Raw genomic sequence first — 253314 nt, forward strand, 5'->3', positions numbered from 1 at the left:
GCCCCTGCGGGTTAGTAGGATGAGGCCAGGGTGCCAGGGAGGAGTTCTCTGCAAGTCCTCAGCTGTGGAGGGAAGGCTGGGGCCTGAGCTTGGCACAGGCAGAGGCCTCTGACCCCACGGCCCCCCTCCAGCCCTGGACCACTCTTGGAATGAGTATCATCCTGGGCTGTGCCCACACAGTGGACAGCCTCGCCCCCACAAATCAATTTCCATCCACAAGGCTCGCAGAGAGTTTCACCGATGTCAGCCCAATGAAAAGCTGATACCAACAGTATTTTGTAATGGATCATAATGGGGATTTAATTTGTGTGTGCGGATTCTCGATAAATATTGCTGGTTTACTTGCATGTCTTTAACGATCTTTTTTTTAAACATTTTTTTATTGAGTTATAGTCATTTTAAAATGTTGTGTCTCTAACTATCTTGATTGTAGTCTTATGGTTGGCAAGGACTACCATGTACTCCTTTATGTATTCTTTGATGTTGATTAAAGAAATCCTCATGAGATAGTAAAGAGGAAAATTATCAATAATAATCCAAGCAAACAGCACCCCTACTTTGGCATCAACCCAGGGGCGTTTCATGGGGCCTCTGAGAAGCGCTCGCCCTGACTCCCCGTGGACACACTGCCATCTGGTGGAGCGGGGCCCGTGGGCCGGCTTTCATCCGCTGATGTTGCCCGTGTCTTGACATATGTTTGCTCCCGACGCCCGCTGATTTTCCTGACAGCTGTCCAAATCCAGGGGCGAGATCCACGCAGGCCCAGGCCTTGGCAAAATACTGCAGGAGGCAGAAAACTGTCTTCGATTTTCTCCTGCTTTGCCTTTCAGCGGTGCCAGCAGCTTGGTGCTCCCCTCTTCCGGGTGAAAACTTGAATTCCATTCACCAAATTAACCTCCCTCTCCCTTTTCCAAGTTCACTTATTTGCACAGAACTCGTGGTTTAGAAATATCTGCTGAAACTACTTCCTCATTGGATTCTCACGCAAGATTTTGGAGTAGGCTGGTCTACACCATTAACCTCATCAACAAAAATGTATTGATTATTGCTTGTGCTCAATACCGGGAACTGAGTACAGAGACGGAAAGACTGGGGCTGGCTTAATCCAGGGGTGCCTGGAGGCCTGGAGGCCACGGTACTTCTAGGGACCCATGAAAATGTTTTAATTTCTTTGAAAATCAGAACAAAAAATGAACTGTTAGGTGGAAGAAAATGTTTACTCTGTAAAATTAATAGATTCAGCTTTATGCCAATGCAACTTTTTAATACAATTTTAATATTTTAAAAGCAGACTTTTTGGTATTTTTATGGAGGAAGACGTCTGTGAAAGCAAAAATGCCTAGGAGCCACAACAATCATGATGCAACCCTGAACAAGACAGGAATAAAATTAGACAGACAGCTATGCAAATGACAGTAACAGGAAGAGGTACCTATTAACAATGTCGCCCTGTTTCCCCAGCCCCCACCCCGGGCAGCCTCTTTCTACTCTCTGTTTCTGTAAGAATGAGATTGACCTTTTTTTTTTTTTTTTTTTTAGATTCCACATATAAGTGATACCATGCAGTATTTGTCTTTTTCCGTCAGACTCAACGCCCTCATTTCGCAGCAAATGGCACAGTTTCCTTCTTTCTCATGGCTAAATTATATATATATATCTACATATGTATTACATATCTCACAACTTCTTTATCCATCCGCCCATGGATGGACACTTCGGTTGCTTCTACGTCTCTGCTATTTTGAATGATCATTGTTGTGAATAATAAACCCCGGGGAAGTGCAGCTGCCCCTTCCGTGCTCTGCTTTCATTCCTGCCGGTATTTACCCAGAAGTGGGATTGCTGGATCTCATGGCAGTTCTACTTTTATTTTTATTTTTTTTAGTGACTGTTAGATTTATTTACTTATGAAAAATGTCTATTCGGTTCTTCCATCCATTTTTTAAATCAGACTGGTTTTTGCCGTTGAGGTACATGAGTCCTTTATATATTTTGGATATTAACCCCTTGTCAGATAGATGATAGGCAAGCATTCTCTTCCATTCTGTAGCCTGTCTCTTAATCATGTGGATGGTGTCCTGTGCTGTGCAGAAGCTTTTTAGTCTGGCGCAGTCCCCACTCATTTATGTCTCTTTGGTTGCCTTTGCTTTTGGTGTCAAAGCCAGAAAATCTTTGCTGAGACCTGTCCAGAAGCTTGCCCCTTAAGTTTTCCTCCAGGAGTTTTATGGCTTCAGGTCTTATAATCAAGTCTTTAATCCATTTTGGGTTGATTTTTGTGTAGGGAATAAGGTAGACATCCAGTTTCATTCTATGCAGTGGGATGTAAGTTTTTACTGTTTATTTTGGCTTTCAATTTGTCCCACTGTTGTCTAGCAGAAGCCCCTCCCTGCTGGCCCCTGTGCCCTTTGACACGCCCCCATGGGTGTTTTAGTTGCTACAGGATGCTCCAGGCTCATCTTGTACTTTGTCTGCCCCAGCCCTAGAATTAGCCACTTCTCCTTTACATGGGGAATGGTATTTGGAAGCCAAGGTCTGGGTACGTTAAGCGGGCTCATTGCTTTTGAGGTCTTGCTTCCCTAAAGCAGTCTTAGTAGACAAAGCTAGAAGTTATATGTATATCCACACACACATACTGCTATGGACTGAATTTGAGACAGGAGGGAAAGGGGCAGAGCACAACCATTAAAAGAATGACACAGCAATTGAGGGTGGGACTTAAACTGGTTAGAACCAACCAGGCCCAAGATGGCAGAGGACTGGACTCCCAGTGGACCTTAAGCCTCATTACACGCTCATTGTCATACAGTAGCTGCTGAATGGCACTCCCACAGCTGCCACGAAAGTTCCAAGGCTGGCCATAAAGGGCCAAAAGGTGGGCAGTGGCCCAATTCCTGGAAACCCCTGTCCCTTCCCCAAAACAGTCGGAATAGTCCTCTTGTGTGTTAGCAGATGAAATTACTGAGCCCATTGAAACTAAACAGCCCCACGCCTTGTGGCCTCTCTGGCCTTCTGAGATGGTCTGCACTCTGTGGAGTGTGTATGTCCCCGAATAAATCTACTTTCACTTTACTGTGGCTGGCTCCTGAATTTTTTCTGCACAAAGCCAAGGACCCTCAGCTGGCAGAGTGCATCCCAAGGACTTGCCCAAGACCTAGGGCACGACCATCATCTCGAACCCCATTTTCCCGCAACAAATTGAGTCCATCCTAAATCCATATGTTGAATTGAATTCATATGTTGAACTAACCCCAGGTGTGATGGTATGTGGAGATGGGGCCTTGGAAAGCAGTTAGATGAGGTCATGCTGGTGGGGACCTTGTGATGAGATTAGTGGCTTTAAGAAGAGGAAGAGATCTGTCTCTCCCTCTCACTCTCTCCCCCACAGTAAGAAGGTGATTTTCTGCAAGCCAGGAGGATAGCTCTCACCAGGAACTGAATAGCCCAGCACCTTGATCTTGGACTTCCCAGTCTCTAGAACTGTGGGAAATAAACCCCCAATTCCAATCCAACAACAGGGTATCCCTTGGAGCTTTCCCTCTTTTAAAATTTAAGATTCCCTTCTCTGACAATGAAAACTGTGATTCCCAGTATCCTCAATATTTTCGCTTATTTGCTCAAACATCCTGTGCAACCAATCTTTTCACCCCCTGGGTCCCACTTGGCCACCTTCCTCACTCTGTCCTCAACCACCTGCTACACCACCTCTCTGCCCAACCTCCTCCTTTGCTTGGGCCTGCCTGGTAGCTCTTCTGTTGAGTTATTTAAGAAGGAAGTAAGCTTATATTATTTAAGAAGTGTATTGAAACTTATTTTGAAATAGAAATGCACAGTTCTCTTCGTGGATAAGACTTTGCTGTGCTTTCTTATCTGTAGGGATGTTATTTTGTTCCTTATTCTTTTTTTTTTTAATCTTGTAAGAATTTCCATGGGATTTGACCTTGATGCTTTTCTGTTGCTATTTTTTAATGTGAAGTTAGTTCTCCTAAGTTTTCAGGAGGCTCAGTTGAGAGTGGCTTTCTGGCTTCACAGTGGTGTTAGCAAATGTGGTGGCTTGCTTTCTGGGGTTTCCTTTCTCTCTTCCTTACCCTCTACTTTATCTTGGCCTTCTCTTCCTTTGTCTTTATTATCCCTGTCCTGTGAAATTTTGATTTCACTCTTGAGACTGTCTCCTTAGTGTGGGTCCTATTCTGGAAGGGAGTCTTGGAGGGTCAGTTCTGAGGGCTCCAGAGGCTGGGCTCTCCAGACCTTGCCATTTCTCCCTTGGACTCCTTTCCCTCACCTACTGTTGGGCTAAACTATTATCCATGTAAACGGTACCACCTTGGGGTTAAAACTTCTCAGGTTTGGGTGCTGTTCTTAAGTTAGACCATTGCACTTGTCAGGGAGTACCAATTGCTGTTTGGGGGTTCACCTTTGGCCAACTCGTCAGATAGCCCCTTGCTTCCCCCTGCATACACGCCAGTGCCCTGCAGGTCTTGTGCTGTGGCTGGGTCGCCCTCAGTGCTTGCACTTGGTAGTTCATGGGGCTACCTTGTCACTTAGTTTCCCTGCAAATGCTGTCCATCGGTTTGGTCTTCCTATTGGTTACTCTTTCTGCTTTCATGTGGGGACTCAGAGTGAAACACTAGGCTGTCATTACATAACCTTTCCCGTTTCCATATCCTTGTCCAACTTGCATGCTTAGTTTGTACAAGAGCCAAATGAATCGTTGAGAATGATTATAGATGAGGCAAACTTAGTCAAGTAGTGATGCTGAACAGAGCTGCGCTTCTGGACACAGCGTCCTTCCCGGAGCAAGTCAGCGCGGCTTCTTGGTTGCTGGTTGGCAACCACTGACCAAGCACCCCACCCACACCTCCACTCCTGTCAGAAAAGTAAGCAGAAGCAGTTTGTCCTCCAGTGGGAGGAATAAAGGATTACCTTACGGTCCTGTCTCGGGGCCATGTCCAGTCTCCTGTTCTCTGGCACAAGGTAGCCTAGAAGAACTCCATCATCCTGCTCTCCCGCAGGACAGCACGCTGGCCCTTGGCCTCGATGGCATTTTTCTAGTCGCACCTGGAAGAAAGAATTAGAAAGCACTCTGGTAAGACGCATGCGCGCTGGAGGCTGGGCTCGTAAAAGCGCCTGTTGCACCGAGTCCCCGGGGGCCTGTGGCCCGGGGCGCGTTGGCGCGTCCCTGTTAAGCGAGGCGCCTGGCGCTGCTCTCCTCAAAGGAAGCGCGCTCGTCTGCGGGCCTCTGGGCCCTGCAGTCACGGCTGGCGCCTCCTGCGCTGCCCCGGCGCGTGCACGGGGCGGGCCTCGGGGCCGCCGATCGTGAGCGGGGCCCAAACGAGGCGTCCTGGCGGAGGCGCCGGCTTCGTTTCCAACTGTCCCACCAGTTTCACTGTAAGATCCAGCCGACCTCAAGCCGTGGTGTCTCTGGCAGGCGGGATGCCGTGCGCAACCTCCGGCCGGCTCCCGCAGGGCAGCGCCACGCTCTCCGCTGCCAACAAGCATTCTCTTTTTGAGAATACGGCCAGCTTGCCGCTGGGCCTGGGCAGAGACGGGTGTCCGACTGCGGGACGCCAGGCGATGACACACCCTGAGCTACGCGCCTCGAACGCAGTCTCAGCTGCGCGACTGAAGTGTAACCCGGGCCCGCAGCGCGGCTGCCAGCGCAGGACGGGAGCGGCGTCTGCGGGCCCGGCCTGCGCCGCGCGGAACCGCGTGTCCCCGGCCACCTGCCGCTGTGCGGGCAGCGACCCGGAATCAGCGGTTCACAACCGTGCCCTGCTCTGCCCAGTTCCTGAGGGCTGCGAGCGCAGGCAGGGCCTGGCCGGCGGTTCAGCCGCTCCGCGGACGTCTCCATGCTGGGAGGTCACTGGCGGGGCTGGGCCGATAATTCACAGGGGTTTCCTTCACGTGCCCGGCTCCTTGGGGCCCCTCCAGGCGGCCACGCTCTCGCCACACGGCTGATCTGGGTCTCCTCACGGCCCTGGGGTCTGTTAGGGTGGCCGGACTTCTTACGTGGTGAGGGGCTTCGAGAGAGAACCAGTGGACTTGCCGGTTCTCGAGTGCCAGCCCAGTGCTGCCACGGGGGCACTTCTGCCACTGCGCTCTGTCACAGTGGGTCCCGGGGGCACTTGTGCCGCTGCGCTCTGTCACAGTGGGTCAAAGGCAACTCGGTTCATGGGAGAAAGGAAATAGACTCAGCTTCTTGACCAGAGAAACAGCAAAGAATCTGTGACCACTGCACCTAGGAAATCCTATGGCTCATAAGTCTCAGTCCCCTGTTCCTTTTCTCACCAGCTGTTGTCACAGGTGGCACCCCAAAACCCAGTGGCTTAAAACTGCAATCAGCCGTGCACATGGATTGGCAGGTTGGCGGATCCTGGCTGAACGTGGCTGGGTAGTTGGTTCTCCCCTGCACGGCCCCCACCCTCCTTCTGGGAGCAGTGCCCCGGACAGGCCTGCTCTTCTCAGGTGAGACCAGAGGCGAAGGAGCACAAGTAGAAACGGGAACGGTCTCGAGTCCAGACAGACCCGTTGCTTCTGCGTCATTCTGTTGGCCAAACAAGTCACATCACTGACAGGAAAGATGCTGAAAAAGTACGTGACAAGTGGCAGGGATACAGGGAAGGTCAAGATTGGGGGCCAATCATATATCTGGAAAAAACTCTAATTCAAAAAGACACATGCACCCCAATATTCATAGCAGCACTATTTACAATAGCCAAGACATGGGAGCAACCTAAATGTCCATCGACAGATGACTGGATAGAGAAGATGTGGCATATGTACACGGTGGAATAATACTCAGTCATAAAAAATAATAAAATAATGCCATTTGCAACATGGATGGACCTGGAGATTGTCATACTAAGTGACGTAAGTCAGACAGAGAAAGACAAATACCATATGGTATCACCGATATGCGGAATCTTAAACATGATATAAACAATCTTATTTGCAAAACAGAAACAGACTCTCAGACATAGAAAACAAACTAATGGTTACGAAAGGGGAAAGGGGGTGGGGGAGGGATAAATTAGGAGTTTAAAATTAGCAGATACAAACTACTATATATAAAATAGATAAACGACAAAGTCCTACTGTATAGCACAGGGAACTATATTCAGTATCTTGGAATACTGGAAAAGAATATATACATACATATGCATAAGTGAATCATTTTGCTGTACACCTGGGACTAACACAACACTGTAAATCAACTATATTTCAATAAAAAGAAAGCTTGGGGGCCAATCATGCAATCTACAACAGCACTTGAAGAGAACGGGGCAGATGGTGAGGTGGGAGGTGAGAGCACTAACCAGCTCTGGTAGTGCCCGAGGGGTATGCGTTTTATTCCAGGGGACAGCTTGAAGCAGGGAAGAGCTGGACCCTGAACACCTGATCATCTACGTCTCCTGCTTTTTCTTCCTTAGGAACACTTTTCACCTGATGCCCCACAAATACAGAGCTTCCAGTTCTTTGTGTCTTCCTGACAACTCAGGCCGAGATGACTTACACACATTGACTCCTTCATCAATCTCAACTCGACTTTCTCAAGGGAACGTCTCACGAATTCCCCAGGAGGATTTAGGACCCCTCCTCTCCCCAGCGCACCTTGTGGAAGCCTGCCTCCCTGACAGTCTTTGTCCTTCCTTGGAATCGTCAGTTCTCCTGGTGATCACAGCCACCACTCCGGGGTGCCGTCACTGTACTGGTGCTTGACGTATGCATTTTCTAAACCTCTGACGACTTTGCTGGATCCGTCTTCTTTGGCTGTGTACCACATTTCCACAAACGCGGCCGCTTAGAACAGCATCTGTGTCTCAGCTTGTGGTTCCGTAGGTCAGAAGTACAGCACGCCAAGGCTGTAGACGCCATTCAAGTTATCAGAAAGCTGACATCAAGGTGGCAATGCATTCTTATCTGGAGGCTCTGGTGGAAAATTTGCTTCTGAGCTCAGTCTTGTGGTTTCCAGAATTCTGTTCCTTGCAGCTGTAGATCTGAGGTCCCGGACTCCCTGCTGGCAACCATGCAGGGGCTGATCTCAGCTGTGCAGGCTGCCCACGCTCCTGGCTGCAGAGCCCTCTCAGTCATCAAGCCAGCAAGAATGCACTGAACTCTTCTTGTGTTTCAAGTCTCTGACTCTGACTTTTGGCCCCAATTTAAAGCTTCATGTGATCAGGCCAGGCCCACCAGATTATCTCCTTATCTTAAGGTCAGCTGATTTAGGAACTTAATTATATCTGCAAAATTGCTCTTGCCATGTAATCCCAGAGTTGATATGCCATCATAATCACAGTGCCAGGCACTATTCAGGGTGTGTATACCAGGGGGCAGCAATCTTGGGGACATCTTAGAATTCTATCACACTAGCCAAAGATTATTTTACATTTTTGTGTCCTTTGGTAAATATCCCTGAATTTATATGATGAAGATTATCTGTTTCTTTCATTTTTTCCCCAGGCTGTTTTTAGACTCCTCTGTTTTGGGAGCAGTGTTGGCACTGTTGCTGTGGACTGAGTTGTGCGCCCCTCCCCCATTCATACATTGAAGCCCTAACACCTAATATGATAGTATTTGGAGATGGGGCCTCTGCAAGTCTTGAGGATGGGCCCCTCATGATGGAATTAATACCCTTATAAGAAGAGACACCAAAGAGCTTGCTTGCTCTCTCTCCATCCTCACACACCAAGGAAAGGCCATGTAAGGACGCAGCAAGAAGGAAGCCATCTGCAACCCAAGGCGAGAGCTGTCACTAGGCATGGACCCTGCTGGTACCTTGATCTTGGACTTCCAGGCTCCAGAACTGTGAGAAACAAATTCCCATTGTGCAGTCTACCCAGGTTATGGCATAATGTCATGGATGCCTGAGCAAAGACAACAATTTACAGTGACCATCTGTACGGTCCACAGTAGGCAAAACTGAAGCTGGCTCCCCCAAATCCCCTAGGGTATTTCACTCATTCTGTAATTTGCCTAAATAAGCCAGTTATTAACTTCTCAGGGCATTTGAAAACATTTTATTTATTTATTTTTAAAATTGAAGTGTAGTTGGTTTACAGTATTATGTTAGTTTCAGGTGTGCAGCATAGTGATTCAATAGTTTTACAGATTATACTCCATTAAAAGTTATAAAAAGATAGTGGCTATGATTCCCTGTGCTACAATATATCCTTGTTGCTTATTTATTCTATACATAATAGTTTATATCTCTTAGTTTCATATCCCTGGTTCCGCCCCCACCTCCCCCTCCCCTTTGGTAACCACTAGATTGTTCTCTGTATCTGTGGCTCTGTTTCTCATTCGCATATACATTTGTTTGTATTATTTTTAGATTCCACATGTTGAAAACATTTTTGAAAATTGAGCTATATCACACACACAGAGTACACAGATCTTAACGTGTGTGGCTCCCTGGACGTTTATAAAGCTGCAAACCCATGTAACTCCCCCCAGGTCAGGGCAGAGAACACGTCCAGCGCCTCAGAACGCTCCCTCCTCCACTGCCCAGGCAGTACCGTGTGCCGACGTTAGACAGGATTCTGATTTATGTCACTATAGGTTAGTTTAGCCTCTTCTCAAAAACAGTAGAAATGGAATCAGAAATTCTACTTCTAAGAACACACCCAGTAAAATTGAAAATATACGATCATACAAAATCTTACATATGAATGTAACCTAGCAGCCTTATATGTGATAGTCAAAAACTGGAAACAGCCCAAAATAGTCATCAGCTAGAGAATGGATAAATAAAAGGTGTTACATTCATACAACACAGCAACAGATCAGTAACAACTGCCAGGTAGGCAACATGCTTGAATTCCACAGACAAAATTTCCAGTGACAGAAGCCAGACACCGTAGATGAATAAAGTACTTCTCTTCCATTACGTTCATCCTGTGATTAATATTTTACCTCTTACGTGTTCCTTGTTCAGTCAGACCCTCTAATCTTTTTTTAAAAAGAATGTTTACAACCTCAGTTAAAGAAGACCGGGTGTCATTTATAAATTCTGAGTACTGTAAGTGCGCCCCACCCATAAAAGCTGGATATTTTAAAATATGGTCTAACATAGACAAATACAGGTAATTAAAATGTAAAAGTACCAGCAGTACACATTGCTGAATATACGACATGTCTACCACCGTAAGCTAATTGATCTCTGAGACTAACTTGGGAAAGTGGGCCGTTTACCTATGGCTGAGGTCCCCAGTCTGAGGCTGGACAGAGCTGCACTCTCTCTTAACCCACCGTGTGCAGCTCAGTCCTGGATCTTGGAATTGTGCATGGACTTTCTGCTTGTAATAAGAGCTATTTTTATATCCTCCTTTGCTGAATGCCCTGATTAACTAGAAGTGGAATTAAGGTGTCTAAAATTACTTTATTTTATTTTTTAAATATATTTTTATTTAAGTACAGTCAGTTTACAATGTTGTGTCAATTCTGGTGCACAGCACAATACGTCAGTCACGTAGGAACATACATACATTCGTTCTCATACTCTTCACCATAGGTTGCTACAAGATACCGAATATGGTTCCCTGTGTTGTACAGTATAAACTTGTTTATCTATTCTAAAATTATTTTAGATGGAGAATTCAAATTCTGGAGAGACTATTAGGACTAAAACTAGAGTTTAGGATCAGCAAAGAAAAAAACTGTCCCTCTATCTGCTTTACTATTTCAGGAAAAAGTAGCAACTAGAGACACTTCTGACACAGAATTGGGGTCAAGGAGCCCCCGGGGCGGAGCAGAGGGGAACTTGTTAGCCATTGAGGGGAATTCCTTAAACGTGTGCATTGAACAGCAGCGGGAGCTCGTCTGTGCCCAGGTGATGCTCTGAGACCGCGCGGACTTTCTCCTGCCACTAGGGGGAGACGTGACTCCACAGCGTAGACGCAGCTCTGCCTTTGGTCCGGCAGGGGGCAGTGCCGGCCACACCGCCGGCCCGAGACAGCGCGGCTCCCGGAGAATCTGCTCCTGACTCCGGGCAGGGTCGCTCCAAAGCCAAGCCGGCTTGGCCCTAAAGCTCCGTCAGGCGCCGGGCTCGACGGCTAGGAGGTGAAAAACTCGGGAGAACGCAGAGAAGGCCCGTTGGCCATCTACACTCTACGTGATTATCGACTCACTTCCCTTGCTCATGAAACTTCTGTTAACTTTTGACAGGTGATTGGGACTGTCTATATTTAGAGTAACCAAAGCCACAGGACACATGAGATGGTTAGGGTTACCCTCCCGGACCTTAGATATTTCCTGACCTTAGTATGTTTTCATATCAGCCTTCTTCATATTGATTTATCTCGGTTCTATCAAGTGCTGAGCATTTTTTTTTAAATGTGGGGGAGAAATGAAAAACAGACCCTTCTAAAACCGTAACACCCCCCCCCCACCTTTTTGTTTCTTGACAACTATAACTGGGGTCAGGGAGGAATCATTGTCCAGCAGAAGGTATGGCGAACTTGGACTCAGAAGACCTGGGTCTGAGACTAGGATCTGAAACCTCATGGGCTGTGAACCACTTACCCTGTTTCCTCCTCTGTGAAACATAAGTGATGAGACACCCTTCTTCCCTCACAGGACTTTTGTCAGCCTCCCGTAACGTCAGGCGCTTGGACATTTTCTGTAAATGGAAGTGTTCTGCACATGTAAGATATTGAAATGCACTTTATAGTTTTGAACTTAAATGCAATGTTTTTGAGGGAAAATGATAAATGTTCATTGTAAGGCACTGCAAACAATACTCAAAAGGACAGAAAGGAAAGTGAGTCCTTCAGAATTCTGCTATCAAGAAAGTGTCACTGTTACTATTTGAACATGGCTTCACACAACTCTGTATGCGCATATCCACTATCAACTAGCATACGTACATAATGTTTCAAAAATTAAATTATATGATACAGTCTAGTATTTAAATGCCTTTTTCCTCCCGCTCGACATTGCATGATAGCTAACATTTACTGGTCTTTAACAATGTGTCAGGCATTGTCTAAGCCTTTTAAGCCAATCCTTCTTTAATATCACAGCAGTGGCATCCAGTATGTACTTTAAAAAAAAATTTTTTTTTAGGGGGGAGGTAATTATTTACTTGTTTGAATGGAGGTCCTGGGGACTGAACCCAAGACGCTGTGCATGCTGAGCAGGCAGTCTACCACTGAGCTGTACCCTCCCCCCTTGGGTATGTACTTTTATTGTAAAGACAGGGAACAGAGGTTCAGAGAGCTAAAATAACAGGCTTTACAATTTCCTGCAATTTTAAGAAATCTTACAACTAACATATTTGCTTCTGCTTATGGCTTTTCCTACTTCTGTTACGATCTCTTTAGCACCCTGCTTGTTAGTAGCCAAAGCAAGAGGGCTGCTTGTTTTAAAATGTCAGTTCTCACACCTACAGGTCTCTGGGGAAGAGACTTAGGAGCTGGAAATTTTTAAACAAGCTCTTCCTGGAGGTTGTTATGTGCATGATCGTGTTTAAGAACCACAACCCCGGTTTAAATTCTTAGGTTGGGATTGCTGGGTCGATGTTGAATTTGAGACATAAGGCCAAACTGCACTCCAGAAATGTCAACCAGTTTACATTCCTACAAATTGTGTGTGACTAATTTAGGCTCTTTGGTTTGGATCTCTCTGTATTCCACAATATTACCTTGTAGATGGCTTCCTAGTTTGTCATCGGGACAGCAACCTACTCATAGGCTATTTAGCGTGCGCGTGCGTGTGAGCTCAAGTTTGAATCTGAGGTTGAGCACTTTTCCTCAAGTGTGTTCATTACTCTGAGGTTCAGGCCCCTGTCTGTGCATTCTGCTCAGTGCCACCGTCTCTTTCTCTCCCATCTCTTTAGCACCTTCCCTCACGTGCCATTCCTTTCTGGTCTCCAAGCCACTATCTTCAGGGCTGTAAAACCTACTTTTCTAAAATTAGAGTGGACAAATGGTATAAACTCTGCATAATTAGTACTTCTAGGTAGAAAACAAACTCTGGTTCTTTCCACAAGAAGTCAGCTATAACCCGCCCTCCACTCACTGTCTGATCTCCCTAATTTATCCTAGTCTTAAGCCAGAGTCCGACTGAATTCCCCCAAAAGTCTCCATCCTACCAACTTCCAGTCTCCCCATGTCAAAACGAAAATCCTCCCTCTTGACTGCGTGAACATCTTTCCTTCCCTGGACCCCAAATTTTATAAAGGAAGATTCTCCTCCTACTAAAGTTCTAAATAAAACTCTTTTTTGAAAACCATCTTCCTCCTACGTAACAAGCTGGATTTCTCTGAATTCCTTCATCCTTGAAGTAAAGAGCTATTTTCTCTCCTAAAGGAGACAGAGAGACTTTTTGGAAAAAAACCAATTCTTCAACAACGAACCTTTAGCAGTTGAGCTACAGACATTTCACAAGTTATACACAGACATCAGCCTGAGAGATCACGTACTGTGAAATATTCAGTAGGAGGGTGAGTCATCGCGGACTTGATATAAAGTTTACATTATTCAGTTATGACAATAATTATTTCTAATTGTCTGTGTCTTTTTTAAAAAAACCTTGCAAATCTCTGCGCAGAGAATAGAGCGATGTAAAGTTAGACAGAGGTAGATTATCTGTATTTCATGTCGCCTAAAAGAATATGAAAGTGTTTTCTCTTTCCATCGCATCTATGCAAGTGACAGCTTGCGATCTAATACAGTTTTCTGAACCAAATCATTTTATAAATTGTTTTGGATCAGAGGATTTTTAGTCCATGAGTGAGAACATGAATGCGAAAGGAAAACGGGTTAATATGAGCAGCACGTTGGTCTGGGATCTGAAAATTTCTCTTCCCTTCTCGGAGCGTTTCTTTCTCCTTGAGGTTGTCTCTATGCGATCCAGAAAAACAGTGATTTGAAATTTCAAATATTCATTGATGATTTCATATTAGACTGAAAAAAATGAAAGGATTGTATTGCTTTGATTTTATAGAGAAGCATTCTGTGCAACAGCGATTCAGAGGAAAAAGCTGTATTCACCTACATTTGGTCTTTCAAGTAATGTATCAGATTTCCTTAAAGTGAGGACACAGACCAACAGGAATGCTAGTAAATTCCTGGGGAATAAACACTGCTCGGCGATTTCTAGCACTGCTGCTTTTATTTTTCAACATTTAGCAAACACCAGTCTGGCTTAATTCTGGCGTGGTCCCAACCTTGTGAACGTGGAATTCAAGCGAGCACAGAATTGCCTCAGAAACACGGCTAAGCCATCTCCATCCCCGTGACATTTTGGACTGAAGATCTGTCAGAACACCTTCCAAACATTAACTGATAAAAATCACAGCCTCTTTCAGGAACTGGTTTCAGAGAAGAAAACCAAAACCTTTTGAGCTATATCCACTTACTGTCTACCCTGAGAAAACAACCCATTGTTCTGCTGCACAAATGACTAATTTGACTAATTTTTTCCCCCTGGCTTGGCAGAATCTTTTATTGAACTGATTGAAATGACCAGATGTTTTGGCGGCTTATGTAGACATAATCTAAGAGACCCAGTAATTGACTAAAGTAAACGTATCAGGATGTGGACTGGCAATAGAACTGGGGATTCTCTGTTCTGTGATGACTTCAAATCCCTTTTTAAAAGGCAGGCTGCTTGTGTAATTGAAATGCATAGACTCTGGCACCATCTCATTCATTTACTTTGGTAATTTATAGCCTGTTTTGATCTGAGCATCCCTGTAATTCTGAAGGAAAAGCTTCAGCATCCAAGCTCTATGAGAATGCTCTGTGAGGCTATCTGCTGAAGGCACGATGAAGTCACTCTCCGCATAAAAGCCCCCAGATGGAAAGACTGGAGCAGAATTTCGTTTCATTCAGATTATCTAGAAAATGATACCTTTGCATTTTTCTTAAGTTTTTGAGTGTTTTCTATGGGAATGCTTAATACCAGAGTTTTCCATGTTATTTTTTGGTTCTCTCTCTCTCTTTTTTTTTTTTTTTTTTTTTTTTTGCCTTGAGCAAACATTTGCTGTGTTCTAATTGCTAATGATGATGAAAATACTCATTATAAATAAGTCACAGAGGTCAACTTTCCTTTAATAAGCCTATCACCAGAAGAAATGTTTCAAATTACGGTTTATTCCTTAGAAAAGGAAGCAGGCTCCATGTCTTTCCACGCCTAAAAGCCTGCTAACCTAGGCTGAGCACAGGACGCAAAGATACAACAAATGTCAGACTTTGGGCTGGAAGACTCAGCTTCATTTTTCTCCCCTCTTCTAAGGTTGAGGATTCCTCTTGACTTTGTTTAGTAAACAGGTTTTCAAATGTCTCTTCTTTTATTTCCCCTCCTTTTTTTCATTCTCCTTTCCTACCCATCTCTTCATTCCAATATTGAAAAAGTAAGTTTACAGAATCTGGGCACAGGCAGGCGTGCAAACACACAACAGCTCCTTTAGACCCAGACAGGTGATTAGCACTTGGATCCAGGAGTTTGTGCAAACTTCCTCTTCCTTAGGGACTTGGAGAGCAGAGACCATTGCGTCCTCTGACTGGCACTCTGCACCCAGTGTTCTCGGTAAATGAGGTTCTGTGCAAGCATCTAACAACAGTCAGGTCAGCAGGTTAGTCATTCAGAGCGCTCCGCAGGCCAGCCCTGTGCCCCTTCATGTGGGCAGAAGGCAGACTGGCTCCACGAGTCTCTCCCTTTGCCGGGTGACACAGGAACCTTCTCGTCCTTGACAATGGCCAACCGACCGCTTGTTCTTTTGAAATCCTGCCTCGCTGGGTAGGTTGCTGGCCGGCCCTGCGTTAGGGAAGATTACTGAGAACTCACATGAAACCTAACCGAGGCCTGCTTGAGGCCGAGGACAGAATAAAAATACTTCATGGGATGAGTTGGCTGTGATGTTACCCGGTGGGGGCAGGATCATGGCATTTTTTTCCTGCAGACACCACCACATGACAACTATAAACGCGCCCGTCTCTTGTGAAGTGTTGTTGGGATGATTGACGCCTGCAGATGTGCTGAGTCCGTGGCCGCAGGTGCCAGATGTTAAGGAGCACTTAGGGACTCTTGGTGGCCAGGGCTGTTTCCTTAAGTTAACAGCAGTCCCTCACTCTGCTGCTAGCTCCTCCCACTCTTTGTATCTCGGTGGTTTCTGGGTTCTGAAAGTGGAGCAAAACCCAACCTCAAACATGCATGAAACAGTAGCGCTCTGATGCTTTTTTTTTTTTAATGCAGTTCCCTTTTGTAATGGCTTTTGATAGCAAATTGCATAATTTATTGAGGTCAAAATAAAGGCAGCGAGAAGACCGGCATTTCATGAGTTAGCGTGGGGCACACCATCCTCCGTGGAGTCCTCCAGCAAACCTGAGCTGGCCATCCTCACGCCGGGTTATGGCTGAAGACCAGAGGGCAGGGAAGTTACTAAGTGATTGGGCTGGGAATGGAAAACAGGTTTGCCTGACTCAAAAGTTCTTTCCACTTACCCCAGACAACCAGGCCATCACTCCATTACAAATTTAAAAGTAGTGGGGTGTAGAGCTCAGTGGTTGCTTGGCATGCACAAGGTCCTGGGTTCAACCCCCAGTACCTCCATCAAATAAATAAAAACAAACAAACAAAACTAATTTCCCCCTTCCAAAACAAACAAACAAACAAAAACACAAACAAAAAATAAAAGAGGTTAAAGTTATTTTAAAAAGAATTTTTAAAAACCCATTCTGTATAAATTTGGGGGTTTGAGATTTGCAAATGTTAACCACTATATAAAAAAAACAGATAAAAAACAAACAAAGCCGTTCTCTAAAAAAAAAAGTGATTCTCCTGTCTTATGACAGCTTTCTCATTAGTAAGGGGTATCATATACCAAAAAAAAAAAAAAAAGCCTAAAGCAGTGATGCTGCAAACATGCATATCTATTTCTATAATATTATGAAAAAGATGGGAGTGATCACATTTTATTTTCCTGTCTGTTATCAGGTGGGATAACTGAGGCACATGGGCAAAAATCAGGCTGTTTAATGTCAGGATGGCACAATTTAAAAAGGTAGGTAATCAGCACAGCAAATCATTTCATTTTTTTAACACATGGTTTTAATCTGTGTACCAAGCTTCTCAAAATTTGCAAACATTTGGATGATTCACCGCAGTGTCACTCTTCACGTAAAGGCTGAGAGCTCTGTAGGTACAGCCATTATCTTTCTTTTTTTTTCCCCCAGTTTAAACTTTTCCTCCAGATATTTTGAGAAAGCAGGACCTATTCAGACATTTCCAAGCCCATCTGTCAAGTGGACTACATTTGTGCCCTCTCTTTAAAAAGATACTCTACAGTGGATGAGAGCAGTTTTTGTAAATTAATATCATCATTAAAAAGAAGCCGGTTTCCTTGTCCCCCTCCTCTGACTTCTTGTGCAAGGCGGCCAGGCTGGGCTCCGAGGGCAGCAGTTTTGGTCTGGCCCTGGGGCCCAGGGGAATATTAACTTACAAGGCTTTCCCTATTTTGCTTTTACATGTCTGAAACTATTTCAAAACTTAGCGACTGAAGTACAGGTTATTAAACACACTCTACTGGAGTGTAAGGAACGCCTTCGCTCCCCTCCCCCCACTTGGAGAAAAGATGTTTGGGAATGAATTTGTGTGCTTTTAAGACTTACACCCTGTCTGCTTAGGGCATCTGCATTGACAGGTAGCCCAAGATGATAAAAGGAGAGTTAAAATGAAGCTGAGTTCACTCATCTGGGGTTAGATCCTGAATGCTGTTTAAATGCCACCCTAGGACGTTTAAGTACCATTCTGTCTCATTACGTGTCATGCGTTTCAGTCGTGTGGAGATACTGGGTGTGAGCTGGAACGGGAAAGAGGATTCTCTGGTTTCTCGTCGTCAGAACCTTTTAACTTTGCCCAGGTGTCCGTGCCCCCTTCTTTCTGGCTGGGCGCTACCCCCAGGAATCAGGTGCCAGATTGGGGTGTGGGGGACTGATCTCCTGAAGCCTCCAGGGGCTGTGAATTTTCATCCCCTTCCATGCCTGCCCGAGCAAGTGCGGCTGGGTGCAGCCGGGTCTTTTCCTCTCCGTGTGTGTTCCTCCCAGTAGAGGGGCAGACGCTGCCTGGTACAGTCACAGGAGACTGGGAAGTGTCTGTGGGTCTCCAGCAGCTGGATAAGGTTTGAGGCTCTTTGGCAGATGTTTGCTGTTCCAGCCACTTCATTAATGTTGGAAACTAAACCCCTGACTGTTCCTCACCAAAGCCCCGCTTCATGACTGACAGCTGGGGTGTGCTTCCTCCCACAGACGCCCTGTGCAGTCTGAGATCAGGAGAGAGGGCGTGAAAAGAGAGAGACATGGGAGCAAAATGGGAATTGGGCTAGATGCTGAAAAACCAAAAGTATAAAGGAAGGAGAGATTCATTTAAGTAGAGAGACAAACTCAGCACAGCTAGGGAAGATCTGGATTCCCACCACGGGCCTGGGTCGTTCACACACACCACATAGGTATCCCAGCTCCGGTGCATTAATTCCTTCATGACACACTTACTGAGAACCTACTATGCCAGGCGCTATGCAGATTCAGCAGGCATTGCCCAGAGGGTGAAAGAAACAATACAGTAAAGGGGCCGCTAAGATAGAGGTAGGGACAGCATTAACAGACTTGGGGAATGGGGACATTTCTCCCAGAGGAGGTGACATTTGAGATGGGCCTTGAATTAGTTTTTCAGGCAGCGAAGGAGGGAGAGGATGGGGTGCAGTGGGCCTTCCCACTGAAGGCAAGAGCTGTGTAAAGGCATGGATTGTGAAAGACCAAACTTGTGAAGTAGGTTTTATGATTATCCTTTGCAAAGAAAAAAACTGAGGCTCAGCTTTGATCATAAGCGACAGAGAACCGGAGGCTGCAGGCTCCAAGGTCGGGATCTCCCTCCGCGGTTGCTGGGGGACTTGGCCCTCTGAGATTTCTTGCCTCTATGGTAGGAACTAGGACAGATGCAAAATCCAAGAAGCTGTTGTTTAACTTGTTATTCAGATATTTAAAACACCGCAGATTTCAAACCAAAAGGCCAGTTGCGGGGGAGTCTGAGCGACTGCGGTGCCTGTGGTTGCGTGGACGCGAGGAGAAGAGAAGGCCGGAGGGCGCGGCGGGTGGAGGCGAGGCCGGTTCCCGCCGGCCGGTGGCTGGGGCTTCGGCGCGGTCCCCGCCTGCGAGCTGCCTGCGGCGGTCCGGGTGGCAGCGCCGCGACTCCGGGGCGCAGGAGTGCGGCTCTAGATCCGGGTCTGAAGAGAGGGAAAGAAGAAAGGAAAGAAAGAAAAAGAGAAACCAGGATGGAAGATGAGGAGAAGGAGAGATGGGGCAGTTCGACCGAGCAGAGGAGGCCGCCAATTGGGCTGGGGAAGGAGAAACCGGCGAAAGAGGAGGGAAAGGGCTAGTGGCGGTGAAAAAGGAACGGGAAGAGCCTGGGGTGGGGGATACATCTAGAGGAGAAAGAGGAAGAGGAAATCTAGAGGAGGAAGAGGCAGGTGGGGCAAGGCCAGGCCTTAACAGCAAACGGGGTGCGCGCATCCCGTGAGGGCCCGACAGTGTCCAAACGGCTAACGCTCAGTCCCTCCCCAGGGTCGCCGGATGCGACGCAGAGACCCAGGGGTCGCTCCCACGCCGCGCCCTCCAATCCACACCTCCCAACACTTAGTTTCCCAGCTATGCCTAGGGCGCTGCACTTTCCAGAGGGAAATGTAACTCCCCAACCTACCATGTCCTCCACGCGAACGCCGCGCCCCTGGGACGGTCCCCGGCTCGTGGCGCAGCGGGTCTTTGCTCTTCTCTCACCCAGGAGGACCTCTCGTTCGTGGCGCCGGGCTGCGCTGCCGGGCTGAGCCCGGAGCTTCCTCGGCCCGGCGCCGGGCGGCGAACAGGCCGTGGGAGCCGCCACCACGGCGGGGGGCGCGCCCAGGCCCAGCGCGGCGACCTCCGGGCCCTGCGGCGGGATGCGCGCCACCACCGGGACACCTGGCCGCAGCTCTCGCGGGAAGAGAATTAGCCCAAAGAGATAAAATGAGAACAAATTAAAACCGCTCTACATGGTAAACGAAAACTATTCTAAATGGAGAGGAGAGGCGAGGAGCCAGGGCGCACGCAAACACCTCGGGAACGAAGTTCCTCAAAGGCGCGTCGCAGACCACGTCTAATGCTTGGCTCTGATTCGGTTTATTACTATTTTCTCTAAGTGCCCAATTATTAGTTCTCCAGGTGGGTCCCTTCTGAGTTGAAACACGGGCCCAGGCGCGCGCGTCCACTTGTGTCCGCGGCGACTCGGGCTCCAGGGCGAGCAGCTCCGCAGCAAGCCTGCGGCGACCTGGGGCGGAAAGATGTCACCAGCCCCAGACTCGGTCTTGGAGAAGGCCATCGCGTCTGCAATTCTCAGTCTCCCTACCGTGCGTTTCCCTTCCCGTCCCGCGCACACGGGTTCCCAGACCAAATCGCGCGAAACCAGCCGCACCTGGCAGTTTCCGCCGACCCGGGGCGCGGGGCAGGACGCGCACTGCGGGACGGTGTCGGCGCCGAGGCTGGGTGGGGGTCTCCTCAACCAAAAATTCCGACTGAAAACGAAAGTTCGTTCAGATACTGACTGGATCAGACTCGGAGGCTACATGTCTAGGAAGCAGAAAATTAAACCACCTTAAAAAAACGTGTCTTCGCGGCCCCTGGACCCCTATGCGTCGTCAGGAGCCTGGGGCACGAAAGCCGTGGTGCCCCAGTATCCGGCGCCAGAAATCGCGACAGGGGTGACTGCCCGAGGGCCGGCCGAACCCAGCAGTCGCGCCGCGCCGGCCCTTTCAGCGATGAAAACAAGTTTATAGACAGACTTAAAGAATAAAAAAGAACACATGCTTTTGTTGATTCCTTTTAAAAAAAAAATCCCCGCTTACTTTTGGAATAAAGGACTGGGCAAGGGTCGACAGTCTGTGATCTCCCGGGGGCCGTAAAGTTCTCCACCTCCGCGCACACGCCGAGTGCCGGAGCGCGCGGGCTGCGAGCGAGGCCGCCGTCCTCGGGAAACGGCCCGCAGGGGTCGACGCGGGGAGGGAGGAAGGCAGCCGGGTCCTCTGAGGGCGCCGGCCCGGGAGGCCGCAGCCTCGGGAGGTTCTGGGAGGACTTGACTTCTTTCTAGCAAGAGACCTGGACGTGCCCGCCCGCCAGGTGCCGGCGGTGGGAGCCGGGCCGGGAGCGCGGCCTGCCCGGTGTCAGGGCGCTGCGGGGGCTCCGCCGGGTCAGCGGCCCGGGAGGGCCTAATAGGCGGGGGCGGCGCGCGCTCCCCGCACGGCGCGCACACACGGGCGCGCACACTCAGCACACACACCTGGAGCTCGTCCCAGGAGGGGGGCGGGGAGGAGAGCCAAAGCGAGAGTCTTAAAATAGGCAGGCAGAGGAGCGCGAGCCACTGAGAGGCGGGAGGAGGCGAGCGAGAGCGGCGGGCACGAGGCGCGCAGGTCCGCGCCGGGGTGGCACAGGCGGGCTGGGCGGGGTGGGCGCCGACGCCCCTCGGCGGCCGACTCTCCGCGCGGCTCCGCCGCCGGCCGTGCAGGAAGCGCGCGCTGATTGACAGCTGCGCCGGCCCCAAAAGGATCGGCGAAGATGCTGCTCCGCGGGTGGGTCTAGACGCGCGACCGGCGCGCCCGGTGCCCGCTCCCCGCCGCGCGCCTCCCGAGCCCCACCGCCTCCCGGCCGCGGAGGAGCCGGGCTGAGGCCCGGGCCGGCGGGCGCTCGCCCCGGCTCACCATGCACTGCCACGCGGAGCTGAGGCTGAGCTCGCCCGGCCAGCTCAAAGCAGCCAGGCGGCGCTACAAGACTTTCATGATCGACGAGATCCTCTCCAAAGAGACCTGCGACTACTTTGAGAAACTTTCCCTCTACTCCGTGTGCCCGTCGCTGGTCGTGCGACCCAAGCCCCTGCACTCCTGTACCGGTAAGACAGGCCGCCGGGGGCGGATGGGTGCGGTAGCTTTGGCGGGGGTGTCGGGCGCGCTACCGCCTCTGTGCTCCCACCCGAGGGCTCGAGGAAGGGCCCCGGGGCCACGCCTGTGCCCTGCAAGGGGTCCAGGCCCGTCCGCGGCCGGCGTTGGCGGCGGCGTCTGCGGCGCGGGGAGGCAGGGCCGGGTGCGGACGGCGCGGTGGGCGATGCCGAGGGCAGGAAGCCCCGCGGCCAGCCGGCCGCCCCGCAGCGCCCGTGCTCCGCGGGCGGGAGAGCCTTCCTCCTCCCCAGCGCCGCTGTGGTTTTCAGTCAGAAAGTTCAAACCCTTGACCTGATTCGGCACCTAAATCATTGTTTCAGGAAGTGGCGTTGCTTCACCACTTTGAGGTGCCTCGTCCAGCCTCCTCGTGTCTCCACTGGGAATTTTACAAGTCAGTCGGTGTCCTGAGGTTCCCAGCAAAACCCTGAATTCACTGAACTTTATTAAAAGAATCTCTTTCTGGGGAAGCAGTCCTGGAATGTCTCGCGTCGCGGCGCAAGCCCAGAGGTCAGCCCAGTTAGTTTTAAGTAACTGAAAAACAGGGCTCACAATAAAAACATTCCTCAAGTCTGGTTTCCCTGCACCACCAGAGCTCCGACCCGTAGTAAAGTTAAAGAGCGCTGAATAAATATATTGAAGAAAGCCGTAGGTTTATGTAGAAAATAAATCCAAAGGTATTTTTTGAAACCTGTGAGTGCATTAAGAGAAACTCCCAGTTTCATAGTGCCCTGGCATTATTAGGATTTAGGTGATCCAAATGTGGGTATAGTCAAAAAAAGAGCAATTTTTATTAAAAAAGTTATTGACTGTACTTTCAACTAAAGGTAAAAATTGAGGATTTCCAAACCAAAAGACCCTTTGGGGTTATGTTTGTTGCATGGGTGGCATGAAGTAAATTAATTTGATTTGGCTTACGTTGAAAAAGTACAGTGAAGAGCTGGCAGTGTTCCTGGAAGATGTTTTGGGACTGTTCGGGCCCAGAGCTGCTAGTCCCCAGAGCTTGCGATACTGTGTGTTCCGTTGGTTCCACTGTTAGTCTCTCTCGGACAATCAGTAAATATGTGTAGAAGTACATTCAGTAAAGTTCTTTTACAACCACGTTGTTCCTACATGTATTTGGTAATGAAATGAATATTATCTCCAGTTGCTTCTTTGTGAACTGGATTTTGTCTGTAACGTGGCGTTAGGCCTGATCGCCCACAGTATGACTTGTAATTTCAAAGCCAAGGAGTATGCAAAACAAGAAACCAGAAGGATGTTCTTGACGTTGATGCCTTTATATGTGTGTGTCTGCCATGCGTTAAGCCTGGGGTGAGTTGTCTACACAGATCTTGGAGAGGGGAGATAGGCTGAATCTTGTTTTGAGCATAAATAATCATTTGCGACAAGAACTCAAGTCCCTTAAAGGAAGAAGAGAGGATCTGCTTTAGTCAGAAAGCCTCTGTGCACCCCGCGAAGGGGGCTCCTAGACAAAGCAGAAGACCTTCTTCTCAACACCTTGCCTGATGCCGGCAAACTTTGTAGTGACCTTGTGCCACACATCGACTTGCAGGCAGCTTTTCCTGGCTTTTAGCAGTCACAGAATTGGATCAGAGAAGAAATCATGCCAGAGAAAGAGTAATAAATAGCCTCAGAAGACAATGATCCAGTCATCAGTCGAGGCTGAGTAGGTTCTGTGTTTTATTGAACCTTGTGTGGGACATAAATCAGAGGAAAATAAAATGATTCATATGTACTTTTGTGAGTGTTGAAAGTGAGCTGCGTGTACTTCATGAACTGAAAGTCTGTGCTTTTGCCGTTCTCTGCCGGCTTGTGGGTGAGGGCGGTACCAGCCCTGGTGCTCTTGCCCTGTCCGCCCCCTCCCCAAGCTTGATTTCTTTAGATTGCTCTTTTGAAAATGTGTTGGGATTTTGCTCTCGTTGAGATTTAAAATATAGAAACTGGGATTTTCCAGTGGAATTAAACTCATAAATACTGGCTACAATCGTCCACACTTTCAGACCATAAGCTTGCAGTGGGGTTTACGATTACAGTTAAAGCCTTACGTGTATTAGATCATGGGAGCCCCATTAGTGACTTCTCAGAGGTTTTGCAAATAACATGCTTTCAAAGCATTTTGGTTGCTTTCAACAGTTACGTTCAGGATCAAGAATCTTAGATTGGATGAACTTGATTAATTTAAAAAACAGCAATATGTTGCTGGCATCCATAACGAAACTACATATGTATATGTATATGTATATATATATATAAATTTTTTTTCTGGATAGACATAAATATTTAGCACTTTCCGTGGAACCAACGCATAAAATGTCCAAATCAAGTGAAAGGTGTGCACTGGAATTAAAGTTAGTGAACTTTCTCACCCTTTGGTTTGCCGTTTTAAGATTTAAATAACTAACAAAAGTGAGTTTCATCAGATAAAATAATGAAAACTAAGATAAAAAAGTGAACCCCCTGCACAATAAGTACATAACACTGTTGTGGAAAAAACAGCTCCAGTGTTTAAAAAGCATCTGCATAATTAAGCAATCCGTGTTTAGATTTAGTAATCCAGATGTCAGGTTATGATACTGATCTCCTCGGGCAGAAGAGCATGTATTCAAGTAAGCTGAGAAATGGAAACATTTTCATCAGGGGGATGATCACGTGACAGTAATTGGTTATTAGACACTCTAACTTTGACGAAATACTCATCTTCCAAAAAATTATTATATGAGCAGGCCCTTTCTTATTAAAATACAGTAATTTTAGTTTTCAGAAGCTCTCTAAATTGATGTGTTTCCCAGTGGATATCCTACGTCACTGAGAAAGGGGATCCTTTTCTTAAAGCCAAACTAAAGGAACAATTGGCATTAAATTTTAAATAAAACTTAAAAAAAAAAAAAACAAACTAAGCCTGAAAAGAGCCTCCATTTGGAAAAATAAAAATTTGTCATTCAGACCATTGACGAGGTGTGAAACACGTTTAGAATTAGTTTATAGCATGTTGGCTATAATTTTATTTTAAAATCTTATAATAGCAATCCTCCTTCAGAATGGAAACATATTGCCGTTCAGAAGGCAGTGATGATCTCTCGTAAACATTGGAACGTTGACAGTGATTGAAAGCCGAAAATGAGGTGCAGTCTATGAGATCATAAATACTATTTAACTCTTGGGTGCGCTGTTTTATTTTTCTGGTTGTGATTAATGTTTCTTGGTGGAAGAGTCACTGGAACTGGCTTCTCAGGACGGAACAGACTGCAGAGATATCCGCACGGGTTACTTTTGAAGGATCTCTCTTTCAGTTTGGTCTTTAGAAACAGGCAGAGTTTCTGAATTTGACGGGCATTTGGAAAACACCAGTAGCTTGCTTCACAAAAACATTGATCCTAAGAGTGTTCATATGAGGATACTGAGAAACCAACCTGCTGTGCATGATTACTTATAACTTACTAAAATTTCTTCTCCTTATAACCTAGAATTACACGAGACTTAAACATGCACGTTTAGGGGGAGGTGAACATGGATATTCGTACGTTTTGCAACCCGTGACCAGTACACGACTTTAGTCATTTCACTAACACCTGTAGTCTGATTCCTTCCCTCTTCTCGGGCAGAAGGATTCTGTTGAATCTTTCTCCGTGACCTCCAGTGGCCAGTCTCATGGAGCTGACTGCTGAATTTTGGAGCTGGAAGGGGTTATAGAGATCAAGACCAACCTCCCCAGGTAGAACACGCTTTCTTTTGTGATGTGCTAGGGTCACGTCAGCGCTTAAATGCAGTTTCAGTCCACACTGCACAGCGCTGCCCTTCTTACTAGGGTGCTCAGAAATCAAGAAGGCTGCCCCAACTCGGTTACACACCCAGGATGAATCCGTGCAGTCACACCCAAGGGACAGTCAACCAGCCAATTAAAAGGGGCATGTGGGAAAGGAGGTGGCTTTGAGAACATTTCATTCTTTGGTGGGTCCAAGCGAAACAAGTTCTTTGGGGTGGTGTCCTTTGGTTCATTTTTATCACAAAAATTGGGTGTCATTCCGGTGAAAAATGAAATGAGGTGTGGACGTGTGTGATGACTTCTATGGGAGTTAGGGAGCCGGCTGCTGATTCACGAGTTGACTCCAGTGATTCTCCAAATCTTAGCTTGGTCTTTTAGTTGGGGACCAAACCCCGTAGGCTTTGAGAACCTGAGAGTCGGGCCCTGGAATGTTAATGGAGAAATATAAACTGGGGGCCTGGGAAAATGAGCATTATCGACAAGCATTTGGGTTTCTGCCAGGGGCAAATAGGCTTTTATTAGCCATTACTCGTAACTGCTTCTCCTGTTCCCATTCTGAGGGCACATAAATTGAGGGGTGCACAGGGTATAGGACTCAGCAGGGTCAGGATGTATTTAGAGCTGAGCTTTTCTGGACTCTTCAGCTGTTGCCCCTTACTCCTTCAGTCTTCTAGCGCCTTTGCTGAGCAGAGGCGCTGGGCTTCCTTCGCGGTCAGTTTTAACTAGTGAGTAGTTTGCCAGCAGTTTCTTCGCTGGTTCTGACGGTTCTAATAGCAGATGGGAAAATGTGCTGAAACTTGGCAAGTTAAAATGCCTTTCCAAAGGTCTGTGATCTTCAGTCCCATTTGATTCAATAACAGTTTAATTCAACACATATTTATGCTTGCTTGGTGGTGGCACCGCCATTACATGTAAGTTTAATCTTAATCTTGACTAATGTATTTGAAACTTTTCTCTGACGCATCTGGAGAACCATTGCCAAGTTCTCTGTCATCCTCCGGAGTCTATGTGGGCAACGTGGAATTCGGATGGGGAGCGTCATGACAGTTTAATCCTTTTCAATCTGGAATTTTCTCTTTGAACTCCACCTAAAGGTATTATCAGCACCCAAACTGCCATATTACCCTCCTTCAGGACCACTCAGTTGAAATGGTATCCGTAGTAAATCTTCTGTGAAACCCGTCTCCTGCAGCTGGGCTCGTGTCGGTTGTGCCTCTGGATCCAAAATAGAACTTGTGATACCAGGGGACAGTGTGAAGTTGCCAGTGGTAACAGACGCCAGGAGTCTAAGTGAAAAGCCTGTTGGGTGTGTACATCCCAGGAATCTGTATGAAGAGCAGGAAGGACAGGACAGTTAAAGTTTGTTTAGATTGTAAAGAGAGATTACAATGAAAAAAGGGAAGGAATAGGGAAAAGAAAGAGTGGGTTTCTTGGAAACTCTTGAAACCACTAGATTGTGCCTTGCAGGTAGCGTGGTGCCCTTCACAATGGCCGGAGGGGCAAACCAAAGGTGGCTTCTGAAACTTCTGTTCATGCACAGATAGTAAATGACTCAAGTTGATTTTACTGGGACACCTGCTGGGTCCCTTGAGGGAAGAGGCCGGGCCCACCCAGCATTTAGCTTTCGCCTCAGAGGACTGAGTCAGTGTTAATGCAGAAGCATTTTCAGGTGCTATTTGGACTTTGTTTTGAGGTCAGGAGGAAGAGGAGCAGAGGTGGAAGTCAGGTCCACGCCACCTGAGGCTCCCCCATTTGTATGAAGTCTGTGATCGTCTGTGGGTGTCACGGGGCCTGCCGGGCCCTGCTCGCACTGGTCCTGTGGCTAACCCAGTGATGAGCTCGTAGCTGGACCGGGTTAGAGGGCTGTGGACCCTAGAGGAGAGGTACAGATCGAAGCCTCATTTTGCATCCACTCTTGGAGATGCTGTTTTCCATTCGGGTCCTGTGGATGCGGGGTTTTTACTGTGGTATCAGAGTGGACCCCACTCACAGCTGATGAGTTGCTTTCTCATCCAGAACTTTCCAAAGCCCATGGGTGCTCACTGGACTGATGGGACCCACCCTGCTGCAGGTGGTACGTTTCTCTTGGAAGGAGCATGACAAAGAGAAAAAAGAGAAGGATTGAGAACATGTGGGCAGAGACTCCCCATATGTGGCGAGGCCCCTCTGCCCCGCCTGGCAGTGTTTCAGCTGCTGTGAGTTTGGAATGGTTGTTCCTCCTTCCAGGGCACAGATGACAGAATGAAAATTGGCGCTAGAACTTATTAATAACAAGGTTTGGGCAAGGACCTTGAACCAGCTCGGTGGTATTAACAAAATAACAAATACTCTGTTTCCAGGAAGGGAGGTTTTGTTTTGTTTTGTTTGTTTATTTTTCAAACCAGAAAACCTTTGCAGACCCTCAGGATTGAATTTATTTTTATTGTAGCTTAATAACAGTTAGAAAAAGAGATGTCTTGTTACAATTAATGCTCTAAATAAAAACACAGTTAATTTTCCATTACAGCGTCTAATTACTTATCATCACCAGGACGTTTTTATATGGCAATTTAACTTCTTGAAAGTGGAAACTTGGCACACATTTAAGGAAGAAAGCAGTGCACCTGGATAGATACCAGACGATGGTCTAATTATATTTGGGCTGGAGTTGACTCTTAACACACGAGTGCTCCGCGGAAGACAGGAGGAGAGTCAACAGGGAAAGTCTCTGGTTTCTTTAGCGCTGGTTGAAACTGAATATGGAGGGAGGTAATCTGCGTGAGAGGTGATGTGCAGGTGCATCTGAAAAGGGCCCTGCCAGCCACTGACGGAGGCCAACGTCAGGACTCCCGCTAGGCCTGGGGGTCAGCTCTATGCTTCCTGATGCACGGGGGGTGTTCGTAAAGATGAGCATGGCCTTTCTCCAGGGAGAGGCCGGACGCAACTGAGTAGAAGCCAAGTTGGGAGGATCTCAGCATGAAACTGAATCTGTTAAGAGTCCAGGCAGAGCTTACGTGATTCATGTTTACTGCATCTCTCTAGCTTACTGCCCACGGTGCCCTTGGGAACACGGTCTTCTGGATATTGGGGATAGATAAGTATTTCCACAGCGTGCCTGCCACCAAGGTGATGTCAGTGCGCGTTTGATCATTATTTAGAAAACACTTCTGTGTGCAGTAGTGACGTGATGGTTGTCCCTTCACTTACTCGAGGGTCACTTACGACCTGTGGTGATCTGCGGCGGTCTTGGGCCTGGTGGCATCTCATCAAGTCATGGCTGTATTTCCACCCCAGGAATACCCAGCAGGTCCCTAACACCGGTTTACCTGCCAGGCTTCCCTCTTCCCAGAATCCCTTTCACCCAGTGACATGACCATTGTTGAAATTCAGGATCATGGTCACTTCACAGACAAGGTCACAGCCTAGACTGAAGGATGTGAAACTTCGATGTTTAGATGAAGCAATACCCAGGAGCATCGACTTTGCACGTTCTCCTGATGGTGGCTTATAAACAGCAGAGTCCTGATACTCTGACTCTGGCGGAGAAAGCGGAGCCGGGAGAGTTGCCGAGAGCTCCTGAGTCCTGAGCTTTTATCCCAAAGGGAGCTATGAAGTGGGGAGAAATGCAAGAAGCACGTACTCTGTACCCCGAACCTTCTTCATACTCATCACAGTAATAGAAATAGTGACTTTCTTTTGAGTGCTCAGCATGTAACAGGCCCTGGACTAGGTGTGTTATGATCGGTTTCCAATTATTTTTTATGAATTCTTCATTTTATTAGTGGAAAGCAGAGAAGTTAAGTAACTTTCCCAAAGTCACAGCGTATATGAAGGTCTTTTACAAAACCACGTGAAGAAAGGCAAGAAGACAGGTTGGCAGTTCACAGAAATGAAGACCTAGGTGTCCCGTGAACGTGAAAGGATGTTCGGCCTCCCCGGTCGTCAGGAAAACACAAGTGAAAATGAGGTACCATCTCATCAGAACCATCAGACAGATAAACTAGAAAGAGTCTGGCTGACAGACTTGGTCGTTTGCTGACGGTGAGAGTGTGGTTTGGTACAGCTGCTCCAGGGAGCAGCCTGGCAACACCTCGAAGCTGCAGAAACACGTGTGCTGCCCGCTCAGCAGCCCCGCCCGTGCTGGTGCCTCGGCCATCCCTGCACGTGTGCAAAGGGCCCTGGGGGAGGGACGCCCGTTTCTGCGCTGCTGATGATAGTGGAAGATCTCTGGCTGTCTAACTGCCCTTCGGAGGGAAAACAATGGAATCATACGTGTTAATTCATGCAGTGAAATTCCGTGCAGTGATGAGTATGAATGAACCAGATCTACTTGTATTAATACTGATAAGATTAAGGAATACAAGGCTGAGGGGAAAAAAAAAGTTGTAGATTGATACTTAACAGTCTAATACCATTTACATAATGCTTGAAAACATGCAGACTAATACTGTGTATTGTTTAGAGAGGCCAGGGCATGGGACTGGGAGGGCTACACATAGATTTTTACTTTTCTGTGTAATAATTTATTTATTAAGGAAGAGAAAAGGCCTAATGTAAGTCAAATTAAGATTTGACAAAGCTTGTTCATGGTTACACAGATGTTTATTTCATTATTCTTTGTATTTTTCTGTATGTTTGATATTTTCTAGAATACAAACATCAAAACAATGGCACAGGAGACCCCACATATCTGTGAGACTTGATCTTGGGGGACTTTTGAGGGCTTGCATAATAGCTTTCTATCGTGAAACAGAAGCTTTTAGCTCCAGAGATTCCTGTGCAGTCTCACAGTGGCGAAAGAAGAACTTAATTAGACACATGTGTCCAGCTCACCCTAAAACCACCACTGCAGCTTCTGAAATTGGCTTTGGATCTCACTCACCTCCCCGACTGGGCGGGGACATCATTTATCACCACGGTAACCGCTCTTCCCCCAAGTAATGCTTTGGCATGTGAATAAACGGGCTCCGCGCTGCGTGCTAGGGCTGGAAGGAATTGCTGGTGAAGTGTGTGTGGTGTTTGTTTTCCCCAAATACACATCGATGATCATGCAAGCAAGACTTGTTAGTTTTAGACTCATAGACATAAAAAGCAAACTTACAGTCACCAGAGGGGAAGAGGGTAGGGAGGGATAAATTGAGAGTTCAAGATTTGCAGATACTAACTACTGTATATAAAATAGATAAACAAGTTTCTTCTGTCTAGCACTGGGAACTATATTCAGTATCTTGCAGTAGCCTATAATGAAAAGGAATATATGCATGTACATGGATGACTGAAACATTATTCTGTGCACCAGAAATTGATACAACATTGTAAACTGACTAGACTTCAATTTAAAAACAAAAACAGAAACAAAAACAAGACCTCAGACCAGATGTGGCCCGAGTGCCAGTTTTCCAGCTCCTGTTCCAGAGCAGAGGCCGCATCCTGCCTGCAGCCTGCTTTTGTAAGTAAAGTTTTATTGGAACACACACATGCACACAGAGTTGTTAGGTTTTTTCCTTTCTTCTTAATGATGTTTAAAGTCACAGTAAATTGCCTTTTTTTTTTTAAAAAGAATTTACTTTTTATTGAAAATAAATGTATAACAGTAAGTAGATGGCTACAATAGCAAAAATGTATAACCCTATGTATGTTTATTTTAATATTTATTTATTTAAGTTGATGTTCGGTCAGTTACAATGTGCCCATCGCTGTGTACAGCAGTGTCCCAGTCATGCATGTACATACACATATTCATTTACACAATTAATTGCCTTTGGTTGCACTTGCTTTTATACCTATCTGCTCATGTGATAAACCAGCCTTGGCTTTTGACCAGTGGTCATTACTGTTGACAGTTTAACTTAAAACATTGTCTAGGGACATCTGTGAATACCAAAGAATCAAAAAATGTTAAAATGTAGCTTCTTAGCAGGGACCAGTCATGTCCATATTGGCATATAAGCTGCCTGAGTTCTTTTTATTTTTCTGTAACCATGATTTGACTTTAAAACTTCGATGTGTGGTGTCAGGGATTGGTAAGAAGGGAGGAGAACCGTTACCGTGGTAACCACACAGCGCGCTGTCTATCAGGGATGGTAAGCGGTGGTCCTGTGCTTTGGAGAGGTTAACCTGGACCACATTACTCTCCAGGGACATCTGTGGTGGCAGGTGCTTTGTTCAGCGTGTCTTAACAGCCAAGACATTCGTCTTTTCTCTGCAAAATACTTCCAGTTGATAAATGTTGCTTTAAGATATTTTAACAAAAGTCTGGCCCTTCGGGAGCACCAACTTTCTGTGTCCCTCCATAGGGAAGGGACTCCTTGGTGTGAATGAAACAGTGTGTGTAGCCAGGAGGCTGCCAAAGCGTTTCCCCCTCCAAGACCACCTCTCTCTGTCTGAGTACACACAGGAACAGGGAAGCAAGAGATTCCCAGCGCTCAGGGCCATGTCCCACCCCAGCCGCCGGTGGCCAGGGTCGCTGTGCTTTCCTGGGTACTGGGCAGGGCGGCTGTGGTCAGCAGGGGCTGACGATCGCTTCTAGAGGCGGGTGGCCGACTTGGACGTGACTGAAGGGCTGGTGGACCTATCAGATTTGCTGCCAGTGAACAGACCTTCAGGAAGGGTGGCAGGAGCGAGGCCCTCTGCATTTTATCTTCCCTGGATGGACACACAGGATGGCCATGGTGACTCAAACAGACTGGAACTTCATTTGTGTCTTTCTCTGTCCCCCTCCTGGGTCCCTCCAGTGAAATCTTAGCCCTCATGAAGTGGGCTGGCCAGGCTCAAGGCTGTGAACAGAGTGAACACCATCGAGAGACATGTTCCAAAGGGCTGCGGCTGTCTGTCCAAGATAAAATCTGGCCGCAAGCCTGCTGCTCTGCAGTCAGCTCACTGGCGACCCGTTTGACAGGTGCACCTTGGATCTTGTCTTTGGAACTACTTGGGAAAGGACAAATGAGGATGTGGGATATTTAGGGCAGCTTTGAACACGTTTCCCTGTGGGAAAGGGACGTATTTTTAATAAAGTTCCACGTCTTTTCTTTTTTCACAACTGAACATTTTATTGAAATGATTGGTGAATCAGCCCAGAGGATGGTTTTCTGGGGAGGATGTTGTTAATTTTGTTATTCCTGGATATTTCAGCAATGCATTATTGCTCTTAGCATGCGAGACAGCTGTGTATCTGGGAAGCACGCTTTCAGCCCTCAGTTCAGAGGAGGCAGAAAGGAATACCCTGGTGGAGGGCTGGTTTTTTTTTTTACTGGGACATTGAGCCTTGGTAGTTAGCACAGTTAGCTGCATACACAGAACATGTGCCACTTTTTAGGGGACTGCAAAATAAAAATAACAACAGTTACAAAGGGTAACGGTGTGCCAGGCACTGGGTGCTTGTCTGCATGAAGTCTTGTAAACTAAATGGAGAGCCTGTCAGAAATGGTTATTATCATCACTGCTTTTCGGGTGAGGAAAGGGAACCTTGGGAGGTTAAGAAAATGGCAACACAGTCACGTGAGGAGGTGGCAGTGTTGACACTGGAACTCAGGTCTGTCTCTTTCCATACAAAGCTCCATCCTCTACATAATCACACGGAGGGGTGTCGATTAGAAGTCAAGTCTGTCTCCTTCCATGGGGGCTCCTTGCTTTATGTAAAGAGAGGTGCAGTGAGTGTGCCAGCTCCCTACGGATTCACGTTGAACCCATTAACTCCTTTACACGTATTTATGACCATTTTCTGTGTGCCAGTGTGTCTTTCATGTCCTGTGTTTATTTGGGTTCTGAGCAATTCCATACGAATCCTAAGCAGCACTGCTGTCTTTTCGGGGGGTCTGGATGGTAATTAGGTTTACTTATTTGTGTATTTATTTACTTTAATGGAGGTACTGGGGATTGAACCCAGGACATCGTGCATGCTAAGCACGCGCTCTGCCACTGAGCTCTACCCTCCCCCAGCAGCAGTGCTTTCTTTGGAGGAAGTGAGTGGCTGGAGGATTGGAGACCTGTTGCCATCCCCTGGGTGACCATGAGCTCACCCATTGCCTCCGACGTCAGTGTCCGTGGCTGGGTGGCGTCCCAAGGCTCCTGTGGTCACGGTGCTTCCATGGGTTGTGGTTACTGAAGAAAGCTTTTCTGTGGAAGTCAAGAGTGGGATTCCTGTTCATTCATTCATTCATTCATTCTTGTGAACAGAGAGAAAATGCTTAACCACTAAATACCAGCCATTTGCTTTGACAGTTAAGACTTGGAATATTTTTCATGAAATACTCATTATTAGGTTCAGTGGGGAAAAAGTCTGGCCATTAGTTGGGTATCACTTAAAACAAAAGCATAAGGAATTAATTGTTTTCACGTGTCTAGTTGGGCTGGCGTGGGTTCTGTGAGTCTCTATTTTTAAAAAGATGAAAATGAAAAGTCAGCTTTGGGAATCACTATAGTGTCGATGACAGCTTACAGGTAAGATTGAGGGAGTACATCCTGTGACTCAAATATATGAAGCCATTAGTAAAGTCATTCTAGTGGGTGGACTTTGAGTCAGGTGATCCTGGTGGTGTTTGTGTTTTATTATCTGTGTGACCTTAGGCAAGTCATTTCGCCTTTCTGACACTGTTTCCTCATCTATAAAAGGAACTTGGTAATAACTACCTAAGAGGGTTAGCCAGGTAGGTTAAGTGAGATGATGTGTAAAGCATTTAGCTTAGTTCCTGGCACGCAAGTGCTCAGTAATTGGTAGCTTCTATTACCAATAATTACCTTATAATAATAACCTCATCTCAGTTGGCTGAAGCACAGCCCTTCAGAGAAAGATGACTATTCTTGGTGAATGAAGCTCAAGAAAAATTAAATGTCCTTAAAAAAAAAACAACCCTTTCACCCTGGGGCATTCTTGTGGGTTCTGCCACTGGACTGGATGCCTTTTAAGGCTTCTTGCAACCTGGGTGGTCTGTGAGATGTTTACGTTCACGTCTTCATGAATAGGTATGTTTTATTCCCCCCACCTTTCTATTCTATGATGTGAATTCAGAAGGTTGTAGATTCGCACATGAGGGCACAAGCAGGCCAGGCACTGTGGCATCGCAGAACGTGCTTTGTTACTTTGTTTTTCACAAGACTAGCCCGGGATCAGGCACCCCAGGAGCTGTGTCATCACACTGCTGTGCATCTCGAGAACCGTCGAAGAAAAGTGGCAGAACGTCTCAGCACGGTTAGTTTTGTCTTTTTCTTTGAAGAGTAGCGAGAGGGACGGTCTTTTCTTCGGGGGGAGGATACGAGTAGTTTCATCCCCTTATCTCAAGTACTGAGAGAGAAAAGGAGTTCACTTGGCACCTGCTTTTCTAACGGGTGGTGTGGAGAGAGGCAGCGGGGTGGGGCGGTGCCCATCGTCCTAGTATGTTAGCGTCCCAGTGATTCAGAGGGAGCTGCGAAGGAAGCCCCTGTATGACAACTTGCAGGTGCTGGCGTGGCTTGTTTACGGTTGCATTCTGGCCACCGTGCAGGGCTGCACGCGCAGGGTTCTGCACGGCTGTTTTCCTGGAGTTGTGTTGAACTAGTCACTAGTGTCTTAGGAAGCCAAGTATCTGCTGATGAAATGCTTGCATTGGTGACTCCCCTCCACAGGGAGAGAAAAGTTCTTTTTATTTTTTAGGAGTGATATATTTTTTTAAAATTTTGATCGAAGTACAGTCAGTTACAATGTGTCAATCTCTGGTGTACAGCCCAGTGTCCCAGTCTTGCATATACATACGTATATTCGTTTCCATTTTTTTCCATTAAAGGTTATTACAAGATACTGAGCATAGTTCCCTGTGCTATACAAAAGAAACTTTTTTTAAAAATCTACTTTTATGTATAGTGGCTAACATTTGTAAATCTCAACCTCCCAAATTTATCCCCTCCCACCCCCTTTAGAAAAATTCTTTTGATGAGGCAAAGGAAGCCCCCCTCATGGTGTGGAGGAAGCCCCAGGGACCAGGGCAGTACCCCCATCCCCTGTGTATAGTGAGGGTTCCTACGAGCAGTCTCTAGTGACGTCATCCAGGTTCAGGGCAGGTGGGGGCAGGACAGGTGGACTTGTCATCACAGTGCTTTGTGGAGAGAACACTGACGGGTCCCCTAGACGCCTCAGAACCGTCGTGGAAATAGGACTCAGTTGGAGATGTGGGTGTTTGGCAGCTTGCTGAGAATATTCTGCTCACCTGGTGAACTCAGAGAGGCAAAGCATTTATATTCCAGCAGGAGGGGGAGCCGGCAGGTATCTGGGAGGGGAGGTGGGGAAGGAAGCAAGTCATTGTCCTGCAACACGGGATCCTGACATGCTTGTTCAGCATTTCTTGTCCGCAGTGGGAAAACAGATTTGAAAATGAGAATGGAACACTTCATTTTGGAAATTGCCTCATGAGTACATGCTTATTATCAGAGGCGTTCCTCATAACTGACAGTGGCTGATGCCTTGGGATGGGGCAACGGCCTGCCCAGCTGCCCAGGCTGCCTAATTATCATATAGATGTTAATGATGCACTCCAGAGTTTCAGCATCCCGGTGGTTACTACATTACAATGCAGTCACAGTGTTCGTGCAGGAAGTCACGTGCACTCGAGAGGGGAGAAGACAGCGTGAGAGCAGAGTTCAAGGTGGAAATCCTGTTAGAAAGCCTCCCTCTCGGCCCTCCTCCCACTCATGGCCTCACTTTCTGCTGCTGATAAAACACGCCCGCCTCCCCGGTGTTGTTTTGGGGAAGAGTGATTAACTAGGGAGTCTCAACTTAATGCCCTGCAAAGATGAACGGCGGTGAACGAGCAGACTTCACGGGAGGGAGCTGAGCAGTCTCGGGGCCGTCCCGGGCATCACTGCGCTCTCTGGACAACCAGACTGGGGGCCGAATTTGGACCTCCTCTGTCTTCTTTCTGCCATGAGCTAAGAGTGGTTTTCACACCTGTGCGTGGGAGGAAAGAAATCAGAAGAATAACATTTCATGACAGGTGAGACATCTGTGAAGTCCAGATATTGGTGTCCCTAAAGTTCTACTGGCCCACAGTCCCTCCCATTTGTGTCCATATTGAGTCATTTTGCCAGAGAGAGAGTGTGGCCTGCAGAACCTAAAATATTTTCTCTCAGGCCCTTCACAGGACAAGTTTGCAAACTCTTGATCAGGACTATTGGCAGCAGGGTTCCTGGGCTGTGAAATGAAGTTGCTCCTGATCCACGCAGTATGATGTCATTCCGGGGCGCAAAACCCCAGACCGCGGTTGTGTTACCCTGTGACGCGGGAGACCTGAACGCGGGAGCGTTGTGCAGAGTTCTGCAAGGACTCTCTTAGACTGAGGTCAGGCCCTTAGCAAAACGGACACATTTCCAAACCTTTCTAGAAACAACACTCGATTTTTCCGCACAGAGAGAGGGGTCAGAAATATTTGCAGTAAAGTGGCTGCGGTGCCACTGAATTTGGGGGACTTTTCTTCATGGTCCTAAGCCTCTCTGGTTTTCCCAAAGGAAATTTGAGAACGACAGCTTCTGAGAGGCTGGGAGCATCACAGTTCCTGACGTTTTCTAGTTTGAGGTTTGGGTGACTTTTATAGGCTTCTCGTTTGACTTTAATTTGTTGCCAGTCTTTTGAAATAATAGTGATAATAGCAAACATTATGCAATCACGTTTGCACAGCCCCACCCGGAAGGGTTTGCATAGCTGGATAAAGCACTTAATTGCTGTGCAAATGCACATCTATAGGTGCCTCTGGGAACTGTCAGCTCTCAGTCCGGGCTGCCAGGCCTTTCAGGAAGTATGAAGCATGGTTCTCTCGGGGCCTCAGTCCACCCTCACTTTGGTTAAGGCACTTAGGTCCGGGTGAGGCTTCAGTTTTCCAGAGCAGCCCGGAGTAGTGAAGCCCTTGGCAAGCGGGACACTGAAATGAATCTGATTCGGTGCTAGCTTCCTAGTCATTGTTGGGTTTCTCCAGCAACTTGGATTTTGCCCCTGACATTGGGATGAAGTGGAGAAGGGTGAGGACAAGTAGAAGGTGGAGTCACTTCAGAGGAGGAGATGATTGATGTTGCTGGTAAAAATTCTCCCTGGAAGAGGTGTACATGTGGTCCACGCTGCATCTAATTTCCTTACTCCACAGCGGAGTTGAAGTTCACAAAATGACAATAATAATGATAAACAACATAAATATAAAAACAAATGAACATCACAGCAAACACTCACATGATACTTACCACATACCAGGCACTGCTCTGAATGCCTTCTGTGAATTAACGTATTTAATTTCCACCACGATCATGTGAGATGCTATTCTTTCATTTAATAGATGAAGAAGCAGATGGAAAGAAGCAGGGAGAGAGACCTCTTCTTGGGTGGGACAGTAGGAAGAGGAGAGGAAGGAAGATTCTTGGTTGTATAGAGACTGAGTACATTAAGGGATAATCTCTGATTTCTGTGATGTTAATAGAAAGACAAAAACCCTTCTCAAAAAATATGGGAGGAAGAGCAAAGGAGAAATGCAAACCTTGTCACACATAGGGACATGTTGTTACCTCATTTGGAGCTTAGATGCCTGAAGAACTTCTTATTTTCAAAAGAATGGTGCTGGGTACAGAATAGATCTTCAGTAACATTAAAAAAAAATTTCTTACATTACAACTCACTTGACCTTCCTTACCTAGTTCCTTATTTCTAGGCTATAAAAACACCCCTAGAATGATGAGGACATGTTTCTTTCCAGGGAACAGTCAAGTTCTTGCAGAGCTGAGGCCCTAGGGAGTGTGTCAGTGCCCAGATTTGCCAAGTGAGTTGAGGATGGACGCAGTTCACTGTTTTATTATCTGCCATGCTCCGCTGCCTTAGCTATTGTTGCAGGCTAGGTATGATTTAAGTAAATTTTACCTGATTGGTAAACTATTTTTAAAAAATTAAATGTTAGGTAGATAAAAATATTTATGTAATATGTGTAAGCTATAAAGAATAACAGTACACAAACACCTGTGTGCCCACCACTTAGGTTAAGAGAAAGGACGTTTGGTCTGCCCGTGCCCCTCCCTGGCGCCGTCCCGGCTCTGTCCGTTAGAGGTACCAGCATCTCAGTTCTCAGTCCACACCCTGCTTTTCTCTGTAGTTTTACCATGTTCGTATCCCTAAATCACAGACTGCTTAGCTTTGCTGGGTTTTGAACTTTATCTGAATGTTACCGCACTGCGTGTATTTTTGTGACTTGTTTTTTCACGTTGCATCCAAGATTTGGAATCACAAAGATTTCAAGAGTCCTCTCTGGGATGCGTTGCTGCAGCTCACTCACGTTCGCTCCAGTATCGCATCCAGGCCATAAATACTCCTCAGTCTCTGTACCCACTCCTTTAATGGGCTTCTGGGTTGTTTCCAGTTATTATAGATATTGCTGCTTCAACAGTGCTTGTTAAATTCGTTTTTAAAACCAGTGATCAGGAGGACTCATTTAATTAGTTTTTCTGTGAAAAAGCATAGTCTTAGAGCTTAATGAAAATGAATAACTATTCCTTGCACAGATACAGTTTTCATTTGGGGGCACACACTACCTATTAAATGGGTTTATTTTTCATTGCTTTTAGGGTTAAATTTTTTTCCAGAATTGACAATGATGTATATATTTTTTTCCCTAAGTGAATCAAAGCATTTATTGTAAAAAAAAAAAAAAAAAAAATCACTGGAAAAGAAAAGAACTCTGCCCAATTTTACAATGAAGGTTTTGCAAATATTTTGATAAACAAAATTGAAAATACTAATTTTCATTTGAATGTGAAGTACTTTCTTCTCTAAATTAAACATTAAGTAAGCTTTTGTCATCCAGAGCAACAAGCAGTATTGCATTACGTAGGTAAGATGGTCTTTGCCCACTCCTGATTATTTGTAGTCTAGAAAATAAATTTTAAAAAAAATTTCAACTTAAAAAGATAGGCCTTGGAAAGCATTTGAAATCATTTACAGAGTTGTGCCAAGGCACAAAGGTTTAAAGCAGGTAAGGCTCCAGATCCACCCAGCTGGTTTTGACTGGGAAGAAGACCAAAACTCAGAGTAATTCGATCACGTAACCGCAGTTACAGAGACCTGCCGTGCCTTCCACGCGTTAATTTTTTTTTTTTTTTATTGACTGGTAGCCTGTTTACAGTGTTGTGGTAATTTCTGGTGTACAGCATAGTGATTCAGTTATACACATATAGATTCCTTTTCACGTTATTTTCCATTAGAGGCCATTATAAGGTATTGAATACAGTTCCCTGTGCTCTACAATATAAACTTGTTTGTATATTTTATATACAGTAATGTGTATCTGCTAATCCTAAACTCCTAATTTCCACCTCCCCACTCCCTTTTCTCCCCAGTAACCATGTCTGTGAGTCTGTTTCTGTTTTGTAAATAAGTTCATTTGTGTCATTTTTTTTTAAGATTCCACATATAAGCGGTACTATACAGTTTTTGTCTTTCTTTGTCTGGCTTACATCACTTAGTATGACAACCTCCAGGTCCACCTGTGTTGCTGCAAATGGCATTATTTTATTCTTTTTCATGTGCCATGCCTTTGAAATTCAAATTCTTTAAAATAGCTCTATGAATCTCTAGTTTCGTTTCCAAATGAGAAGCCACAGCTACTTTTCATAATGGTTTTTTTTGGGTTTTTTTTTTTTTTTTTGGCTTCAGTGTCTTCAATTATTTAGCGTCCTTTAAAAAAGACCTTTAATACACTCTACCACAGCATTTGGGGTTTGATTTCCTGCCGTGGCTTGTCCGCACCCTGCGCACCGCGCCGACCTGCAGGGACTGGCCCGCGGCGCCTGCTGCCCGGCGGGGACGAGGCCTCCTGCCTGCGACCCGCGGCCGCGCGGCGCTGCTCGGGGCCCTGCTGTCGTGGGTCGTGGGGACAGGGGTGGCCGCGCGCGCGGGGCGGTGGCGGCTGGTGCCCCGGGCGGCCCTGGGCTTTCCCTCCGCAGGAAGCGGCAGCTTTGCAGGGGCGACCTTAATGAGGTCACCGGGATTAGGCCATGCGTTTGGGGCTGGGTGTGAGGCTTTTCATGTCCCTGGAATCTCCCCGGCCGCCCGGCCGGCCTGAAATAGCCCTGCTTCGGCGCGGAAGAAATGCAGCCTCATCCTCGGGAGCGGGCCAGCTCCGCGTGTGCCGGGGGTGGGCTCTGACTCTCCGCCTTTAAGGAGAATCTCTGAAAGCTTAGGAGTCGGATTGAAAAACCTGATGGGAACGGCACGGGCCGCGGGGCCGCGTCGTGGAGGCTGAGTTCGGAGTTCGCAGCGCTGCTACTGTCCCGGTGACTTGAGAGCAGCCCTGTGCTTTGCTGGGCCTCTCCTTTTCCGTGGGGAAGTAGGTGTAAAAACACGAAGCTCGTGGGTTTGCCATGGAGGTCGAATGGGCTAGATCTCCTGAATCTTATATGGGCACAGGACTTCACCTCTGAAATATATTTAAGAAAAAAGAGAAAAAAGAAAAGAAAAGAAAAGAAAACAGAATCCAGGAAGAGGGTATATAGTTCAGCCGTGGAGTATGTGCCTAGCAAACACGAGGTCCTGGGCCCAGTCCCTCCATTAAATCTATCAATCAATCTTAATTACCCCCTCCCCCCAAATACAGTGCTGTATGTCAATTATATCTCCATTAAAAAAAAAAAAGGAAGGGAAAAAAATTGAAAAAAAGAGAAAAAATGAATCCTACATTTCCTCATGTCTCTGCATCAGAAAGCCAGGAACACATCTGTGAAAAGCCGGAGATACAGCGATGGCTGGAGTCACAGCCTGCCCAGCGTGTCTTTACTCATTTGTCTTACTGTTAGAATGTGTTTCTCTGTTTCTCAGCTTTCCGTGCTTCCTCCACAGAGTTGAACCTGCTCCCGTCCAGGAACCACCCCGATGCTACACCTGCAGTTTCCAGATGTTGCTCCTCCCACACCCACTTTTGTGGTGGTGGTTGTTTTGGGTCTTAAGAATTTATAATCTGCAGCTCGCCACACTTAGCTAATAGACTGTATTATCTGGAATGGTCTGTTCTGTCCGGAGAATCCTTAAATTGAAGGCCTTATTTATCTATATTAACTATCCACTGTTTTTTTTTAATTCTCTGAGTTTGTGCTGACTGTACTTCACCACGAGGGATAACGGTTCATTTCAAGTTAATCTACGAGACTAAAGTGTAACCTAGTTGGTGGGGGACCAGAGTTCAACGGCAGCTGTTAAACAGTGCATAGCAACTCCTCACAACGGCTTAAACATGAAAAAGAAGTCGGAGTAATAGAATATGCTGGAATTTGACGAGGACGAGGAGTGCTGCAGGACACGGGATGGAACTTGCAGTTGTAGACAATGGCTGCGCTTCCAAAGACCAGAGCCCCCGAGCCTTCAGCCCCTCGGTGCCCCAGGAGAAAGGCTGGTGGGATTACCAGCAAGGCTCCTGCACAGCTCGGGGAACGTTGCTCTCCGTTGTCACACCACACCCGTTCCTTTCTTCCGCAGTTGAAGTTCCATATGGTAGAGACACATAGACTTGCCACCTTCCTGAACCATAAAGCTGATGATTGGAATAACTGCAGAACCTCTCAAAATGTTCAGAGATGAAAAGTGGTAAGAAACTGAAAGAAGTTAAGTCACCTGGTGCACATAACTGGTATCAAACATCTTTTCATGAGAGAATCTGGTTGAAGCTAGTGGATGTCGAAAAATGCCCTAAAAATGTTTATAGCATCATTTAAGAGTGCGGACCCATTTGGAAATAAAAATTATTAATGAATCGCTTCTTTTTTGTGCACAGGAAATTGTACAGATGGCTGTGATTTTGGGGGGATTTTATACAAAATCTGATTCTAAGTAAGTTTATCAAAAACTTAGTGCCTGCATTAAAAACCTTAGTGAGTTAAATCTAACGCTTAAATGATGGAGTGATTCACACTATACACTTTCTGACTAAAACAAAGAAAATCTAACAGCACTTACTGTTTCAACTAGAGTGCATTAATAAAAAAAATTAATGAGCACTTACCCCCAGGTGTTGTGCTAGGAGTGTCCTTATGATGGTGACCAAGCATCAAGGTTCTACCCTCGTGGTTGTGGGAGGGAGAGGCAGCTGAATACTTGTGAAGTGACCAGCGCAACACATTCCATGATGCTGGAGGTGGGTGTGCTGAGGGGCACCTAACTTAGGCCAGGACAGGGGTAGCAATTAGGGCAGACCGCAGGTTGGAGAGGCAGGCTGAGGGCAGTGTTCTCGCACAGCCAGCACGTTTCTAAAATGAGTTCATTGTCCTGAAGTCATGAATATAACTGCACATTTTTTTTTTGCTGGTTAAATCTTACGACCTTCAGGGTGACTATTTTTATCACCAGTCTGTATAAAATGTAGATGTCAAATCAAATTAGTAGAATATTAACAGCAACACTGTCTACAGTGCCTCTTTAGAAGTTGTGCTTTATGGAAAGCAAACTCATGGTCACCAAAGGGGGAGGGGTGGGGAAGGGATAAACTGGGAGTTTGGGATTAGCTGATACAAACTGCTGTATAGAAGGTAGATAAGCAACAAGGTCTGACTGTGTAGCACAGGGAACTATATGCAATACCCTGCAATAAACCATAATGGAGAAGAATATGAAAAAGAACATACATACATATGTATAACTGAATCAGTCTGCTGTCCACCTGAAACTAACACAACGTTGTTCATCAACTACAATTAAAAAGAAAGCTGTGTTTTAAAAATAAACTTGCATGAACTCAGCCTCACACTTGTGTCGTGGAAGGACAGTGCAGACCATTCGGGTGAATTACCGTTTTCTTTTGTTCTTCCCCTTTTCCTCTTTATTGCCTTGGAGGGTTAGGATAGTATCCATGTCTCTTGGTGAAGGTGGGGCTCTGTGTTTTACCAAGAGTGGAGGTTCATTTGATGTACTGAGTCTACTTTTAATTTTGTGATGAGCCCCCAGAGGGACAAGGGTGAGTTGTTTCACTTCTTTTGAACTCTTTTCCTTTCCAGCAGAGATACTATGCTCATTGGTGAAGTACTTGGAGCTTCTTAAATATAACATAGGAAACTGAGGAAAATGCAAAGTATGGTTAATATGTACAAATGTTTGCCTGCTCCAAGCAGATGCCCAGTAAAGGTTTTCCTGAGGTAAATTTAATTGAGAATTTAACCATTCACAGTTCATTGTAAAATATTGAAATCCTGATTGCAACAGGTGAAAAAATATAGCACTGCTGTTCTCATTGGAATTTCAGAGCTTCACGCGTGAGTATGTTCGATTCTGGTGTAGCCATCATTTGGTTGGCTAAGTTCATCAGAGTCTGCATGCGAGATCAGGAATGTGTTAGTCTGCTTTGTACAGAACACAGTTCAGCACCATTTGCAAAAGCTGAGTTTGATTTCATTTCAGATACTTGCCTTATGAAACCTGAAGAGAGCCAAGTGGCTGTGGTAGGGTTTGTAGGTGAAGGGGGCTGTGTAACTCTGAGTTTTCTTGTCCTCAGAAAGGATAACTGTGTTTTCAAAGAAACACAGTGGCTCAGATAAAATCAGGCTGGATTACTTTAACTCCTTAACCTAGCTTTTCTTTTTTTAATTTTGGGGAGGGGGGAGGTAATTAGGCTTATTTATTTATTTACTTTTAGAGGAGGTACTGGGGATTGAACCCAGGACCTTGCACATGCTAAGCATGTTCTCTACCCCTGTACTGTGCCCTCCCCCGACAATCTGCCATTCTGGGTTGCAGTTCAACCCCAAGAATGTTTTCAGAAAGACAAAAACCATAACTGCTTTTGTCGATAGCCATTCAGGGAACATCGTACAGACCACCTCTGTGCTGGTCCGGGGGCCAGCTCACGCCCACCTGGTAGATGAGCCCATCAGCACCGCGTTTGTGACACGTGGCGCCTCCGGGCTGCAGGCTCTCTGGGAGTGCAGTTAATCAGACGGCTCGTCATTTGGATTTCTGTTCTCGCGCAGAGACTTTCCGATCGACCGGAGGGGTGAAGTGAGGGGACGAGTGATTCTGGAGCCAAGAGAACAAATTCAACTCTAAGCCAGCTGCCGCTTCTCCTGGATCTGGAGAGTCTGTGGTTCTGGGATTAGAATCATAGGCCGAAATGTACTCATGCTTGTCATCCAAAGCATCTTTATTTAGCAGAGGAGAAACAGAGGTCTGAGTCAGGGCAGAGGACATTCAACGAGCACCTACTCTTTGCCAGGCTGAGGGAGCAGCTACAACAATGCGTTGTCCCCCTAAAGAGCTTACCGAGTAGTAACGTATTACAAGTCAGTGCAAACATTGTGGAGAGGGCTGTGGACGATCAGTGCGGAGTCACCGCGGGAGCACAAAGCAAGGGATTCAGCCCAGTCTGTGTAGGAGGCAGCAGAGGCTGGCGAAGGTCTTATAAATGAGAAAACCCAAGCTGAATCTTAAAGGATGAATAAGAATTCGCCAGGGGAACAAGACTCCTAGGGCGAGGCTGGGGGCATCCTGGGGTGAGGAGAAATATGCCCAAAGATGAAGTGGCTTGAGACAGCACGGGATGTGTCTGGGAACCGTGGGCAGCTCAGTAGGAATAGGATATGACTGCAGAGAGCAGGTGCTGAGAGGAGGGGTTGGAAAGGAGGGGCCCATGCCGGGAGATTGGTTCTATTGGCTGTGGAGACCCCTGGTGGCAGGGGTCTTGGCAAGGGAATAACGATTGGATTTGGGTTGGGGGAGAATCATCATGGAGGGTGACCTTGACAGGGACAAGCCTGAAGGCAGGAGGACCAGTTAGGAAGCTGTTGACATCATGCAGGGGATGAGGTAAATAACTCAGGCAGTGGTAGGAGAGGCCAAGGATGGAGCCCAGGGGGAACCCAGCATCTCATGGGCAGGAGAAAGTCAGGAATCTAAGCAAAGCCCTAGTCAGAGAGAGAAAAGAAAAATCAGTGTCAGGGAGAGAATTTCAAAAGGAATGGGTGATCAGCAGTGTTGAATGCAGTTGAGGGATCCAATGGACTAAAGGCTGAAAGGTTTCCAGAGCAGTGGTCTGTGGCCCAGCAGTGCCAGAGACACAGTCTGGATGTGGAGACGATCGCTGATGACCTGGACACGTGGCTTTCATGGGAACGGCTGGGGCAGAATCAACATGGCAGACAATTTGGGAGTTAACGTAAAACGAGGAAGTGGAGGTAATATCCTCTTGCGAGAAACTTGGCTAAGCTAGAAAAGAGACATTGTTAGAGACAGACATGAGTCAGGAAGACGCTTTTGTTTTTTAGCATGGTGAAGACTTGAGCACCTGTTTTTTGGCTTAAAGGAGAGTAAGAAGATTGAGGTTTATGATAAGGAGGTAGAAAAAGAAAAAGCAAATATGTGAAAGACAGATCCTTCCATAGAAGTGTTTGAACAAATGTAAATGATTGTGTGTGGGATGAAGTGAAATGGTTGCTCCTCTGAGGTCCTGATGCTTGGAGTTTAGTTCTGGATTTTCAAGGATTCTTTGGGAAACCTTGTGTGTTAATAATACATTGTGTGTTAATAAAAGCCTACAGCTTTTTAAGGCACAGATCTGGTTTGAAGTCCAAGTCCCTCACCATGAAGCGTGTCACTTGGGGCAAGTTATTCAGACACACTTGGCATTCGTTTCCTCATTTCTAGAAAAGGCTTAATAATACCCACTATGGCAATTTAACCCAGCAATTAAATGAGAAAGTGTGTGTGTAAACTCCTGGGTGTGGTGTCCAAGCAGACGTGATACAACAGCTGTTTGAAGGAATGAGGGAGTCGGTGTAAAAATCAGCCCGGGCTCGGCAGGCTGTTTGATACTGGAATGCTGCCGTCTGTAGTGCCCTGTCATTTCTAGGATTTTATAAAGAGAAAAACAAGCTATTTATGAAACGCTTTTATGAAGTTTAACGTTTCAGACGTTACCGGAAACATGTCACAATGTTTGTAAATACTGAGAGTTCAGTGGTCAGAGGATTAACCGGTTGATTACCTCCTTTTGTGACAATTTTCCAGTAGATCCTCTAAAGGAGAAATCAATCAATCAGTCAACAATTGCTAATTGAATGTCAAACTATGTGAGAGAACATTCTCGATGCTGAGGGAGACCCAAAACAAACAAGCAAACAACCACAAAAATCCATGAAGAGCTTCATGTTGGACAGAGACAAGACAGTCCAGGGAGAAGGTGATTCTGGCCAAGTCAGGAGCTCAAACCGTTCAGGGTAAAAAAGTTGTTCAGAGCAGGCGGAGAGCATTTGCAAATCACTTCTTCGTGTAGGGGCACCATATTTGGAGAAATTGGCATCAGCAAGGACCAGCGGGGTCCGTGGAGTGGCCACATCCTTGAGCTGCCACGGCTTCCCTGGCAGCTCCGGGCGTCACCAAGCTCTGAGCCCCGGGGCTTCCTCAGCCTCCTTACGGTTCTTGTCAGGAGTGAGTGGGTTTGGGGTGGTCATCACCATTGGTCGCTTACCTCGAAATCTCCCTTTCCACTACTTCTTGCCTACAGAGTAGATGGTGGGAGAGACAGAAGTGGATGTAACAGGGCAGTGTTGCAAACTTAATTTGTATCACGGCAGCTGGGGGCTTTCTGCATCAATTCTTGGATGTACTTAAAGGTGGCGTGACGTTTGCATCTGCCTCTGGATGTGAGGCCCAGTTCACCTGTGAGGCGGCTGCTAGTGTCTCAGCCTTCATCCTTCCAGCGGCAGCCTCCACCCTGGACCACGTTTCCTGACATGCTGTCCACCTTTAGCCACCGTGCTCACGGACACAAGACTGTCCCTAGCCGGTGGTGACGTGGGAGGCCTGTCTCTGCTGCCACGTCTGGTTCTTGTGTTTCCCATACAACCGACTGGCATTTTCTGCTGGGGATCTGGTGTCGGACCGTGGGGGCCTGAACGTGAGAGCAGTAGCTTAGCCTCCTCGCCTGTTTCTTGCTCGATCACTCTTGATTGCTTCCCCTGCAAAGTGGGTTTAGGAATCACATGGCAATTGAGCTTTTCTGAAGGCACAGGAAGCTCAGGAGGGGTAAGGCCAGCGCCAGAGCGAGGGCTGGGCTGCTGGACCAGATGCCCGTTCTCAGTAACGACTTGATCAAAGCTTCCGTGAGAGATCACCTAGTATCCATTCACCCTGAAGTCTTTGAGAAGGAGAACCCTGGAGACCCACAGCCACGCATGCTGACAGCGCCGTGCTTGTCACAGTTCTGAGAGCTGTTGCCACATCCTGAAGTGAGCGCAGGCAGCTGGGAGAGGTCATCGCGGGAGGCCGCAGGCCGTCTCGGGAACAATGCCCCACTCACGGGCTGCAAGGGCAGGCCTGTCTCGTGTGCCAGCCAAGATGGTGCCAGGAATAGATGTCACTCCTCTTGCCTTGCTCCAGGCGATTAGAACCAGTTGAGAGGGTGACGCACAGCAGAGACCAGGAAGGACGACACAGAGGGCGCCCATTTCCCCCCCTTGGCCCAAGAGAGAAAGCAAGGGTTTGCCATTTGCCGGCCTCCCGAGTCCCCTTGCACACCGCTAGACACCTTTAGCTTGTCAGCTTGACCTGTTGGGGCCCTTCTCCCGCTGGGCTCAGAAACAGCAGAGAGGCTACCTGCTCAGCGAGAGTGATGTTGTCTTAATGAAGCTGGTGGGAAATGCCCTTCTCTTTGGAGAACCTCGCTGGTATTTCGCGTCTCCTCCCCAGGAACACAGAAGGCCTGTCCATTTGGTGTGAGCAGTGAGAGGAGGCTTCCGACAGGTGCCGTTGGGAGCCTTCTGGTGGAGGAGGCATTCGGAGGGCACCAGGCTTGTTTTGATCTCTGCTCAGATGGAAGGCTTTAGCGGGCTCCCCTCTCAGGCTGGGGAGGGGACTCTTTGATCTCCCTTGCCTAATAGGCAGAACCCTCTTCTCTGTTTCCTCTAAGGACAAAAATAAACAGAGAAGCCGAGTTTGTGAACAGCTGCATAAACAATGCAATTGGGAAGTAGGCAAAAAAAAAAAAAATCCGTGGGTTATATATACATTCGTACGTATATCCTCTTGATCTGCATTTTGCATCCCTGTGACCATCGCTTGATCTGAGAGAGATTTCCATCGGATGCAGTAAAAGCCAGTCCCTTAATGCTTCGAGGGGTTTAAGGCCTCAGAGCATTTGGGCAGAAGCATTTCTCTCCCCTGGACACACAGCAGTTCTGAGACATTCCAACTCTAATAATTCCGAGTGTAATAAAACAGCCCTCTTTCGTGTGCTTGCGGTAGGCTCCTCACCCTCTGGCGGGTAGGAGACGGATGATTGTCTAGTAGAGGTGATGACTTTACGCTTAAGTCCTGTGCCCCTCCCTCCCAAACAGGTCTTTCTTTTGATAGCTGTCATTTATTTAATGGTGCACCATTTGCCAGCTCACAGGCACGAAGCTCTGGAGGGTCCTGAATTTTGTCTCCTGACCTCTGACCAGTCTCCATCAGCTTTCTCTTTTGTCTGTCTCTTCATGGACACTCTTAGTTCAGGCCGCTGACCAGGACTAAGGAAACTGTTTCCTAACTGCTACTATAACTTCATGTTTAAAGACGATAAAATTGTTTGGATGACAATACGAAATACGACAGGGTGGAAAGCACACACGTTACCCTGTGGACTCTTGGGAGAACAGAGGAGAAACAGTGACTTTCCCGAGACAGCAGAAGTTCAACTCTTGGAAACCGTGTCACAGTCTAAGGCTAGTGTCTGGGTACCTTCCATGGCCCTTCCTCCCTGACCTGTCCTGTAGGCTTTTGCCTTTGTGTCTCTGTCACACAGCTACCTCTGCCTGGATGCCTGCGTTCCTTCCTCCTGCCCATCAGAATCCTCTCTTAATCAGAGCAGCTCATGGCGTCTCCTTCCCCGAACGTTCCAGGCAGAAGTGTACACTCCCCTTTCTGAATTTCCAGCATCCTTAGAATCCTTAGTCCACGTTTCATTGCGTGCCTGGCTTAACAGCTACCTTTGTATATTTCTTCCCTGTCTCCCTACTAGACTATGACTTCCAGGACAAAGGGTTTTAATTTCATTTATTCTATTTTTTGTTGACTTATAAGTTGATTTACAATACTGTGTTTGTATCATTTAGGGTGGACAGCAAAGTGATTTGGTTATGTTTATATTCAGATTCTTTTCCATTATAGGTTATTACAATATATTGAGTATAGTTTCCTACACAGTGAATCCTTGTCGTTTATCTGTCTTACGTTTAGTAGTTTGCGTCTGTTAATCCCAAACTCCTGGTTTGTCCTTCCTCCCCCTCCCTCCCCCTTTGGGGACCGTAAGTTTGTTTTGTTTCTGAGTCTATCTCTGTTTTGTATATAGATTCATTTCTGTTGGTTTTCAGGTCCCACCCGTAAGTGGTATTGTCTGTTAGTCTTTCTCTGCCTGCCTGACTTCACTTAGTATGATCATCTCTAGGTCCGTCTGTGTGGCTGAAAATGGCATTATTTCATCCTTTTTATGGCTGAGTAGTATCCCATTGTATACATACATACTGTACACACACGCACGCACACACGCACACGCGTGCACCACACACACACACACAACATCTTCTTAAACCAGTTGTCTGTTGATGAGTCTTTTTTTTCCTTCAAAGTATTTGTTACCTACAGAGCATGGCATAGTGCCCAGCATAAGGTAACTTCTACATAAATACTTTAAAAAGCAAATGGCTGGTACCAACCATGGTGGCCACACATTCACCTAGTATCTATCCCTTGTGCCCACTCTTTCTTTTTCCAACATACCGGTATTGTTGACAAATAAAACCATAAGAGATTTAAAGCGTACAGTGTGATGAGTTGATACATGTATATGTTGTGAAAGGATTCCGCCCATCCAGTTAGTGAACACATCCATCACCTCATATATTTACCTTTTTTTTTTCCAGTAGGAACATTTACGTTCTACTTTCTCAGCAAGTTTCAGTTACACGATACGACGTCGGCAGTTGTACCCGCCGTGTTATGTGTCACAGCCTCGGACCTTATTCATCTGATAACTGAAAGTCTGTGCCCTTTGGCCAACGTCTCCGCATTTTCCCCACCTCCCAGCCCCTGGCAACCACCAGTCTACTTTCTGTTTCTATGAACCTGACTTTTTTTTTTTTAGATTCCACCTATAAGTGACACCACACAGTATTTGTCTTTCTCTCTCTTTGTGCCCATTATTTTTTTCATTGAAGTAGAATTGATTTATAGTTTTATATTAGTTGTAGGTGTACAGCCTAGTGATTCAGTATTTTTATAGATGATCCTCCATTTAAAGCTATTATCTAACAATGCCTGTGTTTTCCTGTGCTTCGCAATAATATCCTTGCAGCTTATTTATTTTATGTTTTAGGAGCGCCTCATTAATAAAAATCACAAAAGTGTCACTTACTTCTCACAATCATCCTATGGCAGTGGCATTACTTTTGTCCTCATTTCACAGTTTAGGGAGACGGGGCCCAGGGAGATTAAGGAATTCGTCCAGGACCATGCAGCTGGTTAGTGGTGGAGCCTGACTCCAAAGCCCCTCATTCGTATTTCTGGCTGTGCTGTCCCTCGAGACAAGGGGAGTGAAGACCTGTCTCTGCTTCTCAGGAGCTTGCTGGCCACGGGAGAGACAGTATGTAGGTGCAGCTGCCCTGCGGTGAGATGGGCTCGGTGGGGGGGGGAGTGCCCGCCAGGCTGGGGAGCAGGGGGCTGGCGGGGCTGGTGTCCAAGGGGGGCTGCGAGCCGGGCGGACGCGGGGTTCTCAGCCATGACTGAATCTATGCCTCTCCCTTCTGAAGGTCTTAGTTCGCCTTCGTCTGCGTTTCGTGGTAAACAGTGGCATTTCCCCTACGTGTTGGGATTCTTGTGTTTCTCAGGTGATATAGGTAGTTTGTAAAATGCATAAAACAGATGATGAGAGGGAGATGGAGAGACAGGGAGACCATGGGAGAGACTAAAGAAGTAGTGTCTGCAAGAATTTGTTAAAGTCAGGTAAAAAAATGTGACTGTGAGTTTCTGTTGTTTCCAAGTATCCAAGAAACACGAAGGAAGCACTGGGTGGGCCTCTAATGAGAAAAATTGACAGTGGTCCGTCAAAAGGATGTTCTAGGATTTTCTGGGCACAGCGATCCGTTCTTTCTCACGTTTGAGGGTGGACTCTCTGAGTCCGGGAGCTTGAGGGATGGGACCTGAGAGCCACGTGGTTCAGCCTCGCACACGCTGTAGGGCCTTCCTTCCTCCGCAGAGTCCCCACGGGGGTCCAGCTCTGCCTGCGCACGGCCCGGGGGAGGAGGAACCCGGCAGCCCGTTCCTGGTTCTCATTTCACTCTCTGGGGCCACACGCTGTAAACCTAACTTTCCAGGTGAAGGCCCTTCTTGTACCCCTGCTGAGTCACATTGGGCCAGCTCTCTGTGTCTTCACTGAGCAAAGCTGTGAATGTAAACGGAGCACCTTTTGTGTAGAATGCTATTTGCTGGGGATACAAAAGTGAGCAAGACACGGCTTTTTCCCTCTAGGAGTTCATAGCCTAATTCAGTCCACAGTTCTTGATGTCAGGCTGTTTCTGGTTACTCTGTCCCTGTCACTCTTTCCTGGAGAGTCAAGGCCCACTTAAAGGCTGGTTTCAGCAACAGGTCCCAGCAATCCCTGCACAGTCTGTGCTTTGTGCTTCTGTGAGCCAAGCCTGCACTTGCGTTGGCTCTTTGAACTGTTATCAACCCACATCCCACCTTACCCCCATCCTCACTCCACAGACAGCGGTTAAACCAGGTGTTTTCTGTGCTGTGTGTATTGAAGTCATTTAGTCACTCAGTCAGTTGTGAGTACCTCCTGAATTTTCAGCAGTCTACTAGGAGTGCTTTCTAACACATACCGTGCTGGACTAAGATGCAGTTTTGAAATTGAGCTCAGTCTAGTAGGAAAGACACATAATTAAACAGAAATTACCAGCAGAGTGTGACCGTGCTGTGATGGAAATGCTTGCAGGATGTTACACAGTCACAAAGGAGGAGCATTTAACCAACCATCACGGAATGGGAGAGGGGAGAGAAAGATCGCTGGAGGAGAAACAGAGAGTGACACACCAGAAACTTCTGTTTCAGGCAGAGGAAAACAAAAAAACAAGTCTGAAAAAACCAGAGAGCTATTGGCTGCTAAATTATGATTGGGAATTTAAGCCCTTCTAAGAGTCTGGAGCTGTATCCTTACATATATTTGGAAACAGTTTCTAGTTGCAGGTGGAATCTGAGTTTTGCCTTAGAGAATTGCAGAGAATTAATTTCGGTTTTATAATTTAAAAGGCAAACGAGGACATGCTTCTTCCCAGTCCCCATGCTCAGCACTTGACGTGAATTATCTCGTTCGGTCCTCGCGGTGACTGCTGAGCTACATGCTATTATTCTGTCTTTTGCAGGTGGCAAAACCAAGGCTTATCGAGGTTAAAGTCATTTGTCACAGGTGACACAAGGTATGCAGTGGTTGTATGAGTGGTGTGGTTCTCGAGCTGGCCTTACACCCACCATCTTTGGGACCTGCGTGACCAGAGGGAGGCCAGAATGGGCCAAGTGTATTTATTTCTAGCACGTTGAGTGAGTAGCAGGTCAGGCCGAGTAGATCTTTGATGGGAACGGTGGGAAAGGGCACCCAGTTCAGTTGATCAGGGGTTTTGATGGCCATTACGTGAAATTTAACTTTGTATCTGGACCCAGAGAAGTCCTTGAAGGGTTTGGAGGCAGGGAGTGCAAGGATAAAAAGCATTTTTTAGGAAGACCTAAAAGCTGAAGACGTGGATACGGGTTCACAAGGCGTCTCGGTGATGTGAAGGCGGAGGCGCCTGCCCGCACAAGGTCGGTGACGGAGGGGAAGGGTGGGAGGGTGGAAGGCACTTCGGAGAAGGACTGTGCTTTATGCCCAAGGATGGCAGGGCCTGTAGGACTGGACAATAAATACCTCAGCGGCTATTTTGGTTTGATCAGAGTCTGAATTTCCTTACGCTGCACTGAGGTGGGGGGGCTTCGGAGCTGAGAATGTGCTTCCTTCTTTGAAGAAAAAGGCCAATGGCAATTTTTCTGAAATTGTTTACCTTTTATGTAAACTAGCTCTCAGCCCGTGAAGCTTGTATGACCTTCGATTCATTCAGTTCAGTTCTGGATAGTATTTAATTCAGACCTGTGACTAAGCTCCTTTGCATGGCTCATCTCAGAGCTTCTGAGATAAAGGAATTATGTAAGTTCAACCTTTCATTCTGAAGCAGGACTCTGGTCATATTTCTCAGCTGCCAATAAGCCCAAGTTCCCTGTTTTCTTTTCTTTAATATTAATTACAGCTCCTAGCTTGGGTCCAGATCTTTCCTTAAAAACCCAAGACTTTTCTCTACTGAATGAGACCTTCTCCGAGTCTTGGATAGGAAACTTCTCCTGATCGTTTCTTGGGCTTCCGTGTGCCGTGTCAATACATGTGTCTTCGAGTCCTGTGTTAGCCTGGGTGGAGTGACCGCAGAGAAAAGCAGGGGACGGGTCGAGGTCTGCTTGGGGCTCTCCTGTGACTGTGTCCGGCACTGGCTTAAGAAAGACCCAGCACCTCGATTACGAGTATCCTGGGTGTGTGAAAATGCTACCTGAACGAGGTGTGGGAAATTCAAATGCATATTACTAATGATTTTCATAAGGGCTAACATGTTTGGGCCAAAAATAATTAGCGTGAACAATAGAGCTGTCAACCAGGCTCTGGAATAACGAGATAGAAACTGATGAACAGACGCATTGCTCCTGTGGGCGCCGGCGTTTCATGATGACTAGTGCAGCATTGCTCATGTGTACCTGTGTTTACTAGTTACTTTATACCTATATTTGCTAGTGATTTTACTTTTGATTTACTTCTAATTTTAATTTAATATCAAGCCTTTTATTTTAATTACAAAGTTAGATGATTCTGCCCCCGCCGCCCGCCCCACGATGAACCTTAGGAGAAGGAGGGGTTTTGGTGCTTTGTGACTTTCTCCTTTCCTTCCCTGGGACAGGCCTCGTAACTGGGCTCCTGATACGTGTTTTGATGGTGGCGATGAGAACGATGTTTTAAGTGCTAGCATCGCCTCGTCAGACAGACCCTTTGATGCTTCCGTGACTTCATGGTGTGTGGCCGGCTGGCCAGTTGTTCCCCCTTGTGGCCCTTTTCCCCTTTTAGATCCAAAAGCATCAGGAAAAGCCTTGCACCTTATTTTTGTAGCTGAGCCTCCAAGATGTCCTAGGAAATGCCCTCCCAGAACTATTCCAGGCAGCAAGCCTGCCTTCCTCCAGCTGCCCCGAGATTTCAGACAAGCGATGCTGGTTGCTCTGTGGAGCCCATTTGTTACAACTTGTATATTATATGCCTCTCCCATCACCTTCAGCATCTCTCCTCTCTCATCAGGAAAGACCAGATGCTGCCAGACCATGTCCCAGATCATAGGGCATCAGGTTCTGGACCCTTCTGGCTCCTTATTACAATGAAACTGTTCAGAGTCGTAAACTGAGGAGCAAACTCGTCCTTCATTGTGCAAGATATGTTTAGATGAGACATTTATCAAGACTTGGCTTAATAAACTCCTCTTCCTTCACCCCAACTCTCCTTTGTTCTCCTCCTCCTGCAGAAAAGAGACCAACATGCCATTTTAGGTCTTCTCTGAAGCGGTAGCTGACCCTAGATGTTTCTAAATTCAAAGTGTGGCTGAAGTCCCACCGCTTTCCCTGAAACTTCAGCGATACTGTTTCTTGAGACCGCTTCCTCTGAGCTCCAGCATCCCCTGGGCTCCCTTCTTAGGCTTCTGAGAGTCCACACTCAGAGAGACCTGTCCGGGGTCGGGGGTGTGGGACTTTTAGAAAGCTCCCTTGTTTCACCTTCTGTGGGAAGGATCGGATGAGACGAGGTGGCTGACCTCTGTGTGGACACCCCAGTGTAAGGCCTTCCCATCTGGTCTGCAGGCGGGTTCCGGGCCGGGGCTGGCACAGAGGAAGGATAAGGCTGCAGGTGCTTCTTAAATCCTTACCTGTGACTCTGAGTTGTGTCAGCGCTTGGGTGTCATGCCGTGTCTGTGTCCTTGACTGATGGTGACGCTGGTGGTGGTTGTGGAGAGAGGAGGGTGAGGTTGGGATGGAGGTGGGAACATTGGTTAAGAAAGAGCAGCAAATGTGAGTGTGCAGAGCAGGAGGAACAGTGCTGGGGGACGGAGAAGTTTGGCAGGACAGGCTTTTCCTACACAAAATTCCTTAGGATGGGGGGGTGGGTGTAGCTCAGTGGTAGAGCGCAAGGTTAGCACGCACGAGGTCCTGGGTTCAATCCCCAGTACCTCCATAAAAAAGTAATAATAAAAATTTTTTAAAAAGAAAGAGATTCCTTAGGAGAAGTGAGCTGGCTCAGTGTTTCTGAACAATTTCTTTGACTGTGACGCCCACAGAGTTTGAAACCGAGGATGGTCTAGGTCCTTGCTGGTAAAGGAGAACTTGAGGGGTCTGTCAGCTCCTGGCGCTGGTGTCTTGGGGCTGATTATCCCCCCTTTGAGCTCTGACCAGCCAGAAGCCCTGAGCAGCAAGTGAGCGGGTTAACCAGTGGTCACCACTAGTTTGTATTTAGTGAATTCCTTAGAAAGGTGACGCTTGACCCTGAGTCCAGTAAACGTCACCATGGGCCTGAAAACGGGAAAGCCTGACTGTGCCCTCCCGCTCCTTCGTGAACAGACGCTCGCTGCTGGGGTGCCGCCTGGCTGCTGCTGGGGGCTATTTTTGGAGGCTTTTGCAGTGTCCCAGGAGTATATCTGTCCAAGGTCTTTGTACTTGAAACGACGTTAAACACTCCTGCCATCCGCCAGTCCTCTGCTGAGTCGTGGGACCATAATGAGGACACAGCAGATGCGAGAGGGACCCCGCTGGGCCCGGACTCCCTCTCGGCCCCGCTCCCATGATGGGGAGACAGACACTCCCACTGGGGCAGCTCTCATCGCGGGCTCTCAGATGTGTGACGAGAGGGGAGGGCCGGGTCTGGCCTGAAAGGCCCTGGGCGGGCGCCGAGGCCGGTGAGCGGAGCTCCTGCCTGCAGGGCCAGCTGTGTGTGTGCTCTACTCACTGAGGCCGGAACGTTGCTTTTATCAGAAATCCTCTTTTTTGTGCCAAATCTAAAGAGCAGAGATAAATACCTTGCAGTTGTTGGAGGGAGGTGGGCCTGGTACAGGATCACAGGTGCTGGTGGTTAGCTGTGCCCGGGGAAACCGGGCTCTGTGACATTGACAGCAAGAGGGGAGATGCTCCGGACGGTGGACTGTGCTTGGCCGGGGCCCCCGTCGGATAAGACCCGCAGCCACACTGGTACCGCCCTTTCCAGTTTCTAACACTTTACATAAAGTGAAATGTATCAGTTATTACACTGACACTTGTCTGATTTTCCATTTTCTGATTAAATTTCTAAACCTTTTTTTTTTTTTTAAATTGAGGTATATATAGTCAGTTACCATATGTCAGTCATCTCTGGTGCACAGCGCAACGTCCCCGTCATGCATATACATACATATATTTGTCAAAGCCTTATTCTGATATTCATCTTATTAAATAGGCAAAAGAAATCCTAAATTTTAAAAATATTACTTACTTTAAAAACCTGTTTTTATAAATTGATATACTTCAGTTAAAAAATAAAGAATCTGTGCTTTTAAGTAATCTTGGTCAAATTCTACCCTGCGTTGTATTGACCTTACTTTTTTTTTCTGTCAATAGAATGACAACTTTTGAACCAACAGTCCTGAACTCAGAATCTAGCGATGAGAGAGAGAGAATTTATTTGTGTCCTCACAACTTCTCTGCAGCGTTTGTTAACTTGTTACCAGCTGGGGAAATAAATTTGACTAATTAGGGGAAACCAAAAGCAGGGTGGATATTGATCTCTAGGAATAATGGTTGCAGGTTCCATAAAAATGCATCTCTACTTTTCACATGGTCAGTGGGGACATGGCTCATGGAAAATGAGAAAATTCCTGGGCATCTGGCTACAGATCCAAGTGCTCTGCCCGTGTGTACGGCGTGGCGCAGTTCTTTGGTCTCAGTAATCGGCTCGTTATTTCTGTGTTAGATGGGTTTCAGAAGGTCCTGTGTTGTTTCAACCCAAGCTATTGCCCAGGAAACACAACTGTTTATGCTCTGTTCTTGGCTGGACTGAAACCATGGCGCCATCTTTCTTCCAGGCAGAGCAGAGCCTCTCCAGTTAGGACCACCTAGACCTTTCAGAAATCTGTGAGCCGCGCTTTCTCTGTGTGAGGGAGTAGACGTAACTTTTTTTGGTGTCTTTATCTCTGTAGATTTAAATTTTCTACACTGAAGCATGTTGCTCCCTATTGGGAAAAAATTAATGTGATTTAAGAAGAAACAAAAATGCTGTATCCTCTGCCTGTCTTTTTTGGGAGGAGGAGGCCCCGTGTCATGAAAATTCCGGGGCCTTGAGATAAGTATTAACTGTTCTTACGCAGCGTGAACCAACGCCTGCGCCTAACTCAAGAGTACACCCTGGAAGAGGCAGAGGGTGTTCAGGGGGCACGAACGGACCTCCACTGTCTGCAACACCAGACGGTCAGAAAGGCAAGTCCCTGGGAACTTGTAGTTTCGAATTTTGGAAGGTAGCATATGACTGTGCGCATGGCCATGAGCGAAACAGGTTTCTGGTCAGGTTCCAGATACTTGCCCTCGTTATCAGATAATCTTTGTGAGCAGTAGGAGAGAGGTGTGTGTGCAGGGTCTGGCCCACGGTGGTGCTCAGTACACTGTCCTTCCTTTGTGCCCGTCCATCCCTTGCCTTGACATTGTGGGTGGAACTGAAGGGACGTGAGATTGATTTAGCAGCTTGTTGAGTCTCTTTTCTTTTGAAGAGATTGACCCTTTCTAAGAGCCTTACCATAAGGGGAGGTGTTTTTTTGTTTTTGTTTTTTTTTAATGAACAAAATGTTTGTTGCAAGACATCGAGTTGTATAGTATAATCATATATAATACAGTCAAAGTTGTAACATAATCAAAGGTCTACCCTTACTTCCTCCTTTCTCCCTAAACTTGTACTAGCCCCATTTAGGAGAAAATTTTCAAGCAGAAGTCTTTCAGATTGGCTGGCAGAAGTATCATATAACTAGCTGTTCACCTCTGATACACACAAGCTTCCTTAAAAAATGGATCACATGATTACAGCCATTATAGAAAACAGTATGGAAGTTCCTAAAAAAGTTAAAAATAGGACTACCCTATGATCCAAGAGTCCCACTTCTGGGTATGTATCCAATGGAAATAAAATCACTCTCTTGAAGAGACAGCTGCACACTCATGTTCAATGCAACATTATTCACAACAGCCAAGACATGGAAGCAACCCAAGTGTTCACCGACAGATAAATGGATGAAGAAAATGTGAGATAAATATCTACATATACATTCCATATATAATGGAATATTATTCAGCCTTGAAAAAGATGAACTTTTTCTGTGACAACATGGACAAACCTGGAGGACACTGTGCTGAGTCAGACAGAGAAAGGCAAATGCTACATGATCTCCCGTAAGGGTGCAGTCTAAAATAGTACAAGTCATAGAAGAGTAGTCATGGGGAGCTGATGGCTGGGGAAAACAGGGAGATGCTGGTCAAAGGGTACAAACGTTCACTTACAAGATGAGTATTTTCTGGAGATCTAATGCACAGCATGGGAGCTCTAGGTAACAATAATGTATTGTATACTTGAAATTTGTGAAGAGAGTAGCTCTTAAGAGTTCGTACCAGGCACCGAGAAGGTAACCATGTGAGGTGATGGGTATGCTAATTGGCTGGATTGTGGTAATCATTTCCCAGTGTATACATAGGTCACATCATCAGGTTGTACACCTGTTAATATATACAGTTTTTATTCACCAGTCATACTTTAGTAAAGCTGGAAAGAAAAGAAAAGAAGAAATTGCAAAAGCCCAGAAACTTCCAAGGTAATGTTTACCATGTCTTCTCAGACTGTTAAAATTGTGGTGCTTTTAACACTGGGTTGCAGGATAAAAGAGTTAACCACAAAAAAACATGGATCACACGAATGAGGAAAAAGAAGTATCTGAGGCCAAACAATACTCAGCATTTTGGTGGCTCTTGCCTAGACAGGTACACAGTGACGTGGACGGAGCATTTGTTCCTGTTCCCCTGGAGATCTGAGCGCTGGTCCTAGTTCAGACGTCGACTTTCTGTGTGACTTTAACACCTGATCCCATCAAAGGCTGGGTTAGAAAAGAGCAATCTCTGTGTGTTGTTATTCAGTGTGTCACTCGCTATAAATCACATAGCCTCCAAGTCTTAATTGTGCATGGTGAGATTTATGCAAAGGGAGTCTTTTGCCTTTTATAGTTATGATCTGTGTGACCTATGAGGCTATCGGATGAGTGAAGAGTTTATCACTCCACTCCCTCGTGAACTGACAAGATTTAGTAGAGCCGAAGAAGTTCCCTGCATGCATTAATATTCTCGCTCTTAGCACATCATTTAATTCAGCTGGCGTCTGTTTACTGGGTATCCTTTGCAAAGTATGGGAAGTACATTGTAGGAAACAGAAGTATAAGACAAAGACTTTACGACTGAGGTGAGAAATGTAGGAGACACTCACTGGCTCTGAGGGTGCTCATAAAGTCGTTCCATCTTGGTACCAGAAGGGACCTTAAAAACCAGCCAACTCCCCCATTTACAGATGAGAATTCAGAGAAAGAGAGGCCTCAGTGCGGACTGAGGCTCAGGCAAGCCTAACGGCACTGTTGAGGGTAGAGTTGCATCTTAAAAAGACAGGATGTGGCCCCGTACAGGGAGCAGCTTTGGTCCTGGCTGGCCAGTTGGGTACTGTGCTCCACGTGATTGTGTTGTAGAACCTTACTGCTGTGGTTCCTACTATTGTTGCAGAAAAGCATGTTACAGCTCAATGTTATAGCTCAGTTGTGACAGCAACCTGGATCTGCGTGAGAGACCAAGCAGCACTCGGAGGGTTGGAGAATGGAGAACTCAGGTTTATTACACCAGCAGGCCCAGAGGAGTTAACACTCCAAGCTCTGGACCCCTGTCTGTAGGTTTACACAGGCTTTTATAGGCTACCAGTTTAGACCTTGCAACATTTTGTAACATTGTATGCAAATGAGGTATAACAAAGGTGACTAATTAGGAACAAGCTTTGTAGTAATGGACCAATCAGGAGTGAGCTCCATGCAAATGAAGCTCCACAAATGGACCAATCAGGAGTTAGCTCAGGGAACCAATAGAATCTTAGGGATAAGATCCGCTTTCCTAGAAGTAAGCTGTTTCAGAGTTTAAAAAGCAAGATAATGCCACTAGGCCAGGGAACCAGATGGTGCTGGCAGTAGAGTAGTGACCCTGCCTGGGGGCCCTGCCTTTTTCATGGGGCTTCCCACCTCACTATTACTCCTTACACTGTTTTCCCTTGTTACGTACAAGAGCAAGGCTCAAACACGAGTAAATATGGGTGTCTGTTGTATAATTTTCCCGCTAATTTTGGGGGTACACGGCTGCCATTTGATCTTAACACCTTGAATAAAACGGAGGGGAACTTTTTCATTCTCTCCAACAAGAGCCTTCCACCAAATACAGAGCTTTTTTCCTCCTCTCTTCAATGGGTAGACTCCTCCAAAGCTTGCATCCTTTTTGCAGTGTAGTTCTGTGTCCCTGGGCCACGTTAGCTGCGTAAGTTTTAAGGGGTCCACTTTTATCAGAAAACAATGGGATCCCAGGAAGAGGAGAGCTTTCCGTAGACGTCACATGACCGTCTGCATGACATCGTGGCATCCTGATGGAAATGCCTGTTTTCTGCCTATCATCACGGCAGAGGGAAATGTTCTGGTTCCTGACTGGACTGGGGGGGCCTTCGCAGACACTGGGTTATTTGAGAGGTTCCAGTTTAATGTTCTGCCTTTCTGTTCCAGCAAAGAACTCTCCCCACTTGCCCACAATCAGCAGAACCAATTTTGATATCAGAAACTCTTTAGGTAATCTTCAGTAAGGTCCAAATGCCTTTTTAGCCTGTGTTTTTTTTTGTTTTGTTTTAAAGAAAAAATTTTTTTACAGTTACTATTTGGCAAATCTGTATACTTTACCTGGTTCTTTTTATCCACTGTTTGTCTCTGAATGGAATCTCAGCTAATGCCATCCTCATCCTTCAGTTTAAATGACACTGTTACGGGGAGATGCCGACTGCCTCACCCTGGGTTAATCCTCTTGCTGAATGCTCCCCAGACACCCTGAATTACTTGCTTCTCAACTGTCTGCCATCTTGACCATCAGCTGGTGGGCAGAGACCTGATCTGCCTTGTGTACTGTTTATTCCCAGTTCTTGGCACGGTATCTCCACTAGGTATTCCAAAACTTGTTAAATTGAATTGAATTTCACTCTCTTGTAGCCCACATTGTTTCTAACTCTTTGCAACTAAAGGCAAACTATAGAGAATATATTTAAGCTGGGATTAGAATGCATAGGGAGAAGAGGGAAATTAAATTGGACTTAGAAATTTACATTTTCACATAAGCTGTTCTGAGCTTGGCAGACAGTTCTCGTCCTGTGACCCATGGGGCCACTTGCAGAAAGTCACCTCCTGTGGCTTTTCCTTGAAACTGCCTGGTGCCCTGGAAGCATCAGAGAAGGGGGGTCATTTTCAAAATCTATGTCAGAAGAGTTTCTAGTGAACAAACATGTTGAAAGCATCTCATTCTTGAAACCCTCTGGCCCTTTTCACTGGCCTGGTTCTCTTGCTGCTGCTGCTTGCTTCATAGGTTACAGGGTCTGTCTCGTTTGCTGATTCTGTTTTCTTTTTGGCTCCATTGATGAAAATGTACCAAACCCAAGGCCCCATCCTCCATCCTCTGTTGGTCTTAAATCTTCCTTCTTGGGAGAGGAATTCTACTTTCAACCCTTCAACTCTTGTTCTGGGTAAAATCCACACACCCATCTCTTGAGTCCTTCGGGACTCATCTAGGAACCATCACTTCAGCATCTGCTTTTACCTCAAACTAAGCCTCTGCGAGCCTTATCCTTTCTACCGAAAGGGTCTCACCTGGCAGAGGCCGAGGTGCCCCGATTCCAGCAGTTACCGCTGGAGTCCGAGTCTTCTGCCACGTCTGGATGCCTGCCCTCGTCTCCCACCCCACCCCGGGGGTCTCCAGGTCCTGTTGGATGTGCCTCGGCAGTGACGGGAGTCTGTTCCTTCCTTTCCCTTCGTAAGCTGGCTCCGCCTCTTCTCAGCACCAGCACTGTTGGCTCCGTCCCGAAGGCCCGTGGCTCTTGGGCCACTCAGCATTTGCCACGCGGTTCTTTGTTTGCTTATTTGCCTCTTATTTTAACGTCTCATTTCCCCACTTAGATAATCAGCTTCTGAGGGCAGAGATGGGGAATTGTCTCTCCTTCCCTAGCAGTTGGCTCAGAGCTGAGCAGCCGTTTGGTAGAATTCAGCATTGATGGCGACAGCAAATCAGAGGACTCCTCCTGGTCAGCTCTGTGCGGACTCTGTCCCTGTGACAGCAGGACCTCAACCAGAAAAGATGACGTACAAGCCACGAGACAAAGGCGGGGAGGGCTCGGTCAGCACAGGAGAGCAGTGTAGACTTCTTAGTGAACCGAGGCATCTCCAACACATGGAAAATGCGTGCTTTTTGACCATTGGAAGAAGTGCCTGCCTTCTTTGGTGTGGGTCTTCATTGTTTATGGAAGTTTTTTATACTCATGATCCAGTGTTATCCTTCAGCAAGCTTGGCAGGAGTACTACTATTGCCATTTGATAGAAGAGAAAGTGGAAGCTTGGGAACTGTGGTCTGACCAAGGCCGCAGAGCCCAGAGGTGTCAGCACCATGTCTCCAGCCCCAATCTTCCGATTGGGTAAAATCAGTTCAGGTAAGGTATGGAGTTAAACTCTAGGAAGGCACACTTATTAATTCTGTCCTAAGGAAGTCTGCAGTCTAGCTGAGAAATAATAAGATGGGGAAACAAATGAACTAAGTAAGGCTGAATAAGGGCACACAAAAAGCTGTGGGTGCGTGGAGGCAGGAGTGATTAACTCGGTCTTTGTCAAACAGCAGCTGCTCAGGGAGGCCTTCCCTCCATGAGAGACTGGGAGGCAGGGCCAAAAGCAGGTAGGTGAAGGTAACGGCGGAATGACCAGGAGCGCAAAGACAGCGCCCTTCCCGGTGTGTTCTTCGGCTGACGGAGATGCGGGGCGGTGCTGGCTAGAGGGTGGACAGTGACCACACTGGGTGGACGATGACCATCTTAGGCAGGGCGGGCAGGTCTGTAAACCTCCAGCTTCATTGATTTCACGCAGCTCCCGGTGCAGCCCAGCGCTCTGTGGGCATCTGTAGTTGTGATGACATTACAGGTTGAATGCAATGAGACTGGGCCTGTCTCTCTGCAGAATCAGGGATCTGAAAAGATGGCGTGATGCAGTCCAGCCAGCCAGGGCTGCGCTGTGTCCTTTATTTCCCCAATCTTCATTTTCCCAAGTCTCTAAAATGTTTTCTCCCCACTCCATCCCTTTGTGTTTCAACCTTTGTGAACTTGCTTAAGGTTTCGATTTAATGAGATGCTTCTTCCAGAGTCTACATTCTGGCAGGTGCATGAGGATTTTGGAATAAATGTATTCCACATGTTTCTAATTCATTTACACTTAACTCATCAAAATGCCCACCAGCTTTTTTTTTTTAATGAGGTCGTTAATGGCCAAGATGTTTTTTCAGCCTTTGAGTTGGCCTCTTAAAACATTTTCTTTTTCCTTTAGTCATACAAAGCCACAATTTGTAAAGGGAGCATCTGTTCCATGAATTCTCGCTGGGCTAGAAACTCAGTGTGTCGCAAATTAAAAGGCAAAGCAGAGCCTCTTTATATTTCCTTTCCTCCCCTCCTTGCTCACAGGTTATCCGTACAGACAAGTACTGAACTTCCACGTCTGGTTGCCACTTACCCTCAGCTCAGCCTTTCCTTAGTCCCATTCAGTGTAAGACGAGGCACGTTAATTTTGACCACCCCACCTCTGTCACCCCATCTCCGTTATCCCTGCAGTTCTTAGAAACTGACTTTGGTGCCATCTTGTGTCCCACCAACTTCATCCTTCTTTGCCTAAGACTAACCTTGGGGAGGGCTGGGACTGTTCTGCACAGCTCTGCAAAACCACCGTAGTTATTTCTGGAGCCTCGATGACTTGAGGTGGGTGGCTGGCCAGGTTAGCCTTGTCACTCATTTCCTTCAGCTCCCTGGTTGCTGTCAGCCTCAGGAGGCCGGGGTAAAGACCGCCACTTGGCAAAGGGAAGCAGGCAGATTCCAGCGTGGCTGAATCTTGCTTTGCCTACAAATGCACAGAGGCTATGAAGATACACCCGAGTAGTTCACCAGCGGCTGCTTTTTTTTTTTTTTTTTTTTTTTTTTTTGAGAGGGGGTTGGGGAGAGGTAATTAGTTTGTTTAGTTATTTCTTAGTGGAGGCACTGGGGATTGAACCCAGGACCTTGTGCACGCTAAGGATACACTACCACTGAGCTCTACCCTCCCACCCCCCCACTGGGTCTGCTTTCTTGGTAAGAAAAAAACCCGTCTACTTTAATTTGGCTCGTTCACAGAGCATCCAGCCACCAACGTGCAAAGAGAGAAAAGGGGACCAACAGCAAGGAGGTGCCCTCCAGGTGAGTCGCATCGCAGACGCAGGTGCATTTAGTCTTCACGGCAATCTACCAGGGCGACCGTGAGTAGCCCTACTTACGGAAGAGGAACTGGAAACTAGGGAGGTTTTGATAACCGGCTCAGTGAGGTCCTGCTCTTCCCGCTGCCCCAAATTGCCAGCCGATTGGTCTGGCTGTGGCTTCTGGGGACAATTTCCGTGTGGGTGGTTGTATGATTTTTTTCCCCAGGAAGCTCAGCCCGAGCTACCTAGTTGTTCCACTGAGTCTCCCTTTCAGGTTAACTGGATACGTCCCTCCCGGGCCTGTGTGCGCTGCCTGTGCGCCTCTGAAGCCTTCTGCGGCTACAGGTCACACATTCCCAGGACATAAATCAGTCAAGCAGGCAGCTTAGAGATTCTTACCCACTCAGACCTTCGGCCCTCGCTTGTGTCAACCGGAAGTGTGGGAGTGGAGAGCCAGTCTGGGGACTGGTATGCTGGAGGAATGGAAGGGGAGCCACAGGAGATGTGTAGGAGCAGACACTGTTCCTTGGGGATTCTGCTCTGGGGTTCAAGTCCAGCTGTAGCCGGAGGGGACTGGCTTCCACTGGGAGGGAGGACTTCGCCGGGCGAAATGTGCCTAGAATCAGCTGCCCTGCCTCGAGCCTGTGCTTGGCCCACACGTGTTCATGTGCATGGACTGCACTCAGTTTGCAGAATCAACGCAACAGACCATCCCCTGTTAGCCTCCCAAATGTCCTCATCTCCCCAGGCTCCCTGGAGCGTCCCCTGGCATCAGCCTACCACGAATACACTCAGGTTTTCTAGTCCCAGAACAGATTCTCAAACATTTGTCCAGGTGTACGGCACACAGTTATGTGATACCCACCCTGCAGCAAAGCCTTGGTTGGGGGAGGGGTTGAAGGAAAACACCTATTTGAAGATGCATTCATTGCGGTCATGTTTACACTCCTTTGTCAGCTAGAAATGTGTTTGTTTAAACAGTGTCTTTGGTTTATTAGAGGCATTCCTCCCTCTCAGTAGCAGATAATGTGCTTGAATTTCACAAGTGGATGTAAATGAGCCAGGGTAGCAGGGCAGCTGTCTTCAGTCAACAGCTTCACATAGTGATAATTCTCAGGAAAAGAGAAAGGCCTACTGCATACGTAGAGTTACACATCATCTGCCTTCTCAGTAACCAGAGTGGCCCCCACAACGTATTTTCCCTCTGTTTTTAAAACCCAAAATTGATGTTTAGCCAAAATATAAATACATGGCTGGACTATCTCACAGTACTTTCATGAGGATATGAAATGGGGGTGTGCGAGTCCTTTGTGAAATTAAAGCTCTGGGCCAATGCAATTTTGTTGGAAATCGGGTCATATATTAAAACAAGGAAAGACAGCAAGCAGCTGGCCAATGTGTATCTGGTCTCACTTTTCTGCTCCCGTGGGTTTGCCTCTCAGGGGACTTTGCTGCACACACAGTACTCACCCTGCGTCCCATTCCAGCCATGCTCATTCCTCCCTAACCTTGTTCCTAGCAAACTCAGGGCCTCACTGAAGGTGTATTTATTTACAGTGAGGGTCCTCCTGAACCCCCAGACATTTCAGCATCACCGTGGCCTCGTGTGCGCGTCTCTGACATCAGTGCTCTCAACCACTGGGGCACCGTGCAGTTTTGTCACTGAATTTGCACCGGAACACTGGGTCAGGATTCCTGAAACTGTGGATTTTGGTGATTAAGATGTTGCCTTCAGTCACTACCATTCTTCAGAGGTTTTTTTGTGTTTGTTTTTCCAAGGAAGGTTTTCATTAGGTCTTAAACTTTATGGAACCAAATTGCATAAAAGCCATTTAGCAGTAACAGCAATTGCTTTCAAACCATCAGAGAATAGGATCACCAAAAGAATTACCTTCCCCTGTATGAATCTGTGAGGTCAGTGTATGTCTGATAAATTTTTAGTGGGATTTGCTTTTTTAGAAACTAACACAAGTTGTTTCTAAAATTCAGCTGGAAAAATCAATGATAATAGCCAAGAGAATTTTGTAGAAAGAATCAAAAGGGGAAATTTGTTCTACCAGATACTAAAACTCCCTAAAAACCCACTGTAGTAAGAGTGGGAAGGTCCTAAAATAGGATCATATATTAGTTCAGAGTCCAAAAACAGACATGCGAATACATAATATACCCCAGCTATTCCTAGAGCCCCATGTGGCCCAGTGTAACTGTAGAATTAGACTCAAAGACAACAGAAATCTGATTACAGAAGCCTTGAACAGGAAGATCTTTACTTCTTAAAGGAATGTATTCTGGATTTTACCCAGTACACCCCCAAAATGTGTTTCAGAAATCCTCTCAAAGCAGCTTTCCCTCTCCCCAAAGTTGCAAACTCATGGCAGCTTCAAACAACTCTGCCCCTCTCTCTGATCCACCTGGTTTCCGAGCTCTCACCTCCCCGCCCCCGCTCCTTCCGCGCACCCCCCACCCTCACGTACCTGCACCACAACTGTGTTCCCTATTTGTAACCAACCCCACAGAGGACAGCCTTCAGGAAGGGTGGCTCTGGTCCCAGTTTGACAGATTTCCTAGAAAGCAGGAAATTCTCAGAATTCTAATAAACAAAAATTACCAATGTCATCTCTTTGGGAACTTAATGTATCTTAAAGCTGGCATTTTAAGTCATAGATTAGTCAATGTAGGGTTTTGGGATTGTTGGCTATACATTTAGAAAAAATAAAATGACATATTTATATTTTACAAAACACTTTGTAACTATGTGTTTCAGTAGATTAGAGTGCATATTGCTAGATCTGGAACATGGGCATGTTTGTAGATACATAGCAACAATTATTGAAGTTTATTTCTAAGATTTGGGGTTGAAAACTGAGGGGAGACCTCTATTTTATATATTTCTAAATTGTTTTAAATTTCTTTTTTTTAACAAATTGGGTTTTTTTAACAAAAAAACAAAAGAGCAGTTAAAATATTCACTGTTACTTGTTTTTAATTTGTTTTTGATTTGTATTCAGTAAGAATTCACTATTTTAGTGTACGGTTATGAGTTTAGACAAATGCATTAAGTTGTATAACCACTACCACAATCAAGATACAGAACAGTCTCATCATGTTACCCGTCGCCCCGCCAATTCCCTCACGTTACTCCTCTGTAGCCACATTCTTCCCCTACCCTTGACCTCTGGCAGTCACTCGTCTGCTCTCCATCTCTAGCTCTGCCTTTCCCAGAATGTCATGCAGGTGGAATCATACAACCCTTTGAGTCCAGCTTCTTTCCCTTAGGAAAATTCATCTGCGGTTCACCCGCGTTGCTGCGTGTTTCAAGCTTGTTCCCCTCTTACTCCTGAGTAGTATTGCCTTGTATGTACGTGCCACAGTGTATTTCCCCATCCTCGGTTGAGGGGTATTTGGATTGATTCCAGCTTTTGATCATTACAGTCGGCTCTCCACAATCCCAGGTTCTGCATCCGTGGATGCAACCAACACAACCATAGATGGAAAATTTGAGGGGAAAAATTCCAGGAAGTTCCAAAAAAGGAAAACTTGAATTTGCCGTGTACTGGAGACTGTTTATGGAGTGTTTACATTGTATCCAGTATTAGAAGTATTAGAGATGATTTAAAGTGTACAGGAGGATGTGTAGGTTATATGCAAATACTACACCATTTTATCTCAGGGACCTGGGCATCCCCAGATTTTGGTGGGGTGGGGGCGGGGCGTTCCTGGAACCAGTGGCCTTCGGACACCAAGGGAGGACTGCACTAACACTGCTCCTGTAAACATGTGCATGGAAGTTTTTGTGTCCTTTTCACCTGGATTAACACCTAGGAAGCGGATTGTTGGATTATATGAAAGCTGTATGTTTAACTTCGGAAAGCAGCCGGGCAGTTTGTTACAAAGAGGCTGCACCCTTCTGCATTCCCACCAGGATGCTGTGAGTTCCAGCTGGTCTACAACCTCATCAGCACATGATGCTATCAGCTTATAAAATGTTTCAGACCATCCTGACACACGTGGAGGAGTATTACAGCCCTAAGTTGCATTTTCCTAATGACTAATCATAAAAGCATCTTTGCATGTGAAATGTCTGTTCAGAACTTCTGCTCCTTTACGTATGGGGTTATTTTTAAATTGTTGAATGTTGAGAGTCCTTTCGTTCTTCCTTTCGTCATGTATTCTGGATACGGATCATTTGTCAGGTGTGAGGTCTGTGCTGTCTTTCAGTCTGTAGCTTATCTTTTTGTTTTAACGGTATCCTTTGCAGAACAAAACCTAATTCTCTGCTCCTGCGCTCACCTGTGCATGCATTCGGTCCCCCCCCACAGCAGCGAGGGGAATCCTAAATCAGAGCAGGTCCTTTCCCAGCTCACCTCTCGTCAATGGTTTTATCACATTCTGAATAAAATCCAAATTATTTGCTCTGGCTGACGAGCGCCTACGTGATCTGGCTGCAGCAGATTTTCCAAGGTTTTATTTCCTGTGGCCTCCCTCCTTGTTTGCTCTACCTTTTCTCTCTTTGAACACAGCTCCTTCCCTCTTCTGGGCTTTGCAGGAGCTGGTTCCCTGCGGGCACACGCCTCTCCCTTGAGTCACTAACCTGCTGAAATGTCACCTCTGGCACAGAGGCCTTTCCTTGACTCCCCCGCGTAAAATTCCTGCCCTCCTTACGGCCCCGCCTTCACAATCTGCCGTTTTCTTCAGAGACTTTATCACTACCTGGCATTATTTGTTTATTTATTTGTTCACCGTCTATCTCCCCGAGAGGAACGCAAGCTCTGACCTCAGCTTCAAGATCTGAGTGCAGCCCACAGTAGGTGCTCCGTACACACGGATGGCAGGATGGAACGCAGGGCTGGACTAACACGGGGGCCTTCCATCTCACCCTCTCCCCCGCCCACGCCTTCTCCACACGTCATCAGTGTTAATAGTTTGGTGACTAACTACCCGGACTTCTTTTAAAAATGCAGTTGTAAATGCAGACACACGCACAGATTTTTTCAATGATAATGCAAATGTGTCTATACCTTAATTTCCTCTCGATGTGTTTTCTTTTTTCTTTTTAATTGAAATACAGTCAATTACAGTGTGTCCATTTCTGGTGCACAGCAGTGTCCCAGTCATGCATATACATACATATATTCATTTTCATATTTTTTCATTAAAATTTATTACAAGATACTGAACATAGTTCCCTGTGCTATACAGAAGAAACTTTTTTTTGCATTTATTTTATTTTAAACATTTTATTGAGTTATAGTCATTTTACAATGTTGTGTCAAATTCCAGTGTAGAGCACAATTTTCAGTTATACAGGAACATACATACATTCATTGTCACATTCTCTTTCGCTGTGAGCCACCACAATAGCCTGTATGTATTTCCCTGTGCTACACAGTACAATCTTGTTTATCTACAGAAGAAACTTTTTCAAAAAATCCATTTTTATATATATAGTGGCTAACATTTGTAAATTTCAAACTCCCAAAATTATCCCTTCCCACCCCCCTTCCCTGGTAACCATAAAATTATTCACTATCGACATATATTTTCGATAGGGTCCCATGTTAGTTTATATGTAGTTCACCTGTCAGTTTATATACTTTTAGGTATTTTTAAAATAGACACTTTTTTAACAGTCACAGTGTAGTCCCTACTATGGATCGGAGGTACCACAATTTCTTTAGCCATTTTCTTGTTCATAGATACTTGGGGTGTTTCCCCTGCGTCACCATCATCCACACTGCTGCCCTGAACACGTCCGCACGCAGACCTCGGTGCGGCAGGCAGACAGGACTCAAATAATGGAAGGGCCTGGTCAGTAATTTGATTGATGCTGCTTGGTTTGTGCTTCTAAAAGATCATACTGTTTTATGCTCTCAGCAACAACACATGAGCACCCCTCCTCTGCATCCTGGCCCACACCAGGTGTTACCACCCTTCTGAGGTGTTTTTTAATGTCAGGCACAAAAACAGTTAACTCTCTTACAAAAGAGAGAAAGCTGCAACTTTGGTGATTCAAAGCCTTACTGAGGGGGAGGCGACCGGCCACTTCCTATACTGACGAGCTCCGAGGTGTCTAGATCGTAAGCCTGTTTAATAAAGACAGACTCCTTCTGAAAGGAGCGGCAGAACGAAGGGAGTACAGTGATCTGAGATGAGCAGCATCTTATGCCCGTAAGAGTAGCTTTTAGAGACGCCTTTGAAGCAGCAGCATTTCATCACGTGCACAGATCCGAGACCCTTGTCCCAGGCGTCCTGACTTTCTTCCTTTAAAATACCCCTCCCAGATTCATTTTTTCTTTCTTGAAAGAATCCACAGCACAAAGCCTCAAGTGTTAGCCGTTGGCTGGAGAGTTAATGGAAGTCGAAGCCCTTGGTGATTTATTGTTTAACAAATCTGTGGTTTCTGCTGGGCCTCACTGGATGTGTGGTCGAAGAACAAGAGACGTTTTCTGCTTTAATAACTGTGACTGGGGTCCACGGCAGAAGCATGGAAATGAGTAAGAAGAGAAATGCCAGCGCAGAGGAGAGAGAGAACACACGTCACCTGGGCGCTTCTGTGATGGCGGCGGGTTTAGCCCAGGACAAGGCTAGTGCTGTTTGGCTCAGACACTCGCCTTGCCCTGCAGTGAGCTGTCAGGGCTGGGCCGAGTCCCGGAGGGCAGGACTCAGTATCTTCTCTGTGCTCATTAGGCTTCAAGGTGGGCTTGGGGTGAAAGGTGCTTTTATGACATCAGCATATTGGGGTTTGAAACTTTCTTCAGAATTACCTACTCTTACTCACTGTACTGAAGGACAAAACTGAGGCCCAGAGGGATACAATGATTTATAAAGGTAACAGTCATGGCATTTTAAGCCCCCTACTGTACTACTGTAGAGCACAGGGAACTGTATTCACTATCTTGTAATGGCCTGTAATTAAAAAGAATATGAAAAGGAGTATGTTTATGCATAACCGAAGCACTGTGCTGTACACCAGAAATTATTAACACAGCACTGTAAACCAACTCTACTGCAATACAAACAAAAAAATAAACCTGATACTGTGGAACAGTGAAGGGGAAGAGCTTTTTCACTTGAACTTTAGAAATATAACAGATTCTTGCCTTGAAATTCCTAAAGCAGAAGAGGAAAAGACCTAGTGTGGACCCCACCACCCCTGCCTGCCCCTGGCAGACATTGCTAATCAATCGCAGCTCACTCTGCAGTGGGGCTCGGAATCCTCCTGATCTTAGTGCTGGGGGCAGCGGGGTGTACTGGATCTGGGTCTTCATGTGAATTAAAATCTTATGGGCCCCCTCTTCTAAATGATGCATCCATGGGATTCATGATGGGGTGACAGCCGTGGACTTCAAGCCAGAAGAACTTGTTTTGACTCCAGAACCTGCTGTTGGGTCTGTGACATGATCGAGTCCCTGAACCCTTCTGGGACTGTTTACTTGTCTCTGAAGTGAGGGAGTAGAATTAAGTGATTTTTGTGCATCCTTCCAGCTATGAAAAATGCGATGATTCAAGGTACAGACTTCTCAGAAGAATTTAGTTACAACCACGTATTTTGATAAAGACCCGAGGTGGTTTGCAGGCACTTTGTCTATTACACATCTGTTTTGGATTTCTTAAGTATGTGTTTCTAGCTTTATCTGACTACTTCTTTCCATCTGCTCAGTCCTATTGACCGTATCTCCGAAACCAGAATTTAGGGATTCGGAAGGGAGAGATGGGGAAAGATTCACTTAAAACCAGAGGAACTGCACAGTGAAAAAAATTAAATTAAATTAAAGATGTGTCAGTGAATACATGTATGTTCATGTGTAACTGAAAAATTGTGCTCTACACTGGAATTTGACACAACATTGTAAAATGACTATAACTCAATAAAAAAGTGTTTAAAAATTTTTAAAAAACCAAAACAGAAGAACTGCGGGACTGTCTTCTTGGCCGTGGGATTTTGAATGTTTTCGCACCCCAAGCTGAGCAGATCTGCACGTGTCTTGCCCACTCGGCCGTTACGGGTCTGGGGTTCCTTCTTCCTGTTCCTCTACGTACACCTTGTGAACAGGAGGCCCCGCCAGTCCGGCAGGTCTCAGCACGGGGCCTCTGGCACCCTGGCCTCCTTGCCCGCCTGCTCCCGGGTGACCTGCTTCCCGTTTGTTGTCTTCCAGGCCCCGCTTCCCTTCGGGCATACCCTCTGCTGTCGGTGATCACCCGGCAGCCCACAGTCATCTCCCACCTGGTCCCCGCCGCCCCGGGAATCGCCCAGGCTCTGTCCCGCCACCCAGCCACCGAGGCCACCTCCGCGGAGGCCCCCGGTGAGAACGTGGGCAGCAGCGAGTCAGAGGCAGAGCAGCCCACGCCCCGGCAGAAGAAGCCCCGCCGGAGCCGCACCATCTTCACCGAGCTGCAGCTCATGGGCCTGGAGAAGAAGTTCCAGAAGCAGAAGTACTTGTCCACCCCAGACAGGTGCGGACGCGGGGAGGGGACTGTCCGCAGGTGCGGTGGGGGCTCCTTTTGCTCTCGGGGTGGGACGGAGAGCCACGAGGAGGGTTTCAGGGTTTTAGAGATGTGGACACCCCTTGGCTCCGCCCTTGGCTCAGGTCATCTCAGCCTTGCTGCCCACCTGCGGGGATGCAGCACGCCTAGCCCCGGGGACACGCCCGCTGCTGAATTTGTACTCCTCACTGTGTCTCCATGTTTTAAGTTAACAACAAGCGAGGTGAAGTTTAGCAAATGGTCAGCAGCCATTAAGAGCCAGAAGCAACGTGATTTAGATTTGAGAATCCTCGCATTGGTGGCACCATAAATGATCACAGAGGGGAGAGGTGGAGCAGAGAGTCCAGGTAGGAGAGAGTCCAGGCAGCATCTCTGGAGACCGGAGTGAAGGTGGTGACGTGGGAGCAGAGAGGAGAGAGGAGATGGGAGAACAGTTTTGAAAACGGAATAGAGCTGACGTCGGCGTGAGGAAGAGACGAGAGGTGAGGATTCTGGTTCCCGGGATGAGCCACCAGGTAAATGGGGACAAGCACTAACAGAGGCTGAGGATAGAGCAGGTTTGGTGGGGCAACAGTGCCTTCTGTTTGGACGTGAGCCATCTGGGGTGCCTTCAGGCTCTCGGGTGCCCCCCCCGCCCCTCCTGTGGAGACAGGTCTGTGAACTGGGGACCAACTGATGGGCTCTCAGGAATCAAATGGCTCTTCTGAAGGCCCGGCCTGTACCGGAGAGCCCCACGTGCTGGGCGCCCAGGTGGAGTGGGCACCCTGGTTCATGAGTCGCGTGGTGGCGGTGCAGAGAGGGTTTCGGCGTGCTCAAGTAGCACTGCAGGCTCACTTTAGAAGTCGGAAACTTTCACAGAAACGTGCGTTCCAAGTAACCCCCGTGGGGCTTCCTAATACCTGCCCGGGCACCTCTCAGGTGACCCACGCAGGCTTGATTCACTCGCCTGGGGAGGAGGACACCATCTGGCTGGCATGGGCGCGCTCAGCTGCTCCTCACCCTGTACGTGACCGGGGCCATGAGTACTCCCTCCTCCCACGGCTCCCTCCCTCTTCCCCTCTGTTTGTTTCCCTGTCTCCTAGGTGACCCTGTTTAAGTGAATATTCAGGGAAGTGAGAATTTGTAACGGTGGCAGGTAATGAGAGAAAGCTGATGACAGGGAGGCCTGTTTCTGTAGCCAGAGTGAGTCAGGGGCGCATTTTTCCCAAGTGAACTCACCCTGTGCAGAGTTGTGCATCCAACCTTCCACTGACTAATGCACCTGATGGCCTCAGGTGAACTGGGCGGGAGGGCACAGGAGAGCCTGCGGAGTGCAGGGAGGCATGGGAGACCAGGAGTCCATGGGATGCCCCCTCCCCGCCGCCATGCAGTGGGCGCCCCTGTTCATGGGGAGGGTAAGCGGCCGTGCACTGGGGATTTATTAGCTTCAGTCTGCTAATCACTTTCAGTAAAACTGTCAGCTTCCAGTAGCCCTCTTGCTGGGACAACCACGTGTGTGTGAATGCAGATTTAAGCCAGGTTCCAAAGTTCCTTGAAGGAAAACTCGGTTTTTCTTATTGGAGACTTTAATTGGGCACTCCAGTCAAAGCGGGGTGGGGGGGGCGCTGGGCAGCTGCAGCTGGAGGGCCGAGAGTTACAGCACCTGGAACCTTCGCTGCCTGCACCTGCTGGCCTTCCTGGCCGTGACAGGTTGCTCACTGCTCCTCGGGTGGCCTGGGGGCCTCCAGAAGTGGTGGTCGCCGCTCAGGCTGCGTCAGGGGTGCTCATCCCAAGCTGCTGGGACGCGGGGAGGCAGCTGGTGTGGGCTCCTTCCAGCGAGGGGGGGTCCGTGCAGCTGGCGCTCGGTGGACCTGGAGCGCTTACCCATGAACATAGGTCAGCACGTGGAGCAACAGCCCCCGGGCCTGAGGTGGGAAGCCAGGTTCCCCTCCCACTCCACGTGCTCCGCTCAGGCTGCTGCTCCCCGGGAGGTAGCATCCCCAAATTTTCTCCGCAAGAGCCTGAGCAAGGGCGTCCCTTCGACAGCTCCAACTTGTACAAAATACGGTGAGAGGCGTGAGCCCCTGTGCGGGAGGAGGGCTCGGGCAGACCTGAATCCTGCCTCTTCCTCTAGGCCCACCTGCTAGTCTCCTGTGCAGGGCCAGAGGGTCATTGCGCAGGGTCTGGGGGCCAAATGGCCTGTCACAACCGCTCAGCTCTGAGGCCGTAGCGTGAAAGCGGCCAGAGACAGTGTGGAAACGAGGGAGCGGGTCTGTGTGCCAGTAAAGCTTTATTTACAGAAGCAGGTAGTGGACAGGGTTTGGCCACGGTTGCCAGGAGATGGGAGCCTGAGCTCCAGACTCTCGTCTGTAAGACGGGAGTGATGGCACCTCCTTCACAGCCGGAAGGAATGGCTAAGAAAGGGACGCGTGAGGGGGCGCGTGCCAGGGGCCGAGCACACAGCCCGGGATGCAGCGGGGCTCAGGAAACAGCGTTGCTGGACCGTGCTCCGGCTGCACGCTTCCCGGGACGGCTCCGACCCTCGGGGCTTGTTGGGAGGCTACGGAGACCCACAGGACTGGGAAGCAGGAGGGGCTGCTACGATGCGGTGTTTCTTCCGGAATCTGGCGTTATGGCAGGTGGGGGCAGCCACAGTGGCCGCATCTCTCTGCCGGGAGGTATTTTGGGGTCCTTGTTCTGGATTTAGACTGAGATAGGCGCTCTCGTGATTGCAACAGAAGCAGAAGGCACCCACCGCTCTGGCCGCTGAGTTAGGGAGGCAGAAGTAACTCGGGTGAAGCAGAGGCCACGCTCCTGAGAACGTGGAGCCGCCTGACCCCCGTGGTGGAGGCAACCTGCACTGGGGGGGCGCCCATGGGAAGCGGGTGCTTGAGTCGGATCTGAGTGATGAGTGGGATTCTGATGAGGAAGATAAGGCTTTACCTTTTCTCCTCAGTTTGGATCTTGGGTCACAGTCTGCGTTTTGTTCAGGATCAGAGTAAAGAGGCCGGGGGTCAGGAATAGGACTCATCAGTGAAGGCTCAAGTCCTTTTCAGGCCCAGTGTGGATAGCCCTTGGGCGTGGGCACCTACTTCTTAGCCTCCCAGAGTTTCATCCACAGGATTCTCGGAAGGAAAGCGGAGCTTCCTGGGGAGGAACGGGTTTAAAGGGGAGGCCCTTGCTCTGGAGCGGAGCCCGGGGCTCGTCAGCGGGACCCCGTCTCCACCGTCCCTTCCCGTCTGCCTCATCCTCCCTCTGTGTCTTGTGCCTTCCAGGTTGGACTTGGCCCAGTCTCTGGGACTCACTCAACTGCAGGTGAAGACCTGGTATCAGAACCGCAGGATGAAGTGGAAGAAAATGGTAAGAAAGAGAGGAAGTCTTCCCAGAGGCCCAGTGTGAAGAGAAGAATTCTTACAGCAGAGCTGGTGGGAAGGCAGGGAGGACCCTCTGGTGGTTTGAGCTCCAGAGACTGGAGGGCCTTTTAAGATGTTGAGAGAGAAGCTGTCTGAACAAAAGGATCAGCCATTCCTCCTGGCCGGAGGGATGTTCTTTTCCACAGTCGAATCAGAAATAAAAGAAAAAGAGCCCCCAGGCTCCTCAGTGGCTGGTTTTAACCCCACCTGCTTGCCCTTTCAAAGAACTTCCTTCCACGTCCCACACACAGCTAAGAATAGAAGTCAGTACTTTTTGTTTGTGGGACATACCGGGCACAGCTGTGTGTCCCCTAATGCAGTGATTCTCAAACTAGGGGGCATCAGAGTAACCTGGGCAGCAGGTACAAAGGCAGAACTCCGGGCCTCTCCCAGGATTCTGGTTCCCTGTCCCAGGACAGGACGTGTTAACCAGCCCCCAGGTTCCTCTGACGCACGTGGTACAATGACTGGTTTCCCTAATACTGTTCACGTGCCTCGTTGATTAATTGTTCCACATTTGCTTTTTTAATGAACTTTGTAAACAGCTCTAAAAAAATAACAAGCATCTCTACGTTTTGAGGAACTCTAGTTCATAATGGTTTACCACCCCTCTTTTTTTGAAAAGTACAGTTAAATCCAAATTTTTCAAAGTACTTGAGTTTCACCTCCAGTTTTGTAAACCCCAGGGGATAAGATCAAAGCCCAGAGCAAAGAGGAGGGTTGGGAGGAGGCTGGGAAGAAGCCTTGCTCTCATTCTTCAGAGACCAAGTGCACCGTGGGCTGGCACCCAGGCCTCTACACCTCCTCACGGAGCCCTACAGGCCCGCCCTCCCCTCACGAGGACCGGGCGGTGCGGGCCCACCTGGATGACTTCTGATCTGCTAAGCCATCTGGTCACAAGCCATGTTCCCCGGTGTCTCAAGGGCTGGAATATGGCTTTTTTTCACAATTGCCAAAAAACTAAGGTCCCTCCACTGCCTAGTTTTCAGGGGGAAAAAAAGGTATTTTTTGATAACAGATTTTGAGGCATTTTCTCAATTTTGTGTTTTTGGCCAATATTTTTTCCTGAAAACTTTAGTTCTTGCTATATTGCCTTCTAGGAATGAGAAAAATAAACAGATTACAAATGCATAGTAATGGGGAGATTAGAAGAAAGCCGTCAAGGCAGCAATGATTACATTCCCAGAAAAAAGTTCCTGGGCAAATCTGCTAATTCCCTCGGCAGAGGGGGCAGGTCCCTGCCCCCGAGATGGAAGGGTTTTGGGACAGAGGCGGCCTGGCCCGTGAACATGCTCCTGGTGAGGTGGCGGTGCCGGCACACGTACAGACACACAAACGGCGCACACATCAGCAGATCCGTACTCAGTGTCTCTGAGAACCACGCGTGGTCCTGGGCACCATAGGAAGTAACGGAACAACATATAACCCTGTTTCCATGGATCTGGTTGGAGAACCGAGGTCCAGGAGGCAGCTGGGGAGCACGCTGTAGTTGAGCGCTGGTTCTCTGCTTATAGATGGAACCCTGGGAGAGCTTGGAGGAGAGGTATCAGGAAAGGTTGCAGGGAGGAGCTGAAGTGTAAGTAAGACTCAGTTCAATGCATCGTCGCTCCCAAGTGCCTAGAATGCTAAGAAGCCCGTGGGCCTTTCGGGGGGCTGATGTCGAAAAGAACCAGCTTCGGGAGCTGGAAGCACTGGGCAGGGTTCCCAGGCCTGCCCCTCCCAGCTGGTTTTGGGCAAGTCTCTTCACCGCTTTCTGTGCAACTTTCACCACCCACCTCCTTCCTCGTCAATCATCGTCGTGGAAATCGATGTCTCCCGAGCGGCAGAGGCATTGTTTAAATTGGTTATCAGCGATCTTTTCATGAGTCAGGTGATGAGCGAGCCGACAGCCTGCCGTCTCCGCCAGCACCGCCCAGGGCCCCAGGGGGCGCGTGCGCCTCTGCCGCTGACGCCACTTGTTTTCCACCAGCCACGGCGTGCGCCGCGGGCGCAGCCGAGGGCCGGGACCCACGGCTCTCAGTGTCGTGGGAGACAAAATGGAGGTAACGCTGCAGACTTCACCTCTGAGAGCGTTCCACCGGCCAGCCGCATGCGGGCCCCTTTGGGAAACAAGAGTCCACCTCACCTTGTCTGGTGAGCACTCACTCTCACCAAGCAATGGAGATACAATAAGACACAAACCCATCTGTTAAAAAATAAAAATCAAAGTACTCAGTCCAGTGGGGAGACAGACCTGTGAACCAGTAATTCTACAGCGTGATCAGGGCAACTGTGGAAGGACTTATGAGGCTCTGGGTCAATGTAGAGAAGGGAGGGCTTCCCAGAAGAGGCGCCATCTAAACTGGGTTTAGCAGGTGAACAGACATGTGCCAGGTGAAGGTGGCAAGGGTGTCACAGGCAGGAGGAAGGTACAGAAGCACGTGGGGCGCTGGGAGGACCTCAGAACGGCTGCAGCGAAAATAAGAGCAAAGCGCCTCGGATTGGGGTCCCATTCTGACCTCCCCGGAGCCGCACGGCCCTGTTGGGGTCCCGCTTGCTGCTCGTTTTCCCTGGTAAAGCTCCTTCAGGGCCATCTCTTTGGGGAAGTAGGGAGGAAAAGAAGACGATAATTGGGTAATAAAGAGGTCTCCAGGCAAGTAACCTCACTGGACCTGGAAACAGATTAGCACTTGAGTCGCAGAGCTATTCACCCGGCTGCCAGGGACAGCGCTGCCAGACCTAGAGAGCACCGCTGACTGGGCTTTCCCGGTCAGCACCTGTGACCCACAGCAGGCTGGGTAAATGGGACCGCACGCGTTCGATGGGACTTGCACCCTCCTTCAGTTTCTGCTTGCCTGGGGTTCCAGTAGGTCCACAGGGCTTTGCAGTGGGCCGGAAGTTCCCCATCACTCGGGGTTACTTTTCAGCTCTAAAGTACCAGGGTCCAGATGGACCACGCCCTCCCCTCCCAGTCACAGAGCTGGGTGGGCCACCCACCTTGGACGCCGGCATCCTTCACACAGAAAGTCTCCAGCTCGTCCCCGCTTCTGTGAAACTGCTACCGGTTGCTCTGTGTCATCGTGGGCAGGTTACCTACCTAACCTCTGTGTGCCTGTTTCCTCGTCAGTACGTGCCTAATGGACACCTGATTAGGGATGTGGATGCAGTAACTGAGCCAGTCCCTGCAGGACTCAGGGCCAAGAAAGTTTAGCTGTTACTTTTCTCATTATTATTTTAACATTATTTACCTCTCCACAAAAGTCTAAACTTCTGGAGGCCAGGAGAAAGAACCCAAAAATGAATTCTGCAGGTTTCAGGGAGGCGGGGGAAGGCCGCCCTGGGTGTCTCTGCTTCCTTGTTCCCCACCCGCCAGCCTCCCCGGGTCAGTACCTTAGCGTTTGGGCATGAGCTGAGTGGAACATTCCCCTTCAGATGGAAAATCTGCTCAACAGCGTGCTAGGGAGAGGCCTGTGCTAGAGACAGCGAGCTTCTTAGCTTCGTGGGAAGATCGTCATTGGCGTGGCTCTCACTGTTCCACAGAGCTGCAGAGAGAGAGAGAAGAAGGGGGCAGAAAAAGCACTGAGTTAATGAGTCTGCGGTCTAGGGTCTGCTGGGAGGTCGGGTAACTGTAGATAAATACTGGCGTCAGAGGTAACAGTGCAGGGTTTATGTAACCCCTGCCCGTTCTACACAATGAAACACCCACCGGTGAGAGTGTTAGATTCGAATGGTCAGGGCGCTGTGCTCAGATCCCAGCTCTGCCTTGGCTGGCTCTTCCCCCACCACCGACCATTTCTGCCTGCTGTTTCCTGCCTGAGAAACGGGGAGGTAGAAGGCTTGTCTGTCTGCTGACGTCCAGGCTCTCCAGTCAGGCTGCCTGTCCCCCACCCACCTGTGCACCCCGGGAAGGACGCAGAGGCCTGGCCCTGACTCCCCAGCCGCAGGACACTGGAGTTCCTAGTTTTAGAGCTCAGAGGAGGGCGGCCAGCGGGCCCGGCTGCTAAAACTAGGCGGTGTGCTTGGTGTTCTTTCCGAGAGGTATGTGACCTCACGGGTTGTCTGTCTCTCTGGACCAAGGGGACTGCGCTGGCTCTGGGGATAACTGGGGAGGAGGGGTGCCGGGAGAAGGGTCACAGGGTACATGTGAATGTGCAGCTCCCGGTGTGGGGTGATCGTGAGATAATTGCATGTCCCAGGTGTGCTGGCAGGCAGGGGGCCAGGGGCCGAGTGCGGAGAGCAGCCAAGAGGGTAGTTATCTCCTAATTGCTGCTTGTGCTGGAATGTTTTATTCCATTTAGAAAATGGTCTGATTGTTTTGATTTTTTTTCACGGGGTAGAAAAACAGCCAGGTGGGGTCTGTCCAAGCCGTGTGGGTGGTGTTCTCTAATTGCTGGGCTGGACTTTCTTTTGCCAATTAGGTGGCTTCTTTAGACCTGCCCTTTTATAACCTGATTACTACATGGGGCAACTCGGTTTTGTATAACCTCTTTCATACCGAGCAGAGTTGCTTTCAACATGTCAGTTCCAACTTGGCACATATGGGTGCTTTCAACAGCCTGTGCTCAGACTGAAATCAAAATCAGATCCTGACTTAAATGAAAAGGAACATAGGGATGTCTTCTCCCCGGTGGTGGATTCTGTCAGCATCCATACCTTGTTAGAGGTCCCCTTCACATCTGTGTGTTGGCTGTTTGGGTTGAAAGTACAGTGGCTGAGCAGATTCCCAGCTAAAAGGAGGTGTTCATTGAGAACTTACGGTTTTTCTTACACCACTTACAAAAGTTAACTCAAAATGAATCATACACCTAAATGTAAACATTAAAACTATAGAACTCGTAGAAGAAAATATTTACTCTTAGAGTAAATGTTTATGACCTGGGGTTAGGCAAAACCTTCTTAGATATGACGCCAAAATCACAAACAACCATAACAACGAAAAAATTGGACTTCATCAAAATTAAAAACTTCTGTGCTATGAAGGATACCATCGAGAGAGTGAAGAGGCAACACACAGAATGGGAGAACATACTTGCAAGTCTTATACCTGAAAAGGGACTTTTATCCAAAGTAGGTAGAGAACTCTTATAACTCAATACTAAAAAAGGCAACCACTTTTTAAATGGGCAAATGATTTGAACAAACTTATCGCCAAAGAAGATGTACAGCTGGCCCGCAGGCACATGAAGAGACGCTCAACTTCATTAGTTGTCGGGGACGTGCAAGTGAGAAACAATGAGATGCCACTTCACGCCCACCGGGATGGCCAGAACGAGGAAGAAATACCAAGTGTGGCGAGGCCGTGGAGAGCCAGGGCCCTTAGATACTGCTGAGTGGAGTGGAACATGGTGCAGCTGCTTCGGAAAACAGTCTGGAAATTCCTCAAAATGTTCAACACAGAGTCACCGTATGACCCAGAACTTCCCCTTCTGGTTATACACCCAAAAGGAGTGAAAGCAAAAAGATATCTGCACACCCAAGTTCACAGTAGCATTACTCACCATACCGTAACCCAAAGATAGAAGCAACCCAAGTGGCCATCAGCTAATGAGCGGGTAAGCAGGATGCGGTTTATCCGTACAATGGAGGTCGCTTGGCCTTAAAAGGAATGAAAAACCTACGTGTGCTACAACACAGATGAACCCTGGATGCAAAAATGAAAGCAGCCAGTCACAAAGGACGACACATTGTTATGATCCTATGAAACGTCCAGGACACACAAACCTGTAAAAGCAGAAAGCAGATTTGTGGTTGCCTCGGGTTGAGGGGCAGGGGAGAAGCGGGCAGGGGCCACTAATGAGTACGGGGTTTCTTTTGGGAATGATGAAAATGTTCTAAAACTGGATTCTGATGACAGCTGCACAATTCTGTGACTTACTAAAAACCACTAAGTTGTGCACTATAAATGAGTGAAATGCGTGGTATGTGAACTGTATCTCAATAAAGCTATTTAAAAAGAGAATTTATGGTTTATCGAGTTACTACATTCATTCTTGTAAGTCAGCACTTGGCCGTCCTCTGCCGCTCAGAGGAGAGAGATGCAGTCAGTAAGTACTTCGTGGCCGCATAGAGAGTGAGTTGGAAGTCCGATGCTTGGAGCACAAAGCAAGGCGCAGATGCAGGATTTACCTTCTAGGAGCTTCTGTTCAAATGAAGAAGCGAAGATCACAACAGGTGCGTAAGTAGCAAAACAGATCCCACTCGTAACCACCTGTGCCCGTCCTTGTCCCCCTGAAGCCATTCTCACCAGCTGCTTAGAAAACCAGCAGCTACGCCGGCTAGAGTTCAGAGCCAGTGGAGGACACAGAGTGTCTGTTATACCCAGAGTAACATGTACATATTTAAAATACTGCCCCTGCCTACCTCATGGGGCTCTTGTTTGCGTCACACATTGGGACAGCAAGTGTGCAAGTCCTTTGAAGTCAGAGAAAGCCATCGGGTTACTATTATTTTGCTTACTTTATATCCTTCCTGAAGTCTATGGACAGGCATGTTGAGAGAGGTTAGTTCATTCAGTGACAGTTGTTGAATGCCTGCTGTGTGCAGGGACTGAGTGGGAGCGCCAGGCAAGGAAACACAGAGTGACAGTCGCTGATGAAAGTGCTCCGCTGGCGGGAGTACGGGGCGCTCACAGGGCATACTGCGGAGGGCACTTACCTTAGACGTGGGAGGCCAGGGAAGGTCCCCAGGAGAAGCACCGTCTAAGCTGAGTGAACCCGGCGAGCGGGGTGGGAGGCACGCTCAGGAGAGGCAGTCTGCCAGAGACGCTCCTGGCCCTTTCCTGCACCTTACTTGTTGGTCTCCTTCACCGTCGCCCTGTGCAATAAAGTATGATCATCTCCATTTTACAGACTAGGAAACTGTAAACTGCTCGGCGTTTAAAGGACTCTCCCAAAGACAAAGTGGATAAGTAACTTTTAGAGCAAGAACACTCTCCCAAGCGCCGCTGCTCCTTCGAAGGATACAAAACCATGTTTTATACCGTCTTTTTTCTGAGTACAGAAACACTCATACGTGATCGTTGTTGAAAAATTAGAAAAAATATTTTAAAAAACTGTTTAGTTATTCACGATCCTGAGACTGCAGACAGGGTGGTATGTAGCTGCCTAGCCTTCAAATTGAATTATGCTGGTTCAGAACCCGTTTTGCACGAAAATACATTAGTTTCACTTCACACTCTCCTATGTGATGACTAGTGGTTATCATGTCCTCTCTCCACCTTACAATTATGTGCCCAATCACATGGTGGAGCTTTAGGTGTGTTTCTCCAAATTTGTGTTATTATAACCAATTTTGTGATGAACATTTTTGTACATCAATCATTGTCTCAATCTTTGATGACTTCCGCAGGCTAAGCTGTTAAAAGTGCAATTTCTGTGCCAAAGAGTATGCACATTTTAAGACCTGATTTAAATTCTCAGATTGTCTTTGGAAAAGCTGTAACCAATTATACTTTCACACTAGCATGTGAGTGTTTTCCTGTTTGTTACAAATATTGTCTTTAAACCTGTCAACTTGCTATCACATTCCTACTTTAGTTTCCATGTCTTTCCCTGTTGTTGAAGTTGGATTTTTCAATGTGTTTATGATCACTGTATTTAATGCCAATAGATGTGGTATTGATTTAAAAAGTGCACTGAGCCTTTAAACGATGAAGCTGACTTTGCAGACTGGAGGTGACCTGTGGAGAATACTTTCTGCCAAACCTTGTGACTTCACTGCTGGGGAGGGATGGTTTAGGTGCCCCGTGAGTGGGAAAGTGGCAGGAAGGAGTTATTTCTTAGATCTGATGACTGTTTTTCTCCATGTAGGTTCTTAAAGGTGGACAGGAAGCGCCCACAAAACCCAAAGGTCGTCCTAAAAAGAACTCCATCCCCACATCAGAAGAGATCGAAGCTGAGGAGAAGCTGAACAGCCAGGCCCAGAGCCAGGAGCCCAGGGAGCCCTCCCAGGGCCAGGAGGGGATCTGTGACACGCAGGAACCGAAAGCATGCGGTGTCCCCTTAGAAGTGGCCGAGCCCCCCAGCCAGCCCCAGGAGTTGCCGGTAGCCTCTTCAGAACCCCCACCATCAAGCTAAGATAAAGCTCCTTTTGGGGAGAAGGGGACTGGGAAGAAGGGAAAGAGAGAAGGCAGGGAGAACGGGGGGAGGAAAGCTTCCAGGAGCCGGGTGGCCTGGGGGAGACGACACCGCGGGCTCCCGGCTTCCTCCCCACAGGTCTCGCGTGAGCATCTGGGGAAGACTTTAGCCCCGGATGCCCCCGACTAAGGGAGACAGTGCCTTGGAACTGCCTGCCCCAGCTGGGGGGAAGCCGCGGGGCTGCCGGGGTCCAAGCCCCCCCCGGCGCGGTGGAGGGTGCTGTCTGCTCTCCCCTCCATCCTCTGGGCAGCCGGTCGTCAAAGCAGAAAGAGACGGAGGCCTGGGCAGCACGCCCGGGTTCCCTGCTGACTCAGCACTTACTTCTGTCGTTTTCAAACAGAATTTAATGTTTTTGGTTGTTGTTGGCTTTTTTTGGCGGGGGGGGGTTGGTGAGGGTGGGGAAATAGGATTTGGGGGAAGGGAGTTCTGAGTTAATAGAATAAAGTTTGTTTGTTTGAAGACACGCGTGCCTTTGTACCCATTATAAGATGGTCAGGTGACCCAAGAACTTGATAAACCTTGTTTTTCTTGCTTCATTAAGTTGCCATCCCTGAAGCTGCAATGCAGATAACTGCAATGTTAAGATGACTTTTATTTTTTAATTAAAAATAAATCTTTCAAAAGGATTGGGTGTGTTGTTTCTTCTGGGGAGTGTATTTAGCCCTTCTTGAATATGTCCTAAGGGAAGAGAGACCCAGAGATGGCCTAGCCCCCTGGGCTTTAATTTCCCAAGCAAGAACACTTACGACTGGGCCAGGCCACTGGCGTCCAAATACAGAGCAACCAAAGCAGCCCCAAGAGGCAGGGGAGCTGGGGCCCTGCTGGAGCGTCCAGCTTTAAAAGCTTCTTCAAAGAGGTGATAAATTCATAGGTTTCAAAAATCAGGCTATATAAAAAGTCTTGCTTCCCTCCTGCCCCTCTACCCAATCCCCACATCCCCTGCAGGGAACCACCTTTATTGGGTTTTGTGGCTTTTTCTGTATTAAGCAGCCATTAGGATGATGGCTGCAACTCTTAACAAAGGAGAATTTGAGAACTACTTGGCTACACGTGCTCTAGGATTCTGAACTTAAAATGATGTCCCACTTTCAATAAGGCCAGGAAAGAGGTAGCTTCCAGACTCCTAAAGTGAGAACTCTGACCCTGTGTCTTGTTCCACTGTCCCACAGACCGGCCCAGAGGCTCCATCCCACAGGGGGTCTTTGTCACAGTTCCCCCGATGTGTGCATTTGTGACGTCCGTGGGGCAGGTGCCCATCTTGTGGGCCGCCAACTAGCAATTACACAGGAACTCCCAAGTGTGGGCTTGGGAAATAGAAACTGACTTTAATAATGGCCTCACCTGGGAAGTCACACCTGTCCCGCGTTCTGTAGAACAAATCATATTCCCTTCACAGTTAAGCAGGAAGGAGCTGCTTGTTTTCAGTAACCTGGCTGCTGGCTTCCCTCCATTAACGTGGACAGTTTGGACTTGGCCAAGGCTGTGCCTGCCTTCCCTTGGCCGTTGGGAGCAACAGAGAGAAAAGTCTCTTTCTTAACTCTCTGAATAGACAAAGGAGGTAAGGATCTGGCCTCTGAGAACCAGTCTGTGCAGACCGCACCCAGCCGTCTGCAGAGTGTCTTGCTCTGGGCCCGCGGGAAGCTGCCTCCCTCAGCTCCAGCCCACCCCACGCAGCTTCATGGTCTGCCTGCCAGGCGGCGTCCCAGCGGCCAGTGTGAGCAGGTGAGTCTGTGCCAGCGTGGTCCCTCCTGAGGAACTGTTCTGCCCCGTTCCCCACCCCAGGAAGGCCTTCGTCCGGACGCTGTTCTCCTATAATGGTTCTCGGTCTCTGGCCCTGGTCTCTCGTACTGGCCGCCTCCTGCGTGTGTACCGTGACTGGCACCGCGCAGGTACACACACCTGGCCTTCCCGAGCCTGGGTGCTGGGCGCTGTTTCTGAACCCCAGCCCTGAGCCCCTGGCCTGCCATCTCTCGTATTGTTTCTGGGGCCTAAGGGTTGAAGGGATTAGTGGGGAACTTAAGAGCTTGGATTATCTCCCCCTCCTGTTTTGGAAGCCCCGAGCCCAAGGTCACCTCCACTGACAGGCCCAGGGCTTGTCCTCTGGCCTCAGCTCAGCACAGCTCGGCCCTGGGGCTCAAAGGTGGGCCAGGGCTGGGCCTTCCCAATGCAAGTGGGCACTGATTTGGGGCCGAGCCCTGCTCCACCTCCGCCTCCATCCTTCCCTTCTCCCTCCAGTTCCCAAGCCTTGTGCCCGGCACCCAGAACCAGCCCCACGGATTTCTTCTGGGGTGCCACTTCCTTACTTTCTCTGCCTCCTTCTCGAGGGCCAGGTCCCCCTCAAGTCATCTACCTCTGAGGACCCTGCTGAGCAAACACATTCCCTCCCTTCTCCGGCATCTGGGATGGTGACCCTGAGGGGTCAGTCTTATTTTGCAGTCTGGTCACCTGCTGCTTTCTGTTTCCCAGAAGAAGGGAGACACCGAGGCAATCTGACCACATGAGGAAGTGACCACGCGAGGCTTCAGCCTCCTGACTCTCGCACCGTCTCTCCCTGTGAGGACCGGCGGGCTCTTTACCAGCACTTCTAGCTGATGCTGCCCCCTCGGGGCTGAGAGCCAAGCCCGGGAGCTTCGCGTGCCCTCCCTCCGGCCTTGGAAACCAGTCTGCACCTTTTCTGGGGACGGGGGGACAGGGGGACGGGGGAGGCTTCTAGCAGCAGTCTCCCTGCCCTCAGCTTTGCCCTGATGCCAGGTTCAGAAGGGGCCCTTGCCGGTGACACGGGGCGGCAGCCGGGGACAGCTGCTTCTGCTCCCACCGCCTGGATTCCTGGGGCAGGTCCTGGGCCCTCGGTGCTGGCCCAACAATGCGTGCGTGTCTGGGGCACGGCTCCCCCGACTTGCGTCTCCATCATGAACAAGGTTTGCTGAGACAACACTCACCTGGCTGGACTCAGTCCCCAGGGGGGTCACACTGTGAGCTTCCAGCCCTGAACTAGGCTGAACAGATCTCTCAGAACCAACCGGAAGTTTGTCTCAGAGACTGGTCAGTTCTAGAATCATCTTAGAGAGGGGGCTCTGGGGACGTCAGTGACTTGCCCTGAGGGTTCCCCTGCCCTTCTCAGAGCCTTTCCACTCCATCCACCCGGCCTCGCCCCACACCTGGGCCAGGCCCGGGCTGGCGCTGGACTGCCGGGCACGAAGCGCTCTCCTCAACAAGCCGTGCTCGTCAGCCTGGGCACGTGCCGTCCACTCGGCAGCAAATGAGCAGGGACTTCGCAGGAGCAAGCCAGACTGTCCCCGGGTTCCCCCAGCAGCACACTCCTGCCTGATCCCTGGCCGTTTTCCACAGACACCACCTCAGTCTCGTCCCCATCACATGTCACGTGTGACGGATCCACTGAAGGGTGGGAAGCACTGCTCTGCGTGCAGAGACACACACACACACACACACACACACACACACACACACACACACACACCCCTCCGCTGCCCTTGCCAAGCGCTGCCTCATCCAGGCTTCTCTCTCCTCTTCTGAACCTTCCCGTCTGGCTCGGGGAGGCTGCTCCCCGGCCTTGCCTGTGCCCAGGAGACAACGTCCTCTTCCTTCCTGCCCCGGTCCCTCTCCCTCTCCCTTCTCAGCATAAGAGTCTGAAGCTACCTCTTCCTGTCCCTTCATTAACCTCACCTCTGCCCCAGCCTAACCTGTTCATTCCTCTCTCGCTGCTTCCTGGTAATGCATCCTTTGTCATCATCACTGTGGTCCTGCCATAGTTCCAGAGAGAACACGGATTTGTTTTGTCTCCCTGATAGAGTGTAAATTCCTTGAGGCTGTTTTTCAGTTTCTATGTTCTGAGTCTCTCTTTCTGCACGGAGACTGGGGCCTCCTGCTGACATGGTTCCTGGCCCAGAGCTTTTGAGTTCTCAGCAGAAGGGCGGGTCCAGCTCCCGGCCACAAAGCAACTCTCCTGTCACTGACCACTGCTGGTGCCAGCTCACTGGCTGCAGGGCTGGGAGATGAGAGGAAAAGCACAGCAAAGCATCTCTGTCATTTGTAGATACATTCCCACCACCCACGGGAAGCAGTGCCAGGCTGCTTCCACAGGGGCAGAGGGTGGGGGGCGACAGGGGCCCCCACTTGGTGGCCTGCAAGGCCAGGGGTCAGTTCACACCCCATCTTGCCAACTCTTCTGGGGAAAAGGTGTTGACGGGGCTCTGGGGAGGATGCCCTTGGAAGATTTTCCCCAAGGAGATCACAGGTGGGGTTGCAGCCAGCAGTCTGGGAGGAAGACGTTTACCAAGATGTTTGTCTCAAACAAAATTAAAGTCCTGTCTAGACCCAATCCCTATCTGTAGCTGGTGGTGGGTTGGGAGGCAGTGTGACCTGGCTCACGAAGCAAAGTTCAAAGGTGGCTGAAGGGGGATGAGGCGTTCTGGAGGATGAGGGGGACGAGGGGCAGCAATGGTGGGAAGGTGACAGCTGCCCCTGGGGCCCAGCTCTGAGCATCTTGGGACGGGTAGCACCAGACACATCCTTTCCCCCTGCAGAGGGGGCATCTGGGAGAGACGGCAGCCCCTTGAGAGAGGGCCCAGGCAGCCAGGTCAGAAGCCAGTGCAGTCCTCTGCCCTCAGAAAGCAGGGTGCCCGGGGCCTTGAGGGGCCCAAGTGGCATCCTCCCAGATTCAAGTCGGCAGGCATTTCCCCGGTGCCCACCCTGTGCTAGTGCTCAGGGCACGGAGGCTGGGGGCGGGGCGCAGGGGACACGTCTCTGCCCTCAAATAAGACAACATCTTGCTGACCTTACACGTCAGTGAGTTTCAGAGCAAGGGCAGGGATTCGAGGGCGAGTGTTGTGGTGGGTACACCTGCCCCTAGCCTGTGAGATGGCGTCCTTCCAAGGCAGGGAAGGTGACTCGTGGAAGACACGTCTCCACACACGTCCTCAGCAGGCTGAGCCGCTAAGAGTGGGTGAGTCTCCCAGGCAGGCCCCCTGTGCATCCGGGAGGGTGGGTACCACTGGGACAACAGGTGTTTGATCAGTTTGCCTGAATACACCTCTAATCCCAGACCGTCGCCCAAATCCTGGGCAGAGGGTGGTTTAGGGCAGCAGAAAGGTCCCGGTAACAGCCCCCGAAATCCGGGTGCGGATCCCGGGAAGGACAGGGCTCGGCGCCAGCCTGTTTTGGCCTCCCTGCGTCCCGCACTCGCCTGGCCAGAGGGCAGCGGCCACCGGGTGTGCGTCCTTCCTCCAGGTCAGCAGGGGCCACCAGGGAGCGGGGCGCACCCTGCCTGCTGAGAGCGCTGGCAAGTCTCCGTGACAGGCTCCTTTCATACCTGACCTCCTTTCCTTCCCAAACCCTCTTCCCTTCTGTTTATTTTGGTTACAGATTTATTAGACACACAGCTAAGTGCCCATTTAGCTCTGCAAACTGTCATCACGCCTGCTTCATGAATAAGATCATTCACTGACAAAACCCTTCAAACATTTTTTAAGAAGAAGGTGGGGAGGGACGGGGGAAGGAGAGGACAGGGAAATAGCGCCCCAGGGCAGTGAGGGGGCCAGGAACAACCGAAACTCAAGGGGCGCCTCTCCTGCCGCTCAAGAATGTCATCACGGCCTTGGCGCCGCCTCGAGTTCACCCTGTCTGTCAAGACATGTGTCATCCCACCTGCAGGATGGCGGGGTCTAGAGTTCACTCCTTTGTCCTGGCTGTGTGCACCTGCTGTAGGTGGTGGCCCAGAACCCCAAGGCCTGTCAGGAGAGTCCTCAGTCCGTGTGCTGTGATCCGAACCCTCCCGGTTCGGCCAGGGCTCCCCTCCTCCAGGTGGCATTTCTTCCCAGACACCTGGGGGCCCCTTACACACACCCACACGTAGCTCTGCCGAGAGAGCAGACCCTGGTCCCGGGTCTCCGTCCCTGACCCTATGCCAGGCCTCGCCATGAGGACCATTTACATCATCCCATCTAACCACCTGGGCAGCCACGAACACGGCCGCACTGTTACTATCTCCGCGCAGCAGGGGTGAAGCTGAGACAACGGCGAAGTGACTGGCACTGCTCCCTAATGACCCCAAACCGGCCTGCATTCCCTTCTAAGGAAGCTGAGGGGACAGCCTGATCTGAGGCTGGCAGACCCCTGTGTCCCTCAGCATCCCCTGCAGGGCCTAGGCCCCTGCTCCCACACAGCTGTAACTGGGGCACCTTTCACACCTGCCCTCACAGTGTGGGGTGCAGAGAGCAGATCTCGGTCTGCCCTTCGAGTGTGAGCGATCAAGCCCTCCACCCGCCCGCCCGGACCGGCAGCAGTCCTGCCCCACCCCGTCTACTGCGCCCCCAGAGGCTGGGAATAGTCCTCGTGTTGGGCTGTGTGGTCACCTGCAGGGCCCTGGAAAGGGGGTCTCACGTCTGGAGGAAGCTCGGTGGGAGGGGTCGTGTCTGAAGCAGAGTAACAGCCAGCGTCCTCACCACAGGACTACCAGCAGTGCTGGGGACACCGGCTCTACCCCAACGCGGGAGGGTCACAGTAGGAGCTGGCGGACCCTCAGCAGGACTGCCTGGAGTGCCGAGTCCTCTGTTCTAGCTCTGACGCGGGTGCTGCCCCGTCTCAGCCGTCCTGGGTGACCGCTGAGGTCCAGGTCAGCCCAGGAGCTCCAGTTCTGGACCCAGATCATCACCCCTCAGCCCCCCAGCCCCAGAGCCAGCCTTCCTTTACCTGCTCCTCCCTGTCCTCCACTCCAGGCTGCTCCTGCAGCCTTTCTTTCTTCTTACTTGCAGTGTATGTTCAGTGCAAGTAAATTCCGTAATATGAGAAAGTCACTATGAACCAAAGCAAGGTTCACAGATACAACATATAATCAAAGCAGATGTTCAACAAGCAAATATGAAGCAAGAAGGAGTACTCACTTACACATCCAAAAGCCTGAGCTGTGCTGAAGCTGACTGTATTTTTTGTACCGCTTTCTAAGGATGGCAAATATTTGCTTTTGTTACCAAGGCTACTGTGCCTGTCTGGGCCCCGGAACAGGGTCCAGTCATGGCAATCAAAGCATTCGAGGAGTACCTATTTCTTTTACAAAAAAAAGGCAAACACAGCGGCAACCGTACAAGACTTGCTTTGCAGAATCGAGCCTGTTTTAGACTGAGTGTCAAGTTCTAACTATTTAAAACACTGGCCGACACACACACTGTGCTTCAAAGCTAGCTTTATGCATACAGGTGAGAAAAAGTAATTACAAAAATAGCATAAGAGAATTTTTGTGAGCTCAATTCAGGTGAGTGTCTAATGTTGAATTTATCTCATTTTTCACTTCTTTCAAGATTTACAAAAAATGCTCAATGGACCTTTTAAATTTTTATATATTATTCTACACATGCTGAAATAAAAAGTACTAAATTTAAAGTTATTTGGGGCCATATTTTTGTAGTTAGAGGAATCTGACTCTCTTCTGGGGAATCGAAATGTGTAAAGGGAAATGCCCAGCTTGTAACCTTCTTGGCTTATAAGCAAGATTTAGTAATTAGCCTGGGTCTGGGGTAGTTTCCAGCCCATCATTACCCTGGCACAGGTCAATTACTTTCAGCAAGTCAAATGCAAAACCCCAGAGAAAACAATGTAGCTCCACGAGAACAGGGAAGGCTTATCAATGGAAACGTTTGCCCAGAGTAAGCCGGCACCAAACCAGAGCTGCTGAAACAACATGAAGCAGGTTCACAGCAGAAGCGAGGTTCCTGCTGCTGCACGCACAGACAGAGCCCGGAAGCTTTCCATCCTCTCTGATTATCTTACAGCCATCTAGACTGAACCAAAGCGAAAGCTGAGTCTCCTTTCCACGTTCTATTCTTTCACTCTAGAGGAAGGTAAAAATCTTTTCTTTTCACTTCCGAAGTGGAGTTTTGGGTGTGTATATTTCCCAAGCCACACTTAATATGTCTACATCTCTCTTCAGTCTTGGACGAGAAATTCCATTTGCCAGAGTTAGCACTGCACCCACTGTCCAGTTAAACCCCTCAGATGTTCCTCAAACCAATCAGATTAAGGATTCTCAATATTTTATGAATCATATTTGTGTCGATAAAATTAAGGGGTAAAATTTAGTAGATTTGGTAAGGATTTTTTAATTTCTTTTATTGCCATTCCAGACTTCAAGAAGCAGCTGTCTCGATTCTGGAAGATGGGGTTAGGGAAGTATAGCTGTTTTTTGACCAGAGCCGAGGCTATTAGTCCAAGTTTAAGGGCTGGTATGTCCCTTAAGTCTTTTTATATCTATAAAATGGTCTCTCTTTCATCTTTTTTCCCACTTGCCAATTGGATGTTTTGTTTCTACACATTAAAGAGATTGACATCAGTATGAATCCATGACATATTTTATCTTTTAAAAAAAGTGTTCCTAGCTCAGCCTTCAGAAAAGACCAAGAAACAAGGATTAACCCAGTGGCAGTGGAAACTCTGGACACCTAGATGATGGCTCCCACATTTTTTTTTTCCCACTAAAAGAAAACCAGGACTCTTGGAAATGGCTCATTCCGGGTCTGGGGAAGGAATTCCATAAGGTTGTCTTGGGATGTCTGCTTGCATTGGAAGGCAGTGAAAATATTAAACACCACCAGGCCATGGTAAAAGGATGTAAGGGACATAGAAACCAACTTGAAGAGGTGTCCACTGACTAAAAGTGGGATAATGCGAGTACTGGTCAGAATAGTAACTGGCTCTCTGTGTATCTTTTTTGGTGAGGTGTCTGTTAAGGCCTCTGTCCCATTTTTAATCAAGTTGTTTGTTTTCTTATTGTTGAGTTTTAAGTGTTTCTTATATATCTTGGACAGCAATCCCTTATCAGATACGTGTTTTACAAATATTTTCTCATAGTCTGTGGCTTGTATTCACATTCTCTTGGTCAGGCCTTTTGTAAAGAAGACGTTTTGATCTTAATGAAGTCCAGCTTATCGATTATTTCTTTCATGGATCATGACGTCAGTGTTGTATCTAAAAATTCACCACCAAACCCAAGGTCATCGAGATGTTCTCCTGTTACCTTCTAGGAGTTTTACCGTTTTGCATTTTACATTTAGGTCTCTGCTCCATTTTGAGTTAATTTCTATAAAGGCTAAGGTTCTGTGTCTAGATGCCTTTTTTTTTTTCCCAGCACATGGATACCCAGTTGCTCCACTTGACAGAAAGACTTGTCTTTTCTCTATTGCACGGCCTTGGCTCTTTTGCCAAAAATCAGTTGCTTATATCTGTATGGAACTATTTCTCCCTATTCTGCTCCATTTATCTGTTTGTCAGTTCTTTGGCCAATACCATACTGTCTTAATTACTGTAAGCTTCATAATAAGTCTTGAAATCACGCAGTATTAGTCCTCTGAATTTTTTCTTCTCTTTCAACATTGCCTTGGCTACCCTGGGTTTTCTGCCTCTCCCATATACACTTCAGAATCAGTTTGTTGATAGTTAGAAAATGACTTGCTGGGATTTTGATTGGGATTGCATTGAATCTATAAATCAAGTTGGAATAAGTTTTTTTTTTTTTAAAGACAAAGATAAAATTTTAAAGGGGAATTTCAAGCATTGGACGTTTATGAGGCTTTTCGAGGCTACTAGTGCTTTTCAGAGATCTGCGATGTCCCATTACAGCTGGTGCTGGGAGAGCACAGTTGTCTTTACCATTAGTTGTGATCTGGGGGACTGCAGACCTCAGGGCAATTTCTCTGGGCCACTGAGTATGGGTTTTGCCTCAAGAAGCAGTTGCTGACCCAGCCTGGATGCTCCTTCAGCCACTGTTCTCATTTCTTCTTCTCATGGTTGGGTTTCTTGAGCTGTCTAGACTCACTGTCTCCACATCGTCTCTTCCCATCCACTCCCAAATCTACCGCGTGTGGTCTTCTGCTGGCACTCCTCCATTCTTGCTGGCTACACGTGACTCTCTGATGGCCTCTCCGCGGGCCCCACATCATCAGCCACCCTCTCTCCCCTGAGGCTCCTCCTCTGTGGTCTCCATGTCCTGCTTCTCCCCTGCACTCCTGAACAACTTCTCCATCTCCTCCTCACACTCTCTCCCTCCATCAGTGCATTCACGTTGACGTTCTCCAGGACCGGCCTCAGGCCTCTCTGCACCGGGCAGGCTCATCCTGCTCCATGGCTTCAGTTATGACCTATATTACAGGTTTCTCAAACCGCCACCTTCAGTCAGGGTCATTTTCTTGAGAGCCTCTACCTCCACTTGCCAACAGGATGCCATCAGCTAGATGCCCTATCGGTATTTCAAACTTGACATCAATTTTTTTCCCCTTCCTCTCTCCTCCTAATTTGAACTTGTTCTTTTTTCTGTGCTTTCTGATAAACAGACCACAACCACTCTTATCAAAACCCTGGGAGCTCCCCTCAGCTCCTCTCTCTGCTTTATGCTCCCACGTCCAAACATCTACCAAGTTCTGTCAGTCGCTCTTAAATGTATCTTCAGTTGCTGATTGTCACATCCACCTGGCCCAGGCCCTTATCATCTTTCACTGCTGCAACAGCTTGTTAATCCATCTCCTGGCCTCCTGTCTTCCTTCCTTCCTACTCATTCTTTACTCTGCCCTAAAAGTAATCTTTCTAAAACACGTATCTGGACATGTAACTCCAGAGCTTAAACGCCTGTAAGGCCCCTGATATCCTGAGAGATAATGTCTAGCTTGCCCCACCAGGCCTTCACAAGCCCTCCTTCTGGGTCCCAGGTTCACATACTTCTCCAACCTCGCCCACCCGTCAAGAACCCCACTCTTCAGCCACGTTAAAATGCCTGCAGTTCCCGGAACCCTCTCTGGAGTTTCAGGTCTAAGTTGCTTCTCGGTTTCTGATTCTTAAGATACCTGGCTTGCCCTGCCCACCTGCTGGGCTCCACTATGTTTTCTAATTACTCGTTTACATGTCTGTGCCCACCGCACCCCACATCCCCACCAAGACTATGAAGCCTTGAGATGGGTAGGAGCCACTTTCCACATTCGTCTTTGTTTCCTGGGAGCCTATCTTGGTACCTGGAAATGTCTGTTGAGTGAATGAATGGGACAGGGTGACAGTGACACCTTTTAGTAAAGAGAAAAGTGGTGCTGATGTAAAACGAGAGATGGTCAATTATTTTGGGCAGAGGTGTGGAGAGAGCGTCCTGCCCTTACTCAGTGCATCCTGCCCTTCCAGACCCAGTCACTCAGGGGGCCAAGGAGCCATCAGGCACACACCAAATTTTTGTCCTGCTTCCACCAATCACCTGCCCCAAACCACGCTTGTCGTGAACTATTTCGGGGCCTCAGATTCCTCATTTGTAAAAGAAAAGGGTTGAAACAGGCATTTCTTTAACTCTCTTCAAGCTCCAGTAGTTTGTGTTTCTGTAGTGAGGAGTTGGAAACATAGAAGGAATAAATGAGGCTCAGGTATGAACAGCTTAGAAAGTCGAGGGAATCAGAAGAATAAAGAAGGAGAGGAGATACTCATGCATGGATAAAAGTTTCATTTTTTTCTGCAGAAGGTAAGAGGATGGCTAAGGCAAGAGAAAGACGCTGCTTGAACCTAGAGAAAGTGGCTTCAGAAGGAGACCTGTAAAGGAATCTGAGAAAAGGAGGTGATGGCAGTCACGGTAAAAGATGGAGAAAACATTAAAATGAGCAGCTCGTGTGGAAGAAGAGCCAACAGTTCTTGGAAGACAAATTGGTGGCGGAGAGCAAAGACGGACAGAGTTGCCTGCTGCTGTTTGTTGTGGAAACAGCAAGGCTGCGGGGAAGGAAACCCAGGCTCCTCCCCCCACTCCCAGACGGCCGGCGGCAGAGCGTGTCCGGTGAGCGGCAGGCTAGAGTTGTCGTGTGTCACCCGTTCGCCGCTGGCTACCTTCCCCGGGGTTGTCCTTTCTGACTAATGGCCAGAAGAACGCGGCAGATGAAAGCACACAGGGTCAGGTTACAGAGATAACCAAACAGAGCCAGGTGACCACGACCCGCTGGGCCGTCCTGAGTCATTGCCACTGACGGATTTTACACTAACGTAAAGGGATGAGGTAAGCCCAACACTCAAGGGAAAAATAACACCTCGTTGAGAAAAACCTGACTTGCACACAGCCCTTGAGGAAACTTACCCAGCCACGTAAGGGCATCCTGCATCCCTCTGGGGCCTCACTTTCCACATTTGTTAACGTGAAGAAGTAAAATGAAAGAAGCTGAGACTGAGACGTGATTGTAATTAACACACACGTTATAAAGGAGGGGCAGGGCATTTTCAGAGCTGGCCTCCAGAGACCCCAGCGTCAGACTGGGTGAAGCAGGGCTTCGGAAACTCACAACCCTGGGTACTGCTTTACCCTGCTTGGACACCCGTCTGTGAGACCTGCCCCAAGCTCTGCGGTGTGTCTTTTCACCTGGTTTGTTCAGAACTAAAAGGAAAGGGATGAGAATATAAGGACTTTCAAAGAGATGCAGAGGTGCACACAGCGGCAGGAGGAGCCACGAGCCCTTTCCCAGTCTAAGTTCTACACGTTCTATGATTTTCCCAGGTCAGCCATTCCACTACTTTTCCTCCCTAGTGAATTCTTTTAAAATCATGCCATGATACTTCCAAGCTTAAGGCAGGTTTGAAATTGAGATTAGGCTGAACAGCAGAGCTGAAAAGGGAAAATGTATTAAAATAGTAGATTCAAATTGCTGTGAAGCCAGTGGGAGACCAGCATAAAGCCGGAAGGGTCCACGTGCGGAGAACACGAAGACAGGATATCCCTTTGGCCCAGAGATGACCTTCGCACCTTAGAGGTGCAGCCTGCTTGGGCCAAGACTCCCTTCCCCGGAAGCTCCAGGCCTAGTCCCTGACTGAGGCCCTCCAGGCCTCCATGAACTTAAAGCACAGGTTGGTCTGTCTCTCCGGCTGGGCTATACGCTCCGCCAGGCAGAGGCCATGTCTGCCTTGCCCACATTTGTGTCTCCCAAATAGGAGCTCAATAAACACATGCTGAATGACTGAAGGAAGGAACGACAGCCTGCTGCCACGCACCTTTCGGCATGGTCCAGAGTCACCAGGGAGCAAGTGGAAAGCGCATGTCACAGTCGGGTACCCACATCTGAAGACTAACATCTTTGGAAGGTGAGGCCTGGACATCTGCTTTTTTGTACAGATCACAAGCTAAGAATGGCTTTATTGTTTTAAAGGGGTTGAGAAGAAGAAGAGAGGAGGAGGAGGAGACGGAACTTTGGCACACCCAGCTGTACAACCTAACGCTCTGCACATCAGTTTCTACATCTGAAAAGTGGGATAATGACAGTAAATACCTTGCTGACTGTTATGAGGATGTGGAAAGGGCTCGGACGAGTGCCCAGTGCAGAGTAAGGGCTATGTGACTGATACGTGGAGCACAAACAGCAGTGAGACCCTGTAATGATGTACTTCACCTGTCAACTTAGCTAAGCTACGGTGCTCGGTTGGTTGGTCATTGCTGCTGTGAATATATTTAGGTGTGATTAACATTTAACAATCATTGGAAAACTGTATGAAGTTTGCTTAAAGAAATAAAACAGAACTACCAAAGGGTCCAGAAATTCCACTTCTGGGTATTTATCTGAAGAAAACAAGAACACTAACTCATAAAAGATACCTGCACCCCCACAGTCACTGCAGGATTATTCACATTAGCCAAGATACGGAAGCAACCTAAGTGCCCACTGACGGATGGATGAATAAAGAAAATGTGAAATATTTTAAAATATAATTCAGCCACCAAGTGAAATAAGTCGGACAGGAGAACAAAGATCATATGATCTCACTTATATGTGGAATTTAAAATAACCACCCCAAAAAACAAAAAACAGCCAGCTCATGGTTACAAAGAACAGACTGGTGGTTGTTGGAGGTGGAGGGTAAGAGTGGTAAAAATGGGTGCAGGTGGCCAAAAGGTACAAACTTCCAGTTGTAAAATAAGTCCTGGGGATGTGACGTACAGCATGGTAACTACAGTTAATAATACCGTATTGCATATTCGAAAGTTGCTGAAATAGTCTTAAAAGTTCCCATCACAAGAAAAAAATTTTGTGCCTATGTACGGTGATGGTGGTTAATAAGATTTACTGCCGTGATCATTTTGCAGTATATACAAGTATCCGATCATTATGCTGCACACCTGAAACTAACAATGTCACGTGTCAATTCTATCTCAATAAAAAGAAATCTTAAGTAGGCAAACTACAGGAAAAAAATAACCCATTTTCAATCAGCAGCCAACTTTGAGTGAAGTGGATTATCCTCCATCATGTGGGTGGGCTCCACCCAATTAGTTGAAGGCTTTAAGTAAAAACACTGAGGCCCCCAAAAGGGAAGAAATTCCTCCAGACGACAAACTGCATCAGCTCCTGCTGGAACTTCCAGCCCAGCAGCCTGCCTGACAGATTTAGGACCTGCCAGCCCCACGACTGTACGAACCAGTTCATCTCTCTATCATTGCTACCCACGGATCATCTGTACCTTCTATTGGTTCTGTTTATCTGGAGAACCCTGTGCAACACTGATGCCAAGACCCACTACAGCTCCTGATTCACACGCTGCAGGGGAAGAGCTTGTTTGCCTGCCCTGCATTGACTGTTTTCTTCTGCCTTCTTTTCTTCGTTTGCTTTGTCTCTGTCTTTCATGTTGGAGACCATCCTCATCCATAATCCCTGCCTGACCGTGGAAACAATGTATCATGTAGTTGATGGAAACTGCGGGTAGGGTTATCAGCCAGTCGGCTTTATTTACTGTAGGGTTTCCAGGCATGGACTTGAACTCTTCTGGGGGGAAACTATGTTTGTATGTTGTTGGGAGTGAAAGAATTTATCAAAGAAATAAATGTGGTCATATTTCCAAGAATTTAAGTACATTAATTTCTAGATGAAGAAAGCCTACCATACGCTCAGCACATGAATGAAAAAAAGACCCACATCAAGACAACGGTCATGAAAGCCTGGAACATTGAAAACACAGGAAAAGTGCTTGCGTATGTTTCCTGGAGCATGTTTGCGAGTGTCTCTAGAACAGACACCTAGAACTGCTGGTGTCTGCTAGACTGCACATCACCGGATTAGCAGATATTGCCACATCGCTCTCCTGTGTATACCCACTGACAGCAGTGAGTGGGAGTGTAATCACACTTGCTGTTTTGCAATCTAATTGTTGTGAATGATATTTAATTATCATTTTAATTTGCATTTTTCTATTTATTAGTGAGGTGGGGCATATTTCCACATATTTATTGTTCAGATTCATTTCTTTGTGAATTGCTTGTAAATATCCTTTGTTCATTTTTCTTACTAATTTGCATAGTTGTTTATGTATGATAGATATTAATCCTTTTTTAGTTATAATGTGTTACAAAAGTCTTTTCCCACTGAATAGCTTTTCTCTTCACTTTGTGTTTCTAATGTTCTCTATATTTTCTTCTAAGTTTTGAATGTTTCTTTTCAAAAAATTAATACCTCTGGATTATACCTTTTTTGTGTATTATTTAGAATAGGGATCCAGCCTTCCTCCCATTCAGATAGGCATCGTTCCTTAAGTAGCCATTTTCCACTGACTTGTCATGACACCGAGCTGAGGGATACACATACCTGGATCTCTGTCTGGGTTCTCTGTTCTCTTTGTTTGTCTTTGCATATCCATGTTACAGTCCCGTGCTCATTTAATTACTTTACTTTCTAGTGAGTCTATCTGGTAAGATTAATTCTTCTCCATCGTCTCTTCATCTATACAATTGCTTTGGATATTTTTAAACATTAAATTTAGAATTAGATGACCTGACAAATCATGTGGGAAAAAAAAAACTTACCGGTAATTTTATTTTTTGCATTGAAGTTTAATTTGGAAGATATATAGTCTATTTAAAGTTATGTTAAAGTTCTTTAAATTTCTTTAAGTTCCTTTTAATAATTTTAAAAATACTTTTCTCTACAAATGTCTTATGCATCATTGTTAGAATTATTCCTAGGTACTTGACAGTTTTTGCTGATGTTGCAAATGGAATCTCTTTACAGGATTATACTTCCCATTTGATAATTTTTGGTCAGTAAGAACAGTAATGATTTTTACATATTGATTTTATATACAATGTTTCTAAAATTCTTTCATTAGTACTAATATCGGGATTGTAGGCTCAAGCATTCCAAATAAACAATTATATCTCCTGGAAAACAACAGCAGTTTTGTTTTATCCTTTCCGATCTCCCTTCTTTCTTCCTACTGAATCAATTTTAATGACTACGGGTTGATTCATGTTCTTTTTTTCTTGAATCAGTTTTTTAAAAATCCTATTTTCCTGGAAAATTGTCAATTTTGGCCAAGCTTTTATTTTGTTTATTTATTTGTCTATTTACCTTATTAACATTTAGAATATCTTTCACTATCATATATACATGTTAGGCTATGAGCTTTCCTGTAACTACTGCTTTATCAGCATCCTGTAAGTTCTTATCCTATTTTCCTTATGATTTAGTTTTAATTATTTTATAATTTCAATCTTTGTTTTTTCTTTGACACGTGAAGTACTCAGGAGTATGTTTTAAATATTAAAAAAATACTTTCACTATGGTCAGAGAACACGGTTTTGTCATATCAATTCTTTTGATATTTGTTAAGATTTGCTCTGCAGTATACGAGTTATCAATTTTTAGAAATATTGTATGTGCAATTAATAAGAAACTATTTGTCTAACATAGATTTTCCAGTCAAATGTTAATTTCACTTTTTTGTGTCCTTATGAGAATCTGGTGTCACTATAAAGACTATACATTCATATATATAAATCACTTTTTAAAAATATTTTTCAGTGGTTTTTCTTTAACATCAATATTTCTTAAGTCCTCAAACTAAGAAGTTCCCCAGAGAAGGATATGCTTTATTTTTTATTTGATGGTAGAACTCTAGGTTGAAATTATTCAACAAAATACAACTGGAGTAATGTGAGAAAATGTTGAATTTTTCATACCATAGAATAAAGCTGGCTATTTTTGTGGACTTGAAATTCTAAAGATGTGGTTAGTGGTTGTGCCCTAAGTCAGTTTTAAATTTTGAGCATAAATATTTAAATGAGAGCTTCTATGATTGTATTTTTGGTATTATTTATTTATTATCATATTTATTTTTAAAATAGGCTTTTCAGTATCACATCTGAAGTAGAAGTTGTTGTTCCACGTACTAGAGAAGTCTTTTTAGAGGGTAGTTAGGCAACAGATGTGGTGATTTGATCTGTCATTAATATCAACTAACTCAATGAGTTGACAATTAATGTTCAAGAACAGTTCTCTAGGGTTGTAGAAGTACAGAATGAGCTTTGATTAAATTTCTTTAGCCATTCATCAACTACAACAAAGACTTCAGGATTTGCTATTGTGAGTCTGATCATCAAGCGTGAACATTTTCTGCATGTTTTCGAGGTCCTGACTCTCAAACCCACCAACATTCTCATTCCCGAGGCTGCTGCTCTGGGTCTGACCCTCATCCTCTCTCACTTGGACTGTTTTCTTGGCCTTCCTGGCGGTATCCTGCTTCCACTAGCTCTCCTTTTTCAATCCAGCATGGACCCTGGCACCAGACCTCTTAATCTTTTTTTAAGAAATGAATTGTATGAACCAATGATGGTAGTGTGTTCTTGACTAAATATTATTATTAACCAAGGTATGTGCATATAATTAAAATGTAACACTTATGTAAATTATAAAACATAATCAATATTCATAAACTCACCACCTAGCCTAGGTAGACTATATATACTGATGGAGCCTCCAAGCTGACCCCCAGGGACCTCATTCCAGGGGCTCTGTCTTCTCTTAATGCCTCTCTGAATCCTCTGCATCAGGAGGGCAAATGAGGGGCAGAGAACACAGTGGAAGTTCCAGGCCTGCAAATGGAATACAACCCTTTGCCTGGAGAGGCTAGAACTTAGTCACATGCTGTGTCTAACTGAAGCAAACCCAGGAAACAGAGTCTTGCTGGTTCCTGGGAAGAAGAGGAAATGGGTTTGCTGACATTTAGCCAGTCTCTGCCAAATCAAGGATGGTTTTCATAATGACGACAGCTATCTGAAAAGAGGAGCACCCTGTCACCGGAAGTTCTCAGGGGCCAGATCACCGTCCACCTGATAGAGCGGAGGTGGTTACGTATCGGGTAGAAAGTTGCACTAGATTATCTTTGAGGCGTCTTCCAGCTTCAGAGAAAACTGCAGGTCACCTAATAGCCATAGCAAGAAAAGATAATTAACACGTTCACAAATCTTGGTCCCATTTGCCCTTATATTCTTAAGGCCAATTAGCTGTTTAGGTAAGGCTTTTACTGTGATTAGAGGTGATAACAAATGTTTGGGTAGATTCGTGAATTTCAGATATATTGAGGACATGTGAGTACACTTTTGTGTATTATTATTATAATCAGGCCAAAATATTTACTTAAGTGAATAACTGCCTCTGGTGATGAAAACATAAACTAAAGCATAGCGAATACGCTTGCTAATTACTAGCCTTTGTTGAATCGTTACGGCATTAATGTCACGGTCTGAGTGGTAGCTGCCTTAATACAGCAGTCTTTATACTAACCCTTAATTACAGGACATCAGGGAGTCTCACAAAAAGATTCTCTCTCACTACCCCAAAGATTCAAGGGGCTTTAAGGGAGGGGGGCTTTAAAGTTTCAGTCCTTACCCTGAATTCTCTTTTATCAAATTCCTTTGTCATGTGAAAACTTGGTCATTATACCACCTGGCCATTAATAGCACAAGAAATACTGCAAAAGGGGGAAGCTCAAAGATGGAATGGAAGCAGTTTCTACCATTTTTATAATGCTTTATACTATATATTATATAATATACCCATTACATATTTTATATTTATACATACATTATACCTCTCTATATTATAAAGCGTATTCATTCCTTCTGTCTTTCAGCCGATATTTACTGAGTTTTCAGTTGTAAGAGGCAGTGCATTAGGCACTGGAACTTAACCTGAGTAAGATTCAATTCTTTCCTCAAGGAGCTCTTAGTCTTGTAGAGGAATACAAACACGTTAAAAAAAAAAAAGTGTCAGAAATCTCTACAAAGTACAACAGAGCACAAAGGGTGGAGTGATTATTTCTAACCGGGGGACCAGGAGGTTGAGAAGAGAGAAGTTTAGAAAGTGTAACGGCTGAGCTGAGTCACTTATTATCTGTTCTGATAAGTCATATCTGTTCTGTGAGGCAGATGTGACTGCTATCACTCAGATAAAGATAAAGAAACCGAGGCTCAGTGGAGTCACGTGAGCTGCCCCAGCAGCGCTGGGTGCCGAGTCCAGGCCCCCAGGTTCTTGCTCCACTTACACAGACTGCACATAGGTTGCTAAGCTACGGACACACAGCAGAGCTATGGAGCCCAGGTCCAGAGCTCTGCACACACCTGCCTTTCACTCCCTCCTCACTGGGTTAGTTAAGTTCTTTTGGGGGGCAACGCTAGATAAGTTCTCTCTTGAGGAGACAAGGCTCTGTGGGCTGGTAATGCTCAACGAGGCTGCCGCCTTGCTGTCACGGCAGCTCCCTCCTCTCCCCTCTTGGGTTCCCATTCACAGGACAAAGCCAAGTTCCACTTCTCCGTAAAGCCCTGGCCTTGCAGAGCCACCTCCTGCTCCAATCTTCCCCAGCACTGAAACAGACCTCAACGGTCCCTTAGCTGATGACTCTCACCCATGCCCCTCCCACCTTTCCCAGGCTGTAGACCCCCCAGGCAGGGGTCATCTTGTAAGATACACGGTCAGCTGACATTCAACATGAGCACCAAGAACGCCCAGTGGGGAAAGGGCAGTGTCTTCAACAAAAGGTGTTGGGAAAACAGGACAACCATATGCAGAACATGGAAACTGGATCCCTGTCTTACACCATTCACAAAGGTGGAACTCGAGACAGATCAGAGACTTAAACGTGAGACCTGATACCATCAAACTCCTAGAAGAAGACAGAGGGAAGAAGCCCTTGACACTGGTCTTGGCAATGATTTTTTGGGGTATGACACAAACACAAGCACCAACAAGAAAAGCAAAAAACAACAAATGGGACATTGAGCTTAAGAGTTTCTGCCCAGCAGAAACAATTACAATATGACCGGGCAGTCCTGGGGGCTTCTGAGCAGAAGAGTCACGGACTCTCGGGGCGAAGTGAGGAAGGGACTGCTGAAGCTGGAGACACGGTGGGGAGGCTGCTCTGGGGTGAGGCAGTGAGGACCTGCAAGGAGGTGAAGAGCAGTGGGGTTGACGTTGGCCCCGTGTTTTGTGGGCTGGCCACGAGTCAGCGGCTCCCTGCTCTTCTTCACCACATGCCTGTCCTTTACAGACCGGCCCAAGTCCCCACGTCTGCACGTCTGCACGGAGGATAAGCCCCCCAGGCAGGGGGTGTGCCTCCTGCTCCTCCCTGGGTGGGGTCCTGGCAGAGCACCTGGGAATAAGGTACTGGATTCGTCTTGCTGATGATGATCCTCCCAAAATACCCTCTAGCTTGAAACGATCCTCTTGAACCCAGAGATCTATTTCTCCGGCTCAGATTATAATCCTGAATGACTGATGGTAGAAAAAAATGGGCCAAAGAACAACCTACTAATAGAGAGCTCAGATTTAAAGACGCAGCAATCCTTTAATCCCAGGTGAAGCTGCTTCTGCTGCAAGCCCCGGAGTCCACATCACCGTGCAGAAGAGCCCTGGCCGCAGTCCCCGGCCACCTGCTCCCCACAAGGGGCAGGGAACATTAGCTGTCCCAAAAGCAGGCGTGACGGGCTGGCCACTTGGGGTCAGGTGGGGCTGGACACTGTCATTTAAGCCATAGCCTGCCTCCATCTCTTCTGGGAGCAATTGGTATGATCAAGACGCAGAGAACCCTCATCCTGTCTTGGCACAGAGGTAGCCTGATATTCACCGAGGCTCTTCCACCCAGAAATTCTGCTTCATAAGCAGCATGCCTCAGTGACCCTGGCTGCAGTCTTGCACACTGGTTCCTCTGCTGATGGAGTTTCAAGGAGGGAGGGACATTCTCGGCACCACGTCTTCCCTCCTGTTTCAGGCAAGACTGCACTGTCTGCTAACTTGGCTTCTTTGTATCACCTGCATTTCCATTTTACTGGAGGAAAGTAGCATTTGGATTAAAAAATATAAATTGAGGCCCCTACTGATCCCCAAATCTCAGAGATCTTTGGGCAACTGAAATTGTGTGTCCATGTATATATTAACTCGTAAGTGTGCACTAAGGTAACAGTGATTGCAAATGGATATGTAATATTAATTATCGCATAGTATAGTGGACATTAATTATTTGTGATCATCCTACAACTTTCAATTCCTCCTGACATTTTGATAATTTACCATATTACGAATCCTCTCTTTCCAAGGTAGATACCAGAAAAGCGTCACAACTGCATGCCGCACCCAGCTACAGTGTAGTCACATGACCCACGTTCTGGCAAACAGACACATGCTCATGAGACGTGTGTTCAGAAGTAAGAAGAAGGGGGAGACGGCTACACGAGAGCAGCCATTCTTCAAGCAGGTGCAGCAGCAGAAGACTCCAGATCTTCTGCAGCAACAGTGCTGGTTCCTGGGTGTAAACTGGTGTAAACTGGGTGCTGCTGCCCACCTTCAGGGTCTGGCTCTTTTGGCCTCCAGATTAGATGAGTTACCTAAAATTCTTAAACCATATTTTTAGCTTAAAGTGCCAGAACAGCTTCTGCTGTTTGCCTCTAAAGACTCTGACAGGCGCAGTGATTGTTGCTACAATTTTTGACAGTGGTTCTTTATACCTGAAGACAAAGGAGTAACACATTGAAGACACTTAAGGAAAGAAAGTATGAGTCAAGGATTTCACATCCAGTCAAGCACACTTTTAAACATTAAGGCTTCAGACAAACTGCGATCAACATGCAAGAACGCAGGGAATATTCCAGTGGCCTCCCTGAGGAATCTGCTCGAGGATGAGCTTTGAAGACAAAATGACTAGAGAACCTCTGACACCAGGTGTGTCCTCCATGAGGCAACAAAACATCCAGGATTCTGTTTCCTTCGCAGCAAATGTCCGGAGGGGCAAAGCTGCTGGCAAACATCTGATTCACACCGGTGTGTTCCTGGTCTCGGAAGTGCGGCTCCTGAGTTACGGCTGACTTTGTTTTCCTCCAGCGCCACAAAGCTGCTTTGTTCCTTTTAAATCCAAGTTTCATAGTTGTTTTCAGTGAAACAGTTGCTCCGACAGACCATACGTCATTACACTAGACAAGAAAGTATCGTCCGAATTTGCACTGGAAACACGAGTATGAACTGTGATGTATTTTCTCTTAAAATAGCTCTGTCCACCAGAAGGCCCTCAAAACAACGGCCAACTCAGTATTAAAGTTTCACTTTTTTCAAACTTATTTTTTTAATGTTAAAATTTTTATTTATTTGTGGGGGGGGGTGTGATTAGATTTATCTATATATTTATCTGACGGAGCTACTGGGGACTGAACCCAGGACCTCGTGCGTGCTCTGCCTCTGTGCTCCTTCCCACCCCACTAAACCCACACATTCTTAATGAAACAAGCAAATTTTTAAAAAATCTTACTGGTGCACTTGGAGGATGCTAGTGGACCAAATCATTATTTGGAACACTGGCAAATAAAGGTGAAGTACCAAGCACTTATCTTGCCTTCCTCACAGTAACTGTGCCTCAAATTAACCCGAGAGTCAACTAGGGGGAGAATCTCTTACAGAATTATTAAGACTAATAAATAAAGAAGGAATGATAAAATCAGAAAGGTGCTGTGGCCAAGAGCAGTGAGGGCCTCCACCCAAATGCTCCTAAAACACCCCAGGCTTCCAGAAAGACAGAATCCACCATGTCTGACAGACTTCAAGCCATGAGGGAGCCCTGAGCACTGCAAGGCCTGCACGTGGCCTTGACCTCTCCCTCGGGCATCTGAGGCTAAATAATTGCTTCCAGAGTATTGAGCGGACCAGAGAGCTCGGTGTGGCAGAAAGGGCACAGGATTTGGTTGAACCTTAGCTTTGAATTTGTCTCTGACCCAACCACGTGCCTTTTTCCTCCTGTTTCAGTGGCCTCAGTTTTCCCTTTCAATGGTTCAAGTGCCTCAGGAAGAGGGGCCACGTGCACACCAGCCTGCGAGCGCCCCAGTGCAGACGCAGCTGGAGCGGGAATGGGAGTAATCGGGAGGGCTTCCTTCAGGAGGTGAGTCTTACCAAGGACGCTCACCCCGGATAACACAGACATGCCAAGGCTCCCCCAGGGGCCACCAGCACGTCCCCAGCCACCTGGCGGCCCTCACGGAAGCCTCTGCCTGCTCTGGGCTTGGCCTCCTTGGCCCCCACCTCAGGCCTTTGGGGAGAGGCTGACATTCACTAACAAAGGGGTTCTTTGAGGAGCCTGGGAGCTCAGAAAGAAAAACACGAGCCTGACTCCCCACCTGCCTGCTTGGCTGCTGTGTAAGAGCCGGGGTGGGGCTGGGGGGGGGGGCAGGCAGAGCAGCTCACAGCAGCCGCCGTCAGTCCCTCTCCCACTGGTTCTCCCTGGGACCAGACAAAGGAGGGACAGAGAGTGGGAAGAGGGCGGAGGCCACAAACAAAAACTAATTAACACTGTCTATTTTTCTTTCTCTTTCTAAAGGTAATCTCTTAATCCTAAGAGCTGGGACCGTGTGTGCTCCCTTGTCTATCACCAGAAAGGAGAGGGTCAGGAGGAAGCCATGGTGTGCAAGGCCTCACCTGTTAGACTTTTCTCAATGGCTCTTTGTGTGGCAACCTCCTGTGAAGGGCAGGAGGCCTTCTAGGCTCTGACAACCGTGGCCAAGGAGGGCCACCACCAGGAAAGCCATGACGTGGACAGACTGGGAACTGCAGGGAAACCGGCAGGTCAGGACTTGAGTCACCAAGGGAAAAGGCGGGAGTGCAGTTGCTCCTCAGCTGTTATCCAGATAATACCCTCCACTCCATCGGCAGGTTTCTCTCCATGTCCCATCACGCTCCACCCTCTCTCTGCCTCCACCCCATCACCACTGCAGAGATAAAGAAACCAGAGGCCCTGAAACTAGAATTTTCTTTTTGAGGTCTTTTTGTCCAGGCTTCTCCACAATGAAGACAGGAAAGCCTTCGCTGTCCTGGTCTCCATCACTTGGAACTGGGGAGAAGGAAGAAGAAAAGAGATAACTGGAAAGGAAACAGGAAAAGTAATTTGGAACCAGTTGGAAACTGGGAAACTACTCATATTCTTTACGTAAGTAAACGGACCACCATTCATTCGGTTGTTCAAGCCAGACGCTGGGCATCACTGATCAGCGTCACTGATCCCTTTCCCTCATGCCCTCTGCGGCCACGGCAGAGGGGTCCAGGCCACTGTAGCCTCCTGCCTGGGCTGCTGCGATGGTCTTAACTGATCTCTTGCTCTAACACATTAATGTTCTTCAACTTCACTTGCAAATCACAACCAGAATTTCCTTTCTACTGCACAACTTGAGCATGTTTCTTCCCTGCTTCAATGGCTCCCTGTTGCTCTTAGACTGATTTGCAAACTCCTGAGCACAGCATTCAAGGCTCTCCAGCATCATCAGGCCGCTGCTTCTCCCATGTTCCCCCAGCAGGCAAAGCCCATCCTGAGCCAGCGTGACATGCGGGACGTGGTACATTCTGCCTGGGCCGTCACTTTCCCTACTCTGGCTGACTCTCAGCTGTCCTTTGGGTCTCAGGTGGGTTGTCCTTTCTTCTGGGCACTCCCCTGACCCTCCTGTACTGGGTTGGGCACCTCTCCAGTGGCCCCCCATGATCTCTACTTGTTTCGACGGTGGGAACTACCCCACTGCCCACATCTGTCTTCTGGATCAGGCTGCAGGCTCTTTGGAGGGGCTTGCAGAGGTAGAGCGGAAAGGCCTTCTCCATGTTTTTAATTTACATGAATTCAACTGTAAGACCACGTTAAAGAAAGAGAAAGAATGAGGGAGGGATGGCTGAGAGGCAAAACTGAGGCTATTAACTAGGTACTTATATAACCATTTAAGACGTAAACATTTAAAACTGTAAGATTCGTGCACCCCCATGTTCACAGCAGCACCACAAACAACAGCCAGGACATGCAAGCAACCTGCACGTCCCTCACAGAGGGCTGGACAAAGAGGCTGTGGTGCATGTATGCGATGGAGCACTACTCAGCCATAAAGAAGAAGAAAATAATGCCATTTGCAGTAACATGGATGAACTTGGAGATTGTCATACTAAAGTAAAGTAAGTCAGAAAGGGTAAGACTAATATCATATGCTATCACTTATATGTGGAAACTAAAAAAATGACCCAAATGGACTTATTTACAAAACAGAAACAGACTTACTGACATGGAAAAGAAACTTATGGTTACTGGAGGAAAAGGGGGAGGGGAGGGATAAATTGGCAGTTCGGGATTAGCAGATACACACTACTATATATAAAATAGATAAACAACAAGGTCCTACTGTACAGCACAGGGAGCTATATTCAATACCTTGTGATAACCTATAATGAAAGAGTATGAAAAGGAATATACATATATGTATATATAATTGAAACACTGTGCTATACACCAGAAATTGACACATCGCAAACTGACTATATTTCAATAAAAAAAAAATTTAAAAAAAAGAATGAAGGAGGGAGCAATGGAGAATTGCTGTTCCACTGGCACAAGCAGTCCTGAGTGATTTCCACTGAGCAGCAATCAGCCTACATGTGCCCCCCACACAGCATCTTGGCGAGACAAACGCAGATCCCTGCTTCAAGGTTCTGTTTGTTTGTTTTTGTTTTGTTTTACAGCACATGGTCACTAGACATAACCCACGGGAATCATCTACCAAGGAAGCAGCAATAGGTCCCAACACGGGAGGAGGCACTGGGGACCTTGGACTTACAAAGACACTGGCTTCCATTCCCTAATACAGTAGTGAATCCTTAAGGGATTTCCAAGGGTGATCAATGCTATATTTAATTTTTGCATTTTGTGTGACTTTAGAATGAACACCCCTGAAAAATACAACTCCCCTCGATCAGCCAAGCTTGCCCCCCTTCTCCTGGCAAACACATCCTCATCCCATCTGTACGGCTATTCCAGGAGCTGTCATGTTCTCACCTGACCCAGCAAGGACAAGTGTCTTCTCCTCCAAGACTATATTAATAGTATTAATATATTATTCTCCAAGATTATTATTAATGCAATTATCTTCTTCAAGACTTAACAATAATTGAGATCCAGATAATTAAAGCCGTCTCCTCTCTCGCAGGTGAAGCTATAGGATGAAATACTAAAAGGGCATGTTTTTCAGCACATGGCAAAAGCTAGTCCACTGAAAGGAGCAGACAAGATGGAGAGAGAAGTGACCGAAAACGGCAGAGGCTGGTTCAGCAGCTGTGTGCTTCTTATCACTGGACGGTCATTCGCGAAGTCTGCTGGTGGAGGTGGGTGGTTACTACTAGTTGGCTGTATACTTTCTTGGTGCTGACGTTGGGCATATGAGGAAGGATGGCTGCCCTGGTGAGCTTTAAGCCAGAGTCTGTGTGACTCCAGGGGGTGTGAGAACAGGTGTGGGGCGGTAAGCAGGAGGGACGGGGAGGAGGGGGGAAAGGAAGAATGGTGAGTGAGGGTGGGAGAAGAGTGAGTTCGCTGTGACAGAGATGAGGTAGAGTGAATTAAGACACAAATATTTAGCCAAAGATCTAACCTAGGCTGGACGGTTAGGAAATGGAGGAAACATGCCAAAGAGCGGCTAATGACCCCACAGCTATGCAGCTGCCAAAGTGGCAGAGCCCAGATCTGCTGCAATCTGTGTGACTCCAAGGTCCACGCTTACCAGTCACCTGGTCTCCTCCCTTCTTACAACAGATGAAGACAGTGAGGCTTGGAGAAATGACGTGACTTGCCCAAGGACACCAAGATATTCCCGCAAAACCAAGCTGAGAACCACCAAAACCCAGTCAAATCCTCCTTCCAGGCCGTTCGTGGCCTCCTGTGACAGCCAAAGAGGAGCAGGGAGGAGTTACTGAATCCCTGCAAGGCCCTGAAAAACCCTCTTCCCTCACAGGGGCCTGTCACCTCCTCAGTGAACTAGGGAGGATACCGACGAGGTGTCACGGGCAGCGTGAGACTCCTGGGAAACACAACCCCCTGACGAAGAGAGTCCGAGCAACTGCTTGCTTGTCGACTCAGGAGGGCAGGGCAGGATTAACTTGATCTCAAAGGATCAGGGTGAAAACAAAGGTGTAATTGTTATTACAATAATGATAATCACTTATTAATCTGCAGATTCTATCCAGATGTTACCCCGCCCTCGAGTGGCTCACCTGTTACGATTGGGGATAAGCCAGTGGTGAGGTGGGGATGGGAAGGAGGAGTAACTGCCCAGTGAGGGACAGAAGGTAGAAAAACAAACTGGAGAAAGCAAGCACGCTCGTGTGGAAGGCTGGCGAGAGTCTGACAGGCCGGAAACTTTACAGTAAGTCGTACGCTATTTCCATTGGGGAGATTTTTCAGTGGAGCCCAAATTTCTCATTTTTCTTATTAGGAACTAAAGGCAAGGATGTTAAGTGAACTGCCTACGATCACTAGCTTGTCAGTGACAGAACGTGAACTGGAACTTGGGTCCTTTGACACTTAGTTCTGTGCTAGTCCAGTAAGAGCCCACATGGGTCCTGGAGAAAGCAGCATGTGGAGGCGAGAAAGACTGGACGAAAAGGCGTTAGGATGCCGGGCAAAGGGGCTAGTCCCCCAGGATCAAATGCCCATCTCTGTGTTCCATCGACGTCCCTCCCCCAGTGCATTTCACAAAGCGCAAGGGGGCCCAAGTGTGAGACTAGCCCTCAAACTCCACCTGTGAGGCTGCTCCAGGCCAAGCTGGCCTACCAGAGTGGCCGAGGAAGCACTGGCCCTCAGGGAGATGGTGCGGCGTTGCCACTGCAGCGTCTTCACTTCTCCAGAAGTGAGAATCCACATAACGCAGGACGAAAACAAAAGACGTCATGAGCAAATGCCTTCTAGTAACTGTTTTCCGCTCTGCAGTCAAACAGCATCAGGTCCCCCCTCTACATGTTCTTACAGTAACTCGCGCCTCTTCTTGGCAGCACTAACCACCACAGGGGTTTTACCGGGAGCTACGTGATGACTGACTACCTGCCTCCCTTGCTAGACGGCAACGTGGTCAGGGCAGGCAAGCCCCCCGGTTCTGTCACTACTCTGTCTTTGATTCCTGGTGTAGAGTTTCACTATAGGGAACAGACAAGATGCGCCACCCGGACCCCTTTCAAGGGGAACACAGACAGCAGACAGCCTCCAGCTGTCAGCAACTTCAGGGTCCACCTCGGCTGCCGAGAGCAGCGTCTCTGAAGGTCATACCTTTCACAGGGGGCAGTTCACATTTGGTGACTGAGTGAAACAGGAGGTGGTGGATTGAATGGTGGCCCCCAAAAGATGATGCCTTAACCCCCCAGAACTTGTGAATGAGACCTTATTTGGAAATAAGGATGCAATTAAGTTAAGGATTTTGAAATGAAGTCATTTTGGATTTAGAGTGGGCCTTAAATCCAGTGACAGATGTCCTTATAAGAAAAAAGCAGAGGGAGACTTGAGATTGAGACACAGAGGAGAAGCCCCGCGAAGACAGAGGCAGAGGCTGGCGTGATGCAGCCACAAGTCAGGGAACACCTGGCGCCTCCAGAAGCTGAAGGAGGTGAGGAAAGGTGCTCCCCCGGAGCGCTGGGGAGGCGGGCACAGCCCTGCTGACGCCTTGCTGTCAGACTTGTGGCCTCCTGAACTGAGGGAATAAATTCTGTTGCTGCCACTGGCCACGGCACCCCTAGGAAATGAAGACACGGGGGCATAAAGGGCTCCATCTGGGCCACTGTCGCATGGCCACTGAGGGGCTCCCGCTGCAGAGTTCTCCGCTGGTGCCTGAGGTTCTGTCGGGCCTGAATCATGTTCAACTTTTCTTTCTGCCTCCTCTAGCAGAGTTCGGTCCCTACTACACATCTCACACTCCAAACTCTGCCTCACTGACTGCTTCCAGAGAACCCAGCATGACATACTATAATAAAACATCTGTTAAATGAATAAATTAAGTAGACAGTTAAGTTCCTGGAAGGCAAGAACTATGTCTTATTCATGTTTAAGCCTTGAAGCCCAGCACAGGGTCTCACACATAACACATGTTCAGTAACAATTTCTTAAGTGAAAGAAAGAATGCATTAACATATAAATAGATCAAACTGAACCTACAGAGTTGAATTTTGGCAAAATACTTTTGTGTATTTCTTGTGAGCCTACACTGAGGAAGAACAGAAAGAAAAAGGAAGGAAGGAAGGAAGGGAGAGGACTCGGGGTGGTTCGCTGTGTCAGGAACTCAGCTAAGCACTGTCTTCAGGCTCCTGTGAGGCTGGGGGCGCAGAGGACACAAGCTCCACAAGCCTGCTTTCCCTCGAGGGCAGCACTTCTGTTCTTGCAGAGCTAAGACCCTCCCTATCGGCATGCAGAAATGACCTCACCACCCGGCCCACAGCCATTCTGACACAAATCCTACGGATAAGCATTTTTAGTGCAAAAAGCAGAAATAAAACAGAAGGGACGTGTTCAGACAAGGCAGCGGAATGCAGGTGAAGGGGAGAGAAGTGCCACTGTTCTCAGCAGCTGAGAAGTCTCTGCGGAGGAGACGCGACCTCGGAACGCCTCTCCCCGCCGCGTGTCTCGGGGGAACGGGGCCTCGGAGGTCGCCCGCTGCAGCGCCTTCTTCTACAGGTGGAGAAACTGCAGCTCAGGGACAGCGAGGGACTTGCTCAAGGTCCTGCTGCCAGGTGTGCGGCACAACGAGGCCAGAACCTCGGAGTCCTTCCCCACAAATCTGAGCGGGGCAGCAGGAAGGAAGGACTGAAGGGGCGGGAGGAAGTGGGGGACGAGGGGGCGCTGGCACAGTGAACAGGTTCCAACGTACGCAGCGGGAAGGAAGTCGCCAGGCTCAGCCAGGTGCTGTGGGCAGACGGGACCACTCACTCCCTGTAACAGCTGGGAGAGGCCAAGTCTGCCGTCTTCGTTCAGCATCTGGGATGGTGAACTCGGGTGCGTCTCCCAAGTAAACAGCAGAGCCAGGATTCAGGCTCGTCTGTCTGACTCCAAAAACCATACTTTTCCAGGACAGCATGTTACAAGGGAGAAGGGTGAGAATAAAGTGTAAAGTCAAATGAAGGACAGACGGGAAAAGTTTAAGGGAAAAGAAGTATTGGTTTTGGAACTACAGTGGAAGGAGTCCCGTTTAGCGGTCAGGAAGTCTGAGCTCCCATCTGCATGAGGCTGAATAATCATTACGTTTCTCTGGCCTCAGTTTCCTCAGTTGTAAATGGCTACACGGGTCCCAGGTGCAACCATGATTTTATCACAGACTTCACGTGCGGCTAAGTGGGAAAGCCTTGGTCTCTCCTGCCTCAACCTGTCCTCACACATCATTCATCGTTATTTGCAACACCATTCTCTCCACGAGAGGACACTGGCAATCCAGCCTCATCAGGACCTTATCTGCCAACGGCAACTACGTTATAGAACATTACTGGCTGCCCAGAACCCACCCTGGGCCATTTCAGAGTCTTCCTCCCTCTCTAAAGGTGTCTTGACTTTGACCACCATTAACTGGCTTTGCCTGTTGGTAAGTAGCTGGTTTTTGTTCCCCTCACTGGCTTGCTTTCTATTCTGGGTCCTTGGAAAATCTGGGGCAGGGGTGCGTGTGTCTCATTGACTCAGGGCTCTTCCTTTCCTGTTTCTTTTTTCTGAGCAAGTCAGTACTAAAGCCATCAAGAGGGCTGAGCAGGGTCAGGCATCAATGCAGGGGCGTGGGGCAGGCACGAGGGAGCCGCAGCGGCCCAGAGCAGAGTCAGGCTGAGCAGGATAAGGAGGTGTCCATGTGGGGAAGGGGTGACCCAGCACAGGCTGTCCGAGTCGGAGGTGGGTAAGGACACCTGCACGGGAGGGGAAGAAGGGGCCGCAGCTGGAGGCTGGCTGGATGCAGCGGGACTGGCCAAATAAGCAAATGTATTAAGTACAACAGGAATGAGTTTTTCACTGTTGTAGAAGGCAGTTACAAACAAGGGAAGGGAGAAAAACAGAATAAACCCTGTGGTGTCAGCCTGAAATGGAAGTACGGGTATGAATTCATGGTTGTCAACAGATAGATTTAGAAATAAAAGGTCCCTTCTCTGACCCAGAGAGCTTTTGTCAGGATAGAGAAATACACACAGATACAGAAAGTTAACAAAAGTTACCTGTCCTGTGCCTCTGTTGCCTGTCTTTCTAGAGCTGTCTGTGATAATAACAATGCCATTATTATCAACAGTAACAGTCACATTGATTGAGTGTTTCCTCTCTCTCAGGCACAGGACCAAAGGCTGTAATCTGCCCAAGGCCACACACCTGACCAGCCGCGGAGCCGAGGAGAGCAGACAGCTTTGCCAGGGTGACGCTGCACTGGGCTGGCTGCTTTATGTGGCTGGGACGGTGATTTTGGACAAAGCACAGGTGAGCAGGCAGGGGTGCCAAGTCACAGACGGAGGAAGCTGACAAAAAGGAGAGCTTTCTCCGTGGGACCTGATTCCCCACTAGCTAAGCTGATGGCTTTCGCATTTTCTTGCCATGAGGTTCTCCAGTAACGAGACAAATTACTATGTCAGCCCTCCCTTTGCCAGCAGACAAAGATGCCAACCCTGCCAGACGGTCTCCTGCGGCTTTCCTTGCTGCTCCAGGCCAGACGCAGGCTGTCCCGTGAGCAGGAGCCACAAGCTGAGCTGGACTCCCAGCGTGGGGCCTCGGCGGGACCTCAGAGTGGCCTCCAGGGGGGTGACCGGGTGTGAGAGACAGCGAGGAGACTGAATGGAGCACCCTCGCCTCATCCGCTCTTCCCTTACAGACTTCAATGAACTGTCTCCAGGCTGAACACAGAAAGCCCGCCTTATGCCCAAGGCCCAGTGCCAGCAGCTCCTGTTCCCACAGGGACAGCATCCTCCCTCACCTCTGCACGTCTGCCTTCCCCTTCCTCAACTCCATCCTCGATTGAGTCTGCTGCTCAGGGAAGCCCTCCCTTAATTCTCTAACAATTTCCTCTGGCACAGAGTCAGAAAGAGGCTGAACTTCACACTCTAGATCCAGACCAATGGCTCCACGTGTGCAGGGCTGAGTGAGCGCCTAACCAGGGCAGCGGGTGCTGGCGACCAAGACAGGAAGGGAGACGTGGGCCAGCCTCACGGAGGTGACGAGAGCAGGGAACACAAAGTAAACAAAGAATTCCAAGTAGGAGAGTTAAGACGGGGAAGCGAGGAGCATGTGAGCGCAGACAACAAAGGAACTTATCCAAATCAAAGGATTCGGGGAAAGCCTGCCAGATGATGAATTTTCTTACTCCTTTAGTCACTTTGTGCTTGGAAGTCTAGTCTTCTCAACACACTGCATATGCTTGAAGACCAAGAGCCACCCCTGACTTAGCTCCAATGTCCTTAATAGCTGTTAGTCCACAAGAAACCATCAGAAAACACTGGCTTGTCTGAACACCGCCAAGGTGAGCGGTGTGCACGGGGCCACCGTGCAGCCGCCTTGCAGGTCAAAATGTTGTGAAAAACATGTTACAGCTTGGTGTTACAGCTCATTGAATCCGGGCGACAGACCAAGCAGCACTCGCAGCATTGCGGAACTCAGCTTCATTACCCCACCAGGCCTAGACGAGTTAACACTTCAAGCTCTGGACCCCATCTGCAGGCTTACACAGGTCTTTTATAGGCTGCCAGTTTTACACTTTGCAACATCATATGCAAATAAAGTACAACAGAAGTTGACCAACCAGGAACAAGTTTTGTAGAAATAGGCCAATCAGGAGTCAGTTCCATGCAAATAAAGTACTACAAATGGACCAGTCAGAAGTTAGGGAAGTGGGCCAATCAGAAGTGAGAGTAATAACCAATCAGGAGTGAAGGAAATAACCATTCAGAAGTGAGCTCAGGGAACCAATAGAATTCTAGGTGTAAGTTAGCCGCTTTAGAGGCAAAAAGTAAGATAGAGCCTCTGGGCCAGGGAACCGGACGGTTCTAAGAGGAGAGCAGCATCCCTGCCTAGGGGTCCTGCAGGTCTCTTTATGGGGCTTCCCGCCTCGACAGCAGCCCTGCGCCGCCCCTGACGGCGCCAAAGGAGACTTCAGGAGTCTGCGGGCGCTTCACAAGGAAGAAAATATTTTTATATTCTGCATAAATTTTGCTGCCGCAGGTCCTCTGCCTCACTTCCTTAGTTTCCTCTCTTTGCGCCGCCCTGGCATTGGCCTAGGAGGACGCCCAACCCCAAATAAAAAGCAAACGTGGACCCTGCACAAACCCGCGTGCAGGTCACCAACAGAAAAGTTCAAGGACTCCGAATCCAGCAGCCTGAGCTGAAGGCAGAAATGCTGACTTTCTTCCTGAAAAGCCCACTATCAATTCACTTTAACAAAATTACTCTCATTCAGTGTTAGTGACAATTACACTTGTGCTCAGAAGCACGTAAGCACTGGGACGGTACGTGGGTAGCTGGGGTGCAGTCAGCCCGTCGGGGAGCTTACAGTCAGGAAGGGACCCAGTCAGAGATGATGACAATAATGACAGTCTCCAGCGAGTGGACTACCCCGGTGCCAGGTGCCGAGGGCCCTGTGTCTGTCAGCTTCCCTGTCACCCCAACCTCCCGGCGAGGTTTCAGTGTTCCCATTTTTATTTAATTTTTTTCTAATATATCCCTTCCCTACACTTTCCCCTTTGGTTACCATTGTTTTCTATGTCCGTGAGTCTGTTCGTGGTTTGTAAATAAAATCTGTATCATTTTTTTTAGATTCTACCTGTAAATAATATCGTTTGATAACTGCCTTTCTCTGCCTGACTTACTTAAGTAGGATAATCTCTCGGTCCATCCATGTTGCTACAAATGGCATTATTTCATTCTTTTTTATGGCTGTAATATTCCACTCTGTATATATACACATACACACACCACAGCTTCTCTACCCAGTCATCTGTCAATGGACATTTACTTTGTTTCTGCGTCTTGCCTATTGTAAATAGTGCTGCTGTGAACATTGGGGTCCATGTGCCTTTTCGAATTAGTTTTCTCTGGATATATGCCCAGGAGTGGGATTGCTGGGTCATATGGCAAGTCTACTTTTAGTTTTTTGAGGAACCTCTATACTGTCCTCCAAGATGACATAAACAGATGGAAAGATGTATCATGTTCTCAGATTGGAAGAATCATTATTTTTAAAATGTCCCTACTATCCAAGGTAATATTTACATTCTGACCAACAATGTAGGAGGGTTCCTTTTTCCCCACACCCTCTCCAGCATTTATTACTTGTAGACTTTTTAATGATGGCCATTCTGACTGGTGTGAGGTGATACCTCACTGTAGTTTTGATTTGCATTTCTCTAATAATTAGCAATATTGAGCACCTTTTTTTCCTGTGCCATCTGGATGTCTTCTTTGGAGAAGTGTCTATTTACATCTTCTGCCCACTTTTTGATTGGGTAGTTTGTTTTTTTGGGTATTAAGCTGTATGAGCTGTTTGTATATTTTGGAAATTAGACTCTTATCAGTCACATCATTTGCAAATATTTTCTCCCATTCAGTAGGCTGTCTTCTCATTTTGTTTATGGTTTCCTTTGCTGGGCAAAAGCTTTTAGTTTAATCAGGCCCCATTTGTTTATTTTTGCTTTTATTCCCATTACTCTAGAAGCTGGTTTGAAAAAAAAAATTGGTGCAATTTATGTCAAAGACTGTTCTGCTTATATTTTCCTCTAGGAGATTTACAGTACCTGGTCTTACATTAGATCTTTCCATTTTGAGTTTATTTTTGTACATGGTGCCCGAGAATGCTCTAATTTCATTCTTCTCAATGGAGCAGTCCAGTTTTCCCAGCACCACTTATTGAAGAGACTGTCTTTTGTTCATTGTATATTCTTGCCTCCTTTGTCATAGATTAATTGACCATAAGTGCGTGGGTTTATTTCTGGACTTTTCTATCCTGTTCCATTGATGTATGTGTCTGTTATGTGCCAGTACCACACTCTTTTGATCACTGTAGCTTGGTAGCATAGTCTGAAGTCAGAGAGCATGATTCCTCCAGCTCTATTCTTCTTTCTCAAGATTCTTTTGGCTATTTGGGGGTCTTCTGTGTTTCCATACAAATTTAAAAATTTTTTGTTCCAGTTCTGTGAAAAATGTCATTGGTAATCTGACAGGATTACACTGTGTCTGTGTATTACCTTGAATAGTATGGACATTTTTAAAGTAATGATTCTTCCAATCTGAGAACATGATACATCATTCCATCTGTTTATGTCTTCTTCAATTTCTGTTATCAGTGTCTCAGTTTTCAGAGTACAGGTCCTTTGCCTCCTTAGTTAGGTTTATTCTTAGGTATTTTATTCTTTTTGATGCAATGGTAAATGGGACTGTTTCCTTATTTTTCTCTCATTTCATTGTTAGTGTGTAGAAATGCAACTGATTTCTGTATATTAATTTTGTATCCTGCAACTTTACGGAATTCACTGATGAGCTCTAGTGGTTTTCTGGTAGCCTCTTTGGGGTTTTCTATGTATGGTATCATGTCATCTGCAGACAGTAACAGTTTTACTTCTTCTTTAGTGTTCCTATTTTGAGAATGAAGAAACTGAGGCTCTGAGATTTTAACTTGCCCGAAGTCATAGCAGGCTAGTTACAGAGCCAGGATCTGAACTCAGCTTCTTTGTTTACCTCCAAGGTATTTTTTTTCCCACTAAAGCATGCCAGACACAAATCAAAATGGATTTTATTTCCACTATAAAGTAGAATGATATAAGTGCACCCCAAGAGACACGTAAGTTGTCAAAAGAATACAGAGGGGTCAGATGGCTTCAAAGCAGGGGGGCTGGCCAAGGTCTCATACAGGCAGCAATTTTTAGATGTTAATTTTTGTCTTGTCCTTATCTTCTGGATTCAAAAGGATCCTTAATATTAGCCAGTGCAGCATCTCCTGTGTGTGTTCTGTAGGGCAAGAGATTCCTTTAAAGCGTGTGTGTCCTGGCCTGGGGAATTAAAGGAATTCCCTTGGAGAGACTGGACATACCTCTTACCTGAGTTTGGGTGATCAAACATCTGAGCTACCCCAGACCCCCATGGTGGCAGAGGTGGCACGTGCTGGTGCTGGCTCCTGGAACGGAGGCAGCACTGGGCTGACTGATGGGCACAAGGAAGGTAGGGACTGATTTGGACCCCAGGCTTCCAACTTTGAAATTCTCCGAACCTATTCTGGTTGAACCACATGAAATTGCCACCATTCCCCTCTCTGGCCAGTAAGACCTCTTAAAATTGAGAATTCTCCAGTCAGTTCTTGGTCATCTGCACAAAAGAAGCAGCATAATCACACATAACATCCAAACTTACAGCAATTTGCCATACAAACTGGATTTTTATCTTACTGGATGTCTGGTTTGGGGGCATCTCATGGTGCTTTATTTAGACTAGTCGTCTGAAGGTTTTTCCTGCTCCAGTGGATACCACACTGCGTGAGATATTACAAGAAACAGATGACCTGCTAACAGGAAGACCTCCTGGCACTTCTGGCAACCAAGCCACGTAGCTCAGAGTCTGAGAGGGATCTGAGCTGGGACAAATGATGAGCTAAGGGGAATGTCTCTGTTTAAGAGAGGTGTATGTGAAGGGATCGCTGGGACGCATGAGCCAGATCATGCCGGAGGCTACCTGAGAAATAAGTCTCGCCAGACTGGAACCTGTGGGATTCTTCAAACCCTGTGGGAGGGGAAGATGCAGCTTGAAATCCTGCTCAGAACACTGTCCTGGACCTGGGTCAGGCTCCCACTCATGTATTCCTGCTGCACACCTCTCTGGCGCAAGGGCTGCTGAATGGACAGATGGAACAGAAGACAGAAAGGGGTCACACACCTGTGCACGCACACACACACACAGCTCTGCATCGCTGTTGATTTCTGAAACTGAAATGAACTTGATCCATAGAAACAACAAAAACTCAGACTGAAAAAAAAAGCATATCAACCCCCCCCCCAGGATTTAATTGAAAAGAACACATTTCATTCATCCTTGTCCAGCACTGCTGCTATCTTTGGCACTGCACAGGGGACTCAGGGATGTAATGGCTAAGAGAGTCTCCCAGGGAGCAGACCTCCTGAGTTCTAGTCCTGGCTCTGTTACTAACTGGCTGTGTGACCTACAGCAAGTTACTTTACTTCTCTGTGCCTCAGTTTTCACATCTATAAAAAAGATGAGGATGATTATCATAGTTATCTATCTCATGGACTATTAGGAGATTTAAAGTACTTAACAGGATGCCTACCATATAGTATATACTCAATAAACACTCAATAGCTGTTATGTTTCATTATTGTATGGTATTACTCACAATGGGAAGTTAAACCCCAGGTCGAATGGAGGGACAGGCGGGGCAGGGAAGGTGGGATTTTTTTCTGATAATTTCAATAAGAAAGATAATTGATCACATAATTGACCAAGGTAATTGATCAGAGATATGGTTTTCAATACTTGCTACTCACTAGAATCAACTGGGGAGCTCTTTAAACCATAAAGACTGGCTGTATCAGACCAATTAAATAGTAAGACCTGGGCGTGAAGCCCAGGCACCCATATTTTTCAAAAGCTCAGCAGGTGATACTAGTGTGGCGTCAGGGCTGAGAATCGCTGGGCAAGATTCTTGCTGCTTGGAGTGTGGCTCAGGGATCGGCAGCCTCGACCTCACCTGGGAGTGTCAGAGCCACCAAACCTCGGGCCCTGCCTCGCCCAAGACCTACTGAATCAGAAGCTGTGTTTTAACAAGCTCTCCCAGCGGCTTACAAGCACGCTGACGTTTCAGGAGCGCTGGATTAGATGACTTCCAAGGTCACTTCTTGCTCTGAAGTGAGGTGTCCAATAAACACTAAATGAAATGACGGCACAGTTATCTGACACCCCAGCAAAGTCCTTAGGCAGAAAGGCTCTTGGAACCAGGACCAGCAGGGATGCCACCAGAGCCGAAAACTGGTTTTTCCCCAGATCTTAGGAATCTTGACGAAACCACACCTGTGCTCACAGGTAATGAATTAGCAGGGTGCCCCTGGCAAGCTTCCTCGGGCCAACGAAAAGGGATGATGGGAAAGGGCACGGAGGGACAGGAATCAGAGACAGAGAGTAAAGGAGTAAGACAGCGTCATCTTCCCAAGGTCTCAGTGAACCTTGGTTCTGATGGAATTCCAGCACTGTGGATGGCAAATATGAGTCACTCACATTTAGAACTGGCTGCCTCCAACAAGGTGTGCCCACCACCTACACAGGCATCCTTAACTCCTGTTTCCCTGTCCCTTTTTCCCACAGCAGTTTCCCTTCCTCAGCCATTAGAGCACGGCTTCACACTTCCATCAATCCCAATCACTTCTGTCCTCTCACTGCACCCTCCAAATCCACCTCCTCTTAACCCAAGTTTCCTGTATCACTGAGCCACGACCGCCTTCCCATGCTGGTGGGCAAGGCACTGCTGTGTGTGGTGACAGGTATCAGGGACCCAGGGATGGCCACCATACAAAAAAGCATCAAAAATTCAAAACCAAGCAAGTGTCAGCACATCCTGTTAACTAACAAGCAAATGGGAGGACCTGGTGGTAAACACAAGAAATAAAAGGTCAGTAGACTTTCAGAACTGAAGAAGCCCAGCGGAGGACAAAACCAGGCTCCTTGGGGCAGGGACCAGCCCGCCACTTTGTGTAGCATGAAATACACATAAAATTCACCATTTTAAAGCATAAGGTACATACATTCCCATTGTTGTGCAACTATCACCACCAGCCTCTCCAGAACCTCTTCATCTTCTCAGAGACTCTGTCCCCATGAAACACTGACTCCCCGCTTGCCGTGTCCGCCACCAGCCCCTGGGCACCTGTTAGATTGTCCGTCTTTATGAATTTAACTGTTCTAGGGACCTCATGTTCGTACAGTCAACAATATCTGTCCTTGAGTGACTGGCTTACTCCACTTAGCATAATGTCTTCAAGGCTCATCCGTGTTGTAACGCGCCAGGATTTCCTTCTGATTTTCACCCAACATCCTGCCACTTGGGGAGACAATGAATAACTGTTTATCCAGACGAGGAGGTCATTCCATGTAGTGGGGAGAGGACACAGGGAGGCACATAACTTGTCTCTGCTTTATCCACAACAGCCATCAACACAAGAAAAAGGGCCCTGAACGAGGGGTTAGGGCCTCTGTCTGGGAGTGAAATTGGAAGAGGCTGAGGGGCAAACGGGAGGCGCTCACCCACAGGAGAACAGGAACGGAGACCGGTGTGTGGTGTGTGTGCATCTGAGTGACGGGGAGAATCCTTCCACGGCTAGCTGAGCATCCCAAATGTCACCCGTTCGTGTGTCCAGCACAAGGGGCTGCCTCTGGGCACCGCCTGCTCTGGAGTGCTGGCCTGCAGGATGCCGCCCGTCACCTGGGCTGCTCTTGGTCCTCTGGTGAGCTGTCTGTCATCAGTGCGTCTGCCGCTGGGCCCCTTGCTGCCTGCCGCCCCCCAGGGCCCTGCTCCCTAGGAGTCTGGAGCTCCCTGGGGAGCTCACAGCGGAGGGGAGCAGAGGTAGGAAGCAGGACTCTTGCTTCGAGTCTCTGAAGAGGACACAGCTGGAAGGAACCTCAGTGGTGCCCTGCCCTAACTATATTCTGAGGAAACTGAGGTCCAGGAGGATGGCACAACTTCCCCAAGGTCACACAGTGGACCTAGGATGAGAACTCAGGTCTCTGCTGTTTCCTCAAGCCTCAGGTGCTTCTCCAAGCTATGGCTGCTTTAGCAACGGATTCTCATCTGAGCCCTCCTCGCCAGCCTCCATCCAGGACTTCCAACTGACTCAGTAACTCTGCCTTGTTTCCCTCCTGGGGCTGAGGATCTGAAAACGCAGGTCAGGAGCAGCCCTCTGTCATCAGCCCCTGCCAGGCCCACCCCCCACCCCACCCCCCGCTGCATCTTCTCACTTGCACTCTGGGACCCCCTCTTCCTTCTGTCATGATTGCTTGCTTTGTCAACCAAAACTGCCGTGAGGCCTTGGGCAAGCCATCTGTGGAGTAAAATCCTAACCAGAATAAGAAATCATCGAGCAAACTGAATGTGGCCATAGAGGACTTGAAACCCCCTCCCCACCTGAGCAGCCTACCCTGCCCCCACTCCACATCCGTCTTCACACGTCTTTGTTTGTAGGGCCCCCCAATTGCTCTCTTCTTTCCATGAAATGACTGAAATGCCCCAAAAGGGACAGCTCAAGATTTGAAATTACAATATTGATTTAGGCAAGTTCTCATCTTAGGAATTTGGGACTGATCTGGGCAAAAAGTTTTTAACGTTCCAACACACCTACTTTAATCTCATGAGTGCAAATTCAACTGACAGGCACTGAAGCAACCCTGGGGGACGGGGCCCTGCAATGTGCAGACACTTACAAGGGGCAATTTCCTCTGCACCTGGAGATGAGAAATCACAGTTGTCAGTCCTTGCTTTGAAAGGCAGGAAGATGGACGATAGCGTCTGAGCCGCACGCAGGGTATGGACAAGTTCTAGACCCTCCCGGGGAGCAGGGAGGGGCACAAAGCAAAGGAGGATGCGGGGAGGCTCTCAAATAGCTCACACCTCTCACGAGAGAGAGAGCAGGGATTAAAGCCATCAAGACAAATCAAACCGTGTCTACCCTCGGCCTCCCTATGGCATCGCTACGTCTGCCGTCCTCATCAGCACAAATTATGCAGAGGCTCTAAATCTGTCTGTCCTCCTAGGAGCTAAATCAACACTGCACTTGCTCCTTATCTCCATTTATCTCAGTGACTCTCTAGCCATAGCTCCAAGAATCTGGACCTGGAAACATCCCTTCTGGCATAGAACTGCCAGATCTTTATTTTGTCAAGTCAAGACACTAAAACAAAACAAAACAAAATAAAAAACCGAACAGCTATCACCATGGTTTCTTTTACTAAAAAGGGCACTTCAAATGCCAAATAAATTATTTTCATGGCTCTTAATTTTCTCTTTTTGGCACAGTCCTCATTTGGACCCAGGGCATAAAGACCCCCGGGGGTCTCTGCATTTGCCTTTGAATAACTGAAAACTGCATTTCCAGTTTTGGTTCCTACCACTGTCCCTGGTCTGCTTCCCTCCCCTAAAATATGCCCTTTAATCCACCTCAACAAGCCAGAGTGGAGCCCGTCTCCCCACTGGCTAGGCCCTGGGCAGTGCCCTCCCCTCCTCTCTCTGCTGGCCCTTGATCATCCTTGAGGTCCTCCTCTTCAGAAGCCTCCCCTTCCCTGCATCCCTGCAACCCACGAAACCGCACTGCACTGACACCTGCCTCTCTTCCTCCGCAACTCCCCGAGGGCAGAGGTGATCCCTCTGCAGTCCTCACAGTCCTAAGCGTCCTGCAGACAGTCCCCTCCCCAGCAGCAGGGGTACAGGAGGCGAGGACCGACACAGGGGCTGCTAATTCACCAAACGGGTACCCAGGACGGTGCCAGCATCACGGAGGCTACACCAAAGCAGAAAACAAGGGCCTTGCCCTTGGGGAGTTTACTTTTAGGGAATTGGGCAAATCAAACAGACTTAAATGAGACAATATAAACCATCTGGAGTCAGTGTGACTCAGACTGTGGGCATAATAGCTGAGGGAATTTTAAACGAAGGGGAAGTCATCTCAGGGTGGGGTTTGCCAGAAACAGTTTCATGGAAGAGTTGAGTTTTAATCTGGGCCTTGAAAGAAGTATAGAATTCAAATTGGCAGAGGAGAGCAAGGATAATCAAAGAAGGGCAAAGAGCAGGAGTGAAGGCTTGAAGGGATCAGGCGGGGGCCAAACCCCGCCTGCTGCCAGGCTGGGGGTGCAATGGTAAGAGCTAAGGAACCCCAGCGGGGAGTTTGGAGAGGGAGGCGGGCTGGGTGGGAAAACCCCGTCTAGCCGAAAGATCAGGCATCATCCAGTCCCAGCCACTCACTACACAGATGAGAAAACTGAGGCACAGAGGGCGCGTGCCTCTCCCAAGGCAGCAGGGACAGCAGCACCAGCGGTGAAGTAAACGCAGGGGCTGCCCCTCCAGGAGCCCCCACCCGCGGAGTACCGCTTCCCCGTGTTCGACACGCACGGCTCACCTGCCCCTTAAGCAACTCCACGAGGCAGGTCCTCGTGGGGTCCCCATTTTGCAGACCAGGAAGCTGAGAAGTTAAGCAGCTTGCCCAAGTTCACAGGGTAGCATGGACAAGTGGCAGTCAGCACTTTGGAACTGAGCTCACGGGGTACTTGTGCTCGTGGAAAGAACCCAGGATTTGGAATCAGAGGACCTGCACTCAAATTCTGGCTCCACCTCAGTAGTCATGTGACCTCAGGCAAGTTACCTAACCTTGCTGACCCTCTATATCCTCACTGGCACAAAGAGGATAGCAGCTCCTAACTCACAGGATTTCTGTGGGGATTAAAGAAGACTACACGTGTCAAGTTCTTGGCATGCGGTATGTGCTCAGTAAACACTGGTTCCCGCCCCATCTTCTTCCTTCCACACCACCTCTGTGGTCCTATGGCTGCAGCTCCTCCCTGAGTCTCCTCCCTCCACCTCTGGACACTGTTCTTCCAGGCTGTGGCATCCTGCCCTGGAATAACTGCAGGGTGGGCTTGGGGGCCGGGAGGGGAGAGGCAGGGGGACAAATCGGCTCTCCTGACAGATGAGCACCATTCTACTAGGCTCTAGGGATGTGAGCCCCAGGGGCGGCAGGACAAATCTGCTCCCCTGCGTGGGGTGAGGTGCAGAAAGGCCCACACGTCCGGCGGGAAGACACAAGCTGACCCTCCCAGCCCTCCGGGGAGCGACCCCTCCTCGGCCCAAGCCCTTGGCTCCCTGGGCTTCTTGAGCTCCTTATTTCTTCTCCCCCAGCTGTCTCACACGCTAAGTAGTGCTGCGTAATTGTTCAACAGGAGGCCTCCAAAACTATGTCCAGGGAGACTAGCTGGTAGGGCTCAAGCAACCATGCCGAGAGCTTTGCATGGAGAGACGAGATGCGCATTTGCATTCCTGGCTAAGAGATGGGCCGGAGGAACAGTCCTCCTTGTGAATCTTTTTTTTTTTTTTTTAACATTTTTTATTGATTTATAATCATTTTACAGTGTGTCAAATTCCAGTGTTCAGCACAATTTTTCAGTCATTCATGGACATATACACACTCATTGTCACATTTATTTCTCTGTGAGTTATCATAACATTTTGTGTATATTTCCCTGTGCTATACAGTGTAATCTTGTTTATCTATTCTACAATTTTGAAATCCCAGGCTATCCCTTCCCACCCTCCACCCCCCGGTAACCACAAGTTTGTATTCTCTGTCTGTGAGTCTATTTCTGTCCTGTATTTACGCTTTGTTTTTGTTTGTTTGTTTTTGTTTTTTAGATTCCACATATGAGCGATCTCATATGGTATTTTTCTTTCTCTTTCTGGCTTACTTCACTTAGAATGACATTCTCCAGGAGCATCCATGTTGCTGCAAATGGCATTATGTTGTCAGTTTTTATGGCTGAGTAGTATTCCATTGTATAAATATACCACATCTTCTTTATCCAGTCACCTGTTGATGGACATTTAGGCTGTCTTAAGTGTTGACGGTTTAACAGCTTCTTAGCCTCTTGGTTGCAAACTACCATCTTCTACCCCCTCAAGTGCCAGCCAGCAAGCTTCAGCACTCTGGAAATGAGTGTTTGGGGGGCTACTGGAGTGAACCCACTGAGCTGGGTCATTTACAAGAGCAGGTCATTTAGGTGAACCAGGAGGCAATAAATCTGCATGTTCGAGACTCTTGTTTCTACAGGATCTGAAAGATGGTGGAAGAGGACTCGGAGAAGACGCCGGGGGTGGGACCCAGTGCCCTGGAGGCACCCACTGTGTGCAGGGCACTGCACCACGGCTCTGTGGACGCTTTTTCTGACTCTCTTCCACAGCCCTAGGAAGCGCCCGCCAGCCAGCGCTGGGTTGTGATCACAGTCGCACTTCCCAGCGTGTAACCGAGGCTCGCCAGCCTCTCTGGGCCTTGATTTCCACACTGAAAAGCAGAGACAACCACACCCATCCCCTGGAGGAGTCCCGGGGTGAAGGCTGTAAGGAGCAAGTGTCCTCCAGGCCCAGGGCTGGTGCTTGGGGCTGGCCCCAACCACGAACGGAGAGGTCAGGGAGGCCTGGCAGGGGCTCCGAGGCTTGGGAAGGAGTCAGTTCTGTCTTTGATGCATCGAATCGAGTTTCCTTCTGCTTAAAGTGAGTGTGAGCTGGCTGGCTCTGGAGTGTTCTGGAGAGAGAGAGCGAGCGAGCCTGGGATGGAAGTCACGAGCCCCGGCTCCACGCACGGCTGGCCCTGCGGCCACCTTGCCCCGGTCGCGGGCTTCCGTCTGCACGTCTGTAAACGACACGTGGGACTTGGTGATCGCTCAAGTCCCTTCCCGCCCTGCAAAGAACCCGGTGTTCCAAAACATAAATTCATTTACGGAACCTCAACAGTCCCATTCCGGCTTTTCAAACATGACAGGAGGCAGCTTAGGAGGTACAAGGAAAATCTCTCTCAAGCAATTTCAAAACAAAACAAAGCAAGCTGCGGGCGCTGCCTTGCACTGGATACATTTTCCAATTCCTATCCTGTTCACCTGCACAGGGAACAAAAACAACCTTTTTTTTTTTTTTAAATAACACACCCATTGTCTTTCTACCTGGCTTTTCCTTGGGCCGGGTGCCAGCCATGTGGATAAGATCTTTCAGGAACTTTTACAATGTCACATACTTATGCAAATTGGCAGTGTTTATAGCAACAGGCACCACAACAGCACCCTGAGGTTCCAATTAGCGAGGAGCAGCCGGGCAGCCCAGGCACCACGAACACGGGAGGATGGCTCCGGGGCCCAGAGCGCGGGGGGCGGGGTGAGGTCCGCGGGCGGCACGGACTTCGGAGCGCTCCGGACGCCTTCCGGGCCTAGCCACTCCGCCTCCTGCGCCTGGGCTTCCCGCCCGCACGGTGAGAGTGGGTGGCTGCCCCGTTTCGGGCCCCAGGGCTGCTGGTTGCCCGCCAACCCAAATCCATCTTCCATCGCGTGGACTCCGTGGGCAGGCCTCGGCCACCGCTCCAGTCTGAAGGTTCACCCATCAGGCCAGGCCCACATGTGCAGTGACGACGGGCCCTTTACAGCTGGACACACCTGGAGGCAAGGCCTGGGTCATGGCCCCCGTCCACCGCTCACTCGTTCTGTGACTTTGGGCAAGATGCTGACCTTCCTTGAAACTCATTTGCCTTATTTGTAAAACAGAGACACCAAGGCCCGTGTCTTAGTCACAGCCCTGCTTTCCAGCTGTGAGCAACGTGCCTGCCCCACTGGGCTGTTTGGGAGTCGGATGCTGACAAACAGCTGCCAGGGCGCCTGACATGTCATAAGCCTCCAACCAACGGGCATCACCGTTAAATCGCATCATCTGAGACACGTCCCGAGCTGTGCTTGAGGGGGTGGGGCTGTGACCAGGCACAATCTGAAGCATGGGTTCTGGGGTCAGATTCGTGGGGGAAATGCTAAGGGGTGAAGGGGCAAAGGTCGACGAGGTTCCTTCCCGCAAGACTCCTCACTGCCCTGAGCAGAACCATGACTTTCTGAAGCAGGTTACACAGCTCACTGTTTCCAAACTCATTTGTCCTCAGAACCCCCTCTGGTCGTGGGCCACTGGGGGTCTGGCGATCCATGAAATACCTTTGGAAAACCCAAGCAAGGCCTAGAATGGGAGGAGAGGAATCTCAAAAAGAAGCCCCTGGAGAGAGAGTGAAGGAGTGAAGGCAAAGCTCTTGGGAGAGATAAGACAGGGACCACGGCGTGTGTGGGAGCCGCCCGGACCCCATGAGGCGCCAGCTCCAGGGAGACCCATTCACACAAGCGCGTTCTGAACCCACACGAGCCTTTGAGGGAGCCAGGCTGGACCCACCCATTTTACAGGTGCTGGCAGTTGGCACTGACAGGCTAAGCCACCAGCCCAGGACCGCGTCACCAGCAGGCAGTGCCCCTGGGACGGAAGCCCAGGTTCCCTAATGTCAAGTTCTAGAGTTTTCTGTGTCGGTGAGAGGAAACCTGATGTTGATTCCAGCAGGCTGATCACTCAGACTCCACTTAGCCTGAGGCAGTTCAATATTGAAGACCAATTTTGGCTTCTTTCTGGCTTTCGCTGTCACCTGGTCATTTTCATCCGTAGCCCCTTTCCAGCGTTTACACTGGGAACGCTGTGAGACTTTGCTCTGCTGAGAAGCACGATTGGAAACTTACCAAAGACACTTCAAGTGAGTCTTAGATTTCGCTGAACTGAATTCCGTATTCCTGCACTTCTTTCTTGCGAACCCCATCCCTATCGGCGGCCCTGGGCACGGTCTCCAAGACTCAGGGAACCCTCCGAGGGCCCTATGACCTCACCGCAGAAATTGCTGAAGTCAGCCTGTTCCCTTGGCGGTCCTCAGGGATGAGGAAAAATCCCAGGGGCCTATAAACAATGAAAGAAACAGCACCCCACCCAGCCCTCTATTTAGCTTGGCTGAAAAATGTACGCAGTGACAATGCAAAGTGCCCTGGGCAGCGACAGGACCTAGTGATGCTCCTAGGCCTCAGCGCTTGCTGATTAATTACCAGGCTGCACGCAGAGCACATGGGAGGTGGAGGCGGGGGTGGCGCCCAGGGCGCCGTGGGGCTGTTCCCTCTCCCTCCTGCTGCGGGTGCTGGACCGCAGAGGCCTCCCTGCCAAGGGGTGAGAGGCACCCACGCTAAACACTCCAGCAGGTGGTGGGGTCAGTGAGGGACGGAGTGGGAGGCCGCATGTCACACCCGGGCTCCTCAGAGCAGTGCTTGGCACCTGGGGAAGCCTGGGGAGAAAGGCCTCTCTCTCCTCTGTTTTGATGGCCAGCTTTTGGCTTTTGTTTTTGTTTTTACTGGGAAACCAAATGCAAACAAAACCAAAAGGCTTGAGGGCAGGGTCTCTTTTCCTCTTAATTCAGCAGAGATCACTGACGAAGGCGCTGCTGTGCACACAGCACTGTGCGGGAGGTCCCTGGAAGAAGCTGAAGGCTGAGGGCCGCCCACAGGCCGCCTGCAGTGACAAGATCCTCTAATCAAGTAGAGGGAAAGAAGACAAGACAGGGTAGTGTCCCGGGAGGCAGCAGTGGACATCTGTCATTACTGTCAGCCCAAAGGGGCGCCACCCTTCCCCAGAGCAGATGGCCCTGGAGGGGCTGGCCATCACCATCTCCTGTGCCCTCACCCCCACAGAGGAATGAATGAGGGCGCTAAACCTTCCTACAGAGGATCTGCGTTCTGAGTGGGGACACACAGGGCAGAGACTGAGCTTCAAAAAGGTTTACCTTCCCCAAGGTTACGCGTGGTTGAACTGAGCCTTGAAACCAGGTCTGTGTGGCTCTCAGCCTTGTGCTCTCTCCCACCACGTCACTTTAACCTCTGGGAAACGAAGGAAACAATAAGGAAGTGGAACCCATCTGGTCTATCCAGTCATCTGTTGATGGACACTTAGGTTGCTTCCACGTCTTGGCAATTGTAAATAGTGCTGCTATGAACACTGGGGTGAATGTATCTTTTTGAATTAGTTTGTTTTTGTTTTTTCCATATATATACCCAGGAGTGGGTCATACGGTAATTCTATTTTTAGTTTTTTGAGAAACCTCCATACTGTTTTCCACAATGGCTACACCAATTTACATTCCCTCCAACAGTGTACGAAGGGTCCCTTTTAACCACATCCTCATCAACATTTTTTTGTGTTCTTTTTGATGATAGTCATTCTGAGCAGTGTGAGGTGATATCTCACTGTGGTTTTGATTTACAGTTCTCTGATGATCAGCGATGTTGGCCATCTGCATTTCCTCTTTGGAAAAATGTCTTTTCAGTTCTTCTGCCCATTTTTTAATTGAGTTTTTTATTTCTCTGATGTTCAGTTGTATGGGCTGTTTATATATGTTGGATATTAACCCCTTGTTGGTCATATCACTTGCAAATATCTCCCATTCCGTAGGTTGTCTTTTCGTCTTGTTGATGGTTTCCTTTGCTGTGCAAAAGCTTTTAAGTTTAATTAGGTCCCATTTATTTATTTTTGCTTTTATTTCCTTTGCTTTCAGAGATGGATCCCTAAAAACACTGCTACAGTCTACGTCAGAGAGTGTTCTGCCTGTGTTTTCCTCCAGGACCTTTACAGTATCCAGTCTTACACTTAGATCTTTAGTCCAGTTTGACTTTATTCTTGTATATGGTGTCAGAGAATATTTTCCCCCCTTAACGGAGGCACTGGGGATGGAACCCAGGACCTCATGCACGCCAAGCACGTGCTCTACCACTGAGCTATAGGCCTCCATCCCCTGAAAATGCTCTAATTTTATTCTTTTACATGGAGCTGTCCAGTTTTCCCAGCACCACTTGCTGAAGAGACTGTCTTTTCTACATTGTATATTCTTACCTCCTTTGTTGTAGATTAATTGACTATAGTGTGTGGGTTTACTTCTGTGCTTTCTATTCTGTTCCATTGATGTATGTGTCTGTTTTGTGCCAGTACCACACTGTTTTGATTACTGTGGCTCTAGGGTATAGTCTGAAGTCAAGGAGCATGACTCCTCCAGCTCTGTTCTTCTTTCTCAAGATTCTTTTGGCTATTCAGGGTCTTTTGTGTTTCCATACAAATTTTAAAATTATTTGTTCTAGTTCTATGAAAAATGCCATTAGTATCTTGATAGGTATAGCGATGAATCTGTATATACACACAATGAAATAGTACTAGCTATGAAAAAGAGTGAAATTCTGCTGTCCGTGGCAACATGGATGGACTTGGAGGGCATTAGGCCAAGTGAAATAAGTCAGACAGAGAAAGACAAATACTGTATGATATCATTTATACTTGGAACCTAAAACATACAACAAACTAGTGAGTATAACAAAAAAAAAGCTGACTCATAGATACAGAGAACAAACTAGTGGTTATCAGAGGGGAGAGGGAAGGGGGGAATATGGGAGTAGAGGATGAAGAGGTACAAACTATTAGGTATAAAATAAGCTACAAGGATGTATTGTACAACACAGGGACTATAGCCAGTGTTTTGTAATAACTATGAATGGAGTATAACCTTTAAAAAATATGAATCACCAGGTTGTACCCCTGTGACTTACGTAATACTGCACACCAACTCTACTTCAGTTTAAAAAATAAAATTAAAAAAAAAAAAAAGTGGAACCCAGAGCTTCCCATGGGAACCCCCCTGTGGAGCTGCCAATGCCAAAAGATGACCTGGAATATGTTACCATGAAACTTAGAAGGAGAAGAAATCATTTGAAAGAAAGACCCAATTCAGCCCTCAGCTCCTGATACTGGGGGCCTTGCTCCTCCTCCCTCCCCAGGGCCCCCTCATTTATCAGAGAGTCTAATGTCACCGTTATTTCCCTGGGACAGCAAAGTGATTAAGAGCATGGGCTTTCAAGTTGGGTAAGTCTAGGTTTAAATCCCCCCTTCACTGGAAGAAGGTGGCATTTTACCTGGAGATAATGAGAAAGGATCCCTGTCTCACACCATCAAAAATCAACACCAAACAGATCAAGAATACAAACATCAAGGAAAAATATGAAAACTTTCAGAAGAAATACACAGTGAATATTATCTTAATGAGCCTGGAATAAGAAGAGGTTTCTTAATCAAGACACAAACATTACTAATTATACAAGATACATAAACTTGATTACAACACTAAGAATTTCTGTTTGTCAGGATAGTTTCCAGTTAAAGTAAAAATTCAAGCTACAAACTTGAAGAAAATATTTTAAATACACACAGGCAGCAAAAGATTACTTTCAAAAATATCTAAAGCCCTCCTACAAATAAGAAAAACTCAACTCAGGGCAAAAATGGGCAAAACCCATAAAGAAACAACTTGTAGAACAAGAAACACATATGGAACCAGCCAGGGCAGCCTGTAGACACGGAGGAGCTAATGAGAGAAAATGAAGCAACATTTGGGGTTTGCTGAAGTTTTAAGTAAAAGTTGAGTTTCCTATTTATCTTTTAGAAGAAGAAACACATATGATCAATAAACTTATAAAGAGGTGTTCACCTCACCAATGATGAGGAAGAGGCCAGAAACACTTTGTCCCCATGAAATGCCAGTTTGCACCCATATGATTGACAAAGCTCAGAATACCAAGTGTTGGATATCAACATGGTCCCACACACATTGCTGGTGGGAACTAAGAAACCATTTAACGTCTTCTTTCAAGGCTGAATGTGTGTATACCCAGCTAATCTATTAGGTACACCCCCAATTTCTGTGAGGTTAAACCCAAGAGAAAACTTAATAAGAAGACACATACACAAAAAAAAACCAATCATAGTTGAACTTATCAAAACAGCAAAACACTGGAAACAATCTCAATACCCCCTGAAAGAAGAATGTGTAAATAAACCACAGTATGCTCAGAAAATGGAATGAAAATGTGGCATGAAAACAAGAGAACCACAGAGGCCCTCTTCCACATGGATGAATCCATACTGAACGAAAAAATGCAAGTCCCAAAAGACCACATCTAACCTGACAGACTTTTTATGAAGTTCAAAAACTATGCAAAATTAAAACTAAACCTAAGCCAAACTAAATAATAGGCCATTTAGGCAAGCACAATTGCTATTAAAAAAAAGAAAAGAAAAGCTTCTAAAAAGCAGCAGGGAAACGCTAAGCACAATGTTCAGGGTAGCGCTTATCTCAGGGGAGAAGACCACGGTGGAAAGAAAACACAAAGGGAGCTGTAAGTTACTGGTAACGCTCTGGCCTTGGCTTGGGCGGCGGGGGTCAGACATGTCCATCATTCAGCATGCAGACATACCTAAAATCAAGTGAAAGAAAAGATGGCCTTCGGTGGACCAAAGGGAATAACGTGCCATGAACCAATGATTACGATCAATCTGATTCTCTCAAACTAAGATCCAGTCAAATCAATCAATGGCAAATCCTGGGTCCATTGCATGCCGCTCACATGGGCCAGGTTAAGCTGCTTAACACATCTTAAACTCAGTTTTCTTGACTGTAGTGTAAAACCATGAGCTATTACAAAGGTTAACTGAGCAATAAATGGGAGCTAATATATTTTTTAATAACAGCCTTATTGAGACATCAATCATTTCCCATACAATTCACCCACGTGAGGTCTACAATCCAGCGGTTTTTAGTGTATTCAGAGTTGTGTAACCATCACCACAAACCAATTTAAGCTCTCATCACTCCGAAAAGAAACTCTGTACCCATTAGCAGTCACTCCCCCATATCTCCCCATACCCCACCCCCCAGCCGTAGGCAACCACTAATCCACTCTCTGTCTCTGCGGATTTGTCTGCTCTGGACATTTCATACACAGGTAAACGCAGTCATATAATACGTGGTCTTTTGTGATGGGAACCGATTTTTTTTCTCTTTCCCTAGAGCAGAAAATTCTTATTCTCTGTGTGAATCCCTGCTGGCTGCTCATATTGATGTCAGCTATAATCACCACCATCAACATAGTTTTCTTTTAAACCACCGAGCACTAGCTATCATCAAAACACTGCAACATACTGTCTCATTCACACAAGTCTAGCAATGCCCCCTGAGGCAGGCGTACAGCAGCCACGCTACATGGTCAAGGTCACGTGGGTAGTGACCGGCCCAAAGCAGGGATCCAAATCCAGGTCCGACTCCAGAGTCCAGGATTTTAACCACCACCTGGTATTACCTCCATATATGACAGAATGCTGTTCCTTTCGGGGGAAGGGGACGTAATCACCTTGATTTTAATACAATGATTTTCTGTTCCGGTGGAACTGATTTGCAGTTTCCCCTGGAATCGGGTAGGGGGAAGGGCCTGAGGTGCTCTTTGTCTGACCAAAGTTACTGAATACTGAACTATTTGTTCCCTAGAAAAACTTACCTGTGGGAAGAGCAGCAGTTATCACTCAGGAGACCGCGTGCCGAAGAATGAGACTGTTGACTTAAGGGCTGGCGAAACAGAGAGCTCGCTGAGTCCTTCATCACTGGTGTTCAGTTAAAGATGTACCTTCCTGTTCTGACGTCCCTGTGGGCACCAAGTCAGAGAAACAGAGCCGCTATTTTATGGGCACTGGGACAGATCTTCCCTGAGTGCCTAGCAGCCACCAGTGCATATTGGAAGTAAATGACAGGTAACAAAGAAATGAGGAGGCAGAACCAGGGAAACCTAATTTGATTTAATACATGTATTTAAACTACTGTGAATATTGTTACTTTGCTAGATTCCAGAATTTCTATAAAGGAGGGTCAGTGTTTTAGTTGGAAGAAGGCACTCCGGAGGGCATTCTGACACGAGTTTTACAAAGAGAGAACACCGTATTTATTTTGTAATTACACATTTATTTGGAGGAAGGGCTGTTGCTTTTGGAAATTTACCTTCCCACAGAAAGACACAAAATCCATCGCCCCTTCTTCCCTCCTTAGCCTCAAGGGAGCTTAACAGGGCCCGATTAAGCAAAGAAAGTCATCAAACTTCCTTCGACAGCTCAGAAATCCCTAGGGTTGAGTTGAGTTCTAGGTGAAGGGTTCATGGTGGTGTCAAACCAGTTCCTGCCACCTCGTCACTGCGCACACTGACAGGGCTGCAGTTTGACTCCGCTCACGCTGACAGCCAGGGGACTCGGGTCTGAGACCTGAGCAGAGAAACACCTGGCTGCGATCACCTGCAACTACACGGTTAACTTTTTATGAAATACTGTCATGATCCATTTCCAGGAGCACAGGGACTTCAAACGGAGCCCACGCTCTACGGGTCCACCTTTCTGTCCCCGTCCCCTGGCCCGGCCTCCTCCCCACTCTCTGCCGCAGAGGCGCCTAGCTTTTTCCTCTTTTTTATTTTTCCTGTAAAAGTCGACAACAAAGCATTGAGTTATGTGACAACTTCAGCCCAAAGTGGTGATTCTCAGTCTGCCCCAAATCCCGGTTACACGGAAGAGAGACCCGAATTCATACCTTCATCGGGGGGAACACTCCTCCCACTCAGAGAAAAAAGGAAAATCGCCTTGGAGGAAATCGGAGTCCAAGCTGGCTGGCTCCTGGCACAGGAAGGAAGTCCCTAGTGGCTGGTGTGTGGCTATAAACGACTCAAGCTGCCTCAGTTTCTTCCTACCTGGAGCAGGTCTGGCTAGAGTCTGGGTGGTCATTTAAAGCAACAAAGATGGAGAATAAGAAAGAACTCTATTAAATCTGGGGTGACACAGAGCTTTTCCCAAAATTCACCAGTACATAAGCCCTGAGAGGGCAGGGACTTCGTTGCTTGGAACTTTCAAGGCTCTCAATAAAAAAATTATTAAAGGAAGGCACGAAGCCAACATGGATGAACGACGTGGACGAGGGACACGCCCGTTTCCATCTGCCGGTAGGATTAGGGCACAGAGGAAGTATCAACACTGTTACCCCGGGAAGGCTACACACCCATCACTGCCAGCTCTGCTGCCACCCTGGCCACCACAGTGCACACTGCCAACTACACTCAGCGCTACTGTCATCTGTCCCATGACAGACCCCACGCCAGGCGGCTGACACTGATCCTCTATTTAAGTCGCACTTCATAACAACACTGTGATGTCGGGGTTACCATCCCTGTTCTACAGGTGAGGAAACCAAAGCTCACAGAAGTAACTTGTTTACGGTCTCAGCAAACAGCAAACTAAGGATTTTAATACAGATCTGACTGACCCCAAAGCTCGTGGGGTTTGTTTTTTTTCCGCTACTCTACCAAGATGCAAAGGGGAAAGTGATGCCTATTTGTGTGCTGTTGTTGAGAGGTTCTGAAGGGAAACCGTGGGTCTTGTTACGAGAAGAAAAATCATCTCCAGTCAGTTCTAACATGAGCCCTTCCCACGTTAATGTTACTATTTATGGTACTGATGTTGTGGGTGACCAGTACACTCTTCTAGAATTCGCCTCAAGTTTATAATACACGATCAGGCATTTGTATGGGTTCTAAGGAGTGGAGAAGGCATGTCTTCTGGTGCGCGCTCCATCATACATTAGTCACTGTATGAATATTCACAAAAAGGTTAAGAATCTGACACTTAAAGACTAAATGGTTCCTTGAAGCAACATATTTATTGATTACTGTAAAATACTGTAAACCATATTATGCCTCCCCTGGAACTGATGCATCACTTCACCATATAATTATCAGATTACATTATAATACATGAACAAGGCATCATCAATGCGTCCAATGATTTAGATGGCCAAATGTCAGTCTTCCAGAGAAGAGATGACGTGGCATGCTACATATGCAGCCAATATAGAGCGGCAGCTGGTCTCCTTGGTCTGCTCAATACCAGAGAGACTAGAAATCTGCATAAGAAGTTGATACAAAAATGAACACATCGCTCACCATTTAGTGAAAGACAGAAGACATAACTGGGTGACGGGAGTTGCGGGGAAAAGATGGAAAAACTTATCCCAATCTCCTCTCCTAGCCCTAGGCTAAGCTCTCAAAATTCATGTCAATGGCCCCATAGTTCCTTAACTAATTAATAAGTTAATTCCATTCATTTAAAAAACTGCCCTGACCCACATTTTCCTCCATCTTGTGACCTATCTCTCTGATCACCTTTCTAGCAAGATCCCTCAAGAGTGGTTCGTATGAATTTTCTCTCTGCAGGTCTCTCCTGAACCACTGAAACTGCTCTGGACACGACCACCAGCGCCCTCTGAGCTGTCAGATTCAACAGTCGACCCCTAGTCCTTGACATCTCAGCTACACTTGACAATCACCTCTCCTCCAAGACACACTTTCTCCACGTCACTTCCAGGACATCACTTGCTAACCTTGCACAGTCTCCTTCAGCATCTTCCTGACTCCTTTGACCTCTAGGAGTTGAGGCCCCCAAACTTCAGTCTTTGGACTGCTTTTGTTCCCTGGGCGATCTTATCCATCCTTCCTGTTTAAATACAATCCATGTATCAGCAACCCCACATTCACATCGCCAAGTCTGACCACTCCCAGACTGGCTCACCTTCTGTCTACTGTCCACTTGGATATCTAACAGGCATTTCAAACCTCACTTATCCAAAACTGAACTTCTGATCTTCCCCAGCCCCCAAACCTGCTTCACTCCTAATCATCTTTATCTCAGTTGATGCAACTCCATTCTCGATTATTCTAACCAAGTACTTTAGTGCCATCCTTCCCTCTTCTGTTTTTCCTGCATCTCTTAGCATCCTGCTGGCTCATAAGAGTATTTCCAGATTCTAACCACCCCTTTTCATCTCCATAGCCGCTGCCCTAGCTGAAGCCATGACTGTCTTCAGCCTGGATGACTGACGCTGCCTCCTGGCTGATCTGCCTGCTTCCACCCAAGTTCCCTGTGGTCTGTTCTCTGTAAAGCACCCAGAATGATCTTATTAAAGCCCGAGTCTGATTATGTCACCCCTCTGTTTAAAAACATCAGATGGCTTCTCAGAGGAAGTCAGAGTCCTTCCAGGGGTCAAGGAGGCCCCATGTGACCTTGTCGCCATTACTTCTCTCAACTTTCTGCCTGCCCTTCACTCACTCACCTCCAGCTCCATCCTTGCTTTCCCTAAACATACCAAACCCACTTCTGCCTCAGGGTCTTTGCACTTACTGCTTCTTCTACCTGAAGTTCTTCGATAGCCACATGGCTCCTCCTTACCTTCATTAAGGCCCCTGCTTAAATGTTGCTGCCTCAGGGAGCTTTCTTGACCAAAATCCCACTCCTTTACCCCTCCTCCTGTCCTCTTAACTGGCTTTATTTTTCTTCACTGCACATATCACCAGCTGATACTTTATGTGGTCTGTCTGCCCTTGCTTCACGGTAATCTCTACGAAGGCTGGAATTTTGGATATTGTATCCTGCTAGAATCGTTCCTGATGCCCCTTAGGTGTTTAATGAACACTTAATGAATGGTTCACTTCCTGGAGGAAGTGAATCTTAAAGACCAGGTAAGAATTAACCAGGCAGGTGGGAATGGAAGAAGATTCTGGGCAGAGGAAACGCCCACTTGATACCACAGAGGCTGGAGAGAACTCAGCAGATTTGGTAACTTACAGATAATTCTAAATGACTCTCAAGGAGCCTCCCCATTAATACTCATGTCCTTTCAAGGGTTTCTTGCAGAGAGGGACCCCTTCATTCCTGGCTTATCAGGCCACTGCTTGACTTGTTCTAGGAAGAGTCTTGAAATGTGAGCTGGCTAACTGCTTCCCAGCTCAAGAGCTCCAGCCTGAGGACCAGAAGCCGGGGGGTGGCATGGGAAGGAAGTGAAGGCACAAGAGGAGGCAGGAGCTCTCGGATTAAACCTGTGAGTTCATTAACCCGGAAAGGTGGGTCCAGGAAAGCCATCCAGCTGGTAATGGGCCTTGCCTGTGTGACCCAGCAGCTGCCAGCAAGGCAGCCACACCGAGTCGGCTGACAGAAGCAGAGCTCTCCAAGGCCTGATGCGTGAGGTTGCAAAGAACTCACTGAAAGGCACTGCAGAGCCATTTACCGTCCCAGCAAGATGCTGCCAAATGGGCCCAGAACTAATCCGAGAAGAGGGCGTCCTGATCCCAGCTCACAATGCACGCGGGCAAGTCGCCCAGCGCCTCCCGGGCGGCCTGAGTTCCATGCACACTGGGAGGCTAAGCCCCACTGAGCGTGTGGCCCATTGGTAGAGGTCCGCTGGCCCCCAAAGGCTGCGGGACTTCCATACTCGGCCTCCACAGCGAGGCTGCTTCAGGCTCCTCTTGCTTCCTCCGCTGAAGCGTCCGAAGCACCTTGCCAGGGAGGGCTCTTTGTGCCATTAGCTGGTGAGGCTCAGGGAAGCCAGGTCGGCCTGCAGCCACCTGGCATGTCAGCTCCTGAGGTCGGAACGGAGCCCCAGCCCTCCCAGCCTGGCGCGGCCACTGGATGGCCCCCTCCCAGAGACTGCAGAGGACAGCAGGAGGAACAAGGCAGACAGAGGGCTCGGGCTGGCGGGGGCGGGGGGGGCTCCGCAGATCCGTCCACACAGCAGGAAGAACTTCTCACAGCACACGTCCTCCCGGGGGCTGCGAGTGGCATTTTCTTTGCAAATGAAGGATGTCAGTACTGAGGTTAGTAGCTGTGTAATTGTAAAATGTTGGCGTTGGAAGGGGCTCTGGGAGACGTCAGCCCAGTTTCCTGTCTCCTGGTGGGGAAATGGAGGCTCAGAAAGACTAACTCGCTGCTCAAGGTCACACAGCTGGTTCATGCCAGAGTGAGCACTGGAGCCTGCATCTCTTAAGCACTGACCCTACTCTTTCCCAATGCCAGACATTCTTACAATAACTATCTGTTCTTTGACGGCACCTTGAAACGAGGTAAAGCACCAACTCAAACATTAGCCAGCTTCTCCGCTCTGCTCTCCTATCCTCCGACACCAGGAGAGAAGGGGTGGTGCGCCCGGCTCAGACCTGTAACGTAAGACTCAAAACCCCCGAATCTTCGACTCATTTGGTCTTGGAGCCAAAATTAACACAGCCATGGACAGAAATGCTGGGAAATCTCAGAGAGGTTCTTGGAGAGCCAGCTTCTGGGAGCGGATACGCCTGGTCTCACCGACACGGTCAGGCCCACTCGGGGGCAGGCCTCTGAGGAAGACGTGTCTGGCGCAGAGTTCTCAGGCCTCCTGTCTGGGCCTTCCGTTCCGAGTGACGATCATGGCTCTGGGCAGAGGTGGCAGCTGCCGGCGGGCGGCTCTCCCGTCCCTCGCCCACCAGGTGTTCTTCCCAGCAACTACAGCAGCTTGGCAGGGAGTGCCACAGGGGGTGCTGGGATGGGCAAAGAGGTGCAGCTCCCTCTGCTCTGCGGTCCAGGTGTCAACAGATGGGTTAGGGATCTGCCCCTCCCTTAACAAATAGGGCTTTTACAGGCTGAGTAATCCCCACGGGATAAGCCAGACTGTCAGTTATCCAACTTTCCCAGCCAGGGTCCCAGATCACAGAGCCAATCCCAATTCTTGTAAGGAGCAGTGTTTCTAGGAGGCTGGCCATCCATGGGGCAGCCGTGAGGCTCACGGCCCCCACCACGGGGTTACACACAGGGAGCCGAGCACCCCCGGGAGCTGCCACTCGTCCTCTAAATGCCCCTCTTAGGCAACTGCCCCGCTCCAGTTCCCATGTCTTCGTGCTCACGGTTCTGGGCAGATGCAGCCCATCCCCCAGTCCAGCCCGGAGACAAGAGTGAAACTGCTGGTTGAAGGAAGGAAAGCACTCCTTTGCTGAGAACGGCCTCAGCCCGACCTCTCCACCCTTCTCCTGACTGCCTTCTAGCCTCCGTGAAACAGGCCAGGGACAGGCTCTCGGGCCCTTCTCCTCTTTCTTCTGATTCTACAAGCACCGGGCCAGGCACTGTTCAAAGGAGCAACGAACAAACCCCCTCACGTCGAGGGGGGACAGCAGAGCTAACTGCTCAGCCCAGCCCGCGACGGCGGCCGCCTGGCTCAGGAGGGACACACTTCGGGACAGCACGCACGGACTTGGCCTTCAACAAGCATCTGACTGAGAAGGACCGATGACGGAGAGAACTTTCTGGATCTTTGGAGCCCAGAAAGCAGCCGAGAATCTGGGAGGCCAGCAAAGCAACCCTCTCGGCGTGGTCACCCCCCTCCCCCCCGCATCAGAAGTGCTGGAGTCTTCACTCACACAGCCTGCTGTTCGGCCTGGGGTCACGCGGGGGTCAGCCGTCAATCCCCAGCCACAGGGCACCTCACCTGTGACTTAGAATCTCCTGGGGTTTTATCCACCAGGCAATGAATTGGCACTTTTCAATGAGGAGTGACTACCAGGCCCTTCAGAGCCTCATTAAGCTCCGTGACTTCATGACTCTCCTCTTTAATGGAAGTAAAAGCCGTTTAAGTGGCCACAGCTGCCAGGAACTTGGGTAAAAGAGCGAAACTTTCCGAGCAGGTCGGGGAGCAGCAGCAGCGCTAATCCGGGCCCGCCGCCCTCCCCTGCCCCTATCTGGCTTGTTTTGACAGCTCCCGGAGCCGGTCCCACGGGGAAAGAGGCCTGCTGCTCCTTTCCCTTTTCTCCAGTCCGTCGTTTGCCGCAGGGGGAAGGAAGGAACAATCAAGCATTGTCTAGTTCTGGCCCGGTGTGTCAGGGCCTTTTGGAATAAATATTATTTGCCTGGGAGGGGAACTGGCTGGGAGTCAGCTCACGGGCATATGTAAGGGCTGGCGTATGTAAGGAGAGGGAGGGCGGTGATGTTTGGGTTTGGTTTTATTATGAGTTTAATCTTTTCCTTCTTAGTTCTGCAGATCCCCCCCTGCACCCCCACCAGGCCATTAAGCACGAAGTCTGTGTTGCACAGGGGCTCGGCCAAGAGGAAACAAAATTGAGTTTCCGCAGCGTGTGCCCTGGGTCACTCCCCGTCCAGCTTCGGGCGAGCAGAGGGTGCGTGTTCCGGGGACTCTCCCAGGCTGAGAGGCACACCTTGGAGCGTTCCACCTGCCGTGCAGCCCATCCGCACCCAGATGTGGTTTGCGGCTCTGCCCTTAGCTCCGCAGCATGTACTGCCAGGACGGCAGCCCCCTCGGTGGGTCTGGGGGGACGGGGCCCCGGACACCCCAGCCCAGCAGCACGTACCGAACTCCTACCGTGTGCCGTTCACCTGGGCTCGGGGTGCTGCCTGTCACCTCTCCCCCGTGTCTCCTGCCTTCTAGAGCCCCACACCTCTCCAGAACAAAGAACTAAAGGCCAGGGCTGGGGGGTGAGTTTAGCTCAGTGGCAGAGCACATGCTTAGCATGCACGAGGTCCTAGGTTCAATCCCCAGCACCTCCGTTTAAAAAAGAAAGAAAGAACCAAAGGCCAGTCACTGAATATGAGACAGACATTTGAGGGGCTGTTCCAGAACGGCCAAGCCGCTGACCATCTCAGGAGGAGTGGGTAGGAAACACAGGGCCTCACTGCCTGGGACAGCCACCAAGCCACGGGGCAGTGAAGGGGTACCTCTGCCATGCAGTCAGAAGTCCCCCTTTCCTAACCACAAACCTTTCCTCCATCCTTAAAATCCATTCTGGGTACAAACCACCTACCCAACAGCTGTAACAGTAACTACCAATGGCTAAGAACTCAGTGTATGTTGGGCGCTGTACTAAGGACACTAAGCGTATCTCATTTAACAGGGTGGCTCGGGTTCAGTCCGATCCCACAGGTGGGCAATGACGCCTAGAGCGGGTCTGGAACTCGCCCAGGCCTACACAGCTACTAAGAAGGCTTCAAACCCACTCCACCTGCCTCTAGTCTTAACCGCTCAAAGGCACTGGCCAGAAGTGGGTACGGATTTGGGAGCGTTTTGCTCCCACACCCCGGACCACCTCCCCCTGTCAGCCGGGACACACCTCTGTCAAGGAGGGAGCACTCTGGGGCCCTTGCTCTTCAGGCCATCCTGCCCCCTTCACGCATTGGGGAGCCTTTGCTCCCAGAGAGCAGAGACTCTGTGCACTTGACAATTACTTTTGTATACAGAATAGTTCAGTGCTCTGCTCGGTACCACATACAATTAGAGATTTAATACTTGTTTTTTAAGGGCGATAAAGATCTCACCTGCCCAGCCAGTGAAATAAACGTTGCCTCCCCCACCCCAAGGAGAAACAAAGAGCCAGAGGAGGCTAAGCCATCCCAGGCACTCTGCGCAGCGCGTGGAGAGCATGGGCATGTGAGCCCACAGACCTGGCTTTGGATCCTGGCTCAGCCACACAGTAGCTGGGTGCCTGTGGCAGCCAGCTGACCCAGTGAGACTGAGTTTCTCCAAATGTGGGGGCAGGTCACAACACAATAACTTTAAAGGTTATCGTGAAGATTAGGTGAGAAAAAGGGGCAGTGAAGGGGTGCCTCTGCCATGCTTTCAAAAGTTCCCCTTTTCTAACCATAAACTTTTCCTTCATCCTTAAAATCCATTCTGGGTACAAACCACCCACCTGACAGCTGCAACAATAACTATCACTGAAAGCTTAAAGGTTATTGTGAAGAAGAGGTGAGCTCACAAAGCTGCCTGACTACCAGGCAGAGCAGGTGGTCAACGTTGGCTTCCTTACTCGGAGCATCTTCTTCTTTTCCAGGGCGCTCTCATCATTAAAGAATCTGGATTCACGCCTGCCTTGGGGACATCCCCACCAGCACACACTGCTGGCACTCAGTGTCTGTTTCTGCGCCTGTAAAACGGGAAGGAACAAATGACTTAACGTAAAGTCCTCAGAAGGGCGCCTAGGACATACTGGTTATTAAATAGATTATTTCATAAACATTGTTGTTATTGCTATTATTCCCTCTCACAGTTTTGTGAGGAGTAAATGAGGTGATGAATGTGCAAGCACGTCATAAGCTGCCAGGTTGAGAGGAACACTACGTATGCTGAGGTGACGGGGAAAAGACCTGGCTTCAGATGATGGATCTGAACCAACTCAAAACCCTCAACACAAAACACAAAACACAAAACTACTCCTCCAAAAGGGTTTCATTCACCTTCTGTTTGTCCGTTCTCTTCCAGTTTCAGACCAGATCTTTCACATTGTGTACCTAGCTGTCTGCATTTCACTGAGGCCCCCTCCATCACCGCACACCATGGGCACGGTTAAAGCAGCAGCCCCTGAGCTGAGCAGTCCTTGAGTGTCTTCGCGTGAACAGAGAACACAATGGGGCTCTGTCTCTCCTTCCCGGGGAATCCAGGTGCAATCTTTCCTGACAGTCCGGAGGAACCAGGCGGGCAAGCCACCCAGTGAGGGGGAGCTGCTGCTAGCTGATTAATAGCTGTAAGCCCAATAGTACCACCCCTCAAGTCTGGTAGCAAAAACTCATGACCCATATTAGGCCTGATTGAGAATGTGTCTGGTCAATCAGCCAAACGAAAGACACTGAGAGCGACTTGGTGCCTAGCACCGAGCTGGAAACCATGGGGTAAAAAAGGGAAATCCCTTTGCCATGGTCCCTGCCCTTATGGAGGTCAGTCTGTTGGAATAAGACAGATGAACGTGAATGAATGAGAGAATGATAAGAGGCAGCCGTACAGTGCAGGGTTAGAGCTTAAGGCACAGAATGTAAGCGCTGGAGTAGAGTAAAAGGCGATGGAGGAAGGCTTGAGGGAGAAGAAAAGGCTCGTGCGGGAAGAGGTCTGTCAGCTGGGCCCTGACGGGTGTGTAGGAGTCGCACGGGGGGCAGCATTCCAAGTTAGAGAAGCTCTGAGAGAAATCCAGGGGGTAGAAGGCCTGTTTATAGGGCAGAGGCGAAAGCGGCAAGTCTGGAGCAGAGAAAGTGCATCCTAATTCCCAAACTTATCCTGCTTTGCAAGAACCAGGAGAATGAATTCCTCCTGGTAATTAAAGCTAGTTGAAGGTGGTCTGGCTTGTCCTATTTCGCCTCCCACGTTAGCTATACACGAACTTTATCAAGTCACTTAACCCCTCTGAGAGTCGCTCTCCTCCCGTGAAACGAGGATGGCAATACACGTCTAACACAGTCACTGTGGGAAGTCTCTGCGTGAGGAGAGTCCGAGGAACCGGCACCAACGGACAGGTGATGCGGGAAATTCTCCCAGGTGCCGGGTCCGTGGCTCCCCGCTCAGGTTCACCTGAGTTCTCTTTGTCCAGCTGCAGACACTGATCCACGGGGGGTGCCTGAGAAGCCTGCCTCTCCCCACCCACACCCCCTACCCCAAAAGCACGACTACCCCGATCGCTTGGGGACAGAACGGATACCCTCCACATGGACCGGGCCCTTCGTAGCCGGGCTTTCTGAACCGAGCCAGGGATCCTGACCAAGGACGGGGACCCCCTGCTGCCTAGCCACTCTCGTCTCTCTCCTCGGCAGGACAGGGAGGTGAGAACGGCCTAAGGGCAACTGCTCAGAAGTACTGACTGGCCCAAGGAAACCAAGCTGGCGGGGAGGGAGCCGCCCCAGATCCGAGCGCAGCTGAGAGGCGCTCCAGCAAGAACCGAGCCTGTTTGGGGGCAGAGGCGGCGGCGGCTCCGTGGGAACGCGCAGACCGCCGCCTGAAACGCCCTGGAAGAGGCGCTAACCCACAGCCCCGAGGGCCGGGCCCTCGGCCTCGTTTCAGGGCCCTGAGCCCAAGTTTCGGCCACAGACCCAGGGCCGAGGCTGTTCCCAAAGTGCTTGATCATTGTCCCCCCCCCCCGCCTGGCCCAGCCCCGCGCTCTGCGCACCTGCCCGCTCCTCCCATCCGGCCGCCCGGACGGAATCGCCGAGAAGGGAGCCGGCAGCCCGGCGAGGCCCCTGCGGTGCGGGGACGCTGCCCCGCCTGCCCGCGCTCGCCCCGGGCGGACCCGCGCGGCACATCGGCGCAAAGTGCGGCTGTGCGAGCGCAGGCGAGCCCCGCGCCGGCCTCCTGCCCTCCTCCCCCGCCAGGGAGCGCCGCCCGCACCTGCGCGCCCGGCAGGGCGTGCGCGTGAGCGCGTATATGAGCCCGTGTGCGTACGCGTGTGTGCGCGTGAGCACGAGAGGCGGCTGCCAGGCGGCGGGCGGGGCGCTGTGCGCACGTGTGCGTGCTGAGCGCGTATCCGAGCCCCTGTGTGCGTGAGCACGAGAAGGGGCTGCGAGGCGGCGGGCAGGGCGCGCGAGTGCGTCTAAATATAACCCGGAAGGGGACGCCTTAAGAGGGGCCCCTAGGCCTCCTAAGATGGCCTGAAGCGGCTGGATAGAAGCCCCTAGAATGGCGGCTCCTTGAGGGAGGATTTGCGTGCGGTTGTTCGCTGCGATCTCCCCAGTGCACAGCAGCGTTCCTGGTACTTAGAAGGTGCTTAGGGAATAGTTGCTGAGTTAATGACCGGATCCCGGGGCTGGCGGAAGGGCATTCTGGAACTGGTGTAGCGTGGGGAACAAAGCCGCATCTCACCTGCTTGGCTCTTCTTGGTACCAGTCCTGGCTCTCCCTCCAAGGCCAAGCCTTCTCCACATCCAGGTGGTACCGAGTTTTCTTCCCTGCTCCCAGTTTTAAACCTTCTCCCCTTGGCCGCTCTGTTTCCCCGTCTCCTGCTTGCTGACCCACAGCTGTAAGATGGAGGGGAAGACAGGAAAGCGGAGGATCGGGGCTCTGCCTGGAGCGCGCTGCCATGGTGGCCTCCCCCTTGTGGAAGCAAACGCTGTGATGGGGTGAGACTGAGCACTGTTCCTCAGCTCCTCAGTTGGGGTAGTTAGACCCTGAGCTTCACTTTCCCCACTTTAAAATAGTAGCTGTTGCACCTGCTTCATGGGGTTGTTGTGAAGAGTCAGGGAGGTAGTGGAAGGAAAAACTCTGGTACACGCCACGTGGTGGGTCCTCTGGAAAAGTTAGTTTCTTTTCCTGAGGAGCAGGCAACATTCTGGGAGTGCCCCAAGTGTGGCTGAGGACTGGTTGTGATTTGGTAATCACTACCAGAACACCCCTCCTGTTTTCACAAGACGCCTTGAGGGGAATTTAATGGTAGCTGAAAACTGAGGCAACTTTCATTTCTAAAATATTCAGAAGTTAGTATGCTATGAGTCATGTGTTCTGCTGGGGCCTCCTCGCACTCAGGAGGAAGGTTTTCCAAGTAATTAAACAACCCCGTTGTGATCAACCTGAAGTGCTCCAGCTCTGGGCTCTCCACTCGGGGACCTTCCTCTGCCCACGCCAGCTGCCTCCACGGATGCCTGGAGGAGATTAGCGGATGACTCCTTCAGCTGTAGAGGGAGACACTCTGTGAAAACCTGATCCTACACTAACATTTCTCATCACTAAAGAGAGGATCAAATTTCACCTGCTTTAAGGACCCACCAGAAATAACAACCTTCATGGGGTTAATTAGGAAATTACCCTCTTACAAATTGGTGGATGTCTCCTTTCTTTTCCTTGGGACAAGACGGGAAGGGTACTGTTTCTCTTTTTCCGCGGTGAAGCTGCTGCGATTAAGCACGCCACGCGGGCAATTGTTCACGTGTGGGTAAGCCGATAGCCTGCCATTCCAGGCAGTGCCTGCCAGCGCTCTCCAGAATAGCACGTTACAGCCTCTGCGGCCCTTCCTGATGAGAGGAAAACTTCAATCATATTCAGTTAAAAGAGCTCTTTAAACGGGCCTGGCAATACCCTGGAGGTGGAGAATTAAACCAAGGTTAAGAAAAAGTTTCCTAGAACTGGCTAGACATTCATTTGGTTTAGAGGACTTGGATGCATTCAGTCCGAGCCTGATCAATCCCGCCTGTTTCTGGGCTTGTGGAAAGCGGTGCAAATATTCCACAGAGAACCCCAGAAGTCCCTAAAGGCCCCAGGAAAGATTTTTGATAGTGAGGAGAAATCCCTAACAAAATGTCTCTAACCTCTAATCTGTTTTAATTTAGAAACCTTCTAAAATGTTATCAGAAATGAGAACAGAACTCAAAGGTAAAAGTGGAATTAACTTCAGCCTCCTTTTGCCACTCATATATTCTGTCTCACTCTCCCTGTCTCTCACACACGCATAGCAACCACTCAACAGGCTGGACAAGCCTCTTGGATTCATTAAGAGTCTTACAGGGTGTTGGTGCTACTGGAAGTGCTAACAGGTGTGTCTGTATGTGTGCATGTACAGATCTTCAGCACTTCTGCTTCGCACTTACTGTATCCCAAGAGCTCATGCACACATTCTCTCCCTTAATTCAGCCGCCAGAAGAAACGCTGCCTGGCAGGTTTCAATAACCCCAATTTCACCGGGGAGGAAACTGAGACTAAGCTCAGGGAGATGAAGTGACTTGGGTAATATCATGCCGTCAGGGTATGGCACAGTCTGGGTTTGAACCCACCGTCCCTTCTAGGTCATCTTCGGTACCCGAGAGCTTATTAGAGACACCAGTCCTCAGGCCCTCCGTGGACCTGCCCCATCTGGGGGAAGGGCCCAGCAATCTGTGTTAACAAGCCCTCCAGGTAATGCTGGTGCTCCCTCCAGTTTGAGACCCACTGCCTTATAGCCTCGGAGAGGCCACCCAGACACCTCTCCACGACTAAGTGACCCCAGGCGGTCCCTCACAGTCTAACTACTCCCATCTAACACTCACTGTGCCCTCAGCACTTTTCAGATACTTTTGATTCCATGTTCCTGTTATTTTGAATGACATTTCTTCTCTTCTCTGCCTGACAAGCTCCTGCTAATCATTCAATGCCTTCTTCAAAGACCTCCCCCCTCAAGATTCCACCTGTCTTCTCCAGCAGCTCCACGTACCCCTTCCTGCCCCCCACCTCGCGCCTGGACAGACCTCAGCAGCACCGTCACGCCGTATTCCTCAGGCTCTCTGCATTTCCCTTCGAGTGGACTGCGACAGATCAGGGGCTCAGCCTTATTTCTCTTGGTATCCCCCGTACCGTAGCGTGGTGCCAGAAATACAGGGGGTGCTTCATAATAAGTATTAAATTAACGAATAAGTGAATGCACGAACCCAAGCGTACTGAGTAAAAGAGACAGGTGACTGTGGGCACACAGCTGGGTGCAGAGCCTGGCCTGACCCGCAGGCATCCTGACACCCAGCCCAGGATAGTAATTGTTTCATCTGTTTCACCTTGACTCCAGTCTTTAGGTAACGTAGTTGTTAAACAAGAGAGTCATTTTTGGCTACTTTGTGACAGATAATTATGCCAAACACACAGAACAGTTAAAATTCTTCCCTTTAGGCTGTAGAGCCATGACCTGATGAGGTCACAGCCTCCAGTCAGTTATCTCTGCGTCTCTCTGTGTTTGTATTTATACACGGCACCTACCTCACAGTGCTATCTAGACCAACTATTAAACCATTTATAATGCCCAGGAACCAATTTGTGGCAGCCAGCAATTAGCTCCATTCATGTTTTAAATTTTTCCCCCTTTGAAGTTTAATAGACGGTTATTATGATGTAGTCTTCGCTGCCTCCAAGTCTGCAGGCTGCTCGCAGCCTGAATCTGCAGCTGGAGAAGAGGACCCTGGAGGGAAGTGGCACACAACCTAGAGTGGAGCTTTGGGTTCTGAGTCTGCTGCTTTGCCTGGGTCTTCTTCCTCCGTGAAGAGTCAGGATGACAAAGGATAAGGAATATACCCATTCATTCATTCATTTGTGAAACTCACATTTAGTTAGCCTTACTACGTGTTAGACGCTGGGGATACCGGGGAGCAAGACGCAGCACCTACCTTGACAGAGCTCCTAGCCTAGTGGCGGAAGCCAGGGTGGTGCATAGGAATTCAGGAACTACTGTGATGGATGTGCTGATACAGGAGGCACAGGGAGGGAAGGACACCTGCGTGGAAAGCTTAGCCGGCTGAGATGAAGCGGAGCCTGGGGGTGAGAGAGAGGAAGGCACTCCCCAACAGCCGGAAGTAGTCCCTGTGCCTGGACTCAGGCTAGACATTGGTCTGCGTCTTGGGTGGGATGCCCTGAAATCCAGGTGGGAGGCAGAGAGGCCCAGGCTGCGAAGGATGGAGAGCAGTTACAGTCTGGTGTGAGCACAGGAGGGGACAGTAGGGGACATAATTTCTCAGCAGTGCCTGCCTTGTGGGTGATAGGCGCAGCCAAAAGTTCGCCCAAGATGCGCTTTGAATCAAGGAGAAACTTTCTTCAAGACATTTGTGGCTTTGAGGACTAAGGAGGTTGCAGAAGACGGAGTTGCGAATAAAGGATCAGGTTCATCATGATTGTCAACCTTTCCCTTCCTCAAGGCTCTTTCCCCAGAGCTTATAAAACATACTCAAAAGTCTCCTTCATCCTTGAAAAAAGAAATTTGACCCAACTTAAATATAAGCCTCCCCTCACCCTGTGATAGTTGCGAACTCTTCCTTTATCGCTTCCCTTCCTTTGATAACCAAGTCCCCCCTCCAAAATAATGCGCATTCACCCTCTCCTTTCATTCACTTTCCATCCACAGCTGCCAGACTCATGTCTCTGCACCCATAGCACCACTATGATAAAGGTGACCGACAGCCTTCAATGGCCATATCCAGTGGACTCACTCATTTATTCAGTCAACAAGACTGTGTTTGTATCTCCTTGGAACCAGGCGCTGCTCCAGGCCCACAGATACAGTGATAGACAGGCTTTCCCAGAGTCTCGGTTTCAGGGGCTCTTTTTAGTTCTCAGGTCTCTATAGCATTTGCCACCGTTGAGCTTTGTCATCTGGAAACACTCTCTTGATTTCCATGACCAGGCTCCTGTGATTCTCCTTTTTTAAATTATTCCCTCTCAGTCTCCTTTGCGCCCTATTTATTTTTTTAATAGAGGTACCAGGGACTGAACCCAGGACCTCGTGCACACCGAGCAGGCGCTCTACCACTGAGCTGTACCCTCCCCCTTCAGTCTCCTGTGTGCGTTCCTCTTTCTACCTTGTCACTAAAGCCTGCCTTTAGGTAGGTTGTGTTCTCAGCTCTAGACTTATCCTCCAAGACGTTATCTTTTCCTCTGGTTTTAGTTTCCAAATACATATCTCATCCGTACAGTCAGCTCTCTCCAGGCATCTCCCTGTGGACAGCACCTCAGGGTCCCCCTACCCAAAGCTGGACTCTAGGTGCTGTGCTCCCACACTCTCCTTCTCCCGAGTTTCCCACCGCAGGGAATCCTGCCATGCAGTCATGGACGCTGAGCGTCATCCTGGACTCACGACTTTTCTTATCCAGCCTCTGTCCCAGTTCAGGGCCCTCATCTTCTCTCCTGGAACACTGCCATTGTCTCCTTGCCTCCAGGCTGCCCCCATCCGGCTCACCGTGCATGCTGCTGTCAGAGTGGTCTTCCCAAATTGCATATTTGACCATGTTCCTCCCCAGGATTTTCCATTCTCTAGCAGCAGTTCTTAGTAAGAGACCCCAAGAAGCTTTCAGGAGGTCTACAAGGTCAAAACTATGTTCATTGCAATAGTAAGACATCATTTACCTTTTTCACCATGTTGATATTTGCACTGATGGGGCAAAATTACACAGAAAGCCATTCTGCTATGTACCAACGTATGACGGTTGTTTCAGAGAAAAGCGCCGGTGAGATCATTTGAGTTGCAAGCTAAACTAGCCTCCCCACCTCACTTAACTCCATTTTTATATGAAAGCAGGACTGATGAACAAGCTGTTGTATTTGGCACATGTTCTTAAAAATTAATGAAGTGAGCTTGTCACTTTTAAGAAAAATATCTGACAGTTTGTGACCAATGAAAAAAATCGGATCTTTCAAGCAAACATTAGAGTTTTGGAAAACCTCCATCTGCCACTGTGAGCATGACAGCTTCCCAATACTTAATGACTTTTCTGATGAGATTAATGGTGATGTTAACAAATATATGGGGTTTGTCTTGGATCTTGTGTAATGAGATGTGTCAACATTCAGAAGAATTACATAACTCAGTAAGTCAATATTTTCCAAATGGCCAGTGGTTGATGTTACAAACCATGCATAAGTGAAAAAAGATCCATTCAAGTGCAGGATGGACCAGTGGGTTTTAATGTAACAATTTATAATGTTCATTAATATGGCTTCAGATTCCGCAATGCAACTGACCTTTAAGAAACTGCCACGTGTCAAATTGCAGTGTGGTGTCAAAGAATATTCATAATTCTCTAAAAAGGCTATTAAAATATTTCTTTCTTTTCCAACTACACACCTGTGTGAAGCAAGATTTTCTTCATATACTTGACCAAAGCAACATATTGTAAAAACTTGGACACATATATGAGAATCCAGCTATCTTTTACTAAAGCAGACATTTCTTACAACTTTTTTGTCTTAGACGATACAAATGTGTTATTCATGCTAATATGTAATGGGTTTATTATTTTTAATGATTAACAAAATATTAAACATTCTTCATTTCAGTGTTCGATATAATTAATATCAACATGTATAATTCACATAAACACAAAATCCTTTGAATCCTCAATAATTGTGAAAAGTGTAAAGGAGTCTTAGAGCCAAAAAGTTTGAGAATTGCTAATCTACAGGATTAAGGTCCCATATTTTTCTAGATATTTTTATTCCTAAGGTTTATTTCAATTCTACACATTAATTTGATTCTTAATGTTCAAGGCTAAAATATTGATGACTGATAAATGACAGTAGCTTGGAAAATGATACGAGAAAATTTAAATCTCCAAAATTAAGAAATGTTCATCCTTATAGCTGAAAAATTGTGCTCTACACTGAAATTTGACACAACATTGTAAAATGATTATAAATCAATAAAATGTTAATAAATAAATAAATAAATAAATAAATAAAATACAACATTAAAAAAAAAGAAATGTTCATCCTTAAAATAAATGATGATTTGCCTTACTTATTAAAAAAAAAGTTTTGCTTTTGACATAGTATGATTAACCCTTTTTTTCTTTTGTGTTGTTTGTGCTTTGGTGTCACATCCATGAAATTATTGCTAAATCAATTTCATGAAGGTTTTCCTCTGTTTTCTTCTAAGAGTTTTATAGTTTTAACTCTTACGTTTAGGTCTTTGATCCATTTTTGGCTCATTTTCATTTATGGTGTAGGAAGGTCCCAACTTCTTTGCACAACATCTTAGGTATCACTGTCTGGCCCCCACTCTCAGTACTGTGCTGTCACCAACAAGCCATCACCTCCCTCTCTTTCCTGCCACGGCTACACTCCCACAGTCCCCATGTGCCAGGCCGTCTCCCTCTGCCTGGTCCCCCCTCTTTTTATTTTGATTGTCTTGTCTTTCTTCTGACTTTCGAATACCTGTTCATACTTCAAAACACACTACTGCCATCTTCTTTAATGAGTGCCCCCGACCCCAACTCCAGCAGGAAGATGTGATCACTCCCTCCTTTGGGTCCCATAGGAACTCCTACTGGGGCACCCCGTAACACTTCAGTGCTGGTTCTCCAATCTAACCTCCAAGCCTTACCCTGGTAAAACCGTGGAAAGTTCCCTGATGTGAGGCAAATGGATTGTTTCTAGTTTTTTTCTCTTCCTAACAATGCCTCTGTGTTACATGCTGTACATGTCTCCTTGGGCACTTGGGCAAGTGGCTCCCAAGAGGAGATCCCCGGAAGGGGGTGACTGCGTCACAGGGTTTGGGCATCTTCACCTTTACCTTTGCTGAGTTGTTCTCCAAATGGGTTGAACCAATATATGCCACCACCAGCAACGAATAAAACCTTCCGATTTCCAAAAAAAAATTCTTATCAACATTTAACATAATGAGACTAAATTTTTTAAACCAATGGCCTGAAATAAAATTTCATTGTTACTTTAATTTTCACTTTCCTAATTGCTTTATGACATAAGATGTGATAACATTTTATAAATACTCCAGAATGTTTGAAACAATTAGATTGTTCTCTAATTGTTCTCTAATTGTTGGGAACCAAGTTCTTTTGTTTAGATCAAACTCATTACTCACACTGTTCTAAACTTCCCAACATGATTATAGATTTCTGAATTTTTCCTCATAATTCTGTACATTTTTGCTCTCTCTACATGTATTTAAGGCTATGCAGCTGCGTGCTGTTGGCATTTCTGAAGAGGCCTCCAAAGAATAAAATTTCAGGAAGAAAAGCAGGATGGCGGGGGCGGGGTGAGATGGTTGGAACAAGGAGAGTTTAAGGAGCCCGAGTCATTGGCTGAGAGCATCCCCCGGTATCTGGGGCTCAGCAAAGGGGTCTGACCCGGAGATGGAGGTTCAAGACTCAGCAGCAAAGAGTTGGGAGTCAGACCTACGGGCAAGTCAGTATTTGCTTCCTACTGTTCCGGACCTGTTGAACACATCTCAAACACAACAGAAGAGGTGGGCGTTTGGGAGCAATAGGGGATAATTATTTTACTGCTTTACCAACTGTACACATTATCTTAGTCATTTTGGCAAACAGAACAGCTGGTTATGGTTTTTAGCCTCTGGAAGTTTCGAGATTACAGACGCATGTACTTCAAAAAATGAGACAGAAATGCCTTTTGGTTTTACTTTAGTTAAAATTGAAATTTCAGCGAGGGAGAGAAATCTTCTTTACTCCTTCCTTTTCCTTTAATTGCAACATTTTAAAATATAGAGGAAAGACTAATGAAAATAAATTCAGTCAACTAGGGAATAATGTAGATTAGACTAAGAGACAAAGGAAGCCCAGAAGAAAAATGTGTCATCCTCATATAAAATGGTAAGCGTGTGTGCGTGAGGACCTCATTCTCATTATTTTTTAAAAATTGAGTATCTAAGACGATGTTCTTACTTGTGTGCTCCAGGGCTTAGAGTTCAACAAAGGCTCTGAGTTAGACAAACTGAGGTCTGAATCCTGCTTCAGAGCTACGTGACCTCAGGTGAGCTGTGTAATCCCGCTGAGCTTCAGTTTCCGCATATGCGAAATGAGTCATCCTTGACTTCTCCCTTTCTTTAACCTCTTACCAGTCATCTCCTAAACGTTTCTTGTCTCTGCTACATCTCTCCGTCCCCACTGCCAGGACCCAAGTCCAGGCTGCCGACATCTCCTGTGGTGGACCCTCACCACAGCCTCCTAGTTGGTCTCCCTACATTTAATCTTGCTCTCTTGAAATCTATTCTCAATCCTACAGCCAGAGTGATCATCTGAAATCCTAAACTGTACAATTAAAAACTCTGTAGTATCTCTCCATTGCTCTCAGTGTTTACCACCTACCTCCACCCCCACCAATGGGGCGCCTATCAAAACGCTCTCTGAGCCCCCTCTGGCTTCTGAGTCTTTGTACAAACTGAAGACAGCCTGTCTCCTCCACGCCATGCACTTTGACTACCTAACCCACTTTGATCCTTCAAGTCTCAGTCTGGAGGCCACTTTCCCAGGAAGTCTCTCTCCCCCTCATCCCCCATTCTGGACTAGATTCCCCTTACAGGTGTTCCTATAACACAACATAATTCTCTCATCCATTCTGCATTGTTCTTCCTAATCTTGTATTAAATTTTTAAACAATTACTTATTGTATTAATCAAGGGTTTATCAGGAACTTAGAAGCCACTCTGTATACTCCAAGCGCTAAGAGTTTTAAGATGGGAAAGGAAGACTTATGCAACCACTGGGGAAGCAAAGGTCAAGAAAGCCATCGCTGCTGCTCTCAGCCTGCAGCACTGAGGCCTGCGATCCCGAAGAGCTCACCTGGGAAACTACACAACTTACGAATCTCTGAGATGCTTCCACCAACCATCTCAGCCTGCAGCACAACATAGGTGACTCTCAAAAAGTCTACCGCTGTTGGAACCTTGCATTTCTCTCTGTATCTGCCTCCATCTGCCTCTGGAGAATAATGGCCCCTCCTTCTCTTCCCACTTCCTCACGTAAGTGCCTTTCACTGGATGCGCTCTCCTGGAACGACACAGAGAAGGGGTTCCAGGAAATGCAGCTACCGGCTTCTCTTTCTACAAAGCAGGGAGACATCAGTAGGGGATGTCAGAGATGTCCGGGTGACAGCCCACAGTTCAGCACGTCTGTCCTAGGACTACTGAAAACAGCTACATTAATGGCATTGATGATATTGAATTAAAGACATTTTGCATGTTCACTGGGCACCAATGCCCATTTTCCTCTAAAGGCACAACAACTAACTGGAAATGCACATTCCATGTGGTCTGCACGACGAGTGTTATGACCGAAAATGAGTTGTCTGTGTACTTCTTTATGACAGCTAAGTGGAGAGGTGAGTCACATCCTTGTGTCCTACACGTAACCCATTAAAACCAACAGGCCTCTACAGACCTGGCGGAAAACAGGGCAGTCTTGCACGCTCAGATTCCATTCCCGGCAAGGATGCTATAAGTCAAAATGTTGTAAGGTGAATCAGATTTTCCAGTAGAAACTAACCCACATGATTACCAGCAGAAAATGACCAACTTTTTATAGAAAATGACACAAATGCCACAGCTAACTAAATGCAAATGATGTACCTGTACGCAAGTCAGTATGAAGCCTTATGAAATGTACAGATGCCCAACAGGGCAACACAGAAGAATACAGAAGCCCACCACTGCAATGCAAGACCCAATTAAACCATTTCTATCTTTTAATGATTTTCGTTATATGTATGACAATGGGTAGAAAGCAGAATTGCATTTTTCTAAGGAATCTTAGCGTTCCTTCTGATAAGAATCTTTCAGTAGAACTTTGAGGAAACTTACGGGCTTGTGATGATTTTGAGAAAGAAATCCAGGGATGTATGCTTCTGCTGCCAACTTGTTTGCACAAATTTGCTTGCAGTCAGCAAATGTACAAAGCAACAAATAATTGGTCGCTTGAAATCTGTGTTTTACTTTCTAAACTGCTGCTTAATGGCATGCTTTTTAAAAAAAATTTGCTTTTGGTGGGGAGAGTAATAGCTCAGTGGTAGAATGCATGCTTAGCATACACGAGGTCCTGGGTTCAATCTCCAGTACCTCCAATCAATCAATCAATCAGTGTAATTACCTCCCCCCCAAAAAAAGATTTGAAAATTTGCTTTTAACATGCACAATCTAACCATTGTTTGTACTGAAACTCCCATCATTTCATCGTATTATGTTGTTTCACAGTGTCAAGAATGCTTTGTTCCTGGCCTGGAAGTACAGCCAGACTCACTAACACACATCACTAGGTTGGCCCTGAGTCCAGAAGTGATCCTTTTGCAGCTACACTGAATTGATTTCTCTAATGGAGAAATGACTTTCCAATTAAAAAAAAAAAAGGCTCCAAACAGAGTGAGTAGTTAGTTCCTACAAGTTAAAGAGCTATTTCTTTGCTCCACAGCACCACCTCTTCTCCCAAGTTGCCATGTCAACCTGCTGACTTCCTAGAGTTCCCCCCAGCATGGAAACTTTCCCGACTGACTGACAGGGCATCGTGATCCTTCCTGCTGAGAGCACTGCCCCGTATCTAATCCCACAGTCCTCACCCCACCCTGAGCACACCCAAAGCCCCCTGACCTGAGGCCCGGATACAATCAGTATCAACTCTGGCCCCAGGGCTCTTTAAGGCCATCCAGGGTTTATTTCCCCATTGTGAGTATGTGTTCTTTAACTTAACTATAGACTCTTATTATAATTTAATTATACATGCTAATTTAAACTTGCAGAGGGAAGGTGACACATCTGTTTATTTCATCTGCTTTGGTTCTCAATTTGTGCATTTAACAGATTCTCTTTGGATTAATTATTGAAGGAAAAAGATGGCCTCAGGATGAATAAAAATTGATCACAGCTCATATCACCTCCCAAAATTAGGGTTGTTGAGATGATGTCAGCAGACCTTCCTGTTCCAACACTGTAAATGGAGAGTGACCAGTGTCCCCGTGGGGACAGGTGTGCGGAGCCATGCTGCCAGTGCTCCGCGTGGTCAGGGGTTTCCCCACGTTTGGGCTACTCTCCTTCTCCTTCGTTTGCCTCCTCCAGAGGGAGGAAGTGTCCACCTGTGCTTGCGGGGGTCTCCCTCCCTAGATCTGGCTGTGGTCTGGAGAGTCTTCAGGAAGGGATGCGCCAATCACCCTTCCTGTCTGAGATGCTGGGACTCCTGGCCAATGCTTGTGGGTAGAAAAGAGGCCAGTGTGAGTGTCCCTACTTTGCAGTTGCAGAACGTGAGGTTGGGGAGACACAAAAACACTCACTCTGGGATCACAGTCAACAGATGGGAAAGATGAAAACAAGCTGAGTGACAGGCCCCCATCACCCAGCCTGCTGCGGACGGAGGGCAGCTGGCTGGAGGGACAGAGTCAGCAGAATGAGACCTTGTCATTGAAGCCAACGTCTTCATTTCACAGGCGGTTTCAGTCCAGAGGGGAATAGTCACTTGCTCTCTTACACTACCAAAAATCTCCCTTTTTTGGGGATTCAATCTGATCCTTTCTGCTTCTACTAGAGACGTAGTCAGGCTAATTTTAAAACGACAGCATTCATTCCAGGGTCCCAATACCGCCTACTCCACGCCTTCACCCAAAGTCCCAACAAATTAAGTCAGCAAATAAATAAGTAAGTTTCAGTGAAATAAATATTCACAAGGCACATATTTTAAATTCCCAGGCCAATGAGGTCACAGAAAAATCTAGAAGGAAGAAACTAAGCAAAAGCAAATGCTATAAAATACAACTGGAATAACTGATTGACTATAAGAAAGAAAAAATAAAGCCCAGATTTCATGTCCATAAAACCCAAGGGAGTATCTCATTGAGGTAAACAAATTACACGTCTGTTTTTCATCATCATGCTTTTATGTTTGTTTCCTTTCTGTGATCATCGCCAACCGGCCGATCACATGGTTCATGAAAGTCCAGCTTTACGACAAACGCTCTGGTCTCCGTTTCCAATACTGGGGCCGCTAAGAGCCTCTTCTATAGAACTTCTGGAGGCACAACGGTAAGGGAGCACGTGACACGCTGCAGGGTCCCTGGGAAGTGACCTGGGGTACACTGCTTGAGAAGACCGGCTGAACAGTCTGGAGCTCAGCTGTTCGTGCCATTCGGGCCAGGCCGTGACAACTGGAGCCCCCTCCGTGTTTCTGATGTTAAAAGGGACGCCCCTAGCACTGGTGGAAGGCCCCTGACGCGGGATGACACGGAGCAGGAGCGCGCGGGAAGCTCCCCCAGTGAACTCGAGATTCCCGCCGTGAAGAACCCAGTGCCCAGCCCAGCTCTTCGTCCGACTGACCTCGGGGCCTCTGTACAGAGGGACCTTTTTCTCTGTCCTGCCTCCTATTGGAAATTTCCTCTGGGGTGCTAGGCAGAGCGAGGTGCGGATCAGCTCACGCTGTTTATGAGCACTTTAGAGCCTCAGTTTACACTGTTCGGTATCCTCCTGGGACAGAAAACGGCTCTGTGAGATCAAGGCCTTCTTGGTTCGTCAGCCCTGTGTTTGCTGAGTCCTCACATCAAAGGCAAGTTGGAACAGTGTGGAGACTTTGGCAAAAGACTCTTCCCCTCTCCAGCTCCCTATTTTAATGAAACAATCTTAGGGTGAGGTTGGCCCAGGAGTTATTTCTCTGACTCACACTCCCTTTGCTCTTTTCACACACTCAGAACTCGGCAGCTCGGGGGAGGCCCTCGTGGCCCTGGGCAGAGAGAGGCCGGGAGAGGGCAGAGCTGTCGGGGCCGGCCCCAGGACCCAGGGGACAAACAGGGAGCCGTCTCTCCAGAGGCGCTTCCCTCCACCACCCCGAGCTATGTGGGGACACCGCGGCCACACGCCTCACAACGAGGCCTCGAACTGGCTCTAGCCCTCACAGGTAGGAAGAGGCCTGCTCATGAGCCACGTACAAAGCTGGTAGAGAGTTCAGCAAGCAAGGAGGGAGGAGAGAGGAGTAAGGGGGATACACATGGCATCTCCAGAGGCCCAGGCGATCCTGGGAGACACAGACCACCCCGGCCCAGAAAGCAGCTGGGCTGTCTGGGCGCCTCCGGTCCCAGGCTCCATCTTTCAGAGTCTGATGTACTCTGCTGGCACTGAGGGTGCAAAAATGACGCTGACATAGTACCCGCCTCGAGAAACTCACAGCTCCGAAGAGGAGGAGACATGTAAACAACTTCAGTGTGCCCGGGCAGCGCTGAGCGGCCCCCGGCGTGGACCGGCAGCGGCGCACACAGCACCCGCGCACACGCGCGCGCACGCTCACCAGGACAGAAGCTCTCCAGCACCGCGCGTCCCCGCTCAGGACAGGAATGGCAGGCGGACCTCAGGTGCAGAGAGAGAGGCTCTGGCAGCACCGACTTGGGAGAGTTTGCGCGAAAGCTGCCTGTGTTCTGCACTTTCTCAGACGTGCTCTCACTCCTGAAATGTCCCGAGCCCTGGCTCACTGAGCCTGAAACAAAAACGTGTGCACATCAGTAAAGCACACAGCACGGGCCTCCGCGCGGCAGCTGTGCCCGCCTCTGGCTCTCCGCGGAGAGCAGAGACGGCCGGGTGTCAGCTCTCCGGGGCTCTGGATCCCCAGATCCGCTGCCCCACTCCTTGACTGATCGTCCACGAGCTTGACCAAGTCTCTGGCTTTTTATACCTTGGGAGTTCCTTGAATAAACTGTAGAAATGGGTTCTGCTGGAAAGTGAACTTAGGGTATGAAGATGACGATGCCAAGAGCCATTCATTCATTTGTTCATTCGTTCATTCATTACATCTGCGTTTCACACTTGCATCTGGATGTGCGTTATGTGTTCATATGTTGGTGCAAACATCACACATAAGCAGGAGACAAAGATGAATAAAATGTGCCCGCCCTCAAGGGACTTGCCCTCAGTGTGAGAGACCTGAGTTAACCAGCTAACAAAAAACTCAAGGAGCAATGACACACGTGCTCTGATAAAAATATATCAGTAGACTTTCTAGCAACGAGCCTGCCTGCAGTGTCTTGACCTTTCCCCCCTTATTTTATCTACACATAGAAACACTAGCTAAACAAAGGAACGAAGGAAAGAACTCAGACCCAGAGAGAACGGAAAGTGGGAGCTAATATTATGATGAGGTTCAACAGGCCTGCATACGGGTCCCAGGGGCTGTGGGCTGATTTTCACGTTTATACTGGTGTAACTGGCCTTGGGCATGCATACATTTGGGCACCGTAATGAATCCCCTTCATCAAGCCAAGTGACTTGAAGGGTTTCCCAGTCCCTGGAAAGGGAACTAGGAAAACGTCGCCCACCAACCTGTGGAAGCGGCAAGGAATCTTGACATCCACGTGAGGCTTTGATGGAGTGGAAAAAAACCAGGTCATTTATGAGAAGGCAAAACTCCAGCCCTGTGCCCTGTGAGGGTGTGGGGTCTTGATGTAGGCTATACATACCTGCAGGAACCCCAAACCAAGACATCAGCACAACATAGAGAGCCATCCTAGACCACTGAAATCCGTGTGGCTTCAGTCAACCGAAAAGTCACTTTGTAGAGATACTTAAACCAGGATAGGATCTCCCCAGAGGGGAGAACGTTGTGCTAAAGATAAGCTCAAAACCAGAATTTATAAACCACATGAAGAAACAAACAAGCAGGGGGTGAGGGAGTGTATATGAATGTTAAGCAGATGCAAAAAACAGACTCAGCATCTCAATTACTGGAGATAATTGCACGATTTCAATTACGGGCAGACTATACTATATAGATGTTTAAACTGATTAGACAGACAAATGAGGGAATGGAAGCTACAATGACAGGAGAAGACAGTTCAGAAACATAAAAGCAAATTCAGTAAGGAGCTCCATAATAATTTTACAAGTGAAAAATAGTCACTGAAAATTAAAAGCTCAACAGACAGGAAATGGTGGGCTTGTCTGGTACAACCGCCTAGGAAAAGGGTGCACCATTACTTTCAAAGTTGCGCGTTCACATACTCCATATCTCAGCAATTCCATTTCCTGGAACATAACCAAGGGAAAGTCAAGAAGCATAAATAACCATGTTTATAGTGGCGCTGTTCATAGTAGCAAAGACCTGGAAACGACCCAAACGCTCGCTGACTGAAGAGTGGATAAATAAACTGTGGTATATGCAGTCATCAGAAGACACAGGGAACATTACACTGCAGTCAAAACAAAGGAACTACAGCCACGTGCTGCACTGTGCAGGGACCTCAACAACGTAACTGTGATTGAAAAAATAAGTCCTAGAAGATGATTTCAGCATAGAATCATTTTTATAAAGTTACAAAGTTTCTTTAAAGTTAAAAATCAAAAGCTGGGGGGAGGGTATAGCTCAAGCAGTAGAGCACATGCTTAGCATGTGGGAGGTCCTGGGTTCAGTCCCCTAATTACCTCCCCCCCACCAAAAAAATTAAGGAAATAAAAAAATAAAAACCCAAAGCTAAATAATGTGCTTTTTAGGAACATGTATATCCTTAAAACGTAATTTTTTAATTTTTAAGTTTTTAAAGTAAAGAAACAACACACACAAGGGTCAGAGGGGCTACCTTGGATGAGAGGAAGCACTGGGATGAGATGGGAGGAAGCATGCAGGGAGTTTTAAGTTACTGTTAACATTCCAGTGCCTTCATTTTTCATATTATTAGTGAATAGACATATCTCTAAACAAACAAAAGAGGACTATGCGTTAACAAATGATGATAGCATTTAACGAATGTAGGACTAACGTCAATCCGATTCTGTGCACCTGAGATTTCTAAAATCTGTAGCTGATTAGAAAAAGCTAAAGAAGGATCATTGAAATGACGCATTTGGAGATAAAGAGATGAAACAGAGATAAAGAGCAAAATAAAAAGGTGAAAATACAGCACAGGCAGCTGAGATATGGCGGCCAGAACGATGTACGTAGATACGTCACACACCTGTTAGGCATTCCAGGAGCATAAAATGAAGAATAAAGGGAGAGAGGAAATGTTCAAAGAGATTGTGGCTGAGAATTTTTCCAGAATTGAAGAAAGACACAAGACCGTAGGCTGAAGAAATAACACCAAGTTCCAAACAGGATAAACAAAAACGAATGCAAACTCAGACATCTAGGAGTGATTCTAAAGCGTATCAGCCCCTCCCAGTCCTAACCTTCTATGAGGTTGTGGATTCTTCTGAAGGATCATCACACGTAAATAGGCGGGAATGTGAACTAGACACGTTCTGACCACCAGCTACAAAAATGCTACGGGGCCACCAGAGCAGGGTGATGAATGGGGCCTGACCTGCCCCAATGCAACGCAGGCTTCCTCGTCCTAATGATCTTGGGTCAACAACATCTGTGGCAGCAGGCCCTCACCCAGGCACCTGCTGAGGTTGACACCAGTGCATCGCTGGAGACTGGCTGGACTGGGCTCGGAGTCTCCTTCCTCCTTTCCTCTCACTCCACGCCTGCACTTGCCCCACTGGGACTGTGCATGCACTTGTGGGAAAAAATCCCACAGAAAGTGAGCCCAGGTTCCTCGGGCCCTGAGTTAGGACCCCTTGGGGAAGTCAAATTACCCAAGACGCTCTCAAGCTGCACTCTCTAACGAGGTAGCCACAAGCTGTGCGTCTGTTAAGCCCCTGAGTTCTGGCTGGCCCTAACTGAACTGTACTATAAGCGTGGAATTCACACCAGATATCTAAGACTTAGCTTGAAAAAAATATTTAAAATACCAGCTTAATAACTTTATATTAATAGCATCTTGAAGTGACAGTACTTTTATATATTGGGTTAAAATTTAACATTAAAATGAATTTCTTCTGTTTCTTTTTACTTTTTTAATGAGGCTACTAGAAAATTTTAAATTATGAATACAGCTCACTATGTTTCCTTGGACAGTACTGCTCTCCAGAGTGTCAAATTTAATACCTTTTGGTGATAATAATAAATCTATTTATAAACGGGGAACATCTGTCATTGGACACTCATTACCCATTATGTAACTTCAGCAGCTATCCTGGGGATTTTTTTAACCCCTCTCTCTCATAGAATTTTTTTAAAATCAATGTACTAAGACCAAATGTGTGAATCTTTTCATGTTTTTCTCTTTTTCTCTATCAACTCTCTGGAGATCTTTAGGGAAGCTAGTCACAGCAGGACACTGGGTATGTTAGCAAAGAGTGAGCCTCGGGGTGAGTTTGGGTTCGTTTTCCAGGATGGGGAAGTTCAGCCAGGATCCAGTTGTCCATCTGGAAAATGAATTGTCAAAGCACCTGTCTACATCGATAGCCTCCCCACCTGTACTCTGCTGAAATTAGACACACACTCACACACACATGCTCTCGCATTTAACTATGTTACATATCAGTGTCAGGCAATTCTCCTCCTGGCTGCTTTTTCTTTATTATTATCATCATCATCATTGGCATTGTTTCTCTTTCACTTTCTGTGTCTTGCCAGTCTGTGAACCAGACACTTGTTTCCCTCACACAGCAGCTGCTTCAGGAACAACAGAGAAGGAATTTGTGAACCAGATTTGCATCTAGAAGTGTTCTGAACATTGAATGTGTGGAAAGTTAGGAGGTGAAGGGGAGGGCTCCGGGGTGTGAGAGCAGGAACAACAGTTTCTAATTCTCTGGTAAAGAAGGGTTTGGGGCGAGAATGACTTCTGTGTCCAGACAGAATTCTCAGAATGAGAAGTGTCAGCTGTCTTTCGTTTTGTCCGGGAGCGCTGTCTCCGATGAACAGCAGTGCTCTGGGGAGATGTCTGATTCCTGCCAGCAGGGAGTGGCAACAGCCCAGAGTCAGCTGGCTCCATCTCCCCCTCCTCTATGGGATGTTGGTCCCGCATCCAGGACAAAGCAGGTGCGGCTCCCTAGGTCTGGTTGCTACCTGCCTTATGCGTTAGAGTGTCCTATGGGGGCAGAACTAGGAGAATTTCCATCAAGTCTATGCCTGCAGACAGAAACACAAGTGAGTCCAAAGTAAATGAATAACAAAAGAGACTCATCAAAGTAAAGCTGAAGCAGCTATGTTAACATCAGACAAAATAGGTTTCAGAGGAAAGTCTTACCAGGAACAATGAGGGTCATTTCACAATGGTAAAGGGGTTAGCTCAAAAGACAGCATAAAAAACTGAATTGCTAGAGAAATAAACAAATCTACAGTTATACCTGGAGATGCCAATACCCTCTCTCGGTAACTGACAGAACAAGCAGACAGGTAGGCAGTAAAAATGCAAAAGATCTGAACAGCACAGCGACTAACTTGCCCTAAGTGGCATTTATGGCACTTACCGTCCAACAGCAGCAGAACACACGTTCTCCTCAACAGCATAGACCACGTTACACCATATTCTGAGCCATCAATAAATCTAAAATTGTTCAAATCATGAGAAGTATGCCATGCTGTCTAACCACAATGGAATTAAACTAGAAATCAGTAACAGAAAGTTCTCTGGAAAATCCCCCAATATTTGGAAACTAATTCATGGACTTCTAAGTGACCCACGGGTAATAAAGCAAAAAGGAATGAGACAGAGAGAGGCAGCTAAAGCAATACTCGGAGGAAAACGAGTCTCCAGTCAATGCCTTCAGCTGCTACTCTAAGAAACTAGAAAAAGGAGAGCAAGTGAAACCCAAAGTAAGGAAAGAAAAAATAATAAGTATCAGAACAGAAATTAATGAAATAAAACAGGAAACAGCAGGGAAAAAAATCAATGAAACCAACAGTTGGTTCTTTGAGAAGATCAATAAAATTGATAAACCGCTAGCTAGACTGGTCAGGGTTAAAAAAAAAACAAACATGTTGCAAATGACCAATATCCAGAATGAAGGCAGTAACTTCGTCACAGGTTTTTTTCGATTTCAAAACGATAAAAAGGGAATATTATGAATAACTTTTTGTCAGTACATTTGCAATTTTAAAAAAACGGACACATGCATTGAAAGAAACAAATTACCTCAACTCACTCAAGAAGGAAGAATCTAAATAACCATATATATCGGCTGAAGAAACTGAATTTTTAATAAAAAAAACTTTACTTCAAAGAAATCTGCAGATTCAGATGACTTCACTAGTTAAATTGTATCAAACATTTAAAAAGGAGATAACACAAATTCTACCCAAACTTCCAGAAAACTGAAGAGGAGGAGATGCTTCTGGACGCCTTCCTGGAGGTGAGCATAATCCTGACATCAAAACCTAAGACACTGCAAGAACAGGACACCGCAGAGCAGCATCCCGCACGACCACAGTGCAAAAATCCTCAACAGCATTGGAGCAAGTGGAACCCAGCAGTGTAGAAAATAGATCATGATTAGGTGGAATTTAACCCAGGAAGGCAAGGTTAACACTAGAAAAATCAATCAGTGGAATTTAATACATTGATGTGTGTTTTTAAAAACCACATGATTATCTCAATATACGCAGGAGAAAAATTTTATGAAATCCAGCATCTATTCCTAACTATTGGGGGTCTTTCCGATGCGTGGAGAACAGCGAGGTCAGTGGGCTGGTGGGAAGGAGTGAGGGAGAGAGCAGGTGGGGGTTGGAGAGGGGACAGGGGAAGACCATACAGGATCTTATAAAAACTGTGACATTTTCTTTCCCTCAGTGACATGAAATGTCCCTGGGGGTAATTAAGGTGAGGAGTGACACTGTTAACCAGATCGCACTGCTGCATTGGGGACAGACTCGGAGGGGTCAGGACAGAAGCAGAGGCGTGTACAGATGGCCATGGTTTGGACAACAGCAGCGGTGGGGAAGGCAGTAAGAACTGCTAGGGTTCTGGATTCTATTTTGAAGGACTGAGTTGAACACAAGCTATAAAAAAAGAGGTGAGTCAGTCCTGAGCAATGAAAGTGTGATGTTAGCATCATACGATGACGAGGACCACAAGAGGAGCGGGTTCAAGGGAGGAGGGGTCCTGGAGGTCACAAGGTCAATTCTGAACATGTCAAGTGTAGGTGTCTGTTAGATGCTGAAGCGGAAATGTGACGTAGGCAGTTAGAGAGACAAGTCCAGAGGAAGAAGTCCAAGGTGAAAACAGAAATTTGAAAGTCATCAGCTTCTGAATGATACGAACAACACAATAGAGGGTGAGACCATCCAGGGAGTGAAGAGGTCTCAGGACCTGACACGTAGAAGCTGGGGCAGCCCGTGGGACATTAGCGCTTAGTGTCTGCCAGGCACTGTGACAAGCACTTTATAGATCACTTAATGCCCGACCTGCAAATTAAGGTAAGTACTATTACTATTCCATATAGCAGACTGTTAAAACTGAGGCAGAACGTTTCAGTAACTTGCTAAGGGCAAGAAATATTGTAAGAATAGAAACAAAGATTGACACAACATTGTAAAATGACCGTCATTCAATTAAAAAAGAAAAAAGAAAAGAAACAAAGACTATAGAAGGGAAGACAGCAGGACTCAGACGCGCTAAGACGAAAGCCAGGCAAAACTGACCCACACTGTGTGCAGGCAGGGGGGATGTGCTGACAGAGCTGCTTATGTTAAACTTCTTTCAAGAATAAATTTCATGGCGACTATGCAAAGATGTTAAAGCAAAAATAGAAAGGAAGAAACATAGTGTATGTGGACAAGTGAAGGGTCTATTCTGGAAGATAACATAACCCCAAGATACAGGGGGGGAGGGGGTGTCCAAAACAAGTGTTTTGTATTTAGGGGGAAAAAAAGAAGAGACACATGAATTCAATGAAACAAATATGATTGGATGAGACAATAAAATGATATGAAAAATGGTCATTATAAAGTGAAGGAAAACCTGAGGAGCAAAATAACAATTATGGAGTTATATAATTTTGAAATAGCAAGACACAAAATTAACATACGTAAATACTAAATTCATCATATTCAGGAAAACGACGGAATTCACAGAAAATGCGTAGGGAAAAGACAAAGCTGAAGTGACTGGGAGGAAGGTAAAGATACGGAGAATAGAAAGTCACCCAGCAGGTGGGTCCTTGTGTCCCCAAAGGAGATACTACAAAACAGGAAAAAGAAAAAATATTTACTAAAATGGAAGAAAAGGAAGAAAGGGCTGTATCAGGAAACTGAAAAGGTACCTTGTGTTCGGGGAGAAAGCGATGCTAATTGCTTAATCCTGAGATGTGTCTTGATGAATCTGGCACACTTCAAAATCAGAGGAAAAGGTCTCATGTACCCAAGGACAAAAGCTAACTCACAATGCGGGTGGAGGTGCGGGTGGGAGGGGACACAGAGAATCAGGAGGCATTTAATGTAAGAAGATGATACAGTGACATCCTTAAAGCTCTGAAGAAAGGAAAGTGGGACTCAAGATCTTCGCACCACACAAGTCATTGTTAATACAGAGGCAGGAGACGACGTCAAACACATAAAAACTCAGGGAACACAATATCCATGAACCCTTCTTGTAAATAAAAATGAAACATACTCAACCAAGAGATGAATCAAAAGAGTTCAGAAATGGACTCGTTCTGGCACCAGAATTCCTCTTTCTAGAAGGAACTTTCCTTAGGAAAAAAACACTGATAAAGTTATGGGGTAGATAGTATTTTCCATCTTCACAGACTTTTCCATATCTGTATAATATCGCCACTGTTTTTTACTTTATATGTTTCTTTAAAATAACTCAGTTTTTCATTTAGATTTATTTGTTTAAAAAGGAAACTTGCTATTACAAGCCTAAAAGAAAAATTGGCATCACTTACAATAAATGTAAGACAGCCAAGCATAAAAATAAATTCAACAAAACCAAAACAATGTTATTAATGCCTATCTAGCCAGAAACTGTTGCCAGCTTTCAAAGAGCTGAGGCTGTTGTCTCTTTGATAAAAAAGGAGATTGGTGTTGAATGCTACGTGCCTATCCCCACCATACTGAGACTTTCTCTTTGACTATTGACCTTGCTAATAAACAGAGTGTAATGTCTCCTCGTGTGACTCAATTTAATTTGATGCCATGTCCTTCTATCACCTAAATCTCTCACTCTGGGAAACACAGGTGAAGGAGGACGAGATCCTTGTGAACACAGCAAGTGGGAAACCATCCTGCTTGGGACTTAAGAGGAATCTATTTTTGCTTCTCCTAAGAAGAGATGAGAAGACATGAAGGGAAAGAGAGAGACGGGTGTATTCATTCCTAGGACGGCCATGACAAGCAACCACAAACTTGCTGTCGTAAAACGATAGAAATTTGTTTTCCTGCAGTTCTGCAAGTCAGAAATTCAAAGCGAGGGGCTGGCAGAGCCACATCCCCTGCAAAGGCTCAAACGAAAATTCCTTCCTGGCTTCTTCCAGCCCTGGGTTGTGGCTGCACGACTGATCTCTGCCTCAGTCTTCACATGACGTCTCTCCCTTCTTCCTACGGGTCTCTTATAAGGACACTTGTCATTGGATTAGGGTCCACCCCAAGTCCAGAACAATCTCGTCTCAAGATCCTTACTTATATCTGCTACTTAATTACATCTTACGTGCTTTTTCCCAAATAAAGTCAAGTTCACAACTTCCACCAAGGTTGGAACACCCACATACCTTTTGGGGGTCATCATTCATTCCACATTGGTGGACAAGACTATGAAAGACTCAGTGACATGCTTTTAAAATGGAAATCTATCTGGATCAAATTTCCTGGTGGCTAGTCAGCAAAATGATCATTTGAAATGGGGATGTCAAATGTTCCATTTGAAATTATTTAAATTGCTAAAACTCTCCTCTCTTTCTCCCTGGACTTTTAATCAGGTTATTCCACACACCCATATACACACATGCTCACATACACAACTTTTTAAACTCTCCTCTTTGTATGTATGTTTGTATATTTTTATCTTAAGTGCACACACAGTAGATGAACTCTTCGTTTTATGAGACACTATTGTTATTGGTCCATTGCAAGACCCCATTTTGTCTTATTCTGTTCCTTTTTTTACTCAACGTTCTATTTTTGAGAACTATTCACATCATTACATATATTTCAAGTTCATTCCTTCCAAATACTAGACAGTATTCCATCAGGTACATAGAGTACATTTTATTACTAGTAGGTTCCCCACGACGGACCCCTAAGACACGTCCATCTCTTTGCTACCACAGTCAGTGCTATGATGGACACTCTTTTGATGTCTCCTGCAGTCACGTGTGAGTCTTTTGTCCTGTGGTGTTGCCTGGTCACAGGGCAAATGCACATGTATGTTCATCAAGTACAGCTCTGCAAAAAGGCTGCGCCAGCTTACCCTCCACCAGCCGCACGTGGGGATTCCCATTCCTCCACGTCCTTGCCAGCACGTACCGTTATGTGGCTTCGTAGATTTGCCAGTCAAATGAATGTAAAGCATCGTCTTAATCTGTCTTTTAGGTTTGCATCTCTCTGATGACTAGAAAGGTGAAGGTTAATAATCGTTATTAACTGTTAACACGTGAACTAGTCACGTTTCCTTTTCTGTGCATTGCCTGCTCAGGCTACTCCTAGTTTTCTTTTGAGTGCCCGTGTTACTAATCCCGTCTTACTTTTAGTTACAGCAAATACCTTCCACTTCATCAGCTTTCTGCTAATGTCTCGTGGCATCCTTTTTGAACAGAAATGTTTCATGTTATGTGTTCAAATAAATCAAGTTTCCTCTTTATGTGTGGCTATACTACTATCAGACAAAATAGATTTTTAAGTCAAAAAACGGTTGCAAGAGACAGAGACAAAACTGATTCCCTAAGAAGACACAGCAATTGTAAGTGTATACGCACCACATACCAGAGCTCCTAAATACACGAAGTGGACGTTGGCAGAACTGAAGGCAGAATAGGCAGCTCTACAACAACAATTTGAGACTTCAGCACCCTTCTTGCAGTAATGGAGAGGATAACCAGACAAAGGGTCGATAACACCAGAGCAGACTTGAACAACGCTGTAAACCAGCTGTACCTGACAGCCACAGAGAACACTCGGCAACAGCAAGTTGCACGTGTTCCTCAAGTGCATATGGAACAGTCTCCAGAGTTGAGCATAATATTAAGCCATAAAACAAGTCCTAATACATTTTAAAAGACCAAAATCATTCAAAGTATCTTTTCCAATCACAAGGGAATGAAATAATAAAAAAAAGTTACAGGATTAAACTGGAAAATTCACAAATATGTGGATATTAGACAAAACAGTCTTAAACAACCAATGGGTCAAAGAAGAAATCACAAGAGAAATTAGGAAATATCTCAAGGAAAATTAAAACAAAAACACCAAAACTTATGATATGCAGAGAAACATGTGCTAAAAAGGAAGTTTATGGCTATAAATACTTACATTGAAAAAGAAGAAAGATCTCAAAAGCCTAACCTTACAACTGAAGGAACTAGGAAAAGAAGAAACTAAACCCAAAGCTTAAGAAGCTTTAGAAGGAAATAAATAATAAAAGGTTAGAGCAGAGATGAAATAGAGAATAGAAAAACAGAGAAAATCAATGACGCCAAGCTGGCTCTTCAAAAGGTCAAGAAGAATGACAAACTTCTAGCTAGACTGACTGAAAACTAGAAAACACTCAAATTACTGAAATCAAAACTGGAAGTGGGGTATTACTACCAATTATACAGAAATAAAAAGGACTGTAAGAGTGCATTATGAATAATTACAGCAACAAATTGGGGATAACCTACATTAAATGGGCAAGTTTCTAGAAACACTCCTGAGACTGAATGAAAAGACAGAAAATCTAAACAGACCAATAACTGGTCAGGAGACTGAATCGGTCGTCAAAAACCTCCAAATAAAAAAGTCCTAGACCCGAAGGCTTCACTGGTGAATCCTCTCAAACATTTAAAAAAGAATAAATACTAACTGTCCTCAAACTCTTCAAAAAAGTTGAAGCGAAGGGACACTTCCTAATTCACTCTATGAGACCAGCGTTATCAAGGCAAATAAAGGTATCATAAGAAGAGAATACAGATGCAATATAGATGCAAAAATTCTTCACAAAATGCTATCAGACCGAATTCAGCAGCACATTAAAAAGATTATTCACCCACCATGAACAACCTAGGTCACCTGGACTTCACCAAAATTTAAAAAAAAGTCTTGTGTGGCCAAGGATACTATGAAGAGCGTGAAGAGAGAACCCACGGAAAGGGAGAAAACATTTGTAAATCACCCCTGGTACGAGTTTCGCACCCAGAGCACGTAAAAAGCGCCTACCACTGAGTAACAAAATGACAGCTCAGTTCAAAAATGGACAAAAGACGCAAACATGTTTCCAAAGAAGATAAACAAATGGCAAATAAGCACATTACGAGATACTCAGCATTATCAGTCGTTAGGATGCAATCAAAACCACAACGAGATACCACTTTGCATCCAGTAGGATAGCCGTAATTTTTTAAAAAGACAGAAAGTAACAAGGGCTGACAAGGATGTAGAGAAATTGGAACAATTCTGCGCACTGCTGGTGGGGATGTTACATGATGCAGCCACTGTGGAAAACATCTGGCGGTTACTCAGAAAGGTAAACATGGAAACGTATGACCTGGCAATTCCACTCCTAGGTATATACTGGGGGAAAAAAAAAGGAGGGACTCAGATACTTGTCTGCTAATGTTCATCTGTTCATAGCAGGATTACTCAGAATAGCTAAAAGGTGGAAACGGTCCATCTGTCCATCAACTGATGAACTGATAAACAGGATGTGGAATATACTTACAATAGAGTATTACTCAACCATAAAAAAGGATGGAATTCTTATACATGTTACAGCCTGGATGAACCCTGAAGTGATTATGCTAGGTGAACTGAGCTGGACACAAAAGGACAAACACTACCTGACTTCAATTACATGAAGTATCTAGAACAGGGAAATTCACAGAGACAGAAAGTACATTCGAGGAGACCAGGGGCTGTGGGAAGGAGGGGTGGGAGTTACTGCTTAATAGGTACAGAGTTTCTGTTTGGGATGATAAAGAGTTTTAGAAATATTTACAAATAGATACTAGTGATGGTTTCACAACACGTGAATATGATTAATGCCACTAAATGGTACCATTAAAAATGGTTCAAAAGGCAAGTTTTACGTTATATTACCAAAATAAAAATTAAAATAAACGAAGTGATCGTCCTCCACTGCAATAAGGAGGAAGGAACTGCTGATACACAAAATGACTTGGATGAATCTCAAAGACATAATGTTAACTGAGAGGAGACAGGCGTCTCGGGAGAAGAGAGAATATGATTCAGTATGATTCGGGAAAAATACTGCTGGCGGAGGCTGTGGGTGGGGAGGGGCTGAGCACACAGGAGCACGAGGGAACTCGCAGGGGCGATGAAGCTGCTTTCTGTTTTGTTTGTGGTGGGGGTCACATGACTACTTACATTTGTCAAACCACACTGAACTGCACATCTAAAAGAATTCATTATGCTCTATGTAAATTATACCTCCATAATCTGGGTTTTTAATGCCGCTGGCAGAGATGTTGGCCTGTGCAGGTGGAAACCCGCGGACTCCCCGTCGGGTCTCAGCAGTTAACCTGTCCTTGCAGCTCTCTTCTGGTGCAGCCCCAGCAGCAGCCCGCCGAGTGCCATGAGTCTGAGAGCTCTTGGCTGGATGACATTTTTTTATTTCCAACAAGTCTCTAGGTTGGGGTCATTTCCAACTTGGAAACTTGGCAAATGGGGACCCACTGGCTGGTGATGGAGAAGTGGAGGTGATGGTTGGTTGGAGGCCTGGAGTGCAGGGAACCAAAGGCGGAGCTGGGGAGGGAGACGGGAGGGCAAGGGGCCCTGAGCACCACCCCCACCACCCCCGCCACCCCATCCTTCCTTTCATATTCCCTCTGCCAAAAAAGGGGGAACTCCTCCTTTTTGACAATCCTGCCTCAAAAGCCTGTGGCAGCTGCTCCCTGGAGTCGGGCGTGGGAGCTTGGTCTCTACAGGCTTAGGGGCTCCTCGCCTGATGCCCTTGGAGCGAAACAGATGCACTTCTGGTGGCAGGCCCGTCACCCACCACACTGCCCAGGGACGTGCACGGCCTGCAGGGCCCACTCCCCTCCTGAGGGCCCGTCCAGGCCTGCCGTGGTTTCCTCTCCTAACCGCTCCAGCCCAGCAGGGGTAGTTGGGGGCCGGCCAGGCGCTTGCCCCGCCGCCATGGGAAACTGCTCCCCTGCTGGTCCCAGCCAGGAAGGTAATTGCTGGAAAGGTTAACTGTTGTCCTCGGCTCCCTCGGGCGTGGCAGGAAACTCGGCTGACTCTCCCAGTGCCGTGGGCTCTCACTTCCAGATGCACCTGGGGGCCTGGCGTGGCTCTGGGCAAACTGGGAAGGGACAGTGAGGAACATGAGCAAGAAGCCGGCACTTTCGGGGGCAGGCACAGACACTGACCCAGTGTTTGCCCGCCTTGGTCGGCATCTCGCACCACAGGGTTCAGCAGGGACCTTTGAAACAACCCCAGCGAACCATCCCCCCATGTCATCTTGCTCCTGAAGCACATGTGGCCCAGAGGGGTGACCTGATTTGCCCAAAGTGTCACAGCAGGTGCATGGCAGAGCCAGGACTGGAGTGAGTTCTCCTGGAGGATCTCGGCTCACATGAAATCCCCCGGTGGCTCCCTTTTCCCCCAGAGTAGAAGCTGAAGTCCTTAAGGTGGCCTCCCGGCCCACGTGATCTGCCCCCTCTCCTTGCTCCCTCCACCCCCCTGCCCTGGCTGGTCCCCAAGCTCCACAGGCAGCTCCACCCTGTGCCCCTCGACATCAGAGTCGCCAGCCCCTCCCCAACCTCACTCCTGCAAGTCTCGCCTTTTCAGTGAGGTGTCTCTGAACATCCCGTTGCACAGTCCAGCCGGCCCCTTGCCCTTCTGGCGCTCTGATCCCCCTCCCCACAACCTACTTTTTCTTCTTTCTCAGCACCTCCCACTCCTAACTCACCCTTCAGAGTCCGTATTTATTGTGTTTCGTGTTACTGTCTCCCCTGCCCCCAGAAGGCCAGCTTCTCAGGGCAGGGTGCCGCCTGTTTTATTCACTGCTGTGACCCCAGCAACCACAGGGAGTTCCAACTCTACCGGCATTTGATGAATCAATGATTAAATGAGCTCTTTAAAGTGCAAGGTGCTATATATTTACTGGTCTTTCTAAATACCCACCCCCAGAGGCTTACTATCACACTTACCAAATGATACACCTGCTTTTTTAATTTACCCCCCCAAAAAGGGATGTCTAAAACTGAAGTCCCCTCCACGCCCTGACAATCCCCGTCCGGGACCTCAGTTGGATGAAGAGATACTGTGTTTTTGAGTTAGAAAGGACTGGCACGGGACTAAACACCTCCGGGCAACGAGGTGCCAGGGCAGCTGAGCCCCAGTGGCCCTGCCTGGGACTCAGAATGCCTCCCTCCCACATGCACTCCTGTTGGACGTGGCATTGGGGGCTCAGTCACATATTCAAGCAGCTACTGTCAGGCCAGGATTTGTGGCGGGTTCCAGGAGCCCATTAAAATGCATGGGAGTTTGTTTTGCTTTGATTTCTAAAGGAGCAGCCTCGGAAGTCTTCATCGTCCCACTGCCGCCCAATACTCGGTAAGTTTATCCAACTGACAGCCAGCAGTCTGTGGAGGGAGTCCCGTTTGCTGAGCACCTGGCCCTGGGTTTTACACGCGTTGTCACCCATCACCCTCCTAACAACCCTGCAGTGCAGGTGTCAGCTCCGTTTTCTGTTTTAGGAAACTGAAGCTCAGAGAAGGTGAGGGACTCCCTGGAGTCATGGCTGGTGAGGGTGAAGGCAAAGGATGCAAAGTCAATTTCTTTGTAATACACCAGGCTTCCTTCTATGGGGGACCCAATCCACACTTACTACAGGAATAAATAACTGAAGGCACATGACTCTACAGGACTGAAGCAAAGAATACGGACGTTTGAAGAGAGAGGAGGGGTAAAGGAAAGGCCAGAGCATCGAGACCAGGTCTGTTGAGGGCACACGTCAAGGCCGCTGGTAGGAGGTGCTGACGAGGAGCAGGTGCAGAGGAGCGACGGGGGACATGGCTGTAGCCCATCCGTCCTTGCGGCCATCCTGCTCGCCTCTCCGCTGAGAACGGCAGCACCTCGTCTCGCACACCTGCTGCTTTCCGTGGCTCTCAGATGCTTTCTGCCCGCTCCCTTCCTACAGCCTCAGACCAATTCTGCGGGGTGGTGGTGTCTGCCTCATTTCACGAACGAGAAAACTGAGGCTCACGGAGGCCAAAGAACTTGCTGGAGGTCACACAACCAATTTAGTGGCAGCTCCAGGGCTCTGTCCAAGTCTTGTGGTCCCCAAGCCCAGTGTTACTACCCTTCCTAAATGAAGAGAATCATGTCTCATTGTAACAAGCGGTAGCCAGGATCAGAGGAAGAGGGGCCCAGGGAGGGACACTAATATAACTAAGATGTTTTGACATATAAACTCCTGGCACTGTGCACAAGATCTTCCAGCCCCCGGCTCAGCTGCCGATACCGTGGGGCATCAGTGCCCAAAGGCCTCTGCCAGGTGGCTTGTGTACTGGTCCCAGAGCCTGGTCCCTCCAGCCTCCAGGTGGGGGCTGAGGGCAGCATCTATTCCCAACTCCCTGCTTAGGAGGTGGTGGAGACGCCCTGCAGCCCAGTGGGCAACCAGTTCCCGCCAGGAGCTGGCACCACAGCTGAGGGAGGCGCCACAAGGAAAGAAAACAGCTCCTGGTGGTGGGAGACCTGCACACTGAAGACAGGGAGACTGAGGAAACTGAAGAAGACACAAAAAAATGGAAAGCTGTTTCACGCTTGTGGATTGGAACAGTTAATTTTGGTAAAATGTTCACATTGTGCAAAGCAATCCACAGATTCAATGCAATCCCTATCAACATTCCCATAGCATTTTTCACAGAAATAGAAGAAACAGTCCTAAAATTTGGATGGAACTACCAGAGGCCCCAAATAGCCAAAGCAATCTTGAGAAGGAAGAACGTGGCTGGATGCCTCACACTCCCTGATTTCAAGCCGTATGACCCCAAACTACGGTAATCAAAACGGTTTGTCAGTGGCTTAAAAACAGATGCAAAGATCAATGCAGGAGAACTGAGAGCCCAGAAACAAACCCACACTTATACGGCCAATTACTTTCCTGCAAAAGAGCCAAGAGTATACCACAGGGAAAGGACAGTCTTTTCAGTAAGTGGTGTTGGGAAAACTGACCGCCACATGCAAAAGAATGAAATTAAACCACTACCTGACACCACACACAGAGATTTACTTAAAATGCATTAACAACAACGTAAGACTTGAAACCCTAAAACTCCTGGAACTAAACATAGTCAGTAAGCTCATTGACATTGGTCTTGGCAATGAATTTTTGGGTCTGACTCCAAAAGCAAACGCAACAACAGCAAAAATAAACAAGTGGGACAACATCAAGCTGGAACGTGTCTACACAGCAAAGGAAGCCCTCAAGAGAATGAAAAAGCAACCTACCACAGGGGAGAAAATGTTTGTAAATCATGTATCTGGTAAGAGGTTAATCGCCAACATATATAAAGAACTCATACAACTTAATAGCCAAAAAAAAAAATCTGATTTTAAAAATGGGCAGAGGATCTGAATAGCTATTTTTCCAAAGAAGACATATAAATGGCCACAGGTACATGAAAAAAACGATCAACATCAGTAAATCATCGGGGAAATGCAAATCAGAACCACAGTGAGCTACCACCTCATGCCTATCAGAACGGCTCTCATCAGAAAGACAGGATCTCTCCCGTCTGGCAAGGACGAGCTGGCAAGGACGTGGGGAAAAGGGACCCCTTGTGCGCTGCTGGTGGGAACATAAACGGCACAGTCACTATGGAAAACAGTACGGAGGGTCTTCAAAACATTAAAACTAGAACCACCACATGATCCAGCAATTCCATTTGGGGGTATTTATCTGCAGAAAATGAAAACACTAATTTAAAAAGATACCTGCACTCCCATGTTCACTGCAGCACTTTTCACAGTAGCCAAGTTATGGAAGCAGCCTAAGTGTCCACTGATGGAAGACTGGATGAAGAAGACATGGTATATAAATGCAACGGGGTACTACTCAGCCATAAAAAGAATGAAATCTTGTCATTTGCAACGACTCGGATAGACCTTGAAGGGCATTGTGCTCAGTGAAGTAAGTCAGACGGAGAGAGACACACAGCAATGATCTCTTTATATGTGGAACCTAAACAAGCAAAAGCTAAGCTCATAGATACAGAGAAGAGGCTGGCGGTTGCCAGAGGTGGCGGGTAGGTAGGGGGAGAAACCCCTGAAGGAAGTCAAAAGGTACCAACTCCCAGTTATAAAATATTCCAGTCCTGGGGATGCGACGTACAGCATGGTGACTATAAGTTAACAATGTTGTATTGCATAGTTGAAAGTTGCTAACACAGTGAATCTTGAAAGTATGGTGTATGGTGATGAGTGTTAACTAGACTTATCGTGGAGATCATGTCACAATATATACAAATATAGAATCATTAGGTTGTACACCTGAAACTAATATAGTGTTACATGTCAACTATACCTCAATTTAAAAAAGAAGAAGAAAGTAGTTTTTGGTACTCTCTGTAGCCAGGAGAGAGAGATCTGGGTGCCCCAGACTGATGGGGTGCTGGGCCACTGCCCTCAAAACACTGAGCGATGCCCTCACACGCCACAGCTCGCAAACCCTGGCCCAGGAAACCATTTAAAACATGCCTGCCCTTCATGAAATCCAGGACTGGCCCAGACTCCCTGATGGAGGGACAGGCACCATGTACCCTCAAGGTGGCCTTCACCTCTGGAGGCAGACGTTGGCACCTGCAGGCACTGACAGGGGGCAGATACTGCAAGGTTTTTCTGGGAGGGCCCCGCTTGTGCCAGGCCGGTCTCAACTAGGCCCCCTGGTGGTCAGAGCGTTATTTGCAGGATGGGTGGGTTCCAGCACTGACAGTTCCTCCCATCTCGGGAACTGAACCCATAACCTAAGGAACACCAAGTCGCATTAATGTCGCTCCGTTGGGAGACCTCTGGCTGGACTATGCTGGGGCCTTCCTCTTGCAAGACGGCACAGTGCTGCCGTGTGATTGCCTCTGGCAAAGAAAGATACTGCAGAAACCCTAGCGTAAGCTAGTGTCTTATTGGTAACAGTACTGCAGAGGGCAGTAAGAGGCTCTTAAAAAGTACACTTGAGTGAGTGAATGAAGGAAGGAAGGAACGAATTATTCACAAGTTATCCTAAGACAGCCGCTGACTAACCGGTTTGTCCTTGGCGCCTCCTACCCCGGCTTTGAGCCCACGTGCCCTGGGCTTGCTGGCTGCCCAGGCCCACCTGTGATGTGCAGGTGTTTGTCTTCACCTGCCTCTTCTGGGGGTCAGAACTTCAGCCCTGGGAGGGAGGTCGGATTCCAGGTAGTGAGCTCTTTCTGTACAGGGGCTGGAAAGAGTAAAAGATGGAAAACTGAAAAGCCCCGAGATTTCTCACTACTTTCTTTGACAATCTTGAAAAAGACTTACAAGTGACTCCGTGCTTCCTGAGTGAGCTCACTCCATGGCCTGGGGATGATTCCATGACCTCCAAGCAAAGGCAGATAGCAACTGAGAGCTGAGATTATTGAAGAGATTAATTTCCCCATACAGAGCAATTTCCAACCCCACTCCCTTTTTTTTTTTTTTTACATAGGCAGCAGTTCAATAAATAATTAATGCTTGTTAATCTTTTAGCTATTTCTCCTGTTGTAAAAAAATTAATTGGCCTTCCATCATCTATTGCATTGTAACCTAGAGGTATTTGGCTCCTGTCCACCACCTGCTGAAACTTGCTCCTCCTGATGCCCGCTGGTGTGTGGCAGTGACAGCAGCAGTCGTGCCCAGCCCCCGGGTTCAGGGCATGAATGGGAGTGCTCAGCGCGGCCGCAGCACCTCCAGGCAGAAGCGCCTCCACCAACACTGCCCCTTTCTTTCAGAAAGCTCGGGGAGTTTGCAAGCACTCTTCCTCCCATCTCTTCTGTAGTTGCTGAGACTCCCATTTTGCAAAAGAGGTTGAGAAAGATTAATGATGGGGTGGGGGAGCAGCACCCCATCTCCCTCCAGGCCTCCGACTAGGGTCATCAGAGGTCCTGGGATCTCTTTCTGGCTTTTCCCACTGAGCTGTGCCAAAGTTTGCCTGCACAAAACTCTCAGATCCACAGGTGGCAAGATGGGGAGGGTCAGGAAGGGAGGGAAGACTCCGTAGATCGCTTGGTTCCCCTAACCTCAACTACTACATTTTTCCCTCTTCTAAATCATAAATCAGTTGTGCCGCCACCTCTAGGAAGTCCTCCTAGATTAAACCAGTCTGACTGCCCCCACCCAATGCCTGACTTGCCTTTCCCCCTCGGTGCCCTTTGGTGATTATTTTAATGACAAAGTCTGTTGATGACTAGTTTGTCTTCTTTGTCTCTCATATTAGGATTTAAGCCCTGGTAGGGCAGTAGTCCTGTTTGCTCTGGATCAAATATACCAAGCACTTGTGGGGCTGCAAAGAGTCTTTTGGAAGAGCTAGGGGCGTCATCTGGAGTAACCAGGGAGAAGTTCAGTAAAAGTGGACCATGAGTCAGCACTTGGAACTGTCCCTCTTGGAAAAGCCACTCAGTTGTGTGTGGATCCAAGGGACAAGCACTGTCAGGGGCTCACTCAGCGTCCCAGCCCTGCTACCTCTGCTACTTAGGAGTGATGTCCCTTCACCTCTCCCCGCCCCAGGACCTCATCTGAAAAAAATGCCTCTCTCGTAAGGCTGCTGTAGGGATGGCGTGAGGTGATGACTGTGGACAATGTTTGCAGACCGTGGAGCACCAAGCATGAGGGTTTATTGTTTGCATCGTCTGTGTGGTCCTCTCACTCCCCACCCCGTCCTAGAACCATCTTCAGAGACACCATCCTGTGCTCACCTTGCAAACAGCCTGGTTCCAGGCTGGTTCACCATCCTGCCCTTCTGGTTTCTTAAGGTAGTTAGGTGGCAGAATGCTAGAATGTCAGAGCCAGAAGGGCCCCTTCAGGTCAGCCAGCTCCCCATTTCACAGCAGGAATACCAAAGTCCAAAGGTGGGCTTGTACGTCCTCAGGGCAGCCCTGTCCCAACCCCGCGGCCCCAAGTCATCCTGCTGGGCAGGGCACGCCTTAGTGAGCGCATCTTTTTTTTGCATACTCACCTCATGCCAGGCTCTCTGCTAAGCACTTTACATGAATTATCCAATTCAATCCTCACACAACTCTGTGGGGTCGGGACAATTACTATCCTTACTATACAGACAGGGCAACGGAGGCACTGACGGCACCAACTAAGTGTGTCAAAGCCAGAGCGCGTGCTCTGATGTGCTCCACTAGCTCCTGATAGGCGCTCTCTCTGTCTGAGCTCTTCCACCAACCACTGGGTCTCACTGTGAGTTGGGCATCCCCCCGAAGGTCAGGATGACCCCAGGCTGGAGCACAGAACCCCTGGTTTCAGATGTGGGAAAACCTGAGTGAACAATTCAAAAATGTTGCATGGCCCTTGCAGGCCTGAAACCCTCATTCCACACCATTAGCAGAATTCAACTCTGTCTGTTGCCTGAGACACCTGCCCACCCCTAAGAAAATCACCAACAGCCCACAGCTGCTCAAGTCTAACTGGTGACACTAAAGAGGACGGAATGGTGTCCAACAAGTGCCACCCAAACTTCCTTCCAGAGCTATTTGCTGGGCATCCACTACCGGTCAGGAGCCACGGGCTTCAGAATATTCAGAGATGGGATTTTGAGGTGGTCTTTTATGGCTTACAGAGCACTCTCATCCTACTCAAAACGAAGAGGACTACAAGGAAGGCAGACAGAGGCACTTGAACAAAAAGGCATGACGCTCAGAAGGTGAAGATATATCTGCGAAACAACAGATGAGGAGTCCAAGCTGGCAAGAACAGGGCAGCGCACAGGACCTCTCTGTGCAGCCCTGAGAGGGACAGCAACGAGGAGCCGAGAGGCCGAGCGCCTGACACACACTGCACCTCGGGGAGATGACAGCGCGGCACGGCATACACAAGTCACGGAGACATCCTGCAGGGAACTACCAGGGCCAGGGGCTTGTGAAATCTGTAATCTCTCGTACCTGCATTTGCCTCTCATTGGGACTTGGCTGGAGACCTTAACCTAAAGAACGAGTTCGCGGAGGGAATCCGGGGCTCCGGGGCAGCGGAGTGGAGGCAGAGAGCGCACGGTTAGCCCGTTAACGCCCCTCAAGTGTCAGCCAGCGTATCCACCTGCACTTGGGTCCGGAGACCTGAGTTCCAGCCCTGGCTCCGCCCCTCGCCTGCTGCGTGCTGGTGGACAGGCCTCTTAGCACCTGTGAGCCCCGCAGTCCTCATCCGTCGGCTGGAGACAGAATGTCTGTCCGGCCAACCTCCCAGGTTTGTGGCAACACCCACGGTGCCCTGCCAAGCATCCAGCCCTGGAGAGCCACGGCGCGCTCCTGTTAGACACCGTCCTCCTTTCTTTCCTGCCTCTTGCCCTCGGCAGGCCGGCCACCTCTGCTTCTTTCCGCAGGACCCCTCCGTGAATCAGGGCTGGTCCCTCCAGGTGATGTCGGCTCACTGCCCCATCCATCTGAGTCAACATGAAGAGGCATCTGTGACTCTCTCCGGGGCCCCCAGCCCTGAACACAGGACTCCCACACCCCGCGGGAAACACCTTCATCCCAACCCAAGTGTTTTCCTCTCACCCCAAACTGCAGAGCCAGCAGAACTGTAACAGAAATAAATCCTTCCTGGTGAGTCTGGGTTGTGCCCTTCCTTTGTCCGTGGCTGGTGCCATGGCTCCCAGTGGGCTATTATTTCTGCAGCCCATTAAGGCTCTCACATTCCATCCAGAACCGACTGGTTGGGAGCCCAGGACGGCTAACCCCACGGGGCCAAGCCAAGGACCTCCCAGTGCTTCCTCCGGGGAAGCCCACGTGAAGGGAGACCCTTGACAGACCTCTGTGCTGAAAGAAAACCAAGTCAGGTCTTGTCCTTCTCTCCACTCGACCCCCGTGACCAAGTCTCTCTCTCTCCCAAGGAGATCACGGGTTGTGAAATGCCTTAATGGAAAAAACAGCCACAGGGCACAGCTTAATGGGATTGTATCCAAAATCATTATGTCATGAAGTTTCTTTCCCCAAGTGCACACAGGCTGTTTTCCAGCACTTATCCCAAATCACTTTTTACGGGGAGCCGGGCGGAGGCGGCGGGGGGAGGAGTGTTCACAGGCAGGGAGACGCACAATCCCCTATTCATCCCTTTTGGCTCTTCATCCTCTGCCGTTAGGGCAGGGTTACCCCCAGCCCTGGGACGCCGTGCTCTGCCCTTGTCTGTCCCACTGCCATCACCCCTTTTCACTCATCTAGAGCGACTGTGGGCATGAGATTTGCTGAGCTGGCATTTGCTCAGTCATATGCCCCAAAGCCTTGAGTACAGCAAGCCCTCTAAAGCTGGGGGGGGGGACCATCTGACCTCTCCGCGGGGTCAGCGACCTTCTGGGCACCCCAGGGAGGGGCACGTGAGCTGGGGAGGAGGGTGCGATGTCGTGGAATGAACATGGGTCTGGGGGCTCTGGTTCCAGGTCGGTCGTGAAAGAAGGACTCACTTGCAGACTCTGGAAGCAGAACTACAATCACCCCCCAAGTGCTGTCTAGTGAAAAAATGCAGTGCGTCTCTCGAAGCACTGGGTCTGGCCACTGTCAGCCTGATGGGGCTGGAAGAGTGCAAACAAGCAAGACAGAGCCAAAAACACTGTTTTGGAGCCAGAATGTGGCTGCCATTCCTGGAGGGGCGGTAGGGGACGTGACTGAGGGCAGGATGCAGGAGGGGGTGGGTGTGGGTGGGGGGAGGAAGGGAGTCATTTTCTGCAGATGATTTGGGAGATAAGGGCCAGGGACTGCCCACCCAGCTCAGGGACCAGGTCCAATGGCCTGCAGTTAACCAATATGAAAATCAAGGGACAGGGTGAAATGTCAGGAATGAGGTCGCTGCCTACTCACCTGGGGCAGGGACATCACTGGTAGGAAGGGTTCTGAGGGCTGCTGTGGGCAGGGAGGGGGGCCCCGGGGGCAGGGAGCCGTGCTGGGTAAGCAGGGTTGGGAGCGTCATCTGTCCTACCCATGTGAAAGTGCTCGGTTTCAACAAATTCCAGCTTCTGGTGTTTGATGCTCGGTTAGTTTCTATACAATATGATAAAGAAATTGCTAAATACAAAACAGATATAGATAGATTTTGTGCAGCTTTGAGAAGCAGGAATCTGATTGCGGAAAATCCACCGGTGCAGGTGCAGACTATGGCTTCAATCACCTTCGAGCCCAGGGACAACGCCTATGGCAAGGGGGGAACTCCCAGAGTTAACTCAGTCCAGCGTCCGCACAAGTTATTACTATCAACCCCATGTTGATATGACAGAGGTCCCATGAATAGGTTTCCCGGTTTCAGCACGCCAGCAGGAGCCGGGGAGGTCCCAGGCATAGGACAAAGTTCACGTGCTTTACTTCCCGCTTCCATGCTGCCCTTAAGCAGCCCTTGGCATCCACGCCTTGAGAAGCCAGGCTTGCTCCCAAGGACCTTCACAGAATCTTAGAAGGGATCTGCAGAAGGGAGGGATCAGGCCCCTTCAAGGGGGCTAGCGATCCCCCAACACTAGAATCTGGAGGCAACTGAGTCAAACAATGGTCGATTCACTTCCAAGAAGGGCAATGACAATTCAGTGTGTGTTTTATACAAACAAGGACACCTTCCTACCTGATAACAACGCAATCTGAAAACCAGGCCATTCACTTAGGTACCCTTCCATCATGGAATCCACATCCAACGCCAGCGCTGCTGACCGCCCCAGTTATGCCCAGGATCACACATCGCTTCGGTGTCAGGCTCTGTGGTCCTCTTTAATCCGGAACACTTCCTCAGTCCGTCCTTGACCTTCACGACTGGGCACCTTCGGGGATTACATGACAGTTATTTTGCCGAATGTCCCTCCTTCGGCATTCGTGTGACGCTGCCTCAGGATTTGCCTCGGGTGATGTGTTTGGGGCAGGAATGCCACAGGAGTGATGCCGAGTTCCCCCTGCATCCTATTAGGCAGCACACGGTCACAGTTTGCCTTATGGCATCTGACGTTACCTTGACCACTCCAGCAGGTGGTGTCAGCTGGGTTTTTCCAATGTACATTCGCCCCTTTTCTCTCTGTCGGTATGATACTATTTGAGACTAAGAAAACACACCAACCCTCATCAAACTGTCACCCACTGGTTCTAACATTCATTGATGTTTCTTGGCTGAATTAACTATTACGATCGTTGCCAAGCGGTGATTTTCTAATTTTATCGTTCCTTCACAGTACATGAGTTGGCCGTCCACTGCAGGGAAAGCTGTCTCTTCTCTTCATTTATTTATTCACTTGCGTGTTTACATCAGTACAGACTCACAGATTCTATTTTATTCAGTGGGACATAAATGGTTACTAACATCATTTTCATGTTCAGATTCTACCAGATTTGGTCAGGGGAGCTCCTGCAGGCTGGCTTCTATGTCCTTGAGACCTGTCTCTGTAATTCTCTGAGCACTCCCTGCACAAGAGAACATTCCAGGGTCATGATGTCCTTGCCCTGCCACCCTTCATGGACTCAGCCCATTTCTCCAAGGAGCCCTGAATCCTTTTAGTGGACAGGGGTATTTAGAAACTAAGATCTGATACATGGACCCCGAATGCTCACAGCAGCACTATTTACAATAGACAGGGAAGCAACCTATAAATGCCCATCGACAGATGACTGGATAAAGAAGCTCTGGGGTATGTGTATATATATATATATATACATACACACACACACATACATATACACACAATGGACTACTACTCAGCCATAAAAAAGAGTGAAATAATGCCACTTGCAGCAACATGGATGGACCTAGAGATGATCATACTAAGTGAAGTAAGTCAGACAGAGAAAGACAAATATCATATGGTATCACTTATATGTGATACAAATGAATTTATTTACAAAACAGAAACAGACTCACAAAGAAAACAAACATTCGGTTCTCAAAGGGGAAAGGGGGGAGGGATAAATTGGGAGTTTGGGATTAGCAGATACAAGCTACTAATATAAGAACAGATAGACAAGAAGGTCCTACTGTACAGCACAGGGAACTACATTCAATACCTTGTACTAACCCACAGTGAAAAAGAATATGAAAAATAGGGTATACGTATCTGTATATATGTATAACTGGATTACTATGCTGTACACCAGAAACTAATGCAACATGGTAAATCGGCTGTATTTCAATTAAAAAAAAGAAATGGAGATCTGAGCACTAAGTCTGCCTACCGCTACTGGAGTGTCACTGTTCCCAGGACCCCTCAGTGGAGAAGATGCGCAAACACACAGAGACACACTCTCTGAATCCACTGTGACAGGAAGCAGCTCAATGGTTGCATAGGGTTTGAACAGGAGTGTGACAGAGGAATTATAAGGGGCACAAGGAAACTTTGGGGGTGATGGATACATTCATATGTCACAACGTATCAAAATGTACATTTTAAATATGCATGGTTAATTAAGTGCAAACTACACTTCAATAAACCTGTTAAAATCTTTGGCATCCCTGGATTCACCACGTGAAGAAAGCAATACTCTACAGAGGTCTAATGCCCCGTCTTCCAAAGTGTTGTTTAAAGGAAAACAGGAACAGGATTTTTAAATCAAGATATTCATCCTAGATTCAAAAATGTAAAATTAGAATGATTTTTTTTAAAACTCTCTAAATATTTTTATTAAATTAAGAAGGTGAATTTTATTTTCTTAGAATATTTTTATAATGTTTAATAAATGGGATTATATTCTGAATCCAGATTTTTAATATAAATAGTAACAAAGTTTCTAAAACAAGGATGACATGTAAAATCAATGATTTAATGCAAAGTCATACGTGCATGGAAAACGTTTAGTAATTTCTCTTGTAAACTTCATGACAAAAAAAATATTCTTCAAATACACTCTTCAAAAAACTCTTATACACTCTTTGACCCAATCATTTTGCATCTAGTAATTTATCCTGGGAATGAAATACAGACACACCCAAAGATATACACATAAGTATGTTCACTACGATGTTATTTATAATGCAAAGAATTATAATCCATCTAAACGTCTGACAAACTATGGTGTAACAGGACAATAAAACTTCAAATAAACATTAGATTATTGTGGAGTATTTAATGTCATGGGGAAATATTCACTATATGTTTTAAGCGGAAAAAAAGTATGAATATGACTCATTTCTCTGGAGAGGGAAATAAACAAATGTATGTGTCTGTGTTTTTAATATATGTGTGTTTTTTATGTACATAAATACACCAGAATGTGGATGGTTTTTACTTCTGAATGGTAGGACTGTGAATGCTTTTTTGGTGGTTTTCTGTATTTTCCAGCTTTTCTCCAATTGTGTACATGTATATATGTGTCTGTATAAACCCCTCATCCCCTGCCTATAGTTCAGAAATCACAAAAAAAGCTTTTGGAATGAAAGTTTTTCATAAAGTTAGTGAAAACTTGTTTAGCAACAAAAACCTAGCCTGAACTACCACGAGCCTTTCCGTCATCTGTAACTATCAGTCTTCATGTTGGCTGTAATTATCCCATTTACTGTGGACACGCCGAGTACTTCTCTGCCCCGAAGGATGCTGCCCCAGAGCTCCTGGAGGTACTGCAGAATAGCCACTGTAGGTATCATTCTAAAATCCCAAAGTGTCTGAGCTCCAAGGCATCTGCTCCCAAAGGTTTTAAATAAAAATGAGGCTTTATGGACAAAACTTTGTGATTAGAGAAAGAGAGGGAGGGAGGGAGGAAGGAAGGAAGGTGGGAAGGAAGGGAGGAAGGGAGGAAGAAAGGAAGGGAGGGAGGGAAGGAGGGGAGGGGGGAAGAAAGAAATATTTATAATCTGGGTGGAACACAAAAGTCCTGGAAGGAATGCTGAGGGCAAATTATATGTGAGAGGAAGTCCAAATCTGCTGTCTTTCTGTCAAGGCTCTTCAAAAGACACTGGACATACCACCTGGGCTCATTACTCGTGCAGGGAGGGAACTGCGAGGGGTCTCAGTAAGCGGGTGTTAGAAGGAGCTGTTGTAGGACGGAGGCGTTCATCTGTGCTTTGGGGGAGGGTCTGGCTGGGAGGGGTTCACTCCAGATCAGGAGCAATTCTGTGACCTGGCATCTTAATAAACCGCGTCTACAGGGCTAGAAGGAGGAGGGAGCTGAGGTCGGGGGAGAAACAGCCCGCGCTTCTCTCCGCCAAGAGAGGGGGTGTCTGGCGTTCTCTGTGAAGCCACGACTTGCTCTGTCTGTGCTCAGACACGGTGATGAGGGGCCTGGCTTTGGCTCATCGTGGCATCAGAGCAGTCTCACAGCAGTGTGTACACCCAGTAGGAGCAGAACACGGCTTGGCTCTGAGCGCGACAGGGCATCGACAGAACCTGCTAAGCCTGAGCCAAGTCCAGTCCAGGGACCCTTAACCCCTGCCGCGGCTTGAAGGCGGACAGGCAAGGGCGGGAGTCAGGATTTCCTCACGGGGGTGGGGTGCTTCCCCCTCACCTGCAGCCACAAACATGACAGCGTCCCAGGATGGGAACCTCAGAGAGGCGGGCCGGCGGGCCGGCGGGCCGGCGGCAGAGACAGGGGAGGAAGGGACTGAAAGAGCTGGTGCGCCCCCCCCCCCCCAGGAGCAGAGACAGCCTGGAGCACAAGAACCACCTTCAGGGCAAAGGGGCCCACGAGGCACAGCCTGGAGAGGGCGCTGAGGGGCGGCAAAGGGCCCAGACGCAGGTGGGCTCACCTGAACCCAGGAGCCCGGCACGGTGACCTCCAGGAAACCCCAGGAGCTCTGCCCTCCCGAGGCCACCAAAACCCACTCTCCGTCCTCCTTCTCAGAGGAGCCAAGGGCTGGCTTGTGAATCTTGAAGGAAGCGGGGAAGGGAAGGGAGAGAGGGGACCCCCACCTCCCTCCATCCTCACACCCAGTCTCCCAGCTGCGGCAGGCCCCCGCTGGGAGGGGACAAGCTGGGAGCAGCCAGACTCGAGCTTGAACAAGTCAGCGGAGCCGACGCTGTCATCCCTCCAAAACAAGATTTCTTAATATTTGAGAGGGACCAGGAAAGCGGTGGGCTCTGCCGATGACGTCAGCGGGGAGAAGAAAAGGGGCACAGAGGCCGTTGTGGGACAGAATCAGGCTGCTTGCCCTCAACACACAGTTAACTAAGTCACTGCATATATACACAAGCTGCTGGAGAATTTTTTTTTAATTAATAGGCTTTTTAAGAGCAGCATTAGGTTTACAGAAAAAGTGAGCAGAAAGTACAGAGAGTGTCCACTACGTCCTCCCCTCACGCAACCGCCCATCATGGCCCCATTACCCACATCTTCCACCCGTGTGATGCACCTGCAGGGGTGGGAACTGGTGGGCCAAACCTGACACACTGTCATTGACCAGAACCCACAGTTTACATGAGGGTTCATTCTTTGTGCTGTGCAGCTCTCTGGGTTTTGACAAGTGTATAGGGATGGCGCTACACCATTACTGTGTCATACAGAACAGTGTCACTGCCCTGAAGCTCCTCTGTGCTCCACCTATCTCTCCCTCCCCACCTCCCCCCAGCCCCCCGCAACCACTCATGTTTATGCTTTCTCACAGGGTCGCCCTTTCCAGAACGCCACATGGTTGGAGTCATACAGTCCATAGCCTTTTCAGACTGGCTTCTCTCAGTAACACGCATTTAAAGTTCTTCCATGTCCTTCACGGCTTGATAGCTCATTTCTTTTTATCATTGAATAATATTCCATCATATGTCTTCCAAATTTTGCATTCCACAGTTCTGGGTTCTTTCACCATAAATATCTTTGCCATAAACACATTTGCAACAAGCATTTTTACCTGAGACATTTTCACCGCACAGCTAAGTGGCCTTAAGGCAATTTTCCTGTAAAAGATAAAATAACAAAAAACAAAAGAGGGACATTCAAAAGGATGTAGTGAAACATGGGAAATGAATAACAAAATTTAAAAGACTTTGTTGCAAAATACAAAAGACTTGAATACATTTAAAATATGTGTAGATTCACGGCAGTACTTCGCAAATAACTGATTTTATTTTGTGGGTTGTATTTGTTGAAGCACTGAGCATTTGTCTTCCGGGTCTTTCATTCACAGTATTTTATAGTCTTTTTTTTTTTGGCTTGTTGATTCATCTCCTCCTTTGGCATCGGACGGGTTGTTTTTTAAGCTAAAATTCCTTCCTCAGTAAACGAGTTATCTGTTTCCAGATAGATACGAGGATGCAAATTTGTATCTGAGCTCTGTACCGCATTGAGGGAGCATCTACGCTTCTCTGTGCTCCTGGCGTATTGTCACATGTCCACAGATAGACGGTCCAAAGTTCTACGGGAAATGTGGGACCAACTCTGCGCCTTTGAGACCCTTGCCTCTTTCTCCTCTGGTGTAGTATGTTTCAAAATAAGAAAGCAACTCTTGGGGCAAATCATCGCCATCTGTCAGTTCAATAAAGCCACCGCATTTCGATACCACATTTCAACCAGTCCAAACTGTCAACCCAAAGACTGTCAACCAGTTATTTTATATTTTATGGCAAAATTGCTTATTGCCAATTAGTTATGCAGTGAAAATGTTTGCAGAAATCATGTTTACGGCCAAGAAGCTTATGGTATTCCAGTTTGTTTATCCAGTCACCTACCGAAAGACACCCTTGCTGCTTCCAAGTTTTGGTCATTATGAAAAAAGCTACCATGAACATTTGCACTTAGGTTTTAATGTGCACAAAAGTTTTCAACTCATTTGAGTAAATAACCAGCAATTTCTGGATCACATGGTAAGACTATGTCTAGCTTTGTAAGAAGCCACCGCGCTGTCTTCCACAGGGGCTGTACCGTCCTGCCTTCCCACCAGCAACGAACGGAAGACCCTGTCGCTCCACAGCCTCACCGGCGTTCAGTGCTGCCGGTGTTGCTGATTTTAGCCGTTCTCATAGGTGTTTTGCTGGTAGATTTTTCATAGCAGCTCTCCAGCCAAGGGAAAGCCCTGAATTGTTTGCTGATGTTCACAGTGTAAATACTCCCAACCATGGCCAATTTAAGCAACCAAAGCGATGTCACTGGATTCAGAGTCGGGAGGAGATGCACCAGGTGTGTGCTGACTGCAGCTCCCCTGCCTGTACAGACGCTCAGGACAGAGATGGGCTTAACCATTCTCAACAAACCCATCTGTCACCTTCCTAGACTGGTGACCACTACTTGATCACTAATGGTTGACGTCCTGGTACTCAGAGTGGGAAAATCCTGTAAGCAGCTTCCTCTGCAGAACCCAAGCTTAACTAGGCTAACTTCTGTCTTACTGACAAAGACGCGAAGGGTGGCAGGTGGGTACGTGACAATCACTAAGTCATTTTCCTTCATGCTTGGTGCCACAGCAGACCTTCCAGTCTCTAGAATCTGGTCCCCCGCGTCATCTAAAATGGTTTCTTCGCACGTGGCCACATCCTGCCCTGTGCCTTCTCTCTTCTCTTACTTTGACCCCCACCCCACTCAGCCCCCCCTCAACCATCCTGGGGTCACCCTCTTTCTCTCCATTGCCAGCAGGGCTTCCACAGCTTCTAGGAGGTCATCTGATATAAATGTTAAGCTTTCTGAAATAAGAAAACATTGTCTGCATGCAGGAGTTTTTTTTTAAACCTCCGTGAAGGCTTAATTATCTGACTTATTCTTCTCTTCCTAAGATTATTCTTCCGTAGTCACCAATCATTGGAGCTGGTAATGATCACTGGATGCTTTAGTGTTCAGCAATTATTTGATTAAAGCTAAATTTAGCCTTTGTATGTGAGATTACGGTTTGAAGTGTGACCAAATGAAACCCGCTCTGCGAGAATGAAACAGGTGCGGCCGTGAAGTCAGCGCAGGGGTGTGGGAGAGGCCTGCCGGGTTCTGTGCCCGGTGCTGTCACGTTAACCCTAATCCACTGTACAGAGGAGAACTTTCAGGACAATCAGCAGACAGGGTTAGTAGGGGTGATCATCCCAGATAAGTGAAGTGATTTGTCTGAAAGGAAAACTGCTCCCCGCGGCCCTGAAGGCCCGGCCAGTGGCCTGGTTCACGCTGGCTTCTCCTGCCGGCTGTGAACGCCCTGCGAGAAGCCCACGTCTGACCTTGGGCAGACTGTGCGACTGCTTGAGGTTAATTCCCTCGTCTGTTCCCTGAGACCGCAGCCTTTGGTGACGGACAGGTGGTCTGGCTCAGAAGGTACAGCCGTGGGCTGGAAGCAGGTGACAGGGAAATTTAAAACCAGTTTTGTCACCTTTGGTGCTACGTGACCTTGACTGAGAAAGCAGTTAATTTGAACCTGTTTCTCTCTCTCCCCTAAAGAAGGGTGGCGAGGGTGACGGGCTGGGAAGTCACAAGACGGCCTCCATGAAAACCCTGTCAAACCTGGTCTAGACCCCAATTCCTCAGCCTACCGCAGTCCACAGCCCTCCCCACAGTTCCCGTAAATTCCTGGGCTCACCTCTTCACGGTTCTCCTGCCTCCGGGCACCTCGTATGTACATGTTACCTCCACCCTGCCCCACGTCAACCCAGGTATCTGCCTGCCTGAATGCCACGAAAAATGCACTTACGTACGAGCACATTCTGAACTGGGGAAAGTGAATATGGGGGAGGGGCCATGGAGTGCGGTCCCTTCATGCACCTCACAGCCTCCACACACCCCCAGACCTCCCCATGCTGCCTGGCCCAGGTCCCCCTAAATTCCAGCTTCTGTCCTAAGGCACAGACCGAAGTATCTCCCCAGCAATCCAGCTGGAGAAGCTGGTGAACAAACTCCATCTCATCAGCCATAATTTACACTGACGCACTTTGCTCATGGGGCCAGTTACAAGCCATCTTATTCCACCCTCATGACAGCCCTGAGAAGAGTGATCTTACAGATGGGGAAACAGAGGCTGGGAGATGGGACGTGAGCACCGCTACACCCCTGGGAGAGAACAGCACTCAAATTCAAAGTTGTGTTTTCCTTCCACCACTCGCCCCTTGGTCTCCAAGGCTGAAGCCCCCTCCATCCCAAGGCTGGTCCCAGATGAACACCTGCTCCAGGGGGACGTTGGCAGCTGCCCTCTCCCTGCCAGGAGGGTGAAGACCCTGCTTCCGCACCACCCCGTCCCCAGGGGAACCCAGTGCTCCCATCACCACGGGAGCAGCCAGTCTCCAGTCTCCCAAAGGCCGTTCTCCGGAGCCACAGGAAACAAGCTATGGGGGACGCAGGTCAGAGGAGGCTGGCTCTGACCTTCCTCCTTCCTGTGTTTGTACTGCTGTGTCCCTGATCACCCTCCCTGCTCCCTCCTCCCTCAGCCCCACAACTCCCAGCCAGGACCCCCACGCCCTGACAGCCAAGGGAAAAGCACGCTCTGGCGTGTGACTCGGAAAATGTGAGGGGCAGAGGCAGGAGCAGTGGGGCAAACACAGCAGGAAGGAGTCAGCACGGCTGCGGGACCCAGCGGAGGGCGGGACCCAGTGCAGGTGAACGAGGAGCATGCGGCATGCCCACGGGGGCAGGATGTTCCCAAACCCACTTTAAAGATCAACGAGCAATTCTCAGGGAACAAGGGTAATGAGACATGGGAACGGATCTTCGCAAAATACACCTCAAAGGTCCGTCCGGCTGGCTCTGGAAGGCAGCACGTCTCCTACAGGACCCCAGCGTCTATCGGAGGTTGGCTCAGGCTCCAGTAAGATGCAGTGTCACCTCCCCGGGGCTCCCCACCTGCGACGGGGCCAGACCTGGCAGAGAACATGCTGGGTGGCCTGGGTGGCTCAGCGCTGGATTCAGGATCGGCTACAGACAATGCACGAGATAAAGACAGCAGACAGTCAGGAGCTGGCCCTGCCGCCCAAGACAAGGGGCGCGCGGGCTGAGGGAGGGCGGGGCACCAGACACTGCGCAAAAGGCACGTTCGAGTAAGTAAGCGAAAGGTGAAGCTGCTCTAACCCCTTACGCGTCTGCAGCACTTTACAGTTTACTCAACACTCACATACATCGTTTTACTTGGAGAACGAACAGTCCAGGCCCTGGGGCTGAGCTGCCCAGCTGGAACGTCAGCCCCACCTCCTGCTCTTCTGTGACTTTACAAAGACGGTCCTCTTCCCTGCATCTCAGGTTTCCTCCTGTAGAATGGAGATGTTAATAACACTTTGCCCGCAGGGAAGTTACGGGGACTAAATGCGATACCCGTTCTTTCATTTATTTCCTTCCTTCCTTCCTTCCTTCATCAAACAGCTTCAAGCAGCTCCCACATGCCAAGCTCTGTTCTAAACACCAGGAACAAATTACACCAAAAACTTTCTTCTTGTGAAACGTTCTCTCCAGTGGGAGGGACAGAAAATTGACCCCGTGAGTGAGTGTACTGGACTGTATGTTAGGAGGTGATGCAAGATATGAACAAAACTGAGCAGGTGGGTGGGACTGTGGTGCCTGGCACCTCCCAAGCATGGGGCAAACACCAGCCGTCATTACTCCCGCCTCCCAGCAGCCCTGCGTGGTGGACAGACTTACAACCTGCATTTTACAGGTGCGCCACCTGGGCTCAGAGAGGCTCAGGCCCCACCCAGGGCCACACAGCGAGCACAGGCCACGCCAGGACTGGGTCCTGTTCTGACTCCCACACCGGTGCTCTCTCCCTGCCTCTGCAGGAGCCCCCACCCCCACAGCCCTACTCGGGCCTTCGCGGCTGGGGGCGCCGGCTCCGGCCTCTCACAGCCCGGGTCCACACCCACACCGTCTCTGCCACGGGGTCACCACCACCTCCTTCCTCCCAGGGTCTTGAGGGTGAGACCAATGTGAGCCCTGGGTTCGCCGATCAGCAGCACAAAACCCATGTGTGCTTCCATTACTCTCCCTGCCCCTCCAAAAAAAACCAGGAGGGCAGGGGAGACCAGCTGTCGTAAGACGCCCGGAGGGGCTCACCCCAGAGAAGCTGCTGTCACCGCAGCTCCCACACCTCTCTCCCCACCCAGTGAGCCCAGAACTTGCCGAGCAGGACCCGTGGGCGGCGGCCTGGCCCTGAGCACCTGCAGGGGGGCCCTCGGAAAAGAGCCTGCTGGCCCCGGCTTCCCACGGTGTGGAGGCGGTCAGGGCGCCAGGGGAGAACCGCCAGCTTGTTTTATTGACTTTCCACCCAGCTGACTCCTCCAGGCCTGCGACTAGGAGACAATGAACAGAAGGCACCCTGGGCAGCCCCCTAGCCGTGCCTTCTCCAACCGCTAGAGCCTCTTGGGGCCAGAGCCACAGCAGGACCCGGACGGCCAGCCTGGGGAGCAGGCTCCGTGCACACAAGCTCAGAAGGGGCACCTCTGGGCCAGAGCCCTGCCCCGCTTCAAAGTGGGGTCAGCGGGCAGCTTCCATCCCAGGCCCCAGTCTCCTTCTGAGACTCCCCGCAGCTGGGGCCGTCTGCCTCCCACGCGCAGGCCACCCGCCCCCGGAATTAGTGGGAACCCCCTGGGAGTAAGCGCCCAGCTGCCCTTGTACCAGGGACCCGTCTCCTTGCTCCTGCTGGACACAAGGTACTGATCCCTCCAGGGAACCCTTATTTCTCTAGTCTGGCTCTTCCCAGACTCAGGTGTCAGCCTTGTCGCTGGTGTCTAAGGCTCGTGACATCTTGACAAGCCCCCAAGTGCTTACTGCCTGCATTCTTAGGCCTCGGAGTAACACGCCCCTGCTGACATGCCCACTGAGTCCCACAGCGGATCACCCCGACCAGACCGCCGTGGAGCTCCACCCACCTGACAGAGCGCTCTGCGCCCCCGGACCTGCGGGGCCGCGTCCTGTGCTCACACGTTGTCCCCACCCCAGGAGCAGAAGTAGTTCCAGGTCCTAGTCTGACAGACCATGTTCCAAGATAACGTTTTAGGTCTGAGTTCCCTAGCTCCAAGAGACCTGTTTTGTAAATATCTTTTTTCAGTTTTAATACAAAAAAATTCAAACAATGAAATGTGTACAAAGGAAAAAGTCATAGCTCCGAAGTGGGTGAAGGGGGTCAAAAGGTACAAATTTTCCAGTTATAAAACATGAGCAGCCCTGGGGACTGCAGTTAACAATACTGTGTTGTATATTTGGAAGTTGCTAAGCGAGTAGATCTTGAAAGTTCTCATCAGAAAAAAAATTCTCTAACAATGTGTGGTGACGGATGTTAACTAGACTTACTGTGGTGATCATGTCACAATACACACAAATGTCTGAATCATTACATTGTACACCTAATACATTATAACTAATATATTATATGCCAATTATACCTCAATAAAAAATTAACGGCTCCCCCCACACTCCCCCTCCTTAATCTCAATCCCCAGAAGAATCTACTCTCCACAGTTCGGTGTGTATCCTTCCGCTTTTACACACACACACACACACCCCACAAAGTATTCTTTCACATGAACAGGAACATTTTATACAAACTGTTACGCTTTGCTTTTCCCAGTGTTGCAAGGACACGTTCCTATGCAGGACGTAAAAGCTAACGCGTTGCCTAAGTGGTTGCTCCGGCGTTCATTGCAAAGATGTCCTGTAATGTGTTTCATCACTCCCCTACTGATGTACACTCAAGTTGTTTCCAATTACTCACCACTGCAAACAACACTGCAGTAAACATCTTTGTGCACATATCTTTCTGTACGTCTCTTTTTTCACAGGTTCCTTTCCAGGAACTCTCGTTAACCCATTTTATTTTGCTTTCTGTGACGATTAGTGCGGCTGGACTATTTTCATCTGCTGGTGGGCACTTTGCTTTCCTTCTGTGAATTTCTTGCCTATACGCTCAGATGCCCTTAGTAAGCCGCCCCCTCCCCAGCCTTCCACTTCTACAGCCCTTTTATCTTTACCACCACTGACTCCGACCTCCCACTGCATCAGCCCAGAGCAGAACCGACATTTCTCATGCCTGATCTGGCTCTGACGGGGCCACAGTAAAAGCGCACGTCTCTCATAAATCTTCCCAAACAGAAGGTGAAGAACCCACATCCTTCTAAGCAACTGTGAACTGTGGTCCCCTTCAGAGCCTCGTAAAAGGGGACTCCTCTGTCATTCAGCTACTGGTGGAGGCAGCTGGCTCTGGAAGGCCCAAGGAGGTAAGATTCTCACCTGGGATGGGTGTCCCACGTGAAAGATGAGGGTGTTATGTGGAGGGGGGGTGTGTGTGGAGGAACACGATGAGGGACTGGAGACACGTTGGGAATGAGTAGATGTGCCCGAGTTCTGTCACAGGACACTTGGCAAAGCCCTGAGTGATGAGGTCTTATCCCCCTCCTCTTCCCCCACCCACTACTGGATGGCAGTGGATGAGTGGCTAAATCATGTCACTCATTCTCTGAAGATGTGTTGCTTTGTGACAGTCTTGGAGCCCTCTAGGCAATGAAGCACTTGACATTGGGGAGATAGCATGGTGGTATTTGGGACAAGGGGGCAGTACCCAGCCTAAGCAAGCATCAGCCCTTCCCCTGTGGCAGAGATGACAGATCTGACAGAACTCCGTTAGCTTCAGAGGCCTGGAGCCCCCGTCCACATCCTCCTCCCTGTGCCCCCCCAGAAGCCAGTAAAGGACCACGTCCTGCAGGACAGAAGGACCCCCTGCAGGACAGAAGGACCCCGCTGTACAAGCTGTACCAGGATTACAGAAAATTTAAAAATTGAGCAACAAGAAAATTCCCACAGTCCCGCCCACAGTCCCACCAACCCTGATCCCTCGCGGCGTTCGGGAAAGCTCCACCCAGCCCCGTGCGGTCCCCTCCCCTCAGAGCCTTTTCAGAGGCCCCGGGACTGGCTCTCGCACTGTATGGCCAGTTCTCCTTGGACTGCAGCTGAGGCAGGAGCTCGGATAGTGACCTTGGCATTGTTTCTGAGCCATTCCCGGCAAATTTGGGATTGTGTCCCCATAGCGAACACTCGATTATTTCTTCAGAACAAACATGAGAACTTCACACGTTAAAAAGTCACTCTAGATTTAGAAAATATTTACATAAGGAGAGAAATGTGCACATATTAATGAGCATCCACATGCCATCCTCCGAATAACCTTCTGTGTTAGGTTATTACCACCATCCCCGCTGACAAACAAGGAAAACTGAACTTCAAAGACAGGAGGGGACTTGGAGAAGTCACGTGGCTGGTAAGTGGGAAAGCGTGACCCCACATCCAGAACACTTTCCAACACCACGAAGTGATTACATAATCGGTTCACCATCTTCCAAGTGATAGATAACGAGCAAAACTAATTTGTTTTGCTTTCCACATTTCTCTGTTCCAGTAAGTGAGCATCTCCAGGGAGCAACGGAGAAGGAACCAGAGGAAGGGTGGGAAAGTCAGCCGACACGGAAGAACGGCCCAGAGAGCATATCTGCCCCCGTGAAGGGCACTGACTGGACAGTGTGCAGCAGAGAGGCTGTCGGAACAGACACATCCTCTCGCCATTCCAGCCCTCACTGGTGCTGCCTATAGAATCAGCGAGCTGAGGTGGGTAGGAAAAAGCAACTGATTCAAACTCAGAGACACGTTCAAAACCAACCATGCCGAGGTGGGGAGAAATCACGCTTCAGCAAGAAAGGAATTCACCCCTTCAGTGCTCCCCACGGCTGCGACACAAGCCCCTCTCCATCAGGGCGTGAGGCTGCCGGACTGCAGATTCACTCCGGGGTCGCGGGCAGGGGCGGGCTGCTAGATGCTCGACAACCAGTGCTCCGGGAAAAATAAAAGCCCTGAGGAGCGGCACTTGCTGGATTTCCACGTTGTAAATTTTGAACTCTAATGTGATGTCACTGGCGGTGGGGTGGGGAAGAGACACACACCCTGGTGCCCCGGTGCAGGTGGCTCCCGCACAGGCTGGGAGGACCCTGGACCAGGGAAGCGGACGGGACACCGCAGGGAGGAGGAATTAGCGTCTAGTATCTCCCATCTGCTTCTCATCTGTCCTTCTTCACTCTGCGGGCAAGACCATGCACACCCGTAGGTGATGAGGCATTTAAGGAACAGAAGTAAGGAGTGTGGGGGCCAAAGGGAGCTCACTGAGAATGCTCTCCTCGTTCGAAAGCCCTTTTTAAAGAGAGTGACTTCTCTCCTTGTATTTCCTGACCCCCAAGCCTAACCCTGAGCCCAGTGAGCTCCAAGAGCTGAAGTGATGGAGACCTCCATCCACCTCCTATGGCTGGCCCTATCCCCGGGCCACCCTCCCCTGCCGGACTCAGCCTGGGACTCTTCCTAATAGAAAAACCTAATCATGTCACTCTCCTGCTTCAAATGCTTCCGTCCCTCCCTGTCTCTCCACCACGACTGAGAAGGTGACTCGTGGTCTGTCCCATTCCCCCTCCAAAGCCTCGCTTCTCTCTTTCGACCTAAATTCTACTCGTAATGAATGTCTTCCAGCTGCTCAAACTAACCATTCTCTGTCCCAGCTTCCTACCTTCCCACGGGCTGTTCTTTCTACCTGGGACTCTCTTTGCCTCCCTCCCCGACTGCCCCAAACTCCCTACCCGGTCTGCCACTCACTTCACTTCCCTGACCTCTGAGATGAGACCTTGATGTGCATGTCACCGGGGTTCCCTGTGTCCCCCACGGTAGACTCCACCTGCACTGCTGCTGTGGCTCCCCACCAAACGACACGCTCCCCGGGCAGGGACCTGTCTGTCTTGTCACTGTGGTGCTCCACTGCCTAGAACGGCGTTTGGCACATAGAAGCACTCAGTAAATAGTTGTCAAAGGAATCCCCCACTTCTGTTTAATAATGCATCCATCCAACATTTGTAAGAAACTCAACATGCTAAGAACTGAATGAGGCCCCAGAGATTCAGAAGTCGGCAGGCATTGTGGATGCTGTGGCAGGTCCTGCCTCCTCCCGGTGACACACTGAGCACAAACGGGAGCCACGGGGCCAACGTACCTGCCACTCTGACGCGGGAGCGACCAGGGGAGAAGTGGGAAACAAGATGAAAACTGTGGATTCCAGCTATAAATTGTACAGATGCTCAGCATTAAAAAATTATTTTAACACATCAAATATTAAGTCATTCGTATGCTCTGCAATTACTTTATCTGTCATCAGCACACTCAAGCTATTTGAAGCGGTGACAGATGGAAAGGAGTCTGAGCCAATTTTTCCTGCAGGTGTGCATCTGGGCTAGAGGGGAGGGTTCTGTACGTGCAGGAAGGGAGGGAAGGGGCAGGGTGACCGACGTTATGAAACTGGAGCTAATGTGAGAGGCTTAGCCAAAAACAAAAAGTGCAGATTTGCATCCTGGAGAGCTGCAGGGCGTTGCACTCGCTGAGAACCCAGAGTGATCATCACCTGGGCAGCTCGAGGGAGGTGACAGGGCAGGCTGCCCACATGGCAGAGGGAAAAACCAAGGCCGGGCAGAACTCAGGGGGCCGGGAAGGCAGAGCCAGTGACCGGACCCAGGAGTCCAGGCTCCTCTCACTCTGTTTTTTGTTGGTTTGTTGGTTTGTTTTCAAGGGGGCCTTCCTATGTGGACCAGAAAACCTGCTAGACAAATTCTACAAAAGCTGTCACATTTCACTTTGTTTTGAGTCTTAATCAGGAGAAAGTCAGGCAAACGGGAATGGTGGGGAGAAGGGGACACAGGACTGCCTAGAGGCCAGGGCTACTCAGAGGCCAGCAGGTGAGGGAGGGAAGAAGGGAAGGAGGTCCAGACTTCAAATGTCTGACCCAGGCCAAAGGATTTTCTAGAAAATGTTCTAGCACAGGGTCTGAGATCCACCTGGAAGAGACTGAAGTGCACCTTTAAACCCAGCCTGATGCAGAACTCCCTGGGTCTAACCATTACCCCTTTGCCCACATCCACTACATCAGCGCCTGCCACTCTCCCCCAGATTCCCAGCCCTGGGGTCTGCTTCAGACACGACCTCCATAGCTGCCCTCTGTGGCTGCAGGAGGGCACGGCTGACCCCCACCTCCTCCTGCCGCCTCGCTATGCGCCCACACTCAGCGACGCCTCCCCCCGTCGTCTTCCACTGCCTGTACTTGTCCAATCACTGTCATTTCACATCGCACGGTCTTAACTCTCTTGATTAACTTTGCTTTCAGGGCTCACCTCTCCCTCCTTCCTTCCAACCCCTCCCTCATAAAGAGGGACACGTGAAGTGACCCTTGGGGTGGACTGAACCCCCGCCTGCACCCCCACCCCAAGCACACACGAACTTGACGCTGAGAGCAAATTCCATCTACAGGGTTCACCCTCTGAAGCAATAGCCTGCTGGGCACAGGAGGATGCGGGTTTCTTCCACCTTCTCAGGCAGAACAGAAGGGAAATGACTTGGAGCAGAGCCTGAAGGAGTGAAGGTGGACACGCGAACTAGCCTCTGGCTCGTGAAGCTGTACAATCCGGGCCTCGAGACTTTCTGAAGGTGCCTCTTCCGCGTGACTGTGGAAGAGGTATGCCAGGTCTGGAGAAGCCTGGCCAGGGCCTTCCTGGTCCCCTCCCAACACCGGGGTGCGCTCACCTGTGATGGGGCAGCGGGCCACCTTGCTGGAGGCAAACCGCCAAATGGCCAAAGTGCCAAAACCCAATCGACCTTCTGACTTCCAGGGACCTGACCTTGAGCCACAGAGTCGGGGGGTCTCAGCAGGACAGTGCCTGTCAAGGCAGGAGGGAGGACCACGGTCCCCGCAGAGTACAGCACGCGTAGATCGGTTTAAGCACTTCAAACCTCCACCGCTTTGATTTGCCTTAACAATATTCGACTTGTTTTGAAACCTCAATGACATTAAAGAAAGGGTGGAGATTCCTGTTTCTCAGAGGAGACACATCTTTATTGGAGCAGAGGATGAACTGAGGGATTGAGATTCCTGCTTTATTCATTCCTTAATGTGTTTATTCCTACAAGAAACAGAAACTCACTTCCCCACTGTGGACAAAGCACTCTGCTGGGCCCGGAATGAGAAAGACGAGGAAGACCCAGGCCCTGCCCCGAGGAGGCCACAAGGTAACAGGAGGAGCAGGCGTGAGAGCAGCGCTACACTCGGGTGGGCCCCGGGGTGCAGGGCATGTGGGGAGAGGATGGCGGGGTCCACTGGACCTGGCACAAGTCGGGAAGCCTTCACAGAGGTAAGAACATCTGAGCAAGTTCACAGGGAGCTCAAGCAGAGGACGAGCTTGGGACCTGACAGTCCCTGGAGCAAACAAAATGCGCGGAAGTGTGGAGGCTGAGCCACCATCACATATTCCAAAAAGTCCCCTCTGTGACTGAGTAACAGTGGGAGAGTAGCAGGAGCCGATGCAGGGGCAAGGTCCCGGGGAGCCTGTGCCCCAAGATAAAGACATACAGGTTTGTTATGTAGGTGACAGGAATCCACCAGAGAACCTGAAGGAGAGGAGGGCCACAACTGAATTGGGATCTGGAAAAATCACCCTGTGAAAAGTGGACCGAGAGGAGGAGAGCTGAGTGTGTGTGGGGGGGGGAGGGCAGAGAAGTCAGGAGACTCCTACAGCAGTCTGGGTCGGGGAGGGCTGTATGTTGGAGTCCACCCCGTACTGGAGATCAGCAATGCATCACACACCTTCATCGTCCATCGCAATTGTGAATCCAACGATCTTTAACTTCCTGGATTTCAAGTAGGCATTGGGAATAAAATTGGAATAAAAATGCAGAAACTCCAGGGGAAAAAATTGCATGTCGCTACCGCACAGTAGCCTCAGACGGACAAAGAGCGGCTTTAGGAAAGAACTTAGGGGAACCAAGAAGCAGCCAGACAGAGACACCCCTCCCACTCCACGAAGAGCTTGGAGCTGAATTCTAAACGAGCACTTCAGGAGCCTCAAGTATCTGAGTTTTAAGGAGGCTCTGGTAGAGGGGCCTCCAGTCTGAAGGGCACCTACTACTTTGCCTTGAATCCACTCCTCTGTGGGACCCCAGCACACGGGGAGCTGTCCCTGGCTGGCTCGGCCGGCTCTCCACACGGGTCAGGAACAGAGCTGTGCTTCCCAGCTCGGCAGCTCTGACAAGCTCTCTGCCCCAGGAGGCCCGGGTCCCTGGCAGGTGCGGCCCCACGCCACGCCTCGTGTCTAGAGAATGATGCCTCCTCCGGGATGGACTGGGCTGAACTGGGGGACCGAGCCCTTGTCAGTCAAGCGCCAACAGGGCGGTTCTGAACCTGCCGGCTGGGTGGGTCATCATCCTTATAAAATAAAATACCCCAATAATTAATACAGGGCAAATTAATTAAAGGAAGAGGGAGCACGTGGGCCCATCGGGAGCTGGGTGGTAATTATCAGCAAACACGGAAAAGGTTTAGTAAGTGCCCCTGATTCCAGCTTCCCTGACGATGAGCTAAACCCTGAAATCCATGCGTCTAAAGGTCGGAAGGAAATAGTGTAAATGCACTTATTTGTAAGACAGAGACAGAGTCACAGACATAGAAAACAGACTTACAGTTACCAAAGGGGAAGGTGGGGAGGGGTGAATTGGGAGTTTGGGATTAGCAGATACAAACCACTATATATAAAAAGGATAAATAAGGTCCTACTGTACAGCACAAGGAACTGTATTCAATACCTTTTCATAGCCTGTAATGAAAAAGAATATGGAAAAGAACATATATGAACATGCACGACTGAATCGCCATGCTGTACACCGGAAATTAACACAACATTGTAAACCAACTTGACCTCCAAAAAAAGGAGAAGGAAACAGTGGCGCCCAGTGGCACCACACGAGGTGGCAGCCCTGGCTCAGCCCTTTGCCTGATCATTTCACCTGTTTGAGAATTTTTAAAGCCCCTCCGTCCTTCGGTCAGTTAGAATTCCAGCCCCTGAGAGGAAGAACCACGAGCTTCTCCCTACATTTTGCTGGGGAAGCAGAAATAGGGACAGCCATCCTGTGACAGCCAGGCCACGCCTCAGCTGGTGTCTTCCAAGCAGCACTTCCCCGCTCTGGAGGGGGGCTCCCCCAGCCCCCTCCATCCGTCCCCCTCATCTGGACTAAATGTGAAGGGCTTCTGGATAAAACCTTACAGACGGTTGTTAAGGGACGATACCTTGCACTCAGCCAGCTCTGCTTTTCCTTCTTTTCCCATCTCACGCACCTGCTCACCTGCTCTGTAATTACTTCTCCACCCACTGGCTCTGCTCCCTCCCTCCCCGGGTCCCGAACAGAACCCACCCTCCTCACTCAGCGGCCACACAGCTCATCCAACAGGAGGCCAGGTTTCACCGCGGGCTCTGAGAACCTGGCAGGCAGAGAGAACACGGCCTCCTCCTGGATGGCCTGCAGGGAGTGTTTATCCCCTGTCAGCTCCCACTGTGGAGAGGGGCTGCAAGGGAGCTCCGTCTTGTGGACAGACGCAGCCCCTGAACCCGGACGGTGCTTGGCACGTGTAGACACTCAGTAAACACTTTGTTGACGCGCACAGTGAAAAGGTCACGGCGATAACATTTCAGGAGGATGTCGTACAGTTCTGTGGGACGCTAGGATGACACAGCACCTGAGTGCAGGGGCACATGCTTCCTCTCGGCCACCCCGGCCACCTACTGCAGCGGTATCTGCGGGGAAGGAGAGGGGAGACGGGGCAGCCTTTGTACCATCCTAGCCTGTGTGGTGGCTCAAAGACCTTGTGAACTTGGCAGAGCCTGTGAGGAGCTGAGACTTACAGCACGTGCACGCAGCCCCATGCTGGGGGTCCTAGGACCACATAGCTAGCAAACTCACGTTTGCACTACCGAGGCCCTGGGCGTTCCTAGCACCGGCCAGCTAACCTTGCACTGCAGAAAGGCAGTGAGCAGCGTGTTCAGTGCCACACCATTTGTTAGAATCCCAATCACTGGCCCTTGGACACGGCCCAGCTCCTGGTCTCCAGTCCTCCCAGTGCCCCGGGTCCACCTCTGAGGCTGCTCCCGCCTCTGGGCTGGAGGCACACGCCCTCATACTCCCAGGTCAAGGCTCCGAGGACACGCGTGCTCCGCCACTATCTCTAGTGGAAGCAGCTGGACTGCAAAATATCGACAGATCACAGAAGAAAATGCTTCTTAAATGGAGCTGAGAGCCGTCCGCAACCATTCCCTGGTAACAGACACCATCACGTTAATCCAGGTCTCTGGTTACTGGCCAACTGGAGTTTCATCCCTTTCCTTAATGAGGCTGAAAGTGCCAGAATATTTCAGCTGTGAAGCAGACAGGGCCCATGGGAGACCGGCAGGTCTCTCCAGTTACCTGTCCACACGGAGGCAGCAGTCTGATTCCGGGGGAGGAGGTCCCACTGGAAGCAAGTATCTCTCCAGTTTATCTGCGCTGCTTCAGGGGAACAGAACATCATTAACTGTGCTTGTTTGTCAGTGAAGCCAAAAGTTTGAAAAAAATCCCCCTAAGTTCTTCTGCTAAAACCCACGTGACTACCTCCTGATACATCTCAACCCCTCAGCATCTCTCCCCCACCCCAGTCCACATGCACCCGGACCTGGCTGACTGCAGCCACCCCGAGCTGGCGTCCCTGAAACTGTGCTCCCTTCCCGTTCATTCGCCCCTCCAGCTGGAATCATCTCCCCCTGAATTCCTTCCCTGAAACCTTCCAGTAGTTTCCATTGTCCTTCGGGCTGAGTTCAGGCTCCTTACCATGATCCGACTCCTCCCAGCCACTCCCACTCCTCCATCTCTTACTCAACAAAAGAGCCCTACTCAGCTCTCTTCCATTCTTCCAAGACACCACGCCTCCATCCCTTCCAGGTTGTCCAGGACCCTCCATCCTTCATGGCAGCACTCTCATCTCCCACACTCATCTTCCTCCCTCCCTCCCCGCTGCTTTCAGCCCATCTCTTTACCCACCAACTCTATTCATCCAAGCCTGCTGCCTGTAGATTTCTGCTCCCCAGACCCGGTTACCTGCCCCTGCTCTGCACCATCATCTGTCTGAACTGAGCCCGTCTTAACCCTCATTAACACTCTGTGATGGCAGGCTTCCCACGTGCCCGAGAGCCAGTCCCTGCCTGGCTTGTTGGCTCCCCATGGCTCTCCAAACGTTCCTGCATCAGTAAATGTGGGCTGAATGAAAACACAGACTCATTCCAGAACAGCCATGATGCCCAACCTCTCTGCTACCTCCCAAACTCCTGCCCAACATGCGCTTCCAGCTCTGGGCTCCTCCTTTTATATTCAATCACACGACGCCAGCTTCCCTGTTCTATTTCCCTGTAACGTAACTCCTGTTGTTACTTTTCGCTGCCCCCTCACTGACTCAGCCTCATATTCCTCCCCTAGTCAGGACAGCCCACCCCACCAAGGACCTCAGAAGTTCCTGGAAACTTTGAGAAGTGCTGAAGAATTGGCTGCTTAACTTTTCGAGGCTGTGGGGCGGGTTGGCCCGCCCCCTAGAGGTGACAGTGAGAACTTGTGTAAAGTCACCTGGGCCCACCCTCACGCCACCATCCCCATCAGTAATTTCCAGAATCCCCAGAATTGCTAAGTGCAAATCCAGAAGGACCAGTAGGAGTCCTCCAGCCCAGCTGCCAACATTTACAGATGAAAACTCGACCCATAAGATCTCAAAGAAGAAAGATGGTGAAAATGCCGGTCTGCGGTCCCTCCTTGCCCCTCCCAGCCCCCTCCTCCTCCAGCATTTTAGGCCCACCCACTATAAATTCAGAGAGTCGGCAGACACAGGCACCTGGGGGTGGACACCGGCTTCATTCCTTCCCTCTCTGACTGAGTGAAAAAGTGTAACTGTCCATAGGAGAGTGTGTTTTACGGCCAGGGACACAGAGCTCTAAAGCACCAAGTGAGAGGCGGGCCCTTGGTGTGGGAGCTTATCCAGGAACGCGGTTTCTTGATCTCTCTCCTAGAATTATCCGAGACAATCCAAAGCCTTGTTCTAACAGAGCTCAATCACCCATAAAGCAAAACACCTGGGGCGCTCTGGTCGAATTTAGTAATCATATGAAGCGGGAAATATTTACTCACAGACCTTCTGCGGTGCATGCATGATAAAATGAGTGACATTTTAGGTTTTTTTTTCCCTTAAGTCAGATGCAGCTCTACCCAACGCCTGCCGAGCCTGAAATGAGATGAACCTCTCTCACCATCATTACTCTGGGGAGATATTAGGGTTTGGGGAAGGTGACGGGGGAGCCGTGGATTTAACACAGATGTTATGATGTAGCTAAATGGTGTCTGTTCAAGGAGAGTAGATGTGGGTGGTATCCGTGGGCAAGAGACGTCCCCACAGGGAAAGACCGTCCCTTTATCACAGGTGGCACATGCTAGATGTACCAGATTGTTTTTTCTATCACAATGCAGCTGTGAGACAAGACTTTAAATGCTTATATATTTTGAACACTCAGTAACCTATATCCATGTTTCTTAAAGTGTGATCTACAGGCCACTGAGGGGTCTCCCAAACACTTCAGGAGGTTTACGAGGTCAAAACTACTTTCAAGATAGTACTGAGATATTATTTTTCTTTTTCATCGCGTTCACAGTTGCACTGGTGGATAAAACTGCTGGTGCCTAGCATGAATCAAGGTGGTGACACCAAACTTCACCAGCAGACACCATAATCTTTGCATGCACTCATGGAAAATGAAAAATCCAGTTTCACTTAAAAATGTCCTTGATGATAAAAAGAAGGAAGCTGGAGGCATACCCCTCCCAGACTTTAGACAATACTACAGAGCTACAGTCATCAAAACAGCATGGTACCAGCACAAAAACAGACAGACAGATCAATGGAACTGAATAGAGAGCCCAGAAAGAAACCTACATATTTATGGTGAATTGATCTTCGACAAAGGAGGCAAGAATAGACAATGGAGAAAAGACAGTCTCTTCAGCAAGTGGTGCCAGGAAAGCTGGACAGCCTCATGTAAGTCAGTGAAATGAGAACACTCCCTCACAACATACACAAAAATAAACTCAAAATGGTTTAAAGACCTAAACATAAGACATGACACCATAAAGTTCCTAGAAGAGAACACAGGCAAAATATTCTCTGACATAGATCATAGCAATGCTTTCTTAAGTCAGTCACCCAAGGCAAAAGCATTAAAAGCAAAAATAAACAAATGAGACCTAATCAAACTTAAAAGCTTTTGCACAGCAAAAGAAACCATCAACAAAACAAAAAGACAACCTACAGAATAGGATAAAATATTTGCAAACAATGCTACTAACAAGGGATTAATTTCCAAAATATATAAACAGCTCATACAACTCAATATCAAAAAAACACACAACCCAATTTAAAACTGGGCAGAAGGTCTGAACAGACATTTCTCCAAAGAAGACATACAGATAGGGAATAGATACATGAAAAGATGCTCAATATTGCTAAGTATTAGAGAAATGTAAATCAAAACCAAAATGAGGTATCACCTTACACCAGTCAGAATGGTCATCATCAGAAAGCCCACAAATGGTAAATGCTGGAGAGGCGGTGAGGAAAGGGAGCCCTCCTGCACTGCTGGTGGGAATGTAACTGGTGCAGCCACTACAGTAAACAATATGGAGGTTCCTTAAAAAACTAAAAATAGACTTACCACAGGATCCAGCAATCCCACTCCTGAGCATATATCTGGCAAAAACAAAAGCTCTAATTCGAAAACATACATGCACCCCTGTGTTCACAGCAGCACTCTTTATAACAGCCAAGACATGGAAGCAACCAAAATGTCCACTGACAGATGACTGGATAAAGAAGTTGTCGTGTATATACACATACACACACACACATACACATACATACATATTACTCAGCCATAAAAAAGAATGATGTATCGCCATTTTGCCGCAACATGGATGGACCTAGCAATTATCACACTAAATGAAGCCAGACAGAGAAAGACAAATATCGTATGATATCTCTTGTATGTGGAATCTAAAAAAAGTGATACAAATGAACTTATTTACAAAACAGAAATAGACTCGCAGACATAGAAAACACACTTTTGGTTACCAAAGGGGAAAGGGAGGAGGGGGAGGAATAAAGAAGTAACAGATTAATAGATAACAAACTACTATATATAAAATAGATAAGCAACAAGGATTTACTGCATAATGCAGGGAACTATATTCAATATCTTGTAATAACCTATAATGGAAAATAATCTGAAATATATATATATATACATACATAGACAACTGATTCTCTTTGCTGTATATCTGTAACTAACACAATATTATAAATCAACTATACTTCAATTAAAAAAAAAAGTCCTCATTGAAACAGTTAAAAAACAAGAATCTTATTAAGTCTCAGTCTTCGGTTACACACCTTTTTAAAAAGTTACACATTGAGCACTTGCGTTGCACTCGGAGCACAACCCTGTCCAGAAAATATGCAACTGTGGGCTATTTGAATTCAAGCTGCATGAGCCGCTTCTTTTGTGGGACACTACTGTCCCTTGAAAGGGTGACTGACAAACTGGGCTTATTCAGACACGGATATCTAGAGACGTTCTCGCAAAAATAAATAAAATGAGCCTGTCACTTCAATGGAAGCAGCTGACAACATGTGTGCCAGTGATCAAACTTGACCTTTCAAGCAAAAATAGAGTTTCGGAAAACTTGTGTCCACCGCTGTAAACTAGACGGCTTCCCAGCCCTTGCAGACTTTTCCAGTGACGTCAGTGGTGTTACTAACAAATGCGACGGTTTTTATCTGGTCGAGTGAAATTCGCCAGCATTTGAAAGATCTGCGAAACTCCGTGAGTCACTGTTTTCCAAGTGACCGGTGCATGATGTCATTAAGTCACACAGGCGTGAAGACCCACTCAAGCTCTGGACTGACCAGTGGATTTTGATCTAACAGAGTACGAATTTCACTGATGAGGCTTCAGAGGCCACATCGCAACTAACCTTTAAGAAACGATTACTTGTCAATTTTTCAAGTAGAAAAATATCCCCGATTATTTAAATATTTCTCCTTTTTACAACTACATATTTGTGTGAAGCCAGACTTTCTCCAAATATTTCAGCGTAAACAACACATCCCAACACATTTTATTCAGAAGCAAACGTGAGAAATCAGCTGTCTTCTCTTAAACCAAACATTAGAAAGAGCGGTAAACATGTAAAGCAATGCCACTCTCCTTAAAATTTCTTTGCTTTGGAAAGTATAGGGTTTTTTTAATTAAAATTGTGTTATGTTAACATATGATGGGTTTATTGATGTTATTTTTTTATTGAAGTACAGTCGGTTACAAGGTGTCAAAATCTCTGCTGCACAGCACAGTGTCCCAGTCACGCATGTACATACATATATCCGTTCTCATATTCTTTTTCATTAAAGGTTATTGTAAGATACTGAATATAGTTCCCTGTGCTGTATCGATGTTATTTTTAATTACACTTTTTAAAACTTCTCAGTTTGCATTTCTAACATATATGGACAAAAGTATCTTCTCTGTCCGTCTGTCTCTCTCTCTCTCATGCTTATCTCCACAGCATCTGTAACTAAATCAAGCTGTATCACTCCCCTACTTAAAATCCTTCAGCGGATTCCCACTGCAATTAGAATACAATCCAAGCCCTCTCCTGCAGCCAGCGAGGCACTAATCAAGACCCAGGCCAGCCTCCGCCGTCATCAGGGCCCCCACCCCGCGCTCGAGCGCAGCCCCCGCCCCATTTTCCAGGGCACCTCCAGCTGCTCTCACTTCTCGCCTTTGCACTTACTTATCCAAACCCGTCCAAGGCGGCCTGGGCCCTGTGCAGCCACCACCACTGCCTCAGGGCCCTCCACCAGCCCTCAGCCAAAGCAGCGTCTATGCGTGGCCCTGGGACTCCTTGAAATCACCTCGTTTACTGTTTTTACGTCCGTGTTTATTGTCTGTCTTCCTGCAGAGGCTGGACAGCTCATCCAGGTCACTCTTCCTTGTCCAGAGATTCTCACGCAGTGAAAAGAATGAGACCGTCCAGTGGGGACCCAAAATCTCAGACGCCTTAGGGTGCGGGGCTCTCTGGGCTGCGCCTTCCTTTTAAGGACTGGTGAGATTCCCGTGAAGAAAAGGGAGGGAGCCCTGGAGGAGCCACACAGTCAGACTTAGAGACATACATTTCCCAGGCTGGCATCCACGAGGAGGCCGGGGTCCCCCTGTTCCGGCCCCCCTCCCAGGCCGCTTAGGACAGGAGGCCGTGGAGGGCCACGCTGTCCAGGGCGCTGGCCCCCAACTCCCAGGCAGACGGCCCACACCTGTGACAAGACTGGGTGGCGGGCATCTCTGCTGCCCTCCAGCCCCACTCAGGCAGCAGAAGATGACCTCATTGTTGTGTCTGGGGTCCTGTTTTCACTATGTTCTGTTTTTGTCTCTTGCATGAAGTGGTTTTATTTTTCAGAATCGGTGTTCCATTACCCCCAAATCAACTCACACAAACAGGTACACATGCGGTCTCACTCCCACCCCAGTTACCTCCTCCCCACTCCACAGCTAACCCATTTCACCAGCCTCTTCTACCTTCCCCAGAGTCTCTGTAAAGTGACAAAAATTCAGCAGTCTTCTTACTTTCACTCTTATTTATAGGAAAGGCAGCATATTTTATACACCCCACTGCATCTGGACTTTTTTCACTTAATATTCCTGGGAAATCAGTTCCTAGATAGCAGCCTCGTTCTTTTTTATGGCTACATAGTATTCCCATGGGGGGAGGTACCATGATTTATTTAAACACTCACCTCTTGATGAATTTATTTTTAACCATCCCCCCCAATTGTTTACTAGTAAAAACCAGTGTCAGTTAACAAATCTTGCAGGTCATCATGGACACGTGCAATTCTATTACGTCAGTCCCCAAGAGAGTTATTTTGCTGGGTCAAAGATTACGTGCACGTGTAACTTTGACAGATATTGCCAAATGACTCCCCATTCTACCTGCCAGCATTAATGGAAGGAAAGTTTGGTTTCCTCACAGGTACACCAACACAGCACATTGTCAAATTTTTGGACTTTTTCCAATCTGATAGGTTAAAAATAGTATTTCAGCATAGTTCTAATTTGCGTTGCTCCTATCACGCAAGTGAGGTTGAACACCGTTGTTACGTATTTGGGGCCATTTCTATTTTCCACCCTGTGAACCATCTGCCCACAGCCTTTGCCCAATTCCCTTTGGGGTTTCTGGTCTTTTGCTGATGGGTATCTGTGAAGTGAGCTGCAAATACTTTTCCTAGTTTATCCTACTCGCCTGTGATGTTTTGCCATGCAGACTTTTTCATATTGTTAAATTTATCAATCTTCTGTGATTTCTATGGTTTTATGATTTCTGGATTTTGAATCAGAGTTAGAAACATATTTGTCACCTCAGGGTTATAAAGGTTTTAACGCACGTCCTCCCAAGATCTCATTTGTACTTACATGGATTTTTTTAAACATTTAAATCTTTGGTCCGTTTGGAGCCTTTTTTTTTTCAATTTCTTCTTGCACAGGGAAGAGGATTCCTTGCGTCCTCTCTCTCCATTCAGCCCCCCTGGGCTCCTTTTCTCTCCGAACCTGAACTTGGCCCTGGCACTACCTTTAGACATTACAGCAGCTGCCAGCAATGCAGACGTGGGGAGAAGGCAGCCGCCCTTAGGCACCTCCCAGAGGGATCAGAGTTTCCACATGTATCCGAGCTGTCTGGGATGAAACTAAGTTTGGGGGGATTGAAGGGGGCAACTAAAGGAACCCAACAGCAGGGACCCCAAAGTTGGTTGCCTTAGCCAGTTAAAATTCTTGGAAGTACTGAACAGAGTCACTTGGAAAATGAGAGAAATGGACTTAAAAAGCAGTTCCAGGGTTTCAACATGTGTTCTTCGCTGGTAGAATTCAGGATGAGGATTTGAAGGGCCCTGTGGGAGTATCCTCTCACGGCTCTCCCCTAATCCTCTCCAAATCGCCCGGGCTCTACAGCTGTTGGTTAGCCAGATAAACTATTTGTTCAATTATTCTTGGCCTGGATGGGGCGGCTTGCCTCAAAGGCTTTGGGCTTCATAATTCGGGCCACTTCAATCGGCCCAGGCCCTCCCAGGGCTGTGCACAGGAGACAGGGCCTGTTTGAAGACTGCAGCGCTCCCCGGACGGCTCTGCCTTCTACGGCCCTTTCATCTCCACCCAGACGGGGCCGGGGCGCTGACACCTCCCCACGGACCCCAGTGTCGGGGAGCAGAGCTAGCTTTGGGAACGATGCCAAAGCAGAGAATCAAGGCGATACAATAATTACAAATGAAAGGGAGATTAGCCCGCACTGTCGGGACAAATGCTTCCAAAATGGTTCCCGAAATCTTGGGCGGCACATTCTCAAAGGAGACGCTGCTGCAGCTGCTGTCTCCACGGCAACGGGGCCAACAGATGCCCGGCTGGGAGCGCTGGCCCGCAAATGTCAGACTCAACAAAACCCCAGCCCCGGGGCGGGAGATGACAGACCAGGTCACCTCTGCATCATGGAAATGGACTGGTAATTAACACAATTTTATTTCCTCCATTTGTCTGCTCTCCCTCCGCCTTCCCTTGGCTTCAGCAGAGTCCCACTAATAAATGGTTGACAGCTGTTGAGAGATGGGTGCAGTCTGGCAGTTGCTACGAGACACATTCTCTCTTTGGGTCTGATCCTCTGCCCACTGCAGGGTCCTCAGCAGAGCTGCTGGGACCCTGGCTCTCCTGCTGCGTTCTCATCTCGCCTCCCCCGCCCAGTCTTTACTTCACTTGCTCAGGATACCCTGAGGCAGCACTATGAAGCGGCTTGGGCTAGCTGTACACCCACCTCTACCCCGTGATCTCCAGCATCTCCCTGAGACCCAGTCGAACAAAATCTAAGTAACAGGAGTGGAACTGCTGTACGACCCCTGAGCTTCGCCTGCAGGTCCTGCCGAGAGTGCCTCTCCACCTAGATGCTCTCCCCGACACCTCACACCAGCTCACGCATCCCTGCAAGGAACTCGCCCTGGAAGCCAGGAGTCCCAGGAACGTCGGCCAAGGGCGTGAGGAGGTTCTTTTCAAATATTCATTGAGAGACCCTTCTTTTTAAAAACAAGCTCGTCGCATAGTTACTGGCTTGGAGTCAAAGAACCCAGACACAAGCTCAGCTCCTCCATTCACAACGAAGCACCGACCATGTGCAAGTGTACGCTGTAAGCTCCCTCCTGGAGAGACGGAACCACACGGATTTGGGGTGAACCTCCAACGCCCAGCAGAATGCTCAGTGCCCGCAACAACCAAGCAGAGAAGTTCAGTTAGGCAGGGCGTTCCTAACTTTTGCAATCACGTATCTTTGTCAGTAAGTTTTCAACAGGCATCCCTAAGTAAACCTACCTATATAATATATAATATATAATAGGTAGGTTTACTTAAATAATATTACCTATTCTGATAATGAAAGGAGCATTATAGAACATACAGAAAAGCAGAAATCAGAAGAGGTAAGATTAAAAATAAGCAGAGGTTCTAATGTTTTCTTCTTACACCGCAGCAGATCACCTTGCTCTCCCACTTTAGAAGCCACTGGTGCAGGGGATACACAGGTTCTGCAATCAAAAGACTTACGGTCTGGTTGAGAAGACCTGAAAAAAAAATAACACTGAAACTTATAGAACAAATATATATATAATAAAATAAAAGTTTAGAGGAGGAAGTGATCACCGAGTTTCCAGATGGGCTTCATGGAGCCCACGAACCCCACTGAAATTGGATGCCCAAGTTTGCAGGTATGTGCACATTTTTCTAAGGAAAGATCAAAAGCTTTTGTCTGATTCTCAGATGGATCTGGAAGACCCAAAAACTGCAGAACAAGTGGCTTAAAGGGAGAAAGGAAACGAGAAGACAGAAGCATCCTGTCCAAAGTTGTTCTGCTTTTGCAGATAGAACAATCCAGACCTGATGGCCTCCTGCTCCAAAAGTTACCCAAGGAGATCAAGGTGTTTCCAAGGACTGAAACTTTTTCTCTAGGTTAGTGATTTTCCACCTTCTTTCAGCAGTGCCCAGCAAATGAAGTCTTACGTGGAACCCGCATAGATAAAAGTGGATCAGCGTGAAGATGCTCTGGGTGAAGTAGAGTTGATCCCAAATCACCATCATCCCCAACTTCAGGGTCCCCACATCAGTGATTCCAGAGGACTGGAGGTCTCCTTGAAATACAGCTGGAAATCCCTGTGCTTAGCATTCTTGAGCCCGTGAGGTGACAGTTTTCCTTAACCAACATCCTCTTCACTCTGTTCAAAATCACTCCTCTGCTACAGGGTCCACCTCTGGCTGTTTGACTTCCTTTGCCTCCTTTGACAAAGTGCCCACGAGCTGCAGTCTCCAACTGTCTTTCACCAAGTGTGGCCCACGGCCCACCCTCATCAGAACTACTGGTCTGCCTGCTAAAGACGCAGGCTCCCGGGCAGCAGCCCCAGCCTCCTGACTCAGGACACTGGGCATGGCTCCGTGTCACGTGCAGCTTCGCAAGCTCCTCACACAATCCTCACGCGCCCTGGAGTTTGGGACCTGCCGCGGGGCCCCCACCACGACTCCCACCACCATGCCCTCAGCTGTGCCTGAGCCTACCCAAAAGCTGAAGACAGAGCCAGAAGGAGATGAAAACCCCCGGCCTGTGTGTCCGTGGCTCCAAGGGGAACAGCAGCTGAGTGTCCCCCGGGGTGACAATCCCCTTCCTCCGGTCAGTGGCAGGCGGGTTCCTTTCAATATAGCACGTAATGCCCTGCAGACCTCAGGAGGGAACCAGGGCAGCTCAGAGGCGTGGGATTACCCACGTGGATGCCAGTCCCCTGCAGCCGTGGTGTGGGGGGCCCGAGGGAGGCTGAGCCCCAGAGTCCGAGCATTCGGGGGAAGGGCCAAGCCCCTGAACCTCTGCCTTTTCCCACGGGTAAAAAGACAGCAGTGGCTGAAGCCCATGATGAAGCTACGGGGTAAACTGGCCTCACGGGACCCTCCCTGAGCTGAGCAGCAGGTAAGCGTGGATGCTGCCCGGCTTACGTGGAAGCAAGAACCGTGCAGAGAGATGCGGACGCGTGGCAGGGTGTAGAGTCCCAAAGCCAGTTCTCCATCCTCTGCCCTCCTTCCAGCCAAATCCAGTGCAGCTTCCTCCATGAAGCCTTCAGCGCACACCGCTGTCTCCCGCTGAACTCCTGACTGGTGTGTGGGCATCAGCGGGCACATGTGAGCGTGAACTTGGACCTGACTCAAGTCCCCCTTCTTTCGTCTCAGTCACTTGGACTTCTTCAAGGGTGGAAACAGCCTTCCACCCCCACAACAAAGGGAAGCCTGGCCATGGCGGGCCGGCCCCAGGGGACAACAGGGTGTGGCGGGAAGGAGCCGGCAGCCGGCTCCCCGCCCTCCGCGGGGGAGCAGGCTCCCCTCGTGGTCCTGGCTGCTTCCCACCCCTGATTCTGCCTGAAGTTCAAGGATTTTCAGTACTTCTCATACCATCGATCTCAGCTGGCCAAACAAAAGTTTGGTGATTTCAGTGAGCACTTTTGGAGAGTAGGGCATGTTTTTTCTGAATTTGTTCTATAAGGTTGAGCGAGGGTACTGCCGGAGGGAGTGAAATACAGCGGTCACCACTACGTACTGTGTGTCAGGCACCGGCCAGGCCCCGTACCAACAGCTTTTATGTTTACTTATCCAGTTTAACACTCACAGCAAATTCACGAGGCAGAATTGCTGTCCACACTCCGCGCAAGAGGAAGCCAGCCCCAGTCTGCAGTTAAAACCTCCATAAGTGGTGGAATTCAAACTCAGATCTGCTTGACCTGGGCTCTGTCCCGTTACCTACACCCTAGGCTGGCCTAGGGCTCACATAGGGCACAGAAGCTTTTAGCCAAGTGTCTAAGAACTGAGCTCAGTGAAGACTGCATCCTTTCCCTCCCTGCCTTCTGACATCACCCCTGGAGACGGGGCAAAGGTTTGAGTCAGACACTACGGCCTTAGGTTCCTCGCCATCCACAATTTCACCCAGTCCCTCAGTGACAGTCAGATGGGCCCAGTTCCTACCAGATTCACATTCTTCCGTCTCCAGCTTCGGGTTTTTCCCTCTTCCCTCCTGCCCCTGCCTGAGAGAGATGCACTTCCTAGAAGTCCAACCTTGTGCAGCTCAATGAAAGACTTCTGGACTCAAGGACGTGCTGGCGTCACAGCTGAGAAGGGAAGGCCCCGGAAGCCTGCAGCCATCTGCTCTGGGCCCAGGGCCGGCTGGGAGGACGGCTTTGGAAAGGAGAAGGAAGGTGTGCAGCCTTCGCCTCCAGCCGAGGTCACGCAGCCTCCCAGGTCTCACGTTCCCACCTCGCTCTGATGAAACCCCCAGGGACTGGAAACATGGCGAGAACAGGGTCAAGGACGTGCTCTCCTTCTGCCCTAGAGATTCTGCCAAAGAAATTCACGTTTGCCTTAAGTGATGGCGTGTTAACAGAACCTAGTTTTGTGTCTCAGCCACGGGCTTCTGCTGACGGACGAAGCCAGGATGGCACTGGGACGCTCTCCCATCACTGTGTCGGGCTTGCTCAGGATACCTGTTCATGCCTCTCACTGTTCAGAGGGCTACCAGCCTAGGAAGCCAAGAAACAACACCGCTGTGAAACTGTCTTGGACCTGGGATGTGTAGGATCAGAAGTGCATCCTGAAAGGTAGCAGGAAGGAAGAGAGGAGATGGACCCAGAGGCCAGCGCGGGGAGGTCTGCACAGTTTCGTACTTTTCAAGCAGAACTGAACGTAAGCCTGACTCCTGCATTAAACTTGGCCCGAAAGAAGCCTCTTAACGTAAGAGCTCTGGCTGGATGGAGACACGGGGAAATGGGGCTGCAGGGGCCCACGCTGGAGGGAAAGAAAGCACTGAGATTGCTTCACGGCTCTGGTGCAGGCTGCAGGGACTAAGCGCGCACTGAGCTCTCTCTGCATTAACACGTCTCCAGGGGCAGCACAGCACCCCCTGGTGGCCGGATGGGTGTGCGCGTCATCTCAATAGCGTGGAAACTGCGCCACCTGCTGATCACTCTGTAGCATGTCGACTTGCCAACTCCAAACTTTACTGCAGGTATTTTCAATTTGCTGACCTAAATTAGGCAGTATTGAGCCTGTTGGAAGTGTACTGGTGAAATCTTTTTTAAAAAGTGAAAATACAGTATGGTTTGCTTACCGTTCAAAGGGAACCAAGGAAACTGGGCAGCAATTATTTCAATAATAAATGCTGCCCGTCTGTCCGGAGACGCGCGCAGAGCCAACACCTTGCAGTGAAAAAAGGCAAGAATTTTGGAGTCAGACAACTGAGGTCAAATTCCCACTGGCTTCGTGAACTTGGGAAAGTCACTTAACATCTCTGAGCGTCAGTCTTCCTTATCTTTAAAGGCGGGGAGGGGTTGACCTTGCAACATTACAGTACAATTTAAATGAGATAATGTATGTAAATTAAAAAGGAAATGTGTATAAAGTAAACCACTTAATATGTATAATAACTAGATTTTAGATGTATAATATAAAATTTTAACATAGAAAATTTCCCCCAACTGTTAAAATTGTGAAATATTCCCGAAGTGGCTGTATCAAATGAGACGACAGAATCTCTGAGGGTTTTTGTTTTAATAGTCCAGATTGTCCTTTCTCTAGAAAGGTTAATTCTGACCCTGCTCAAAGAAATAATTTATTTCTGGTCACTGGGCCTAGAAACAGAATTTCACCAAATTGAGATTCCACTAACATTTACTGAATACCAGCCACGTGCTCAACACTTTCAGAGAAACTCCTTTATTTTCAGCAGTAAAATCTAAAGCATCAAGGCCCCTCCCTTCTCACTGTAGGTCAACTAAACTTCAATAAAAAAAAATTTTTTTAAGACTCAACCCTTCTTTCCACCAGAAAGTCTTTGCCAAGAATATTAGAACTTCCTGCTTTCATACTCTTTCAAGTACTTTCAAAATTACTCAGAAAACCCCAACACTGGAAACAACCCAAATGTCCATCAACAGAGGGAAGGACTGTAGTCAATCCATACAACATACCTACAAATACAGTCACACAATAGAAAAGACAAACCACCAGATAAACACAGCAATATGGGCGTTAATCTCAAATCTCAGCCATCCCAAAAAATCCAGACCAAAAAAAAAATACATATATATATATATATATATATATATATATATATATATATATATATATATATATACATACACACACACACACACACAGTATTTTTATGAAGTTCTAGAATATGAAAATCTAATCAGTGGTGATAGAAATCAGAATAGAAGTTTACTCAGGACAGGGGGTGAGGACTGACTGCAAGGGGGCACCAGGTAACTAGCTGCTGGAATGACGGAAATGTTCTAAGTCTTGATTTGGGTGATGGACACACAGGTGTACACAGGCAGGGATGCGCTGCAGCCAGCTGGAACCCCCAAGAGTACTCACTATTAACTTTTGAGGAAGTCTACAAGCCAACCCACGATCACCTTACTTGCTTGGAATGCTCTGTGGTGAAAGTGTTTATACCACAGAATGGCTCACAGAACTCAGAGAAACATTTTACTTACTAATCACTGGTTTACTGTAAATGCATGTAACTCCGGGACAGCCGGGTGGAGGAGAGGCAAAGGCAAGGCATGTGGGACGGGGGCGCGCTTCCCACGCTCCCCGGGACCTCCGACCCCATCCTTTCTAGGTTTGGGTGGAGGCTTCATGACAGAGGCACGTGGGTTACCTCACGCACCACTGGTGACTGATATCCACCTCTAGCCTCTCTGCCCTCCCCGGGGTGGGGGTGGGACTGAAAGGGCCAACCTTCTAAGCACGTGGGTGGGTCCCCTGGCAACCAGCCCCCACCCCCCCAGGTGACCTAGGAGCTGTCCAAAAGTCACGTCATTAACATAACAGAAGACACCCTCACTCTGGTCATGGGAAATTCCAAGTTTTCGGAGCTCTGTGCCAGACAGGCGAGAAATACCAAATACATGTTTCTTATTATAAATCACATGTCACGGGACCCCAGATGCTTGAAGCAGGATTGGAGGGGGCCCAGAGACTTGGTGAGATCACGGCGTGCAAGAACCAGCGAAACAGAGTTTTTAACTCATGATAGGCTGTTTCTACCAGCCTGTGAAATCAAGAGACCACTTAAACAGAAAGGAGAATTTCACCTTTGCCCCTTTCACACTCACCTGCCCCCCTGCTCCATCCTAACACCTACTGAGATGTGTCCACCCTCTCCCCGTCTCCGCATAGCTGGAGGCTGGGGAGCTGTCTGACCCCCAGCCACAGAGCTGAGGACGTCAGGGTGTCCCGACTCGACACCAAGCTGCCCGTTAGTCCTCACGTCCCTCTCCTCCACTTACTTTTCTATCAGCCCGTGGACGAGTTCTCCAGGCCACAGAAATTACTCTCTAAACAACATGCCAAAGCACCAATGGGGCCCTCGGCACCCACCGGCTCTTCCCTCCCTTCCTCTGCGAACCACTGTCCTCTTGGCATCTTCCTCCAGCTTCAGTAATAGCTTCCCTCCAAGCTACACCCACCTCTCATCCTTTTTCCTCCCTCTTTCCCAATTCCCCTCCCCAAGACTGAACACTTGCCAAAACCGTGCTACCTCTGGGCACTCCCCCCACCCCGAAGCTCCTGTGCCCCGGCGCTGTGACCGCCTCTCCGCCCCCAGCTCCCCGAGTCCCCGGGCCTCCCGACAGCTGGGCCCTTCCTGGATCCCCTCGCATCACCAGCTAAGCCAATGTTCCAAAACAGCCTCCCAAACAATGATGACAACTGTGCAGTTATTTTGGAAGGCCTGTGTGGCCGAGACCCAGAACAATGAGAAGAGACGGCGGGGCAGCGAGCAGGGGAGGGGAACACCGCCAGCCCCGTGTGTGCAATGAATTCGAAAGCCTGCACACCTCCTAAGGACGACCAGGGGATGGATGGGAACTAAGGATAAAACTGAAACCAGGTCCCTACCACTCCCGTCCCTTAAATACACAAGGGCTGTGAAGACAGAGCGACCGCTTCCTTTAAAATGCTGCACTGTTCTCACGGATGACCAGAATCCGGGGCCTGGACCACAGTCGGTCAGGGCCTGTTCTAAGCACCAGCACTCTTCAGACTGTTTCCAAGGCTTTCAAAATTGCCCAGAATGAAATCCAATTATATCTGGCAATATGTTTCTTATTTATTTTTTGCAAGTTTTGTTAAACATACATACAGAAACATACATAAGTCACGAAGTTCATAGCTCAATGCATTTTCACCAGTGAACACATCTGTAAAACCTAGTACCCAAGCCTCCATGGAAAGCAGTATGGGCGTGCCTTAAAAAACTAAAAGTAGAGCAAATATATGATCCAGCAATCCCATTCCTGGGCATATACCCAGAAAAGATGAAGACTCTAATTTGAAAAGATACATGCACCCCAATGTTCATAACAGCACTATGTACAATAACCAAGACATGGAAGCAACCTAGACACCCATCAACAGATGAATGGATAAAGAAGATGTGGTCTATATATATTATGGAATATTACTCAGCCATTAAAAAGAATGAAATATCACCATTTGCAGCAACATGGATGGACCTAGAGATTATTATATTGAGTGAAGTAAGTAAAAGATGACTATTATATGATATAACTTATATGTATAATCTAAAAAATTATACAGGGGGAGGGTATGGCTCAGTGGTAGAGTATGTGCTTAGTATGCACAAGGTCCTGGATTCAATCCCCAGTACCTCCACTAAAAATAAATAAATAATACAAATTAATTTATTTACAAAAGAGAAACAGACTGACAGACATAGAAAACAAACTTACGGTTACCAAAGGCAAAGGGGAGGAAGGGATAAATTAGGAGTTTGGGATCAACAGACACACAGCAATAAAACTGATAAACAACAAGGGTTTACTGTATAGCACTGGGAATTATATTCAGTATCATATAATAACCTATAATGGAAAAGAATCTGAAAAAATAATATATATAACTGAATCACTTTGCTGTAAAACCTCAAACACAATCTTGTAAATCAACTATACTCCGATTAAAAAAATAAAAACAGCACCTAAGTCAAGAAACAGAATATTACAAAATCCCCGGAAGCTCCCAACCACACTTCCAGTCACAACTCCACCTCCACCCCCAGGGCAAACCCTGTCCTGACTTCTAACAGAAGTAGAGAAGAGTAGAGCAGTTTTCCTGTGTTTTGAGCTTTATGAAGTAAAATCACAGAATGTGCACACTATAGAGCCTGGCTTTTTTCGCTCAACATGGGTCTCTGCAGTTCATCCTTCTGTGTAAGGTAGTTAACTCAGTCTTACTGCTGTGCAGTATTACACAGAATAAACAGATCCCAGTCCGTTCATCCATCCTCCCGCTGGGCATTTGGGCAGCTTCCAGTTTGGAGACATTCGTGGTAAAGTGTTTGCAAACATTCTAGAACGTGTCTTTTGGTAAGTATACACATGCAGTTCTTGGAGTGGGACTACAGTTCTTAGAAACATATGTCAAAGAAAACAAATTCAAGTTTGATATAAACTTGAAATGGATTCCATGACAGCAGAGGACCCAAACCGGTCGTGGGCGGTGGATGGAGTGTGCTCTTAAAGGACAACTATGATACTGGGAGACATGCAGACCTCAGGGGGATTGCCCTGAGAGTCACCAGATTTATTTAAAATGAGGGGAAGGAGCTCTGAGAAGAGATGCGAGAATCATTCAGATAAACAAGGCTGAAGGGCAGGGCCAGCCACTGCCTCCAGAGGACCTGTGCGACGTCACATAGTTATTCCTCATTCTCACGTGCAGAACTTTGTGACAGTGAGAGCCTGAGTCCCTGGAAAAGGAGACCAACGGGGCTGGGGGAGGCACGATGTGTGCACACGGGCTCTGAAAACTGCCCTGGGAGCTTTGTATAATCTTGGACGGAGGTAAAGAGGCCAGTGAGATTCCGTCATCCTAAGGAAAGAAGATTCCCTGCCCATTCCATTCTGTCCTGGGCCCTCCTGCTGTGCGCGAGCAAACTACTGTATCAATGCCATCAGATCCCCTCACTGAGACTTGCAAAATACCGATGTCATTCGCCCTCTCTTGTAAGCGACAGAATTAGTCTTCCTACTTTAAAAAGCAGAAAAACAAAATCCCGAGGGAGTCTGCATTTTCTAGGTTCAGTTTTAGTCAGCCGTCCTGGAAGTTCTGCCCCAGGAACCAAAGGACCCACCCTGGGAACCAGGCGGGGCGGGCTGGGCGCTCCACCCCGCAGGGCAGCGTGGCCAGGCCCGCAGCGCCACCTGGTGTTCGCGGCGAGGCAGCTGCCTTTCTTACACACGGTCTATTGCTCTGTGTTGAGTATCCAGCATGCACCACGCCTCACGCTTTGCCTTAGCTGCAGGACGTTAAGAATGAGAAAGGCAGTTTCAGGGTTCAAGCTTTCATCACCATATGGCTTTGGGCAACTTATTTTACATCACTTGCCTCAATTTCCTTAACCTGAAAGTGGAGATAAAAGGAAGAAACTCCTATTTCTCAGGAGGGTGTAAGTTAAGCAGCGGAAGGCATGTCAATGTTTACCAACTTAGTAATCACTCCACACGTGGTGACTACAAGGCACGACCCCCTGAAGGGCTGACCTTCTTGTGGGGAGACAGACAAGTAAATGCAACAGAGAAAATGCATCACAAATAATGAAACAGAATTTGTTTCCATGGATAGTCATCCACATAGACAAAGATCAGAGCAAACATTGATCTTACAAGTGACCTTTGGGCAAAATGTGGTAAATTTCTCTGATCTCAGCAAAAAAAATAAGTACATACTAAAATAATAAGGGGGTAGGGTATAGCTTAGTGGTAGAGCACATGCACAAGGTCCTGGGTTCAATCCTCAGTACCTCTATTGAATAAATAAATAAACCTAATCACTTCCCCCCTCCAAAAAAAAAATAAATAACATTATAGGTGATTTCTTTGCCATGAAATAAACACAGTTAATTAATTTTTAAAAAATAACAATAAAGGACCTCCTGTGTGTCCAACGAACTTCCAGGCGTAAGTAGTAATTTTTCTGGCATCATGAAGGTTTCAGCTATGTCTCTCAAGCCTTAACTTTTCAGGATTTGATTTCATCAAAACTGAAATTTTCTAAGTTCATTAACCTTAGAGGGTTAATATCAAAGAATATGGTTGACAAGAATAATAGCATTAAAAAAAAAAAAAAAAGCATTTCTTGAGCTCCCCCTAGCAGAGAGTGGAATTCCAGGTCCCTCCCAACCTTGCCAGTCCCTGGGTGGCTCGAGATTGATCCCTGCAACTGCAGACATGACCTACTTCTCTGCAAGCAGCTCCCCTCCTCTGGTCAGTTCCTCCCCACTTTGCTAAAGCTGCTTTTCTCTCTCTGGCGCACTTTACTGATACTAAATCTCTCCCCTCAGCACACTTGAGCTCTCCAGGGTCCTGAGACTGGGACCACTTCCTTTCCCACCGACTCTTCCAGTCACATCACTGCTTCTGGCCTGAGCTGCTGACCCTCAGTGAAGCCATAACGTGAGAGTGGGAGCCTCGGTCCAGAGCAGGGACTGGAGGTGCTGCCCCAGGGGCCAGGGCCACTTCTCTCCTTGTTCCTCTCCTTCCACAAGAGGGAGCCTCGTGCCAGCTCCTCCAGCCAGGGTGGCCGCCACCCAGACTCCTGCTGTTCTACCCTTTCAGGTGCAGAACCCAACAAGGTAAAATCTACAATGTCATGCATCCAGTCAAAAAATCATCACACATGCCAAAAAAAAAAAAAAAAAGCCAGGAAAATACCATTCATAATGAAGAGCAAAAGCAAACATGAAACCAACTCAGAAATGACACAGATTATAAAATCAGTTGGCAAGGACATTAAAACAGTTATTATAACTATATCCTATATGTTCCAGAAGAGAGGAAAGACAGAACATGTTGGTAGAGACGTGGAAGATATTTTAAAAATACCTAAATTAAACTTCTAAGAATGAAACTACAGTGTCTGAAATGAAAATATGTGGATGAGATTAACAGCAATTTAGACAATGAAAAAGAAAAGATCAGTGAACTTGAACGCACAGCAGTGTAAACCTTCCACAATGAAATACAGAGAAGGGAAAAAAACACTGAAAAACATGGAAAGAGTAGCCGTGCACTGTAGGATGATCTCAAGCAGTCCAATATATGAAAAGAAAGACACTGCAAAGCTTCCAAATGTAAAAAGGAATCCTCTAAAATTCCAGAGAGCCCATCAGAATTTTAAAATACAGATCTTCCTTGTCTTACAATGTCTTACATCCCAATAAACCCATCACAAATTGAAAATATGGTAAGCTGATAATGCATTTAATACATCTAAGCTACTGAACAACACAGCTTAGCCTGGCCCCCTTGAACATGCTCAGAGTACTTACATTAGCCTGCATTTGGGTGAAATCATCTCACACAAAGCCCATTTGATAATAAAGTGTTGAGTGTCTCATGTAATTGAATACTGTACTGAAAGTGAAAAACCGAACGATTGAATGTCAGTAGTTCACCCCCGTGGCGGCTCACTGCCCTGCCCAGCCTCACCAGGGAGGTAGTACCCTACCATGCATGCTAGCTCTGCAAAAGATCAAAATGCAAAGAATGGTTTCTACTAAATGCATTATCGCTTTAGCATCCTCCTAAACCCAAGAAATGGTAACAAACCATTGTAAGTCAGGGACTGTCTGTAGCTTTATTGGAGAAAAAAATTCATATTTGATGCCCAGACCCACTAAATCTTTATGACGCATTCTCACCAATCCGGACAGTCTGCTCTTAAACTGACACAATTTATCAAGTTTTTCTTTCATGGATGATTCTGTTGATGTAGATAGCTTAGTTCTGCTCCAGTCTATCCTGGGCAGATGGGTGGAAACTTACCCAGACCCTATGGCTAGCTCATATTCTAAATCTTCCTGTTAAATTTTTGGCCAGTCCCCCAACTGATTGCTTGTCCCCGGCAGGACTGCAGCCTCAGGCTAGCTGAGGCGGTGGTTTCACATGTTTGTTTGCCAGTGAGATCACAACTGTGACCCACAATACTGCTGGCGTGGGGTTTCCCTGCTCATTCTAAATCAGCTGAGATCCGTCTAGCAGTGAAGTGGTGGGTTTTCACAGCTTGAATACCCTGGTATGACCTTCAAACTGGGGTGGAGGGTGGGGAAATGGGAGCAGCCCCAGGTAAGACTGCCAGAGAACCTACTGTTTTTACTCAGAGTTCAGTGTTTCATTAATACCCAGGTGGTATTAATGCCTTTGGTCAATTTCCAGAACCTTAAAATGGATGTTTTTGACAATGTAGTCCAGTTTTAGAGTTTATTTTGGGGGTGAGAATTCCCCTCCTGGCACTGAGCAATGCTGGCTTGGGGATAGGATGATGCAGACAAAATGAAGTTTTTCCTCTAAGATCAGGAACCAGACAAGGGTGCCCACTCTCACCACTCTTATTCAACACAGTACCGGAAGCATTAGCCAGAGCAATCAGGCAAGAAAAAGAAATAAAAGGTATCAAATCAGAAAAGAAGAAGTAAAACTGTCTTTGTTTGCAGATGACACGTTCTTACAGAAAATTCTAAAGACTCCTTATGAACAAATTGAGTAAAATTGCAGGATACAAAACCAACATGCGGATGACAGCTGCATCTCTATGTACTAACAACAAAGTATCTGAAAAAGTAGTAAAGAACACAGTCTTACTCAAAATGATATCAAAAACAACAAAATACTTAGGAACACAGGCATGTCTCGGAACTACTGCAGGATCAGTTCCAGACCACCGCAATAAATCGAATATCCCAACAAAGTGAGTAGCAAGAATTATTTGGTTTCCCAGTGCATAGAGCATTATGTCTTTTTTAAAAAAAAGGTATATACCTTAATTTTGGGGAAGACAAGACCAATAGACTTGCTCAATGCAGGGCTGCCACAAGCCTTCAATATGTAAAAGACACGGTATCTGGGAAGTGCAGTTTTTAAAATTGCAATAAAATGAGGTCTGCCTGTGAATTTAACTGAGGAGATAAAAGATGCATACAGAAAACTACAAGACTTTGATTGAAGAAACTGAAGAAGACACAAATAAATGGAAAGCTATCTAATGTTCATAGGTTGGAAGATTAAATGTTGTTTAAATGTCCATACTACCCAAAGCCATGCATAGATTCAGTGCAATTTCTATCAAAATTCCAGTGGCATTTTTCATAGAAATAGAGAAAACAATTCTAAAACGTATATGGAATCACAAAAGACTCTGAATAGTCAAAGCAATCTTGAGGAAGCATAACAAAGCTGTCGGCATCACACTTCCTGATTTCAAATTATACTACAAAGCTATAGTGATTACACCAGCAACTATAGTTAAGTGATAAAAATAAAATGCATAAAAGTAAACACATACATGGTGGAACAGAATCAAGAGCCCAGAAATATACGGTCAGCTAATATTTGACAAAGGAATCAAAAATACTCAATGGGGAAAGGATAGTCTCTTCAATAAATGGTGTTGGGAAAATCAGATATTCACATGCAAAAGAATGAAATGTGACCACTACTTTATATCACTCACAAAAATCAACTCGAAATGCAAAAATGACAGAGGAACTAAATAGAATTAAAAATAAGAACTGAAACTATAAAATGCCTAGAAGAAAACATAGAGGAAAAGTTCCTAGACATTGGTCATGGCAACAATTTTCTGGACATGACACCAAAAGTAACAATTAATAAATGGGACGACATCAAACTTAAAACTTTCTGCACAGCAAAAGAAATCATCAACAAAATGAAAAGGCAACCCCCAGAACGGAAGAAAATATTTGCATCATGTATCTGGTAAGGGGTTCATATCCAAAACATTCAAGGAACACATACAACTCAACAGCAAAAATGAAGAACAATGTGATTTTAAAGTGGGCGAAGACCTTGAATAGATATTTTTCCAAAGAGGACATACAAAGGGCCAACGTGCACATGAAGAGATGCTCGACATGACTCATCATCGGAGAAACGCAAGTCAAAACCACAGCGAGCTATCACATCACATCTGTGAGGACCGCTACTATCAAAAAGACAACAGATAAATGTTGGCGAGGACGTGGTGGGGGCGGGAGAGGAAACTTTGTGCGCTGCTGGTGGGAATGCAAATTGGTATAGCTCTACAGGAATCATTATAAAGGTTCCTCAAAAAATTAAAAGTGGAACTACGATGTGATCCAGCAACCCCACTTCTGTGTATAGATCCAAAAGAAATGAAATCACCATCTTGTTGAGGTATGTGCACCGGCACGTTCACTGCAGCTTTATTCACAATAGCCAAGACATGGAAGCAAATTCCTGATGAATAAATGCAGACAGAAAGTAATTCAGCCATAAAAAAAAGGAGGAAATCCTGCCCTGTGAGACAGACAAGGATGAACTTTGACAGCATTCTGCTAAGTGAAATAAGTCAAAAGAGAAATACTGTACGTTCTCACTTACATGCAGAATCCAAACTCACGCAGCAGAGGAAACTGGCGGTTGCCAGGGACGGGCGGGTGGGGCAGGGGGAAGCGAGGAGACTTTGGCAGTGGGCACAAACTTTCAGTTAAAAGGTGAGTAAGTTCTGGGACTCCAATGTCAGAATGGTGACGACAGTTAACAACACTGCATTGTATACCTAAGAGAGTAGATCTTAAATATTCTCACTATAACAACCAAAAACAGAAACAAAAAACGGTAATTAGGTGAAGAATGTGTTAACTAACCTTACTGTGGTGAACGTTTCACACTATGTACATGTATCAAATCATCCCATTTCACACCGCAAACTTAACGCCATGTTGTATGTCAATCACATCTCACAAGAGCTGGGGAAAAAATCGAGAATTTGTACCTCTTTCACTGGCTATATTCCTCTTCTTTAAGTGGCTATTTAAAGAATACCTCATGTGCTTATATTTTAAACGTATGGTCTGCCTACTTCCTTCTGGTTTGTAGGAGTCATTCGTATATTCTGTATATAAACCTGTATCAGATCTATATCACAAACACCTTCTCCCAGTCTGTGGCTTGCCTTTTCAGTTTCTTCGTGTTGCCCTGGTACAAACAGAAGTTCTTAATTATAGTAAAGTCTTATTTATCGATCTTTTTCCTTTATGACTAGTGCTTTTTTATGACCTTTGAAGGAAATATTTTTATTCCCTGGGTTATATTCTTCGATATTGTTTTCTAAAAGCTTCGCTGTTTTGCCTTTCACGATCAGACCCAGGATCCACTGGAACTGAGTTTGTGCACAGTGAGCAGAGGTCAATATAAAAACACGTCTATATACATATGGGCGTACAAATGACACAGGTCTGTCTATTCAGAGACTACCCTCCTACCCACCTCCCGCTTCACTGCCCTGCAGACTTGGCACAAATCAAGCGACCGTATACGTGTGGGTCAGTGTCTGGACTCTGTTTTCTGTTCTTTCTGTTAATTGGTCTATTCTTGTACCAGTTTCCATACTTTCGTGCTTATAGGTCATAATAAACCTTGGTATCTGATGATGCAAGTCCCTCAGCTTTGTTTTTCAGGTTTGTCTCAGCTGTTATTACCCTTTTTGCATTTCCGTCTTTGTTTTTACATCAGTTTATTGTTTTTCACACACACACGAAAAAATGTTGCAGTGATTGAGACTGCACTGGATCAACAGGCCAGTTTGGAGAGGCTTAAACCATCAGTAGACTGAGTCTTTCAACATGCCAACGTGGTATGTCCCCTTTCACACGGGTCTTCTTTAAATTCTCTCAGTATTGCTTTATAGGTTTCAGTGTAGAAGTCTTAGACCTATTTTGTTAGATTTACTTATTAATCATCGTTACCTGAATCAATTATTTTATTGGAAATTGTCAAATGGTGGCTTTCCAATTCTACCACTCATTATGCACTTAGCTACAAGTTTTCTACAAATACCTTCCTCCAACCTCTAAGCCTGTCTAGTTCCCCCGATGCACAGTTCACACCAGAAAGGCAGGATAAATGCTTAATTCTCTCCCTTAGGCTATTAATTTTTAGAGTTGGTTCCTCGGCAAACCCCCAAACCATCCAACTGGTTTTGGTTTGGTTGGGAAGGGCGGTCTCGGGTACAGTCTTTCAGCCCTACTTGGCCACGTAAGAAGGGGCCGTGGGCCTGGAACACAGTTACCAAGGTTACCGAGAGACGGGGAGCCCGCCCAGTGGTGCGGCCAAGGGCCTGTGCGGGCGCGCCCTTCCTGGATTCACTCTCAGTGTGTGCTCCTTGCCCTGCTTGCACGTGCGCATCGGTGGCCCTCAGGCACGCCCCCAGCTTTCGGTATCTCAGACTCCACAGGGGAGGAGTCAGGTCCTTCTCCTCCAGCACAAGAGGGTGCTTGTAGACCAACTGCCCCGTGACAGCTGCTGGGCCATGGGGGACCGGGGCGCACTATCAGATCTGACCTTGCTCTGCCTCTTCTCTTGTGAGCCCAGCGATGTCCCACCCAGAGCTCTTCTGTGCTGTTTTCCTTGGAGATTCTCATACCAAGACGCAGTGGGCAGCGTGTCTGGACCTCCAGTCCTGGTGGCTGATGTTGTGATGGGCTTTGCTCTCCTCCCTGTGGCCAGAGTTCTCCCTGGGACTGGGAACAGTTGCGCTGTGTTTCGCTTGGCAGTCTGGTGTACGGGGCAGGGTTGCCGACCAGGGCACGGTGGAGACAGCAGGGCTCGTCGGCCTCACTGCCCCAGGGCAGTGCCAGCTCCCCGAGGTGCTGGCTCCCTCTGGCCACATGGGGATAACAGGATGTAGATAATCTCCCTGTTAACAAGGATGAGCTGCCGCAGATGAGGATGGAGACACAAGAGGTCAAGTCCTAAGACGAGTAGGAAAACAATGCCCCGCTCTTGACCGCCGAGCACTCCCACGCCACCTGCCGACTCCCATGCTGTCCCAGGCATCACAAGGGTTGTCCAAGGGTCCTGCGCAGGGAGCTCCACCCAGTCTGGGTCAGTCTTAGGTCTCAAATATGACCTGTTCTCACTCAGTGCAAAATCACTGATGGCATTGCTGGAAACAAAACTGTTGAAGTGAGGCCCTTCTCTGAGAGTGAAATAGGGAAGGTGAGGGCAGACACGGACAGGTGCCAGGGGCCTCTGCAGCCTGGCCGATGCATCGTTTGATAAAAGAACACTGTAGGCCCAAATGTCTCAGGCTGAATGGCACAGCTGGGGACAGGGCCAAGGTCTCCAGTCCCCAGTGCAGAGCAGTTGCCCTGCACCCCTGGAGGATAAAAGGGGACAAGAGGGAAATTCAGACCTTCACGTGGCTCTTGGATACTGGTGTCCACATGACAATATTTCCGGGTCCCTAAAGGGGTAAAACTGAACTGAGGACTCTGGGGGGTTGGGGTGAACACAGTGACCCACAGCAGACAGGTGCTTCCAGCAGCAGTACCCATGGTTCCTGCTGCAGAGGGCCGAGTAGGCACCGGCATTTTGGCCACTTGCTGCCCCGAACACCATCACCGTCTCAAGGGGAATGTACCCCAAAAAAGACAGATTGAAGCCATTGTAGTAGACCAGGTGCATTCCTGTCCCCCAGCACTGTCCAGACCCTGGCACATTATCCAACAGAAACAATTCCGAATACCAGGTGGGGAAAAGGACATCGCTTTGCTAACCCAGGACTCGCTGGAGACAGGAATGTTACAAACTACTCTGTCACAATTTAACAGCCTGGTTGGCCAGTCGAAAAGGCCTCAAGTGCGTAGAGGCTGACAGTGGACTATCGCGGTCCGAGTCATGAGGTTCCCGCTCTTGGCCCCAGCAGCTCCAGGCATCACTGCCACTAGGATGGTGATATCTCGGGCTGCACGCTCTTACTGACTTGGCTCACGCTTATTTCTCAATTGCCCTACAGCATGAAGGTCAGGACCAGTCACATGGAATGGCCTGCAGCACACTTTTCAATGTGCCCCCACGGGGAAACCTCAGCTCCCCCAGGGTGCCATCAGTGGGCGGGGCATGACTTACACAAGCCCAGGTCATGCCTGGGTTTCGTTCATCCTGAGAGCAGGGTCCCCCAAAGAACAGGAGGAGGTGGCTACGCAGTTAGTCACTGATATGAGGACTGGCAGCCGTTGGGCTATAAACCCAGATAAAGTGCAGGGCCCGGCATGGCAGGTGCAAGTCCTAAGGGCCCTGTGGGCAAGAAGCCAAAGATGCACCCCAGATATAGTAAAATAAAAATTGTTGCCCCAGCAGGCCCCCACCAATAAAAAGCAGATCCAACCTCTATGGTAGGGCTCTCTGGGCACTAGAGACAGCACTCGGGTGTTCTTCTGGCTCTCTGTTAAGGGGACCCCACAAAGGCACCAGTTTTCAATGCGGTCCTTTGCAGCAGAAAATCTCAGAGTTGTTCAACAAGCCACGGCCCAGTCACTGCCTTTGTGACCTTTGGAGCCTATTACCAGGATGGACACAACCTCCACTCATGCCAACAGGTGGTGTGGCAACAAGAAACTGCCTCTAGGATGTGCTGGCCTCTTGGACTTGGGACCCGTAAGTTGCCGGAGGCAGTCACCAGACACACTCACTGGAAGAGCAGTTCTGACCAGGACGCAGTGGGCAGCACGTCTGGGCTTCCACTCCTGGTGGCTGGTGGTGCGATGGGCTTTGCTCCCCTCCACGTAGCTGGAGTCCTCCCCGGGACTGGGGACCAATGTCCCGTGGTCCACTCAACACTTTTACTCATCTTTCTCTTCTGAATATCATTGTGAACGAATGGTTTTTAATACATTCAGTATGTTTTCATACTATTGGTATTCTACTAGTTTTTCAAGTTTTCCCATCTTTAGAATGTTCCTTCAAGCTAGCTTCCGTGTCCTTTTAACAAAGTTCCTGTCTTTACCTAGGTTTCCCCAAGTCAGAGCCTGAGAAGACGTTTGTGCGCAGGGAGCATGTTTGGGAAGGTGATCCCAGGGGGCAGAAGTGAAAGACACGGGGAGCGTCACCAGGAAGAAGGGACCAGTTGGCTACCAGGGCTTTTTACGTGACTGGTATCGTTTGAGGAGTCTTTTGAAATTCGTCCCAGACCTATCTGCCCATGGGACAAAAGGGAAGCATTTACAAATTGCCTAATATTCCCCATTCATGGATGTGGCCTCATGGGCATTTATTCCCCCCAGATTCCTAGTTGCGTATGCATGACCACTAAGTGGGTTCCTGCCAAGGTTCTACGGCTGGCGAGCCTCAGAAAAGTCCCCAGTCAGGAGGAAGAGATCACAGCAGAAGCAGCCAGGCAAGCACGCTCTGAGGGCAGCCGCACGAAGCCTGTCAGAGTTTACATGAACTGCTCACCACAGCCAGGACGTAAATAAGAGGTGGGACTGAGCGGCTTCAGCAGCACTGCACAAGGCGTGTCCAGTGCTGCTCACTAGAGCCACTCGTGCCTCTCTTAAATCCAGTTCATCACGGAGCCTTCTTCCATGTAGTGGCCAATCACAGCTTCTGAGAGGACTCCATGTAAGAGGCTTAGTGGCGAAATCTACAGTCCTCACTGCTCAGCTTGTCCTGAGACCACAATTAAGATAGTCATCACACAGAATACAGACTTGTGGTTACCAGGAGTGAGGGGGTGGGAAGGGATAAACTGGGAATTTGAGATTTACAAGTACTGACTGGTATATATAAAACTGATAAACAAGTTTATACTGTATAGCACAGGGGAATATATTCAATATCTTGTAGTAGCTTATGGTGAAAAAGAATATGAAAATGAATATATCTGTATTCATGTATGACTGAAGCATTGTGCTGTACACCAGAAATGGACACAACATTGTAAACTGACTATACTTCAATCGGATAAAAAAAAAAAAAGATAGTCATCAGATAGAACCCAATCCAGACTCTCTCTCCCTCACCAGCACTTCAGCTTGGAACACACTTCTGAAATGGAGTTAACAACCTCTCCCCCGCCTCCCTCCTGTCCAGTGTTATTCCCAGGAGGTAACCAAGGTGGTTTTCCATATCTTCCTTTACACATACATGGACCACATGCCACACACTTGTGTTTGTATATAACATGATCTCATTACTGTGAAACAAAAGAACAAACAAGAAGAAAAGAAAAACAAACTAGATCTAACAGACACTCACAGAACATTCCACTCAACAACAACAGAATATGAATTCTTCTCAAGTGCACACCGGACATTCTCCAGGACAGATATGTCAGGCCACAAACCACATCTTAGGATATTTGAAAAGATGGATGTTACACAAAGTACCTTCTCTGACCACAACAGAATGAAGTCAGGAATCAACAATGAAAGGAAAACTTGAAAATTCACAAATTCGAGGCATATTAAATAACACACACTTAAACAATCAATGGGTCAAAGAAGAAGTCACAAGCAAAATTTTAAAATACTCAAAGACGAATGAAAACGAAAATACAACTTACTAAAACTTATGAGGTCCAACAACAGCAGTATTAAGAGAAAAATTTATAGTTGTGAACACTTACACTAAAATCAAGAAAGATCTCAAATTAACCATCCATCTTCACAACTCAAGGAACCAGAAAAAGAAGAAAAAACTAAACCCAATGGTAGCAGAAGAAAGGAAATAATAAAAGTTATCGCAAAGATAAGTAAAATCTAGAACAGAAAAACAATGGAGAAAACGAATGAAACTAAAAGTTTGTTCTTGAAAAACATGAACAAGATTGAGAAATCTTTAGCTAGATTGACTAATTTTAAAAAGAGAGAAGATTCAAATGATTAAAATCTGAATGTAAGCAGAGGCACTACTACCAATTCTATAGAAGCAACAGGATTATAAGAGGACAACGGCTCTATGAACAGCTGAATATCAACGAATCAGATAACCGAGATGAAATGAACAAAGTCCTAGAAACACACAGCCTACCAAGGCCAAATCATGATGAAACAGAAAATCTGAACAGACCCATAACTGGTAAGGAGATGGAGTCAGTAATCAAAAACCTCCTGACAAAGAACAGCTCCTGACCTAATGAGTTCATTGGTTAATTCTACCAAACATTTAAAGAACTAACACCAATCTTTTTCAAACATCTCCCAAAAACTGAAGAGAAAGGAATACCTCCTAATTCATTCTATGAGGCTAGCATGCCCTGATCCTAAAGTCTTAAAAGCATTACAAGAAAACTACAGACCAGTATTCTTTTTGCATATAGATACAAAAATTCTTAACAAAATACTAGTAAATAGAATTCAACAGCATGTCCAAAAGATTATACACCATGACTAAATGGAATTTATTCCTAGAATGCAAGGACAGTTCAACATATGAAAATCAATTAATGTAATATATTACATTAGCAGAATGAAAGTTGGGGGCAAGTTGTACGATTATCTAAATCAATGCAGAAAAAATATTTGAAAAAATTCAACAGCCTTTCATAGAAATAACACTCAAGAAACAACAAATAGAAAGAAACTACCTCAACATAATAAAGTCCATAAATGAGAAACCTACAGCTTATATGATACTCAGTGGTGAAAGACTAAAAGCTGTTTCTCTAAAAACAGCACTAGTCAAGGATGCTCATTTTTTCCAATTTTATTCAACACAGTATTACAGTTCTAGCCAGAGCAATTAGGCAAGAAAAAGAAATAAAAGGCATCTAAGTAAAAAGGAAGAAATAAAATGATCTTTACTCATCAACTACATGACTTTATATGTAGACAATCCTATTATACACACACACAGAAGTAATAAACAAATTCAGCAAAGTAGCAGAATACAAACTCAAGATTCAAAAGTCAGTTGCGTTTCTACACACGAACAACAAAAATCTGGAATTAAGAAAATAATTCCATTTACAACAGCATCAGAAAAAATAAAACACTTAGGAATTAACCAAGGGGGTGAAAGACTTGTACACTGAAAACTGCAAAACAGTGCTGGAAAAAATTAAAGAAGAAATAAATAAATGAAAAAACACCTCATGTTCAGGGATTGGGAGACTTAATTTTAAGATGTTAATACTATCCAAAGCAATCTACAGAGTCAACGCAATCCCTATCTAAACCCCAAAGATTATTTTTTTCAGAAATGGAAAAATCCATCCTAAAATTCATATGGAATCTCAAAGAAACTCACACAGCCAAAACAATCTTGAAAAAGAAAAATAAATGTGGAAGACTTGCACTTCCTCACTTCAAAATTTACTATAAAGCTATAATAATCAAAACAGTGTGGTTCTGGTAAGACAGCCATATAGGTCAATGTAATAAAACAGGAATCCCAGAAATGAGCTGTTGAATATATATGGTCAAATGAGTTTTTACAAGGGTGCCAAGACCATTCAACGGGGAAAGGACAGTGTTTTCAACAAATAGTGCTGGGAAAATTGGATATACACATTCTAAATGATGAAGTTGGACCCTTACCTAACACCATATACAAAAATTTATTCAAAATGGATTTTAAAAAATCTAAACATAAGAGCTAAACTATAAAACTCCTAGAAGAAAACATAGGTGGAAATCTTCATGACACTGGATTTAACAATGGTTTCTTGGAGATGACATCAAAATCACAGGAACAAAAAGCAAAAATAGCAAGTTGGATTTTATCAAAATCAAAGTCTTTTTGCACCAAAGGATACTATCAGAGTAAAAAGGCAACACACAGAATGGGAGAAAATATCTGCAAATCACATATCTGATAAGAGATTAATATCCAGAATATGTAGAGATTTCCTAAAACTCAACAACAAAAGTTAAAATACCCAATTCAAAAATGGGCAAAGCAGTCAAACAGACATTTCTCCGAAGAAGATACACAAACGCCCAATATTAGCACATGAAAGATGCTCAACAGCACTAATCGTCAGAGAAACGCAAGTCAGAACCACAGTGAGATAGCACCTCACACTCACTAGGACGGCTATTCTCCAAAAACAGAAACCCAGTGTCGTGGAAGATGCAGAGAAACTGGAACCCTGCTCTGCTCGTGGGAATGTAAAGTGGTCCAGCTGCTGTGAAAAACAATACGACTCCCACGCTGACAAACATTTGCTATTATAAACAATGCTACAAGGGGGAGGTTAGAGCTCAAGTGGTGGAGCGCATGCTCAGCATGCACAAGGTCCTGGGTTCAATCCCCAGTACCTCCCCCAAAAGCAAATAAGTAAATAGATAAATAATTACCTCCCTCCCCCTACCAAAATAAAGAAATAAAATAAAAATAAATAAATAAAAATTTTAATAAACAAATTAATAAATAATGCTGCAGTCAGAATCGTTAAGGTTCTTATGATGTACTAGTTCTGCGCAACGGAGTCTCCAAACTGTGATTACTGGTAACTGGTATATTTAGACCTATATTCGATCCATTCTCAATTTTTGTTTGTTCACGGGAAAAGCAGGAGGGGAGATGTTCTGCAGTAGTTAGGTTACGACTTGGCTGCATGTAACAAAAACCTCCAATAGCTGTGACTTACACAAGACATAATTTTATTTCTCTTTCAGGTTATAGTCTGGAGACAGGCATTCCAGGACTGGTACGGAGACTGCATTCTGAGCTCGCCCAAGGATCCAGCCTCTTTTTATCCTCTTACCTTTCATTTTCGTGGTCTCCGATGGCTCACTGCCATGTCCACATTCCAGTCACCAGGAGTGGGGCAGGGAGAAGACAGGCACAAGCTATTCCTTCTAGGACTCCACCGGAAGTTGCCCATACCACTTCCATTCCCGTGACTCATCATTCCTACAAGGGAGGCTGGGAAAAATCCTACTCATGCTGGGTGGCCAGGTGCCCAGCTAGCACCATGATGGCCAAAGGGAGATGCTACAGTGGGTAACCTCAGTAATATCTTCCAAAAGAATAGTCAATGATGTCAGCAATATTTATAAAATAAGCCATTTCTCATTTAATTAATATGCCATCCTTGTGCTTATTTAGGAAAACAAACAATTGGATCTGTTTCTAAATGCTCATCTGTTCCACTTTTATATTAAAACAGTTTTATAATAGTTAACTGCTCTTACTGTATCAATTAATAGTTGTTGATGTATTAGTCATTTATCTTTTGCAACTGACTTAAGCTATTTGATTTATATTATTCTCATAGATCAAGTTAAAGATGGTCAAACTCATTTTGTAAAAACTGGCTTGTCTTGGCACCTGGACATTATCATTTGAGGCAGAGGTAATTTTCTTAGTTCTGGGTTTTCAATGTTAAGGAGCATCTCTACCCAGCAAAGAGGCCAGTAATGTAATGACAGTTAAGAGGTCGCTCACGTATTTGTATCATCATTACAGCCTTAGAGGAGAAGAAACCACTGCCCAAGAGAAAGCCTGATTACAGCAGGGGCCAGCTGACAGGAACAGCGTTTCCCAGGGTAACAGGCACCCAGGACTTCACCTTTCCATCCATTGCACAAACAGTGGGTGCCAGGATGAGCCTGATGGTTCAGTCAATCCCCACGTTGAAGGGAAATTAAAGAGGCGCACTCCAGCTCCTCGATGAACGCCGTCCATCTCAAGTGTGTGGTTCAATTAGCTTTTTTCTTTTTTTAACTGAAGTACAATCAGTGTGCAGCACAATGTCCCAGTCATGTATATACACACATATATTCATTTTCATATTCTTTTTCATTAAAGGTTATTACAAGATATTGAATGTCTTGTGCTATACAGAAGAAACTTGTTTTTATCTACAATTAGCCTTTTAACCAACAGCAGCGCCTCTGCCATTATCTCCTTCCACCAGGAGAGTGGAAAATTCCACTCACTTTGTTTATAGAGGAAAATTCTGCTCAAGTCTATGCCTTATCCTCAAAAGTGCCTTCCTTTGACTTTGACTTTAGAAAAAGCAAAAGCTACTTGATCAAAAGAAGCTCCATTTAGGATCCTGGCTCCTTTCTACCCTGCTAGAGTGTATCTTTTGCCTTTCTCTAAAACCTAAATACGGCATCTCTTGCACGAAGCCTTCTTAGTTCCCAGTGCCTGCAACAATGGGATAAGCTGGAAGGCATCTTAGAGACCTCGAGGTTGGATTCTCAACCCTGACCTCCTCTGGTCACCTGAGAAGCTTTTAACAGGAGCATCTGCCAGCACTCTTCCCCAAGACTCTGATTAGTGGGTCTGAGATGGCGCCTTACTTAGCTCTGTATTCTTTTAACTTCCACAAGGGATTATGAGCAACAGATGACCAACCCCTTAACTTAGAGAGGAGGGCATGGAGACCACATGGCACCACAAAGAGTCATGCATGCCTTCCCAGCAGCAGCTTCTTCAAGGAAGGGACTTTACCTCCTCTGCAGCTGTCTCCAGTGCCTAGAACTTAGTCTAGGTAGTATGCAGATTTGTTGAATGAATGAATGAATGAATCAATCAATCAATCAACCAACCAGTCAATCAATCAGTCAATCAATTCATAAGACACCAAACTTAAACCAGAAAACCGGATTCTGGTCTGGGATATGACCCCAGAACCTTCCTTTGCTAGAGGGTGTCCGGTGGTGACTAATTCGCTGGCGTGTTCACCGTGATTGCTTGGCTTGATAAACAGTCTTCCTTACGACAGCCTGCGCTGTCACCTGCCAGGCTCTGTAACTGCTTTGCATCATAGGTCAAGGTTGGTCACAGCCCACCCTGGCTGCCCGGGAAGCGGCCCCGGTGGCGCACACACCTTAGGGAGTGTCTGGAACCAGGGAACACCTCAGCGGGAGGGTCAGGGGCGTGGAGGGCAGTGCGGACTTTGCGACGCGGGCAGGTGCGGGCAGCGAGGGAGGAGCGGGGAGGGCCGGCCGCTGACGCCCGGGGCCGGGAGGGGCGCTCGCACCTGCTGGGTGGCGGCGGCACTCGGCGCGCAACGCGGCGGCGGGCGGACGGCTCGGAGGCGCTCGGCGCAGGTGAGACGCGGGCTGCGGGCAGGGGGCTCGGACCCGGAGCGGTTCGGACGCGGAGGGGCTCGGCCAGGGGAGGGGGCTCGGCTGGGGAGGGGGGCTCGACTGCGGAGGGGCGGGAGGCGCTGGGGGCCCCCTCGGGGCTGGGTGGCGGTTCCCACCGCGCCCGCGCACCTGTGTCCGATCGCCGGCGGCAGCAGAGTGAATATTGCGGCGACCCCGGCCGGGCAGGGCGACCGTGTCGCTGGGCGAGAGGAGCTTCCAAGTGTGAAGCCTCTGCCCTCCAGTCCGCCCCGAGGATCGGAGGACACCCGCGGTGACGGCTCGTAGCCGGCCCGGAGACCCGAGCTGTTTGGAGTCCGCGGCAGGTGGCGGTGCGCACTTGCACCCCGACCCCCTCCGGGTTAGCACCGCTCCACAAACGCACCAGCACTTACTTTCCTTAGGCCGGAAAGCCTGTAATCTAGTAAGAGATGATTGATTGATAACGTCTCTGGGGTTACTTAGTCCAGTTGTCAGGATTCGGCCAGTGGGCGGAAAGGAATGTCCAGGAGCAAAGCGGCGAGATTAGCGGTGGTCGGAGAGGTTCATGTGGGCTCTAAAAATAGCTTTAGGTGTAGCTGTCTGGGTCCACAGAGATAACCTCTGGGATAGGAGCTAGCCCTAGATGTAAGAGAGATCTACGTTTCAGCAAGGGAAATCCATCGCTTTATGAAATAAATCACTTAAAAATTTTAGCCAGGCATCTCTCCAGAAGTCACAAAAATGACCACTTCACATTCTCCTGCGCCACTGCGCTCAGCGTCTGCCATTTTCCTCTGCATCCCTGACGCGTCCCCCGGTTGCCCCACCCACCGCTCTGCTTAGCTCATAAAGCGGTGTACAAATTTTACCTGTATTTTTACATTCATTTTAATAGGTAGTATGGCTAATTGTCAAAGGAAAGACATGTTGTTTTAACCACAGGTGCAACATATTCAATATAATCTGGGCTTTGTACCATGTAGAACACTGTAGGGGAGAATCGTTGTACACAGTGAGGTAAGGGGCCAGCGCTGCTACAGACTTAGCTCTTCATGACTGAGAGTCCTCTGTCCCTAGAGTTTCTGGAAAAGCTATGGAATTGATTTGAGGACTTTGTTGAATATGGCCCCTTGATTTTACAAGGAGAGACCATCAGACACAAGCAGACAATAAGGCATGGTTATGCATTATTTGTTCTGGTACCGCAGGAGGCAAACATTCACATTTCCTTTTAAAGACCTTTGACTTCCTGTCACTTCTTCCATGGGAGGTGGAAAGAGTACCACCACCCGCTTATCTCATCCTCTGCAATTTTCCTTATATTCTGTGGGTTCCTCCCCGACCCTTCCGGGGGATGTTGGTCGGGGTGGACTAGGTGAAGCTACCGAGTCTCACGTCTGGCACCAGTTACTTTATTTGCGGTCTCCCCCGCCTAAACTTAGCAAGTGGCCCTTCGAAATTGTCCGGATTTGGCAAGGGCTTGGGGTGGGGAGGGTAAAGAGAAAGAAAGACTTCTGCTTTCTTATCTCCCCATCACCTTCAAGTTAACTTTGGCTGCCATGCTTAGTTGGTCAAAGTACAATGTTACCTATGTGGGTTGTAACCAGAGGATTATTATCTCTTCTCCTCAAATGCATCTGCTTGTTGAAAATGGACAAGGGCAATTTTCTCATATGTAGAGCCACTCCCATAGCATAAGTTCCTGTTATTGCAAAACATTTTATACTTGTGGTAAAGAGAATGGAAGTCATTACTGTGTCATCAGCTAATAGTTGCACACGTAGACAAGCTTCCAATCTACACTTGTATCTATAGACAGGTTATAAGACAAAAACTGGGCTATTCACAATACCATAAAATACTGAATATGGACAATTAGAAGTTATAGGTAAGCGATGTAATTCCCACTGCATTTGAACCCAGCTTCCCTTTGAAGCAGCCAGCCCTCTCCCCCAAACCTTTACTGGGGCTAGAAGCACACAGAGATTATTTCAATTTTAGCCGTTTTTGTTTCACTTGTGTAAAAATAAAATGAGTCACAAAGTACACTATGGGAGGGAGAAGGAGACTCAAAAGACCTACCAGCCTTGTGAGATGAAGAATTAAAACTGAAGACATTAAAGCACAAGCATGTACTTCCCGGGCAGGATTTCGATATTCTAAGCCATTATCACTGTCTTGCTGGTGCCAAATCATAATGGGGCCTTCCAGAGTACCAGGCAATTTCTTTGATAAGCAGCGCTGTGAGGTCAGAGTAATAGCCCTATTTCATAAATGAGGAAATTGAGACTTAGAGACGTGAGTATCTGGCCCAGGGTGGCGCAGCTGTGAAGTGGCGAAGCCGAATCACAAACCAGAACTTCCACAATAACACGGCTCCCTCCCGTGTGGGTATTTTTCTCTTTGTTAAATTTGAGTTTGGGGTGGGGGGGAGGTTGTTTGGCACTTGAACTCTTAGAGTCTAAATTTAGAAACATTCTTGTTTGGTACATTTCATGGTCATCTTTGTTCAAGGTCATCACAAAATATTTTAGGGCTGAGGATAGCCTTAAAGATTATTCAGCCCAGTCTTCTTGTTTTTCAAAGAAGAAAAGTAGATGTGGGAAGAATTAAGCAAACCCCCCAGTGCTGCTTCCCCAGATGTACTTTGCTAAAATCTAGGTCTCCCAATGTCCAGACGATTGCTCTCTCTGGCATGTGGTGCCCCGAGGATTTCCTACACACATAAATCAAGCAGTTTATTTTGATTCACTCTAGCGCTCTAGGATCTGTGACAGCAAACCATCGCCTGCCTCTCTGAAGCCTGGACCCAAATCCCTGTAGATTCTTCTACCTGGACTGTATTCTACATTCCATGATGGAAAGAGCCTTCTTTGTCCAACATTGTGTTATTACTAGCATGACACCCAAACAAAGCACTCAAAATACATATCCGGTATACAGCATATCAAATCAACAGCTGAACAAGTGTGAGATGTCATTAGGACTTCATGCAGCTACAAGTAACAAAAGACCCTCCTGCAGGGGCTTAATACGTAAAGAATCTATTCTTCTCATGTAACCAGGTATCTGGAGGTAGGAAGTCCAGGGTTGGGACAGGCTCCGTCTGTCTTCCTGCACCACCATCCTTAGCACCCAGCTTTCGTCCTTACTGAAGGACAGGCACCTCTTCCGTGCTTAACAGCAAGAAGGGCAGAAGGCATATACCAGCTGAGTCTGTCCCTTTTTCTCTTTAAATCATAATATTAAGATCTTCCCTGCAAGCTCTGCCCAGTAGACTTCTTACATCTTACTGATACAAAAGCTATGTCACATAACCACTCCTGTTAGGAGCCTGAGGACAACTAGTGTGTTAGATGGACATGTTGCCAATACAACAGAATAGCAATTCCATTAATAAGGAAGAAGGGGAGGATGGATGTTGGGTTGGCAACTAGCAGGGTCCGCCATGGTTTAGCTTATGAGTCCCTGACTCTTTGTTTCTACACTTCTTTTGTTGTTTTTCATTTTATTTATTTCTTGTGGTTTGTTTTACTGAAAAGCAATAGATAACATAGTGGGTGGAGGGAAACCTTCTGAAATTGTAGATCCTGAGAAATGCTGATTATTTAGATCTGGGATGGGCCTATCCATCTGAATTATAAACCGGCTCTGCTGGTAATTCGAATGCAGGTGGTCACAAGACCACAAACTGAAAAACACTGAATTTGGGGTAGTTTAAGCAGAGGCACCTTCATTTTGTCCTCAACAGCTTTCTGTCTCACTCCTCTTGACGTTCACTGCTTTCTTAATTTTCTATTCCAATAAACAGACATGCATGTATAGCCTTTAAAGTCCTAAGGTCTGCAAGGTTTTACTGAGTCTATACTAAGCTGCCTCCCTAGAGGCGACCGCTTTCAACGTTTTGGGCTACGCTGTTCTCATACTTGCTGTCATATTCCCGCACGGCACGCACATGTTGGCTGTCTCTCTTTTTCCCCCAGTTCTAGACAATACTATTGACACCCTATCGTGGAGGATGAGGATTTGGCTCTTATGTCCGCATTATTCCACCTCACATCCACTTTCCTTTCTTGCAAGGTCCTAATATAGTTATATCCTAGTATTACTTGATACGGCAATGCTGAGTGTTTACATTACGCTATGTAAATATTCTCAACTGAGCCCCGTGGAAAACCATGATTTTTACACTTCCTTTCTGTGCAGCCTTCTTCTACCCCCTGCAGTTAGTCATGGCTACATCTTACACAATTGCTGTAGTGTTCTGAGTCACTCACTACCCATTCTTGCCTACCCTTTGACAGGATGGTAAAATTCCTCTCAACGGAGTTGATAAACATCAAGTAAGGAGGCAGTCTGATTTTTTTTTTTCTTGGAAACATCCCTGCTTAGCTGGCGCCCCCATTCTCTGGACCTGGTTACTCTCTGAGCCCATTGTTAGACTGCGAGCCCCCTTGCTGCACCCTGTGAATTGTACTGGATGCCTGTTCCTTGGGGTCCATGCCTTCTCATTCCTCAGTTTTGCTGGAGCATAGCCTCCTGAGAAAGGGCACACGGAGGCAGAGGCAGGTTTAGTCTGGAGCTGGCAGAGCCCCAGGCCCCTGAGAGGGTGCAGGTGGCTGCAAGTTGCCAAGGGTGGGAGGGGCAGGCGGGAAAAGCCAGGCTGCCATCAGGAAGCAATTCTGGTCCGTTTTCTAAAGAGATTTTAAAAGACAGAGCCCTGTGTGTCCCTCCGTGGCTCCAGTTTGTTCTGATGCCTTTTCTCAATGAAAGTAAATATTCACTTGCACACCCAACTTTGTATCTGTAATTTAAGGACTTCTTCCTAAAGCAGGTAAGATTCAGGCACCACGAGATGTGGCTGCTTTTTGAGAGCTTGCACGTTTCCAGTGTCCTCCTTCTTCCTTCACACTTGCTTGAAGGTTTGCCTAGATACGGGATTTGAATTGGAAATAATTTCCTCTCAGAATTTTGAAAGCGTTGCTCCATTTTCTTCTAGCTTCTCATGGTGCTGTGTGAAGAAGGTATGCCCTTCTGACTTCTGACCCCGTGTGTTCTGTTTCTCTCTCCGGACGTTCGTGGGTTTTTTCTTTCTTCTTCATGTTGATGTTTCATGATACTGTTGGTTGCCGATGAGGTTGTTTTGTTTGGTCATTGTTTTAGGTAAAGAACTTCTCGATCTAAAAATCATGTTCCTCAGTTCTGGGTGGCTTTCTTCTGTTAAATAATCTCCTGTGTTCTATCTCTCTGAAATTTACATTCATACTTAGATGTTGGGTCTCTGGGACCCATCCTCAAATCTTATCTTTTCTATTTTTAAAAATATCTCTTGTCATCTAGTTCTGACAAATCTTCCAACCCTTCTATTAAATTTTTGCATTTATACCATCATATTTTTAACTCCCAAGGTCTTTGAGGGGGAGACTTCCAATTTTTTTTAATAACATCTTGATCTTATTTCATGCATGCAGTATGTTCTCATATTTCTCTCAGAACGTTAACTCTGTATATTTTCTACATTTTAAGCGTTTTCTTCAGCTGCCAGCAAGGTGCTGTGTTTATTTTCAAAGCCCCCTTTCTGTTTTTTTGGTTCTGCTGTATTCAAATATCCGTGATTAAGACTGGTCGCATGCAGGCGGGCGAGCCCATGGCAGGGTAACGAGGCAGGGCAGGTTTTTTTGAGGACTTAGAATCACATCTCTAGCGGATTTCTAGTACAGTCACTTCTCATTAGAAAGCTGTTTATTCTTGTTTGAGAAAAGGCCACTAATAACGTACACTGACTTATTATGTAACTTGCTTAATGGTAGAGGTGCTCAAGTCCAGGATTCAGAATCAGAATTGCTCCTGACTCCACCCCACCCTGCAGCGCCAGTGCCTCCGTGTACCCCTGGGCCGCAACGTGCCTTGTCCTCCATCTGCAGCACAAAGATGATCAGAGGGCTTCCCGAGAGACTGAGCTCTTTCTTTTTTTTTTCCCCCAACAAAATGAACCTTTATTTTTCAAGCTTACCATACCCTAAAACTTCTGCTTGCAGGTTGAAATTCCTTTTGAATTTTATCCTCTAGAGCAGGTTTGAGCTCTTTTCTATTAAAAAATAAAAAGCTCCAAGATCCTAGGATAATGAAAGTTCTGTGAACACATGTACAACTAATTGTTTTGTAATAACCATTTGCAAAACATCCATTACCCACCTACAGTGAAATACTGATTAATCCGGAATAAATGAGAGTCTTCAGAGAAGCTCTGTATCAGGCCAGTGTTTGCCTTAACAGGTCGTTTGGGAGAAGATTTAATTATGAGGGAAAAGGACAGTTAGCCTAGTATTTTTATTTAAGAGGTTATATTGCGAAAATATTCTCCTAATATCTCTAGAGAATGTCTTAGCGATAGGCTTTGGGAGAGAATTTCTGCCCTTGAAGGTCATTCTCCAAATCCATACCATGTTTCCCCTTGTGCAGCCCAACGTGTGATAATTAAATCGTGGGACAGATTCATCACTTTTTTTGCTGGGAAAGCTTTAGATCTCATGAAGGAACCAGATAACATGTTACAGGAATGATACCTGGTTTAGCTCTCAAAGACCTCTTAACTGGAAGGGGTGGGCATTAGATGCTGGATTTCCTACTGCTGGCTTTTCCTTCCCAGGCACCTTCAGAGAAGACTGCCAACTCCTTGAAGGCTGTTGCCCAGTCTTGTCTGTTCCTCCATCACCTAGAACAAAGCCTGTGGTTTGAGTTAAATTGACCGCAGTACCCATCCTAAATTAGCCCTCCTTACTCGTCCCTTTGCTGTATCCTCTGTTGCTTTTGCATCTTTTTATATCACTCCCACTTGGATGATGCTACCTCATTCTCAGATTTGATGTGTGGAACAGCTTATCAGAACACAGACTGGGAAGACCTCAGACTGTCAGGACTCCAGGAAGAATTTCCAGGGGTGAAAACTCCCCATATTATCTTACTAAAGATGTCATAATGTCCTGGGTCATCAGCGACACCCCACCTGCAGCCCACCTGTGGCCGCAGTTCTGATTCTTGTCTCTCCTCGTGCTCGGTGCCTCACGGTCCTGTCCACTTCCCTCCTCTCTTGTTGATTGGTCCCCGCTTTGATCCAAACCTTCTCTTTGTTCTGTTCTAACACTGTTTTCCTGCCCCTTTGCCCCTGCCTTTATCCGCTGTCTGGCATGTTGTGTGCAAAGCACTGTGATGCACTCATATCTGAAGACGTACCCTGCCTATCAGACACCTTTTCAAACCTCACTCAGGGCCAGGATGAAAACTCTCTCTCTTCTGGCTGTTTTTGACATCATTTCTATGCTTTGGTCTCACTGGAGTTCTTTGTTTTTATATGGAAAGCTCTAGAACAAGAACTAGGCTCAGTATAATACAGCGATCTGCAGATTAGTGTTTCCTAAACTCTACCACTTGCCACAGAACACGGACTCTCATGTCATGGAGGCTTGTCTGGGAACAACCTGGCATAAGCTGAAGACTCTCTCTTTTTAAAATTGAAGTATAGTAGATTTACAATGTTGTGTCCGTTTCTGGTGTACGGCATAGTGGTTCAGTTATATATACATATATTCTTTTGCATTTTTTTCCACTATAGGGTATTACAAGGTATTGAATCTAGTTCCCTGTGCTCTACATTAGGCCCTGCTATTTATCTATTTTATATGTAGTAGTGTGATCTGTTAATCCCAAACTCCTAATTTACCCCTCCCCCTCTTTCCCCTTTGGTAACCATAAATTTTTGTCTATGACTCTGTTTCTGTTTTGTAAATAAGTTATAGATTCCACATATAAGTGATATCATATGATTTTTGTTTTTCTCTGACTTACTTCACTTAGTATGATAATCTCTATGTCCACCCATGTTGCTGCAAGTAGCATTATTTCATCCTTTTTTAAGGCTGAGTAATATTCCATTCTACATACAGACCACATCTTCTTTATCCAATCATCTGTCATGTCTTGGCTATTATAAATAGTGTTGCTGTGAACATTGAGGTGCATGTATCATTTACTGAGGATTGAACCCAGGACCTTATGCATGCTAGGCATGCACTCTACCATTGAGCTATATCCTCCCTCTCGCATGTATCCTTTTGAAGTTTTCGTCTTTTCTGGATATGTCTGCAGGAGTGAGATTGCTGGATCATATGGTACTCTCTTTTTTAGTTTTTAAGGAACCGCCATACTGTTCTCCATAACGGCTGTACCAATTTACATTCCCACCAACAATGTAGCAGGGTTCCTTTTTCTCCACTCCCTCTCCAGTATTTATTATTTGTAGACTTTTTGATGGTGTCCATTCTGACTGGTGTGAGGTGATACCTAATTGCAGTTTTGATGTGCATTTCTCTAATAATTAGTGACGCTGAGCATCTTTTCCTGTGCCTGTTGTCCATTGGTATGTCTTCTTTGGAGAAATACCTATTTATGTCTTCTGCACATTTTTTTACTGTTTTTTTAATATACGTATTGAGTTGTATGAGCTGTTCGTATATTTTGGAAATTAACCCCTTGTCGGTCACATCATTTGCAAATATTTTCTCGCATTCTGTAAGTTGTCTCTTTGTTTTGTTTATGGTTTCCTTTGCTAAGCTGAAGCCTCTCTCAATACCAAAAAGTGTATGCTACCCCAAAACACATCTCCATCCATTTTAACATGAAAATCATTTCCCCCCAATTCTGTAGGTGAAATTGACACTTCAGGGTGGGACACTGTGTTGGTCCTATGAGTTCAGATACTCCTTTGGAAGGAAGGGCACAGCACTTGTAAGATGCTCTTGTAAGGACTTATCTAGGGTGAAAAATTACATGGAAAAATAATGATACGAGCAACCATACTATGGACTGACTTAGGAGATAGTTTCCCCATGATTCAGTTATTTTATTTATTTGGGTCCTCTCTCTTTTTTTCTTGGTGAGCCTGGCCAGAGGCTTGTTGATTTTGTTTACTCTTTCAAAAAATCAGCTCTTGGTTTTATTGATTTTTTTTCTATATTTTAAAAATCTGTTTTATTTATTTCCTCCCTGTTCTTTATTAGTTGTTTCCTTCTGCTGACTTCAGGTTTTGTTTGTTCCTCCTTTTCTAGTTCTTTCAGGCGGTAAGTTAGGTGGTTAATTTGAGTCTGCTCCCAGGCTGCTACAGCAGAAGCCCCCAGATCCATTTCTGAACCGCGGTGTGAGGCAGGTGGGACTGAAGCTCGTCAGCTGGGAGAGAATCCCCTGAGTATTCCTCTGCAGGAGCCATCCACCAGGAAGTACACTCTGTGGTGTCACCTGTCACCCACTGTGCAGGCTCACAAAGGGCACTGTTGGTGGCACTACCCTCAGCCCTGCCTCAGCTGTGAGAAGGCAGGCAGTCGGCTCTGGTGTCCCTCAGGTGCTGTGCTCACACAGTCACCAGGGCAGATCTGCTGAAGTCAGGCACCAGGACCCAGCTGTAGTCACATGCAGTCGCGCACCTGGATCCGCCATGGGATCAGCCCAGACCTCAGCCCTGCCTCCGTTTGCGCGCACCCACTGCTAACACCAGACCTGTCCCAGCCTTGCACTCAGATGTCCCGCAGACGCTGAGCTTACAAAGGCACTGGCGGTGTAAATCTGCCAAAGCCACCTGGGACACAGCTCAGATTTCAGCCCTGCTTCCCGAGTCCCGCAAACCCTGGAAATGAGCTCAGATTCCACCGCGCCTGTGCCTGGGGGCAACGCGCCAGTGCCCATGCGCTCCCACAGCTCTCAGAGGCAGGGCCGTGCCAGCTGCGAGCATGAGAAAGAGGCTGCTCTGGCAGGGTCGCACCCTTCCCTTCGCATGCATTAACAGTGGGGGTTTTCTATGGTGGACCCAAGCTCCGTTGCACACACTCCCAGTTGTGGCCCAAACCACACTGCAGACCCCTCAGGCTGTGTCCCTGCAGCCAGCCCCAGTCCTCCCCGCCGAGGTCTCTCTGAAGCCCGAGTTTCAGCCCCCAGCCACCGTGTGCCAGCAGACGTGCGCCTCGGGCTGGGGCGTGCTCTGCCTGGTGCCCCTCTGTCCTGCCCGCCGCAGTCCTCGCATCCTCTGGAGCCCCCTTCTCTCCGGGCTGATCTCCCCACTGACGAAGGGGCTTCCCAGGGTCAAGGAACCTTTCCTCTTTCACAGCTCCCTCCTAGGGGCAACAGTACCATCCCAGTACTTTCTTTCTTTCTTTTCTCTACCTGGTTACATGGAGCTCTTCCCCATAGCCTTGAATGCATTTAAGACCTTCTGCCCGAGTTCAGCAGATACTCTGTGAGAACTGCTCCACGCGTAATGTATTTTTGACGTATCTGTGGGAGGAGGTGACCTCTGTGTCTGTCTATTCTGCCATCTTGATCCACCCTCCTCTCCATGATTCAGGATTAAAGTTCGGTTGCATCAATTCAGTTCAGATCAAGAACTATTATTCCACGCCATACCTTGTGCTAAGCCATGGGAAGTGGAACATGAAGCAGGTAAGGTCTCTGCTCTTGAGGAGCAATAGTCCACTGAGTAAGACCTGTACATGTGTCATTTTAATATGACACAGTCACTCAGTGATAACAATCAAGATGTCTCTATGGCAGTATGGTCGCCTGGGGTGGGGCCGGGGGGGCACACACAGCCCAGTCTGGAGGTTCACAGAGGCTTTCTAGAGGAGATAAGCCCACCTATTGAAAACTGAGTGAAGGTAAGCCAAATTTTTTTTTAATGAGAATTATACACTAGGTGAAAGGAACAGCCAAGTATATACTGTAAAGAGACAC

At 47.7% G+C, this 253314-nt stretch overlaps 2 protein-coding genes, 1 long non-coding RNA gene and 2 other non-coding genes across 11 annotated transcripts; 2 read left to right on the forward strand and 3 right to left on the reverse strand.

Annotated features, from left to right (window-relative positions):
• Positions 1-17026: 17026 nt before the first annotated feature.
• On the reverse strand, positions 17027-21721 carry LOC123617660 (uncharacterized). The gene is made up of 5 exons (XM_074356853.1): positions 21642-21721; positions 20870-21595; positions 20440-20539; positions 19693-20295; positions 17027-19219 (listed from the first exon to the last, which is right to left on the reverse strand). Exons 1-4 carry the CDS (start codon positions 21719-21721, stop codon positions 20125-20127), a joined length of 1077 nt encoding a protein of 358 aa, XP_074212954.1. The 3' UTR covers positions 17027-19219; positions 19693-20124.
• Positions 21396-85944, forward strand: BARX2 (BARX homeobox 2). 2 transcript variants are annotated; one of them, XM_045518728.2, is made up of 5 exons: positions 21396-21906; positions 65267-65329; positions 73485-73782; positions 77067-77151; positions 84992-85944. In XM_045518728.2, exons 1-5 carry the CDS (start codon positions 21720-21722, stop codon positions 85256-85258), a joined length of 900 nt encoding a protein of 299 aa, XP_045374684.2. In that variant the 5' UTR covers positions 21396-21719; the 3' UTR covers positions 85259-85944. The 2 variants fall into 2 exon arrangements, with proteins under 2 accessions (XP_045374684.2, XP_010956165.2); XM_010957863.3 differs by lacking the exon at positions 65267-65329 and having other exon boundaries at positions 21406-21906.
• LOC105071240 (uncharacterized) lies at positions 79127-174681 on the reverse strand. 6 transcript variants are annotated; one of them, XR_012503852.1, is made up of 7 exons: positions 150234-174681; positions 149999-150100; positions 149296-149449; positions 146486-146602; positions 137345-137488; positions 83838-83996; positions 80253-80725 (listed from the first exon to the last, which is right to left on the reverse strand). It is a non-coding gene; the product is annotated as an uncharacterized LOC105071240 (long non-coding RNA). The 6 variants fall into 6 exon arrangements; XR_012503851.1 differs by adding an exon at positions 79127-79389 and having other exon boundaries at positions 80574-80725; positions 149296-174631; XR_012503854.1 differs by adding an exon at positions 79127-79303 and having other exon boundaries at positions 80574-80725; positions 149296-174630.
• A 28500-nt stretch (positions 174682-203181) lies between these two features.
• LOC123617673 (U7 small nuclear RNA) lies at positions 203182-203243 on the reverse strand. Its single transcript, XR_006725844.1, has one exon. It is a non-coding gene; the product is annotated as a U7 small nuclear RNA (small nuclear RNA).
• A 21026-nt stretch (positions 203244-224269) lies between these two features.
• On the forward strand, positions 224270-224342 carry TRNAT-AGU (transfer RNA threonine (anticodon AGU)). The gene has a single exon. It is a non-coding gene; the product is annotated as a tRNA-Thr (tRNA).
• The last annotated feature ends 28972 nt before the right edge of the window (positions 224343-253314 follow it).

The sequence above is a fragment of the Camelus bactrianus genome, chromosome 33, assembly GCF_048773025.1.
Source record: "Camelus bactrianus isolate YW-2024 breed Bactrian camel chromosome 33, ASM4877302v1, whole genome shotgun sequence".
In the NCBI taxonomy this organism is placed as follows: Eukaryota; Metazoa; Chordata; class Mammalia; order Artiodactyla; family Camelidae; genus Camelus; species Camelus bactrianus.

What these genes read in the sequence shown, in the direction of transcription:
- BARX2 (XM_045518728.2), top strand. Translation starts at nt 21,720, where the DNA reads ATGCACTGCCACGCGGAGCTGAGGCTGAGCTCGCCCGGCCAGCTCAAA. An exon ending in AGCAAGGAGGTGCCCTCCAG is followed by an intron (nt 65,330 to 73,484) that starts GTGAGTCGCATC and finishes GTTGTCTTCCAG; the next exon opens with GCCCCGCTTCCCTTCGGGCA. An exon ending in GGATGAAGTGGAAGAAAATG is followed by an intron (nt 77,152 to 84,991) that starts GTAAGAAAGAGA and finishes TTCTCCATGTAG; the next exon opens with GTTCTTAAAGGTGGACAGGA.
- LOC123617660 (XM_074356853.1), bottom strand. Translation starts at nt 21,721, where the DNA reads ATGGTGAGCCGGGGCGAGCGCCCGCCGGCCCGGGCCTCAGCCCGGCTC. An exon ending in GAGGCGGTGGGGCTCGGGAG is followed by an intron (nt 21,596 to 21,641) that starts GCGCGCGGCGGG and finishes TCGCGCGTCTAG; the next exon opens with ACCCACCCGCGGAGCAGCAT. An exon ending in CCCAGTCCTTTATTCCAAAA is followed by an intron (nt 20,540 to 20,869) that starts GTAAGCGGGGAT and finishes TTTCGTTTTCAG; the next exon opens with TCGGAATTTTTGGTTGAGGA.